At 40.8% G+C, this 288358-nt stretch overlaps 3 protein-coding genes, 3 non-coding genes and 1 pseudogene across 8 annotated transcripts; 2 read left to right on the top strand and 5 right to left on the bottom strand.

Moving 5' to 3' along the window:
- Positions 1-73350: 73350 nt before the first annotated feature.
- Positions 73351-122059, bottom strand: SNX5 (sorting nexin 5). The gene is made up of 13 exons (XM_043983244.1): positions 121507-122059; positions 93405-93509; positions 93063-93173; positions 91591-91712; positions 89186-89309; positions 88024-88119; positions 85906-86011; positions 85719-85794; positions 82865-82904; positions 82693-82779; positions 75554-75713; positions 74442-74527; positions 73351-73557 (listed from the first exon to the last, which is right to left on the bottom strand). Exons 1-13 carry the CDS (start codon positions 121552-121554, stop codon positions 73507-73509), a joined length of 1212 nt encoding a protein of 403 aa, XP_043839179.1. The 5' UTR covers positions 121555-122059; the 3' UTR covers positions 73351-73506.
- On the top strand, positions 105798-105907 carry LOC122744832. The gene has a single exon (XR_006355174.1). It is a non-coding gene; the product is annotated as a U6 spliceosomal RNA (small nuclear RNA).
- LOC122745098 lies at positions 111424-111668 on the bottom strand. Its single transcript, XR_006355387.1, has one exon. It is a non-coding gene; the product is annotated as a small nucleolar RNA SNORD17 (small nucleolar RNA).
- Positions 122060-122290: 231 nt separating the features above from the next.
- On the top strand, positions 122291-144368 carry MGME1 (mitochondrial genome maintenance exonuclease 1). Its single transcript, XM_043983245.1, is given in 9 exon segments — positions 122291-122698; positions 124538-124730; positions 124732-125141; positions 131067-131286; positions 143328-143352; positions 143354-143432; positions 143435-143460; positions 144075-144140; positions 144142-144368. Coding segments are annotated over 8 exon segments (1026 nt in total). The 5' UTR covers positions 122291-122698; positions 124538-124626; the 3' UTR covers positions 144238-144368.
- A 23761-nt stretch (positions 144369-168129) lies between these two features.
- Positions 168130-230932, bottom strand: OVOL2 (ovo like zinc finger 2). Of its 3 annotated transcripts, XM_043986040.1 has the most exons (6): positions 230888-230932; positions 230571-230647; positions 230010-230099; positions 228831-229105; positions 209238-209427; positions 168130-169579 (listed from the first exon to the last, which is right to left on the bottom strand). In XM_043986040.1, the coding sequence occupies exons 4-6, from the start codon at positions 229089-229091 to the stop codon at positions 169269-169271; spliced, it is 762 nt and encodes a 253-aa protein (XP_043841975.1). In that variant the 5' UTR covers positions 229092-229105; positions 230010-230099; positions 230571-230647; positions 230888-230932; the 3' UTR covers positions 168130-169268. The 3 variants fall into 3 exon arrangements, with proteins under 3 accessions (XP_043841975.1, XP_043841974.1, XP_043841972.1); XM_043986039.1 differs by lacking the exon at positions 230888-230932 and having other exon boundaries at positions 230571-230825; XM_043986037.1 differs by lacking the exons at positions 230571-230647; positions 230888-230932 and having other exon boundaries at positions 230010-230324.
- Positions 226469-226576, bottom strand: LOC122744881. Its single transcript, XR_006355218.1, has one exon. It is a non-coding gene; the product is annotated as a U6 spliceosomal RNA (small nuclear RNA).
- A 20060-nt stretch (positions 230933-250992) lies between the features above and the next one.
- On the bottom strand, positions 250993-251818 carry LOC122744313 (annotated as a pseudogene).
- Positions 251819-288358: the final 36540 nt, after the last annotated feature.

Below are 288358 nucleotides of genomic sequence, written 5' to 3'. Positions count from 1 at the left end.
GGGCTCTGGGAATTTTTCCAGAGTCCAACCAAGGCCATGAAAAGCAGACTCCTATCTCTATGAGAACAGGCCCAAAGTTGACTATGAGAATGAGTCAGACTCTCTTCTGAATTCCTTTTCTCCCTACTTCACATTGTCAATCAATAACAATATTAAAAGATCCCTAAATGCAGATGTGGTACTGGTGGTAACAGATAACACCTTGCTTCCCCATTGTCACTGCCATAGAGCCCCTGGGAAGAGAGGAAAACTGATGAAATAACATTAACACATATGCCAGGTGAGATCTTTCTTTTCTTTTCTTTCTTCTTTTTCTTTTTTGCTTCAGAAAGGAAGGCTTAGACTATGTCCTTTTTTTGGAGGTTTTTAATAATATTTTATTTTACCCCAATTACATGTAAAAACATTTTTAACCTTTGTTGTTATTGTTTTTAAATTTTGAATTCCAAATTCTATTTAGCCCTCCTTTTCTTCTCCCCTCCCTGAGAAGGTAAGCAATCTGATATAGGTTGAACATATGTAATCATGTAAAACATTTCCATATCTGTCATTTTGTGCAGGAAGACAAAAGGAAGGGGGCACCTAGGTGGCACAGTGGATAAAGCACTGGCCCTGGATTCAGGAGGACCTCAGTTCAAATCCGGCTTCAGACACTTGACACTTACTAGCTGTGTGACCCTGTGTAACCCCAATTGCCTCACACACACACACACACACACACACACACAAAAGGTTTTGTGTGACCAAGAGGAAATGGATGTTACCAATGTCACCCATCAGAATCATCCAGGGATTATTTTTCCCCTCATTCTATTATCCACAGTTTCACAATGGCCAACTTGACCGGGCCCCAACCCACACTGTGCTTCTCTTTGCTCCTTGCCCTTTTCCAGGATGGAATGAAGCAGCCTTCCTCCAGGCCAAGAAGATGTGGCCCCACCCTCAGGGCTCTCAGATCACGTGTGGAAACCTCATGAACTATTCTCTCACAGCACCTGGGGCCCTAAAACATTCTAGTTCCCTTCTATCCAACATCAACCAGAAACCCAGAAAGTCACCAGGAAAGTAAATCTTGGTTATAGATGATGCCCAAAGAGCAATACCCTGTTAGAAGATGATAGGGAAACAGGAAGGCAGGGAAGAGCAAACCAACATCATAATAAAAATAAAAACTAACACTTATATAGCACTTACTATGTGCCAAAGCTTACAGCCCATTGTTAATTATTGATAGATGGCATTAAAACAGAGGCATTACCGGAAAAAAAAAAAAGAGGCATTACGGTCTGCTTTGCCACTGTACCGTAAGGACCATGGGGTCTTTCCATCCGGTTTGCAGCTGAAATCTTCCAGGCATCGTTTTCTCCCTCATCAGAGTGGGTGTGCCTGGAGAGCAGACTGTCTGAGTTTTCTGTAGGTATCTATAGCGCTTAGCACTGTGCTTTGCACATAGTAGGCATTTAATAAGTGTTTTATTCTTCATTCATTAGCAAAGGCCAGAACCATGGGAATCCAAGCTGATCCACATGCTTAGACCAGCAGCTAAATTCACGTGCAGGAGGGCCTGCGTTGTGAAGTGGTTAGAGCATGGGACACTGAGTCAGGAAGATCCGAGTTTAAATCTTGCCTCAGACACACTTACCAGATATGGGATCCTAGGTGAGTTGCTTAACTTCTCAGCCTCAGTTTCTTTATCTGTAAAATGGGGATAGTAACTACATCCACCTTCCAAGGTTGTTGTGAGTATCAAATGCAAAGTGCTTTGCAAACTTTGAAGTGTTATATAAATTATTATTATTATTATTATTATTATCATCATCATCAATGCAGAGATGGGTATATGGGGCTGTAAATCTGAGATCCAGGCATGAGCAAGAGGAAGAAGAAGTTAGGGTGTGAGTAAAAATAAACCAAAGTCAACACAACTGAGTCTTCAATCCTCGGCTCCCCCTGCATGCCTGGGCTGCTCTCCCTCCTCATCTCCGACTCCCAGTTTTCCTGGCTTCTTTCAAGTGCTAGCTAAAATCCTACCTTTCCTGTTCCCCCTTAATCCTAGTGCCTTCTCCTCTGTTGATTATTTCCAATTTATCCTGTTGACAGTTTATTTGTATCATCTTCCATATTAGATGTGAATTCTATGAGAAAGTCTTTTGCCTTTCTTTGTATCTCCAAAACTTTAGAACAGTGCCCGGCACATAGCAGGGGCTTAATAAATGTTTATTGATTAAAAACAAACAAAAAAATGTTTATTGACTGAGTGACTGACACTGTGTCCTTGTCTTCCTAATACTCCCAGCCTTTGATTTTCTCCTATCCAAGCCAGTCAAAGCTTTCAAAGCCATTTGTAGATTCCACATCCTACAAGTCTCTATCCAGGAAGAAAGTCCCTTCATGTTTTAGTTACCCCATTCAAAAATGGAATTGTTGAACCTCTCGAGCCAATCAGAAGCCAACTGTCCCTGCTGAAAGAGCCTATGGGCAGCAAAGATAATCCCAAACTGTGGATAATTGAAAAGTAATTTTAATTTTGGTTTAGAATGTGGTTTTGCACTTTTTTTTTAAAGTGGAGTTTTATTGGATATTCTTAGAATTTGTAACAATCTCAAATCACCCTGAATATCTGAATATTCTGAAGGAGTTAGAAAATTATCCGTTTTACCCATGCTACCATCTTATTTAAATAACTACCCTGTCTATAGGGCAAATAAGTAGCACAGTAGATAGAGCACCTAACCTGAAGTCAGAAGGACTTGAGCTCAAATCTGGCCTCAGACACTTCCTAGCTGTGTGACCCTGGGCAAGTCACTTAACCCTGTTTGCCTCAGTTCCTCATCTGTAAAATAAGCTAAAAAAGGGAAGGAAATGGCAAACTACTCCAGTATCTTTGCCACAAAAACCCCAAACGAAATCAACAAGAGACAGGACTAAAAATGACTGAACAACAACAACCCCATCCATGCTAGAGATAAACATGCAACATCTCTGAAAGGAAGGTTAAAGCATCTGAGTTGTCTCTTTCTCTCTGAACCACTCCTCCCCCTCCAAGTTACTATATCTCTGGATCATATTTTTCCTGGTAAATGTGAAAGTAATTAAATAATATCATTTTAAAAGCTTCCTCCTGAGCCAGAAAAGAGAATAAGGGATAAAAGAAAAATAATGACTAGGGTCTTAACTCTATCTACTCTACTTTATGATCATCTCTGTTTACTTACATCAATAAGAACTTAAAAGTGAGATGCGTTCTGCTCAAAGTGGAGCAGGGACACAGCTTTGGGACCAGCTTATCCCACTAGTAGGTGATTCGTTTAATGGCAGCTCTAAGTTCCATCACAGAACAAAGAAGACAACTCCAGGGGAGAACATCTGGTCCAGCCTTGACTGTTTGCTGACTCCCTTCTCCATATACCCCTTTGCGCTCTCAAAATCCAGGGCTCAGTTTCCCCAAAGGACCTGCATGGGTAGGGGCCTGCTGTGAGCAGCCCCTTATCTCAGAAGACTAAAGTAAACATTCAGTGACATCCATCCACAGAACGGGAACATAATTAAATGATCCCATCAGCAAGGTGGAAATGCAACTTTTTTCACTTTTATTGTTGCTTTTTTTGTTGTTGTTGTTTATTCTTTCTTGCACTTTTTCCCCTTTTGTTCTGATTCTTCTCTTACAATGTGACTAATGTGGAAATGTGTTTAGCATGATTGTAATGTATAACCTATATCAGATTGCTTGCTGGCTTTGGGAGGGGGTAGGGAATGGGGGGGGGGGATTTGGAACCAAAAAAAATCTTTACATGTAATTGGGGGAAAAATTTTTTTAAATCAAATCAAATTAAATTTTTTTAAAAAGTGGAAATGTAGTCCCACCTCACCACACATCCTCCCCAGACTCCACAAGGAGATGGCAGTAAATTCAGTGTCCTGCAGCACCCAGAAACCACCTAAGAAAAGTCAAGGAGTCTTCCCTTCAGCCTCCCAATCCCAGACTGACTTCCCCCAAAACCCCAGAGATTTTTCACTAAAAAAAAAAATGTATTGTTTAGTTAAGGAACCTATTTTTAGGGTTAAGCATTCGTGTGAATCTTTTGAACAAGGATGGGAAGGACAGCTTCTGGGGTGGGGGAGAGTCTCTTCCATACAGTCCTTTGCTGAGCAGCTCTGATGCCTCAAGCTCTGTCTAGCTCTGGGATTCTTTGCTTTTCATCTAAAAGCAGAGCACGTCAGTGGGTGCTTGGAGTCTGGCCTAGCTCTGCCTCCCCAACCCCTGTACTTCCCTTCTGAGCTGTTCCAGCCATCAGTTCAGTAGCTCTGTGTGGCTTTCAGACTTTCTTCCCGGATTCACAAGTACCCTTTGTCTTTAATGCCCCTGTTCCTGTTTCCTCTTCCTGGCATTCTTCTCCCTTAACCTCTTTTTTGGAGTGCTGGACTTCAGTGAGGAGTCCTAGATTCAAATACCAACTCCCATCCTTTTATGTGAAATTGGGGCAGCTAGATGGCCCAGTGAATAGCGTTCTGGGCCTAGAGTCTGGAAACCCTAAGTTCAAAGCCAGCCTCAGACTCTAAGGATCCCTGGCACCCTTAGGCCTTGACATAGGCTCTGTAGCCAATCTCCTTTACATGTCTTCTCTCTCAGTTAGACAGTGACCTCTCAGAGAGCAGAGACAGTCTCACATTTTCAATTTGTATCTCCAGCACTTAGCACACAGTGCTTGGCACACAAGCCCTTCATAAATTCTTTGTCATTCATTCATACTATCAGGTCAAGCCACAGACTACCTGGGGGACCTTTACAGAGAATGAGTAGTCCCCAAGCAGTATTTTAAGAACCATAGCTCAAACTGTCCTGGCCTAAAGGTCTTCTGAAATTTCCAGTGGAGACACCTCCATAAATATTCATTCCTCATGGGGCCCGGCAGCATCTCTCATCTCAGGTCAACTGTCCTTCTACAAAGTACTTGGAAACCTAAGAAATTCAATCACAGAAGGATAGCATAATTCCTGCCCTGCCGAGAACATGAAAGCAAGGTTTTATAACTTATCCTTAGTAACAGCTCTCATTCATTCTCCCCACATTAAGAATGCTCATCTCTTCAAATAACCTCTGGGTCTTCCCAAGCTACCAAGACAATTGCATGTGAATGCTGGGGCACAATGACAACAATAAGGTCAATGAAAACAATGTTGAACGGTGACAACTCAGATTAATTGAAATGAAAAATCTGGGGTCCAAGAGTGAGAGAATGAAACCCATATTCCGCCCCTTGGTAGAGTAGGGGATTATGGATATTGGGCTTTGCCCATACTGGGCTTCTCTCAGATGTCGTTGTTTTATTGGTAAGTTTTGCCATGGATAGAGCACCGGCCCTGGAGTCAGGAGTAGCAGGGTTCAAATCCGACCTCAGACACTTAACACTTACTAGCTGTGTGACCCTGAGCAAGTCACTTAACCCCAATTGCCTCACCAAAAAAATAAATAAATAAAAATTTAAAAAATTTTAAAAGGCATCAGATAAAACAGGAAAAAAGAAGAGAGTAGAAAAAAGCTTTTGTTTACAATATGCCCCCTTTAGATTTCAGCAAATTAAAAGGTTGTAAGGGGCTAAAACTATAACAAGATGTAAAGGTCAGTAAAGTTTTTTCAGGTATAGATTAAATAGGAATAGGTCTGATGCTACCAGTGTGACCCTGAGCCCTTCTCTAGGCTCTCCAGTTCCTCAATGCTAGGTGCTGTGGAGAAAATACCAAAATGCAGAAGATGTGGCCTCTACCCTCCAGGAATTTATCATATGGAAAGGAAAAAACATATTCATATAAAAAAAAATGAGAAGACCAGCTCTCAAACCCAGGGCTTCTAAAGCCAAACTCAATGTACTTTCCATTATAGTCACTCTAGGGGGCAGCTAGGTGGCGCAGTGGGTAAAGCACTGGCCTTGGATTCAGGAGGACCTGAGTTCAAATCCGGCCTCAGACACTTGACACTTACTAGCTGTGTGACCCTGGGCAAGTCACCAAAAAAAAAAAAAAACATTATAGTCACTCTTCTTCTATAAATGGAGAGCCATATTTCACCATCTTGTCTCCCCTGACCTGTAATCACTAATATAGGAAGTAGATAATAGTCATGTCTCTAGCACAGTCTGGGAGGAAATAAATGAAGGGTTACTAGGAAGATATGTTCAGAACCTGAATGAAATATCCCAAGAGGTACACTATTTTCCCAGGTCTCTGCTTCCTTGGTCACCAATCATTAGTTCAGTTCCCTAGACTCCTTGATGCTAGTCAGAGAGTAACCCAGAAAGGTATACCTTTCCAGTAATGAGCATTCAGTACTAGTCCTCCTCATCTTCATCCCCCCCCCACCCTAAGTAATAATCAATACCAACAAATATTTATCAAAATAATAGATTGTTTAATAATAATTAGATTAATTGTTAATAATTAGATAAAAGAGACCTTAGGGAATCATCTAGCCTGGGGGTTCAAGTCTTTTGTGTCATGGACCCTTTTGGATGGTTGGTGAAGCCTATGGCTCCCTTCTCTGAATAGTGTTTTTCTTTTTTTTTTTTTTTTTAGTGAGGCAATTGGGGTTAAGTGACTTGCCCAGGGTCACACAGCTAGTAAGTGTGTGTTGAGTGTCCGAGGCCGGATTTGAACTCAGGTCCTCCTGACTCCAGGGTCGGTGCTCTATCCATTGCGCCACCTAGCTGCCCCTGAATAGTGTTTTTCAATGCATAAAATAAAACTCACAGGATTACAAAGAAAACCAATTCTATTGAAATATAGTTATCAAAATAAAAAACGTTTTTGATATAATATGTCTAGTACGTCTAGAAACTCCAGCAATTTCAAAATAATGATGAGCATAAATGAAATTCTCTGATATCTGCAATAGCTGTAATGTATTATGAAAATATCTGTCATTTGTATTGATGACAGTCACAGATACTGGTAATATTACTGTGGTTTGTGGCCTACATTCATAAGTAAAGGAAATGCTAATGTCCAGGTAGAGCTTATAAAATAAAGATGTGATTTTTTTCCCCATTTCAGTTCACAGACCCCCTAAAATCTATCCACAGACCCCTAGTCAAGAACCCCTGATCTAGTCCAACCAGCTCATTTAACAAATGAGGTGAGGAATTAAGTGCTATTAAATTCCTTCTTTGCACAGAGCACTGTACCAAGGGCTGGGGATACAGACAGGCTTAAGACATGGTCTCTACCCTCAAAGGCCATTGCAGTTATTTGCAATAAATGGATGAAAAAAATATTTACTAAGTAATTAATAAGTATGGGCACTGTGCTAAATGCTGGAGACACAAATGCAAAAAAAAAAAAAAATCAATACCATCCCCACCCTCAGGGAGCTAATAGAAAAAGGGTAGCACATATAGAGGAATAGTAGCCAGGGGAAAATGTTTTGGACAGGGATGCTATTGCAATTATAGGACAATAGCTGGACAAGCCCATACACTGATTTTCTGGCTTGCAAATTAGTCTCTGGGAATTGTCTTTAGGATAAACCAGTTCCCCAAAGCCTGCTCATCCTTGCAGGAAAAGAGAAAATCATTCAGAACCCACAAAGCTGAGAACCAGACCCTGATACAGAGCTGACCACAACCTCTGAGGCACTCCTAAATATCCAGCCCTTCAATATTTCTACCCCCTAGTTTTATCGTCAAAGCAATCTACTTATGGCTACTAATTAAATGAATAAGAGGCACTTTTAAAGGGTTGGTTGTGGGGCATCTAGGTGGCGAAGTGGATAGAGCACCAACCCTAGATTCAGAAGGACCTGAGTTCAAATACAGCTTCAGACCCTTGACACTTACTAGTTGTGTGACCCTGGGCAAGTCACTTAACCCCAATTGCCTCACCAAAAAAAAAAAAAAAAAGGGTTGGTTGAATTGAATTGTGGCCCAGCATTCTATTGGAGGCTATAGAAGGTGAGAAAGGAGGACAAGATGTGACCCCTGCCCTAAAGGGGTTCATTATCTATTAAGAGGGTAAGACTTAAAAACAAAAACAAACCAAAAAAAGGGGGGCAGCTAGGTGGTGCAGTGGATAAAGCACCAACCCTAGAGTCAGGAGGACCTGAGTTCAAATCCGACCTCAGACACTTGACATTTACTAGCTGTGTGACCCTGGGCAAGTCACTTAACCCCCATTGCCCCACAGAAACAAAAAACAAATAAACAAAAACAAGAGGGTAAGACTTCCCATAATTAGAAAACTATACAAGACAAACTATAATCAAGGGCCTCCTTTTCTTCATCTGTAAAACAAGGGGCAGGTGGCTAGTATTTCAATAGTGTTCCAACAGGAGAAAGAGATCCCAGGCTGGCCCCTCTCCCAAGCTCCCAGTTCAGAGAAAGGCATTCCCTGAAGGTGGGCAGATTGCCTATCGGGGTTTCTTCTCCTTAATAATTTTCCATCTAGGCTCAGCCAAATCTCTAGAGCAAGGAATTCTCCAGTCCTAAACTCTAGCAAGTGGAATGCTGATAATGAAGTGCTTTCACTAAGTGATAGTCCAACAGGCAGGAGTTACACATGTATGTATGTATGTATGTATGTATGTATGTATGTATGTATGTATGTATGTATGTATGTATGTGTAGCTCACAGAGCTTTTCATTTAGGGCTGGGATTTGCCCTAATGGGCTAATATTTAGAGAGTACTTACCCACTTGAAATCTGTTAGCATTGTTCAAACAGCTGAGCTTTGCACCTAGTTAGTAAGACTAATTAGTTAAGATAGGAAGCTATGAGTTGATATATGCCCTTCTACCCCCAAGAAGGCGGCATCCCAGATAGGTTCATCCCTGCCTAGCTTAGATCTTGGGCAGCCAGCCTCTCCAGAAGCTGCCTCTCTGAGTCTCCACTCTTTCCTCATTGTTTGAGGAAGTGTTTTGTGCCATTTATTCAGGGGTAAAAATTGGTCTTTACAGGTCAGGTAGCATAAGAAACCAGTATGAGTGGCCCCAGTCTCAACCAAAACCGACCCTGGAACTCTGACCATTCAAGACTAAAGAGATGTGGGCATCAACAATTCAATCAGGTATTTTTTGCAGAGATTTTAAAAAAGAAAATATTTGCTCTTTATTGCAGAAACTTCCTTTTATCCAAGGGAGGTAAAATTACTCTGCAAGATAGCATAATGAGCAGTTCTCTTATTCTGCAAATAAATTTTTATGTTGAGATTTTAATAGAAATCATCCTGAGGAACAACTCCTGTGGAGAAGGAAACAGCCACCCCAGCTACTCCCCACTAAATGCCACCGACAGGGCAGGAAGCTGGCCTTGCTGAAGCTGTGCAATGAGGAAGAGACAGAAGATGACATGTCCCTGGCAAGTCAAAGGACCACCATCAATTCAACCACCATATCCCCTTAGACCCTGCTGGAGACAGCCCGAGATCCTGAGCCTAAGAATTCTGGGAATAACAAGGCTCTGTCCTGTCCCACCCACCCACCCACCCCAGACCACCAGACCTGCTTAGCCTGTCCCCCCACATCCATCCTCCGAAGAATCAACACTTGGAGAGATACAACCTGGCAACTACTTCAAAAGGTACTGCAGTCCCCACCTCCTCAGCAGCCACAGTTACTGAAGACCATGAAAAGAAAATACTCCACATCAAAGTCCTTGGCACTGTCAAGTGCTTGAACATCAGGATGGATATGGTTTTGTCAGTGGAAATAATAGTAAGGATGTTACATCACTAGCACTTGCCACAGCCTTCTAAGGACCACTGGGTCTATCCATCTTATAGCTTGTGGTTACTTCCAGCTTACTTGGAACCCATATGTATCATCTCCCCCTATTAGAACGTGAGCTCCTTGAGAGCAGGAACTGTCTTGCTTCTTTCTTTCTTTCTTTCTTTCTTTCTTTCTTTCTTTCTTTCTTTCTTTCTTTCTTTCTTTCTTTCTTTCTTTCTTTCAGGCAATGAGGATTAAGTGACTTGCCCAGGGTCCCACAGCTAAGTAAGTGTCAAGTGCCTGAGGTTGTATTTGAACTCAGGTCCTCCTGAATCCAGGGCCAGTGCTTTATCCACTGTGCCATGTAGCTGCCCCTCTGTCTTGCTTTTCTGTTTGTATTGCCAGCCTCCACCCAGTGCTCTACACATGAGAAAGCATATGCTTTCTCATTCATTCATTCATTGTTTATGATAACGATTATATATGTGTGTGCAGATATATATTTATTTAACAATGGACTGGTACTAGTGTCTCCATTTTATGAGAGGGAGCTGAGGCTAAATAACTAGTCCAAGATGCCTCATCTGATTAGTGGTAAAGAAGGAAGGACAAAAATTCAGGAATTTGGGGCTTAATCAAGAAAATTATAATCTTCCCTCTGGTTCTCTGAAGTTTCACCAAAACTGGGCACCTCCCAAACCATGTTTTTGCTTCTTCAAAAGAAAGACACAAATGTGTTTCTAGTCAGGACTACTGCGAACACTTTAACAAGAGGTGTGGAAGGGGGCAGCTAGGTGGCCCAGTGGATAAAGCACTGGCCCTGGATTCAGGAAGACCTGAGTTCAAATTAGGCCTCAGACACTTGACACTTACTAGCTGTGTGACCCTGGGCAAGTCACTTAACCCTCATTGCCCCACAAAAAAGGGGGGTGTGGGAGGTCCCAGGTGTGTGGTCCTCATTGGAATTCCTGTCTAAAATATTAGTACTAAATAGCATCTCTATCTGTTATGGATCTCCTCATCTCTGGCATTGTCCCCTTCTCTCCATTCACACACTTAGCACCTGACTTCTTTGCCATGCCTTCCTCTCTCTCCTGGAGCACTCACTGCTTCCATTCTCTCCTCTCTCCACTACTACCAAAATAATCTTCCTAAAGTATAATTTGTGTGACTGCGGGCAAATCACTTAGCTCCGTTTGCCTCAGTTCCTCATCTGTAAAATGAACTAGAGGAGGAAATGTCAAACCACTCTGGTATCTTTGCTAAGAAAATCCCAGATGGGGTCATGGAGAGTTGGATATAACTAAAAAATGGCTTAAAAGTATCATTCAAGGGGGCGGCTAGGTGGCTCAGTGGATAAAGCACCAGCCCTGGATTCAGGAGTTCCTGAGTTCAAATCCGGCCTCAGACACTTGACACTTACTGGCTGTGTGACCCTGGGCAAGTCACTTAACCCCAATTGCCTCAATAAAAAACAAACAAAACAAAACCAAAAAAAAGTATCATTCGACTACATCATTCCCTTGTTGAAGAAACATCAATGGTTCCCTATTTTATTGTCTCTAGAATAAAATAAAAACTCCTCACTTAGGCACTCAAAGTCTTTCGCATTCTAGGGCCAGTATGCTTTGGAAGACATTTCACATTACTCCCCTTCCCAAATTCTACCTTCCAGATAAACTGACTTGTTTGCTGTTCTGTGGACTCAGCATTTCATTTCCCTTCAATTCAATTCAATACCCAGGAGGCAGTTGGGTGACACAGTAGATAGAGCTCTGAACCTAGAGTCAGGAAACCTGAATACAAATCCAGCCTTAGATACTTACTAGCCATGTGACCCTGGGAAAGTCATTTAACCAGTCTGCCTTGGTTTCCTCAAGTAAAATGGGAATACTACTACTACTACTACTACAAATAATAATAATAATAACAACAACAACAAAAACAAGCTCTACCTCACAGGGTGTTTGTGAGCATTAAATGAGATAAAATTTACAAAAGTGCTTAGCCCAGTGCCTGGCACATAGTAGGTGCTATATAAATGCTTATTCCCATCCATTTCCCTCCTGTATTCCAGTTATTGTGTCAGGCAGGTCCTAGAGACACAAATACAAAATCAAAGAGTTCCTGACCTATTGGAGGCATACAAGGTATACACAGATTGGTAAATACAGAATATATATATATAAAGTATCATGGAGAGGGCATGAATGATTTGGAAGGAAAGGCTGCCATGTAGAAAGTGACAACTGGGCTTAACCTTGAAGGGAGCCAGGGATTCCAAGAGGTAGGGGTGAGGAAAGAAAATATTCCAGGCATGGGGCACTGTCTACACAAAGGTAGAAAGGCAGCATGTGGAATGTTTTCTGTCAATAGGTCAGTTAGTCTTAAAGGAAGGGGAGGAAAGAGGAGAGAAGCCCAGTATCTTTAGGGTACATCCCCCCATAAAAGGAGAGTAAAATGGATGACGATCCTGTGGAGGAGACTGGGAGGAAGAGTCAAACAGGAAGGAGGAGGAGGAGGAGAGGGAGGAGGAGGAGAAGAGGGAGGAGGAGAAGGAGAGGGAGGAGGAGAAGGAGAGGGAGGAGGAGGAGGAAGAGGAGGAAAGAGCTGTATCATGAATGGCCAAGGAAGAGAGAATGATTAACATTGTAAATGTCCAAAAGTCAAAAAGGACAATGACCTAAGGGGGAAAAAAAACCACCATTGGATTTTTTTTTTTTTTAGTGAGGCAATTAGGGTTAAGTGACTTGCCCAGGGTCACAAAGATAGTAAGTGTTAAGTGTCTGAGGCCGGATTTGAACTCAGGTACTCCTGACTCCAGGGCCGGTGCTCTATCCACTGCGCCACCTAGCTGCCCCACCATTGGATTTTAACAGTTAAGAGCTCATTGATCACCTTGTGGAGAAAGAAGTTGCAATCCAGTTCTGAAGGTAGAATTTAGACCACAAGGAAATTGAGAAGTAGATAGAACAAAAGGAAGTGAAGAGTTGACAGCTTTCTACAGGAGTCTGAACATGAAAGGGAGGAAAGGTATCCAGCAAGAGTTTAAGGGGGTGGAAGGGTCAAGTGAGGGTTTTTTGAAGATGGTGAGAATTGGACATGGTTATAGGTATCAGAGAAGGAGGCAGTGGCTAAGAAAGGGATTGAAGATTTGAAAATCAGAAGGGAGGATTGAAGGGGCAAGCCGTCAACGGAGGATCAGTATCGGTAAGCAAACAGGGTAATATAACACTACTCTGCTACCGAAAAAGCTCCAGTACTCCACTTGCAACTGCAGAAACTACTACATTAAACAATCACAAAACAACATACAATTAAAGGCATTTCGCTGGTGGCATTCAGTAATAAATGCAAAAGTAATGAATGCCCTACATTGCACCACAGCGCCCCCTGGCGCCGGCTTGGCTGAGAATGGGGAGAGGAGGGTTTGGGGCAGGCTGAATTCTGTTTGTAATTTGCTTTTTTCTCCTCGTCAGGAATTCCCAGGCCAGTTTATGGCACAGCTGGCAGAGGCCCGAGGCAAAGGATCTCAGCCATGAAATGATGCTCCAAGTTGAGCAGCTGCCTTGCAGCCCTATCCCCTCCTCTGGAAACCTCTCCAAGCCTGATGGGCCAGGTCCTGTGTCTCTGTGGCACTCACTGGTCCATAAAGGGAGATGTGCTCCATGTTGAAAAAAAATCCTAAACAAAAGCTGCCCAGGGAAATGGTGGGCTGCCCCACGCTCACCATCCCCCACTCCCCCCTCCAGGGACTGCTGGGAGTTTTCTGAGTGGGGTCCTCACCTCTTCTCTCCCAGACCCAGGAATTTTATATATTGAAAGAGTGGGAGTGAGTTGGGGGCTGGGGGGGAAGGAGGTGAAGAATAAAATCAGTTCTTTTTAATGGAACTGTAAAAGGGACCCCCTGGAGTTTCAAGCAGAGCAGGTTCTGAAATTGGTCCCAGCACAGACTTCACACTTTATAGCTGCATTTGCTATCAGCAGGAGTCAGCAATCAGAGGCCTCAGGCCTGGCCAGGTTTATTGGAGGTAGGTGGCTGGCCCTCTGCAGGTTCCCTACTTGGCTGCTGGGAGGTGATCCCCTCCCCAACCCCATAATTCTCCCCGTCCTCCTCCCTACCCTCTGCAATAGGTTTTCTGCCTCTGTCCTCAGTTGCCTGGGGAAGAACATCAGTGGGTCTTCAAAGCAGACACTTTACCAGCTCGCCTCCTCCTCAGGCCCCACCCACCCCTATTCCCGAATACCTGCTGCTCTGAGAGTGCTCCGGGAGTAGGAACAGCTGGCTCATCTCTGCATTCTGATTACTAGGGAAGGTCCCTGAGGACTTAACTGGGACTCACTCCCTTAAGACCCTTTGAATTTCCCAATGAATACTCTCCTCACACATTGCAAATACCACTGAGCTCCTGGTGTTTTACAGGACACCTGGGGGAGCAGCTGGTGGGGGTGGGGGGGACAACAAGCCCCACTGGAAAAAAACCTACTATGCAAAATTCCACCCCCTCCATCTCACTACCCTTGATCCTCCCCCTCGAGGCTACCCTTGACGTTCACTGTAAGCTTTCACCCTTATAAAAATATTTATCTTAATCTTCTGTGTGGTTTGGGGTGGGGGGAGGAGGGGGGGAGAGGGGAAGAAGGGAAGAGGATAGGGATGAAGGGATATAACCATGATTTGCTCCAGATCTCATACACCCCCTGCAAGCCATTTGGGCCTAAGAGGGTAAATTAGAGAGTGTGCCTACAGAAACCATATTATTTGATAGTCTCTCTTTCCCACACCCACCCCCCAGGTGATGAAGGTTAAGTGACTTGCTCAAGATCACACAGCTAGTAAGTGTCAAGTGTCTGAGGGTGGATTAGAACTCAGGTCCTCCTGAATCCAGGGCCAGTGCTTTATCCGCTGTGCCAACCTAGCTGCCCCAGAAACCATATTCTTTGAAACACAAATTGGGATTGACAAAGGGTCTTCCTTTTGCAAAGGATTCACTTAAAGTGCTCTTCTCCTGAGAGGCAGAATGGTGTGGTGGATTGAAAACTAGCCTTGGAGGGGCAGCTAGGTGGCACAGTGGATAGAGCACTGACCCTGGAGTCAGGAGTACCTGAGTTCAAATCCGACCTCAGACACTTAACACTTACTAGCTGTGTGACCTTGGGCAAGTCACTTAACCCCAATTGCCTCACTTAAAAAAAAAAGAAAGAAAGAAAACTAGCCTTGGAGTCAAGAAGATCTGGAAGAAGTCCTGCCTCTGACATATTGGCCAAATGACCCTGGCTGAGTCAATTCTCAATGCCTCTGGCAATTATCAAAGATTATAAGTGACAAAGTAAGTGCCCAACTGCACTGATAGAGAGACTTTCCTCAGCCAGGAGCACTCTATTGATGAAATCACTGTTATAGTTCAAGGGGGGAAAAAGTGTACTTTCTTTTCTGGAAACTGGAAAAAAAGCAAGCATTTATTAAGTGCCAAATATATGCCAGGTATTTAATTCTTTTCTTTTATCCAAACAACAACCCTGAAAGACAAATTCTATTATCACCATGTTACAGTTGAGGAAACTGAGGGTGACAGGTCAAGTGACTTTCCATGGGTTACATAGTATCTAAGGCCAAATTGAATTCAAATCTTCTTGGCTCTAGGTCCATTACTCCATCCACCCAGCTGAGCAGGGACTGGTCTAAACAGTCTACAATGTTCAGTCACCCTAGGTATTCTCTCTCTCTCTTTTTTTTTTTTTGCGGGGCAATGGGGGTTAAGTGACTTGCCCAGGGTCACACAGCTAGTGTCAAGTGTCCGAAGCCAGATTTGAACTCCTGAATCCAGGGCTGGTGCTTTATCCACTGTGCTATCTAGCTGCCCCCCACCCTAGGTATTCTCAATAAGGTCTTCTGTCAACCAGAGCAGGTCCAGGAATTTGGGGTATTATGGGTTATAATAATATGTTACATTCATATTATATTTTCACATACATTAATCTTGTTTTATTCTCACAAATGTAACATGAACTGGAAAAAGCAAAAATACTTAGCCCCATTTGACAGATGATGAACCTAAGGCTTGGAGAGGTTAAGCAACTTGCATAGAGTAACACAGTTAGTATCAGAGACAAGATTAGAACACAGGCCTCCTAATGCTCCTTACTCTATCACCAATCCACATGAGAACGTTGGCTCATAGAACAATACATAGGGGTCACCTGGTCTTAAATACTCTTTAGCAGGTGAAGAAACTGAGGCTCCAAGGGAATTAAGTGTTTTCTCCTTACGAACTGTTCCTGCCACTAAATCAAATTGCCTTTGTTTTCATAGACACTTTTGTTCTCTGACATTTGGTACATTCCTTTCCCTGCCTATCCTGTGTCACTACCCTGGGCTGCCGGACCAAGAGAAGAGGGCAGGGGAAAGATGGAGTAGGCATCTGAGAGAGTGGGGATTGAAATTTTGAGCCCAAATGATGGGCAGTGGAACAACTCTCTTTCCCAGGCAGGGCGGCAAGAGCTGCTTGGCCTAGAGACATTCTCTGCTCCCTTTGTCCCCCATATCCTATTCCTTGTCACTGGGAAAAGGGAGCAGGTGACTGTCTTACACACAGTTTGCTTATCCCATTGTGCGGGCAAAGGAAGCATCCTGCTTGAATAACATTATCAGAGAAACTCAGAAATGCTTGGACGGCTAGATAAATAGATTGTCGGCCTGTCAGACAGGCTAATTAAAGAAGCAGCCAGAAGTTATTTCCTTAGACCTTCCTAAATCTTTGTACTCTACACGTGAGGGGAACAAATGTCATCTGAGACTCTTGGAACAATGCTGGGGTAGTATCCAGCCCAGGTCAAACACTGAATTTGAAACCACAGAGACATTATGCCAAACCACCCTCCATTTCACTAGTTACATTCAAGTGCAAATTTTGCCAGACCCAAGACACCCTTTCCAGGAATGGAATGTGTGGATGATGGTAAGGACTGACAGGCATGAGCTGCCATGAAACTAGAAATGGGCTGATAGGGAGAGCAAGCAAAAATAACAAGAGAAGCAGGAAACAGGGGCAGAAAAAACAATCCTAGAAATTGGGAGACAACCTGGATCTTAGTGACCATCTAATTCAATCCTTTCCTTTTAGAGATGAGTACCTTGAGGCACAGAGTTGAAGTGACTTATCCAGAGTCATACAAGCTAGCTAACTGGGACTAAACACATAATTCTCTTAATTTGCCAATCAATGTAGCACCCTTCCTGCTAGTATGCCAGCATACTAGATCCTATTAAAAGAAAATGAGGGGGCAGCTAGGTGGTGCAGTGGATAGAGCACCAGCCCTGGAGTCAGGAGTACCTGAGTTCAAATCCGGCCTCAAACACTTAACACTTACTAGCTATGTGACCCTGGACAAGTCACTTAACCCCAATTGCCTCACTTAAAAAAAAAAAGAAAGAAAATGAGAGGGGCAGCTAAGTGGCACAGTGGATAAAGCACTGGCCCTGGATTCGGGAAGACCTGAGTTCAAATCTGGCCTCAGACACTTGACACTAGCTGTGTAACCCTGAACAAGTCACTTAACCCCCTGTTGTCCCACCAAAAAATAAATAAAGAAAAAAGAAAAAAAGAAAATGAGAGAAAGTGCTTACTAAAGAAGGGGTTATAATAAACAACCAATCAATTCATGAGCATATCTAATATTGAATATATGTAGTATTTGAGTGAGGGTATTGTGATTTTCTCAGTGTGAGGAAATTTCCCCCAGTGCAGAAGACCACATCATTTAGTAACTAAATCCTGTGAACTGGTTCCCTGGGGTGTGGAGAGTTAAAGTAGTTTGCCCAGGATTCCATAACTAATAAGTGTCTAAGACCAGACTGGAGGCCAGGTCTGCCTGATCACAAGTACAGTATTCTATCCTCTATGCTAGCCTATCTCTCATGTGTGTGTCTGTATATATGCATGAATCTATGAATTCCGATAATAATAACTAGCCTAGGAAGTGGGTGCCATTTATCCTTACAACAATCCTGAAAGACAAATGCTGTTATTATCCCCATTTTACAGATGAGGAAACTGAGACAAACAAGGTTAGGTGACTTGCCCAGGGTCACACAGCTAGCAAGTGTCTGAAGCTATATTAAGACTCAGGTCTGCCTGACTCCAAGTCTCATGCTCCATCCACTGTACCACCTAGCTGACTAGAAGACGTAGAGTGGTTTGCCATTTCATTCTCCAGCTCATTTTACAGATGAGGAAACTGAGGCAAATAGGGTTAAGAGACTTGTCCAGGTTCATATAGGTGGTAAGTGTCTAAGGCTGGATTTAATTCAGATTTTCCTGACCCCAGGATCAGCACTCTTTTCACTTTGCTACCTAGCATAGTATATGTATGTGTGTATATATGGTAGATGATATATACACATATGTATAATGACAACTCATATTTATCTAGAACGTTAAGATTACAAAGCATTTCCCTCATAATGACCCTGTGAGGTTGTATTTCAAGTATTAAAATCATCACTGTTTGGGGCAGCTAGGTGGTGGATTAGATAGAACACCGGCCCTGGAGTCAGGAGGACCTGAGTTCAAATCCGGCCTCAGACACTTAACGCTTACTAGCTGTGTGACCCTGGGCAAGTCACTTAACCCCAATTGCCTCACTAAACAAACAAACAAACAAACAAACAAACAAAATCATCACTGTTTGACAGAAACTGAGCAAAGTAAAGTCAATCACCCCAAGTCACACAGGTGCCTCCAAGAAGTAGGCCTAGCATGGAAAGCCAGATCTCCTGACTTGGAGTCTACTGTTTCCCTTGTGTTATTCCCATTCCCACAATGGTTCCCAACCCAGGAGCTTAGGACCCTGGGGCTGTGGCCGAGTTATTTTGAGGAGTACATTCCATTAAATGACTCAGTTTAACCGAGAAGCAAGCTGAATAAGGCCTCACGCATCTATGTGATTTACTATTATTATTATTATTATTATTATTATTATTATTATTTTGTGGGGCAATGAGGGTTAAGTGACTTGCCTGGGGTCACGCAGCTAGTTAAGTGTCAAGTGTCTGAGGCTGGATTTGAACTCAGGTCCTCCTGAATCTAGAGCTGGTGCTTTATCCACTGCTCCACCTAGCTGCCCTATGTGATATTATTTTTCAAATATATGTAGATGCTGCTCTAATGAATGAAAGACCAATTTATTTAAAAGCATTGATTAATTCATAGTCGCTTTTCTGTCATGCATCTTCTCAGTTAATAATAACCTATGGAGGGGCAGCTACATGGTGCAGTGGAAAAAGCACCAGCCCTGGATTCAGGAGTACCTGAGTTCAAATCTGGTCTCAGACACTTGACACTTACTAGCTGTGTGACCCTGAGCAAGTCACTTAACCCCCATTGCTCCGCAAAAAAATAATAATACTAACCTATGGAGCTCAATCCATCAATCAACAAGCATCATATATTAAGTGCTTATCATGTGCCAGATATTGCTCTAATGATTCATAGAATGGCAAAAAACCCCAACAATTCCTACCCTCAAGGAGCTTATATTCTAAGGTGGGAGACAGCATATAAACAATTAGGAACATAACAGATCCATACAGAGTAGGGGGAAAGTAACCTTAGAACGAAAGACTATCATCTGGAGGAACTCCTAATACAAGTACTATTACCCCATTTTACAGCTATGGAAACTGAGGCTTTTGAAGTTTAAGTGATTTCTTCACAATCACATAGCTAGTAGTAAGGTCCCCTGGTTACAAGTCCAGAATACTATGCATATAGCTTTTTTTGGGGGGGGGCAAGGCAATGAGAGTTAAGTAACTTGCCTAGGGTCACACAACTAGTAAGTGTCAAGTGTCTGAGGCCAAATTTGAACTCAGGTCCTCCTGAATCCAGGGCTGGTGCTTTATCCACTGTGCCACCTAGCTGCCCCACGCACATAGCTTTTTAACAGAAAAACAAATAATAACAATAAACTCTAAATATGGGATGAGGGCAAGATCATTAACATTTTTAATGTAAGAAAAGGGTGATAGGATCACAGATCTAGAGTTGAGAGGGTCATAAGAGATCATCTAGTCCAACCCCCTCATTTTACAAATGAGGAAACTGAGGTCAAGAGAAGTTAAGTGACTTGCCTAAGGTCCTATAAAGTGCCAAAACTGAGATTCAAATCTAGTTCTTCTGACTTTAAACCCAGCAGTTTTTCCATTACACCATCCAGGTTAAGAACCCATGTACTGCCTCAGGACACTAAGGAAGAATCAAAGAGAGTCCCATCCTCTAGAAGTTTACAACTGGGTAATAATAATAATAATAACTCACAATTATATAGTGTGTTTTAAGTTTGGCAACATAAATTCTTCAAAACAACCCACTGAGGTAAATACTACACGTCTAATGACATACCCCTTTTATAGATGAGGTAACTGAGGCACAAAAAAGATTTGCCTGGTATTCCACAGTTAGCAGAGTTAAAGGAAGGTTTTAGCCTGTGTCTTTGCTATCTGCAGCACTTTTTCAACCATAACAATACAATACATGAAACCAATAACATCCTGGGCAAACAGCATGACAGAAACTTACTTGGAAACATATGGGGTTATTTCAGCAACAAAAACATTAATAGCTCGTATTTGTATAGAGATTTAAGGTTTACAAAGCACATATACATATGTGTGTATATGTGTATACACACACACATATAAATATCATTTGATCCTCACAAAAACCCTGTGAAGGAGGCACTATTATTTTTGTTGGGGTTTGGGTTTTTTTTGGGGGGGTGAGGCAATTGGGGTTAAGTGACTTGCCCAGGGTTACACAGCTAGCAAGTGTCAAGTGTCTGAGGCAAGATTCAAACTCAGGTCCTCCTGAATCCAGGGCCGGTGCTCTATCCACTGTGCCACCTAACTGCCCGGGAGGCACTATTATTAATTTCCTCATTTTATAGTTGAGGAAACAGCTAGTAAAGCACTGAGAAAATATTTGGTTTTTTGGTTTTGGTTTTGATTTTGTTTTGGTTTGTTTTCTTGGCAGGGCATTGAGGGTTAAGTGACTTGCCCAGGGTCACACAGCTACTAAGTATCAAGTGTCTGAGGCTGGATTCAAACTCAGGTCCTCCTGAATCCAGGGCTGGTGCTTTATCCCTGAGGAAAGATTTGAACTCAAGTCTCTCTTTCCCCATCAGACTGTGAGCTCCTTGAGGGCAGGAACTGTCTTTTGCCTTTCATAAAATCTCCAATGTTTAGTGCAGCACCTGGCATATAGTAGGAACTTAATCGACGCTTGTTGACTGACTGACTCCAGGTCATTCACTCCATCCACTATGCTGCCTAATTGTCTTCTGTGCTGGGTCCTTTGGGTGATACCAATCAGGCAGTCAACAAGCATCGATTAAGCCCCTATGATTTGCCAGACATAGGGCCAAAGTGTTGGGGAAACAAAGAAAGGCAAAAGCCAGTCCCTCCTCTCCAGGAGCTCACAGTCTAACGGGGATGACAACATGCAAACACTTATGTGTAAAACAAGCTATATACAGGATAACTAAGAGTAAAGACACCAGAACTGCAGGGGATTGGGAAAGGTTTCTGGTACAAAATGGGATTTTATCAGGAACTTGGAGGAAGCAGGGAAGCAATGAGGAGGAGATGAGAAAAAGGAGAACACTCCAGGTATGGGGCCCAGCCGGTGAAAATGTCTGGAGTCAGGAGATAGTGTCTTGTTCCAGGAACAGCGAGGAGGCCAGTATCACTGGATTATAGGGTATGTGGGCATAAATCAGGTGTAAGGAGATTAGAAAAGTGGGGGGGGGGGCAGCTAGGTGGTATAATGGATAGAGCACTGGCCCTGGAGTCAGGAGTACCTGAATTCAAATCCGGCCTCAGACACTTAACACTTACTAGCTGTGTGACCCTGGGCAAGTCACTTAACCCCAATTGCCTCACTTAAAAAAAAAAAAGTAGGGGGAGGCTAGGTCCTGAAGACCTCCAAATGGCAGAAGATTTTATATTTGATCCTGGAGGATGAGGAGCCCCTGGAGGTGCCTGAATGGGGAGAAAAGGAAGCTAGACCTGCACCAAAGGAAGCTAAACTATTTGAGAGCAGAACCGAGGATGGACAAGAGTGGGGAGAGACCCTGAGCAGGCAGATGAGCCAGCAGGCCATTGCAATAGTCTGAACTGATGAGGGTCTGCACCAGGATGCAAGTAAGCGTCAGAGAGATGTTTGGAAGAGAAAAGAGACAGCCCTTAAGCAGTTAAATGCATTCATTTTATATTATAGAAGGCAGGTTCCCTGAGGATTGACTTTGTACTTTCCATGCCATATGAGTAATAGACTCTTAATAAATGCTTGTTGAATTGATTGACCACTTAGAAATCAATCACGTTGTGCTCACATCTTACTGTAATTAACACCACATACATAGAAAATTCTTTTTTATTAGCTTTTTTCCAATTCTTGCATAGCCCTGGCTCATTTTCTTTCCTGCTACTGCCATGAAAATGGCATTAGAACCAAAAATAACAACCCTGTCTGAATATTTCCATTTTGTAGAACCAAGCAGGGAGGTTCTAAAATCCTATAAACAACATTCAAATCCATCTATTCACATTCATTCCCCGCCCCCCCTGCCCAAAACCACAAAGCTAGCATCTGAACTTCTAGATCTGGAATCTAAAAAGATGGTCTTGGAAAAAACCAACCTCCCTCTTTAGCAAGCAATAGTGAACTTTTTAAAATGTCTTTTCAGCTCAGCAAATAAATTGCTTTTAAATTCTACAGTCAGGACTTATGTGGCTGAAGGTAAACCTAGCCTGCTGGGATCATCTGAAAGGTGATTATTATTTACATGTTAAATCTTCCTTCTATAAAAAGGAGTTTATAAAAGGCAGCTGAACTCAGAAAAAAGAAATGCAATGATTAATCTTGGTTCCAGAGAACAGATAATGAAACATACCTCCTGCCTCTGAGTTGGGGAATAAAACTACAGAGACTGGTGTTATGTAACATTAATGATGACAGATAGAGATACTGTTTTGATTTTGCTTGGTTTTAGTGTGGTGGTCTTTTTTGTTATTGTTGTTGTTCTTGTTCTTGTTGTTGTTGTTGTTGTTGCAAGGTATTTTGAGAGTGGGGTAATAAACAAAAGGAATTTATAAAACTTCTCTGGGGTCATCTGGGACTGGGACTGGGACTCCATTAATGAAAGGAATTGCCAGTAAGGGATTCACTGGAAACTACAAAGGGTCTACAACTCACAGTCATAAAGAGTCATTTGAGGCTCTGCCAACCTGTGACTTACCCAGTCATACAATCATCAATGTATGAAAGGCAGAATTTGAACCTATGTCTTTCTGACTCTGAATCTGCCTCTTTATTCACTTTACCATGCTACTTTTCATATGTGTGTATCTATGTATATAGATACATATATATGTCTTTAAAATAAATACATAATTGGAGCATCTAGGTGATGCAGTGGATAAAGCATTGGCCCTGGTGTTAGGAGAACTTGAGTTCAAATCTAGCCTCAGGCACTTACTATGTGACCCTAGACAAGTGGCTTAACCCTGATTGCCTCCCCCAAAAAATAAATAAATAAATACATGTGTGTTAGAATGGCATACTGGATAGGGAATCAGAGTGGGAGTCAGGAAGAGCTGGGTACAAATCATGCCTCAGATGTATGACTGTGGGCAAGTCACTTAATCCCTCTGTCCCTCAGTCTCGATGAGGGGACTGCACTTTGATGGTTCTTTCTACTCTAAAACTATGATGCTATGAAATAAACAGGAGTTTAATGAAGAATAAGTCCCAGGGGGCAGCTAGGTGGCACAGTGGATAAAGTGCTGCCTCTGAATTTAGGAGGACCTGAGTTCAAATCCAGCCTCAGACACTTAACGCTTACTAGCTGTGTGACCCTGGGCAAGTCAGAAGAAGAAGAAGAACTAGAAGGAGAAGGAGAAGGAGAAGGAGAAGGAGAAGGAGAAGGAGAAGGAGAAGGAGAAGGAGAAGGAGAAGGAGAAGGAGAAGGAGAAGGAGAAGGAGAAGGAGAAGGAGAAGGAGAAGGAGAAGGAGAAGGAGAAGGAGAAGGAGAAGGAGAAGGAGAAGGAGGAGGAGGAGAAGGAGGAGGAGGAGGAGGAGGAGGAGGAGGAGGAGGAGGAGGAGGAGGAGGAGAAAGAAGGAGAAGGAGAATGAGAAGGAGAAGAAGAAGATCCCTTCACCTTACCAATGCTTCAGAATTATCCACTGCATTTACAAAACTTTCCATTTCCCCCTTGCTCCCTGGGCCTACATCAGTTAGTAGATCTCCCTCTGCAACTTAAGAATCAATTCCTACTGCATATAATGAGCCAAAATACAGAGGTGAAAAGGGGAACTTGCAATCGAGTTTGCTAAAGTAAGAAACTATCCCTCCTGCCCCACCAGTTACGTGTACAATGAGAGAAGAGGCTTCTGCTAACGGGTGCTAAACTCAGTTTCTATAGCAGAAGGAGGTAAAGTGCTGTCAACGCTCCCTAAAGTTCTGTACCTTGGGGCAAAGCTCTAGTCATTCCATTCTAGTTATGGCTTTGGGTCAGAGGGCCCCATTTACCATGTTTGCTAGAGTATAAGGGGAAACAGAATCACAGAGCAATGCTTGGCAATGTGTTGAATGTCACAAATCCAGATCACAGGATATAGGAATGAGAGAACGTCTCCTTGCTCCTTTTTGGCACACTGGTCTAATTAACCTTCCAGTTGATAACTCCAGAGCCCCTACCAGAAGGTCCTGGTGGACTCCACCCTAGTTAGCAAACCAAACCAACCCAGAAATGCCAAGAAGCTAATATTGGTAGCAGAGTAGGAATAGGTAGCAAGGGAAAAAAGGCCCCTTCCCCATCTGTCCCTACCCTTTGAGCAAATACCATGCTGTAGATATATGAGGAGTGGAAAAACAAATATTGACAGAGAAGGTAAGGAATAAAAATAGGACCAGGCTAGCTGCTCCTCTAAGGAAATCCTGTTCCTAGTAAGGAATTGGTAAAACCACCCAAGGCTTCCATGTCCAGAGCTATCTGTCCATGGAGATTTAGAAATAGCAGAGGTCATAACCAATAATCAATCAATCAATCAACCAGTCAACATTTATTAAACACCTATTATGGGGCAGCTAGGTGGCACAGTGGATAGAGCACTGGCCCTGGATTCAGGAGGACCTGAGTTCAGATCTGGCCTCAGACCCTTGACACTTACTAGCTGTGTGACCCTGGGCAAGTCATTTAACCCCAATTGCCTCACTTAAAAAAAAAAACACCTATTATGTGTTGAGCACTGTACTAAGTGCTAGGAATACAAACAGGCAAAAGACAGCTCCTGACCTCAAGGAGTTTACACTCTAATGGGGAAATTTATAATCTAATGGTTACTATCAAAACCATCATCATTAGCAGCAGTAGAAGTGATAAATGCTTGTTAAATCTGGTTTATTCACAACTCTTAATTTGCCTCTTTGGAGTGAATGCCCATGTCAGGAATTCCCATGTTGATGAAACTTACATTGATACAGTGGTTAGTTACATAATACCTAGTAGGGGGCAGCTAGGTGGGGCAGTGGATAAAGCACCGACCCTGGATTCAGGAGGACCTGAGTTCAAATCTGGCCTCAGACACTTGACACTTACTAGCTGTGTGACCCTGGGCAAGTCACTTAACCCTCATTGCCCTACAAAAAAAAAAAAAAACAACAAACATAATACCTAGTAAAAGGTAGTGATCAATCAGGCAATAAACATTTATTAAGCATTTATAACTATTTTACAAGTGAGAAAACTGAGGCCCACGGAGATTAGATTAGGAGAGGCAGGAAGTCACATTTGTAGATTGACAACTACAGTCCTGATTGAGGAAGCAGCTGGGGAAGATTGACTCAGGAGGACCATCCTCCTCACACACTGGCAGCCTTGATTGTAGAAAGTGCAGGGCTACCCTCCTAAGTAAGAGAAGTGATTATTAATGGCCAATGTTTTGGGGGAGATTCAGATTCCCCTCCTTTTTCTTATATTCTCATTTCAAGACCTCAGTCTCTAAAGGTCAAGTTAACCTTCTCCTCTATCCAGACTACACCCAGATGTGGAAGCCATTATGTTCTGCTCAGGTTTGCGTGGGGATTAATTCTTTTAATATATTTCCCAAGTTTGGGGGGTAAGGGGGTTTGGGTAACTTAAGAAGTAAATGACATAATCAAAATTCAGATCCGGCCCCTCATTATAATACTCATTCTCTCATTAACTGTTAATCAATCACAGTTCATCACCACCCTTGGTTATACCCCTCTTCCAAATGGGCATATAAGCATGAGCCCACCACCATGATTATCTTCTAAGAAAGAGATGGCCAAATGACCTTCTTTTTATTAAAATGCTGGCATTATTAATTACATGATTAAATTACCTAGAAATTATGTCTCTTGAACCTATTTAAACCCCACATAGGGAAGAAGGGCTTCTTGGAAGATTACCTGAATTCTAAATTTACTGAGAAAAGGCAGAAACTCCTTCTACTGCCCTCTTGTTGTTGTATTGGCAGCACTTGTGTATATGTACTTTATATACAGTGAGTGTTTAATAAATGTCCAATTGAATTCAAAACATAGGAAAACCTTTGCTCACCCTCCCACCCCACTCAAGATAACATTCTATTTCTCTCCTCCAAATCACAGAATCTCAGTGTTCAAAGGGACTGCAAAACCATCTAACTCCTACCTAAACAAGAACATACCAGACTGGGGCGGCTAGGTGGCGCAGTGAATAAAGTACCGGCCCTGGATTCAGGAGGACCTGAGTTCAAATCCAGCCTCAGACACTTGATACTTACTAGCTATGTGACCCTGGGCAACTTAACCCTCATTGTCATGCCAAAAAAGAAAAAAAATACCAGATGAGTTTTTTCATTCGTTATATGAAAACCTCCAGTCAGTAAGAGTAAGTCAATACCTCCTGAGGCTCCCCATTCCACTCTGGGAAAACTCTGTTAGGAATTTGATCCAATGAGATAACATATGTAAAGTCCTTTGGAAAGCCCAAGAATGTGTTGATATGAATGTCAGCTATTGTATTCATTTTGCTTTCGCCTTTTTTGATGGATTTCAGATAGAAACCATCTTGGGACAAGTCACTATCCTGATATTATTTCTGTATATTCAGTGTTTTTTGATCGATTGGTCAACAAATATTTATTAAGCACTTATTGTGTTCCAGAAACTGTGCTCGGTGTTGGGTATATAAGAAAGGTAAAAACAGTCCCTGCCCCTGAGGCATTCATGGTCTAATGGAGAGACAATGTGCAAACAGCCGTGTACATACAAGATATATACAGAGTCAATCAGAGATGATCTCAGAGGACAGGAACTGGCAATAAGAGGGACAGGAACTTTACACTTTAAATATATGGATAAAATAACTATTTTTGTATGAATATAATGGAATATTATTGCACTGTAAGAAGTGAGAAAAGAGATTATATCAAAGCATCCTTGTGTGGTAGGAACTGATACAAATGGGAGTGAGCAGAACCATAAGAATAATTCATACAATCGCTCCAAAAAAACATCCAAATAAGGTCATAGGAAAATGCCCGGAGCAGCAAAACTCACGGAAGAATGTGCTGAAATCATCTTCTAACCAAGAACAGCTTGGAAGGTAAGAAGGAGGGAACTGCTGTGCTGATACAGGAGTGGAGCCCAACCCCACAGTCACCCTGACACAGATCCAGTCCCAGGAAGTCCTCACCAGAGAAGGAGACCCCCAGAGCCTCTGAATCAGCTGAAGCGCCAATGTCATCTGGAACTAAGCTCACAGTCTAGTGAGTGGGATGAGCCCTGGGCAGGGGGGAGACTACAGGGGTCTATGCTGGTGCTGAGGCAGAACTTGGATTTTACACCCCTGCTGAGAACCAGGAGGTAGGCTTGAGTAGCAGTGGCCCAGGTGGGGGAGGGGCACAGGCTGTTGGAGCTCACAACCACAACACACAAAGCTGGTTGATTAGCAAGTTGGACTGGGGTCATCTACGGACCAGGGAATAAGCCAGGCAAGTGAAGAACCTGATTCTCCTTAAATCATACCACCTGGGACCTCTTAAGCTTGAGATACTGCAGCCTGGAAATAGTGCCCCACTTCAAGGAGCTAAAAGGCTAGTAAAAGAAAGGCAAGATGAACAGACAGAGAAAGATGAGGACCATAGAAAGTTTCTTCAGTAACAAGGAAGACCGAGGGGCACCCTCAGAGGAAGATGTCAACATTGGAGCCCCTATATCTAAAGCTTCCAAGAAAAATATGAATTGGTCCCAGGCCATAGAAGTGCTCAAAAAGGACTTTGAAGATAAAGTTAGAGAGGTAGAGGAAAAATTGGAAAGAGAAATGAGGGTGATGCAGGAAAGACATGAGAAAAAAGTCAACAGCTAGAAAAGTCAAATTGGCCAAATGGAAAAGGAGGTACAAAAGCTCTCTGATGAAAATAATTGCCTAATAATGAGGATTGAACAAATGGAAGCCAGTGACTTTATGAGAAACCAAGACACAATAAAGCAGAGGATAATTCAATAATCAGACTTCTTAAAACCATGACTAAACAAAAAACTTGGATGCCACATTTAAAGAAATCATAGATAAAAATGCCCAAATCTATTTATAACCAAGGGGCAAAGTGAAAATAAAAAGAATTTACCACTCCTTTCCTGAAACACCAAAATGAAAAGTCCCAGGATTATCCAGAATGATCCAAAGCTTCCAGAACAACAAAACCATACTGTAAGCAGGGGTGTGCTGGTCAGTGTTTAACAACTAGCTCTCTAGGGATGGCTAGGTGATTCAGTGGATAAAGCACTGGCCCTGGAGCCAGGAGGATCTGAGTTCAAATTTGGCTTAAAACACTTGACACTTACTAGTTGTAAGTCACTTAACCCTCATTGCCCTGCAAAAAAAAAACCCAACTAGCTCTCTGAAAATGAATACACTTTTACATTTAACCTGCATTATTAAATTTTTCTCCCTTACTTTCTTAAGTCTAGATAATCAACAAAACAATAAAGCAAACCCTGATACGGAGCATTTGCACATATTGTAAATTTAACAATTTGTTCTTAAGAGCCAATATAAGCTAGCCCCAGAACTTCCCTGGTTCTGATGCAAAATGAAGTAAGCAGGACCAGGATAACAATTTATACACAGTAACATTCATAAGAATAAATTCCACAGTATGGCAGAAACTAGGTATAGACCAACATCTCACACCATATACCAAAATAAAGTCAAAATGGGTATGGGATTTACACATAGCATGGGATGGTTTATCTGTCAGATTTATGGACAGGGAAAGAATTTAGGACTAAAGAAGATAAGGAGAGCATGAAAAAATGTAAAATAGATAATTTTGATTACATAAAATTTTAAAGCTTTTGCACAAACAAAACCAATGCAACCAAAATTATAATGAAAGCAGAAAACAGAGAACGAGTATCTCTGATAAAAGTCTCATTTTTCAAATATACAGAGAACCGAGTCAAATTTATAAGAATACAAGTCATTCCCCAATTGATAAATGGTCAAAGGATATAAACATGCAGTTTTCAGACAAAGAAATCAAACCTATCTATAGTCGTATGAAAAAATGCTCTAAATCACTATTGATTAGAGTAATGCAAATTAAAGCAATTCTGAGGTACCACCACTTATCAAAGTGGCTAATATAACAAAACAAAACAAAAAAAGGAAAATATTGGATATTGGAGAGAATGTGGGAAAATTGGGACACTAATCCACTGTTGGTACAGGTGTGAACTGATCCAGCCATTCTGGAGGGCAACTTGTAACTATGCCCAAAGGGCTATAAAACCATGCATACCCTTTGATCCAGCAATACAACTGCTAGGTATATATCCAAAGACATCCCAAAAAAGAGAAAAGGGCCTATTTGTACAAAAATATTTATGGCAGCAATTTTTGTGGTGGTTAAGGATTGGAAATCAAAGTGACACCCATCAATTGGGGAATGGCTAAACAACCTGTGATATATGATTGTAATGGAATATTATTGTGCTATAAGAAATGACAAGCAGGATGATTTCAGAAAAACCTGAAAAGACTTACATGAACTGATGTACAGTGAAGTGAACAGAACCAGGACAACATTGTACAAGTAACAGCAATATTATTTGAAGAAGAACTGTGAATGACTTAGCTATTCTCAGCAATACAATGATCAAAAACAATCCCAAAAGACTAGTAATGAATCATACTATCCAGCTTCAAAGAAAGAAGATTGAATACAGACTGAAGCATGCTATTTTTCACTTTCTTTCACTTTTTGTCTTTTATTCTAATCTTCTTATACCAAATGTTTTACAAAATTGCACATAGTATAACCTATATCTGATTATTTACTGCTTCAGGGAGTGGGGAGGGGAGGGAAGGAAGGAGGGAAGGCTATAATTTGGATCTCAAAATTTTAAATAAAAATGTTTATAAAATTCTAAAAAACAAACTCCAAAATCTGAAATAGTTTTAGAAATAAATTTTTTAAGTCATTTGGTAAAGGAGAACAAGCTAGAATGGGAGTGTGGTTCCTTCTCCTCCAAACTCTGGAAGGTTTACATCATACAGGATTTAGACAAGGGTACACTTGAAAGCAATGTAGATTGAAATGGATATTAGTAAATATAAACATTCAATAAACTTTGGTCAAAACCAAAACACAAAACGCCAAAGCACAATTTGGGGTGGACCTAAAACAAGACCTGGATGAGAGGACCCACACTGGGTGGATCCAGGACCTAGGGGCACGTAAAATTCTTTGTATCTATCTCCAGAATTCCAGGAGAGTTACTGAGGTCAGAGCAACATTCTGGGTTCAAAGATCTTTAATCACGTAAAGTTAGATTTAAACAGTATAAGTTTTCCAAACAATATAATAAAGTGTTTTTCACAAAGGTCAAGAATGCTGTAATGAAACGCAACTTAGATAGACTTTAATCAATGTAATGGCCAATCCTGTCTCCAGAGGATCTATAATAAAACATGATACCCACCTCCTGACAGAGAGGAATACCTAGGGACCCCATGACACCAGCATCCATATGTTGTAGCCAATCCTAATGGAACTAACTAATGTTTACTTGTATATGGCAGATAACCCAAAAGTCTCCTACTTTGTGTTCTTTTCCTAACTGCAGATGTGTTAGTGATCCTATGATGGCGCAGGGATCAACTTTATGAGTCTGAGATGTCAGGAGCTCCTGGGTCCCTCAATGACTGATGACTAAAAGCTGGAAAAATTTCCTTCTTTAGAAAGAATGAAGCAATGTTCATTGGAACATTGGAACAGGAAGAGGAATACAAATACTGGTCTCTTTGGCCAGAATTCCTTTGAGTGAGTGGCCTGAGCCATCCTGAACAGACTTAACCTGACCTCATCATCATGGTGAACCCTCCAGGAGCAGTGATGCCCCTGGCCTGTGGCATGCAGCACGGTTGGGAGAAACAGAGCAGAGAAGAGAGAGAGGAACCAGTCCCTAGAATACAGGGGCAACATGTGGCAGTTAAGCTAAAACCATAATGCTTACAGAACCACTCCTGCCTCAGCACAGGGGAACAATGGCAGGGCAGAAACACTGAAACCCTAGGCTTTTAGGCTCTGGAATAGGGGGGCACTGCTCAAGCTTCATCGTGGAGGAGGACACAATTCAGTTCGAATAAAAGTCTTTTATTTAGGTGCTTAGAGAAAGTGACCAAGAAAAAAGTCAAAGACTTCCCTCAAGCAGAGAAAATTACTTAGAGATAACATGATTTTCTGACGCATATTTTGACAGGGAGGTAGGCCAAAGCCTTTATAGAGGATGGATGGTGTGGGGATGGATGGGGTGACCCCCTGACTATGGAAAGTTCCCTTTGGGGGTGGGGAAAGATTGAATGGGGTGGTAGTCCTCTCTTCTGGAGTTTTCTCTGTCCCTTCCAGGCAGCAGCCATGTCTAATGGGCCTATCACCCTTCTTAGGTGTGTCAGTCCTTTAACTAGTAGGCCAGTTTAAACTTTATTAGCCCCAACCCCCATGTCACTAGGCTCCACAGAGGTCTCTCATTGGAATTTGTAGAGGAGAGGTAGAGAAACAGAGACAGAGAGACAAGATACAGAGTCAGAGAGACAGAGAAAGTCATATTTCATAGATTAAAGAAAGAACAGATATTGTCCCTTTTTAAACTTTAAAAACAGATACATATCCTCCTTGCCATGGGATGCCTTTGCCCACTGTTTCAATTCTGGGAAAGTTTCAGGGGGCCTGGGTAAGATCAAATACATGTCTTTCTCAATGCCAACCAAGTCCTCAGGGCAAAGATCCCAAAGGCTATTTGAAAAGTCTCAGAAGTTTCTACTAAAACCAAACCTTCTTTCTTTTCTCATTCGTACACAAATTTCACTGTAAGGTCCAATAGACAAAAGCCATTTCTTTGCAACCACCAAGACACAAAGGTTTTGAATTTACATTAACAGAAAGCCCTGGGCTTTCTTACTCAGTAGACTTCCTCAAGGTAATTAGGGGATGACCATTAGTAATACAAATCCATCTGGTCCCAGCAGGAACCAGAACCTCTTTTTCTTATAAGGAAAAAACTTTCCATCTTAAAATTTCAATACCTCCCTGTGGTTTCAAAGATCAAGTGAGTTCTGAGGAAATCCCTTAACCAAGGTTCTTAATTGGAGTCTGTATGAATCTGTTTTTTAAAAATATTTTGATGATATAATTGGCTTCCTTTATAATCCTATGCATTTTATTTTATGTTTAAAAACATTATTCAGAAAAAGTATTCATAAGCTTTACCAGACTTTACCAGGGTCCTGGACAGAAACAAAGATTAGAAAGAACTTAGAAGGGCAGCTAGATGGCTCAGTGGATAAAGCACCAGCCCTGGACTCAGGAGGACCTGAGTTCAAATTTTACCTCAGATACGACACTTAACAGCTATGTGACCCTAGGCAAGTCACTTAACTTCAATTGCCTCAAAAAAGAAAAAAAAAAGAATTTAGGGCTTAAATGACCAATTTGGAAGGTCCAGAACTAAGACAATTGGTTGGACTTGGCCAGAAATTCATTATCACTCCCAAAAACTGTTTTGTTTTTTGGTTGTTTCAGTCCTGTCCAACTCTTCCTGACTCCCATTTGGGCTTTTCTTGGCAAACATACAGGCATGGTTTGCCATTTCCTTCTCCAGTTCATTTTATAGATGTGGAAATTGAGGCAAACAGGATTAAATAGCTTGCCCAGGCTAGTGTCTGGAGTCAGATTTGAACTTAAGAAGATGAGTCTTGCTGACTCCAGGCCTAGCAACTCTATCCACTGCACCACCTAACTGCCCCTACAAAAATTATATAAATCTAACAAATCCCAGTTTACTGCAGTTATCTTCAAGATACAATTCTTTTTTTGTTTTGTTTTGTTTTTCTTGTTGTTGTTTTTTTCAGGGCAATGAGGGTTAAGCAACTTGCCCAGGGTCACACAGCTAGTCAGTGTTAAGTATCTGAGGTCAAATTTTAACTCAGGTCCTCCTGAGTCCAAGGCCACTGCTCTATCCACTGCACCACCTAGCTGCCCCAAGATACAATTCTTAAAGACACAGAACTCAGATAAGTCCCATTGGTCTCTAGTTACTGAATGGTCACAATTTACTAAGCCCCCAGAGCTGGTAGAGGAAGCTTCCCAGTATGCAGCTACCATTTCCGGAAAAAATACCAGAGAACATGGAATTCCAGAGGCAGGGAAGCTATCCTGGTCTCCCCTTCTTCTGCATGGGCCATCCCTGACTTCAAGGAGATCATTCCACTCCAAAATTGACAGTTGTAGCCAAATGTCACAGGTTAGGGCTGACCAGGCCAACCGGATACCTCAGATTCAATACTGGAATGAAATGAAACAATTATAAAAGATCTGACATTTGGGGCAGCTAGGTGGTTCAGTGGATAAAGCACCAGCCCTAGAGTCAGGAGGACCTGAGTTCAAATCCAGCCTCAGACACTTGACACTTAACAGCTATGACCCTGGTCAAGTCACTTAACCCTCATTGCCCCCCCCCCAAATCTGACATTTATAGCGGAGTTACTTAGCCATAGCAGGGGAAGGATATTCAAAAGGCTTTTCATAATAATAGCTAGCATTTATATGGTGCTTTAAAGTTGGCAAAAAAATTTTAATTCTCTAATTTGATCTTCACAAAAACCATATCCTCCTTTTACAGATAAGGACACTTGGGTGTCAGAGGCTAACAGCTTACCCATGGTCAGGATGCTAGTGTGTATCTGGGGCAGGATTTTAACCCAGGTGTTCCCAACTCCAGATCCAACCATCTATCCCCTGTTCCACCCAGCTGCTCTCTTCATAAAGAACACTGTGTTGACTAAGTTTAGATCTGTGTCTAAGGTCACTTGGTGATACGGGTCAAGCATGAAGGAGCTGCTGGAATCTCTTGTGACTTTTTGTCCTGAAGTAACCGGGAAGCCACATCAACAGCCTTAGTCCCCAGAGCAAATTAAATCTCAGAGACAGATTTCAGTACCTTTTAAGGAAACACTTGCCTAACCTACATGAGCCAGGGCCTTAAAATATTGCTCCCATTACTAGAGTTTAAAGAAAGCTTGGTGAGAGATACAAGTAAGAGAAATTATCCAGAGGGCATTAAGGATGAAACTGGAGCGGGGACAACAAATAATCAAAATATATAAACAATCTGCTTTAAGGAATACTGTAACCTCCACAATCTGCTAAATGAAGAAGCATTGAGAACACTCAAAAAAACTCTGAGTCACCACCCTTCCAGAGTAAGACCAATTCTCCCAGCATTCCTCTGCGATGCTATCTATCCCCGCAACCAACATGAGTCAGCACCAATCCCAAACCTACTCCTACACCCCAGCTCTAAAGCTCCTTGCTCCCGGTTCCCAGTGCCTGCTTCTATTTGACCCAGATTAGAACCCTATAAAACTCTACCCACGTTGGGTGCCTAACTCCATTGAAGCCCCCAGTGGAACAGAGGTGTGTTCCTCTTCCCTGACTGCCTCTACTTTCTTTTGTATATACTTGTGTGTGTGTGTGATAGTAGCTCTTTTTTGTTTGTTTTGGGGGTTGGTTTTTTTTTGTTTTTTTGCAGAGAAATGAGGGTTAAATGACTTACCCAGTGTCGCACAGCTAGTAATTGTCAAGTATCTGAGTCTGGATCGAACTCAGGTCCTCTTGAATCCAGGGCCAGTGCTTTATCCACTGTGCCACCTAGCTGCCCCCTGCCTCTTCTTTCAGTGAGTATCTTTTCTCAAAAAAAGCTTTGGGCGGGGGGAGGGGGGGGAGCTTTGATTGCTTCACTTTCTATGCACTCCCATCTTGTGTTGTATTTTGTTTGGCCATGATCTGCCCCCCCCCCTCCCCAGCCACACATGGTTCATGTACCAGCAGAACACCAACAGAGTATGTGAAAAGATAAATTTTTTTAAAAAGACACAAATTCCCCACATTACTTTTTTTTTTTGGAATTTGAATAGAATTTTATTTTCCAAAATATATGTAAAAACAAAATTTTGACATCAATTTTTTAAAAACTTTGTGTTCCAACTTCTCTTCCCCCATCCATTCTCACCCCCCACCCACAAGAACTCAAGTAATTCAAAATAAGTTATACATGAGTAGTCATGGAAAAATTTCCATATTAACTAGTTGTGAGAGAAAACAGTCAAAAAACCCAAAACTTCAGATTAAGGAATTGTCAAAGAGGAGAAGAAAAAAAAATTTTTTTAATGTGTTTCCACCTGTTTTCAGATACTATCAGTTCTTTCTCTGCAGATGGGCTTCAATCTTCATAAATCCTTCAGGGTTATATTGGATCATTGCCTTGCTGAAAATAACCACATGCTTCCCAGCAGATCATCCCCCACTATTGCTGTTATTTTGTATACAGTATATTTCACTCTGCTTCAGTTCATGTAGGTCTTTCCAGGTTTTTCTGATAGTATCCTGTTCATCATAACCTGTATATAGTACCTTAAGCTTGACAGAGAATTTTCTTCATAAAAGCCCAGCAAAGTAGGTACCATACGTTTTGCCATTATAATCAATCATCATAACTATTTCCCTCCATTCCACTCCCTTCCCACAACATTTACTCTATCTTCTTTTTACCTATTCCTCCTCAAAAGTATTTTACTTCTGACTATCCTCTCCCTCACTCTGCACTCCCTTTTTTCACCCTGCCTTCCTTATCCTCTTCCCCTCCTACTTTCCTGCAGGGTTAAATAGGTTACTCCTCCCAATTGGGTATGAAAGCTTTTCCCTCCATGAGCCCACTCCAATGAGATCAGGGTCCCTGAGCTAATTCTGTGTTCTAAATTTTTCTTCCTCCCTCCCTCCTCAACCCTCCCTATGTGATCAAGCAATTCAATATGTCATACTTGTGCAGTAATGCAGAACATCTTCATCTTCCTTGAAAGTGTTTTGCTTTTTACTGCTCTCTCCCCCAATCTGCCCTTTCCACCTTCCCTTCTTCCCCCCTCCCCTTTTCTCCCTCCTCCCCCCTCAGGGCAAAAAGATATTACTATACCTACTTGAGTATGTATGTTAGTCCTTCTTTGAGCCAATTCTGATGATATTAAGGTTCACTCACTCCCTAACTCCTTCCCCCTCTTGTACTCTCCTCCTTAAGCTTTTTCCTTGTTTCCTTCATGTGAACTACCTCTCCCCAGACCATCTCTCCCCTTCTCCCTCCCCCAGTTTATTCCTCCTACATGTCAACCCTATTTTAATGATGTCATCATGGATTAGTTAGGTGGCACAGTGGACAAAGCAACAGCCCTGGACCCAGGAGGTCCCAAGCCCAAATCCAGCCCCAGACATAAGATACCACACCCTGTCTGCCCCACAAAGAACAAAACATAAATGTTGTATAGATATCATCCACCCACATTACTTTTATTTGTTTTGTTTTGTTTTTAGTGAGGCAATTGAGGTTAAGTGACTTGCCCAGGGTCACACAGCTAGTAAGTGTTAAGTGTCTGAGGCCAGATTTGAACTCAGGTACTCCTGATGCCAGGGCCGGTGCTCTATCCACTGCGCCACCTAGCCGCCCCCCCCCACATTACTTTTAAAGCAGTCTGACTTTTCTGTGCTTCCTTCTGAAAATCCTTTGTTCTCTTCTGCACCATTTAAAAAATGTATCAAATGGATGATCTCTTTTGGGGGACATCAATACTGCTGATCTCTCCTTTCTAAAGATCTCAGGAACCACATCTATCTTCCAAGTCTTGACTTAAGGAACATAGAATACAAGGCCTGGCTGAGGAACTGTGTGGTCCAACAGAATAACTCCTTTCCCCTTATTTTTCTTGGTATTAGAGCTGTGGCTAACGGTCCTGCCCTGAACCATGTATCCCCTCAGGCTTTTCTCCTAACAACATAAGTGGCAGAGAAGGGAGATTCTACCTTTCCCTCTACTGGACCTCGTATCCCAGACCTTCCTAAATCTACATTAAGATAGCAGCAAAGATTTTTTTTTTTAAACAACCAATTTGTTCACCATCAAGGAAAGTAGAACCACCAACTAGGATTCAAACATTACAGTGCTAGATGTAACTTGTTGAGAAAGTTGAAATTGCATGTAAGAGAAGAAAAATGGTAAAAGAAAAAAAATCTGAACCAGACCAAATGTATATATAGAGAAGGCCCACAATGCTGGAAGTGGTACAATTTGGAAGGAAATGAAAGATTCATTCTTAAGGTAGCTGAAGGAGGCAAAGATAGGAAAAACATGGAAAAAATTCTTGGACTTTATTACTATCCAAAAGGCAACTCCAAAAACATCAACAACCATTGTACTTCATAACTACTTTCTCATCTAGGTAAATTTTTATGACATTCTACACATGCATTGAAGTCATCAAGGATACAGATTTTCAAAACCAGACAGGTTTTGGCAAGCAATATTTTGCAGGAGACCACATCTTCAGCAACACAAAATTGCTGGGGTTTGTATTACAAAAAACCCAAAGGTATTTGATTCAGTAGAGGGAGACCATGTCTTAAGGCCCTCCTATTCCAAGGACCTGAGGTCCATGGACCCCTAATAGTTCCATGGAAAAGTTTCAAGGGATCTGTGAACTTTGATGGGGAAAAAAAAACTATACTTTTATTTCCACTAACCTCTAACTGAAATTTACCATTCCCTTCCATTATGAATTTTTTTTTTTAAACCCTCTTTTTGGGGCAGCTAGGTGGCGCAGTGGATTAAGCACTGGTCCTGGATTCAGGAGGACCTGAGTTCAAATCTGACCTCAGACACTTGACACTAGCTGTGTGACCCTGGGCAAGTCACTTAACCCTCAGTGCCCCACCAAAAAAAAAATGCTACAAAAACCCTCTTTTTTCTACTAGATTGCCAATGGGGTCCGTGTTACCAGAAAAGGTTAAGAACTCCTGTTCTACACATGTATCAGAATTATGCAAGATTCTTTGAAAGATATAACAAAGATAACCTTCTTTGATGGCCCTTTCATGATAAATACAAAGTGCTCTATAAAACAGAGCAATATGCTTGCTCAAGGGGGAGAATCAATGCAGAGTCCAAGTTGAAAGGAATTTTCTCATAGATGGTGAAATCTACATTGCAAGGTCTCCTAAGCCAGACCCCAATCAACAAAAATAGCTTATTTTAACTATTCACACAGAACACAATCCACAGAAAAAAGTAAAGGATAAAAAATGCCTTGTGCCCAAATTATACATACATACACACATGAATGCATGCGTGCATGTGTGTCTATGTATATTTATGTACACATGTACCATGTGCACGTGTGTACATACATGCACATGTGTTTATGCGTACATGTGTGTGCATATGTGTGGTTCTTTGTGTGCATACACGTGTTTTGGACAGACATTAACAATGGACAATAAGATAGGCCTAAAATTGAACAGGAAGAAGAGAAAGAGCTAGATTTGAGAATTTACCTTTTAAAATTCTTTTCACATTCCCAAGTTTCTTCCTGAAACAAACATCCATCTTTATGCCAATGTTTCTTCCAGTGGTGTTGCCTAAATGTGAGTCATGAAATGGGAAAGTCTCTGAAGAATTGAAACTAAGGGTCATCCAAAGAGCAAAGGAGAGGCTAAGTGATGGGTATGAACAGACTATATAACAAATTCCAAACAAGAGATTACAAAGGAGACTTGGGAGAAAGGATATCATCAAAGATGCATTTTTTTTTTTAATGATGGGCCTGGGGGCAGCTAGATGGTGCAGTGGATAAAGCACCAGCCCTGGAGTCTGGAGGACCTGAGTTCAAATGTGGCCTCAGACACTTGATACCTACTAGCTGTGTGACCCTGGGCAAGTCACTTAACCCTCATTGCCCCACAAAAAAAAAAAAAAAGAAGCACATAATCAAGTTTTGAAAACAAGATATACAAACAAAATTAGTTCATAAAACCATAGGTTTACAGCTAAAAGTGATATTAGAGACTATCTAGTCCAGCCCCTTCATTTTAGGCATCAGAAAGTTGTAACTTTCCTATACCTAGTATCAGGGGCAGGATTTGAACCCGGGTCTTTTCACTTGATTTAAAGTCAAGAATATAATCACTATCACCATAAATCTACATATAAAGCTCTTTTCTTCCTATTCCTTCATTATCTTTTCCTGTTCCTTTATTTTCTCTTCTTCCTTTCTCCTTTCTCTTACAATATAACCTTTGCCCTACAGGATTAAAGATGCTGAACCTCCTTCCTACACACACACACACACACACACACACACACACACACACACACACACACCTTCCTTCCAACTGCCAGAAATATTTGTAATGGAAACCCATTAAATATAATACAGTGAGGGGCAGCTAGGTGACTCAGTAACTAGAGTGCCAGCCCTGGAGTCAGGAGGACTTAAGTTCCTCCTGACCTTAAAACTTACTGGCTGTATGACCCTGGGAAAGTCACTTAACCTTGATTATCATGCCCCAAAGTGAAGTGCTCTGGGACTCCAGGTGTATAAGGGACTTGGGGCCTTCTCTTACTCAGAGCCATAATGAAGCTCATGTTCCCCTAGGCAAGCCTGGGTCTGAAGTGGGGCCACTCCCTATTTGATACTGGGTCCAGTAAAATTTCAAAAGGTTGAAGGAACAGAGATCCAAAGATCTCTTGTCAGTAGACAAGCTTGGGAAGAAGAGTCCTGCATGGACCCAGCCTAGCAGCTGGTCAGTGATGGCCAACACTCCATGCCCTACAACAAGGGCATAGTTCATCCATCAGCTACGATACAATCAGAAATGAACTTAGGATAAATGTTGTTTTTTTCTTGTTTTTTTTTTGCGGGGCAATGGGGGTTAAGTGATTTGCCCAAGGTCACACAGCTATCACACAGTATCAAGTGTCTGAGGCCAGATTTGAACTCAGGTACTCCTGAATCCAGGGCCGGTGCTTTATACACTGTGCCACCTAGCTGCCCCAGGATAAATGTTTTGCAACAATTTGATTTAAGGTTGAGCCCATTCTCCCCAGGAACCAAGATGGTATAGGGAAGAACCTACTCCTATAATGCCAGTTCAGAGGATAATCTATATATTTTCATTTCTTTCTTATCTTTTCATTAAATATCTCTGTAAAAGTTCATTGACATTAATTAGTTATATGATACTAGGACACTAATCACTGATCTCTCCTACTAATATTGGGGAGAATACATCAAAATGAAGTCTCTAGCCCATAATAGGGGTGCCACCTAGAAGCCTGAGGGGAAGGTGCAACTTAGCCAGCCCCCTTGGGACCTGAATCATCTGGGCAAGTGTGTGTTGGGATAAGAACCCCCAGAGCTTGTATTGCTACATAATAATTCCCATTTACAAAACCCTGCCAATTCCTTTTGTCACAGTATCTCTGCATAGTTAGTGGTACAAATATTATCATTTAAATTTTATGGATGACAAAATGTATTTTATAAATGCTTATTAATCAATTGGTTGATTGCTTAGGATCACACGACTAAGTGTTTGAGGGAAAATTCAAAGCAGTCTTTTTAAACTCAGACTCCATCTGCTTCACACATCTATTCCCAAACTCTGTAGGACTCTGGAACTTAGCCTTTTCTCATTCATATCTAATCTCTTCTCTAGGCAGTGGAGAATGAAGAGGGGGTAGGTTGGCGGCAGCCTGACTAGTACTTTAAGTGGTAGGTAGGTAGTAGACTGATAGAATCATGCCCCTCCCGTGAAATTATACCAGGGAATGGTTTGGTGGGACACAAATTATAGAAAGGCAATAGCAAGCCCCAGGAACTTTTCATCAGGAAAGCAGAGACACTAGGCCATGGGACATGTCTTTGTGTGGTAGAGAAGGTCTAGGGGCATGGCCTAAGCAGGACGGGCTTGGAATAAGCCTTCCAAGTAGGCCAAAGTTTCCCCTCCAACCTTACCTGCTCTGTTAGCCTCCCAGTTCTACCCCATTGGGTAGATCATTGGATCACCTTCCCTGCCCTATACTACACAGTGTCCATTGTATCAACCTTTCTACATCCACCAAAACAGGCTCCAAGAGTATTCATTCAAAAGAAGGTATAAATGACTGAAAGTTGTGAGAAATTACTATGTTTTCTATGAGTTACCTTACCAGGAAGGTTCACTGGACACAGAGTAAGCCTGTTTGCTGAAAGGAGCCTTCGGTGAGTCAAAGTCTTGCTCACTCCCAGATGCCTTTGCTGGTGTTCAGTGGCTGACCTTGTTGAGCTGTGCCCCTGCCCCCAAACTGGCCTAAACCAGCCCTGTGGTCAACTATTTCTGCAGAACATCCTGCTTCTGTGACTCACCTGTTCCTGGGAAAGACCGTTCATTCTCTACCCTTGTAAGGATTGGAATGATGCCAACTACTGGAGACTTGCTGTGGGAAAGCTCCACCATGAGGAAAATGCCTCAGAGGCATTGTGGCTTTTCCTTGGCGTCAGGAAATGACGTTTGCTCATGGGTGCTGTCTAAAAAGGCTACCAGCCAATCAACTTGAGGAGCCTCCTATGGTCTGGGAGGAGACAGGAAGGAGGAAAGAGAGCCTGCGCGGAGAGCTCTGAGCTTTTTGGGTTCCTGACTGGATGGTGGTGGTGGCAGAGGACTTCACAGGAAATTTGAGGAAAGATAGGAATACCAGGCTGTTGGAATTCTGTTCTCAATCTTTTTCTTTCTATTTTCCAATAAACCCTTAAAAACCTAAACTTGTTTTATCAGTGATTTTAGTCAGTTTCCCCCAAAACTGAGGGAACAGATTAGAATACACATTTAGAATCTTACATTACACAGTTTGGCTGACCATGAAGAGGAAAACCGAACGTTCATCTTCTGATCTTCTGATTGGGTAAGATTTCCCTTCCCTGTCCCTTTAAATTGGAAAGTACTATCAAGTATAGGCTGTTTTAAATTTCAAATGGATCTTTTAAACATCCTAAGTACCCCTTTTCTAGCTTTACCTTCACTAATCAGAGATGTTGGCCAGTTTGAATTTGAATATATTTTTATTACTCTTTTTGGTTTTGTGGGGCTTTGTGGTGTGATATGGAGAATTTGGCATGCCCTAGATAATATTAGAATAAAGATGATTCCCCGGGATTCCCCAGTAGGAAAGCTACTTATGGATTGGAATGAGGGAAAACTTAGACTAAATAGAACCATGACCAGAGGAGAGCTTATTAGACTGTGTTTTATGTGGCATGAGGAATTACAGGAAGAATGGCCCAAATATGGGTCATTTGATCCCCAAACATTGAGGCATTTGCAAAGAACCCTAAGTAGATGTCCACCTGAACATTTACGTTATTAGAAAATCTGGGCCAGAGCAAGCGAAAATTATCATACTAAAAATATAAGACGAAGAAAATCCAGGCCCCACTTTACATCTGAGTCTGCCTCCCAAACTGAAACAATAAACTGGCAGAAAGACATGGCCTCCCAAACTGAAACGCCCAATAATACAACTCAATCCAAGGCCGTTCGGACTGAAATTCCAAATGACCCAACTCTTATTCCCTCACCCTCTACTTCCTCCATGCCAAACAAACAAATAAAGAAAGAAAGAAATTATTCCCCTGTAGAGGAGACAGAGAAAGTAAAAATTTTTCCCCTTCAAGAGATCCTCGCCCATGGTCAAAAAGGTACTATATGTAAGCTCAGACAATACACACCTTTTACACCCAAGGATTTGGCTTTATGGGGACAAAGCACTCCTAAATTTGATGAAGATCCCACAGCAGTTATCAGGCAGTTTAGAGAAATTTTTAGAGCATATCAGCCCACTTGGAATGATGTTACTGACCTTATGGAAATAATATTGTCCCCAGGAGAAAGAGCAAATATAATAGCTGCAGCAAACAGCCTGGAAGCCACGGGAAAGGTTGATATTGGGTGGCCTATTCAAGACCCTGACTGGGACCCCATCTTACATTACACACCCTAAACCTCCCCTTTGTGGTTTTCGAGCATAAATTGCCCCTGCCTCTCCTAGACTTGTGCTTTGTACTGGGGTACCTCAGTACCAGTGTCTGATTTTCCTTCACCCCGTTGACATAGCTTAAATTGTTACAAAGAGGCAGTGTGGAGGACTAGACCCAGAGTCAGAAAGATCTGAGTTTAAATGTGACCTCAGACACTAGCTGTGTGGCCCAGAGCAAGTCACTTAACCTTTATTGGTATGTAAAATAGGAATATATAATAGCACCTATATCTCCCAGGGTGGTCGTGAGGATCAAATGAGATATTTATAAAATAACTAGCAGAGGATGGGACACATAGTAGGCTTTATATAAATGTTTGCTTTTATTATTATTACTGTGTGACTGTGGACAAGTCGTTTGCTTCATCTGTAAAATAGGATAAGAATAGGGGCAGCTAGGTGGCACAGTGGATAGACTACTGGCTCTAGAGTCAGGAGGACCTGAGTTCAAATCCGACCTCAGACACTTGACACTAACTAGCTGTGTGACCCTGGGCAAGTCACTTAACCCCAATTGCCTCAACAACAAAAAATAAAAAATAAAATAGGATAAGAATTCCAGTAGTGCCTACCTTAAAATGTGAACTATGAGGATACCAAGGCCCTTGTCCTCTTACATATTCAATTTACATGGACATTTACATGGTCATGTACACATGAATATAATGCAAATAAAACACACAGATGCAGAGAAATTATCTGAATTGGGTGGTGTTAAGTCAAGGAACATTTCTTAGAGAGCTTAAAACATTCTCAGTGGGGTCTAGGTTTCTATATTATTGGAGGAATTAAATTTGCATTTAGCCGTGGTTGTGGTGGGGAGATAATTTAGAAGGCCGATGAATGTTGACCATGCCATACCTGAAGTGAAGAATTGTTGTTCAAGCTATTTTTCAGTTGTGTCCAACTCTTCCTGACATGACTGAAACAACTAAACAACAACCACCAACTCTTTGTGACCCCATTTGGGGTTTTCTTGGCAGAGATACTTGAGGGGTTGGCCATTTCCTTCTCCAGCTCATTTAACAGAAGAGAAAACTGAGGCAGGCAGGGTCAAGTGACTTGCCCAGGGTCACACAGTGTAACGATTGGAATGACGCCACCTGCTGGAGACTTACTGTAGGAAAGCTCCACCATGAGGAGAAGGCACCTGAGGGCAAGACATGCGGCTTTTATTTGGCATCAGGAAGTGACATTTGCAGGAGGAAGAGGGGGCAAGGCTGGCACTCTTGGTCTCTTTTGCCAGGACTCTCATGGAGAGCGGAGCAGAACTGTAGCTCCCTGAGAGAGATAGCTGAATCTAGGCCTCTTTCTCTTCCTCTTCACCAAATTCTTATTCTCCTTAATAAATGCTTAAAAGTCTAACTCTTGGGCAGCTAGGTGGCGCAGTGGATAGAGTACTGGCCCTGGATTCAGGAGGACCTGAGTTCAAATCCAACCTCAGACACTTGATACTGTTAAGGGCTAAAATTCTAGCTAGTTTGTCTAAAATATCTAATGAGTGGTCGCCAATAAATTATAAGCTTTAGCAAGAGTTAGGCTTTTAAGTATTTATTAAGGAAAACAAGAATTTGGTAAAGAGAGAGAGAAAGGCCTAGATTCCTATCTATTAAAGGGAGAGCACATTTCAAGCTCCGCTCTCCACCAGAGTCCAAAGGAAAGAGCGCGAGACTGAGCGCCAGTCTCTTCCTTCCTCCTCCCACTAGCCCGCGTCACTTCCTGACGCCAAAGAAAAGACTCCTGGTCTTGCCCTCAAAGACTTTCGCTTCATGGGCAGAACTCTTCTACAGTAAGTCTCCAGCAGGTGGCGTCATTCCAATCGTTACAACACTTACTAGCTGTGTGACCCTGGGCAAGTCACTTAACCCCAATTGCCTCACCAAAAAAAAAAAGTCTAACTCTTGCTAAAGCTTATAATTTATTGGTGACCACTCATTAGAGATTTTAGATAGTATAGCTAGAATTTTAGCCCCTTACAACAGCTAGTAAATGTCTGAGGCCAGATTTGGACCCTGGAAAAGGAGTCTTCCTGACTCCAGGACTAGCACTCTACTCACTTCACCACCTAAATCTCTAGTGTCATTAGAATATCCTGGTGAGGAAATACCCAATACCAATATAGATGGATGCCTTCTCTTCTCAATTCACGGTCTAAAAGAGTTGCCTAGAGAATGGAGAGGCTGCTGGTGTGGAGGTGAAAACAACAACAATGAACTAGAGTAGATGACCACAGAAGATTCCTCCAACCTTGAGATTTGTAACTCTTTAGGAAATGACATAAGTGCTTTGAAAATCAATATTTGCTATTATTATCCCAATGAGATTTGCATTTTAACTGGGAATTGAGTCTTAAGATACAAGGGATTTTAGTCTTGCACCAAAAGGCCTTTGGGGGGTAAATTAAAAGTCACTGCTTTATTGATTCATTCCTTCAAATATTTATTGAGACCTACTGTGTGCATAGGCTTGTGCTTCAAAGTTGGACCAAATCCCACAGGGAGCTTCCTACTTTACACACTGGGAAGTTCAGCAGTGAGCCTAAGCACCTAGGAGAGTCTGCTCCCACTATTGATTGCATGGTATAATAAAAAGAGCACACCTTGGCTCAGTATCAACCCTACTAATACTAAATTGTCAGCAAACTGCTCTGGCCCTCAGTTTCTTCTTTTATACAATAAGAAAGCAGAAATAAGGTATTTTCCAGTTGTGGTTCCTACACCCCTATGTGTTGATAGGGAGCATAGTATAATGGAAAGAATACTACATCCGGAGTTAGAACATTAACTTTACCTAGTGACTTTGGGCAAGTCAACTTCCTCACCTGTATTTAACCACTAGGGCATACTGCTGGCCAAATGTTTAACCTTCAGTGATAAGGACCAAAAGCTGTTAGTCACATATTTAAATGGTATCGCAAATCTATCACTATCTAAGGAGTGAGAGGACTCCAATCCTCAGATTTCTCACCCCAAGAGGAAATACCTCCAGGGCTATAATATAAGATAGGGCTTCTTAAACTTTTTCCACTCACGACCTCTTTTTGCCTGAGAAATTTTTACATGACCCCCACTATAAAGGTATATAGAATAGGTATATATAACCTTTTACTGCTGCCAAATTATTCACAATCCCCACATTCAGTTACACAGCCCCATATGGGGTCTCTACCCACAGTTTAAGAAGCTTTGATACAGGGGCAGCTAGGTGGCGCAGTGGATAAAGCACTGGCCCTGGAGTCAGGAGTACCTGAGTTCAAAATCGGCCTCAGACACTTAACACTTACTAGCTGTGTGACCCTGGGCAAATCACTTAACCCCAATTGCCTCACTAAAAATAAAAAAATTAAAAAAAAAAAAAGAAGCTTTGATATAAGGCACTTATTTGCAAGTCCCCATTTTGACTCCCCCCCCCTTCTCCTTCCCTCAATCCTCTGTCCTCAGACCACCCCCTCCCCCATCTGCCCCAAACTTGTATTTCCTCTGCCTGGCATGAAGCAAGTGCATTAACCTCAGACTGGGCAGGGAGGCAACTATGTTGCCGACAAAACCAGACTTTAGAAAAAACACTGTGTGCAAACAGCCCCTTCTCAAGACAAAGATTGTTGTGATTTACAGTCGGAGAGTTTCCAGTGTTTTCTGAGCTGGGGCCGACTCAGGATTTCCTGTCCTCCATGGCAACAGCCGTACATTCCCAGGAAGGGAGACTAGGCCAGTAATTGCTACAGAGTCAGGGACTGATTTTTCATTGTCGACCTATTTTGCAGAGTTAATTAGACCTTTCTTTTTTTCTTTCCTCCCTTCAATATTTTAGATGTTTTTGGTTACACACACATATAGATACACATAAAGACACACACACGTGTGCGTACACAATCTGTGTTCAGACTGAGCAGTGTTTTGGCATCATGATGAAAATAGAAGAATTTCAGTCTAGACAGTATTTCAACTAAGAGAAAGATTTTACATCTATAGGTGAGGAATCCTGGAAGCTGATTTATTGCAGCTGGAACCCATTGCTCTAAAGAAGAGCCCTTGGGGCAGCTAGGTGGCACAGTGGATAAGGTACCGGCCCTGGATTCAGGAAGACCTGAGTTCAAATCTGGCCTCAGACCCTTGACACTTACTAGCTGTGTGACCCTGGGCAAGTCACTTAACCCCAATTGCCTCACCAAAAAAAAAAAGAAGAGCCCTCACCTAAAGGCAATCAACAGCTTGTCAATCAACATTTATTAAGCACCTACTGTGTGCCAAGCAACTAGTTAAGTGAAAAGAAAGGCAAGACAGTCCCTGTCCTCAAGGAGCTCACCATCTAGAGGAAACCCCTGCTTTTCTAACATGGGGAAAGTCCATCAGAATATTTCTGTAATTGAGAATTAGCAGATCATTAGCATCAAAGATTTAAAATTGGAAGGGGCATTAGAGGCCACTTAGTCCAACTTCTTCATTTTTTAGATGAGGAAACTGAGGCCCAGAGATTAAGTGACTTGCCTAAGGTCTCACATGTAAGTAAAAGAGCTGAAATTTAAATTGAGGTCCTCTGATTGCAAATCCAGTGTTGATCAGTCATATGTATGTATGCATGTATATATTGTTTGAGAATTTGTATACACATCAATGATTTATATATGCATATGTAACAAATAGAATAGATGTATTCATATGTAAATATAAGTAATATAATACATGCATTCATATATGTACATTAAGGAAGATAATATAGGTGTTTGTATGTACACATAAGAAGTATAATACTTATGGGTAACAATCAGTGAGGGCGATGGTTAATAAAAGACTGAGAGAACTACACAGGCCAAGAAGCAAGAGAATGATGCTAAAGGATTCAAGTTTCAGTTACCAGAAGACATCTAATTGATAAGACAATGGAGCACAATGCCAGACTGACAGATCCCACACAGGGAGCCAGGAGGCAGTTGGTGTTGCCCAGAGCATGCTTTGTGGCCATGAAAGCTCTACATAATGGCTCTGGACATGTGTCAAGAGAAGACCACGGAGCTAGTAAGAAACAGATTTTACTGGCCCCAGATCAGTGGATATTAATAAGAAGTGTTTAGGGGCAGCTAGGTGGCGCAGTGCATAAAGCACCAGCCCTGGATTCAGGAGGACCTGAGTTCAAATTGAGCCTCAGACATTTGACACTTACAAGCTGTGTGACCCTAGGCAAGTCACTTAACCCTCATTGCCCCGCAAAATAAATAAATAAATAAAATAAAACAAAAACCAGAAAAACAAAAAAGAAGTTTGTAAATTGTGTCCGATGGATTATTTATAAAGTGCTTAGCCCAGTGCCTGGCATATAGTAGGTGTTATGTAAATGCTTACTCCTTTCCCCTTGCACATGGTGTACAAAGAAAAGCACTGCCAACTTGCGCTGCATATGTGTAGAACATAAGTACCGGCAAACCTGACTGCATTATTTCTGGAAAGAGATAGTAAAAATGCCATATGTTGGTAGTAACTGATCATTTTATCAGATATGTGCAAACATACCCATCCAGGAAGCAGAAAGCATCTGTGGTTGCTAAGGGCTTTAGGAAAAGTTGGGGTTTTTAAAAAGACTTTTCAGCGTACTAACTCTGCTAATGTCCATTCTTACCAAGGCAGAGGCTTTGAGAGCAACCTGCTCAAGGAAATGTTTGACAGGTATCAAAAAATCTAGGACTATATCTTGTCACCTACAAGGAGACCCATTATCCCACAGTACCACCATACCATGTTTCAACCATATGCTGTTGAACATACTGAGGACTCCAAGACCACAAGAATCTCATTGAAAGTCAATGCGTGGGGGCGGCTGGGTGGTGCAGTGGATAGAGCATCGGCCCTGGATTCAGGAGGACCTGAGTTCAAATCCGGCCTCAGACACTTAACACTTACTAGCTGTGTGACCCTGGGCAAGTCACTTAACCCCAATTGCCTCACCAAACAAACAAACAAAAAAGAATAGTAATAATAATAAAAAAAGTCAATGCATGGTATTTCTAGTAGGTGCATACAATTCCACCAGGGATGATGTCATAGGTTTTATACCATATCTTCTTATGTTTCACTGAGAGCCACTTCTACCTATTACCTTCTGTTTTGGAGTTTCAGACAAAGGAAATTAAATGAATATTCACAATGTCTCCCAGCTGGAAGAGCTGCTGAAAGAAGTCTAACAATTAGCCATGATTTCTGCTCAGAAGAGATGCAAGAGAAATAAATGACAACATAATGCCCAGGTGTATTGTCAAGACCTTCAACAAGGAGACAAAGTTTTGTCGAGAAACTTCGGTACTTCACAGGGGCAGCTAGGTGGCGCAGTGGATACTAGGTGCTTAATAAATGTCTGCATCATTCCTTCCTATCAAGACAACCCCTTATTTTTTTTGTGAGGCAATTGGGGTTAAGTGACTTGCCCAAAGTCACACAGAAGACAACCCCTTATTATCCATAAGAGAGTACATTAGACTTTCTTATGAGGTGGAAAGGAGTGGTAGAAACTTACCTTGGTAGAGTCTGGGCAAAAGAGAACACCTAAGAGTTATATAAAGACTCTTAGGAGCAGATACGAGCTTTCAAGGTGATGTTTCCAATGAAGGATAAACTGGGTATTATTTCCTAACAACCTTGCCTCCAATAAAATAGACACTTGGTTTTGACAAGGTGAGAGGAGTAAACTCAGGGGCAAGTCCTTTCTTACCTAAAGCTTCAGGTATAAAACCTCAGGTATGAAAATCATAGTGTTAGTGTCGTTGTTCAGTCCTGTCCTACTCTTTGTGACCCTATTTGGGGTTTTCTTGGCAGAGATACTGACTGCAATGGTTTGCCATTTCCTTCTCCAGCTCATTTCACAGATGAGAAAACTGAGATAAACAAGGTTGTGACTTGCCCAGGGTCACACAGCTAATAACTGTCTGAGGCTGGATTTCAACTCATAAAGATGATTCAGGGCAGCTGGTGGCACAGTGGATAAAGCACTGGCCCTGGATTCAGGAGGACCTGAGTTCAAATCCGGCCTCAGACACTTGACACTTACTAGCTGTATGACCCTGGGCAAGTCACTTAACCCTCGTTGCCCCGCCCCCCCCCAAAAAAAGATGAGTCTTTCTGACTCCAGGACCAACATTCTATCCACTTCATCACCTAGCTGTCCTCCTAGGGTGTGGACACAACCAACAAAGCAAGATAATACTGATAGCTAGCCTGGTGTTTCAACAACCCTAACCTTCAAAAAGTACATACTTGGAGAAGCAAGCCTACGTCTATAATGATGAAGATGATTATAACCCATTCCATTTAACAGCTCAAGTTTAGGAGCAGAAAAATCACCAAGTTACAGAAAAGTTCGACCCATTTAATCAGTCTCTAGACCAAAGGTTCTTAATCCGTTTTGTGACCCCTTGGACAGCCTGGTGAACACTATGGACCCCTTCTCCAAACAATGCTTTTCGAATGCATAAGAGGTTACAAAGGAAAATGATTGCAAAATGCTAAAAAAAAAATAAAAAACAATTTTACCCCAGATTATGAATCCCTGATGTTATGACTGAACCAGAAGTAGTTCCATATATTTTCATATGACAATACTAGACTGCCCATCTAAAGTGTGCCTGGCATGTAATTGTACGTGTTTATTGATCCATAACTTAATTACTGCTCATTTTAGTATTTTACTATTATATTTATTTGCTTATTTACTTGTGTTATGTTTTAACATCTGCTTGTTAACGGTTTCACTTATCATTTATTTGCATATACGCTAATGATTAGACAAAATTTGCTCCTGATAGGTCTGTTGATATTATTATAGCTAGCCGGTTTTACTTTGGTTAGTTTGCTGTAAATTATTATTTGCTTGTGTACAAGGGGGTGTGCTTGTATCATGTCCTGCATATAATTCGGACATTTAGTCACCAAAGCATATTGCCAAGGGATGCTTTATATAGTGCTATGCCTATGTATGCCTTGCTGATGTATATTTGCTTTCAATAATGTAGGATGACTACCTAGGATGCCAAGAAATTAATCCTTATTATTTTTAAATTGTGATGTTTTTACTTATGCTGTCTAATTAAAAATTCCAAGTATAGTCCACCTGATTTTTGCAAGGGACTGCAAAATTTCTGGCCCCAGGGAGAACTATAACCCATGTTGCCATGGAGATACAAACCCAGAATCCATCAGCTGGTGATGTTTTGGACCTGGAATTTCTGCAAAAGGTTTTGTGAAGGTACCTGGGGAAAAGATGCTGGAAGGAGTTGAGCTGAGTCAGAATAAGGGTTCAGAGTTCATTCTCCATTGCAGGACCTTATGGATGTTACAGAGTAGAACACTGAGCAGTATCTGTGGGCTTGTACCGCTGTTATTTCCTACAAAAACCTCTGAAAGATGGCTCTTGCTGTTGCTTGTGTGTGTGTGTGTGTGTGTGTGTGAGATTACCAATGACCTTCTGAGAGACATGAAAATTATTAATGATCATTACTTATTCCCTTGCTTCCCAGCCACTGTGATAGGGACATCAAAACTTCCCTTAACTGTCCCCTAACACCAATGGAGCTTTTGCCTTAACTATTTCCCCTGAGAGAGAAGGAGCCTTAAGCAGGAAAAGTCAATGCTGGCTGTGTATGCCTGTTAACTTTCTATCTTCCTTTGTGTTCTTGTTCCTTCATATGCTTTTATTTATCCCCTTCTATATGAATACAAAAGGTTACTTATCCTTGTTTCATGGTTAATATTAGCAGCTCAGATTGATGTTTGGGGAAGGGGGTGGGCCAGTTCAAATTGATATATAGGTGCATTTTTTTTTTTAGTGAGGCAATTGGGGTTAAGTGACTTGCCCAGGGTCACACAGCTTGTAAGTGTTAAGTGTCTGAGGCCGGATTTGAACTCAGGTCCTCCTGACTCCAGGGCCGGTGCTCTATCCACTGCGCCACCTAGCTGCCCCGGTGCATTTTTAAGGAGAGGAATTAATAACCTAAGTGAATAACCCTAAGAATAGTAGAATACATTTGTGAGCTACCAAGGATCTGGGAAGGGAGGGGTGAGGGTAGGTATTCATTGACATGTCTTCATAGGTGTTTACATAAGAATATCCCACTTTCTAATATACCACCCCACTATAAGGGTTTTCTACCCCATCATCATTTTTATATAATATTTTATTTTTCCCCAATTACATATGAAAGCAATGTTTTCCTCTTTGAGACAATTCTCATGAAAGCAAGTTTTAAGCTTTGCATGCCAGCCCCTCCATTATATCTCTTTCATACCTCTTTTATGTGAGATAATTTACTCCAATCTATCTCCCCCCTGCATCTTCCGTGCAATCTTCTTTCTTAACCCTTTATTTTGTTTTTTTTAGGTATCATCCCATCAAACCCTGGAGTCTAGTAAATAAGGGTACTACCACCATTCCACACACCCCAGCACACATGTGGGTGACACACCACAGGGCACTCCACATGACTTATCTTGACCTGTGATAACCTTTAGTCAGTTAACTGGAATTTATCAAGGGCTTACTATGTTCCAAGCACTGTGGATACAAAGAAAGGCAAAAGTCTATCACTGTTCTCTAGGAGCACAGTGTAAAGACCCCTTTGGGTGTGTCCTCAGCTTTCAACTCTCTCAACCTTGTCAGGAGTGGGGATGTCCACCACCTCATCCTCTCTCTCTCTCTCTCCATTCACTGAAACACTTTATCTCCCTCTCACCACTATATAGATTTCTATTTTAATAAGTCGTTCCAAGCTTCCAGGGCAGAGCCAAGATGGCGGAAGAAAGGCAGTGAGCTCCCAAACTCATGACACAATCGCTCCAAAAAACATCCAAATAAGGTCATAGGAAAATGCCCGGAGCAGCAAAACTCACAGAAGAATGTGCTGAAATCATCTTCTAACCAAGAACAGCTTGGAAGGTCAGAAGAAAGGAGCTGCTGTGCTGATACAGGAGTCAGGCCCAACCTCACAGTCACCCTGACACAGATCCAGTCCCAGGAAGGCCTCACCAGAGAAGGAGACCCCCAGAGCCTCTGAATCAGCTGAAGCGCCAGTGTCGTCTGGAACTAAGCTCACAGTCTGGTGAGTGGGCTGAGCCCTGGGCAGGGGAGAGACTACAGGGGTCTAAGCTGGTGCTAAGGCAGAACTTGGATTTTACACCCCTACTGAGAACCAGGAGGTAGGCTCGAGTAGAAGTGGCCCAGGTGGGGGAGGGGCACAGGCTTATCGGAGCTAACAACCACAACACACAAAGCTGGTTGATTGGCAAGTTGGTCTGGGGTCATCTAGGACCAGGAAACAGGCTGGGTGAGGGAAGAACCTGATTTTCCTTAAATCATACCACCTGGAACTTCTTAAGCTTGGGATACTGCAGCCTGGAAACAGTGCCCCACTTTAAGGAGCTAAAAGGCTAGTAAAAGAAAGGCAAGATGAGACGACAGAGAAAGGTGAAGACCATAGAAAGTTTCTTCAGTAACAAGGAAGACCAAGGGGCACCCTCAGAGGAAGATGTCAACACCAGGGCCCCTATATCTAAAGCTTCCAAGAAAAATACAAATTGGTCTCAGGCCACAGAGGTGCTCAAAAAGGACTTTGAAGATAAAATTAGAGAGGTAGAGGGAAAAAATGGAAAGAGAAATGAGGGTGATGCAGGAAAGACATGAGAAAAAAGTCAACAGCTTGAAAAGTCAAATGGAAAAGGAGGTACAAAAGCTCTCTGATGAAAATAATTGCCTAAGAATTAGGAGTGAACAAATGGAAGCCAGTGACTTTATGAGAAACCAAGACACAAAAAAGCAAATCCAAATGAATAAAAAAATAGAGGGCAATGTGAAATATCTTCTGGGAAAAACTGCCAACCTGGAAAATAGGTCCAGGAGAGATAATTTGAAAATTATTGGTCTACCTGAAAACCATGATCAAGCAAAGAGCTTAGACACCATCTTCCAAGATATTCTCAGGGAAAATTGCCCTGAAATTCTAGAAGAAGCAGCTAAAATAGAAATTGAAAGAATCCACCGATCACCTCCAGAAAGAGATCCCAAAAAGAAAACTCCTAGGAATATGATAGCCAAATTCCAGAGCTCTGAGGTCAAGGAGAAAATATTGCAAGCTGCCAAAAAGAAAGAATTCAAGTACTGTGGAGCCTCAGTCAGGATAGCACAAGATCTAGCACCTTCTACATTAAAGGACTGGAGGGCATAGAATATGATATTCCAAAGGGCAAAGGAAATGGGATTACAACCAAGAATCACCTACCCAGCAAAACTCAACATTATCTTTTATCGGAAAAAATGGGACTTTAATGAAAAAGAAGACTTTCAGATATTTGTGATGAAAAGACCTGAAGTGAATGGCAAATTTGACTTTCAAATACAAGACCCTAGAGAACCATAAAAAAAAAAAAAATTGGAGCTGGGGGACATACCTGGGGCCGTACAGTGGGCGACTGTCTTGTGTCTGAGGCCAGGTTTTGGCTGGGATCCCCCTGGGTCAAGGAGTGATGATTTGTCCACTGTGTCACTTAGCTAGATGATAACATCCTTAGAGCTAAATTGAGGGGTGAAGGGAATTCATTGGGGGAGGGAGAAGGGCAGAAGTGAAATCCTACATGAAAGTAACAGGAAAAGGCTTATGGAGTGGGGGAAGAGATGGGAGAGGAACAGGGCAGTAAATGAATTTTACACTCATCAGAAAAGGCTCAAAGATCTTAAACTCATCAGAGCTGCCTCAAGGAGGGACTAATAGACATACCCAACTGGATGGAGTAATCTATTTAATCTGGGCAGTAGATGAGCCTAACACTCATCAGAATTGGCTCAAAGACCTCAATCTCATTAGAATTGGCTCAAGGAGGGAATAATGTACACACTCAATTGGGTAGAGTAATCCCTATAACCCTGCAGGAAAATAGGAGGGGAAGGGGATAAAGAGAGAGGGGCAAAAGAAGGAAGGGCAGAGTGGGGGAAGAGACAGACAGAAGCAAATCCCTTTTGAAGAGTGATAGGATGAAAGAAGATGGATAATAGAATAAATATCATGGGGAAGGGAATAGGATGGAAGGGAAACAGTTAACAATAGTAATCATGAAAAAGAGAAAAGGGGGAAAATTGTACAAAAAATATTTATAGCAACTCTTGGTGGAGGCTAAGAACTGAGAATCAAGGTAATGTCCATCAATTGAGGAATGATGGAAAAAGCTGTGTTATATGATTGTAGTGGAATGGACTTGTGCTACAGGAAATGACAAACAGGATGATCCCTGAAAAATCTTGAAAGACTAATGAACATCGATGTATAGTGAAGTGAGCAGAGCTGGGAGGACATTGTGCATAGTGACAGCAGTATTGTTCAATGAGGAATTGTGAATGACTTAGCTACTCTCAGCAGTACAATGATCCAGGGCAATCCCAAGGAACTAATGAGGAAGCATACTATGCACTGCTATAGAAAAGAACTGATAAAAACAACACATGTGGATTATACATATAAAACCTGATTGCGATCTTGTGGAGGGGGAGGAGAGGGAGGGAGAAAAATTTGAAACTCTAAATCTTATGAAAATGAATGTTGAAAACTACCCTTACAAGTAAATGGAAAATAAAATAAATGTTTGTTGAGAAAAAATAAGTCGTTCCATGTAACACTGGAGAAAAAAATAGCTACTCTCTCATTTTGATCTTGTAATACCTCATCCTTGTTCCAGAGCAGTTATCCAGTCCCTCTCCACCAAAAATCCATTCTCTATCCTTAGCCTGAAATTGTACTGCTTTATTCCTTAATAACTTAAAATCTTGATCTTCTTTAACATGTAGATTTCAGCTAACATTTTAAGCTGGTAGAAGATGTTTATACCTGCGGGCAAATGAGTTTCAGAGCTTTCAAATACCAGCTAGCATTTATATGGTTTTGCAAAGCACAAATATTATTTCATTTAATCCTTGACTATGATGCTGGAAGGTCCCCATTTTACCAGTGAGGAAACTGAAGCAGACAGAGATTAAGAGACTTGCTTTTATTTTATTTTTTTTTTTTAAGCGAGGCAATTGGGGTTAAGTGACTTGCCCAGGGTCACACAGCTAGTAAATGTTAAGTGTCTGAAGCTGGATTTGAACTCAGGTACACCTGACTCCAGGGCCAGTGCTCTATCCACTGCACCACCTAGCTGCCCCCAAGACTTGCTTTTAAAGAGAGAGAAGGTAAAGAAGAACCAAAATGGAGAATGTGGGATTCGAGACAGATTCCACATACTTTACCATTAGTTTTGTCCTGAACTGTTCTCCCTTAGAAATGCAGAAGGGGGAGGGGCAGCTAGGTGGCACAGTGGATAGAGCACTGGCCCTGGAGTCAGGAGTACCTGAGTTCAAATTCGACCTCAGACACTTACTTAACACTTACTAGCTGTGTGACCCTGGGCAATTTTAATGACTCCAATTGCCTCACTAAAAAAGAAAAAAAAAAGAAGTTCTAGGATCTTTTCCTGTCACTGTAAAATCGTGGGCTTTTGTTTTCTCATGTGTAAAATAAAGAGGTTGGGGTAATCGCTCTTTAAAGTCTCTCTCAGATCTAACATTCTACAATTCTATAAGGTGTCAACCTGAAAATTAACAAAACAATCAATGTAATAAAATTAAGGTCTTTAATCAGGGCAGAGGAGTTATAACTCAGAGTAGTGCATAGCAGATGCTATAAGAAAACCCAAAGAGTGGAATTGAGAACAGAGTTTTTATAGGGTACAAAGACAAAAGTGAATTGGTTACCTCATAGGTTTCACCAGTTAAATTCTTTTACCTAAGAAGCCGAGGAGGGGATGAGATTATCTTTGGGGAGAGTTAAGTATGGAACAGTTTCATAAGGTTAGGTTGTTTTAAATAACAAGCAAATGTACATAAAGAAAGATTAAGATTCCTTGGAAAGTAGAGTTTTGAGAGATGTATAAAATAATCAGAAGCCAGAATTGACAAAGTCTGGTCAGCCCCTAGCAATTCATTGGCTTGGGAACCAAACTAGATGAAGTCAGTCAGTTCTCAATAATTGTGTTTATCAAAGGTATGTAGCTGGGGGCTTTTGACTTTCAGTCTGTGTAAATTATCGCACAGAAATATAATGTTCTTATTATTATGGGAATTCAATAATTTAATTCAACATGCAGATATTAACTGTCTATTATGTACAAGGTACCATATTGGGTTGGGTATTTCTTTTTGTCCAGACTTGTGATTTCATTGGTTTAGAACGTCAATTAGCAAAATGATATTTGGTGACCCAAGGGGGTCCTCAAGATCCATTCGAGGGGTCTTCTGGATCCATACTTTTCATAATAATACTAATAATACTAATGTGCTAACTACTTATAAATATAACCCACATTAACTCAAGCTCTTTGGAGGGAGTAGTCTTTAAACATTTTTAAGAGTGTGAAGGAGTCCTGAGACCAAAATATTTGAGGACTACTAGTGTAGGAAAATCTGGGTATAGAAAATCCCTCCACTGATACTGTTCAGCAAATTATCTGCAATTCATGTCCTTAGTTTAGCTATGGGACTCGATGGATACAGTAATGAACCTGGAATTAGGACCCTCAGTAAATGATATAACATCTACTGCCTCATTTTCCTCAATTTGTTGTAAGGATCAAATAAGATATTTATAAAGTCTTTAGCACAGCGCCTGCCACATAACAGATGCTTAATGTTCCCTTCCCCTTCCTCCTGGTTGGGGTACTGAGAGGTTAAGTGTTTTGTCCAGTGAAGCTAAAGCGTGTCAGGCTGGAGGTACAAAGACAAAAAACGAACAAACAACCCCTTCCCTTGAGGGGGTTATGGGGATACAACAAGGAGATAAATAAATACAAGATAATTTGAGGAGGGAGAGAGTACAAAGAACTCACTAAAGAAATCAGGAAAGACTTCTTCCCAGAAGGTCACTTCCCCTCAGACTGAAATCACAGAGGTTATTTTAGTGTTTTCTCCCAGGGACAGGCAGGAGCAACAGTCCTCAGTCCCCTGGGCTTTGGTAACCATATCTGTCTGAAGGACACACCACCTAGCAAGCGGCTGAGAAGATACCTTCCCTGAGACCTCATCCTAACTTTTATTTTTCCAGGTTGACTGACTCAAGGTTGACCCCACAGGCCTGCTCTGAAATAGCATCTCTCCTCAACCATCAGACACGCTAAACCCCCAAAGTACATTTCCATAAGAAAATAAGCAACTTTAAAAGTATGAAGTCACTCAGGGTCACTGTATTTTAAAAGTTCAAAGAATTCTGTGTGAGATTCCCTGTTTTATGAAGATGCCATCTGGAATCACTTGAAATCTCGGTATGAAATTTCTTTCCCTGCTACCATAGTCACATAAAGGTTTTGGCTCCAAGCAAATTACTTGAGCAGTCAAATCGTGCAGGAATGTCCAGGTATACATTTCATTAATCCTGGAGAGCCCATGAGCCTTGGCAAATGCCTGAACTAAGTTGCCTTGGTCTGCCACCTACAGACCAAAAGTTGACGGTGCAACCTCTTTTATTTTAAATAGACTTCTTTGTAACAAGTCTCTAGTTTAGTTCCCTACTATATATATTATTGAATGAACAGATCTAGAATCTAATCAATGCCAGTATTCTCTTATCCTCTTATCTTATCTTGTCTTTTGTCTTTGTACCCTATAAAAACTCTGTTCTCAACTCCACTCTTTGGGTTTTCTTAGCATCTGCTATGCACTACTCTGAGATATAACTCCTCTACTCCGATTAAAGACCTTAATTTTATTACATTGATTGTTTCGTTAATTTTCAGGTTGACACCTTATAGAATTATAGAATATTAGATCTGAAGGAGACTTTAAAGAGTGATTACGGGGGCAGCTAGGTGGTGCAGTGGATAAAGCACCAGCCCTGGATTCAGGAGTACCTGAGTTCAAATCCGGCCTCAGACACTTGATACTTACTAGCTGTGTGACCCTGGGCAAGTCACTTAACCCCAACTGCCTCACCAAAAAAAAAAAAAAAAAGAGTGATTACGCCAACATCTTACTTATCTTATCACTTATGCTCTTCATGCTAAGCCATTCTTGTCCCTGTTCTTCCACGTATCATCCACAAAGTATAAACTAGTCTTGGGTGTATTTTTTTACATATCATGGATACTAACATACACCCCAACCATCCATCTATCATCTCTTCCTCCACAGCTACTGAAGGGCATTAATACCTTGGGTGTGACTACGAAATAAAGAGGTGGTATTTTGAGTGTCTCATTATGCTCACACAAATACAGTAAAGAGAGTTCAGAAAATGAAGAATATGAACTAAATGGTCAGATAAAGAAAAAAAGGTGGAAGAAAGCAAGCATTTATTAGGTATCTACTATGTACTAACCACTGTGCTGAGCACTTAATGAATATCATTTCATTTGATCTTCACAACAATCTGGGGAGGTAGGTTTTATAGATAAGGTATTCCTTCCAATACCCTAACTCCTCCACCCTAACCCCAACCCTGGAACACTTCCGTCACCTACCTCCTTTACCCCTAATCTCAGAACAGAATTGAAGACCCCAAACTACAAATGCCGACTCTACTCCCTGATTTTCTCTATAGTACCACAGACACATCTTCATCCTAGAAGTTCACTCCCTCCCTGGACACTTCACACATTGGAAGTACCCTCTGCCCCTTCGGCCCCTGTCTTTGATTGGCTGGTTCCTCTCAGAAACTATTTTGAGGAAGAGGCCCAGACTACTCCCATCTTCCTTCCACTCCAGGCTGCACTCCTGAATCTTCTCCAGCACTTTCTCTACACTGTAGGTACACGAATCCCTCCCCTGTGCCTTGAGTTTCTTTCTCTGTATTGTCTTTACCACTAGAACCTAAGCTCCTTTTGCTTTTATTTGTATTCCTTATACTTAGTATAGTGCTTGGCAAATTTGTTGTTGTTCAGTCATGTCTGACTCTTTGTGGTCCCACTGTCTTGGCAAAGAGACTGAACTGGTTTGCCATTTCCTTTTCCAGTGGATTAAGGCAAACTGAGGCTAAGTGACTTGCTCCAAGTCACACAGCTAATTAAGTATCTGAAGCTAGATTTGAACTCAGGTCTTCCTGATTGCAGGCTCAGCATTCTATCTACCGAGATACCTAGCTACCTCCAAGTTGGCAAATAATAAGTGTTATATAAATGTTAGCTATCATCCTCAACATTATTATTCTCCATACTTAGCCCAGTGCCTGTCACATAGTAAGCACTTAATAAATGCTTGTTAATTGACTTGACTCTGATCTCAAATGAGCCCTCACTGCAGCAAGGCCTTCTACTCCTCCCTAATTAATTTTCTATCCCATTTAAGACAGCAGCTATTTCAAATCTTCTCTCCTCACTCCTCTCAGGGGACCCCTTTACCCTCTCAATTCAAGACATTTTACCTCACAATTTGCCACCAGAGCCTTCTTTTTTCCCTTCTCATCTGATATCATCCCCCACTATCTCCCCCTTTATGCCAACTTCTGGGAGAGTACTGAGGGGTAAAGGGGCTGGAGATCATGGTGAGAACAAAGAATAAGGTTAGGTAAGGTGTGGGGAGAGTGAGAATGATAAAGGGTCATGTGTCTGTGAGGTGTATAAGGTAGAAAAGATCCTGGGCTGAAGTAGGAGATGAAAGATTGGATTCTTACTCATCTCCCTCTGCCCCCTCCCCCTTTGGAAATCCAGTCTTTCTTCCTCCCTCTAGGCTTGGCTTACTCCCTAAAGACCTACCCAGACTCTACTCCTGGGAACAGCTGTTCTTGTTAACCAGAACAATGGGGAGTCTCCTGACCCAAAGTAGCGACTTGCCCACCCTCCCACCAGCCAGAAATTCCTTCTCAGTACCCCTTTTACCTGGCAGGGCATGGAGTCACATTATTACCTCACTTTAGAAATCTATGAAATATAGATCAATGATCATCTTTCATTTTGTTCAAGAAACCCAAGTAGAAAAAATTTCAACAATTTCTGACCATCTATTTTCTCTATTTCATTCTCTCTGTGGAATGGCTGGCCAACTGGGCCCTCTCTCTGCTATATTCTCAATAATGAAACAAATCAGAAATGGCTATGTTCTAAAACACTTTTATCTTATTCTAGCTTTCAATACTAATTGAGCAAAACTGTAAATACACTTTTAAAAATAGATAAGCAGGGGCAGCTAGGTGGCTCAGTGGATAGAGCACCAGCCCTGGAGTCAGGAGGACCTAAGTTCAAATCCAACCTCAGACACTTAACACTTACTAGTTGTGTGACCCTGGACAAGTCACTTAACCCCAACTGCCTCACTAAAAAAAAAAAAAAGATAAGCATTGGATAGAACATAAGTGCTCTTGGATAAAAAGAGGGGAGAAGAATAGTCAAAAATTCACTGACAGGTATCATTTCCCTAGAAGGTAAAGTTCAGTATCAACAGGATCAACCAGTCACCTAAGATATGCCTTGTTAATATGAATATATGGATCACGTGGATTTGATGGAGGTACCTTATTATCCAAAAGGAGTTTTATGAAACCCTGGATTAATAGGAGCAAAATGTCCTTCAGATGAACTTCAAACCTGAACCCAGATAGCTAGCAGATAAAAGACCCTACCTAGTGACTTCTTTTCACTCAGGATAATAAGTCCCTATCTTATGGTAACATCTGGGCATCCTCATCCTTGCCAAACCCTTTTTTGGAATCCTGTAGTCTTATCATGATGCTTCCGTATTTCTTCTATACTTGTTATAACTGAAATTGTTAAACTGCTTTTTGCTTCTGGGTTGATTTCTAGATCATACTATTGAAAATGACAATGGGCGACGCTAGGTGGCGCAGTGGATAAAGCACCGGCCCTGGATTCAGAAGTACCTAAGTCCAAATCTGGCCTCAGACACTTGACACTTACTAGCTGTGTGACCCTGGGCAAGTCACTTAACCCCCATTGCCCCGCAAAAATACATAAATAAATGAATAAATAAATAATTGAATGAATGAATGAATAAATAAATAAATAGAAACTGACAATGCACTGTAATCAGTGGATTAAAACCATATATACCCTCAGAAATGGGGAGTCCCCCGAGCTTCTCTCTTAGGAGAGGAGTCTCCACATGATCATGTGTTTTCTTATCTTTCTTCTTGGGATAAAATATTAAATTGGTATTATGTTTTTTTCTGTCTCTGATCTGTTTCATAGGAGGACGGGTATGGATACCATGTTCTCTGATCTAGTTAGTGGGAAATATTATAAGATATTATAATTTCTGATCTGTTTTATTAATTTTGTAGGAGATATTAAACATTATTTCTCTGCTCTGTTTGTAGGAGACAGGCAGATACAAAAACTATATTTTAATATTCAATAGCCTCTTTCTATTTTTTTTTTTGGTCTTTTTTTTTTTGGCAGGGCAATGAGGGTTAAGTGACTTGCCCAGGGTCACACAGCTAGTGTCAAGTGTCTGAGGCTGGATTTGAACTCAGGTCCTCCTGAATCCAAGGCCAGTGCTTTATCCACTGTGCCACCTAGCTGCACCCCCAACAGCCTCTTTCAGGGAAAAGGCTCCTCTTCTGGCCATGGTGGAGGCAGTGACAGCAGCTGCCAAGTTATAGAGAGTGTGGCTGGTCTTGAGATGGCAACAGCACACCTCAGTCCCAGTAACCAGAAAATCATGGGCAAAATGGCTCAATTAATTCCTGCCTCCTATATCCCTCCCCTCTCTGGAGACTTCTCCCTCAGGGAAAGGGGAAGTTGCCGAAGGGATTTTCCTAAAGTCTGGGTCTGAGCACATCATTCCTCTATTCAATAAACACTATTTGCTTCTTATTAATTCCAGAATCAAATATAAAAGTCTTCTACCCAACTTGACCCTTTCCTATCTTTCCATCTAACACACTCTGTCTTCTTTATAAGCCAGATGTCCTGGCTTCCCTGCTGTTCCTCACACATGATGACCCATTCCAGTCTCTGGGCCAATGTCCTGACTGTCCAGTAGACCAGGAATATTCTCACCTCTCAACATCTAACTCTTAGAATCCCTGGATTCCTTCAAGACTCAGCTCAAAAGCCACGTTCTTAGAGGTACCGGCCCTGGAGTCAGGAGGACGTGAGTTCATATTTGGGCTAAGACACTGAGAGAATATTATTACCAGGAAACACCCCCACCCCCACCCCAGAAAGCATGGGTTGACCTTTCTAAGGTCAATCCAGCATCGAGAAGTTACCTCACAAAACCTTGTTCCCACCAGAGGATCTGAACTCCGATTCATGGACTACCTTCAAGTCACATCAATCAATGAACTTGAATGCTACCAGCCAATTAGCTTGGAGTTGTATGTAGGTACCACCTCTTCTTCTTGACCCTCAGGGAACTTCCACTTGCAGAGACACAGGAACTTCCTCTTGGTAGCCCGGGTCGGCTAGGTAGAGGCAGCTTTTTCTTCTCTCACTCCCGTAGATCTTAGCCAGGCTTTCCTATTCTTTCAGAGACACGTGTTCTCTCTTTGCTAACCTCTAATATACTTTAATAAATGCTCAATGCCTAAACTGTTGCTGAAGCTTCTAATTTATAAGTAAATCCTACCTAGCTTTCCCCACACTAGGGACAGGACTGGGGACAGGAATAAGGTGACCACACATTTAGTTTTACCCATCACAACACTTACTAGCTGTGTGACCCTGGGCAAGTCACTTAACCCTGATTGCCTCAACAAACAAAAAATAAGCCACTTTCTTTAAGAAGCCTTTCCCAGGGGCAGCTAGGTGGCACAGTGGATAAAGCACTGGCCCTGGATTCAGGAGAACCTAAGTTCAAATCCGGCCTCAGACACTTGACACTTACTAGCTGTGTGACCCTGGGCAAGTCACTTAACCCCAAATGCCTCACCAAAAAAAAAAAAGGGAAAAAAAAGAAAGAAGCCTTTCCCAGTGCCTTCAGCTATTAGTGGCCTACCTTCTAAGGTTACTATATAGCATGTCTACACTTATTTATGTTCTCCTCATTAGAATGTAAGATTCTTGAAGAAAGGAGCAGGGTTTGTTTGGGGTTTTTTGTATGTTTGTTTTAGAGTTGGTTGTTTTGGGATTTTTTGTATCCCTAGCACTTAGCACAGTAACTGGGTCATAATAAACATTTAGTAAATCAGTTTCTGTGTGTGTGTATTGTGAGTCTCTTTGGCAATCTGGTGAAGTCTATGGACTCCTCAGAATCATGTTTTTTAATAAATAAAATAAAATGAATTGGATTACTGGGGGAAATTATTATTTCTTTCATATATTAATAACCAATTACTGATTTAGGACTAAATAGTTTTCCATTCTTCATTCAGAAATTAACCATTGTGGGAAATCTTGGGCAAGACTCACTCAGCCTGGAAAGCTAAGATCTAATGAAAGAGAATAAAGAAATTCTAAGTTTACTTGAATTGGTGGATTCCTGTTCACTGTGTTTACTCAGACAAGTCTGAGAAAATGTGGATTCTCCCTTTTGTCAGAAGGGTAAGATGGAAATTGATAAATCTCTTTGACCAAGTGCTCAGTGTCACCTACCCAAAGACCCTCATTGTAATAAGCCCACCTCTCATTATAATATTTAACCTCTCATTATTTCTTAACCAATCAAAGTTGATTTCTACCTTTGGGTATACCCCTTTTTCAAAAGATTTTATAAATATAGAAGGTTTGACAGGCTTGGCCTCTTTGTTCACCAAGGGAAACAATAAGCCTATTTTGTTGACTGTTTTCTAGACCTAGTTAATAAAATTGATCATAATTTATCCAGAAACTGTCTCCCAGAAACTTTCAATTGTCACATTACAAAGGAAACAGGTTCTATTGAAATGCAGTTATCAAAATATTTGTAAGATCCTTCTACTCTCCCACTAAAAGAGTCAGTGGATAGATTTGGGTCAGGGAGGTCTGTTAACTTGAATAAGAAGAAAAGTACATTTTTACATTCACTAATCTTAGCATTTCCGTTAATAATTTACAAACAAGGGGGCAGCTAGGTGGCGCAGTGGATAAAGCACTGGCTTTGGATTCAGGAGGACCTGAGTTCAAATCCAGCCTCAGACACTTGACACTTAACTAGCTGTGTGACCCTGGGCAAGTCACTTAACCCTCCGTGCCCTGCCAAAAGAAAAAAAATTAATAATTTACAAACAATATTCTGAAAAAGAGTCCATAGGCTTCACCAGACTGCCAAAAAGATCCATGAAACAAGGAAAAATTAAGAATACTGGCTGAAGGGGCAGCTAGGTAGCGCAGAGGATAGAGCACCGGCCCTGGATTCAGGAGGACCTGAGTTCAAATCTGGCCTCAGACACTTAACACTTACTAGCTGTCTGACCCTGGGCAAGTCACTTAATCCTAATTGCCTCACTTTAAAAAAAAAAAAAAGAATACTGGCTGAGATGGAAATCCCTTTCTCCTACTAGGTCTCCCTACATTCTCATCTCTATTTACATCAGTTCCACCTCTTGTCAGATTCTCTATGTAGAACTCTTATCACTCTGGCCTTATTCTTTTGTTAAATTCCTCTTTTTCCTCAATCTCTTCTTCCATCTTTCACTATTTGAAATCTGGCTTTCTCTGATATACATTCCTCCCCTACCACCCTCTGCAATGATTGTGGCTCTTTTCATGTCCCATGACTCACTGGTCCAGGAAAACAAAATGTGCTCCACACTCCCCACTGCCATTGCTGCTTCCAGACCCTTGTTTGTCACCATCACTCAATAACCTGTTCTCTTGAATAGCAAGCCATCCAATCATACCACCTTGTCCTGAGTCCAATCACTGAACCTCCAAGATACTATTCTGCCCTCCTTGGTCTTTAGCACTTAGCTTAGACTTCCTCTCATTTCCAACTTCTACAATCATTCTTATGATGAGTAACTTCAATATTCACTTTGATGACCCAACAGCATGGTCTTTCAATTCTTGATTCCAATGACCTCCACTTCCATTCTACCTTAATCTTCACCATCATTTGATTTTTTTGTTTTTTGGGGGGTTTTTTGGTGAGGCAATTGGGGTTAAGTGACTTGCCCAAGGTCACACAGTAGTAAGTGTCAAGGGTCTGAGGCTGGATTTGAACTCAGGTTCTCCTGATCCAGAGCTGGTGCTCTATCCACTGCACCACCTAGCTGCCCCTTCACCATCATTTGAAACTGATCCATCTCCAAGATCCTAACCCTAAATGTTTCCCTCTTATTGCAATGTGCAGTCTGTTGTTTGTCCTTTGTTCTTAAAGAGGACAAACAACATCATGAGGGTGATATCTTGACTTGCAAGTGTATTAGAGTGGAGTGAGGCAGCATTGCACAAAGTCATCAAGCTCACTCTCTCCTCCAGGGTCATCAGTCCAGTGGCAAGACAAAAGTCAAGACGACTGGAGATGGAGCAGCTCCTATCCTTCTATCTCTCTCACTGACTCATTCCTTCTTGCCCTCGTTGTGACCTTCAAGCCCCTCGATTCCTCCCCATTAAAATTATGCAGTATATTTTTATTACCATAAGTTTATCATTCTCATGTTATGAAAATAGTAAATAAGGATATATTAAGAGAAGATTAAATTAATATGCTCTCGTGAGTAGGGATTATTTCATTTACTGTATTTATTGCTCTAGTGCCTATCCTATTGCTTGGCACTTAGTCGGCATAATAAACCTACAAACATTGTTGCTTGATTGTTCTCCAAGTCTATAATCCCAGTCTTTACTTTTCACAATTCAGAACCTATATTCCACAACTTAATTAAACAACAATCCTATACCCTTGATTCTCGCCTCCTTTTTATCCTTACTATTCCTATTGTACCAATCTCCGACTTTGGGTAACCCTTGTCTTCACCCTACACTCACACTATTTTCTTCTTCCCTACCCCAGAGTTGCTGAATAAAACGACATCCTCCTCCTTGGGCAACAACAACCTAATTTGGACTTGGCTCTCACTGCCCCCCAGTGAGAGTTTCCTCCTCTAACTTTTTTATTCCTTACAACAGTTATCCCAAATCAGCTCTTTCTTCAAGGCTCCACCACCACCCCTGCTGACCAGGAGACAGACCTTTCTTTAACTGAGCAAGATTGAGGCCATCTGACATACAGGCTCTCATTTCCCTCCTGCTTGGGCTCAGTGGTTGATGAGGCTATCCCTCCTTATCAAAGTTAATTCCCTTCCCCTGTGCCCATGATTCTTCCCCTTCCTCACCCTCCCATCCCCATCTCCACTTACTACCCCCCAGCTCAAAAATCCTATACAATCTGGCTTCTATCCCTGCGCCTCTCCTGAAACACTTTCAAGAGTCACCAGTGACATTTTAATGCAGATCACATGGCCTTTTTTCAGTTCGTATATTCTTTGATCTTTTTCCAGATTTTGACACTCTTGACTAGGGTGGGAGCTAAAATGAAGCCACTTTAGTCCTCTTTAAGAAAAACTTCCTCAGGGGGCAGCTAGGTGGCACAGTGGTTAAAGCACTGGCCCTGGATTCAGGAAGACCTCAGACAATCTGGGCTCAGACACTTGACACTTACTAGCTGTGTGACCCTGGGCAAGTCACTTAACCCTCATTGCCCCGCGTGCCCCCCCCCAATAAAAGAAAAAAATAAAGAAAAACTTCCTCACTGTCCAAAAGTGTAATTGACTCCTTCAAGAAGTAGTGGGTTCTGGAGGCAGCTAGGTAGCTCAGTGGATAAAGCACTGGCCCTGGATTCAGGAGGACCTGAGTTTAAATGTGACCTCCAGACACTTGACACTTTCTAGCTGTGTGACCCTGGGCAAGTCACTTAACCCCCACTGCCCCACCAAAAAAAAAGAAAGAAAAAAGAAGCGGTGGGTTCTCTCTTGTTGGAGGCCTTCAAGTGGAGTATGGAGAATCACTTGCCAGGTGTGTCACAGAGAAGTTTGCTTTTGTACATGAGTTAGGCTCTGAGGTTCCTTCCATTTCTCAAATATCATTTTTCTAACTACTCTCAGATCCCTTGTCCTATTGCCATTCATCTCTTGCCAAACTCCTAGTCTTTATTAACTCCATGATACAGTAAAAATCCTGTGTGACCTTGGCCAAGTTACAACCTTCATGAGTTTGCTTCCCTATCTGGAAAATGGGGGTAGGGGAGAGTAAACTATATAGGTCTGAGGGTCCCTTCCAATTCGTATGATCTTATGATCATACTGTTTTTAGGACAGTCATTTAACTTCCTTGGGCCCAACCCACCCCTTCATGGAGGGCAAGGCCCACAGGTACACATACATTGCATGTTTTTAGACTTCTTCTATGAATTGATTAGTTGTGCTGATTCCCCCCCCCTTTTTCTTTTTGTCTTTAAAAAGTACTTTTGGGGGGGGGGGCGTTGCAGGGCAATGAAGGTTAAGTGACTTTCCCAGGGTCACACAACTAGTGTCAAGTGTCTGAGGCCAGATTTGAACTCAGGTCCTCCTGAATCCAGGGCCAGTGCTTTATCCACTGTGCTACCTAGCTGCCCCCAAAACTATTTCTTATATTGGATAGCTCTCTAGGAGGTAAAGGGATTCTGGGGAGAACTATGAAAATGGAAAAAAACAAGTCATCCATAAAAATGTTTAAAAACCCAAAACTTTCTTGGGCCTTGGTTTCTTTAATTATTAAAAAAAAAAAAGATTGAACTAGATGGTCCCTGAGGTCCCTTCTAGCTCTAAGTTTATCATCTGTGATCCTCTATGAATCATGCCGATTGGATCCAGTACAAATCTGTGTTATCTAATCACAAATGGGCCCATATTGTAGCAAAATAATCCTGTCTTCCCTAATTAACTATCATATCCCCTACATAAACCTCTTCTTTCCTCAAACCTCTCACTCCCCTTTCCTCTCTTTCAGCAGAAAAGAGAAACTCCCCATATACTTTATTGAGAAAATAGAGGTACTAGCTATCAGAACCCATTTCTCTATATCTCAAAGGCCCTTGACATTTCCACCTCCACCCCCACCCCCTACTTCTGTTTCACACTATGATAAAGAGGTGCTCCTTCTCATTGGCAAGGTCAGTGTACCCTTAATCCCATTGCCTTCCATTCCTTTCAGCAGATTGCCTTCAAAATCATGCCCTGGGGGGCAGCTAGGTGGTGCAGTGAATAAAGCACCAGCCCTGGATTCAGGAGGACCTGAATTCAAATGTGGCCTTAGACACTTGACACTTACTAGCTGTGTGACACTGGGCAAGTCACTTAACCCTCATTGCCCTGCAAAAAAAAAAAAAGAAAAAAGGAAAAAGAATATGTTGCATGTGTTTGTGCTTGGAAGAAACAAACTGGAGGTGCTGGCAAGGTGGATAGAGCATTATACAAGGCTCCTATCACCTCCAGGATCAGATAGGAACAATTCTCTGATAACCTGCCCCATGTGGATAAAGGACTGGCCCCGGATTCAGGAGGACCTGAATTCAAATCCAACTTCAGACACTTAACAGTTACTAGCTGTGTGACCCTGAACAAGTCACTTAACCCTCATTGCCCTGAAAAAAATAAAATTAAAATAACCGGCTCCACGGCCCCTACCTTTCCAGTCTTCTTATACCTTACTTCCTAATACTGTCTTCTATCCAGTGACATTGGCCTCCCAAATAAAATCTCATTTCTATAAGGAAGTCTTTCCTAATCCCTCTAAATTCCACCATCTTCTCTCATTTTCTTTTTACTGTGTCTAGGTTGTTTGTATGTTTGCATATTGTCTCTCCCATTAGATTGCAGGCAGGAGTCTTGCTTCTTGTATTCCCATTGATTACCACTGTGCCTGGCACATAGTAGGTGTTTAATGGTTATTGACTGACTAAAATGAGAGGGTTGGTTGGACTGACTAGAGGAACTCTTGAGTTTCTTTCTAGCTCCAAATCTAGAACTCCACCTTCCCTCTGGAACTCCTCCCTTCATTAAAAGCTCATGTCAGGGGGGCAGCTAGGTGGTGAAGTGGATAAAGCACCGGCCCTGGATTCAGGAGTACCTGAGTTCAAATCCGGCCTCAGACACTTACTAGCTGTGTGACCCTGGGCAAGTCACTTAACCCCCATTGCCTCACTAAAATTAAAAAAACAAGAAAAAAAACTCATGTCAAGTGCCATGTGGTACACACAAAGGTTTTCTGGATACCACCAGTCATTGTCTTGACCCGTGTTCCCAAATAACCTATTTTCCACTTTGTATATATGTTACATTTATTTATCTCTGTACTCATGACAGAATGTAAGCCACTTGAAAGCAGAGATGGCTTTATTAATTTTTTCTATTCCCAGCAACTTGAGCTTAACCTTTCAATTACCTACTATCTCCATAGCCTACTGACCCACTCCTAACAGTACTTTTCAGTCTTCTTTACTAGTTAAATCTTTTATAACAGCTCTTTTTTTTTTTTGGTGAGGCAATTGAAGTGACTTGCCCAGGGTCACACAGCTAGTAAGCATCAAGTGTGAGGTCACATTTGAACTCAGGTCCTCCTGACTCCAGGGCTGGTGCTTTATCCACTTCGCCATCTAGCTGCCCCACGAGTTAAATCTTCTCTTTCTACACTTTCTGCTTGATCTCATCTACTCCTATATTTACAATGATCATCTGTGTAAAAATTCTATCTTGTTCTGGTCCCCCTGATCACCATCCTCCCTTCTAGAATGGTAAGTTAGTGTATAAGTAGGCAGTATAAAGGGGCAACAGCAGGAAGACTGCAAAGGGGAACCTAGAAGTCACGTGCAAACTGTCCCAAAGACCAAAGGAGAATAACTTATAAATCACATTTTTACCAAAATTCCAATAGTGGTACTATGTGCTGAATCAGTGGAAGCCAGCTAGACTGTCAGGGCCTCTTGGTCCTCTATGTAAATAACACACAAATCCCAGCCCTCCACAGTAGAGACCAGCAGATCACAAAGTGGTGTAACTGAGATTACATGAACATGTTGACAATTTTGAAATGATTTGGCTATTAATGAACTAATCTGAAGGTGGCACAGATTAATCTCCCCCTCCCAAAAAAATAAACCACATAAAAAGAAGCAAACTCGGGGGCAGCTAGGTGGCGCAGTAGATAGAACACTGGCCCTGGATTCAGGAGGACCAATCTGGGCTCAGGTACTTTACACTTACTGGCTGTGTGACCCTGGGCAAGTCACTTAACCCTCATTGCCCCACAAAAATAAAGAAAATTAAATTTAAATTAAAAAAAAAAAAAACAAGTAGCAAACTCCTTCCCCCAAACCCCAATACTCTCATCTGAGGGTCCATGGGCTTGAACATTCCCAGCACCAAGCAGTGGTCACATGACTCACCCCTACTACCCATCCTCACAGTGCCCACCTTCACCACTCCATGCCCTCTACTTCTATTCTGTCCCTTGTTGGGTTGTCTCCAAATTTTCTGTGCCTAAAGTTGATTGCCACCACTTCCCACTGCCAGTTGTGATGTTCCCCAGCAAATACCTAAAAAACCAGGCTTGCCTGCCCTCATTTTGTAATTTCTTAAATTATCAATTCATCATCTCTATGCAAATGACCCGGGAACTGACATATCTAGCCATCCTATCTCCCATGAGCTCTAGCCCCATCTCTCCAACTGCCTACTTCATAATTTGGCCCCAAACCCACCTCCCTTCCCTTTCTCTCCTAAAATTCAGTCTATCTTACCTAGAGAAGCCTACCCCCTCATTCCCAATTTACCTTTCTGTTGATTTCATCATAGCTTAAAACCTTGGTTCCCAGTGCTTCCTTCTAGCCTACAAGTATGTATGTGATTCTCTGAGTTCCATTCCTTTCCTAGTTTGATTTTTTTTTTAAAGCAATTGGGGTTAAGTGACTTGCCCAGGGTCACACAGCTAGTAAGTGTTAAGTGTCTGAGGCCGGGTTTGAACTCAGGTCCTCCTGAATCCAGGGCCAGTGCTCTATCCACTGCGCCACCTAGCTGCCCCCTCTGGTTTGATTTTAATCTCTTGGATTGTGATCCTGTAACTGATCTTCCTGCCTTTAGCCTTCTCTTCCTCTTTAATCTATCACTTGTATTGCTTCAAGAGCAGCCTTCCCGAAGCATCACTCTATACAAACCTTACTCTTACTCAAAATCCTGTGGAACAAAGCAATACCACCTCATCCCAGAATGCAAGGCCTTCCATTCACAGCTCTCTATCTTCCTTCCCTGACACTATACCACAGCAGAACCAAAGTGAATGGCTACTGCCTCATTCTCATCCTTCCTTCTTCCCTGTCCCCTCCCTACCAGCCCATTAGTCAGTCCCCTTTCACTCTCACCTCCCCCAACCCATCAAAAAGGGCCAAGCCTAAAACTAACCACAATTAAGACACTTTCAAATCATAAAGGAATTCAGAAACTTGGATATACATAAAAATTTAAAAACAGAAAATTCCAGTAAGTATTATCTTTATTATATATTTTACAATAAACCAGTTTGTGTAAAAAAACAAAACAGACAAAAAGGGAAAGAAAAAAAAAGACACACACAAGCCCTCTCTTAAATGGATTTTTATACTCTCCCATACCAGGCAAGAGTAGTTAAAAAAATATCAATATGGCCAATTATGCTATACTAGGCCACTGTACTGTTTCCATACTCTTAAGGTATTTTCCTCTCTCTTAAACTGGTGACACTAAATAGGAGAAAAATTTCTCTTCCCCAAGTGTATTTATAGTCCAACTACAAAACCTGTATTGTACAAGATTACTTACAAAAATAAATCTAATGAAATATCCTTGATCTCCCAATATAATATAAGAACTATGGGAACAATAGGGGGAAAAAAAATCTGATTGAAGAATGGAATGTTTGGACATCTGTCATTCAACTCGAGCTGAAGAATGTTTTGTTGTACATAATTAGCTCCTAATTCCAATTTTTAGTTTTTAACTGGATGGGAGCACAAGAAATAATTGGACACTCTTGTACCAAACTCTCCTTCTAATGTTTTGCTCCATTAGGCACATTTTGGGGTACCTTTCCTTACCATTTAAAAGAATTATTTAGAATCTAGGACTTGTACTCCGTCCATTTTGAGGTATTAAATGTATTTGACAAAAAGGTTAGCTATATCCGAATAACATACATGCAATTTAACTCAAAGAAATTTTCTAAAAAATTAAACATGGTTATGTATTAGTCATTTCTCAGAAGGCAAAATATTTATTCATATAAATTTTTAGACCTAAAGTTTTAGTCAAAAGTAAAAATAAATCTTCCATGGCTAATGAAATTGAGTGCAATTGATGCTGGTTTTCACATTCATCTTCAGTTCATTCAGGTTCATTCAGAGTAAAGGCAACTTAGTTGTTCTTGAAAAGGTCAATGCAGCTTTGCAAGAGGGAGACATTATTCTAGAAGGAAGGGGAGAAACAGCTATGAGGTAATCTAATAAATAACTCAGTCACCTATCTTAAAATGTTCATGTTACAATCCACTTGGATTGACTTTTCCATTAGACAAATTCAGAGCCAGGTATATACACAGCTTGGTGTGAATACCTTAATCTAATGATACGACAAATTTCAGAGATCCAATTCCTTTCTAATTTATGTTGCTTCTCTTCAGATCCTGAAATAGAGCCCTGGCTTTCCTAGTAGTTTATAGAGGGATTCCACTTCCACATTTCTATTGATAGCACTGATCTTAGAAGCTTATTTGTAATGACAATCCCGCCTTATTTCTGGCATGAATTATTAATATCTATATCCAGAGTTGCTCTCTCAAAAGCAACATTGTTTCTTATTTGTTAGAATGTTTTGTTTTTTATAGAGAAAACTAGTCCAAACAAGTGGTCTTTAATGAAGTTTTTGTCCTCTTTAGTTTACATGATAAGTATGAGTATCATGGTATCAGAATACATAAGAATATAAGTTAGTGTCATGTTACTTTATGACTTTTCACAATATTGTTTTCATTCCATCTAACATCAGCAGGTCAAGCCCTTTTGCCCAACACAATCTCCATTTGACAACTGATGAGAATGGGGCAGCGTGGACTCCTGAAGACCCAGTGCTCCCTACCAGGAGACTCCCACCCTGCTTAGCTCCCAGTCATGTGATTTTGCCCAGTGATATATTCTGATGAAGCCAATTAACATTATGTAAGATATAGCTGTAGTTCTGCTGAGACACATGGCACAAAGTTTCATCAGTGATGAAAGAGCAATCTTCTGTTTCCCAACTCATGAAATAATAATTGGCACTATATAGTAATTTAACTTGAAGATAAAACTTACTTTTGCATGCTTTATTTCCAGTTCAGACATTTCAATTAGGTTTTTTCTAAATGCTGCCACTCTTTTCCGTTTAAAACTGATTAGTTCTACAGGAGAGACAAACGTTCAACTTGAAAAACCGAAAATTTTCCATGTTCTCTTTACACTAAAGAAATGCTAAGATTTTAAAGTTATAATCACTCACAAAGCAATCAGAAACTCCAAGGAGAAAATTCAGATGCAAAAAATTAAGTATCTTATTTCCATTCAGAGCTAAGTCAACACCACCCCACAGTTACCTTACTGATGAAGAAAACAGAAAATAAAGACATAGACCTACCTGATTTATAAATCATGAGTTTAAGTGTCTTACATCATCTTTACTATCTAAGTGCTGAGGTAAAGCAAAGTCCATATTTATAGCTAAGATGCTAAGTCTAGAGATAGGAGACAATTCCATTAATTGGAGAGAATAAACCTGAACACCACCATTTGCAGTGTAACTGTATTTAATTCTTTAATCTTTTCTAGTCAAGAGGCAAGAGCAACTCTGATTTCTCATAGTACATAAAGTGGCTTCCTAATCTTTTAGTTAAATCACTGTCCTCCATGCTTTTTTTAAAAAAAAAAATAGTCATTTTGAACTTAGTATGTTCAATCATTCATAGGACTGCTTGGTGATCTGTGTTGTACAAGAACACGGTTTCAATCCATTAAAGAAGATTAAGATTAAATAAAGAAGTTAGTTTCTAACACATTGCTAAACATACAAAGTCTGGTGGTTTCATCTAGCTTTTAACTCATAGACACTTATGTGAGCATCCCCAGCACAGGCTGACTTAGAACTTCTGGTAAAATTCAACTCTAAAGTATGTGGGAAAGAACATTAAGAAAACTTTAGACAAGTATTTACTCTGTAACTCTCCCCACACCCACCACAATACGTCTGTAATCATATTTAGCATTTAGTGTACACTAGTATTTTCCTTGTTTCTTGACAACCCTGGAGGCATTGAAGAGAACCATTCAAGAGAAAACACTAAACCATCTGGGGGCTGTATTACATGCTCTATGAAGAAGATGCCACTCAGTTAAATTATGGAGACCTGTTAATAGATAAAGCATCATTCTACCTTCTTTTGCAGATTCAGAAAGCTGTTCAAATTTTTGACAGCATTCTTGCTGGTGTGCCTCAGCCAGCTTGACATCTTTGCTTTTTAACCGGGCTTTGTCCAGAGCTTTGTTTGAGTTTTCATAGTCAATGAGGGCTTTTGTGCGTCTGTATAAGAGATCCTGGAAAGAAGACATGTTGGACAATTCAACTTTCCTTTTAAAATTCCAAGCATCCATATGGAGAAAGAATAAAAATACAACACTGGTTTAAGTACCTATAACTATTCCAGACTAGCCATACCATCATGATATAAAATTAAAGATGGTGGCATTAATATTTCACAAGTAAAATGGCTTATTTGTAGGTATATTTAGAAAAATATAAAAAATATACTCTGTACCTTTTAGAATTGGTCTCATTCATTCTTTTATTAGTAACGACTGGTATATAAACTCTACATTAGCAAATACTTGCTAGACAACTTCAGCTGAACGACCTATAGCTATCTTAAAATCAACCTGTCCAATACAGAATTCTATTTTCTCCCCCCAAACCCATCCATCTTCCCAACTTCCCTATTTCCCATCGCCTCTGTTTGTGCACACAAACAACTCACACACCCCTTCTCTTAGGTCCATATCATCTCCATCCCGGACTGCCATTGCATCCTAACTTGTTTCCTTGCCTCTCCAATCTATTGTAGGCACCAAAATTGTATTCCTAAAACACCAATCTGACCAAATTTTCCCTCTCATCAAAATATCTCTTGGATAAAATACAAACTCCTCGACCTGGCATTTAAAGTTCTCTTCAATATGGCTTCTACCTACCCTTCCAGGCTTTTCTGCTATCATCCTTCTCTTTACACACTGTCTGTTCTGGTCAAGCTGACTTGCTCACTATTTCTCATGAGATTCTATCTCAGCAGCCTCTCTCATTTGTAGGTCTCCTCTCCCTCCTCACCTCTGCCTTTCAGAATCTTCTTATTCTAAAACACAACTTTATCCCACCTTTTTTTTTTTTTAAATATCCCATCTTACACAAGATTTTCCCTAACTCCAGCCATCCCCCCCCCACCTCCTAAATGTTAGCTCTCTTTTCCTCTCCAATACTTTATGTACACTAGAAGTCTGCTTCTCTGGGTATATGCTGTCTTCCCTCCTACGGAGCAGAAGGCCCCTGTGGACAGGCAGGGGCTAGCTGTTTTGTCTATGCAGTCCTCGAGTCCTGCAGGAATCTTTAGTGCAGACTGGGACTTTCATCAGTGTGGGAAACTCCAAATGTGGAGTAACTTACATTCTGTTACGGAGGGGCCCTTGCCCACTGAACCCAGGTCTTCCTGACTCCAAGGTCAGCTTTCTACGACTGCAAGCTGCCTATCCCTTTTCAAATGTCAGGTGCCTAATGTGTCCATTGAACTGAAGTAAGACTTCAGCCCCTAAAAGAATTCATCCCTTCATGTTTCTGATTTAAAGATTAACCAGAACCATATAATGTTAAAACCAGATGGCACCTGAGGGATCGTCTAGTCCAACCTCCTCGTTTTACAAACGAAGAGACAGAAGCCAGCATCTTGCCAAAGGTCAAAGCTAGGAAACAGCACAGCCACTATGTGACAGAAAACACTTCTAGGGAGGGAAGGTAAGAAGAGAACATGTAGATGGCAATAAACGCTAGTAAGCCTTAGAAGTCACTACCTCCAGAGGTGAGAGGTCTCAAAGTTCATTCTATCAAGAGGAAATCAGAAAGATCTCAGCTGCCACCTGATCCAAGCTACACCCACCAGGAACCCCCAACACCACGAGACCTCCTGCCAAAGTGGTCCCTAAGCCTCTGCCGCAGTGCATCCTACTTGGGATAACTATGCTCCCAACAGCTCCTTGTTCTGCCCCCTGGGGCCAAACTAAGTAAGTCTGGTCCTCTTCCACATGGCAGCTTTCTAAATGTGGTCCCCAAGGCCTCCCTTCTCCAGTCTGAGCAGCCACAGTCCCTTCGGCTAGCCTCCCATGGAATAGACTCTGGGTGCTTCATTATTCTGGCTGCCCTCCCTGCAGACTCTCCAGATTCTCAGTGTCCATCCCAAACTGTGGCACCCAGCACTGAACCCCAAAGTACACATGTGGTCTAAGTCAAAGGAGAGGAAGGAGGAACTTCTTCAAAGCTACCCATCCCTTAGTGCAGCCCAAGATCACACTGCTGGCTCAAAGTCAGCTTGCAGTCCACGAAGATCTCCTACCAGATCTTTTTCAAACAATCACCATGCTGGCCTATCTTGTACTTGAAGTGGATTTTTGAACCTAAGTAGGATTTTATGTTTAGCCCTTATTAAATGATGAGATTTAGCTCCTCCTTTAGCCTGTCCGGATATTTCTGAATCCTGACTAATCTAGCATGCTATCTATCCCTTCCAGCTTTGGCATCTGAAAATCGGATAAGCCCATCACATAAGCTTTTATCCAAATCACTAGCAACTAAGCACAGTGGAGAGAGTACTGGGCCCAGAGTCAGGAAGACCCGAGTTCAAATCCAGCCTCAGACACTAAGTAGCTGTGTGACCTCTGGCAAGTCACTTAACTGCTGCCTGCCTCATTTTCCCAATCCATAAAATGGGGACAATAATAGCACCTATCTCCCACAGTGGTGTCGTAAGGATCAAATGAGGTATCTGTAAAGCACAGAGCATATAAGGAATGCTTGATTTCCTTTCTTTCCCTTACTAATGAGAATATTAAGCAACAACAGGCACAGATCCTTGAGCCATTCCACTAAAAATCTACAAATTGATACCAAACCATTAACAACTCTTGAATCCAGCCATTTAACCCACTCCAAATTCATCAGACTTTTATCATCTAGCCTCTGTTCCTTCTTCTCTTCCTCAAGGACATATTTACTTATTGTGTCCATGTGTATGTGTCCGTGTATATATGTGCACATGCATGTCTGCCACTATGTGTTTTTTTTCTTTTTTTTCTAGGGCAATGGGGGTTAAGTGACTTGCCCAGGGTCACACAGCTAGTAAGTGTCAAGTGTCTGAGGTCAGATTTGAACTCGGGTCCTGCTGAATCCAGGGCCAGTGCTTTATCCACTGCACCACCTAGCTGCTCCCTTGTCATTATATGTTGTTGATTAAGTCCCATGAGCTATTTGTGATCACTACTTCCTTTTCTAAAGATTTGCTATCTTCAAGACCTGGCAAAATATTAGAATACTTTAAGCTGACGGGCCAATAGCATAGAAATGCTATAAAAAGTCTTTTACTGCCCTCTTGTCCTTCCAGAACGAACCCTCCCTTGTGACAAAGGAAAACAGTTAAGCAACAATATTCAGAACACCAGACACTTCTCTTGTGGGGGGAGGTAAGGGGGCTGGCAGTTTCTATTATCTGTACTCCATGACCTTCACGGGTTTTTCCAGTTACTTGTAATTTGACTTGTTTTTACGGAATGGTTTATTCGCATTCTTGTAGTGACTATGTATACTGTTTTTAGTTTTGCACTGGTTCAAATAAACCATCTCTGCATTCCTCATATTTACACAGTAATATTCTGTTATGCATCTACCACTGATTTTCAGCAAACTACCAATCAATGGTCACCCATTTTGTTCCTCCTTTATGGTCACACAAAGAGTACTACTATGAATATTTTGGTATCAATTTGACCTTTGTTTCGGTTTTCTACTTCATTGGGGTTATATATTCAGTCATGAGATTTCTATGGACAGTTTATTCACTTTTCTCTTTCATTTTCCAGAATGTTTGGACCATGTCACAGCAGATTAACTTGCCTGTCTTCTCCAGCCCCTCTGACCTGGGCAAAGATGACAAAATATGAGAACAATTAATTTGCATGGTGAGATGTGAAACTTTAGAGTTGTCTTAATCTGCATTTTTCTAACTATCAGTGATTCAGAGCTCCATGATCTTTCATACATAACCGACAATGGTTCAGTAATTATATCAGTCCCTTCAGAGACAGAAAATGTGGTTCAATCAACTATTAGTACATTTGAATGTAGTTCAACTGAGTGAAGTTACCTCAATTCATCAAGGTCAGCTTGGTGTTTTCCTATTGTCTCCTTATTGCTATGGGGTATCAGCTGTCTACTAGTTATGTTTTTTCCTGTCTTTTCCCATTCAAAGGCTATTTTCTTTGGCAGAGAAGGGGGGAGGGGGGGAGAAGAATCAGAACTGAGCAGGTCCACCTGTTGTCAGCTACCTTTTCACCTTCCCTAACTAGTTCTAACCCTTCTTTGATTCCCCTCCCCCTCAAAAAAGCTAAAACCCATCCCCCTTTTGCTGCCATCAGTTTCTATCATTAGTCTCAGTCCACTGTACTATACTATGCCAAACCTGTTGTATTCATCTTGCTACCTGTCCTTCCATCTTCCTTAAATATCTCTTTAAAAATTTTGACTGACTGCGAGGGGGTGGGGGGGTGGCACAGCTAGGTGGCGCAGTGGATAAAGCACCAGCCTTGGATTCAGGAGGGCCCCAGTTCAAAAACGACCTCAGACACTTGACACTTACTAGCTATGTGACCCTGGGCAAGTCACTTAACCCTCACTGCCCCACAGAAAAAAAAAATCTTGACTGATCTCTCCATGTACCCAGATCATTTAGACAATTCTTACCTTTTCATCAGTGTTGTTTCCCTGTCTTCAGAATTTCATTCTTGAGAGTTGGCTGTATCTTTGGGGATTACTTCCCCTATAGAACTTTAATCCATGTAATCCTATCTTTCCTCTTAACCTTTTAAAATCTGCTTTCCTCAAAACAGGTGCATCTCAAGACCACTCTCGGCTTTTCTGGCCTTTTATACAACCCCACCACCCCCACCACCCCACCAAACCAGCTCACACCCTAAGCAACAAGTTAGTTCTTCCCTGTTAGTAAAAAATCAAGTTCTTTACTGGTTCTTCCAACTTCTGAAGAATGAAATTATCTGTCGTTAAGGCAAGAAGGTATTAATTGCTCTGGCTTTAGCAGAGAGAAAGCTCCAGCAAAAGTCTGGATAATTAAAGTCTCCTATCACTACAACAAAGCTGCTCAATTTCTTCTTATGGCCTAGAAGGTCCAAATATTCACAATATAAAAATCATATCTGTTTCTCTCTCCAATAATCTCTTTTTTTGGGGGGGGGGCCTCGCAGGGCAATGAGGGTTAAGTGACTTGCCCAGGGTCACACAGCTAGTAAGTATCAAGTGTCTGAGGTCATATTTGAACTCAGGTCCTCCTGAATCCAGGGCTGGTGCTTTATCCACTACGCCAGCTAGCTGCCCCCTCTCTCCAATAATCTTCAGCCAAATGGTTTCCACAGGTCTTTTCCCCTTTAGTGTCCTTGATTTCTTTATGACTTTCTTAATGGTCAATGCTACCCATCTTATTCCTTGTGCCCCATTTTACCTCTTTTGAAGACAGGCACATTCCACCAGAGCTGGATGTATTCTGGGCATGGATTTTATCCCTTGAGTCTCAGTGAGACCTATTAGGAAAAATCTGCCTCCTTGCACTGGACCTCTGCTTCAGCTTGGTTGCTGCCTACACTCAAACATAAGGCCACAGGTTTGTCTCTTGTGAATATACGGGAACCTCAACTGTTGTGCTTCTTCTTTCACTCTATTCTATAGTATGGCTAGCGCCTGGTCGACATGCCCAGGGTGTGTTCTCCATGCACAACAGACAGGTGCATTTTCACCAGGCTTTGTTAGGGGCAGTCCGTCCTTCACCAAGATCTCATCTTCCCCATCTTTCAGGGCATAAACTCATGTGAATCACCAGAAGTAAGTGCTAGCCATCCAAGACGCTCAAAGTCCCAGGAAGTTTTCTATTAAGTTTGGATATATGCCCTCGGGAGACAGCTCTAATCAGGACAATAAAAACATTCCCTTGGTAGTCTCAAACAACATGATTATCCTCTGTTCTTCTGAGCTTCCCTGGATCTTTTACTTGACAGTTTCTGTGGCCCTGCTTCAGAGCTCCTTATTACACAGAGCCAACTAATTTGCTAACTAAACCAAACTCATTTTCTCCCCTTACAGTCTAGGCCATCTGGCCTTTTTGCTATTCTTTTTTTTTTGGGGGGGGGGGGGGGAAGGCCCTGATGAAGGTTAAGTGACTTGCCCAGGGTCACATAGCTAGTAAGTGTCAAGTGTCTAAGACTGGATTTGAAATCAGGTCTTCCTGAATCCAGGGCTGGTGCTTTATCCACCACACCACCTAGCTGCTCCCTTGCTATTCTTTTACAAATGATGCACCATTCTATTCTTTCTCTGTGCCTCATATTAGCACCTTCTCTGCTTATGCACTGCCACACACCACCACCATCCCGAACCTGTTACTTCCTTTAAGACTTAGCTTAACAGAGCTGGGAGAACATCCTGCATAGTGATGAGCAATTGTGAATGACTTAACTACTCTCAGCAATGCATTGATCCAAGACAATCTCAAGGAACTAATGAGGAAGCTTACTATGCACCCCTATAGAAAGAACTGATAAAAAGAATACTTGTGGATTGTACATATATAACCTGGTTGCGATCTTGTGGAGGGGGGAGGAAAGGGAGGGAGAGAGGGAAAAATAAAAAAAATTTTAAAAGGGACTTAGTTACAAGTTCACAATACATTGATACCTGAAAACACATTACTGCATTGGCTTAAGCTACTAAGGAATATATTTGAGTACATAAAGAATAATTACATAAGACTTAGCTCAAGCACTTCCATAAGCCTTTCTTTCTCTACCAACTGCTACTGCCCCCACCCCCCACATACCTTGTATCTGTTCTGCATTCACTTAGGTTCATCTCCCGCCAATGAGATATAAACACATTCATGGCAGGGGCTGGTTTGGGGTTTTTTTGGGGGGTGGGGTAGGGGTTTTGGTGTTTGTATCTCCGGGGTCTAGCATATAGTAAATGCTTAATAAATGCTTGCTGACTGACTGACTTGGTCCTTAAAATGCAATATAGATGTGGAGTGAACAAAAATCCACAAATAGTTCGGGTTTTAAGCAAACTACCTTAATTTAGGTTACAGACTGCAGATAAACTTATATCATAGGGATGTCAAGTAGAGATTAAATTTTTAGTGTCATTTAAATGAACCTGAACCAATTTGTTTTAGTTCAGAACTCCTAAAGAGATGCCAGTCCTTACCTTAGCAGCTTCTATGTTGAGCATATAATATCTGAGAAGCTCTGTCAGTTTTAAATCTTCATCTGACGACACTCGACCTTCCACTTTCTATAAAAAGGAGACACTATTTGCCCAATGTGAAATCCAAATTTTTTTTTTTGGGGGGGGGGGGTGTTAACATACAAACACTTACCCTTAGCTTTTCAAATAGCTCAGCAACTTTCAGTAAATATCTGGAGGGAAAAAGACATAAAAGGACAATTACATTGGTTTCTAACAGAATATCTGTTCATTCATGAAGCACGTAGTAAATCTTATCATCTGATAGATGACGACTAACTACACTAAGGGCAAGCACAAAAAGTGTTTTTTAATTTAAATTTGCTCTCCTCTAAATGAGAAATTTCTATCTTGTCTATCTACACAAACTAAATGTCTCCCACATCTTCCAGAAACAAAACCCATGCACAAAATTAAAATAAAGTTTCTAGCGCTTAAAAACTATCACCTTTAGTCCAAACATTCTAGAATGTCCATATCCCTTGACTCTTCCACCAGAAGGCATAAAAGAAAAATCCTATACATACACCAAATTCTTTATGTCAATATTTTTTTGTGGTAGCAAAGAATTGGAAACAAAGTAGATGCCCATTTAGAAGGGAATGGCTAAACAAACTGACACATGAAACAAATGGAATATGAAAAGTCAGAGGAACTTATATGAAACTATACAAATAGACATAAAACCAGAAAAACAATACACGCACTGATTACACAACTTCAATCAAAGAACCACAAAACAATCAAAACTGTCTGCAAAATTATATAATTGCCAAAAACTTAGCCACAAAGAAAAGCTCTGAGACACCTCCCCCCATTTCTTTGTATGAATGGTGGACTGTGGATGTGGAATACTGATGTGGAACACCTGACTTTTCTGATCCACTGGTTAGTTTTACAGAACTTTTTCTTTTCTTTAGTACAAAGGATGGCTCTCTGTAGCGGGATGAGGGAAGGAAATGTAGACAATATAAAAACAAAACACATCAATACAAACGTATTTAAAGAAAAAAATAAACTATTACCACCTCAAATGTGGAGACAACACATTTTTCTGAACTCAAATCCTCATACTCACAAACCAGGGTCAAGCACTCAGTTACAAATGATTTATGTCAGTAACTGGAACAAAATATCTATTGTTTCAGATCAAACATTTTGAAAAGCTCTACTTTGCTTCTTTTTGTTAGACCTATTCAATTTCACACATGAATTCTGACAGAAATAAGTTCACATAGAAAGTGTTATATGGAATCAAATATGAGAGGCAGAGAGATTAGTCTCATTTTAAGAAATCTTTTAACAAAACCAAAATTCTGACACAAAATTACAGGGATGCAAATGAAGATAAAATGTAAAGAAAAAGGGTCCTTAGCTTCTTTCTAAATCCAAACCCCTCATTTTACAGATAAATGAATGGACTCCTTAGGATAAATTTAAAAGTAACACTTTCTCATGGCATCATCTCTATCTCATGACTCTTAATCCAGAAGCCACTAGCACTAGTACTCAATTAATTAAGAGTGTGATTCCTTTTTACCGTAAAAGAACTGATTTTGCATGTCTCTCAATGATCTCCACCTTGAGGCCACTCTCAATCGAGATTTCCTCTAGTCAGACTGCAAAGACTCAGAAGACCCAGGCTCTATTCTGGACTGCCACCAACATGCAGTCAGGGCACTTAACTAGGAGGGTAAGGTACCAATCTGGGCTGAAATGTCAAAATTTCACAAATAAATGTTTGCTGAATTGAAACAGAGATACCACAAGACCTACCTACCTTTGGGGCTGTAAGCCTCAAAACGCCTGGATATCAAAGTGCTTTGATGAGTATAAAATGCTCATAAGAAGCTAGTCTTTAACATTCAGAGGCCAAGAAATACAAGGCTTAGCACAATTCCAAACAGCAAGCATACTTATTCACAAGTATCGTGTAACAGGATTTCCCAGGATTCCCAGTCTATTTCTTTTTTCTTTTTTTAGTGAGGCAAGTGGGGTTAAGTGACTTGCCAAGTGTCACACAGCTAGTAAGTGTTATGTGTCTGAGGCCAAATTTGAACTCAGGTCCTCCTGAATCCAGGGCCGGTGCTCTATCCACTGCGCCACCTAGCTGCTCCTCCCAGTCTATTTCTTTTTTCTTTTTTTTTTTTTGCTGGGCAATGGGGGTTAAGTGACTTGCCCAGGGTCACACAGCTAGTAAGTCAAGTGTCTGAGGCCGGATTTGAACTCAGGTCCTCCTGAATCCAAGGCCCGGTGCTCTATCCACTGCACCACCTAGCTGCTCCTCCCAGTCTATTTCTAATGGTCATAAAAACTGTAATGATTGGAATGACGCCACCTACTGGAGACTTGCTGTGGAGAGCTCCACCATGAGGAAAATGCCTCAGAGGCATTGTGGCTTTTCCTTGGCGTCAGGAAATGACGCTTGCTCATGGGTGCTGTCTATCAAGTCTACCAGCCAATCAACTGGAGGAGCCTCCTATGGTCTGGGAGGAGACAGGAAGGAGGAAAGGGAGCCTGCGCAGAGAGCGTGGGCCCTTTTGGCTTCCGGACTTGATGGTGGTGGTGGCAGAGGACTTCACAGGAGATTTGAGGAAAGATAGGAATGCCAGACTGTTAGAATTCTGTTCTCAATCTTTTTCTTTCTATTTTCCAATAAACCCTTAAAAACCTAAACTCGTTTTATCAGTGATTTTTAGTCAGTTTCCCCCAAACTGGGGGAACACATTAGAATCCACATTTAGAATCTTAAATTACACAAAACCAAAAGAATGCTCTTTAAAGGAAGGAAATATGGATGAGAAGGATGATAATCCTAGCAGTAAACAAAAAGAGGAGAGGTCAATTTAGTGTGCAAAACTACTTCTACAACACAGAAACTGATCAACTAAGTACTTATCCAAATTTATAATTCGATTTTAGCGTCCGCCTGATTCATGCACCCCTTACCACCCTTGCCATCGCCCTCACCCCCCAACTCTGCTTACTTTTTGATGACAGTTGGCTCTTCTAAAGCAAGGCTATTCAAGCAGGCTGAAGTGTGGATATAGTCATCTGCAACATCTGCAGAAACAAGGATAGACCGAACTTTCACTTGTATTGGAACAGAGCTAAAAACATTAGCAATTTTTGTCTTTTTTTTTTTAATTAACACAGCAATTATATAGCATGTACTTTTATGAGATCTGGTCATTCTGTCAGCTTTTGCACATGAATCCTTGATCCTATTGTAATAGTTGATGAGGAAATTCTTCTCTTGATCAAAGAAGTCATCTACCTCCTATAAAGGGGAGAAAAAGGTTGTTTTTTTAAAGTATGAAGTTGACCAAACCAAGAGAGAAAACCTAGACTAGCTGAGATATTTCCAGAGAATGAACATCTTTAAAACCCAAAGTTCACTTTGGCAGTTTCGGACTTCTGACATTCCATTTAGGTATCAGGCTTCTAAAATGGTATTACTTATTATGATGAGATATGTTCAACTGTATTACTAGGAGGAATTTAAATAGAGGAACATAGTAAGACCTGAGCATCAATAAATGAGAAAAAGAGAGAAAAAACAAACAGCTGTGAAAGGCTCAGCTGAACCTAGCAGCCAACTCTCCAGTTTCTTCCCTTGCTCCCAAGGAACATTCATAGTAACAAGTAGCAGCTAAAAACCTATTAAAGGAGGGACTTGAAGGCAAATCTTGGGGTTCAGCACCTTTTTTTTTTTGCATCCCCTGCATCCAGCACAGTGCCTTGCACATAGTAGGAACACAATAAACCAATCTGGTAGTATTCTTTAATTTATAAAAAAAACATTTTAGGGTAATGGTGAGGTGTTTTTTTTTGGGGGGGGGTTTGGGGGTTTTTTTGATGTGGGACAAGATGGTAGGAGGAAGAGAAGAATGTGGAAACATAAGAATTTTGTATTTGAATTGGAAGCAGTTTTTTAAAGGGTAAGATTAGTGGAGAGGAAGGAGCTAAAAATGAGAATACTTGGTGAGGGCAAAAGAGATTTCATTTCCTGTTAAAGTACAAGGCTGATAAAGGAGTTCTTAAGCTACAATGACATCTCTGGAGCCTAGGAAGCTTGTTGCAACACAGGAAAACTGAGTTCAAGATGTTCACGAAAGGAATGCCCGAGTGGGAACATCTCCCTTCCTTTCTCTCTCTGCATTAATATCAGCTGAGGTATAACGGTTTTCGTGACCAAGCAAAAGTGGCTAAATCTGTCCATCACCACTGGAAGGCAACTCTAATCAAAGGGCACGATGTGCAGTCTGGCCAAGAATAATGGATTGCTTGACTGGTAAAGACAGTCCTGTGATACAGGAAACAAGGGATTCATTCTGTTACCTTAAAGGTATGAGAAGAGACTGTTCTGTTTTCTTGATGATGATTATTAGTTTATTTAAACACCATACGTAAAGTAAAGTGAAGTCATAGAATAAGTTTAAAAGACTCAAACATAACAAATGGCCAATATGGAAGGAACCAGGGTTCAACTTTCAATTTCTCTTTAGATTTTTCTAGGCTATAAAAACAATGGAGCATAATACTACGACCATTTCACAAGAGAAAGATGTGATACTGAGACATTCCTTGAGCTCAGTTTTCTGGTAGTGACATCTTTCAAAACCGGTTGGCTATGTTTAGCCTGTTCTTGTTGGTAAGATTAGTATGCCAACTTAAGAGGTGCAAGGCATATGTAAAGCTATCGGTATCCTGAGGAAAAAGGACCCTAGACAGAAATATTCCAACTACAGCAAAGTTAAAATTGACCCTCCGCTGTTGGGCTCTTTTCTATACATACCCCAAACTCTCAAACTCTCTTCTGGCTGCCCCTTTGTTCTCCCCTTCTGGGGTTGTTGCTTTTCTATTGGTGAATCTTTACTGCCTCCCTTTCTGTTACTGTGACCTGCTTCTTCCTTCCTCGGAAGGAAGCCCTATCTACATCTTGAGAGCTCTCCCTCCAGCTTCTACTTGCTGAGAAACCTGTTTTCTTCTCCCAAGATTATTCTTGCTGTAGCTGAAGTAGGTCACTGAAACAAAAGGGATATATTAGAGATCTTTTTTTGATGCTCCTTTCCCTTGGCTAATACAGTTGCTAGTGAGTTCTATACAAAATGCTTATGAAAAACATGGATGTAAAAGAGAAAATCAAACTTTTTAAACAATATTCTTGCTGGGAAACATTTTATCATTGACGTGTTATAGTACAGTATCAGTTTTCTCTTCCCTTAGTAGAAGATACGATTACCAACTAATACCCAGGAAACAGAATCACTTTTCAGGAAATACGTTCACCTTAACTCCAGAAAAAAGGACTTCATCAGCACTTTTCACCACACTTTTAAAGAAGCCTCCAAACATCTCCTTGGTGTTTTTCCTCCTAACGCTTAGCTGGAATTGGGGAGGGGAGGAAGAGGAGGTGAAAAAGGAGTGAAAAAGTTTAGAAAAGGTAGTTCACATGTTATGAACTAAGAAAAATCATGAACATATTCTAAGCCATTCACAATATTTGCCCTTTCACTTTTAGAAGATATCTCCTTTATTTAATGGATGTGTGGAACATCCATTACAACTAAGTTAAGCTGGAAGATAACTATTAAGCCTAAACAAAGGTCTCCCTATTTCTTGAAACCTCAATTCTTAAGATATGGTATAACATTGCCCGATCAGCTACAGCAATTTATTCACGTAATTTCGAAACCTTTGTTTAGGTTGCCTACAGAAACTATATAGGAAAAGTAATATAACTGATTATATTTTAATATGCAACCTTTATTTAGAAAAGAAAAACATTTAATTAGTGAACATATAACTTAAAAAATATAATCCCCTAATTATTATTGGGGGGCGGTCTAATACCCATGCAGTTAGTAAGAGATAAGAAATCCAAATATGAAAAATATCTGGGGAGCAGCTAGATGGTGCAGTGGATAAAGCACTGGCCCTGGATTCAGGAGTACCTGAGTTCAAATCCAGCCTCAGACACTTGAAACTTATTAAGCTGTATGACCCTGGGCAAGTCACTTAACCCCCATAGGCCTGGGGAAAAAAAAAGAAAAGAAAAGAAAAATATCTGCCGCCTCAGTCACAAAAACCTCAAAAAACAGAATGGATGTGGCCAAGGACCTCTATCTGAACCATGAATGAGTATGCATGCCTGATACTCTCTTGACTTTAGGGCTTCTGCCCATGTGATGGGGTGGGGAGGGAGTAGCAAAGGCAGGAGTGAGTGCTTTGGAAGAAAAAAGAAAAATTACCTTTCCTGGTAAGGAAAGACAATGAGTGACTAAGCAAAATGCTTTCTACAATGGCTCCATTTGCAATCTGAAAGTTTTTCTTGCTAACACTGTGTCTCTAGTTTGTACAACTTAGTGATAAGCTTAGAACTTTCTCAATGAGTTTTGGGTGGTGCCGTATTATCTTAACAGACCCTATAAAAGAGATGTAAGTGCCTTACATCCTGATCATATTCCAGGAAAACATGAAAGTTGCGATCTTTGTTCAGGACAGGATGAGAAGAAAGTCGTTGAAGAAAAACTTCATGGGATGATACAGTCTTCTTAAAGACAGCTAGATATTCCCTGAAATAAATGTACAGTATTGAGACCTATGCTCAATTCTTTGATCACTCTAATAATCCCCAATACTAACTACTAGCCTATCAAAATCTGACACTGGAATTAGTTTGACAAATGGCATTTGATTATGTTGCTGCCTTCACCCAGGTATGCAGCAGATCAGTAAAGAACATAATGGCATTAACAGAAACAACCAAAATAAAAAGCCAAATCAATAATAACTATCATCATAGTTATCTCCCATTGTTCAGGTGTGAATAGCAAGAATCACATGAATCTGTTACCATAATATATCAGTCCCAGAGACAAGTCAAATCTCCAATCAAAAGTAGCTATATAGTTTTGAGCAGCTATGCAATTAATACAAAAGCACATGGTCTGAAATAAGCAGGGAACAACATTCAGTGGATTATCCCAAACTACTTGAGTCTATTATTTTTTTTAACTATTCTAAAAATTTTAAGAATATTCTTAGGGTAATAAAAATTTACTGGTGTTTGCGTACCCATTCACATACAAGCAAAATATATACCTACTCTGTATGTGTGTATAGGGAAGATGGGGTTTGGAAGAAATTTAAAATTGTAGCAAATATGGCCCCAAGTTTTAAAAGTTTACAATCTAATTGGATGTTTACTGACAAATGTATTTCTACCATGGCAAAGTAAATCTGAAATAACTAGTCCAGATCTAACATCTTACAAATAAAAATTGTACAACAGAGGGTTGGAGAACTTAAAATAAGACTAGGAATAACTCAATTCATTCTCTCATCTATTGAATGGCTGTAATGTGCAAAGAAGCATTTTGACAGATATTCAAAGACAAATAAGACATGGTACTTGCCTGTGAGGAGATAACCCAGGGAGATAAGACATGTACACAAATATAAGAATATAAAACCTGAATGATCAATGGTACAAAAAAATGTTATGAAGGTTCAAAGAGAGAAGATAACTTCCAACTGGGTAGAAGCCATGAGGGAAAACTTCATGAGTAAACACTTAGTAACTCAATAAGTGAATATTTCAAAGTAGGACATCCCATGTTTAGAGAACATAAGAAAAGGCCCAAAGTCTAAAAAGTATGAGATGACTGTGGAACAATGAATAGTCCAGTTGCTTTGGAACATATGGTCTGTGAATGGGTGTAATGAGAGAAGACTAAGCAGGTAGGCTGAAGCCAGACTGTGGAATAACTCTTTTGTCTGGCAAACAACGGGAAGCCATGATCAGAACGTAGCATTCGGAAAAATGTTCTGGCACTGGTGAGCAAGATAGCCTGGACAAGAGAGTCTAAAAATGGGACTCTGCTTATACTGCCGCAGTAGTCCAGGAGTACAGTCAGGAGGGGTAACAACAGGGAGGCACAGATTTAAGAGATGCCAAAGTGGTAAAGAAGACTTAGCAACAATGGGGAGATGAAGGAAGAAACATGGGATGACACCAAGGTTTTACATGATACAGACAATGCATGAAGCACTGACAGAAATGGACAAATCACGAGGAATAAACACAGCAATCAGTGTTGGCGTGCTGAATGAGTAGCTAGAAAGAAGACATGCGTTACTAAAAACGCAGGTCAGTCCTGGGCACAGAAATGAAGACTGAGGCAATAATGCCTTTATTTAGGATAAGGGGAGAAGGAGGAGCCAGAGAAAAGTCAAATACAGGAAGAGAACCGCGAAAGCAGAAGAGTATAAATAAAGCCAAAGAAAGAATTCGGAAAGGAGAGTAAATTTCTAAATGCAGAGGAGGAAAGGCAAAGAGGAAGTGTTTCCTCAAGTTCTGTCCTTGGCTCTCTGCCCCTCCCATGTCCCATTTGACTTAGGACTTTAAGTGGGTGTTATAAGGCACAGTGAAAAGGAATAGTTGTAGGATAATATAATGATGAGGCAAAAGCTCTTCTTCTATGCAACCAACTAACAATTAACAAGGACAGAACAAAGGAAGCACTTCTTTAGGTTCTGAGATGGAAAGGTGGTCTACTGCTAAGGCTGGGCTTATATCCCAGCCATGCTCCTGGGTAACGTTAGATAGCTCACACTCCCTTCTCTGAGCCTGTTTCCTCCTCTATGAAGTGAAAGCATTAGATGAGAAGGTCTATGAAATCTTCTCCACCAGTAACTTTTCTACCAATGCTATCAGTGAGTAGATAATAGCATACATTCACATAAAGCCAGCAGGCACTGAATACATTATCTACATCTATTCCCCAGCCTCTTTCTGTCACCTGTGAAGGGAGACAATAAACCAGAAGTCACCTTCCAAAATACTACACTTACGCTTCTAGTTCTTGCTTCATTTTTGCAAATTCTTCTTTTGTCATAGAGCCTTCCCCTTCGCCCAATTTCTGCATCTTTTCTCTGGGGCCATCAAAGTCAGGCTTTGTAGGAGCCGGTGGTATCTGCATTCAACACAATATTAATCATATTGACTATGACATTAAAAAAGATTTTTAAGAAATGCTATTTTGGGTCATATTTAAAGATTCCATTTTCCCTTCTGTATTCTATTACCCCATCCCAAGGTCAGTCAGCTCTAGAAGAAGAATGGGCAATATTTAGAAGCACAACAAAAAAACAGCTGCAGTATCTCCTCAGAGGATAACAGCAGACCAAGTAGCCAGGGCAAATCTCACTCCACCTCATCCCCTATTAGTAACTCAGACAAAAATCTGTGGGATCTCCCCATTACATAAGAGCCTTCTGTTTCTTTAGTACCAACAATATTTATATGTAACACTTTGGGTGGGGGGAGAACGCCTGTCCTAGGCAAGCATTTCAGTTTACTTACTCTAGTCCTTCAAACAAATTAAAAAGGAAATATGTCTGTTCTTTAATTTACTCATTTGAATATTAGAGCCAGCTGGTACATTGTCACTGACTAAAAGAGAAAATGGGATCCCAGGGTACAACAGTTTTTATCCTGCTTAAACAAGCATTTACATTCCCAGTGTTCAATATTTTCAAAAGTGCAGCCATCACTGAGTCATCATTAAAACTAGAAATGATTTCTAGTTTTCAAACAAAGGGACTTCACAGGAATGTTTTGGCTTGTTTTGAAAAGTGCTTTAAGTTTTGGCCAAGTGGACACCCCTATTCACAGGTTCAACTGCCAACTAGGATTAAATTGTCAGCTAGGATTCACCATTTAGGCTGAGAAACCATTTACTTTTATCGACTTCTGGGCAGGTCAAATTGCACTCAGTAGTCCTTTAACCATCAAACCACAAGTCGTGGGTACAAAAAACGAAGAACTACAGGAAAAATAGAACAGAGACCATGAACAGAGTACCACAATAAATATTAAGAAGCACATGTCCTGTCCTATTATAATAGTAAGGACAAACATTTGTGGTTGGGTTGTTCTGCACAAGTCCTTATTCTACTGAGCTCATGCTAAAGAAAGGCCAGGGGATAAAAATGAAACAAATTTTAGAAAAACTTTATTAGTGAACTGCTTGCAGCCAATTCTACTATAAGCAGAGTCTAAGACCAAAGGGGAAAATAATGCTCATTTTATAACTCTGATGGCATTTTGCAAAATCACAACCACTTGACAGGTTGGTCAGGATTATCTCATATCATTTAAATGGACAAATGACAATTTTATTATGAAAAAACTGAAAAATACTACAACAAATTTTAGTTGTATTAAAGAAGAGAAAAGGTTATTTCAAAGAAAGCATGCAATAACAGAAAAAGGAAGCATCGTAGCAGAAAACAATTTGCCTCTTTAAAGCCTAAGCTCTTACAATGAGTCCTGCATATTCTTCGGTTTCAATAAGGGTGTCATGCAGCCACACAAAGTCTTCATGCTGTCTTGTAACAGAAAATTCTGGACTCTGAAAAACGGACAGGGTGGTCTATAAAGGAAGAAAAAAGGTTGAGAGACAACCATCAATTTCAAGTAAATACAGACCATTACCAACAGATTGAGAATAACATGCTATCTTTCCCTTACCCACAATCCAAAAAAATTCATGGATCTTTTTATATCTATCAAAAGGGTACCCCAAAAAAGGGTACAAAATAAACATAACCTAGCTTTATAGCCTTTCTTACCACCTCCCCCTTCACTCAATAAATAAAATTACCTTTGTATGCACTGTAAACTTGACCTTATCTCTTTCACTGAGGGCATCAGGGATATCAATCTGGAGTGAAGGATCAACATTCAGGTCCACAGACACAGATCTCATCTAGAAAACAAAGAGGTAATCTTCAATTTGTCATCTTTGACAACTTATACAGTATGAGGAAAAATATTTTCCCCGTTCATTCAAGACATATTTATTAAATATCTACTATGTGCCAAGCATTATGTTAAGTAACTGAGGTACAAAGAAAGGCAAAAGACAATCTCTAACTTTGAGGGGCTCATAATCTAATAGGGGGAAACAACACATAAAAAGGGAGGAGAAAACCAGGTGTGGAGGAACGTTACGAAGACCCATAGCAGGGTAGGTAGTGATAAGATGGCTGCCCTGGGACCCCCTTTTTTAAATGGAGGATTGTGGTAAGGGCTTTCTGATATCCATCTACCACCCTCTCCAACTGAAGGATACATTGGTATTTTACTTTTATGTTGTTAGATTTCCCACTGTATTCCTTTCCTTCCCTGTCCCTGAGCCATCCTTTATAACAACAAATTTTAAAAGATTCAGAAGAACCATTTTTAAAAATCTGACATTTTATAGTGTTCCACATCTGTCAATCTTGATCTCTGCAAAGTGGAGGGAAGGGGAGGCTTCTTATAAGTCTTCTCTGGGGCCAAGTTAATTCTTTCTAATTTTACATTTGGTTTCAGGCATTTTGTGGTTGTCTTTCCATTTACTTGTGTTAAGAACTAAAATTCTAGCTAAACTGTCTAAAATATCTAATGAGAGGTCGCCAATAAATTATAAGCTTTAGCAAGAGTTAGACTTTTAAACATTTATTAAGGAGAATAAGAATTTGGTAAAGAGAGAGAAAAAGGCCTAGATTCCTATCAAAGGGAGAGCACATTTCTAGCTCCGCTCTCCACTAGAGTCCAAAGGAAAGATCCTGAGACTGAGCGCCAGTCTCTTCCTTCCTCCTCCCACTAGCCTGCGTCATTTCCTGATGCCAAAGAAAAGACTCCTGGTCTTGCCCTCAAAGACCTTTGCTTCATGGGCGGAACTCTTCTACAGTAAGTCTCCAGCAGGTGGCGTTATTCCAATCGTTACACTTGCTATAGTCATTGTGCATGTTTTCCTGCATCTGCTTACTCCATTTCCCACCATTTCTTATGACACAGCTGCATTCCATTACACTCATTGGACCACAATTTGATCAGCCATTTCCCAATTGATGGGCATCTATTTGGCTTCTAATCCTTCACAAAAATATTGCTACTGATATATTGGTGCACGAGGAGCTGTCTTTTGTTAGTGCCTCCTTTAGAGTATATTCGTAGCAGTATAATCTACGCATAATTCCAAATTACTTTCCATAATGATTACACTAATTTGTTGTCACTACAATGCCTGTCCCTTCAAAAATACTCCATCCAATTGCCTTCTTTTGTCTTCTTTGCCAATTTACAGGATATGAAGTAGGACATCAGTTATTTTGACTTTCAGTTCTCTTATTAGTGATTTGGGGGATTCTTCCACATAGTTGTTAATTGTTTTTAGTTCTTTTGAGAACTGTTCCTATCCTGTAACCACTTCTCTACTGGGGGATGGCAAAACCACAGTTGTTTTAATTTGCTTTTCTATTATCATCCTCAATTTGAACCATGTTTTAAAAAACACACCATGTTTCAGAAACTGTGGGAAAACAAGCAAACATATACTGCTAGTAAAACTGTGAAATGAGAGTAGTCATTATACTGTTTGTTTCGTTGACCACTACTGGGCATAGACTCCCATTAAGGTTAAAACCAACAACAAAAAGGAGAAGTCCACCGACTAGAAAATGGCTGAACATTTTAAATTGTGATATATGAAATTACTGACATTTTTTTTAAAGATTTTTTTCCCCTTACAATTTAGTCACTAAAACCAACTAATCCCTAAAACGCTCTTTATTAAATAGGCAGGTTAGGACCTTAGAAGCAAAGTGAAGACAGAAGTCCATGGCAAACCAATGGCAAACCAATAATTCACCTGTAACTCAAATTTGATTAAATGGGTTAAAAAAGTAAGTTTGAGTTTCAGGGTTCCCCCAAGATGTTCAGAATAAGAGGTGTGATTATGTGGTAAAGTGGAGAATATACTCTTAATGGAATCCAGGAACCTGAGATCTAAACTAGATTTGGCTACTTACCCCTTCCTTTAAACCTGATTATTACTTCACTATTCTGGACTTCACTCTCCTCATCTATAATTGTTAGGTAGGGGTCAAACTAAATGACTTTAAAGACACCCAGTCTCCTTTCATTTCATAAGGCAAAAATCAATTAACTTAGAAAAGCATTTGAGTAAAATGTCAAACAAAGCTTATATTAGGAAGAATACAGATTCAAAATGTTTACACACACATGCTTCCAGCGGCAGCTAGGTGGCACAGTGAATAAAGCACCGGCCCTGGATCCAGGAGTACCTGAGTTCAAATCCGGCCTCAGACACTTAACACTTACTAGCTGTGTGACCCTGGGCAAGTCACTTAACCATCATTGCTCCACCAAAACAAAACAAAACAAAAACACATACATGCTTCCTTCCTACTTCTGGCTCCCTAAGACTAGAGTCAATTAGCATTTATTACTATGTGTCAGGCCCTGTGCTAAACTCTGGGGATACAAAGAAAAGCAAAAAGTACAGTCCCTGCTCTCAATGATCTCAGTCTTTGGGGGAGACTAGTACAAACAGCTCTATGCAGGACCAATTGAGAGGAGTCTCAGAGGGAAGGCTTAAGATTAAGAAAGAATGTGAAAGGTTTCTTACTAAAGGTGGAACTTTAGCTGAGGAAGGAAAAGCAAGAGAAACAGTGAGGCCAAGATGTGTAGAGAGCATGCCAGGTATGGGAGAACAGCCAGTGAAAATGCTTGGAGTCTGGAGATGGAACATCACATGCAAAGAACAGCAAGGAGGTCAGGGTCACTACACCACACACTTCCTGGAAGGGAGTCAAGTGTCAGAAGACTGTAAGTGTTCAGGGGTGGGGGTATGTTATGAAAAGCTATGGAAACCAAGAGGATTTTATATTTGATCCTGGAGGCACAAGGGAGCCACTGGAATTTACTGAATAGGAGGGAGTAGTAAGTAGCGGTAAGGTGGTGAGACCTGCACTTTAGGAAGATCAATTTGACAGCTGAATGGAAGATGGGCTGGAGTGGGGAGAGACTTGAGGCAGAGAGACCAACCTGCAGATTATTGCAATGGAACATGTAAGTGAATATGGAAGGTGCTAACGGCCTGCATCAGCATAGTGGAGTCAGAGGAGAAAAGGGAGAAACATGAGACGCTATGAAGGGGTAATAGAGAAGTTGTGACATAGTCTTTATAAGACTAAGGATATAGGTTATTTCCTGACTTAGAGTTTGTTTTTCTTATGTGAAATGAAGTACAACAGACAAACCACATGGAAAAAATACAGTAGCAAGTCATATCACACCTGATTCTACATTACACTGAGTTTACAGGTGCCAGTTTTTCCCCTGTGGTGCAGTATAAAGTAAGTCTCTCTGAACAACCCAGAGGAAGAATGGGAAGCCATCTTGTGACATGAAAGGCTGTATAAATTATTTTTTAAACTGAAACCTCAGAGGCTTACTACTTTAAATGCTTTGTGATACTAGTCTTTTCTGCTAAGTCAATTTAGCCTTGTTAAAGTAGTAGAAACCATATGATATGCAAAATAAGAGATAAGTATAGGTTAGGAATGCAAACCACTGAGTTAAGTATACACTTAGAAAAGGAATCTGTCTGTCTTCTGAAAAAGAGAAAGGATAGGGCTAAGTCAACTTTGGGGGAATTCTAGAGAATTCTAGGTATGGGGAGCAAGTACTCCAGTTGGCATTCTGATTAGGACAATCAGAAACAGTTGATGAGAAAACCAGTATTCTTTGAAGGGGACTAGGAAGGTAGTAGCAAGTTTGGAAGTAAAGTTCTCAGGGATTTCTTGATTAAGAGATCAACAAGGACCCACAGAAGGCTTGAGAAGACAGATCTAAGAATCACAGAATGTGATACCACCAAAAAATAAAAAATTAAAATAAAGGGAGGGAGGAAAAAGGGTGGGTTTCAAGGCTGAAATAAACTAGAAATTGTTTTTTGTCCTTCATTCTCCAAGTGGACCATGACCTCAGGAGTTAATGTCATGACTTAGCAGTGAATTAAATTTAAGTGAGGGAGGGCTATGTGCAAGGTCACCAACCTCACTCTCCTCCAGTCCAGTGGCAAGATACATTTCAGGACAACTGGAGATGGCCCCAGATGTTTAAGGCAATTGGAGCTAAGTGACTTGCCCAGGGTCACATAGCTAGTGAGTGTCTGAGGTGAGACTCAGGTCCTTCCAACTTCAGGGCCCATGCTCTATCCACTGTGCCACCCAGCTGCCCCAACTAGAGACTAAACATGGGGTCTTTTACAGAAAACCTCCTATGTTCGTCCAACACCTCAAAAATGTGCTGCTATGAGGTCAGAAAGGAAAAGGATGGAATCAAGCAATGTCTGGAAAGCACAAACCAGTTCTGGTAACTAAATTATAAGGCAGATAAAGACATGGGTGCAGTAAATTCTAAGAAACAGTCTTAGAAGAGAAGTAGTTTTTTGTTTGGGTTTTTTTTTTTTTTTTGCTGGGCAATGAGGGTTAAGTGACTTGCCCAGGGTCACACAGCTAGTAAGTGTCAAGTGTCTGAGGCTGAAATTTGAACTCAGTTCCTCCTGAATCCAGGACCAGTGTGCCACCTAGCTGCCCCTCCACAAAGTATTTTACATCTCACCCCCACCCCATATCTATCTATCATTCTCTCCTTTATTCCAGTCTCTGGAGGAGGAAGAAAAGAAATAGCTTTTCTCACAAAGGTGAGCCCTCTCTAACTTGTGCCCTTGATCCTATCTATTCCTATCTTTTCCAGGAGTAATCCTCTCTGATCTTCAACTTCTCCCTTATCTAATGAATTTTTCTCTTCATTATCCATAAGCATCCCCACAAGCTATAGTCCTATTATCTATCCTCCCCTTCCTAGAAAAACTTGTAGAAAAAGTGGTTTATACTCTTTACCTTCACTCTCTCACCTCAAATTCATTTTTGGCCTCTAACTTCCTCAAAAGAAGTTGCATGGATGCACTAATGATGCACTAATTACCTAATGTCTTTCCTCAGTCACTATTCCTGTCCTACTGTGCTCTCTGCTCCCAGTGTTTTCCTTATGCTGCTCTCTCACCTGTCTAGTTTCTCCTCAATCATCCTCATCTTTGTATCCCAGAGCTCTGTCCCTCCAGTTCTTCTTTCTCTGCACTCTCAATTAATGAGTTCAGCTATCACCTCTTTGCAGATGACTCCAAGATCTATATATGGACACACACACACACACACACACACACACACACACACACACACACACACACACAAACACCCTTCCCTCAAGCTCCAGAGCAAGATCACCAACTGATTACTGAATGAATACCTTCAAAATGGATATCTCACAGACATTCTGAGCTCCATATTTCCACCCCCCCCAAAAAATCACCTCTCCCTTCCTAAATTCCCTATGTGTCAAAGGTACCATCATTGTTCTAGTTACCCAGTTTCCCCGAATCTCCCTTGCCTCCTCACCTCCCCTATCCCTGTATACAAACAGATGCTAAGTCTAGTTACTTCTCCCTCCACATCTCAGACCCATGTACTCCTCCACTTACACAGCTCTCCCACCCTTGAAATGACTTTCTCTTTGCTCTCTCTCCCTCTTCAGGCCATCCTTCAGATATTTTATAATTAATATTCCTAAAAGCAGAGATCCACCCAAGTTACTCACCAACTCAAAAAGTTCCCACCCCAGTGGCTCCCTATTGCCTACACAATAAAATAGAAACCCCTTTGTATGGTTTTTAAAGTCTTTTCCAATCGGGCTCCAGCCTGCCTTTCTGGGCTTACTGCACATTACATTTTCTTTCTTTTTTTGGGGGGTAAGCTTCTTTTTCTGTTCTTTTCTCTCTCTTTTTTTTGTGGGGCAATAAGGGTTAAGTGACTTGCCCAGGGTCAGACAACTAGTAAGTGTTAAGTGTCTGAGGCTGGATTTGAACTCAGGTGCTCCTGAATCCAGGGCTGGTGCTTTATCCACTACACCACCTAGCTGCCCCTGCACGTTACTCTTTTTTTTTTTTGCCTTTTTTTTAAGGCAATTGGGGTTAAGTGACTTGCCCAAGGTCACACAGCTAGTAAGTGTTAAGTGTCTGAGGCCGGATTTGAACTCAGGTACTCCTGATTCCAGGGCCAGTGCTCTATCCACTGCGCCACCTAGCTGCCCCTCCCTGCACATTACTCTCACACACTCTACAATCCATCCCAACTGGCCAACCTGCTGTTCTTTGTACGTGACATGCCACTGTCCAGGCTACAAAGTGCTTGGTCCCTCAAACATACTTCCTCCCTCACCTCTACCTGGGGAATGCCTCAAATACCAACTCAAACATCATCTTTAGGAAGTCTCTTCTGACCCACTAGTTCCTAGTGCCACCCCCTGGAAATTACCTCATCTATATTTTGAATTTGGGTTTCTGTGCACGTTTCACTTCCCCTAACCCCACAGGGGCTAAATTATCTCAGGGCACGAAAGCAGGCACCATTTCATTTTTGTCTTTTTTTTTTTTTCCAGCACCTAACAGTACCTGGAACACAGCAGACCCTTTATAGCAACTTGTTGAGAAGCTTCATGAAAGCACCTTTACTCTGTTGTATTTAAAGACATGAAAAGTACTATCTAGCCATTTATTAATTCCTAAAGCAAAGCTAGTTGGCAAAGTGGATAGAGTGCCTGGGCCTGAAGTCAAGAAGACTCATCTTTCTGGGTTCAAATCTGGCCTTACTAGCTGTGTGAACTTGGGCAAATCACTTAATCCTGTTTGCCTCAGTTTCTTCATCTGTCAAATGAACTGGACGAGGAAAATAGCAGAGCACTTCAATATCTTTGCCAAGAAAACTCCAAATGGGATCAAAAAGAGCTGGACATGACTGAACAACAAAAGCAAAGTTGCTCTCTCTGGCCATTAAGCATGTTATACAAATGGGCATTAAGAAACTAATTTAGCAGCACTTCAATATAACACATTCCTTGTCTAAATGCCAGAAATTTCATATAACTGTGTATATGCACATGTACACAAACTGAGATAAATAACAAAGGAGGAAAACACAGTAAGCAGATTTCCACTATTTCAAAATCCTTCATCTTAAAAGTTGAGAGAATTTAGGAAATTGGAGTTTAAAATCCTCAATTACTCATTTTTTATTTTGATTCTTAAAATAGATGTGAATAAATGTGCAGTTACTGAAAGACTCTAATAATGCAGAAGACTTCAATCAACTCTCTTCTGCCAATCATATTTTAATATATTTTTAATAATTTTTAAATACCATTTTATGTTTTTTCCAATTACATGTAGTTTTCAACATTCATTTTTGTGAGATTTTGAGTTCCTCCCTCCCTCTTTTCCCTCCCCCCTCCCAAAGCCAGCAAGCAGCCTGATATAGGTAATACATTACAATCATATTAAATATATTTCCACATTAGTCATGTTGTGAAAGAATCAGAACAAAAGGGAAAAACCACAAGGAAGAAACAACAAAAAAAAGTGAAAATAGTATGCTTTTATCTGTATTCAGACAACATAGTTCTTTTTCTGGATGTGGAGAGCAGATTTCAAAAAAACCTGGAAAGACTTACATGAACTGATGCTGAGTGAAGTGAGCAGAAGCAGGAGAACATTGTACATTATAACAGCAACACCGTGTGATGATCAACTGTGATAGACTTAGCTCCTCTCAGCAATACAATGATCCAAGACAATTCCAAAAGATGCATTATGGAAAATGCTCAGTACAGTAGTATTCCATTACATTCATGTACTACAACTTGTTCAGCCATTCCCCAACGGATGTTTGCCAACTACATTTAACTGCTTAAAGCTACATCTAGAATACCACGTTCAGCTCTGGGTGTCATGACATCAAAAAGGTCACTGAATAGAAGGGATAAGTAGGATAGTGAAGCCTAGAAATTGAACAACTAGTGGTTAAAGAAACAGGGGAAGCCTAGCTTAGCGTAAATCCTATGGGCATGGGGGGGGGGGGGGTTGGAGAAGGCTCCTATTAGCCCAAGTATTTGAAAGGCTATCCTGCAGAAGAGGGATCATGCCAGTTCCATCCAGCCCCAGAGGGCAGAACGAGGAACAATAGGTGGAAATTGCAGAGGCATCAAAAGAAGGGAAAACTTCCTAACAATCACAGCTGTCCAAAAGTGGAATGGGCTGCCTCAACAAAAAGGGAGCACCTCATCCCTGGAGGTCATCCAGCTGGAGAGGGAGTGGCATGGGCTGAATTCTAAGCTCTGCAGTCCCTTCCAATTCAGGTCTTATATTCTATTACTCTCCCCTCTCTCCTTTAGCAGTCTACTTTCCAATTCTGTTGTTTAGTGAGACAGAAATATATTAAGATAGGAAGACAAACTCAGTGAGATATATTTATTAAGTGGTTCTTTGAGAAGACCTAGAGGGGCAGCTAGGTGGCACAGTGGATAGAGCACCAGCCCTAGATTCAGGAGGACCTGAGTTCAAATCCGGCCTCAGACACTTGACACTTACTAGCTGTGTGACCCTGGGCAAGTCACTTAACCCCCATTGCCTCACCAAAAAAAAAAAAAAAAGAGAGAGAGAGAGAAGACCTAGAAACCACAGAACAAATCCTGATGCATCTAACAAGTTTTCCTGGCAAGGAACTTCAAATTTTCCTCAAGCTTATCTGGTTACCACTCACAAAAGGTATCTTGTTCAAACACAGCCAAATTTCCTTAATATTTGCTTCAGGACACTAATTTTTAACAAAAGCTTCAACAATCAACTTCAATATTAGAATAATAGACCTGGATGTGTCTCTTTTGGATTCCTTTATTTCAAGTTGGATTCTGGTTTCCTCCTAGCTGTTTCCAAGTTTTGGCACGGATTTACTACTGCCATATGACTGTTAGTCACATGGTCACCTGATTTCAGATTTGATAGTAACTTCCTGCAAAATGAAAATTAGGCTAAAGAGGTCAGAGACCTTCTTGCTTGTCACAGCTGGCTCTAGCATAGGCATACTTCTAATAAAACACTTCCTTCCTCTTTAAGAGGGATGACCATTCGTGGAATAAATGCATTAATCAAAAAGATCCAAGTCAGCACAAATATACAGGGAATGGTCAAGTTTAAGAAAAATGACTGCAGGGGCAGCTAGGTAGTGCAGTGGATAGAGCACCAGCCCTGGATTCAGGAGGACCTGAGTTGGAATCCAGCCTCAGACACTTAACACTTACTAGCTGTGTGACCCTGGGCAAGTCACTTAACCCCAATTGCCTCACCAAAAAAAAAAAGCTTTAAGGAAGAAAAATGACTGCTACACAAAACTTCTTACTTTGCTACAAAATTAATGACTAAGGTTAGCCCCAAAGAAAAGCTATGAGAAGACACTACCCCACATTTCCTCTTTGCAGAGGCTAGGAATCATGGGTGTGGAACATTGATTATTACATCATACTTTTCTGATGTGTTGCTTAGTTTTGCAATTTTTTTTCCTTTCTCATTCTTAAAAAAAAAATCTTTAAAAAAAAAAAGAAAGTTCTCTGGGAGGGGGTGACAGGAAGCATACAGTGAGAATTGCAGATGATGTAAAAACAGAACATATCAACAAAAATTTATCTTAAAATATAAATAGGGGCTGCTAGGTGGTGCAGTGGATAGAGCACAGGCCCTGGAGTCAGGAGGACCTGAGTTCAAATCCAGCCTCAGACACTTGACACTTACTAGCTGTGTGAACTTGGGCAAATCACTTAACCCCAATTGCCTCAACCCAAAAAAAAAAAAAATATATATATATATATAAAAGATGCTTTTGAATTGAATTATTCATGATTTCAAACCTTCTACATTATACCTGGCAGGAGTATGGTACACAAGAATAGTGAGGTTAGGCTCTTGACCTATTAATAAGTATGTGCTTAATTAGGTTTCTAAAACTATTCCAATAAAAGGGAACTCACAAGACAGCAAGGCAAGCCAGCTCTATTGAGGGGCAGTCCTGCTGGGTCAGGAAGTTCAGCCCCCTCTCGACAGGCCTCATCTCCCTACACCAGTAAAGTCTAGTCTATCTGTATAGTGTTTTACCTGGTCAGAGCTAAGCATTGGAAGAAAGGGAAAATGAGCCTGGATCTGGGGGCTAGTGCTGATTCTAGCTAGTGGAGGGAAGGCCCCTAGGGAATTGTAGGCTAGGGCCCAAAACTGTAGGTCTCAAGACTAGATCAGGTGACTAAAGGTTTATAGTTTGAACAAGGTTTAGAGCTTCCCATAGAATTCTCCCTTTATCTCAGTATATCGTGATCATTATAGCCTCATTTGCACAATATCACCAATGCTTGAAAGGCCAAAAGCAGCAGGTCTTTCCATATAACACACCTCAAAATCTAATCCTTTCACAGGGTCTCAGAAGCTCTACACCTCTACCCCACCAAGTTCCATTCTCAAAGGCTCAAAGGTTGGCAATGAGGATTCACTGACATTTGAACAAAGGGTTGTGACAGTGAAAAAGAGTCAGAGGTAAAGTTCAAGAAGTTCCTAGGGCAGTGAGGTGGGACAGTGGATAGAGCACCCAGCCTGGAGTCAGGAAAACCTCAGTTCAAGTATGAGCTCAGACACTTACTAGATAGGTAATACTGGGCAAATCACTTAATCCCATTTGCCTTAGTTTCCTCATCTGTAAAATGAGCTGGAGGAGATGACAAAGCACTCTAGTATCTTTGCCAAGAAAACCCCAAATGGGGTCAGGAAGAGTGGACAGAATCAAAATGACAGAACCAAGTTCAAATCCAGATCCTGCTTACTACCTGTGCTGTTACTTAGATCATTTAAGCACTCTGATCTCAATTTCTTCATCTGTAAATTAAGGCAGTTTGTCAAGATGAGCTCAAGGTCCCTTCCAATTCTAAATCTTTTTATAATCCCCAATTTAGGCTTAATTCCTTTTAAAGTTATACCTTTAACCAGGGTTAAGATTATTTTGTTTTAAAATACAAAGTAAGGGTTGAACAATTTTGCTCTTCAGTAGTCTCTTAAACCATCTACATCAAGCAATAAGACATTAACGACTTCAGATTTATGTAATTTTTTTTTGTTTATTAAGTGACTTTCTCCAGTCAACAACCATGCAAGAAAATAACATTATGACCTAATCCCATTTTACAGGTGAGGAAACTGAGGCTCAGAGCCATTTGAGTGGTTTATCTATAGTGATATACTAAACTTAATAAGCAGGAAATCTCAGGTCCCCGTCCAGGTTTTCTGCCTTAGAATCAAAAAGGAAGAAGTTCTCCATTAGAAGGGATGTCTGAGGCCAACTACACACCCTCCACACAAGCATTTCTCAAAGGAAGTTTCTCTTTAGGTGGAACTGAAATCTGCCTCGATGCAAGTCCTAGCCCTTATTCCTAGCTCAGCCTTCTGAAGCCAAGAACAAGTGTAATAGTTCTTCCACATAACAGCTCTATAACTACTTGAAGACAACTGGCCTGTCACCAAATCTTCTCTTTTTCAAGCTAAATATCTCTAGCTACTTCAACCAATCTTCATGTTACAAACCTAAAGCCCTTCTTGACCCATTCTGATTCTCCCTTTCCTTGACATGCTCTGCAAATAATGGCAGGTCTTCCTAAAATGTGGCCTCCAGAACTGAACATGCACAATCTTCCAAATGGGCATAGACTCTAGCCAGGAAAATGGAACCAATCACTTCTTCACTCCAGAAAGTGCTCTATTTTACTCTAGGTCTTCTTGCAAGAGCAAGAAGCACAAAACCATGATGACAAAGACTTTTTCACTGGACGCAGCGCTGATTCTGGATAGTTGTGTCATGCTTTTCATATCTCTTTTTTTAATGATATTTCCTGATTTCATCGGGGGAGGGGAGATCTAAACACCTGATTTCTGATCACAAGTCATGCACAAGAGCATGACTAGCAGTAATGGGCTACCTCAATTAACCAGATAACTGATGGAACTTTACCAAAAGCAGAATGGCTAATAATTTAATTACCTTAATGATCATTTCATCCTTCAAAAGGTAAAAAAAAAAAAACTAAAAAGAGAAAAGCCTAAACGATGAGGAGCTGGATGCTTTTTTTGTTATTGGGGGGTGGAAGGGAGAAGTGAACATGGAATCCTACAATCTTTAAGGAAAATTAGACACGAATCCTAAATGACCTAAAATTCTAAAGGGAAGGACCAGGGAAAATGGAGACATTAAATCAAATTCTTAACACATTAAAAGACAATTAGGTGCTCGCTTCAGCAGCACATATACTAAAATTGGAACGATACAGAGAAGATTAGCAGCATGGCCCCTGCACAAGGATGACACGCAAATTCATGAAGCGTTCCATATTAAAAAAAAAAAGACAATTAGGATGAGGAAAAAGGAAAATTGGCCAAGAGACCAATGTGGATGCACAGAGAAATTGACTTTTAAATTTTAAAAAGAGTTGACAAAAATGGCAAGAAAACCTAGTACAAAAAAGGAGGTTTTTTGGGGGAAAAACCTAAATTAGGCAAAAGGAGAATCACATAGAAGCTGGGATGATAAAGAGCTAGAGAAAAAGGAGATGTTCAACTTATCTTGCTTCCATATTTTTTAATCTATCAAGGAAAGTGACCTTTAAGTTAGAAAAGACAGAATTAAAATTGCTTTTAAAAATGATACCAGGCAGCTAGGTGGCATAGTAGATAAAGCACCAGCCCTGGATTCAGGAGGACCTGAGTTCAAATCTGACCTTAGACACTTGACACTTACTAGTTGTGTGACCCTGGGGAAGTCACTTACCCTTCACTGCACCACAAAAAAAAGGTACCCAAGATAAGTAGGGAGATGGTAAGGGAATGCCTATGTACCCCTAACCATCATGAGATTAGGTTATTTTCTCTGAGCAGAAATAACCAGAGTAATAAAAGAACTAGACAACATGACTACCAAGACACTCTTAGTAATCTTCGAAAATATCATGGAGAACAGAAGTGGTCAAAAGACTGGGGAAAAAAGTAAAAATAAAATTGACTAATTTCTTAAATTTTATTTCATTTTATTTATTTTTTTAAAGAGAAGAGCAGAATTGGCTATGACTCCCCACCAGTTGCCTCACTCAAGAAAGAAGTTCCTTGACTGGATCAGCCATTTCATCAGCTTTCTGGCCTCCACAATCCAATGAAATCAATTTTTACACTAAACACTCCAATTCCCAACTCCAGTTATTTTCACTGTGTATACCCCATGCTTGGAATCTCTCCCTATTTTTTACTCCATTTCCTGGCTTCCCTCAAGTCACAACTTAAATCACACCTTCTTTAAGAAACCTTTCTTGGGGGGCAGCTAGATGGCACAGTGGATAGAGCACCGGCCCTGGAGTCAGGAGTACCTGAGTTCAAATCCGGCCTCAGACACTTAATACTTACTAGCTGTGTGACCCTAGGCAAGTCACTTAACCCCAATTGCCTCACTAAAAACAAACAAACAAACAAACAAACAAAAGAAACCTTTCTTGGTCCTTTCTAATTTATCATATATATATATATATATATATATTGTTTGTACATACTTGTTTGCATGTTGTCTTACTCATTAAACTCCTAGAGAGCAAGAACTGTTTATTTTTTGCCTTTCTTTGTATCCCCAGAATTTAGCACAGGAAATTAGCAAAGTAGATAATTATTTAACAAATGCTTGTTAACCTGATTCTACAGATTGTGGGTTAGCGAACTTGGCTTTCATTCCTGGTATCATTCTATGATAGTTTATTCAGTGCTCTTTTTAGTTTTGGAAACTGCTGAAATAGTTCAGCAGATTCACAGCTGGGGAATCTTCAACTCTAGTTTTAGGGATATACTTTACAATGTTTAAAAAAAAAAAGCTGACATTTCATCTGTGTACATGATGGCCCTGAATCATAGAAGACTGACTCATACTGGTGGCATAAATGCATATACCAACATCCTACTAGTCAGAAAAAATTCCAGTGGTTCTCTTAAAGCAATTCCAATCATAAAATTTTGTGATTCTGTAAAAGCATGCTCTGCAAGATTTCCCTAGTAAGAGAAGATAAAGGGGGGAAAAAAACTGAAAGTCAGACTTGGTATTTCTCTTTAAAATATGATATAACCAAAAAAAGAAAGGTATGACATAGTAGAAAGGTAGAAGGAATAGCAATAACAGCTCTCAAACTATATTACAAAGCTGTAATAATAATTAAAACTATTTTAGTACTGATGAAAAAATAGAAAAGTTAAACAGTGGAACTGATTAGGTGTATGGTCTACAGATGCATAGAATTCAATAAACCTAAAGACCCCAACTATTGGGGTAAAAACTCACAATTCAACCAAAACCTCTGGCATAACTATCAAAGAAAATAGCCAGGCAGAAATTAGGTACAGACCAACATCTCACACTATATACTAAAATAAGCTCCCAATGGGTATTCTATAAACAAGGTCACATCACAAAGTAGAGAAGCAAGGAAAATATCTTTTGCAACTATGAATAGAGCTCATGCCACAATAAAGGATAAAGAGGATCAGAAGAAAAAAACGGGGCAGCTCGGTGGTGCAGTGCATAGAGCACCAAACCTGGAGTCAGGAGGACCTGAGTTCAAATCCGGCCTCAGACACTTAACACTTACTAGCTGTATGACCCTGGGCAAGTCACTTAACCCCAATTGCCTCACTAAAAAAAATAATAAATTTTTTAAAATAAATTAAAAAAGAAAAAAACAATTTTGTTTACATAAAATTTAACAGGAAAAATGCTGTCAAAATTAGAAGAGAAACAGTTAATTTGGTAAAACATCTTTGCAATAACTTTTTTACATAAGGCTCTCATATCCAGGATATAACAGGATATTGGCTCAAATTTATAAGCACAGAAGCTATTGCCTAATAGATAAATGTTCAAAAGGATAGGAAGAAACAACCATAATGCTACAAATCGCTAACAGAAAAGCAAATCAAAGTAATTCTGAAGTTACACCTCACACCCATCAATATGGCAAAGATAATTTTTTTAAAAAGGAGTAATAATCATTTTGGGAGGTGGGGGGAGAAGAGTCACAATGATGCTCTATTTATGTAGCTATAATTGGTACAGAAATTATGCAAAGCAATTTGGAACTATGCTCCAAAAGTCACTTAATTATGCACTCCCTCAACTCAGTGATACATACTACTTAGGCCTGTCCCTCAAAGAAAGAGGAAAAGAATCCACAGGCACAAAAATATTTATAGCATCTGCATCTCTTTTTACTTTAACAAAGAACTAAAACAACTAGGAAATGGCTGAAGAAATTATAGTATGTGAATGGAATGGTGTAATCCTACTGGACTGTCTAAACAATGAAAGGGATGATTTCAGACAAACCTGGAAAGACTTGCCTTAAATAATAAAGAACTTCCAAGTCACTCCTCTAATGCCTATGTGTATCAAATAGCACAGTACGGGAATTAGAGGAATGGCCTGGGAATCCTTTGGAGAGCCTTCAGGACAAGTCCTACTGCTGATACATGCTAGTTGTGTCACCACCAAGCTTTTAATGAAGTGCTGATTATGTGCCAGGCATTGTGCTAAGCACTAGGGAGGAGCTCTCATTTTAATGGGTGAGATAACATACAAAAAATTGTAACAAACAAGATATACAGAGTGTAAACAAAAAGTAATTTCAGTGGGAAGGTGCCAACACTAAGCAAGTGTACCCTGACCATTTCCTGATCTAAGACATCCTACACCAATATAATCACAAGTCTGGATATTGTCCCCCAACAGCTTCACTCTCCCAACACACATTTTTTTAAAAAATCTATCTATTTAGTTATATGGCTCAAATTTCTAATACAGTATCACATTTTTTATGTGCTTAATATACACTTTTTAGTATATTGAGGTACTAAGAATACATGTACAGGACCCATTTTATATATAGGTCTTGATGTAGAATTTTAAAACTCAAAACAATTATGGAACTTTGTCATGGTTGTTTCTTTGTTTTTATGCCATATTATTGGCCACACACACGCACACACACACACACACACACACACACACACACACACACACACACACACACACACATATGATTCATTAACGTTGAGACCTTGATGAGAAAATCAACTAGTCCATTCCTATGGGAAAATAAACTTTGTTTTACAATGATTTGGTTCTGTGAAAAGAAGGCTAGGCTTGTTCAGAAAAAACGTGGGTTTGATGAATCTCTACTCTGCCTTACTAACAAGGGAGCCTCTCTGGGCTTTGGTTTCCCTTTTCCACTAAGTAGGTATAATACTTGCACTACCTAGCTCATAGGGTCGTGAGAATTTTCATAAGCCTTAAAGTATTTAACAAATGAGTTATAGTTAATAATGAAATATTATCTGTTTCAGAAAAAGCAGCCAGCCTTGAATTGAAAGTGACCTGAGTTCCTGGCCTCCCTCTGATATTTAATACCTACATAATTAATAAGTCACAATCTCAAGGCCTTAGGCAAATTTCTAAGATTTTATATAATGATGATAGCCTCTGGGGCAGCTAGGTGGGGCAGTGGATATAGCACCGACCCTGGATTCAGGAGGACCTGAGTTCAAATACAGCCTCAGACAATTGACACTTACTAGCTGTGTGACCCTGGGCAAGTCACTTTAACCCTCATTGCCCTGCAAAAAGACAAAGAAAAAAATAAGAACAACAAAATAATAATGATAATAATGATAATTAACCTTTTTATAGCGAAATGTGCCAGGCAGTATACTAAGCATTTTACAATTATATCATCTGGTCCCCACAATAACTCTGAGGTAGGTGCTCTTATGACCATTTTAATGATGGGGAAACAGAGGCAAACCTAAGTTAAGTGACTTGCCCAAGGTCACACAGCTAGAAGTGTCTGAAGCTGGATTTCAACTGGGAGTTTCTACACTGGCACCCAAATTAGATTTCTCAATATCATAGTGAAAAAAAGGTTATGTGTTTATATATCAATATTGTTTGTTTTTCACTATCAAAACAGATGTGTATTAAATGATTTCTAAATATAAAAAGTTAAATGAAGTATTTACCCATTAATATTGCTTCTTTTTTCATTATGAAAACAAAAAAGTGTATTAAATGATTCCTAAATACAACTATGTACCTGAACTCTCAGAATACAAGACAAATTAGATAATACACAATATGCATTTCACAGTGTTACTATTAACTTTAATTTTAGTTTTAAAAAAAGATATACCCAAATCGAACAGTTGTTCCAAGATCCCCTAGAAACTAACAAAAACAGTGACTGCCCCTTCTACAACAACTAATAGGTTAAAAGTCAACCACATTTACAACAGTTGTGCAATTTTATTGTAATGATAGCAAGCAACCTATGGTAACACTGCCGTGAACCACTTTTAGTCAGCCTACTAATACATGTTTATTTAATCTTCTGGTTCCTTTATTTTCCTCTCAATTACTGGCTCAAAAGCTAAAAGGGCCTTAGTGACCTTCTCCAATCTCTTCATTCTACAAATGAACAATTCCTTTACAAGTGAAATCTTGCCTAAGATAGGTAGAGGAGATGGCAATAGAATTCAGGCTGGCCCAACTACTCTCTACTAATTCATCCAATCCTCTAATCATTTTCCTCCATCAATTAGCAAAAATCCCTTAAGAGTCTACTCTGTCTAAGCATCATAGATACAAACATTTTTTAAAAGTCCTTTCCCTCATTCCAACTGCATCTTAGTGGGTCAGTGGCATCTAAAGGTGTAACAAAGGCCTGCTGTGGGCATTGGGGATCCAAGATTTATGACCTAACGCTGACCCAGTGTCCATAATTCATGGCTCAGTTGGTGAGCCAATATCAAAGAAACAGCTTAAAGGCTGCAGCATGTGATCAGACACCAGTCATTCTTCTTGGCAAGATGGGACCCTAAAGGGATAGGGTTCCACCCCTGCTGACATCATTCCTTCCTACTAGTAAGACCACCACACACACCTGCCACCTACAGTAAAACACTGCAAGCCTGGAGGGCATCTGGAGGTCTCATAACTCAGGTCCTAGAACAGGAACTGAGAACTGCAGGAAGGGCAGAGCAGCACACTCAGAGAATGGATAAACTTCATCATCATTTCACATATGCCGCAAGCCAAGGACAGATTCGGACATGGAACCAAAAAGAATAGACATATGCTCCGATTTCCCTTAAGGCAGATTAATCTGACATCTAAGGTATCCTGGTTTAAACTCTTTCCTAGCATGGGAGCGGCTAGATGGCGAAGTGAATAAGCACCCGCCCTGGATTCGTTCAAATTCGGCCTCAGACACTTGACAATTACTTAGCTGTGTGACCCTGGGCAAGTCACTTAACCCCCATTGCCCCACCAAAAAAAAGCTTGTTTACTCATTTATTGGGGGCAGCTAGGTGGCGCAGTGGATAAAGCACCTGCCTTGGATTCAGGAGTACCTGAGTTCAAATCTGGCCTCAGACGCTTGACACTTACTAGCTGTGTGACCCTGGGCTAGTCACTTAACCCCCATTGCCCTGCAAAAAAAAAAAAAAAAAAAAAACCTCTTTCCTAGCATGGTAGATGGTCATAGATGTAGACCTGGAAGGAGGCCCGAGTCTCCTAGTCCAATAGCAGAATTTTACATACAAGGAAGCAAATGCCCCGGAGAGTTTCTCCAAGCCACAAAAATAATAAATAGCATAGATGCGATTTAAACTCATGTCTTCCAATTCCCAATACAGCACTCTTCCCTATTCTATGTAAAAGACACAATACTGGCCCCCGATCCAGGAAGACCTCAAGTCAAATCCAGCCTCCAACACCTACTAGGCTAAAGGACCATGGTCAAGTCACTTAACTGAATCTGTTTCCTCATCTATAGAGGAGATCTAACAATGACAGTAAGTACCTAACTCACAGAATTATTTACATGGCTAAAATGGAATGTTTGTTAAGTACTACTGCAGACCTTAAAGCATTATTCCACTTATTTCCTCCCTATGTCCCAATCAAAAATATTTTCAATATTACTTTCAAAACTGGTTACAGGGGGCAACTGGGTGGCGCAGTGGATAAAGCACTGGCCCTGGATTCAGGAGGATCTGAGTTCAAATCCTGCCTCAGACACTTAACCCCCATTCCCCTGCAAAAAGAAAAAAAGAAAGAGCAAGCACTTATAGAAACAAGGCTTTTCTTGCTTGTGAATCTGATTTTTAATGGCATATTGTGAAACCTCAAATAATTATAAAGTTAGTACATCTAACAATAGTCAAGTAGCCCTCCTATATCAAAAAGGATTCAACTGGTCTTAAACCTAAGATTTGTTGAGCTGTTTTTCTTCTTCTTGAATACAATAGGTTTGTTTTGGGTTAATATCCAACTAAGCAAAGTATTCTTGTATTTTACCATGAAACCAACAGGGAGAAGGGTCTTGAAGTATTTTAGATCTAAGTGTTCTTCCTTTTATTTTCATTCTTAACCTCCAATTTAATTTCATGTAGCTCATCTGACTGCATCAACAAACCACCTTAATATGGAAAAATATTAAAATTATTTTTTTGTTACATAGAAAAGCAATACTTTCCTTGATCAAATTCTAGACTAGCCTAGGAAAACCAAAATTTTTTTAAAAAGAAAACCAACAATACTTCATCATCACAAAGCTAATGATACTTTGTGCTCATCCCTCTTATTTCAAACTTCTACCCCACAGGATTACATTATATTTAACTTCCTAGCATATCATTCAAAGAAAAAGCCCCACAAAGATGAGGGACTGCAACATTCTCTTAACTTTTGAGAAATTTGCTGGGTAAGAAACTACTACTGCTAGTCCAGGGGCCTGACTTTATTTGTTGGAACTGGCTCTCCTTTGGCAGCGTGGTCAAGTCTACAGACTCCTCACAGCCGTGTTTTAAAAGGCATAAAATAAAATAGATTCCAAAGGTAACCAATTACATTGGAATACAATTAATAAAAATCTGTTAAAAGTCAGAGCCTAAGTTAAAATCTCCTGTGCTAGTCTGACTTTTATAAAGAGCTTTATACTGGAAATTCTGGAAGCCTAGGCAAAAAAAAACATATCTTTTTTGACATACCTTTGCCTATAGTTCCATAGATAAACTGAACTTTTAAACTGTATATTTGACAAATCATTTAATGTGTTATTTCTACATATGTGATCTTGTAGGACAAATTTATAAACTCTTTTTTAAAATTTTTAAAGGTAATACAGAAAGTCAAGAAATAAAACCAAATATATACAAAGCGTGATGATGCAGGATGCAACATGGTAGTTTAAAAATTTGATCTGAAGTCACAGGGCTTGGGTTTTAACCCCGGCTTTGCTATTACCTGAAAGTGATCTTAAGCAATTCATGTAACATTTTTGTGCCTCAGTTTCCTCATCTGTAAAACGAAGAGATTCAATACAATTTATTTTGATAAATATTTTTATTTAAAGTTTAGTTCCAAATTTTATCCTTCATCCCTCCCCAAAGGGGTAAGCAAGCAGATATAGGTTATACATGTGCAACTATATAAAACGTAACTATATTATTCATTTTGTATAAGACAAAGAAAGTGACAAATAGCATGTTTCAGTCTGTGTTCAATCAATATCAGTTCTTTCTTTGGGGGTGGACAGGATGCTTCATCATTAATGCTTTGAGATTGTCTTGGATCATTGTATTGCAGAGAATAGTTAAATCATTCACAATTCTTCACTGAACAATGTTGCAACATTCTCCTGGTTCTGCTCACATCACTGTACATTGGTTCATATAAGTCTTTCCAGGCCTTTCTGAAATCATCCTGCTTGTCATTTCTTGTAGCACAATAATATTCCATTATAATCATACACCACAGCTTGTTTAGCCATTTCCCAATTGATGGGCATCCCTTTGATGTCCAATTCTTAGCTACCACCAAACACACACACACACACACACCCCCACCAAAAAAACCTGCTATAAATATTTTTGTACAAATAGGTCTTTTTCTCGGTTTTGGTTCAATACAATTCAACATGCATCTACTTTGTATGGACAGTGCCAAGCCCACAGTAGGTGCTGAAATTCTTAATTGATGACAGCACTGAGCATATAAAGAAAAATCAAAAACCACCCCTCATACTCAAGGAATTTATTTCTTTACTGGGGAGCTAAAAACATGTACACAGATCCAATTAAGTTTGGTAAGAAACTAGAGATTTCTGGAGGCAGACATAAAGAAAGAGAACATTCCAGGAAGGGAGGCTATGGGAGATAGAACATCAAATCTAGAGAACAGAAAATAGGCTAGTTTGACTGGAACATATAACACGCAAAGGGTTATCATGTGAAACAATCCTGGAAAAAGTAGGCTACAGCCAGACTGCAAAAGGCTTCAAATACCAAGGTGGGGAATTTTCATTTTATTCCAGAGGCAACAGGGAATTGCTGAAGGTTCTAGGGCAGGAGAGTGATATAATCAGATCTATCTTTGCTTTAGGAAAATTATTTTGGCAGTTGTGTGAATAATAGATTAGAAAGGGAAAGGTGGAATCAGGGACACTGACAGTGAGTCAAGTGAGAGGTTGCATTAGATCTATGGTGTCACTCAAATAGAAATGCAGTCCACTGGTGCCTTAGAACACCCCAAATTTATATCATCAGTCATACTGTATTTTGACTTTATTTCGTTAAATGTTTTCTAATTACATTTTAAGCAGGTTCTGCCAAACTCCTGAGCTTTGCAGGTAGCCACTGCTTGACCCCTCTGCACTAGGGCATTTCACTCTAAACAGTAATTTAGGGACCACAGGCTTTGAGAGAAAACACTCCAGTGATCCACTACAAAAACACCAGGCTTGGAAAGGGGCTCTCTTTTAACTCACATGGTCATTCTTAATAACATCAAATCAGCCCTCTACTTCTTTATATAGAATTTACCAAACCAATTTGGTCATGAAGGTAGGATTTAAAATATATTCTACAACATATAAATGCTGGTCTGGGGAAGGGGAAACTAAAGATATGGAACACAGGATACTGGATACAATGTAAAGAAAGTTGCCCCCAAAAAAAGTTGAAAAAATTCTCTGGTTATTATTTTTTTAATTTTTTTCCCGTTACATGTAAAGATAGTTCTCAACTTTTGTTTATACAGGCTTTCCAATTTCAGATTTTTCTCCCTCCCCCCTTCCCTAGACAGCAGGTAATCTGATATAGGTTTTATATGTGTGTGTGTGTGTGTGTGTGTGTGTATATGTATGTATGTATGTATATGTATATTTATATATATATAATAACATTAAACATTTCTGCATTAGTCATATTATAAGAGAAAAATCAGAGCAACGAGGAAAAACCTCAAAATAGAAAAACAACAGCACCAAAAACAAAAGAAATAGTATGGTTCATTCAGCATCTATACTCCACAGTTTTGTGGTTTTTTTCCTGGATTTGGAGATCCTCCTTCATCATGAGTTCCCTGGAACTCTTCTGTATCACTGCATTGGTGAGAAGAATATAGTCCATCACAGTAGGTCAACACACAATGTTGATGATACTGTGTACAATGTTCTTCTGGTTCTGCTCATCTCACTCATCATCAGTCCATGCAAGACCTTCCAGGTTTCTCTGAACTCCTCCTGTTCATCGTTTCTTACAGCACAATAGTATTCCATTACATTCATATACTACAACTTGTCCAGCCATTCCCCAATTGATGGGCATCCCCTCAACTTCCAATTCCTTGCCACAACATAAAGAGCAGCTATAAATATCTTTGTACGTGTGGGTCCTTCTCCCCTTTCCATGATCTCTTTGGGAAAAAGACCCAAAAGTGGTATTGCTGGGTCAAAGGGTATGCACAGCTTCACAGTCCTTTGGGCTCTATGTTTAATATTTTAGCAAGGAGAAAATTGCGTATCAAAATTCTCACAGAACCCTTTGTTCAAACAGACAAAATGCAATTTAGGAAAGGTGATATGAAGGAACTTTTATGACATCTAGAGTTCATATAATCATGAAGCTGATGAATCTTTAAGGGAAATCAGGGAAGAACCTATTCAACAAAATATCCAAGATTTTATCTTATTGCCATATCTGACATTTGGTAGAAAAATGTGAAAACAGAGGTACAAGTTTAAGTATTCAACAGGCTGAGTTAAGATATTGATTGGGGGGCAGCTAGATGGCACAGTGGATAGAGCACTGGCCTTGGAGTCAGGAGTACCTGAGTTCAAATCCGGCCTCAGACACTTAACACTTGCTAGCTGTGTGACGCTGGGCAAGTCACTTAACCCCAATTGCCTCACTAAAAAAAACAAAAAAAAAGATATTGATTGGGCAGTAAAGGTCCCAGTTCTTCTCAGAAGCAGGAAATATCAGTAAGTCAATCAAGCATAAGAATCTGAGGGACGCCACTCACGGCCTGCTCAGACTTCACTGGGGAAAGGATTAGGATTAATTTGCTGTGGAGTGATGGAGAAAAAGGGATGTGTTGAAACTATACCGTGGCTTGGCTATATCTCATTCTGTTCTGACCCTTTCCCTCCTTACTCCCAAACACCTATACATACAAGTAGCAGTTTTCCCACTAGTTCTAAGAACTACCCTTTAAATATATTCTGGAATCCATAAATAACTAGTCTAGGAGGACCTGAAGGAATAAAATGCCATGAGTATAAAGAAAAAATAAAAGAAATTTGAAAACAAAATAAAATTGAAAAAATGCTGCATATATTTTTAGAAAGAAAAAAATTGTTCTCACCTCTTCTGCATCATTTGTATTCTTCCCTCTACAATCCTATCTGTTCAGAAAAAGTTAACATCTGGGAAAGCTAGGTGGCACAGTTGATAAAGCGCTGGCCCTGGATTCAGGAGGACCTGAGTTCAAATGTGACCTCAGACACTTGACACTAGTTATGTGACCCTGGGCAAGTCACTTAACCCTCACTGTCCCACCTGCCCCCAAAATATTTTTTAAAAAAAGAAAGAAAGAAAGAAAAAGAAAGTTATCATCTGTCCCAGAGTCCTCCCAAGAAATCTTTCACACTGGGAGGAAAATTATTGTCTTTTATGAGGTTCGACTTTGAATGTGGTTGCAATGTGGCCCTGAAGACTCTTTTTTTCTTCCTACTCTTTCCCTTTCATAGTTGGGGGGAGGGGGGAAGGGAGAGGTGGAAAGAAAAGGGGAAAAATACCAGGACAAGAAGATCAAAGCATATATGAACATTTGCAATTACTTTAAGGACAGATTGTACAACAACAAAGGAGATCCCAAAGATGATCCTAATAGCCTGAGGAATACCTCAAGATAGCATCATGAAAAGGCAGCCCCACAACATAGAAGAACCTGCTCCCAACTACTTCAAATCCCATGTTCCTGGAAAAACAGACATGTAGATGGCTAACAAGCAAAAACCAAGAGAACTCTGGAGCAAGGCAGGAAAACCAAATAAGCCTATCAAACAAATTTATGATTCCAGCAGGTTAAGTAATGCTGTCTATAAGGCATCTTTGTAGGACTACCATGATCATTTTATTTTAAATGTTAGCAAAGATTTGGCACAAAATATATGCAATTTAATATTTTTTCCTATTATAGTTATGACTGAGTATGAGGAGCATAGATTTTAGTTTTAAACAAGCAGTCTTACAGGAACATGACTCCTTTTAATATATATTTAAATTGTTAATAGCTGATATTTAAATTAGTAAAGTTTCCAAAACACTATACATAATCTCATTTCACCTTCATAACAACCCTATGAGTAAATACACTCAATATGAGTGAATATGGGTCTTATCCCATATTTTAGAAATAAGGAAACCGAGGATAAGGTTAAGTAACTTGCTCTTATAACACAACTAGTAAGTGTCAAAAGCAAGTTTCTCCAGATAAGTGCAGCACTCAACTTTTGTTCACACCGAGTAGAAAGTTAAAAGATAGCAATTAATCCTGGGACTGTTATCTGGCATGGGAGGTTCACTTTTTAAAAAAGAAATAAATCGGGGCAGCTAGGTGGTGCAGTGGATTAAACACCGGCCCTGGATTCAGGAGGACCTGAGTTCAAATCCAACCTCAGACACTTGACACTTACTAGCTGTGTGACCTTGGGCAAGTCACTTAACCCCAATTGCCTCACCAAAAAAAAAAAAGATTCAAATAGAAAGCCCAATGGAAGTTCCTGAAGCAATCCAGTTATCCAGTTGGTAACAATTTTATAGTAAATACAAATAGCAACAGAAATTGCTAGTGTTACCTTACCTTTTCATCCCTACCCTAGGACCATTTGCAAGGCAAAAACATGGTTTCACTCCCTAACTCTTTGAAGACTTCTAATTGCAAAGGGGGAAATAGGGCAAACAGGAAATAGAAAACCAGGAATGTTGCAATGTCAGCTGAACCCTCCCTTCCCACTCCTTTGCAAAACACAAGACAAAGAAATATCTACTCTCAAATACATGTGGCTAGTTTTCATGCAGTATCAAGAATCATGAAGGAGTACTTTATTAACTTCATCTGTCTCTCACACAAAATACTAGTTTATTACACCTACTCCCCCACACAAAAAATGTACATCAAACCAAGATCCCTGCCATACAAAGTAGCATTTCAATAACTCATACAGGAAACAATGACCCTCTTGTTGAAATAATCAGGCTCTGTTTTATTTGAGCCAAAAAGTCATGTTAAAAATGCAGGAACCTGACCAATGAGATAAAATTTGCTCAATAAGCCATAGAATAAAATCTTACTATTAATGGAAAAGATGGTCATTACTTTTTCAAAGAAAATCTCCACCCAATGGAACTTATTACCTTCAAATACTTGCCTATCTAGTAAACAATTTTAACATAAAGAGCTTAAGTGAAATTACAACCAAATATTTATTTTTAAATTTTTACTAGGAATCAAAAATGCCACTAATTCAAAGAGTAATGAATGGAAAAGATGCAGACTTCAGTAAACATTAGTAACATAAAAAAGTAATCATCAAGGACACATGACTAGAAGAGTAGGTGAACTGGTCATTAAGCAAGAATGAGAGGGGAGAGACTTTGTACCCAAGTTCCACATTATTTGGGGTATAGCCTCCAGGGCATGGGATTGATACTTCATGTAAATTTAAGGGAAGAAGGGGGGGAGCTTTAATCATATGCTAGTGGACTTCATATATATGAGTATTTTTGTCTTCTCAATGAGTGGGAGAGGTGAAGGGAGAAAATTTGGAACTGAAAACAAAAATTAAAATAAAACTTTAAAAATTGCTGACTAAAAAAAGTGTGCTAGTGGAATGATTACACATGTTGGCTAAAAAAAAAAATCTGATCCAAAATATCAAAGATGTTACATATTGCACTCACATACAACTGTCATACTTTTGTCTGGTGTAGGAGTAAAAGGGGTTGAAAGGAAGAGGGTATAGTTCACATTTCAAAAGTCTTTCAATAAACTTAAAAATTGGCTAGTATTATCCAGATTAAGTTCTTTCATAATTTTCAACATTTGTACAGAAAAAGGGAGTTAGTTTACATAATCCTTGACAATGGAAGATGTGAGCCCCATGCTCAACTAAAATGAACACTTGCAATGTTCAGGAGCGATGTACTAAAGTGTATGTAGTATGTAATTTTTCTTACATTTATTCGATTTCCCAACATGAGGGCCAAAGAAAGTTCTTCCCAGGAGAAATAAACTCGAGGACAAAACAATGTGAAGAACACAAGATCAAAGATCAATTCTTGTTTTTAACAAAATTGACAAATTCTCCACATTCATTCCATAGGGGAAAAAAAAACCCACCCCTGCTAGTTTTCTCATTAGCACAAAAACGCCACAAGGCAAAATTTCAAAAGACAATATTTAACCTATTTCATAGTCCCTTTATCGTATTCTCAATAAAATAGTCATAATCGCTCGTCTTTTCCATACAATCCGGGACTCAACTAGAGCTTGGAGGGAACCATCAAAGGAACAGTTCTAACAAGTAAGTACACACATCACAGTACTTATGCAGGGGAAAGCCAGGTTCAGAATACAATCAACCACACGATTTAATAAGCACCTACTCAGTGTAAGGAACTTTGATATAAAAGTGTCTGCTCTAACGCAGTTTGCAGTCTACTGGAAAGATGCAACAGCATTGCACAGTGCATCCAGGGCTAGATCCCCGTTCAAATCCTACCTAAAAACACAATACCAGCACGATGCCTACAAAGTCATTTAGTTTCTCTGGGCCTATTCTTTCACCTGTAAAATGAAAATATCCTATTTCACAGGATTTACTGAAAATATCAAATAAGTTGACCTAAGCAAACCTTTAATAAGCCCTAAATTGTTCTTTATCATTTCACTGAAAACGCACACAACCTTAAAGTACTAAAAAAAATATCATCATTCCACCGAGAACACACACATAACCTTAAAGTGCTTTAAAAAAATGTATTATTGTCATTCCACTGAGAAAACACAAACACATGCTCCACCGACAGGCTGTGGGGGGAGGTGGTATGATTTCCACTCACCCCTACAAAAAATTCATAGAGCAGCTCTGAAAAACAGCTTTCAAGAGTCAAGGGGAGTACGTAGGGAGTGTTGGGAGAAGGTATGCGGTGTGTTCATTTCAATCGGTTCGGCGGCGTGTCAATTATAAGGTGTCTGTAAGAGGGGGAGGTGTGTGTAAAGGAAGCGTGTCCATTTCAACGTACAGGCAAACGAGAGAAGAGGTGAGTGAAAGGGAAAGTAAAAGATGAGAAAGCCTGGAGCAACGAAGTGAGGGCGCGGGGACGGGTGACAGGTCAGAAAGGATGGGGAAATCGAAGCTAGAAGAAACGTGGCGGCAGAGAGCAAGAGACAAAGGATTAAAGGGACTTCTGGAGGGCTGCTCGCCCGAGACCGAGAGAAATAGGGCGGGTGAAGAGAGCAGGCAGTCAATCTATGTGGAACGGGCGGCTCCGCTCCACCTGTGCTCACCTTGCTCCGGTCATCCTCCTGCTTCAGCAGCTCAGGAACGGAGGCCATCGCGAAGAAGATAGCGAGTGGAAAAGAGAAGCTGCGACTGCGGCTCCTCTAGCCCCCGCCCCCGCTAAAGTACCTACACTCCGTCGGCCCGTGGCTCCGCCCCTGCCTCTCCAAGCCGCTGGACTCCTCCACCATCCCAGCAACGCCCTAGCGAACCGCACGTGGCAGCTTACAAGGCCAGGCCCGACTTCTGGCCCGCCGCCCGCCCACCATTTTGGAGCCGGGCAAAGGAACTCTAAATTTTGATCCCCTTTCTGCGCACCCTGCCCTAGGAGCTGGTCTCGTTTGAGGAGGAAGGGAGTGAAGAGAGGATGCTATCCGCCCTATCACTAGAAGTCTGGTCTTCCTGCAAGATGAGCCGCTGCGCAGGATTCACCGTCCACGCCAGAACCCTAACTCAAGATGGCGACTTGGAGGCTACGCTTGAAAGGAAAAGAAATCGAGAGCAGAGGCTGGCCACGTGACCACCCTTCCCGCGCCTCGCTCCGAGTCTCACAGTTTTAAGGGGGCCACTGCCCAAAGCGACGAGAGTGTGAGGGGGGCGGAGCGAGGGAAATGGAAGCCGCAGTGCATGACGGATACCGCCGCTCCGTCCCGCCAACCTTCGGCAAGGTCTGGTATGTGGGACGCGGTAAAACTACGAGTCGCGAGAAGCCTCGCGGGAGCTGCCGCCGGCCACATCGTGGCGCTGCAAGGACCTATCAATAGACTGCAGCCCGCGAAAGGTAAACAGCCTCCTGCCTCCCGTCCAACCCTCCCGTCAGCCTCCAGCGGCTGCGAGGACTTTAAACTGACTGCAATGTTGAAGCGCACGGCGTGACCCACTTCTTCCCAGTCTCCTTTTCCGCCCGCCGCCTGTCCCTGCCTCACACTTCTACGACGTCACGCGCATGCGCGCGGGTACGCGCACGTTCTCCCGCGGGGAGGCGGGGCCGCGGGCTCATTCTTTAAGCGCCAAATTCTTTCTTCCCGTTACCTCCTAGTCCATGGTTCTATAAATGCTCCCTGTTATTATTTTTTATAGTCATTAACACTGCCCTAGGGAGGTCGCCCGGGTACCGTCAGCGACTTGTCCTCAACCAGGATTGGGACCCATATCGGTAGCCGCCGCCGTAGCGGCGAGGGACGATGAGCCCCTTCGCAGGTGTGTTTAATAACAACAACGGCGTTCCGCCTCCCGCCTCCTTGTCTTTGTGTCTTTGTCCAGCGGTGTCCCGGGGTCTAGAATGTCCTTCCATCCCACCTTTCGGACTCTTGCGCCCTACAGGTGTCTTGTAAGCAAGAGACTTTTCTGACTCTTTTCCCTCTCCTCCCCCCACTCCATGCTCTCCCTCTTGGAATTACTCGGTAGAAATTTTGTATTGACTTAATTGTGTGCATGCATTCTCTGCGTAGAACGTAAAACCCTTTTGTCCACAAAGACTCCTTTTTGTCTGTTCTCAGGGCTTTGCACAGTTCCTCGTCTATGAATAATCGCTTTTTCTGATGATATCTTTTATATGACACTTTAAGGTCTGCAAAACGTGTTATAAATAATTGAATTTATCCTCACCACAGCCCTGGGAAGTAGGTGCTATTATCATCCCAAAGCGGAGGCTGAGAGATTTTAAGTGACTTGCCTAGGGTAAAATAGCTAGTAGGTGTCTGAGGCTGGATTTTAATTCATTTTGAACTGAGGTGTTTCTGATTCCCACGTCCGGATGGCTGATCCCCCTTCCTGCCTCCTAACTTATGTAACTAACATTAGAGCTTTAACATTTCCAAAATGCTTTATGTACTAGATGACGTGATTTGAGTCTCTGCAACAATCCTATGAGTTAGCTGCTATAGGCACTGTAATCCATGTTATAAATAAACTGAGGCTCAGGGAAATGGTCAGTACTGATGTGAAGTAGAATTTAAAACCATCTCTTCCCGATTCCAAGACCAGTGTGCCTTGCACATGGTAAGCACTATATAATTTTTAACTCGTTAGCTTTATCATTACTATTCCAAACTGGCTTTCTGGTATTGATATCTTCTTGCTGGTTAACTCTTTCACAGCTTACTGCCTTTCAGTTCAACAAAACATCAAGTACTTGCTTCGTACAAACTGAGTTTCTTTCTGTTCCTCATAAACTACACATCATTTCCTTTCTCCGTGCACGGTTTAGACTGCATTCCCTCCTCACCCATGCCCCTTCTTTTCACCAAATACTGCTCAAGTCACCACCTTATACTTGAATTATTTCCTTATTTCCCCAGCTCCTCTTGCCCTCTCTCCACCCCAAAAAATAATTATCTTCTATCTATTTTGTATATATATTTTAAATACTTTGTGTTGTCTCTCCCATTAAATGTAAGTTCCTTAAAAGGCCTGGAAGGGGAGTGTGTTTGTTTGAGGAGTAAGGGAAGAATGGTCTTTGTAGCCTCAGGTAAGTACAGTGCCTCAATAGAGTGGGCATTTAATAAATGGTTGTGGACTAATTGATAGATATTGTGCTAGGGCACTTGATAAAAGGATTAGCTAGCATTGCAGTTTAGAGCTCATTTAAACCAACTTCCCATCTTATAGTTACTACCGCTTAGTCTCTATTCAGATGTTATTTGTTTGCTTATACATAAAATGAAGAAAATAGATCACATAATCTATGATCCAACTTTGAAATTTTATGATTCTGTGAGTATCGGGAATGTCATGTCATACCCAAAGACTCAAGCAACAGCTGTTTACTAATTCTGAAACTTGCCCAGTGGTCAAAGAGTACACTCCAGGCAGGTATCTTGTCTTTTTGTATGATTTGCAGAGAGGCAAGATCAACTGGATAATCAACATAAATGGTTCAGTGCCCTGAAAAGCCAAGTACATGTTCTGCTAGATAAGAGTGTATCGTGGAAAATTGCTGGGGAGATGTTAAACTGCTTTGTTGAATCTTACTTTCTTTGACTTCTATTTCTAATTCTCAAAATATTGATCACTAAAACTGCCTTTTCTCTTTCATAGGATACCCCCCAAAAACCCATTGACGTTTGAAGTAAAAGAGGAAGAACTTTAGACCAAATTATAGTACTTGTAAATTTAGAGCCCAAAAAATGCATTCACTATCAAACATATGCAAGAAGCTTGGAAGATCAAGTAGGTTCTTCATAGAACTAGCTCCTTCTATAGGTTTCTCTACTTCATATTGCTTTTATAGTCAGAAGAAGAAAAAAAAGCCCTTATCAAGAAGTCGACCAAGACAAATACTCGAATTTAATTCATTCTATTGTGTCCACCAGAATTAGTTCTCAGACACCAGAATCATTGTTTCAAGAAGATGATTTATTATATGGACCTGTGAGTAAATACAAGGCCCAAGAGCAAGAATCAGGACCAAAAGTTACACAAAATACAAGCCTTCTCCTCAATCCAGAAAAAAGAAATGGATCAGACTCTCTAACTGACTCCTCAATTCCTTTGAAAATACCTTTGCAAAAGAATAAAATGCCTAGTGTAACTCGAATCCTTCAGCAGACCATGACAGCAAAACAACTCTTAAACCTAGAGAGGTGGAAACAGCGAATGATTCTGGAGCTGGGAGAGGATGGCTTTGCAGAATATACTTCAGGTAATTCTACTCTACTTCTGTACTAGATATATTCTCTAGAACATATAGGGCTATTACATAGTGAATATAAGAATTTTTTATTGTGATAGTGAGAAAGGAACCATTTTTTAAACGTTGCTCAAAATCCTATGCACCAAAAATTCTATCCACTGCAAATGTCCATATTAGAATTACTTGTAGGAACTGGACATGTGACTTCATTTTTACATGAAACTACGAAATAAAGAAACTGCTAATAATGCAATTTGGCTCTTCTTTTGCATATGTCATCTTAGAGCAAAGGTATCAAACACCCAGTCCCCAACACTCCCAAGTACTGCCCAAACCAGGTTAAAATGTAGTTCCTATCTGATTTTAATGTGCTGATGTAGTAATAAAAAAGAAATATATGAGCATATGTGGTTTTCTAGGTCAATATGCAGCCCACAGGTTCCTTATGTGGCCCTATTTCTATTTGAGTCTGACACCACTGTCTTAGAGAATTGTTTCTAGCACTCAGAAGTTAATTGACATCCTCAAGATCTGCCACTGTCAGAGGCAGAACCCTGTGCTTTCTATCCACTGTGCCATGGTGCCTTCCTATGATTAAAAGAGAAATTTTTCTCAATTATTCACAAAGCATGCTATTCAAGGTAATAAGAAATAAACCCTTTTTAATTCTAATTCAGTTGACTATAATAACATTGAAAACACTGTCAACAAACCATAACACATGATCTGAATTCAAGTCTTGGTAAACCGTGCAAACCTGTCAAATTAAATTTTGTTGAAAATTGAAAGTAGGGAGGCAGCTAGGTGGCGCAGTGGATAGAGCACAGGCCCTGGATTCAGGAGGACCTGAGTTCAAATCCAGCCTTAGACCCTTGACACTTACTAGCTGTGTGGCCCTGGGCAAGTCACTTAACCCCAGTTGCCTCACCAAAAAAAAGAAAGAAAAAATTGAAAGTAGGTAAACTAACTTAGAAGATGACTGTCTCAGTTCTTGGGGCATACTTTGAATGCTAAGTATCAAACTTAGCAGGATTTCGAAGGCAAAAGTATCTCTCAGTATCAGAAATTCTATTTGCATAAATGGATACCCCAGCAAATAATAACAGTGGAGGCAGAGAGAAAAAAACCACCAGGGATGCAGCTGTAAAATGAATTAAGAATCATTGAAATCGTCCAGATTTAGATCTCTAAGGTTTTAATGTGACTCTTAGAGTCACAAATCCAACCTTCTCCTTTAACAATTGAGGAAATGAAGCTGAGAACTTATGTATCTTGCATGAAGTCACATGAGTATTTCATAGTAGAGGCAGGATTTGCACACAAGTCCTCTGACTCTAAATCCAATGTTCTTTACACTTCACCATGCTAGCTTCCTACCTGAGCAGGAATGACCTCTTAAGTGGTCTTCATCCTTCTCTGGGTGGCACTGGTGAATCATCTATCTCCTTGGGACTTTCTCCACATGCCGATGCAACTCCTTCACCCTGAAAACTCACACCACCCTTGAACTAATTCTCACACTGGAAGTACTCTTCCCCTAAGACCTCACCTTCTGATTGGCTGGTTCCTTCCAGACCCTCTGATTTAAGGAGGAGGCCCAAGCTTCCTTAAAATGAACCCTTATCAAGAAGTCATCCAAGACAAATACTCTAACATTCTGTTGTGTCCATCAGAATTTGTTCGCAGACACCAGAATCATTGTTGTAAGATGATTTATTTTATGGACCTGTGAGCAAATGTATGGTCCAAGAGCAAGAATCAGGACCAAAAGTTGCACAAAATACAGTTCTAGGCTTCAATCCAGAAAAAAAGGAAATGAATCAAACTCTGACTCCTCAATTCTTTTGAAAATACCTTTGCAAAAGAGTAAAATGCCTAGTGTCGGGCAGCTAGGTGGCGCAGTGGATAAAGCACCGGCACTGGATTCAGGAGGACCTGAGTTCAAATCCGGCCTCAGACACTTAACACTTGCTAGCTGTGTGACCCTGGGCAAGTCGCTTAACCCCAATTGCCCCGCAAAAAAAAAAAAAAATGCCTAGTGTCACTCGAATCCTTCAGCAGACTATGACAGCAAAACAATGTCTTCATCCTTCTCTAGGCTGCCCTGCATAGTGCCTGGAACATAATAAGTGCTCAGTAAATGACTGTGACTGTCATCTTCTGCCTGGAGACCTCCAGTTTCTTCCTGAGGCATCCTGTTCCACTTTTGGTGCAGTTGTAACTGTTAAGGATTACAACTAGTAGAAATCTCTGTGCCTCTATAACTTTAACCTAGCCTTTCTGGGAATAACCAGAGTACATCCAGCCCCTCTTGCTTCTTTCTCTCTCTCTCTCTCTCTCTCTCTCTCTCTCTCTCTCTCTCTCTCTCTCTCTCTCTCTCTCGGAGGGGGGGGGGGGCTGGGCAATGAGGCTTCAGTGACTTGCCCAGGGTCACACAACTAGTAAGTGTCAAGTGTCTGAGGCAGATTTGAACTCAGGTCCTCCTAAATCCAGGGCCAGTGCTTTATCCACTGTGCCACCTAACTGTCCCCCATTATTTTCTAAATAGAAGAAAACTATGGTACTCCCTACCCCAAGTTCAGGTTAGTGTTGCAGACATTTACTAAGCAGCTCTATTTTATGCTAAGCACTGGAGCTACAAAGACAAAAATGTACCTGCTCACAATAAGTGGAGATTCTTTGGGGGGAAATACTATACGAACACAAACAGGTAAATGAAAGCTATTTTGAACATGAGTCTAATACCAGAAAATGTGGGGATTAGCAAAGACTTCCAGGAAGCCACATCTAAGATCAGCCTTGAAAAAGATGTTTAGGTAGTAAAGAGTATTAAGTATCCACTCTGTGCCTGGCACTGCTAAGCTCTGGGGATACAAAGAAAGGCAAAGGACCATGCCTGCCCTTCAAGAAGCTCACAATCTAATGGATTGAGAAAGGGGAAGTGAATTCCTCTACCTCATCCCCCAACCCCGCTCTGTAGAACCATAGGGACAGCCTGAGTTGGGAGATAAAATGTTCTATTCAGGGAAGAACTAACAGTCCAACTTAACTGAATATAGGATCACAGATTGAGAGTCATCTAGTACAATCCCCTCAAACAGATGGAAAAACTAGTACAAAAGGACTAGGGGCCCAGGGTCATAAAGCTTGCACGAGCCATAGGTGGTATTTGAGCAGAGGTTATCCAACTCCAAATTCTAGGCTCCTCCTGGGCAATAACAAGAAATTAAACTCTGTCCTGGGACTTTCTCTGTCCACACTCACTCTCGATCACATCTGCTCTCATGATTTCAATTATCTCTATGCATTTTGACTCTTAAATCTGTATATTCGGTCCTGTTCTCTCATAAACTCCAGGCATGCATAACTAAGTACATGCTGGACATTCCACATGTAAATTCCAAAGACATTTCAAACACATGGCCATAGTGGAGTGGAACTGATTTCCTAAAATATTCTTTTCCCAAACTTCTCTGTTTTGTCATGCAGGGTCGCAACCTCAAAGTTACCCTTCAACTGTCTCTTCAGACAAATGCTCATTCTTCAGCCCTGGCCAACTGTTTCCATGAGCTGTTAGCATGTGAAATTACAAAGACTGGCTCCCTCATGTGAAATAAATGATTGAAACATATTGGTGGATATAGTTAAGGAATAGGGTCTGGACTTGTTAATTCATTTGAACAGGGAATTCCTTTGGGGAGAAAACTCTCTTAACCAATGCAGGTCGATACTTTCTTTGCTACTTCCCTAGAGCACTGGTTAAATTAAATGACTTGCTTAGGGTAACACTACCAGTATGTGTCAAAGGTGGGACTAGAACCCATGTCTTCTTGATTAAAGTTGTCTTTATCCACTATGCATCTTTCATATCTCACTTTAAAGAAGGGATAATATGAAAATCTAAATGTAGTAAAAATATTTGCAAAAAGATTCATAATAGGGGGCAGCTAGGTGGCACAGTGGATAAAGCACTGGCCTTGGATTCAGGAGTACCTGAGTTCAAATCCAGCCTCAGACACTTGACAGTTACTAGCTGTGTGACCCTGGGCAAGTCACTTAACCCTCATTGCCTCTCCAAAAAAACAAACAACAAAAGAAGATTCATAATAGAATTCTTTGAAATGAGCATTTGTCTGAAGAGCAAAAGCAAAAAATTAACCACATTTACATAGATCATTGTTGAAACAAAAGTGCAAGATGCCTTTAACTATATTTATAGGTTCAGTATAGGTAAATATTCTGTGATGATTATGATATTCCTTGGAAATAATTTTTTTTATGTTTTTCCATATCCATCTCTGTATAAGTGTTTGGGTATTTCTGTCTCTCTTGGTTCCATCTTAGTGTATATAACTTTGGACCTCTCTGAGTCTTCTTCATCTGTGGTCATCTCTCTTTTTTCCTTTTGAAGTTTCCCTTTTTCTTCTTTTTCTCTTCTTATTCCCTTCTTAACCAAAATATTTTTAATTTGTTGTCTTTATTCATATCTTTATGTTCCCTGTTTTTTAACTTTTAAAAGTAGATGAGTGAGATGCTTTATATTCTCTCCAAAAATCCCTAAATTGTTACTTTTAATTTCTGTGGCTTTTGATTTCCAACTTTCCCCTCCTTTCCCCATGGATGATATTGTTAGAAAAAAGACTTCCGGGGCGGCTAGGTGGTGCAGTGGATAGAGCACTGGTCCTGGAGTCAGGAGTACCTGAGTTCAAATCAGGCCTCAGACACTTAACACTTACTAGCTGTGTGACCCTGGGCAAGTCACTTAACCCCCAATTGCCTCACTAAAAAGAAAAAAAAAAGGAAAAAAGGCTTCCCACTCCCTTATTAAACTTGCACAAACATTTATGCTTTAATAGAACTGCAAGGGGCAGCTAGGTGTCAAAGTGGATAGAGCACCAGCCCTGGAATTCAGGAGGACCTGAGTTCAAATCTGGCCTCCAACCCTTGACACTTACTAGCTGTGTGACCCTGGGCAAGTCACTTAACCCCAATTGCCTCACACACCCCCCAAAATAGAACTGCAAACAGAGGCATAATTCATTATTTTTTCTTCCTGTTTTAGCAGCCTGTATTTTAATTTTCCTTTGTATATGTAAATTCACATTATTACAAACTATAGGGATGATTCTGTAGTTTCATCTCTCTCTCTTTTTTTTTTTGAAAGGGCAGTGAGTGTTAAGTGACTTGCCCAGGGTCACACAGCTAGTAAATGTCAAGGGTCTGAGGTCAAATTTGAACTCAGGTCCTCCTGAATCCAGGGCTGGTGCTTTATCCACTGTACCACCTAGCTGCTCTGTTTCATCTCTTTCAAAAGATGTTTGCCACTAGCAGAGGCCTAGTTAGTTCTCGTGGGGGTTATTTAAATTCTTTTCATTATCTTAAAACAAATCAGAATGATTACAATTTTGAAAACATTCTTAATCCTTAATTTTCAGAAACTATTTTTTTTTTAAAAAGATTCACTGTGGGGGCAGCTAGATGGCGCAGTGGTTAAAGCACCGGCCCTGGATTCAGGAGTCCCTGAGTTCGAATCCGGCCTCAGACACTTGACACTTACTAGCTGTGTGACCCTGGGCAAGTCACTTAACCCCCATTGCCTGCAAAAAAAAAAAAAAAGATTCACTGTGATTCTCTTATTTTTTTTGTTTTGTTTGTTTTGTGGGGCAATGAGGGTTAAGTGACTTGCCCAGGGTCACACAGCTAGTAAGTGTCAAGTGTGTGAGGCCGGATTTGAACCCAGGTCCTCCTGAATCCAAGGCCGGTGCTTTATCCACTGTGCCACGTAGCTGCTCCCCAGAAACTATTTTGAAGAAAGTATTTCTGTAACAATTGTGGTTTTTAAATTGTTTTAATAAGGTACACTTATTAATTAGGGATTTTTCTTAATGCCAGTTTTGAAGTTTTATTTTTTCCTGTGTTTTTTTTTTCTCTTAGACATCTTTTTGCAAGGAAAACACTTCCATGAAGCATTAGAAGCCATGCTTTCATCCCAAGAGCAATTAAAGGAATTAGATGAAAAAACTATTAGCTCCGGCTATGTAGCAAGTGTCCAGCATGTCCTGAAAGACATAAGTGGAGTAAGAGCTCTAGAAAGTGCAGTTCATCATGAGACCCTTAAGTATCTGGGCCTAATGGACTGTGTAGCTGAATATAGGTAAGTGCTACATATATATATTCATAGCAGCTGGAGAAAAATTAAGCAATATGGATAGCATCATCTCTGCCAAATATTACCTTTTGTTTTGTTCATTGCTCCAAGGCCCAACTCCTCTTCTCCAGGCTTGTCTCTACCATGCCTGAAAGCACTGCTTATTTAAGGTAGAAATGAGAATGATCCATAACAGAATGTTAGTTTGTGTTGACCTCTCCTTTGTTCAATGCCAAATTTTTTTTTAATCAAGGTGATACCTCAGTAGCCCTGGGAGTAATCCAATCCCTAGCCCTTTCCTCCTGTCTGCCAAGCAGAATACCATATCTGAGGTAGTCTACTATTCCCAATAGAGCCCTGAACTTAGAACTAATTTTCTAGTAAGTGTTAAGTGTCTGAGGTCACATTTGAACTCAGGTCCTCCTGACCTCCAGGGCCGGTGCTCTATCCACTGCGCCACCTAGCTGCCTGTAGAGATAGTTTTCAACAATTGTTTATATAAGATTTCCAATTTCAAATTTTTCTCCCTCCCCCCTCCCCTAGACAGCAGGTAATCTGATATAGGTTATGTATATATATGTATATATAAAATAACATTAAACTTTCTGCATTAGTCATGTTATAAGAGAAGAATCAGAGCAAAAAAGGAAAACCTCAAAAAAAGAAAAACAACAGCACCAAAAACAAAAGTATGGTTCAATGGGCATCCATACTCCACAACTCTTTATTTTTTCCCCTGGATTTGGAGAACCTTTTCCATCATGAGTCCTTTGGAAGTATCTTGTAACGTTGTATTGCTGAGAAGAATCCAGTCTATCACAGTGGATCACACATAATGTTGATGATACTGCACAGTGTTCTCCTGGTTCTGCTCGTCTCACTCAGCACCAGTTCGTGCAAGTCCTTCCAGGTTTTAGAACTACTTTTGACTCCCCTCAGACATCTGTGTGATTGAGAAAATCATGTAATCTTTCTAAACCTCAGTTTCTTCATCTGCAAAATAGGTGTAACAGCACCTAATCCAGGGTTCTCGTCAGGATCAAATGCAGGTACGGGGCTGCACAGACTTTTTTTTTTTTAAGTGAGGCAATTGGGGTTAAGTGACTTGCCCAGGGTCACACAGCTAGTGAGTGTTAAGTGTCTGAGGCCAGATTTGAACCCAGTACTCCTGACTCCAGGGCCGGTGCTCTATCTGCTGCGCCACCTAGCCGCCCCTGCACAGACTTTAAAGTGCTTGTATTCATGTCAGTTATTACTCTTGTTATCATCATCGACTATTAAAGCTTGTTAGGAGACTTCAAGTACAAATGGTTGGTTTTGCCCGGTGCTAAGAGTGCAAATATTTGGTTTTCAATGAAGGAACAGACAGCAAAACCTATTTTCTCATGTCTCTCCTGTTTTCCTAAGGATAACACTATGATGTGTGACTAAAAATCGTCTGTTCTGGCTCTTCCCTCATTTGTGACATAGGCAAAAACCCTGAGCACTGTAAAGATTTCCTCTGCCGAATTTTTCACCATCTCCAGATTCCAGAGATAACCATCAAAGATCCCTTCTACGACCTGACAAAACTGCAATCACTCTTCTTTCAGTAAAAGGTATTTAGAGCAGGGGAGAGGAGGCAAAGTAGCACATACTAGGGTATAACCTTATGATAACAAATCTCAAAGTATGGTTTAGTGCCTGTTATAAAAGATTTGAGACGGTATGGTGAGTTGGGTTATTCAGCAGCTTAAAGAGAAACACTAGCTCCTACTCCCTTAGATTGGCTAGTTTCACCCACTTAACAGGTTTGCTTCAGTTGATTCATCTGTAAAAATAACCATTGTTGTTCATTCATTTTCAGTCATGTTTGACTCTTCATGACCCATTTGAAGTTTTCTTGGGCAAAGATACTGGAATGATTTGCCATTTCCTTCTCCAGCTCATTTTACAGGTGAGGAACTGAGGCAAACAGGGTTAAGTGATTTGCCCAGGGTCACACAGCTAGTAGGTTATCTGAGACCAGATTTGAACTCAGGAAGATGAGTCTTCCGGACTCCAGATGCTTTACTCTACCACCTAGCTGCCCATATCTTTTTTTTTTTTTTTTGGTAAGGCAATTGGGGTTAAGTGACTTGCCCAGGGTCAACACAGGCTAGTAAGTGTCAAGGGTCTGAGGACAGATTTGAACTCAGGTACTCCTGAATCCAGGGTCAGTGCTTTATAGTGCTTTAATCCACTGTGCCACCTAGCTGCCCTGCCCATACATTCTTTTTTTTTTCTTTTTCTTTTTTTGACAGTCTGTCAAATTTTATTGTATGAGCCAAATAAAAGGGTACTGTATACAGAGGAGATAGGAGAGAATCATTTCTTGGTCTCCTCCTCCTCCTTAGGACAAAATCTTGATGATCTCCTCCTTCTTAGCCTGTAGACGCTCTTTTCCCAACGCTTTTGTGCTTCCTTAGTCTTGGACTGGCGAGCTTCAAGCCTGGTCAGCCAGGAGCTTCTTCCTGGCCTTGTCTGCCTTCAGTTATGAATGTGCTCCATGAGGATCCACTTATTCTTGAACATATTACCCTTCACCTTCAAGTACAGGCTGTGGTACATATGGCGGTCAATCTTTTTGGATTCACGGTATCTTCAGAGTAGCCACCATAGAATCCTCATTTGCCTCATCCAGGTCACCTTCTCAGGCATACAAGTATTGGCAGTACCCTTTCTCTTACCAATGCCCTGTGCCCGCCCTTCCGTCAAGCCAGAGTATTTTTCCAGCATCTGGCACGGGAGTGCACAGTAACAGGCTTCCGGATGATCAGCCCATCTTTAATCAGCTTCCGTATCTGCTGACAGGAATTGGCATTGGCAATTTCACTGGTCTCATTGGGGTCAAGCCATACCTTCTTTTTTCCACATCAAAGGACACTAGAGGCAAGCCTCTTCTGAAGCATGAACATACTCATGGCTGCAGCCGCAGTGCGGAAAAGGAAGGGAGACTGCCCATACGTTCTTTTTTTTTTTCCCTTTTCTTTTTTGAATAGAATTTTATTTTCCAAAATATATATAAAAACAAATTTTAACATCAGTTTTTTAAAAAAATTGTTCCAACTTCTCTTCCTCCTCCATTCCCACCCCCCACCCACTAGAACTCAAGCATTTCAAAATAAATTATACATGAGTAGTCATGGAAAACATTCCCACATTAGCTAGGTTGTGAGAGAAAACAGTCAAAAAACTCCCAAAACTTCAGACTGAGGAATTGTCAAAGAGAAAAAAAAATTTTTTTAAAAATGTGTTTCCAGGGGCAGCTAGGTGGCACAGTGGACAGAGCACCGGCCTGGAACCAGGAGTACCAGAGCCCAAATCCGGCCCCAGACACCCAACACCCACCAGCCGTGTGACCCCGGGCAAGCCACCCAACCCCAATTGCCTCACCAAAAAAGAAAAAAAAAAAGAAAAGAAAAAAAAATGTGTTTCCATCTATTTTCAGATACTATCACTTCTTTTCTCTGTAGATGGGTTGCCATTTTCATAAGTCCTTCAGGGTTATATTGGACCATGGCCTTGCTGAAAATAACCACATGCTTCCCAGCAGATCATCTTACACTATTGCTGTTATTTTGTATACAGTACATTTCACTCTGCTTCAGTTCATGTAGGTTCTTTTCAGGTTTTTCTGATAGTATCCTGTTCATCATAACCTAAATAAGTACCTTAAACTTGACAGAGAATTTTCTTCATATTAGCCCAGCAAAGTCATCATAACTATTTCCCTCCATCCTATTCCCTTCCCATGCTATTTTTTTTTTTTTTTTTTTTTTGTTTTTTCTGCAGGGCAATGAGGATTAAGTGACTTGCCCAGGGTCACACAGCTAGTTAAGTGTCAAGTGTCTGAGGCCAGATTTGAACTCAGGTACTCCTGAATCCAGGGCCGGTGCTTTACCACTGCGCCATCTAGCTGCCCCCTTCCCATGCTATTTACTCTATTTTCCATCTTCTTTTAAACTATTCCTCCTCCAAAGTGTTTTACTTCTGACTGTCCCCTCCCTACTCTGCACTCCCTTTTTTTTTTCACCCTTCCTTCCTTATCCTCTTCCCCTCATACTTTCCTTTAGGGTTAAATAGATTACTCCTCCCAACTGTGTGTGAATGTTATTCCCTCCATGAGCCAACTCTGATGAGTTTAAGGTCTTGAGCTAATTCTGTGTTCCAAATTTCTTCCTCCCTCTCTCCTCAACCCTCCCTATGAAATCAAGCAATTCAATATTTCATACTTGTGCCGTTATGCAGAACATCTTCACCTCCTTGAAAGTATTTTGCTTTTTACTACTCTCTCCCAGAATCTGCCTTTCCCTCCCCTCCCTCCCCCCCCTTATCTCCCTCCCCTCCCTCAGGGCAAAATATATTACTATACCCACTTGAGTATGTATGTTAGTCCTTCTTTGAGTCAATTCTGATGATATTAAGGTTCACTCACTCCCCAATTCCTTCCCCCTCTTCCCTCCCTCCATAAGCTTTTTCTTGTTTCCTTTATGTGAACAACCTCTCCCCAGACTATCTCTCCCCTTCCCCCTCCCCCAGTCTATTTCTCCTACACCTCAACCCTATTTTAAGGATGTCATTATGGGTTAGTTAGGTGGCACAGTGGACAATGCACCAGCCATGGACCCAGAAGGCCCCAAGCCCAAATCCGGCCCCAGACGTAAGACACCCCACACAGAACAAAACATAACATCCCTTCGTATTCAGTTCAGACCTGTGTCCTCTATTAAATCCTTACTGATATAGTTCTTATGAGTTTGAAGTATTATCTTCCCATGTAGGAATATAAATAGTTTGATCTTTTAATATCCCTCATGAAGTCTTTTTCCTGTTTATCTTTTTATGCTTCTCCAGGGTCTTGTATTTGAAAGTCAAATTTTCTATTCAGTTCAGGTCTTTTCATAACAAATGCCTGAAAGTCTTCTTTCTCCTTGAAGTTCCATGTTTGCCTCTGAAAGATGATGCTTAGTTTTGCTGGTACGTGATTTTTGGCTGTAGTCCCAGTTCCTTTGCCCTCTGGAATATCATATTCCATGCCTCCTGTCCTTTAATGTAGAAGCTGCTAGATCTTGCTTTATCCTTATTGGAGCTCCACAGTATTTAAATTCCTTTTTTCTAGCTGCTTGCAATATTTCTCCTTGACACTGGGAGTTCTGGAATTTGGCTATAATATTCCTGGAGGTTTTCCTTTTGGGATCTCTTTCAGGAAGTGATCGGTGGATTCTTTCAACTTCTATTTTAGCTTCTGCTTCTAGAATATCCGGGCAATTTTCCCTCACAATCTCTTGGAGGATGGTGTCTAAGCTCTTGTTTTGGTCATGGTTTTCAGGTAGTCCAGTGATTTCAAATTATCTCTCCTGGATTTATTTTCTAGGTCAGCTGGTTTTTCCAAGGAGATATTTCACATTGCCCTCTATTTTTTCATTCAATTGGATTTGCTTTCCTGTGTCTTGGTTTCTCAAAAGGTCACTAGCTTCCATTTGTTCAATCCTAATTCTTAGGCAATTATTTTCAGCAGAGACAGTTTTTTAATCTCCTTTTCCATTTGGCTTTTCAAACTGTTGACTTTTTCTCATGACTCTCCTGCATCGCTCTCATTTCTCTTTCCATTCCTTCCTCTCTTTCTCTACATCTTCGTTCTATCTCTCCTACTTTCTCTTCAAAGTCCCTTTTGAGAGCTTCCATGGCCTGAGACCAGTTCATATTTTTCTTGGAAGCTTTGGATGTTGGAGCTTTGACCCTATTAATTATCTCTTCTTCTGAGGATGTATTGTGGTCTACCTTTCCCCCAAAGAAGTTTTCGATGGTCTTCTGCTTCTCTGCCTGACTCATCCTGGCTTACTATTTCTTGGCTTTTTACTCCTTCTTAAAGTGTAGCGCTGCTTCCAGGACACACTGTTGGTGCTACATCTTGGCCCAGGGGGTGATTGGGCTTCTTCTCAGCCTGCCTGGCTTGTGAGTAATCACAGCCGCTTTCTCTTTGACCAGGAAACAGAGGTCTGATTGAACTCTGATTCTCTATGGTCAGAAGCTTGGCGTGCTTTTACCCCTCCCCCACTGGGCCACCACCACTCAATTCAGCCCACTGGTCAGACCCAGGGCGCTTTGCCCCAACTCCAGTAGATACTGCTTCCACTTCACCCTGGCCTACCACTGAACCCCCTCACCAGTCCGTGGTCGGAGCCTCAGAAACTGCTGGTGCTGAAGAACTCTGACATGCGCTGGAAGCAGTGGTCCGTGGCTGGGTCCGGACCGCACGCTGAGCTGTTCAGCCTGATCAGTAGGTGATCAGAATTGCCCTCTTTTGCGGAGAAACAGTCTCACTCTGTTCTTATGTGCATTAGGCTGTTCTGGGTTTTGATTTTTACCACATTATTTGGGCGTGAATGGACGAGTTTATCTGGAGCTTGTGGGAGTCACAGCCTCTCCTCTGCCATCTTGGCTCCGCCCCTCGCCCATACATTCTTAATTGTTTCAGTGGGATATTAAGAGAATTAAATAATAAAACTTGGCAAAAAAAAAAAAAAACCTATGCAACTTATCACAAACCCAAGGCCAAAATCTTATAAAGTTTTAATATGTTCACATACTATATGTGTATTTTAATTTTTTTTACTCTATCATCATTGTGAATTGTGAAATAGAGCAATTTTTATTTGGTAAGGCAGTATATTTCTTTTTTTTTCTTTTTTCTTTTTTTAATTTTATTTTTTTAAGTGAGGCAATTGGGGTTAAGTGACTTGCCCAGGGTCACACAGCTAGTAAGTGTTAAGTGTCTGAGGCCAGATTTGAACTCAGGTCCTCCTGAATCCAGGGCCGGTGCTCTAATCCACTGCGCCACCTAGCTGCCCAGGCAGTATATTTCAATGTCATGGCAGTGTTATTTCTGAAAAGTGGCTTTATAAAGCTCTACAGTCCAAATATTATTCATCAAACTACAGTACTGACAAAAAAATACCCTTATTATAGCAGCCAACAACCTTTTAAAGGTGGACATGTTCAATTTTTATCCATTCCCCCCCCTCTCCATCTTGAGAAACAATTGCAGTATGATGTAGGAACTTTGAGGAACCCCCCCCCCCCAAGAGAAAGCTCCTCTAACTTCACGATTACATGATTGGGAAAAGAAGAGTGTAGTAAGATGCCTCAATCCAAAAACAGTTTCTTATTTCAGTACCCTTTAAGTTTACAAAGAGCTTTCTTCAAAAAACTATGAGGTGGGGGGGGGGCGAGCTAGGTGGCGCAGTGGATAGAGCACTGGCCCTGGAGTTCAGGAGGACCTGAGTTCAAATTTGGCCTCAAACACTTGACACTTACTAGCTGTGTGATCCTGGGCAAGTCACTTAACCCCTATTGCCCTGCAAAAACAAACAAACCAAAAAAAACCTATGTAGGTAAGTAGTACATGTATTATACCCAATCTATAGACTATGAAACTGAGGCTCAGAAAAGTTGAATGATTTACTCAAGATCGCAGTTCATGAGTGGCAGAGCTGCTGTTTCAGCTAGCCCTCTGATTCCAAAATCTAATGTTCTTTCCTGATAGCATGCTGCCTCGATGCATATACCTATATTTTACTCTAAAATTCTGGTCACTATGCCTAGGACCACCCTTAGGGAAGGAAGCAAAGTGCCCCAAAATAAATCCTATCATGTTCCCATTAAAATGTCATTTTTCTGTATTTTAAAAGCTTTTCTGTCTCCAAGCAATCCCTTTAAAAATACAAACATCCTTAGGAATAGATAGCTTTTAAAACCTTGGTTAGAAGTCAGGAATGGAAGAAGATGGAGAAAACTAGACATTTTCTCTGATTCTCATGACTTCTACTTAAGTGTAAGGGGCAAATAATATCAGCTATCTCCATGGTCCAGGATACCAAGGACCTTAACAAGGTAAAAACCTGATGAACTAACAGCAGAGAAGGCTGATGCATTCATTCACTCAGCAACCTCTTCCCCCACTGCCCACCTCTTTGAGGCAGCACTATACAACCTCATAGGCTTTCAAGAGCACACAGTTCTACCCTCCTCTCAGTGCTGTGGAAAACCAAAAAGCAAAAGCTTCCTCTAGCTGGGACAACAGCTTGGCAGCTCAAGCAGAAAATTAAGATCAAGATATTGGATACATGTGTGGCATTTCACTAAGTAAGCCAGCTGGGGCTAATTCTTTCTCCCCAGAAAGTACTTAGGACAGAAACTGAGGCAGTGAAATGCCCAATATGGTAGGAGACTGAGATGGCTTTTGAGATCCGCCCATAGGAAAACCACCATCAAAGGGGAAAGAGTCAAAAAGTGGACAAGAGGAGAAAAAACAACACTGAAATTGCCAAAGATCTCAGGAGGAAGAAAACTCAGTTAAACATTTTGAGCATAATTAGATAAATCAACAGGGAGGATATTAGTAACAGAAAGTCAAATGACCTCCAGATCAGGGAAAGAGTACAGGCATTTGTGAATAAATATTTCAAGGCAAAGAAAAAATAAATCAGTACCTGAAGAAGTAAAGGAACCTCCAAATCAACAAGCAGAATGTTCTTGGATGACTTAAAAGAGAAACAAGAATCATGAAAGCACAATTTAGGGCCTGTACATAGCAGAAATATTTAGCAGAACAAAACACTTTAATGCATGATGGTGAGTCTCACTAAAGAAAACAGAACTGAATGCACAAAAGCACAGTCCAGAAGAAGAGAAGCAAAAAAGTTTAAATTTAAAGGAAAACATGATCTCTATACAAACAAAATATATTGATCTGTAAGATAAATAGAGACAATTTGGAGATGATGGGCAGCTAGGTGGCACAGTGGATAGAGCACTGGCCTTGGAGTCAGGAGTACCTGAGTTCAAATCCAGCCTCAGGCACTTAACACTTACTAGCTGTGTGACCCTGGGCAAGTCATTTAACCCCAATTGCCTCACTTAAAAAAAAAAAAGAGAGAGAGATGATGGGTCTCCCAGAAGATCGCAAGTCAAAAAACATAAACGCTATAATGCAAGAAATAATACAGGGGGGGGGCGGCTAGGTGGCGCAGTGGGTGAAGCACCAGCCCTGAATTCAGGAGTACCTGAGTCCGGGTCCGGCCTCAGACACTTGACACTTACTGTGTGACTCTGAGCAAGTCACTTAACCCCCATTGCCCTGCAAAAAAAAAAAAAAAAAAGAAAGAAAGAATACAAGAAGGCCGTCCAGAACTTATGAACACAGAAAACAAAGTGCCAATTGAAAGAATCCACAGATTGCCTCCACAAAAAAAACCTGTGCAGCAAGTTCTAACTCACATAGTTAAACTTAATTCCAATGAGAAGCAAAAATTCTTCAAGCAACCCGAGAAAGGCCTTCAAATATTGAAAGAAAGGAAAGAGGGGCAGCCAGATGGCGCAGTGGTTAAAGCACCGGCCCTGGATTCAGGAGTACCTGAGTTTAAATCCAGCCTTAGACACTTGACAGTTACTAGCTGTGTGACCCTGGGGCAAGTCACTTAACCCCTACTGCCTGCAAAAAAAAAAAAAAAAAGAAAGAAAGGAAACTGGAATAACATAAGACTATTCCTCACCCACCAGAAGCCATAGGAGAAAATGGAGTAACAGAGTTTTTAAGAACTTTAGTAGGGGCAGCTAGGTGGCACAGTGGACAGAGCACTGGCCCTGGATTCAGGAGGACCTGAGTTCAAATCTGACCTCAGACACTTGCACTTACCAGCTATGTGATCCTGGGCAAGTCATTTAACCCTCATTGCCCTGCAAAAAAAAAAAAAAAAGTTGAGTGCATAAGAACTGAAAACAAAGGAGATACCCATTCATTAGGGAATGGCTAACAAATTGTGATGCACAAATGTAATGAAGTATTACTGCCCCATAAGAAACAGTGATGAGGAATCTAGAGACACATGGTAAAACTTACTTGAATTAATGAAGAACGAAGGAAGCAGAACCAGGAAAACAATATACCCACATCCTACAACAATGTAAATGGAAAGAACAGAACTAAATGCTAAGTGATCTAAATTTAATGATCAAGTTTGACCTAGAAAGGGGAGAGGAGAAAATGCACTGCCTTTTCTTTGCAGAGTTTGGGGATTTGGGGAATGGGACAATACATGTGTTGTCAAACTCACTTGACATCTTAGTTTGGATGTACTGCTTTTTCCCTCTTTATTCTTCAATTCTGTTGCAAGGACTGGCTCTCCATGTAAAGGAGTAGGGGAGGAATATGTTTGGAAATGAAGGTGATGTAAAGAGAAAAGATGGCAATAAAAAATTTTAGTGCACTATAAGTGTGTAGGGTATTTTGAATTTTTTTTCTATTTATTTTTTATTTTGAACTTCACAAATACCAAATAAAATAGGCATTTCCATATCTGTAATCGAATAGACAGAGAACTATACTAGAAACTACAATCTCAATTATTATGTACAGCTTGCTTTTCTTTTTAAATATATAATAAATTCATCATGTAACTTCCAAGCTGTCTTGCTTGTCATTGATTTTATCTGACCTTCCTTCTATTCTTTCCTGCGCATTTTTTCAAATGCTTCTATTTTCTTTCTATTCTTGTTGTTGTTATTTGTTTACAATGGCTCCAGCAACATAAATAAAAAGAAAAAAAAGTCAAAATTAAATACTGTGTAATTAAAATGACAAAGCTTTACCCAGAAGAAAAGAATTGAGAATGTACTTCCCTTCCATCTTTTTGCAGAGGTGGAGGGGTATATACTGTCAGATATAGTCAAAGTATTTACTTTTGCAGAAATTGTCTTTTTTCCCTTTTTCATTTCTATTCTTTTGAGTTTGAAAAATATATTTAAAACATTTGTTCTCTCTCCCTTTACTTCCCCCCATTTCAAAAAATAATAATAAAATAAACATGACAACCATCATAACAAATATGCATTGTCCAGCAAGACAAATTTCCCATTGGTAATGTTTTTCACATCAGGGAATTCACTTTGCACATAGTGCTCAGAAAGTTTGCAAAGTGCTTTACAAAAATCTCATTTTATCCTCAAAACAACCCTGGGAATTAGTTACTATTGTTATTCTCATTTTACAGATGAGGAAACTGAGGTATGTAGAGGTCGAGTGACCTGCCCAGGGTCACACAGTTAGGAAGTGTCAGAGGAAGGATTTGCAAAGATGTCTTCTTGACTCCAGACCCAGCACTCCACTGCATCCCCAGCTGTGTCTGTAATGTGGATAATGATGGACTTTTTCTCTAGTTTCAAACAAGTACTTGTTGGTCATCATTTTTAGTATGTAATAATAGAAGTGGTGGTTTTTAATTATTCCTTCTAATAGACACCTGAAGTAAAATATAATAACTGGGCTAGAGTTGGTACTTTACTGTTTATCAAGTCCTTTACATACCTTATCTCACTTGATCTTAAAGACAACCCTGTGAGGCAGATATCATCCCCATTTTACAGATGAGAAAACTGAAGGCCAGGATACAACATACCCATCAGTCACACAGTTATTAAATACACAGGGAACAAGTCAAGCTTGTATGTATGCTGTCCTTTTCCACTCACCCTTTTGGGTGAAAATGAGGTCACAGAAAAAGAAAAAGTGTGAAGGAAAGAGTACAGAAGCCAGAATTAAGAGAATGAGGACTTAAGTGAGCAGATGCTGTTACTGTAGCTAGTACTCACATAGGCCCCCCTGCCTGAGGTATTCACCATTGCACCACAGGAAGCAAATTACATTGTATGCCCTGAAAGGCAGCAGCTAATAATTACTTTGAGTTAGCATGTCAAAGGAAAGGTTAAAGAGCTGCTCACTGGGAAAAAGGAGCTAACAAAGTTATTATTAGGCAGTGGTTGTCTTTCTTCTAAAAGGATTAAAAACCAAGGGGGGAGAGAGTCTTTTAAAATGGAATGCACCTTACTGTGAAAGAATGGAGATAGACTGCTAGAATGTCGTGAGTAATATATAGCAAAGGGTGTGTGGTAAGGGCCTTCACTCCAGTATTGTTCAAAGTTAGCAGCCTAACCTGAAAGTCAGGCTTTTGTCATTGTTTTCATTGTAGGGGTAAGCTGTGTGTGATTGATTGGAAAGACATCAGAGAAACCAAAACCATTCATCCGGAACACATTTGACAACCCTTTACAAGTGGTAGCATATGTTGGAGCCATTACCACGATGCCAACTATAACTTTGAGGTCAGTCTTTTGCCATGAATTGTAAACTTTGCTTGGTGTTTGTTTAAGGACCTTGCTCATTTGGGCTTTATTTCTTGCATCTTTGTGGTCCCTTATGCTAATCTCTTTCTTGCCCCATAGTCAATCAGAAAAGGATTTTCTTTCATTTCCTTTTCTTCTCTGGACTTCTCAACTTATTATCTTCCATTCTAGTCCATCAAGCATTTACTTACTGCTTTCTAACCCATGATATTCCAAAGGCGTACCATTGTCCTTTAATAATAGATGTGTAGCTTGGGCCAGGCTCGTGCCAAATACACCTTGGTGAACACGAAAACAACTTGTAGATTGTTTTATTCTGAGCTTAGGGGGGTTGTTGGGTTTTTTTTTTGTTTTTGTTTTTTTTTTGCGGGGCAGTCAGGGTTAAGTGACTTGCCCAGGGTCACACAAATAGTGTCAAGTGTCTGAGGCCGGATTCAAACTCGGGTCCTCCTGAATCCAGGGCCTGTCCTTTATCCACTGTGCCACCTAGCTGCCCCAGGGTTGTTGTTTTTTAACCTGGAAGATGAAGAAAATGTACCAGAACTCTAGGCCTATTTTAGAACTTACTGAAAATATTATGTGTTTTTTCTCAGGTTCAATGTGGTTTAATTGTGGTGGCCTACAAAGATGGATCCCCTGCTCACACACATTTCATGGACTTCGGATCTCTGTTCCCAATACTGTCTAAGTGGGCTGCTTCGACTAGAAAAATATACAGAAAAAGAAAAGAAACCAAACTACTCAAATCCAGACTAGGATGGAGGATACTGTTCAAGGCCATTTTACCCTTTCTCATGGTTTGGGAAAAGGATGCTTCAGTATTTAGTGAATCCGTGGTATCACCGATCAGGGTACTCCCTCAACTTATTCACCCCTTTGTGATCTAATGAAATCTAAAAGTGGTAATGTTAAATGTTGGATTTTCAAAATGTTGGTAGTGACTACCATATTATCACCAGCAAAGGTATTGTTGTGAAAACATGACACTCCAGTCTGAAATGAATGAAAATCTAGATGACTTTTCAGTTCAAAAGCTATCAATACAAGTAAAACCAGCTATATCACTTTGTCTTATGTTTATGGTGGCGATCATTATTTCTCTGAAAGGAGAGAAATATATTGAGCAAAGACTCTAGTTAATCTTGGATATGTGTTGTAAAACTTTTTGTGTCGTTTCATCCTGAGCATTAAAGGACTACATTCTAATGTGCCCAAAATGTAAGAGGTGAAGAAGTCTTTGTTGATGGACTTTAGTGAACAGAGCCTGTGCCCAGGTAACATTTGTATTTTTCCCAACTACAAATGACCATAATAAAACTAGTAATTGTGGCCAATGTGTGTGTGAATGTGTATGTGTAAATGTGTATATATACTATATATGTGTATAATGTATATACATTTGTGTTTATATAAAGGTAACATATACTTCATCGTATTTACTAATAAATCACTGGAGCAGAGCACAACCCATACATACCTATGTAACTCTTGTCTACCAATCAATCAGTCAATAAACATTTATCAAGTACTAACCATATACCATATGCCAAGCACTGTGCTAAGTCCCAGCCCTCAAGGAGCTTATAATCAAATGAGGAAGAAAACATGCAAACAAATACAAAGCAAGCTATGTATAGGATAAACAGGAAATAATTAACAGGGAGACACCAGGTCAAGAAGGGTTGGGAAAGGCTTCCTGTAAAAGATGGGATTTAATGTTGGGACTTAAGGAAAGTCAGTAGGGGGGAGTTGAGGAGAGCATTCCAGACATGGGGGAAAGCCAGAGAAAATACCTGGATCCAAAAGATGGAGTGTCTTGTTCATAGAACAACCAGGAGGCCCATGTCATTGCTTCACTGATGATTCCTCCATAGAATTTAAAGAATATCCACCCAGTGCACTAGAGGCCTTTCTCTAGATTTTTAAAAAACTTTCTGTAAGACAATACATCCTGGAAAAATTATCTAAAAGGCTACTGGTTCAAGTACATATTTAACAAAGCAGTATGTATTCACTTTAAAAAATTTTGTGTGTGTCAAAACAATACCAAGAAGTAGATGGAGTTGCTATTAACTGTATTATCTATCCCACTAGTATATGTATCTTATACACATTCTGAAACCTTTCTTTTGGCAATAGGCAAGGACCTGTTCTAAGAAATGCTGCTGGTGCTTAGAGGAACAAAATCACTGTAGTTACGGCTGGAAAGCTTGAGAAACTTCGACCTTCAACCCTTAATATTACAAAACCAAAAGAAAAAAGTCTAGTGCTTTGTTTTGTGTTCAGTTTACATACAGAAAAGTTTGGGTCTGCATTTTTGAAGATGGTTTTGTTTGGAACAGTATCTGCAATTTGACTTTACGGTGATAGAAGTTTAAAAATCTCAGTTTATGATACTTGTAAATACATCTTTTTTGACATACAATTCCAAAGTAAGAGCTTCATAATAAAACTTTGGCAATTAAAAAAAAAAAGGTTACAAAAAAAAACAAAAAATTAAAAACAAAAAAAAGGGGGCAGCTAGGTGGCACAGTGGATAAAGCACTGGCCTTGGGATTTAGGAGGACCTGAGTTCAAATTCTGCCTCAGACATTGACACTTAACTAGCTGTGTGACCCTGAGCAAGTCACTTAACCCATATTGCCCTGCAAAAATTTTTTTTTAAAAGGTTACTAGTCTCAAAGTAATCTAGATAGCAACAATGGCCCTAGGAGCTCATCCTTTTGGGGCAAATCGATCGTTTTTGTTTATGTCATTTTTGCAAACATTTTAATAGGTGTACAATCAGAAAGCATATAAACATTCACCTACCTGAATGACTTCAATGACCGAAATTGATTTGCCAATTAAAGGGAGATTACCAAAGAAATATGAGCAGACTGTTCTACGATCCAATGAAAACCTTGCTTCTTAGAGTTCTCAAACTACACCCAGAAGGAAATAAATTGTTCTGTGGGTTTCATCATAAACTCACCCTTAGACGCCAGCATTTAATGCCAGGATATAGTCCTGTAAACTATTAACCTGACAATTCTCTGAAGCTTAATGGTGACAAACTGAGTTTTTTGAAATATGAGAACTTCATAGAATAATAACCTCCTGGCCAAAAAAGTCCTAGGGAGAAGATAAATGTCTATTTCTAAAGCTGTTGGGAAACCCTTCCCAATAGAAATTCTATCTACGATTATTTATATAAATGGAATCTCTATATAGATAAATTCACAGCTTTTTTTGGATTTGGCATACTTGTGTCCCTTGCTTCGGAATGTGGCCATCTCTATTAGCATAGAATGTGAATTTTACAAAAGCTCATGAATTGATCATTTGTGGCAATAGGACATCTATTTCCTTTTTTTTTTTTTTTTAGGCGGGGCAATGGGGGTTAAGTGACTTGCCAGGTCACACAGCTAGTAAGTGTCAAAGTGTCTGAGGCCGGATTTGAACTCAGGTACTCCTAATCCAGGGCCGGTGCTTTATCCACTGGGCCACCTAGCTACCCCTATTTTCCATTTTTAAAACAGACTTTCCCATGTTATTTTGCATGGCTTTATTTAACTCATGCTTCACATCCCATCCAGTCACCTATCCTGTCGGTAGCCTGCTTCTCCCCACTTTAGAATAGCACATTGACACTAAACATCCCTGAGGGAGTTACCCATTCCTCTTTGAGCCTCATACCAAGTTGTCTTGTTTTATGACTAGCCTACTTTTATCTAGCCATTCCAGATCAGACTGCCTGCATATTCATCAATCAATGCCGGCCATCTTGCCATCCACCCTATCATCTCCTCCTCCCCTCTTTTTCTGGCCTTAGTCATCAAATTAATTCTACTTTGTTATCATTGTTCTTCATATGATTTTACTGTGGATCAACTCACAGTTGGTGTACCTCCCAGTCAATTCTCTGCCTGCCCCAACATTCCCCAAGATAGAATAGAGGATCCTTGAGGGCAGAAATTGTCTCCTTCTTCTTCTCCTTCTCCTTCCAGCAATTAGGGTAAAGTGATTTGCCCAAGGTCACACAGCTAGTAAATGCCAAGGGTCTGAGGCCAGATTTGAACTCAGGTCCTCCTGAATCCAGAGCCAATGCTTTATCCACTGTGCCACCCAACTGTCCCCCAATTAGGTCTTATTTCCTTAGAGTTTTTTTTTTTGGGGGGGGCAGGACAATGAGGGTTAAGTGACTTACCCAGGGTCACACAGCTAGTAAGTTGTCAAGTGTCTGAGGCCAAATTTGAATTCAGGTCTTCCTAAATCCAGGACCAGTGCTTTATCCACTGCACCACCTAGCTACCCCAAAATTGTTTCACTCTTACATTAGTATCCCTAGTGCTTGGCATATAGTAAGGACTTAATCGATAATTCCATTCATTTATTAGGACCTGAAGGATGCTTCTATAAGCATATTATTATGCAGAAAAAATTATGCTATTTATGTGTTCCCAGGTAACTAATTTGCCTGTCAGATTCACAAGTGTCAGAGATTCATAAATTCCTGCATTATTTTGTAGCAGAGTAGCTGCAGTTTATGGGACAGGTCAGTGTCACAGTAGGGGGCAGCTAGGTATCGAAGTGGATAGAGCGCCATCCCTGGATTCAGGAGGACCTGAGTTAAAATCTGATTTCAGATACTTGACACTTAATAGCTGTGTGACCTTTGGCAAGTCACTTAACCCTCATTGCCCCTGAAAAAAAGGAAACAAACAAAAAAAAACAGTGTCACAGTGGATGGAGTGCCTGAAGTCAAGAAGACTCATCTTCTTGTGTGACCCTGGGCAAGTCACTTAACACTGTTTGCCTCGATTTCCTCATCTGTAAAATGAGCTGGAAAAAGAAGTGGCAAACCACTTCACTATCTGCCAAGAAAACCCAAATAAGGTCACAAAAAGTCAGACACAACAAAACAAGATGAACAAAGCTGCAGTTTGCCAAGGCATGCCCTTGGCAGTCCAGGTCTCCTATCTTCAGTCCCTCTTCATTAGGCAGGAGCCCCACGAGGCTGAGGGGAAGTCAGGGGAATAACCATGTTCTACAATTGCTTCAAGATGGGATTCTGAGAAGATAAAAGTGAAAACTACAACTGCCTTATGCAAATGAGATGGCAACAGCAGGGGTTTTAAGAGAAAAGACCAATTAGCTAAATGAAATTTAAAATCTAATTCTTACTATACTTCTTTAGGCCTAAACCATGAAGCTCAGAGGGCAAAGAAGTTGGGCAAGGAGAGGTACAATCAAAAAGCTCACCTGCAGAAGCCAATCATCATACATAAATGATGGCATGTCAGAGAATGTATTTTTGGTACCCAATATCAGAGGGCACAAAAGAGCTCAGAAGGCTAGTTTAAATCCTACCCCAACTTATTACTAGAAAAAGTAGGTCCCAGCTTTCCTCTTGGGGTGGGGATGGGGGGAGAGTATTAGATCAGCTACCATCTTAGTCTCTAAAGCTATGCTTTGCAGGCAGTTCTCACACCAAGTATCCAAGGTCTCACACAAGTAGACAGTGACAAAAAAAAAAAGACATTGTCTTATTCTACTTTTTGGCTGTTTTTTTTTTCCTTTTTGAGGTTTTTCCCTTGTGTTCTGATTCTTCTTTCACGATATGAATAATGCAGAAATATGTTTAATATGATTGTACTACGATTGTATATAACCTATATCAGATTGATTTCTGTCTTGGAGAGGGGGGAGGGAAAGAAGGGATGGAGAAAAATTTGGAACTATAAATCTTATGAAAACAAATGTTGAGGGTCAGCTATGTGGCACAGTGGATAAAGCACCGGCCTTGGATTCAGGAAGACCTGAGTTCAAATCTGATCTCAGACACTTGACACTTACTAGCTGTGTGACCTTGGGCAAGTCACTTAACCCTCATTGCCCCACACAAAAAAAAGAAAAGAAAAACAAATGTTGAAAACTATCTTTACATGTAACAGGAAAACAATAAAATAGTTTTATGATAATAAAAAAACAAAAACAACAAGTAGGCAGTGGCAGAGGGAGGACATTTGAATTTGGGTCTTCTGAATCCACGTCCCTTGCTTTTTTTTACTGACTTCTCAGAGTGGGCATTCAAACAGTTTGTCAAAATAAAGATATTTGTCTGAGCATACAATCATCCAAAATGTGTTTAAGTCAGTCAATTAACATTACAACCCTACTAGGATGGGGCAGCTAGGTGGTACAGTGGATAAAGCACTGGCCCTGGATTCAGGAGGACCTGAGTTCAAAGCCAGCCTCAGACACTTGACATTTACTAGCTGTGTGACCCTGGGCAAGTCACTTAACCCCCATTGCCCCGGCAAAAAAAAAAAAAAAAAAAAGACCCTACCAGGTGCCAGACACCCTGATAAGCACTAGGGATACAAAAAAAGATAAAAGACAGTGTCTGCCTTGAGGAGCTGACAGTCTATTGGGGGAAACAACATACAAGAATGATATACAATCTATGTGCAAGATCAATAGGGAACAACAGGGAAGGCACTACAATTAAGAGGGATTGGGAAAGACTTCCTGTAGAAGATGGGATTTGAGTTGGGACTTAAAGGAGGCCAGGAAAGCCAGAAGGCACGTATGAGAAGGGGGAGAATTCCAGAATTGGGGGCGGGGGGGGGGGGGGGGGGGGGGGGGGCGGCGAGCAGCGAGAGAAAATGCCCAGATACAAGAGACAGAATGCCTTGTTTGAGGAACAGCAAAGAAGCCAGTATCACTGAATTGAAGAGTGCCTGATTTGAGTCGATTGCTTTAGCAAAAATGATAAACTTCTTAAATTCTCTATAAATACCCACTTTCTAAAACGAATAATCCTTTATAAAAACTTCAAAGACTCGTGTGTGCCATCTAGTGGCAAAAGAAGCACATTGTAGATTGAAGGATGGTTACTCCAAATAACAATCAGTACCTTGTAGGTCATTCAAACATTTAAATTGCAGTAGTCATTTTTCTTAAGGTACGGATTTATGAACTAGGCTGATTAGTTGTAAGACTTATATTATCTATTTCCCATCTTCAATAAGCAGTTTCTAGGTTTGTTCCATCCTGATATGGTAATATACCTGGCTAATTTATCAAAGAAAAAGATCATCGTTAAAACTATAAGAAACCTTCAAAGTCATTTAGTACACATACCTTTTTTTAAAAAAATTAATAGGGACAGGGAAGCTAGGTGGCACAGTGGATAGAGCACCGGCCCTGGAGTCAGGAGTACCTGAGTTCAAATCTGGCCTCAGACACTTAACACTTACTAGTTGTGTGACCCTGGGAAAGTCACTTAACCCCAATTGCCTCACCAAAAAAAAATTAATAGGGACAGCTAGGTGGCACAGTGAATAGAGCACCAGCCCTGGATTGAGGGGGACCTGAGTTCAAACCTGGCCTCAGACACTTAACACTTACTAGTTGTGTGACCCTGGGCAAGTCACTTAACCCCAATTGCCTCACCAAAAAAAAAAAAAAAATTAATAAGGAAATCAAAGTACAGAAAATGAAAGGTATAGTGGAAAGAGCACTGGATTTGGAATTAAAGGATGTGGCTCTATCATTTATTATCTGAGTGACCTTGGACAGATCACTTAATCTCTCTGGGCCTAAATTTCTTCATCTGTAAAACAGAAGAGGTATAGGAGGAAGTGAATGAACTCCAAGGTCCTTTTAGCACGAAATCTATAATCCAATGAACTAACTAGTAAGTGACTGCTAGGACTAGAACCTAGCTCTTTCTTAAAAACTGTTTTTACTATCATGAACTTAATAAATATCAACCAACATGGACATATCTCTCTCTGAAAGAAGAACAGAAAAAGAAGACTGAACATGAAGCTGTGAATCTATACTACATACATCTCTCATGTTTGGCTTTTTTGGATATATTTCCAATTTGACCAGCCTCTTGACTCAGTTGGGAAATTTTCCTTCACACCAGAGGTATCAAACACCCTGCCTGCATACAAGCCCTAGCTTTGAGTTACAGCCCAAGCCAGACTAAAATTTAATTAGGAAATATTTAACAAAATTTAAAAATACAATAAAACAAAGAACATGTTAATTTGTGACTTTCTAAGTCAATATTTAGCATCCTTATGTACAATTTAGTGACCTTTATTTCTATCTGAGTGTGACACCACTGCTCTACAGTAATGCTACATTGCCTCTTCTGAAAGGAAAGTCTCCTGCAAGGAAAACTTAGCCCTTAGAATCCCAATCATTGCAAGTTGTACAGTTTCATGTATAATCATCTTTTTTATTGTACTACATTATGGAAATGCTTGTTTCATTCCATACATTTAAAAAATATTTTTAAATGATAGGGAAGAGAAAGTAGGGGTTAAAACCAATCTAGACCAACAAATACTTATTAAGCATCTACTGGGTATTAGGCACAGGATACCCAAAGAAAGTGAAAACCTGGCCTCAATGGGCTTACATTCTACTGCAGGGATGACTGGGACCAGATGGGAGGAAACTCTCCCAATGCACTCTCTTTCAGAGTTGTCTGTAGTGATAAGCAGGGTCACATAGCCAAGATTGGTCAATCCCCCTTCCTAACTCCAACTCTGGCTCTCTATGCTGTCTTCACTGAGCCTGGACTCCCTCCCTGTAAATAAGAAATTATGTACATGATAATTTGAGGAAGATTGAGAACACTAACCATTAAGGACATTAAGAAGATCTTCCCGGGGCAGCTAGATGGCAAAGTGGATAGAGCACCAGCACTGGAGTCAGGAGTACCTGAGTTCAAATCCAGCCTCAGACACTTAACACTTACTAGCTGTGTGACTCTGGGCAAGTCACTTAACCCCAATCGCCTCACTTTAAAAAAAAAAAAAAAAACATCTTCCCACCAGAGATGACTGTTGAGCTTAACCTTGAAGGAGATAAGAAATTCTAGGAGGTAGAAGTGAAAAGGGAGTGCATTCCAGGTATGGAGGACATTTTCTACACCTAGTTTCTGCCATACTATCTTCCAGTTTTCCCAGCAGTTTTGTCAAATAGTGCGTTCTTATCCCAGAAGCTGGGGTCTTTGGGTTTATCAAACAGTAGATTACTATAGTCATATATTACTACTGTGTCTCCTGTACCTAACCTATTCCACTGATCTACCACTCTATTTCTTAGCAAGTACCAAATAGTTTTGATGACCACTGCTTTATAGTATAGCTTCAGATTTGGTACGGCTAGCCCACCTTCCTGTGCATTTTTGTTCATTAATTACTTTGATATTCTTGACTTTTTGTTCTTCCAGATGAATATTGTTATTATTTTTTCTAGCTCTATAAAATAATTTTAGGTAGTTTGATTGTTATGGCATTGAATAAGTAAATTAATTTAGGTAGAATTGTCATTTTTATTTTATTAGCTTGGCTTATCCATGAGCAATTTATATTTTTCCAATTATTTAGATCTGATTTTATTTGTGTGAAAAGTGTTTTGTAATTGTGTTCATATAGTTCCTGGATTTGTCTTAGCAGGTAAACTGCCAAATATTTTTATACTGTTTACAGTTGTTTTATTTTATTTTTTGTTTACAGTTATTTTAAATGGAATTTCTCTATCTCTTGCTGCTGGGCTTTGTTGGTCATATATAGAAATGCTGATGATTTATGGGGATTTATTTTTTATCCTGCAAGTTTGCTAAAGTTGTTAATTGTTTCAAGTAGTTTTTTAGTTGATTCCATGAAGGACATTTTCAAAGACACCAAGGTGAAATATGGAATGTTGAGTATTGACAACAGCAGATAAGACAGTTTGGGCAGATTACAGGTTGTATGAAGGGAGATAATGTGCAATAATCCTAAAGCAGGCTGGAGCCAAGTTGTAAAAAGACTTTAAACAGGGGCAGCCAGATGGTGCAATGGTTAAAGCGCTGGCCCTGGATTCAGGAGTACCTGAGTTCAAATCCAGCCTCAGACACTTAACACTTACTAGCTGTGTGACCCTGGGCAAGTCACTTAACCCCCATTGCCCCACAAAAAAAAAAAAAAGACTTTAAACATCAAGCTTTGTTTTTCATCCTAGATGTAACAGGCAGCAACTAGTAGCTAACAAACATTACTAAGCACTTAGTGAGTACTAGGTACCCTGCTAGGCCTGGAGATACAAAGGCAAACACAAGGTCACTGCCCTCAAGGAGTCCGAAAAAAAACCTACCTTCTTCCCTACCTTTCTTGCCTAAAATGTGCCTGGCACTGTGATAAGTGCCATAAAGAAAGGCAAAAATAGTACTTCTCGAAGAACTCCTAATGAGAGAGGTGATATACATATAAATGACATACTTATATGCAAATACAAGATATATACAGAGTAAATATGAGGTGGTTGTTGCTGTTTTAGTTTGGCCTTCCTTGAGGAGGAGAAGCACCACATCAGGAAGGCGATGTCATAACTTGCATTTGAACTGGACTTAAGTGAGGCAGGTCCCTGCAAAGTCACCAGCCCCACTCTCTCTTGCAGAGCCATCTGGGTCCAGTGGCAAGATATAGATCAGCATATCAGCATGACTGAAGATGATCCCCATGAAGTGTGAGACCTTGGCCTTTTTATGCTAAAGTCTTTCCCAGGACTCAGTTTGTCTGAGGCAACACCCATTCATTTATTAGAGCTAGGTAAAAATGAGGCAAAGAATGGCCTCTTTTACCTAGTCGAAAAAAAAAAAAATCAATCCGGGAGGGGCAGCTAGATGGCACAGTGGATAGAGCACTGGCCCTGGATTCAGGAGTACCTGAGTTCAAATTCGGCCTCAGACACTTAACACTTACTAGCTGTGTGACCATGGGCAAGTCATTTAACCCCCATTGCCATACAAAAAAAAAGAAGAAGAAGAAAAGAAAAATCAATCCAGGAGGGTAAAACTCTCAGGGTTTCTGTCCAAAACAGAAACAATTGGTATTTACACTCACTCTGAGCTGTCACAACCTGGTTGGCCTGGGACCTATTGTTGGCCAATCAATGAAAGCCAGAGTGATTTGGTTTTAAGACATATTCCTTAAAAAAGGAAGCTGGGGGGCAGCTAGGTGGTGCAGTGAATTAAAGCACTGGTCCTGCATTCAGGAAGACCTGAATTCAAATCTGCCCTCAGACACTTGACACTTACTAGCTGTGTGACCCTGGGCAAGTCACTTAACCCTCATTGCCCTGTAAAAGCAAAACCAAACAAACAAAAAGGAATCTAGCCTGAAAACCCCCAAGATATCTTTTGTGTGTGTGTGTGTGTGTGTGTGCGTGGTTTTTTTTGGGGGGGATGAGGCAATTGGGGTTCAGAAGGCATGTTTCAAAAGACCAAGCAATCAGGAACAGGGCCAGAAGGAAAGTAAAGAGAGGAAGAGTAGGGAAGACCTGGTCAGATTTGTGTTTTAGGGAGATCAGTTGAATGGAAGATGGACTACAGGAGGGAGAGACAAGGTAGGGAGACCAAACAGAAGGTTACTGTAAAATGTCCAGGTGTCAGGTGATGAGGGCTTGCACCAGGGTGGTCCCAGTGTGAATGGAGAGAAGGGGATGTATACAAGAGATATAGAAATGGCAGGACTTGGCAAGGGGCTGAATGTCAGGGGTGAGAGTAAGTGAGAAGTCAAGGATGACACCTACGATGTGATCCTGGGTCATTGGGAGGATGATGGTGCTTTGGACAATAATAGGGAAATTCAGAAAAGCAGAGAGTTTGGAGGGAAAGATAATGAGTTTTAAACATGTTGAGTTTAAGATGTTTACAGAATATCCCATTCAAAATGTCTAATAGGCAGCTGGTGATGCAAAACTGGAGGCCTGAGAAAGCTTAAGCCTGGACAAATAGATCTGAGAATCACCTACATAGATATGACAATTGAATTCATGGGTGCTAATGAGATGGCCAAAAGAAATAAGGTAAAGCTGGATTCAGGAGGACCTGAGTTTAAATCCGGCCTCAAACACTTGACATACTAGCTGTGACCCTGGGCAAGTTACTTAACCCTCATTGCCCGCAAAAAGAAAGAAAGAAAGAAAGAAAGAAAGAAAGAAAGAAAGAAAGAAAGAAAGAAAGAAAGAAAGAAAGAAAGAAAGAAAGAAAGAAAGAAAGAAGGAAGGAAGGAAGGAAGGAAGGAAGGAAGGAAGGAAGGAAGGAAGGAAGGAAGGAAGGAAGGAAGGAAGGAAGGAAGGAAGGAAAGAAAAGAAAAGAAAAGAAAAGAAAGAAGAGGGAGAAAGAAAAGTGACAAAGATGGACACAAAGTGGTGATAACCTGGAACAAGATCCAGTGAAGGAAACTGAGAAAGAGTAGTCAGAGAGATAGGAGGAAAACCAGGAGAGCTCAGAGTTACACAAAAAGAGAGGAGGGAGTATCCAAAAGAGGTGATTGATAGGCAAAGGTTACTGAGAGATCAATAAGGATGAGGACTGGGAAAGGCCATTAGATGAGGCATTGAAGACAGCATGGTTAACTTTAAAAAGAACAATTTCAGTTGAATAATTTGGTTTGAAGCCAGATTACAGGGAGCTTAGAAGAGGTTGAGTAGGAGAGAAAGTGGAGGCAGCAAATCTAGATGATTTCTTATGGAGTTTATCCACGAAAAGGAGAAATATAGAATGATAGCTACCAGGGAAAGATCAAATGAGGATTTTTGAGGGTGGGAGAGATACAAGCATGTCTGCAGGCAGCAAGAAACCAGCCAGTAGACCAATTGAAGATTAATGAGAAAGTGGTAATGACAGAGGGGGCAATCTTGTGGAGAAGATGAGATGTAATGGAATCAAGAAGTCATGTAGAGAAGGCAGCTAGGTGTCACAGTGGATAAAGCACCAGCCCTGGATTCAGGAGGACCTGAGTTCAAATCCAGTCTCAGATACTTGACACTTACTAGCTGTGTGACACTGGGCAAGTCACTTAATCCTCATTGCCCCACAAACAACAACAACAACAAAAGAGTTCATGTAGAAAAAAATAAATGAATGAATGAAAATAAAATAAAAATAAAAAAGAGTTCATGTAGAGGGGTTTGCCTTGGCAAGGAGAAAGGATACCTTTTTATGTGAGATGAGGGTGAAGGAGGAGATAAAGGGTGGGGGGGGGGTATCTGAGTGACATAAGATGAGGAAAAAACAGGGAGCTTGTGGCCTCAATTATTTCTGTGAAGTATGGGGCAAAGTTTTCAGCTGAGACAATAGATCAAATATAAGATCTTCTAAAGGCTTTCATAACCTGGTCTCTTCCCATGTTTTTAGTCTTCTGGCACACAATGCTCCCTCTCCTGACTCTAAAGTGTTTTTACTGGACATCCCTCATGTCTAGAACACTCCCTCTCCTTCAACCTCCTGGCTTCTGTGGTAAAAAGTGAAAGCTTTTAACTAAGATCTAATAGTTGGTTAGCGATAACTGAAGGACGCCAGTTTTGGAAGGACTGCCCTTTCAGGGAGGAGACCATGAGAAACAGCCATGTGCCTGCTGATACCGAGCACTCCACTTCCGGGGTACGAGCTTAAAGGCAAGGAGAGAACGGAAGTGGTGCCTTTTTTCTCTCGCTCACTCACTCGCTCTCTTGCCTTTCGACGGTGTGGTCCTTGGTGATTGGCCTGGTCCTCTGTAATAGCACGTGCTTGATGCGGTTCTCAGCCTCAGAGGTGGCTTTGGGATTTGGTGAGTTCTATACGGAATATAGATTAAGCTTAGATCTAAGACTATTTATTTGTATTTCTACTTTCCTATTTCTCTAATCAGCATCACCTTGTTTGTTGGCTAATTAATTCCCAAACAATAAACGCTAAGTAATCCATTTCTAACCAAAGCTCAGAGGTTTCTTTCTCTTACTGGTCTGGGAGATATATAAGGGAAAGGTTAAAAGGGAGTTTAATGCTCTTATATCCAATTTTAAATCTCACACTATTCTCAATATTGTGTGAAGGTTTCCTTCAATTCTCCACTAAAATCCTCCCTCAGATACTCGGTAGCTGTGTGACCCTGGCCAAGTCACTTAACCCCCATTGCCTTAAAAACATCTGGGGCGGGGCAGCTAGGTGGCGCAGTGGATAGAGCACCGGCCCTGGACTCAGGAGTACCTGAGTTCAAATCCAGCCTCAGACACTGGACACTTGACACTAGCTGTGTGACCCTGGGCAAGTCACTTAACCCTCATTGCCCTGCAAAACAAACAAACAAACTATAAAACTTTAAAAAGAAAAAAGTAAACTGCAAAGGGGCAGCTAGGTGGTGCAGTGGATACTTAACCCTCATTGCCCCACCAAAAAAGACAAAAAAAAAGAAGAAAGAAAAGTAAATTGCCATGCCTATTATATTTTCAAAAAATAATCTGCCTGAGTGAGATGAGCAGAACCAGAAGAACATTGTACACAGTATCATCAACATTGTGTGTAGATCTACTGTGATGGACTATATTCTTCTCACCAATGCAATGGTACAGAAGAATTCCAGGGGACTCATGATGGAAGAGGATCTCCAAATCCAAGGGAAAAAAAAAAAAGAACCGTGGAGTATAAATGCTGAATGAACCATACTATTTCTTTTGTTTTTGGTGCTGTTGTTTTTCTATTTTGAGGTTTCTCATCATTGCTCTGATTTTTCTCTTATAACATGACTAATGCAGAGATATGTTTAATGTTATTATATATATATATATATATAAAACCTATATCAGATTACCTGCTGTCTAGGGGAGGGGGGAGGGAGGAAGAAAAATCTGAAATTGGAAAGCTTGTATAAACAAAAGTTGAGAACTATCTTTTCATGTAACTGGAAAAAAATAAAATACTTTATTAAAAAAAATAATAATCTGCCTACTTAGGATTGCTATGCCAGTGGTCCTGATTTAAGTCCTGTTACTAGAACTAATTAATGCCCTGTAGTCAGAGGACTTGGGTTCAAATTCTGACTGGGACTTCCTACTTGACTGACCTTGGGTAGATGGCCCAGTCATCCATCCATCCATCCATCCATTCATCTATCAATGGTCTTTGATCAGCTCTAGATCTCTGACCCTACAGCTGAACAGCTGTGATTAAAGCCCTCACTCTTCAGATAAGCTTGGCACCTCACTGTCCAAAAAACCAGATTCATTGGGTTGTTTTTTTCCAGGGCAATGAGAGTTAAGTGACTTGCCCAGGGTCGCACAGCTAGTAAGTGTCATGTGTCTGAGATCAAATTTAAATTCAGGTCCTCCTGAATCCAGGGGTGGTGCTTTATCCACTGCACCACCTAGCTGCCCCCAGATTCATTGAGTCCAAAGCTCTGCTTATACTCTCCCTTCTTCCTTCTTATCATTTCAACCTACCCATTGTTTTGTTTTGTTTTGTTTTTTGCGAGGCAATGGGGGTTAAGTGACTTGCCCATGATCACACAGCTAGTAAGTGTCAAGTGTCTGAGGCTGGATTTGAACTCAGGACCTCCTGAATCCAGTGCTGGTGCTTTATCCACTGCGCCACCTAGCTGTCCTCTCAACCTACCCATTCTTAAAGACTCAGCCCAAGCCCAGTCCAGATCTTCTTCATCTCTGGACACTTTTGTCCATTCCAGGGCTTCTTGAACTTTTTCCACCCACAACCCCTTTTCGCCCAAGAAATTTTTATGTGACCCCCAGGTATATAGGTATATAAAACAGGTATATATAACCTTTCACTGTTGCCAAAATTTTCACAATCTCCACACTTAGTTACACAATCCCACAGTTTAAGAAGTTTTGGTCTACACCATTCATTTTGGCAGTTGATCATATTTCATAGGCTCAAATATATAGAACTAGAAGGCACTTTAATGTCCATCCAGTCTGATCCTCATTTTACAGAGGAAGAAACTGAAGCCCAGAGAACTTAAAGAGCTGCCTGAAGTAACTGGAAGAGCCAAGGTTCAAACAAAAGTTCTTGGACACCATGATTATTTTCTACTGGACCACACTTCCATTACTTATATTTCATAGGTGGATATGATAACTCTCCAAATGAATTAAAAATACTGGAAAAATGTCTTAGTTCTGTGTATCCCTCCAACTCTTCTAGAATAGTACTGTATACAAAGGATCACTCAGTAAACATGACAGTTATTGATTGAATTATCAAAGATTTTCATAATTAATTTCCCTAAACCCCAATACCATTGATAATCAAGACCTGCTAGATTTTTATTCATGACCTTGATAGTAATAACAAGGCACACTTATCAAGTTTATCAAAAAATGCTTTAGCATCATTATAGTTTAGAGTTTAATCCAAATGCCCTCATTTTACAAATGAGAAAACTTAGGTCTAGAGAAAGTAGACTTAAAACTAGTTCTTAAATGATTTACTCAAGGTCACCCAGATAGTAAGTGAAAGAACTGGAATTTGAACCCAAGTACTCTGGCCTCAGTTTTAGTGCTTTCTCCTGTATCCTGCCGCCTATTTGGATTAGAATCCAAAGGCTATGAAAAGTGGAAAAAAATCACATAAAAAGAATGAGGTTTCAGATGGGTTAAAGTATAGTAATACAACAAAATGGGAAGGGAAAGGGTGTGGTTCTTGATCAGAATGTCCTGGGAATCATGTACTGGGCTGTCACTGGGTAGGACCTTTAATTTCCCTGGCATAAATGAGGAAAAACAGGAGAGCTGTGTGAGATTGTATAATGAACATAGAATCTAGTCCTCTTAATTCACTGTGTGATCAGAGTTCCCAATCTTCAAAGCGATGAGACTGGATTTGTTATATTTCAAGTCATTTCCATCTCCGGCATGCTGTGACTAACACCCAGCTAGGCACATTCTCCTAATTTCACAGAACTCGCCTGAAACTGCGGTTAGAACACGTGGACGTATGGCCACCACATAAGTCTCCCCATGGTACAGGAAAAAGCAGTTCTCAGCTCTAACCACCATCCTGCTATTTGTCATCCCATCCATCTGCTGCCCCCATGAAATGCTCACCCACGTCAACTAAAATGGTAAGTAAGCAGTACCGGGAATCTGCCTGGTAAATGTCAGGCCAGCCAACTAACAAGATGTGTACAATGAAGAAAACCAAAATAGCAACTGGCCAGAAGTATGGGTCTACAGATCTGTCCGTTCATGGGAAAGCCAGAGAGCCTCTGTTTATTGAATCATTCATTATCAGGCCAAGTCCTTATTATTAGGAGTTTAGTCAGGGAATCCCACATGTTGATTTCCATTTCCTCTCTGTAGCTGAGTCCTCTTGGTTTATGATGCCCATTTGCTTCTCCTACCTCTAATTGACTTTAAATCAAGCTATAGTTAACAACTCTGGCCTACAGGGTACAAGGATGTAAGCAGTGTTTTTCTTTTGTTTTTTAGTGAGGCAATTGGGGTTAAGTGACTTGCCCAGGGTCACACAGCTAGTAAGTGTTAAGTGTCTGAGGCCAGATTTGAACTCAGGTACTCCTGACTCCAGGGCCGGTGCTCTATCCACTGTGCCACCTAGCAGCTCCTAAGCAGTGTTTTTCTAAGAAGATTTGGACCCCCTGGCTTCCCAACAATATTTTACACATGGTAGAAAGGCAACTTGATAGAGGTTTTCAGTACTTCATGCTGGACCTGGAGTCAAATTTAAATCTTACCCTAATTGTGAAACCTTAGTTAAAGTCACTTAATCTCTAAATCTCACTTTCCCCAGCTGAAATATGGATATCCTTTAAAAGGTGGTTGTGACAATCAAGGGTATTTGCAAACCAAATATTCAAAAGGCCTAAGTCTGACCATGTCACTCCTCTATTCAGAACGCTAACCTGAAGATACACAATATGGCTCTAACCTGTCTTTCCAGACAGATTTCACCCACTCTTTCTAGCCAAATTTGCAGTTAATTGTCCGTGGCATTACATTCTCTGCCTCTACCTTTGCTCAGCACTATAACGGGTTCTCTCCTCACCTTTACCTCTTCTTACCCCAAACTCCCTTCAAGACTCAGCTCAAGTCTGGACTCCTACAAGAGGCCATTGCTCATGCCCACCACCTTACCCCATATTACTTTGCAAACATTTCATATTTAGTAAGACAGCATGGGGGCAGCTAGGTGGTGCAGTGGATAATGCACCAGCCCTGGATTCAGGAGGACTTGAGTTCAAATCCAGTCTCAGACACTTAACACTTACTAGATGTGTGACCCTGGGCAAGTCACTTAATCCTCATTGCCCCACAAAACAAACAAAAAACCAACAACAAAGACAGCATGGTTGAGTGGTTGAGAGCTAGCTCTAAGTCAGGAAAACCCAGGTTCAAATCTTGTCTCTAAGTACACTGGATATGTGACCAGAGGTAAGTTATTTGACTCCTCAGTGCCCCAAGCAACTCTCCAAGACCATACATTGAAAATACTTGGTGACCTACTAGGTCTGTATCCCAAAGAGATCATAAAAAAAGGGGAAAAGGACCCACATGTACAAAAACATTTCTAGCAGCTCTCTTTGTGGTAGCAAAGAATTAGACATTGAGGGGATGACCACCAATTGGGAAATGGCTGAACAAGTTGTGGTATATGAATGTAATGGAATACTATTATGCTGTAAGAAATGATGAGCAGGCAGATTTCAGAAAAACCTGGAAAGACGTAAGTGGACTGAGGCTGAGTGAAGTGAGCAGAACCAAGAGAACATTGTACACAGTAACAGCAATATTGTGTGATGATCAACTGTGATAGACTGGGCTCTTCTCAGCAATACAATGATCCAAGACAATTCCAAAGGACTCATGATGGAAAATGTTCTCACATCCAGAAAAAGAACTGTGGAATCTGAATGCACATTGAACCATACTATTTTTACAGGTTTTTTTTTTTTTTCCTTCTTGAGGTTTTTCCCTTTTGTTCTGATTCTTCTTTCACAACATGAGTAATGTGGAAATATGTTTAATGTGATTGTACATATATAACCTATATCATATTGCTTGCTTGGGGAGGGGAGACAGGAGGGGGGGAGAAATATTTGGAACTCAAAATCTTATGAAGATGAATGTTGAAAACTATTTTTATATGTAACTGGAAAAAAATGAAATACTATTAAGATTGGAAAAAATGAGAAAAGAATTGGTGATCTGCATTGGTAGAGAATTTTCTCCCTGGGAACTTCCTATACCAGTGGTAAGGGATTGACAATGATGGGCCAAGGGATTAGCCCTAAATATTCCTTAATGGTGATTAAAGGAAAAAATAATTAGATTATTATGAGTAGTATATGAAATTACAGGGGCAGGCCCCCCTCCTTTCCCCTCCAGTCACAACATGTTTTTGTTATAGTTGTTGTAAAGGGTTCAAGAAACAAAAAATATTGAGAACCAATGTAAGTTACAGCAAGGAAATCATTGGTCTGAAACAACATTTTCAGATAACTCCAGGTGAAGTATCTCATCCACCTTCTGAAAAATGATGGACTCAGGAAGCAGATTGAGGCATATATTTTTTGGACTTGACTGACACAGAAATTGGTTTTACTTAATATGAATATTACAAGAGTTTCATTTTTCTTTTTTTTAATGGGGCGGGAAGGTAGACAGAGAAAATAAATTTCTGTTCATTGACAACAAATGAAAGTTTGAAAAAAGAAATCACAAGTCTGAAAAAATATATTTTTTTGGTATTGAATTTACCTACCTACATGTAGTTTCCACTCAGTTGAGCTTAACATCCTTTAAGGCAGAGGCTGTTTAACCTGTCTTTGTATGCCCAGCACTGAGCATTGAAGACACTTATTTCAATTGTCAGCTATTGTTTTAAGTGCTTCATGAATATTTTTGTTGTTTTTTGTTTTTTTGTCTTTATTTTGGCGGGGCAATGGGGGTTAAGTGACTTGCCCAGGGTCACACAGCTAGTAAGTGTCAAGTGTCTGAGGCCGGATTTGAACTCAGGTACTCCTGAATCCAGGGCCGGTGCTTTAACCACTGCGCCGTCTAGCTGCCCCCCATGAATATTTTTAATTTGACTTCCTGCGAGTATCTTCAGGATGAATTTTTTAGTAGACAAGGACCCAGAAGGTCTTCCTCTTATAAATTTTGAAGCAGATACTCTTTCTACTGATGCAGTTTACAAAGCTGTAACCAGGGATTTAAAAGCTATTATGGCAGGGGCAGCTAGGTGGCAGTAGATAAAGCTTGGGCCCTGGATTCAGGAGGACCTGAGTTCAAATCCAGCCTCAGACACTTGACACTTACTAGCTGTGTGACCCTGGGCAAGTCACTTAACTCTCACTGCCCTGCAAAAAATAAAATAAAAGTTTTTATGGCTCAAAAACTTTATTTCCCTGAAGCTAACCTAATACTGAGCTCCTGAATTTAGCCCATCATCTCCATTTCATGTTCTGAGTCTTAAGTCCTTCTGGCTCAGTCTAGGATGTCTGCTCCAAAGCTTATGCTCTGGGAGGCCAGGTTCCCCTCCACACCATGATGAGGCTTCAGAGTGATGGCTTCAGTAAAATGAAGATAAGACAATGTTGCTCCTTGGCAGGTGTTCAAGATGGTTTGGGTATGGAAAGTCATTTAAAAACCATGAGTTACTCCTTCATTTTCCCAAGGTCACAAATTTAGAACTTGGAAGGGGCCTCAGAGAACCCCTGGTCCAACCTCCCCTTTTTTCAGATGAGGGAATTGGTCACTGATTACTCAATTATTGAGTCCCAGGGAGATTGATGGAGTGATTTGTCCAATGTCACAGTGTTTAAATCCAGGTCCTCTGAGCCTCACAATTCCTCCTTTCCATGACTATTCCACTTTTTAAGGGGTCTTGGCTCCATAGGACCAAGTCCCATCAGTGGGCATGGTGATTCCCAACAGTGTGTCTTTTGTATATCTTTCTTCTCACTTTACCCTGTGATAAATCTAAGGTGACCCTTCTCTCCCAAGTGCTACAATTACCATCGAACCTTTTGCCTCTGTGTTTTACTAAGTGCTCTCTTTACTTCTCAAATGTGTCACTGGGGCTGAGGCAACCCCCAATGTTACCAATCCCCCACGGCCAGGGGGTCCCAAACAGGAGAGGGTGGCTTGGGCTGAATGAAACCTAAGTAACTGGCTAAAGGTTCCACAAGCCAAAAGGACAACCCTCTCACCCCCAAACCAACTATAGTGATTGTCTCAGTCCTATTCAGCTCAGTCTGATGCCTTTCTAAGAAAGAATGAAGGGAAATAAGCGTGTATTAAGTGCCTACTATATACTAGGCACTATGCTACACACTCTACAAATATTATCTCCTTTAATCCTCACAGGTAGGTGCAGTTGTTATCCACATTTTACAATTGAGGAAACTGAGACAAACAACAGTCAGGTGACTTGCCCAGGTTTACACAGCTAGTGTGTCTGGGGCTGGATTTGAACTCAGGTCTTACTGATCCCAGGTTCAGTAATTGATGTGCCTGTCACCTAGCTGCCTCTGTAGCTCCTCAGGAATTTTTGTTTTGTTTTAGCAGGGAGGTAGGGGGGGGAAAAAGAACAGGGAGTAGAAAGACTTTATCTAGCTAAGATTCCTGGAATAAGGCCAGGATAGAAGAAAATGCACATTAAAACCAAAGGAAGAGGAGGGGGCGGCTAGGTGGTGCAGTGGATAAAGCACTGGCCCTGGATTCAGGAGGACCTGAGTTCAAATCCGGATCAGACACTTGACACTTACTAGCTGTGTGACCCTGGGCAAGTCACTTAACCCCCATTGTCCCGTGCAAAAAAAAAAAAAACAAAAAAAAAAACCAAAGGAAGAGAGGCAGCTAGGTGGCACAGTGGATAAAGCACCAGCCCTGGATTCAAGAGGATCTGAGTTCAAATCTGGCCTCAGATACTTGACATTAGCTCTGTGACCCTGGGCAAATCACTTAACCCTCATTGTCCTGCAGAAACAAAACAAAACAAAAAAACCAGAAGACCTCAAGAAGCAGAAAAAAAATCTGGGGATATTTTGTAGAGGCAAGCTACAGGGCACAATAATCAGAGGACATTCCTCCTGGCTTTGGAGTCAGGAGCCCGGGGTTCTGCTGTTCCCTTATAGACTGTGACCATGGGTAAGTCACTTAACCTCTTTTTGCCTGTTTCCACATCTGTGAAAACGGGATCACTATGGCACTTACCTAACAAGGTACCTGTGAAAATCAAATGAAATTTAATTATGTGAAGTATGTAAAGTGCTTTGCAAGTCTGCTATCTTTATGCAAAATCCTGGTATTCATAATTGAGGCCCTAAGCCATAAGGAGGTAGGGTTTGGACTCAGGCTTTGAGTCCAGAACCAGCAGTCATCATCTTAGCTCACATTTCTTATAGTGCTTTAAGGTTTACAAAGGCCATAAAGAGGTTAAATTATAACTGAATTGTTTGGAGTATAACTTCATTTTTGTTGATGGTTGTTAACAATTATTTTATTTAAAAGAAAAGGTCAGATTCTGTTCAGTACACTGTGTCAGAAGGGAAGGGAGGGACTAACACAGTTTAGAATGATTTCCATTTTCTGGAGAAGCAGGGTGTGGTAGATTGAGCTGGCCCTGGAGCCATTTTGAGGAAGGGCCCAGACCAGCCATGCTCACTCTCTGGACTTTGACATGTGTTCCTGCTGCCTTCTCCCTCCTCTGCCACCCTCCTTGTCATCCCATTTTGAGGAAGGGCCCAGATTAGCCATCCTTTGTTCTCTGGACTTTGCCACTAGGCTCCAGAAAGCTTCTCCTTCCCTGCCCCACCCTCAAAACTCCCTTGTATTTGGATGTCCCTTCAAATGTAAGGCCTTTGAGGATAAGGGTTGTCTTTCTTTTTGCTTAGCACAGTGCCTGGTACATAATAAGTGCTTAATAAATGCTTAACTTGATTTGGAGCCAGGAAAACCTGGATGCATCTGGGCCATACCCAATCACAACCTTTCAGTGTCCTAAACCAGTGCAGTCAAACTCAAGTAGAAACCCAAGGTCATCGATCTGTACAGGATTCCTCTGGGGCACATATTAATTTTAGTTTTAAAATATAATATTAGCTATATTTTATTGAATTTTCATGTATTTTATAAAATATTTCCTAATGAGATTTTAATGACTCCCAGGGTTGGCAGCCTCATCTCTGATACTAAAGTTGCCTCTAGGCAGCTCTTTGAGATTATCCTTTGGAAAGGTGTTATGGGTTCCTCAGGAGAAATCACTTCACGGGTCCAGTCTCTCTCCTTCCATCCAAAAAGGTGTGTTCTTTTGAAAGCTGCTGAGACTGCTAGTGTCAAGTGTCTGAGGTTGGATTTGAACTCAGGTCCTCCTGAATCCAGGGCTGGTACTTTATCTACTGCGCCACCTAGCTGACAAGTCACTTAACCCTCATTGGCCTGCCCCCCCCCCCAAAAAAAAAAGCTAATCCTTGAAAGTAACTCTAGGGACCTCAGAAGCTTCCAATGTGAGGTAAGATGAATACACCAAAAGACAATGAATGACATTGAGACAAAATTAAGATGCCTCCAGAGAAATCTCCCTAAGGCTAAAGGGAAAAAAAAATGGTGTTATTGACACTAAAATTCAATAGCAGCTTCTGATCAACAATGATCAACAAAGCAGCAAGAGCGAGTAGAAAGAGAAATGGTTTTAGAGTCAATCTCTAGTCTAGAACCACTTGGTGGTACAATGGAGACAGTGCTAGGTCTGGAGTTCTGGAGTCAGGAAGATCCAAGTTTAAATCCAGCCTCAGATACTTACCAGCTGTCAGTCAGTAAACCACTGAAGGGGTCAGACTCTACATCTGATGTTTCTCTTCTGGTTGTCTGTCCCCCTCCCTCCCCAAAGACAGTGAATTCCAGAGATTCCCAAATATTTGTATCCTGGTTCACTGCCCTGGTCCAACAAGTATTGATGGAGCTTGAGACCACACAGCCTGAGGCCATTAGCACCTCTCATTTTGTCTTGGTTAAGAAATGCTTATTTTGGGCAGCTAGGTGGCACAGTGGATAGAGCGCCGCCGGCCCTGGACTCAGGAGGACCTGAGTTCAAATCCAACCTCAGACATGTAACACTTACTAGCTGGGTGACCCTGGGCAAGTCACTTAACACCAATTGCCTCACCAAAAAAAAAAAATGCTTATTTTGCTTTTCCTCTCTAAGTAGGTTGGCCTCATTTCAGGTACAGAAAAAGATGTAGACAAAGGTGAATTAACACCAGCACTCCAGGTAAGATTCTTAACCTGTGGATTTCTCCCCCTCATTTGTTTAGTCCTAGAAAATAGGCTTTAAAATAGAATTTCATGAGAACACTGGCTTTTGAGCTGAAGGGAACCTCAAGAGATCATAAAGTCCACAGGGATCCCAGAGGGCCCAGCCCCAGCCCTCTCCCCCAACCCTCCTGCCAATACTCTCTGTCCCTCCCTCAGGGGAAGGGAACCCAAAGACTCCTTTCCCTCTGAAGTTCAGGGGCACTCCTTTCCTCCCAGGAGCGGTGAGCTGGGCCCCTCCAAGTCCCCCCTACCTGCTGGCCAGGGAAAGCCTCTCATATCTGTCTTATCAACAAGAAGTTCCTATCTACCATCCCTCAGGATCTAACCATCTGCCCAGACCTCCAGAGCCTGTCTCCACCAATAAAAATATTAATTCCAGAGGGACAGTCCCAATTTTTTTTTGTATCCCTGGAACTTCGCATGTATTAAGCACTTAAACATTCGTGCCTTTCCAGACGAAGAAACCAAGGCTTCGGGAGAATAAAAGTCAGTTATCCAAGTCACATAGGGAGTAAATAGACTTTAATCATTAGGGATCAGGACTTAGGGAGCTTGAGTAATACAGTGTAATGGAAAGAGCTCTGGATTTTAGATTATAATTCTGGCTCTGCTGGGCATCCTGAGTTCTTGGGTATTTGCCTCTAGGAGCCTCAGTTTCTTCATCTGTAAAGTGAGAGTTGGACTACATGGTGCCTAAGGTCCATTCCAACTCTGGATCAAGGAACTCTGAGACATCCTGGTCTCCGTAATAATTAGGACCCATCCTGTGTACCTGTGGGATTGTGTTGGTAGTACAACTGTTCAGTCTTAACATCGTCTTATGCACTTTGTGGAGCTGCCTCCTTGGTAATAAAGCAAAATGAAGGGTTTGTGAATTTGCCTTCCTTTATTTTATTTTTGATTTTTACAGTTGCAACAGCAACAGCACCCAACCAGTGTGCCAACAAGGTGCCAACACAACTGCCAAGGGAAGGTGGGGGATCTTGAAGATCTGAATTTTGGACGCTGCTCGGCTTTCGCTCTGATTTTTTTCACCCCAGCTCTCGACTTCCTCCATTTTTTAAAAAAAAAGTACCTTCCCAACCAATCATAAAAACAATCAAAAACACACAGTCTAAAGTCAAAGTTCACACCATAAAGCCTGACATGAAAATATAGTTGGTCTCTTCTTAGAAAAAAAGGTTCATAGGGCCATTTCATTTATTAAAATAATTTCTGTAAACTTGGTTAGAAAGGAAATAATCCCATTCTCATTTTAACAACATTTGAGTGAGGCTACTTTCCTTAAAGGCACCAGCAACCCAGGATCTCGTAGAATAAAAAACAGTACCATCTTCAAGAAGACCTTTACCCCTTTTAACAGAGTCCTAACAATGATTTGTACAAAACACAACAGTGGCCCCCGTTTAAAAAAAAACACAAAACAACCTTTTTGCAAGTCTTGCTTCAATTTCTCTCAGTTTCCAGACTAGACACCAACATTACAAGTGGTGGCGTCAGAACAGATCAAAGGTGAATGAGGCCACTGTCTTGAGGAAACCAGAAGGGATAGAGAAGATCTCTGAACTTTTCTTAATTTAAAAAAAAAAAATCTAAAGAGAGAAGGGGACAAAACCAGCACATGAACTTATCAAAACATGTAAACTTCATAACATCGGCCCCTCTCTTTTTCTCCTTTCCCATCATTTGTCCTCCTCGTTCAGTTTAGCATTCCTCTGGAGAACAGAAGTCAGCTTCGGTCTGTAAAATGGCAGCCAGTTTTTCGATGTCTTTTTGAGGAAAGCACATTCCTGGTGGGCATTGTTTACATGCAGGTACAAGTCCTCTTGTGTAGGGCCTGTGTAGCCGCAGTCCTCACAGACGTACAGCTTGTCCCGACGTTGCTTGTAGGCATACTGCTGCTGCACCCCATGGATCTTCTTCAGGTGAGACTCCAAAGAGCAGCGCTGGGTGAAGGCCTTGTTGCAGATCTCACATTTGTAGGGGCGGATACCTGGAAGAGAGAAACCAGAAAGAGATGAAACCCATTAGCCATTGATCAGGAAGCAGCCAACTGCTCAGCTGATTGGTCATCTTTAAGGAAACCAAGCCTGGCTGAATAGCTGAGTACCTGCATACACACATTTTAAAAAATCACTTTTTTCATCTATTATTTATTTCATTAAATATTTCCCAATCAAAATTTTTTTTTTTTGCGGGGCAATGGGGGTTAAGTGACTTGCCCAGGGTCACACAGCTAGTAAGGTCAAGTGTCTGAGGGTCGGGATTTGAACTCAGGTACTCCTGAATCCAGGGCCGGTGCTTTATCCACCTTCGCCACCTAGCCGCCCCCCCAATCAAAATTTAAAAGAACAGGGGGCAGCTAGGTGGTGCACGTGGATAAAGGCACTGGCCCTGGATTCAGGAGGACCTGAGTTCAAATCTAGCCTCAGACACTTGACCCTTACTAGCTGTGTGACCCTGGACAAGTCACTTAACCCTGTTTGCCTCAATTTCCTCATCTGTACAATGGGCTGGAGAAGGAATGACAAACCACTCCAGAACCTTTGCCAAGAAAACCCAGATGGGGTCACAGAGAGTTGGACACAATTGAAACAACTTAAGAACAACAATATCCTTAACAATAATCAGAAAGTTGGAAGAGGAAAAGGTTTGCAGGAAATTAGAGAAAGGGAGAAGATAATGAGAGTTTTATCCTAAGGTACCTATGATGCCTCTGAGACTCCCAGTTCAAGATGAAAAAGGGCATTTGCAAATATGGGACTAAAACTCAGGAGAGATTAGGACTGAATGTATAGATTTGGGTATCATTAGCATAGAAATGATAGCTGAACTCATCAAAACTGATGAAATCACCAAGTGATAGAATATATAAGGAAAAGACGAGAGGCCCAGTACAGAACCTTGGGGGGACATGCATTAGAGGAATATTCAACCACAAAGAGGATAGAGAAGGAACAGAGAGAAAGGTAGGAGGTAGGAGGACACAAAAACACAGAGAGGAGAGGGTGATGGGTGGTGTCAAAGTGTTTCAGAAAGGGTCAAGAAGGATGAAGACTTAGAAAAGGCCAATGGGGACACTAATTGCATTGTTGGTGGAGTTGTGAACCATCCAGCCTTTCTGGAGAGCAATTTAGGATCTATGCCCATAGAGGTTAATGGGGGCTGTGCATATCCTTTGACTAGCAGTACCACTACTAGTCTGTATCCCAGAGAGATCATAAAAAAGGGGGAAAGACCCACATGTACAAAACTACTTATAGCAGCTCTCTGTGGTGGCAAAGAATTGGAAATCAAGGGGGATGCCCATCAATTGGGGAATGGCTGAACAATTTGTGGTATATGAATACATGGAATACTATTGTGATATAAGAAATGATGAGCAGGAAGATTTCAGACAAACCTAAAAAGACTTAGAGTGGACTGATGCTGAGTGAAGTGAGCAGAACCAGGAGAACACTGTACACAGTAACATCAACATTATGTGATGATCAATTGTGATAGACTTAGCTCTTCTCAGCAAGACAGTTTCCAAAGGACTCATGATGGAAAGATGCTCTCCAGAAAAAAGAACTGTGCAATCTGAATACAGATTGAACCATACTGTTTCTACTTTTTGGTTTTTGTTTTCCTCTTTTTTAAGTTTTTTCCCTTGTGTTCTGATTCTTCTTTCACAAAATGACTAATGCAGAAATAGGTTTAATGTGGATGTGTACTTATATAGAACCTATATCAGATTGCCTTTCTGTCTTGGGAGTGGAGAGGGAAGGGGAAGGAGAGACAAAAACTTGGAACACACACAATCCCTATGAAAACATGCTAAAACTATATTTACATGAGGGGGTGGCTAGGTGGCGCAGTGGATAAAGCACGGGCCTTGGATTCAGGAGGACCGAGTTCAGATCTGGCTTTGAACACTTGACACTTAGTAGCACCGGCCCTGGATTCAGGAATACCTGAGTTCAAATCCAGCCTCAGACACTTGACACTTACTAGCTGTGTGACCCTGGGCAAGTCACTTAACCCTCACTGCCCCGAAAAAACAAACAAAAACAAAACAAAACCTATATTTACATGTAACTGAAAAATAAAATACTTTCATGATTTTTTTAAAAAGGCGATTTGGATCAGGTAATTAAAAGATCATTGGTAACTCTGAAGAGAGCTTTCTCAGTTCAATGATGAGGATGGAAACCAGACTGCTTAAGGTTTAGAAGAGTAAGAGAAGAGGAAGTATAGGCACTGATTACAGATAACTATAGATTATAGATAACCTTCCTAATGAGTTTACTAGAGAAGGGAAGGAGAGCTATACCAATGACAACCTGTGGACGTGACAGAATCAAGAGAGGGATTTTTAAGGATAGGGGAGACACAGGAATGTTTGTAGGAAGCAAAGAAGGAACCAAAAGATAGGAGACTGAAGATTAGAGACAGAGTAAAGATGATGGTGAGGGTAATCTGTCAGAGAAGATGGAAGGTAGGGATCACTAGTACCTGTAGAGGGGAGTAGAGGAGAGTTCGCTCTGGAAAAGAAAAGACTCATGTCGGGTCCTTGTCCCCACTGAGGTTTCTTCTTCTAAACATACCCAATTCCTTCAACCAATCATCAGCATGATTTTGAGGCCTTTGACCCCTCATCATCCTCCTTTATATGCTCCCCAATTTATTCAATATTTTTCCTAATATGTAGCACTGAGAACTGAATATGGTACTGCAAATGTGGTCTGACTAAGAATGAGGCGAGAATGAGAGAGGACACAGTACAGTAGAAAGAGAATTTAATCTGGAGTCAGGGGAACTCTTCTTAGCCCATCTCTTCCACTAACGATCTGTACAATCTTAGGAAAGATCTTAGGTCCGCCCCAAGGCCCTTCTGTTTCCTCATCTTTCCAGCCCTCAGACTTTCTGATGCTATGAATTATCACCTGCTTATTCCTAAGAGCTATGTCTCTCTTAGTTTTTGTGGCTTCCAGATTATATTGGTGATTTGAAGTGAGCCTGCAGTGCACTCATTCCCTCTGCATCTTTTTCAGCTGAAGGGTCATTTGACCACATCTCCCCAACCCTGTATGTGTGAAGTTGTTTCTTTTTTTTTTTAACCCAACTGTAAGACTTTACACCTACTTATATTATTAAATTGTCTTAGTAGATTCAACCCCAAGAACACCAGTCAACCAAACCAGCTCAGAGTTCTTGGGCTGCAGGGAAGGGTCCAAAGGACTAAAGAGAAAATGATCATTAGAAATGGTGTCTCCCTGTTCCCTGTTTCTGCAGCCACCCTAGCTCAGTGGCTGGTCAGATTCTAGATATGAAATAGGGGGGGTGGAGTTGCAAAGGAGAGAAAAGGAGCCAACTCAGTGGAAAATAACTTGAACTCAGGTAAGTCAATAGCCTGGAAAACATGGGCTTTGCATAGAGCAGACAATACTAACAGGACAAAACCTGAAAAATAACTTCAAGGATCAAGCAGATTTTTGCATCATTAGTCCTTCCACTGGCCCACTGACTTCCCCTGACCTCTTCCGGCCAACACCCCATTTCTTTACTTGATCCCAGGGCTTATCTTCTATTCCCAGCTGCCTCGGAGGAACAAACGCACAGAGGGAGGAAGCAACCTTGTCCCTTCCTCCACACTGGAACCTGGGACAAAGCCACAGCAACTTCATCTCCACTGAAGTGACCCAGTGGGCCTCATCTCACTTCCTCAATGCATTTTTTTTTGGTTATTTGTTTTTGGGGGGGAAGGCAATTGGGGTTAAGGGACTTGCCCAAGGTCACACAGCTAGTACATGTCAAGTATCTGAGGCCGGATTTGAACTCAGGTCTTCCTGACTCCAGGGTCAGTGCTCTATCCACTGTACCACCTAGCTGCCCCTCAATGCATTTTTAAGATGGGGGGGAGGGGGGCAGAGACTCTTATCTTTATCTTCTTATCTTCTAACTGCTTAGCATAATCCTGGGCACAGTTATATAACAGACCCTACATACTGAATTAGACTGAAGGGAATTTGTGTTTCTGCCCAAAAGCCAGAATCCTAGCAGACTTCACTGAAGTAGGAGTCCTTCATTCCAGACACAAATCCTTTCAGATCACTGGCCAACCGTCTGAAAGGTGGGAACCACTGAGCCAAACCCCCAGCTGGTGGCTACAGCTTCCCAACACTAGTCTGTGTGAAGTACGTGGCTTCCTCAGTTGCTTCAGGTAATTCATGAAACTTTCTGCCGCCTTCTAGTCTATGAAAGGAACTAGAGGAGGTTAGAAAGGAGGTCACAATATCCCCTTTCACTAAATATGAAATATAAAATGGAAACGCGTGGGAAAATTAGGCAACAAAGGGGCAGCTAGGTGGCACAGTGGATAAAGCACTGGCCCTGGATTCAGGAGTTCCTGAGTTCAAATCTGGCCTCAGACACTTGACACTTACTAGCTGTGTGATCCTGGGCAAGTAAATTAACCCCCATTGCCACGCAAAATAAATAAATAAATAGATAGATAGATAGAGCACTGGCCCTGAATTCAGGAGGACATGAGTTCAAATCTGGCCTCAGACCCTTGACATTAGCTGTGTGACCCTGGGCAAGTCACTTAACCCCAATTGCCTCACACGGAGGAGAAAAAAAAAAAAAGAACAACAACAAAAAAAAGAAAATTAGGCAACCAAGGGTCAAATGCTTGGCATACTCTGACAGAAAAGGTACAATTTTGGCTGTAGTTTCCTGCTCATCTACTGAGGGACTATTACATAAGCTAGTTTATCACAGTTAAGGAACCTGAGACCACAACCCAGATCTCCAGACAGCTTAAACTGTTAGAAAGGTCTACTATATAATGAGGAGCCAAAATTTGCAACAGCCTTCATCCAAGCTCTCTGGACTCAGAGGCAAGGCAAACTCACACTCTAATTGGAGAGACAACATACGAGCAACTCTCTTTTCATTCATGCACATGTGTGTGCACACACACACAAAGACATATAGATTGATTCTCTCTCTCTCATAAATTAGAGATAATTACAAAGAGAAGTCCCTAGCATTAACCAGGATTGGTAAAAACTTCTTTTCCTCCAGTTTCAGGATCATATGAATCATAACCAAATTACCTCTTCCACTGTTCCTTTATGTTATTGTTGTTCAGTTGTTTCAGTTGTGTCCAACTCTTTGTGATCTCATATGGGGTTTTCTTAGCAAAGATATTGAAGCGGTTTGCCATTTCCTTCTCTATCACATTTCACAGATAAGGGAATTGAGGCAAACACCATTAAGTGACTTGTCCAGGGTCACCCAGCTAGTGTCTAAAAGCACAGAACTCAGAAGATGTGTCTTCCTGACTCCAAGCCCAGTGCCCTACCCACTGCAACAGCTAGCTTTTCCGAGATAGGACAAATTAATCTACTACACTAGGTCCCCCCACTCACCACTCCTCCTCCAGCTCTGTGGGTCTGTCCCTTTAGAATCTAAACTCCTCAGGGGCAAGGGCAGTCTTTGTTTTTGTATTTGTGTCCCTAGAGCTTCTAAGTAGGAATTGATTAACATTTATATATACTTTTTCATTCATTTTTACAAATTCATTATTACAAAAACATGTCAGATTCCCCCACTGAATAATTCAATCTTCTTCATGTTTCTACTCCTCCTTTTGTTTTTTCCACCCATAGCTAATATTTCCTATTGATGTAATAAAGAATGAAACTATTATGACATGTTAAAAATCCAACAGTTAAGAAATGGGAACTGGGACAGAGATCTGAGAAGGCATCACAATCCTAATTAGCTGATTTAAGATGCTACTGTAAAACCTAGATTTGATAACCTTACAAAACTCGCTTTTTTGGGGGGGAGAGGGGTAATGGGGGTGAAGCGACTTGCCCAGGGTCACACAGCTACTAAGTGTCAAGTGTCCGAAGCCAGATCTGAACTCAGGTCCACCTGAATCCAAGGCCAGTGCTTTATCCACTGTGCCACCTAGCTGCCCCACAAAACTAGCTTTTTAAGGCCTTTTGGAGGTGTTATCTAGTCCCCATTGAGATGCTAGTACTATTCCCTCTAAGGTTACTTTCTATTTTGTATTTAATTTATATATTCTGATACGTTATATACATTCTCATAGTTTTCTCAAATTAGATTGTAAGATCTTTGAGGTTAAGGTGTATTTTTGTCTTTTTCTTTGTATCCTCAGCATTTATCATAGTACCAGTCACACAGGAAATGCTTAAGAAATGCTTGCTGGGGCATCTGGGTGGCACAGTGGATAAAGTAGCAGCCCTGGATTCAGGAAGACCTGAGTTCAAATCTGACCTCAGACCCTTAACACTTACAAGCTGTATGACCCTGAGCATGTCACTTAACCCTCATTGCCCTGGGGAAAAAGGGGGTGGGGGTGGGAGAGAAGTGCTTGCTGGTTAACTGGGGCTGATGGTGTGAATTGAGCACTGGGCCTGGAGTCAATAAGACCTGAGTTCAAATCTGGATGCAGATATTTACTAGCTATGTGACCCTGAACAAGACATTTAACCTGCTTGCTTCAGTCTCCTCAACTGTAAAAAGGATATAATAACAGCAACAAAATTTGTAAAAAAGCACTTATCATAGTGCCTGGCACACAGTAGGGGGCTATATAAATGCTTCATTCCATTACCCTTCTCTCTCTCAGACACTTAACACTTACTAGCTGTGTGACCCTGGGCAAGTCACCTAATCCCAATTGCCTCACTTAAAAAAAACAATTGAGGGGATGCCCAACTTGGGGATTGGCTGAACAAGTTGTGGCATATGATCATGATGGAGTACTATCTACTGTGCTGTGGGAAACAGTGAGGGGGATGTTTCAGAAAAACATAGCAAGACCTAGAGACCTATGTGAACTGATGCAAATTGAAGTAAGAAGAACCAGGAGATTATTGTGCACAGTAACAACAATGTTGTAATGATGATCTTACTGTGAAGCTGCTCTGATCAAGACAATGATCCAAGACAATTCCAAAGGACTCATTAAAAAAAATGCTATTTACCTCCAGAGAGAAGTGATAAACTGAAGTATAATTTTCTCACTTTATTTTTTGTGGCTAATGTAGAATATGTTTTGTATGATTTCACATATAGAATTTATATATCACTTGCCTTCTCAGTGGGTGAGGAAGGGATAGGAAAGGGAACTCAAAATTTAAAAATAAAAGAATGCTAAAAACAATAAGATGTTTTGTTTTGTTTTGTTTTGAGGAAGGCCTATTGGATTATAAAATGGAAAATTTACACCTTATTTCCACCAGATTTTGTTTATGCTATCAATAGTTTAAAACCCTCTTTTTAAAAAAAGGCTAACATTTAAACACGCAACACTTTAAAGTTTGCAAACTGCTTTATATATATTATCTTATTAGAGTCTCACAATAACATATTCATTCTCTCATATATATAATTCCTATTTGAATTTGAGGCTCAGAGAGGTTGACTAGCATTTTTAGTCAATCAGCATTTAAAGAGCACCTACTGCTTGCCTGACAATCTAAGCACTGGAGATACAAAGATAGGAGCTAACAGTCTAAATAAAGGATGGGACAACATGCTATTGATGTAGGAGGCAAAAAGGGGTTAACAGAAAAACCTAAGACCCAAGCTTTAATTCAGATATTAGCTCCAAAAGGGAGTTAGACCCCAGTTAATGGAAAACTTACAAGTCAGGATGCTAGGTTCTCTTACCCACAGAAATCAGTGCCCATAACAGAACAGAGGGAAAGAAGCCATGAAGACCTGAAACTATAACAATTAAGGAAATGACAGGCTAAAGAAACTTAGACTAGAAATAAATGGAAAATGAAGATGCTTTGAAATTAGCCATGGGAACCAGAAAGAGACATGCACAGAAAAGGCCAAATTTGTCCCCAGATTCACCTTATGACATGTAAACCCCCAAAATACACCTCCACTGAAAAAGGTACCTGCCTCGGGGGTTGGCTTAGGACCCCAGGAACTCCAAATTAGGATAAGCCCTCCCCTGTACCTCCCCAAGGTGGAGATTATTATAAAGAGACTGATAATCAATTTATCCATACTATAAATATAACTGTCTTTCCTTATTCGAGAGATACTTTTCCACTTTTCTGGTTCTCTCCCTGTAGCCACTCACAGTATTGCAATAAAACTTGAGAAACTGAGTCACTGAGTCTTGTAATTCTTTTGGGAGGACTCCCGATCAATTTGACCCTAATTCAGGGCAGCTAGGTGGCGCAGTGGATAGAGCACTGGCTCTGGATTCGGGAGGACCTGAGTTCAAATCAGGCCTCAGACACTTAACACTTACTAGCTGTGTGACCCTGGGCAAGTCACTTAACCCCAATTGCCTCACCAAAAAAATTAAAAAATAAAAATAAATAAATAAATTTGACCCTAATTCCATCCCGCATCACTATGTATAAATGAGATATGTAGGAGTAGTTGCAGGTAGTCTCAGAGGGAAGACATTAAGATTAAGTAGGACTGAGAAGGGTTCTTGTTTTACATGGGACTTGAAAGAAGCTGGGAGAGCTGGACTTCCCACACTGGCCTCTCTTGCCTTTCCTCTTACCTCAAAACATTACTAAGAAAACAAGAGACCCTTCCCTGTGGAGTTTGCTCCTGCTCCCTTCACTTCATCTTAACATCATCATCCTTCCAATAGGTCTATCAATGAACATTTATTGAGCGCTATGTGGCCAAATAAGAGATAAATTGATTAATTCCTTCCACCTTTCACAAGGGGGCAGCTGGATGGCTCAGTGGATAGAGTGCTGGGCCTGAAGGAAGGAAGACTCTACCTTCCTGAATTCAAATCTGACCTCAGATGCATACTAGTTGTGTGGCCCTGGCCTAGTCACTTAACCCTGTTTGCCTCAATATTTGGGGCAAGAAAACAACTCAAAAACTACTAAATACCCTTCACGCACAAAACTTCACTTACTCCTCCCAAAACTCATTTGGAACTACCAGGGAACTCAGGTCATCTAATCATTCTCCTCTCATTTTGTAAAGGAGACTTTCCTCAATACTCTCAATTATATATTTTTCACAATACCCCAAAATATACTTAAATAGACTTACTCTGACCTTTACAGGAAATAAAAGTTTTATCTGGTTTCAACCAACTATTTTATTTTATTTCCAGAAGGTCTTTGAAGGTTTATAGGGTGTGTCTTAAGATTCATTTAGAAAGCAGAGACTGGGTAGAAGATTTAAGACAATTATGCATTTGGTAATCACTTTTTTATGAGCCTCATGAAGATAGACTTAGAGGGCAGAAGACACCCTCGGAGGTGATCTAGTGACCAGAGGCACAATCTACCTTTATTTAACAGATAAGGAATCAGATAATAAGGCCAGAGAAGTTAAGTTATTTGCCTAAAAGGTCATAAAAGTATTCAGTAATAGAGATAGGATTTGAGGCAGCTAGGTGGTGCAATGCATAGAACATAGAGTACCGGCCCTGGAGTCAGGAGGACCTGAGTTCAAATCAGACACTTAACACTTACTAGCTGTATGACCCTAGGCAAGTCACTTAACTCCAATTGCCTCAAGGAAAAAAAAAAACCAAAACCCTAATAATAATAATAATAGAGACAGGATTTGAACTAAGGTCCTTAGATTCCAACTCTTTCTACAGGGGGGGTTTAAAAAAAGTTATCGATGTCTTGATTTTTTACATCACCTCTCCTTTCCCAGACTGCCATTTAATGGAGTCAGGAAGATCTGAGTTCAAATTCCCTCAGACAATTTAGCCAGTTACATGACCTTGGACAAGTCACTTATTGTTTATCTGCCTCAGTTTCTTCATATGTAAAATGAAGATAACAACAGTACTTAAGTTTTAAGATAAAATGGGATATTTATAAAGAGGTTTGCAAACCTTAAAACACTGTATAAATGCTAGCTAGTATTATTATATAACAAATAGTATTTTGGAAAAGAAAAAGAGGAAAAACATCAATTGATCATTACATTTTAAAAGTCTGAAAACGCATGCAATATGTAACACTCATGGCCTCTCCATCTCAGCAAAGGGGTGGGGTGGAAGTGTCTTCTTCCTCACCATGTTTGTTCTTTTAAAATTTCACAACACTCAAAAAAACAAATGAATGGGGGCAGCTAGGTGGCGCAGTGGATAGAGCACCGGCCCTGGAGTCAGGAGGACCTGAGTTCAAATCTGACCTAAGACACTTAACACTTACTAGCTGTGTGACCCTGGGCAAGTCACTTAACCCCAATTGCCTCACTAAAAAAAAATATATATATATATATATAAAAACAAATGAATGAATGAATGAACAGATGATTGGACAAATAAATTTTAAAGTTTTCACTTTTGATTTTTTTGGTGGTGGCTCTTTTTTTTGGACTGTTGTACTTGCTGTATATAGTTTTCTTGGTTCTTCTCCACCTTTCATCAGTTCACACAGATGTGGGGAGTGCTTCCCTATGTTCATCACATTTCTCATTTCTTATAGCACAATAATATTCCAATATATTCATTTACCAAAATTTGTTTAGCCATTCCCCAACTGATGGGCATCTACTTTGTTTCCAAATCTTTGCTTATAAAAAAAGTGTTGCTATGAATATATTTTGGTGTATATGGGGGCTTTCCTCTTTTTTTTTTTTTTTGAGGGGCAATGAGGATTAAGTGACTTGCCCAGGGTCACACAGCTAGTATTTCCTCTTTTTTTGTTGTTGTTTTTTTTTTTTTAAGTGAGGCAATTGGGGCTAAGTGACTTGCCCAGGGTCACACAGCTGGTAAGTGTTAAGTGTCTGATGCTGGATTTGAACTCAGGTCCTCCTGACTCCAGGGCTGGTGCTCTATCCACTAAGCCACCTAGCTGCCCCTTAGTGTTTCCTCTTAACAATGGCTTCTTTAGGGTATGTCCAGTATTACAATAGGGGTCAATGCATTTTACATTTTAATCACTTTAGTACATAACTGCAAAGTGCTGTCCAAAATGATTCAACTAATTTATAGCTCCACCAACAATGCAATAGTATGACTATCTTCACATAACCCCTCCTGCACTGACTACGACTCATCTTTTGTCAATCTTGCTTCTTGTCCTCCCCTTTTCTGTCGGGCCTCACTCTTAAGAATAAAAATTCCTGCAGGAGATAGGAAAGATATTTTCCTATGTCCCTGATCGTGCAGTTCATTATTAACCTTTGCCATCCCCATGGTCATTTTTATGCCATTTACCATGAAATAGCTTCTCTAAGTTTGTGCCCTCCGACCTTTCTGGCTGTCTGTTGGCTCCAAGAAGGCTTGGCCTGCTCTTCTGAGACAAGCCAAGTGTTCTCTCTAGGCACCAAATCCCCGAAGATCACACCCATTGTAAGGTCCACATCTCCCTTTATAGAATACCTATCCATTCTCCCTATAGGCTCTCTTCTTCTTGAGAAACTACTGGAATTATTTTTCCTTCATCGTTAATCTTTGACTTGATAAAGGTATATTATGTATTCCCACCTCTCTTCTTCTCCTCTCTCCTTTTATGCTCCTTACCATTCTACAATTCTTTCCTACAAAAATAATGCTTCACCTATAGGGGAGGTATTGTAAGGGTTAGTCCATGACATCATGTTTTGGGCTTGTTTCTCCACCATCATTTCTATTTGCCATTTGCTTTTATCCTTGTCTCCTTGTGTACTCTCCCCACTCCCACCCCAGGGCAATGAGGGTTAAATGACTTGTCCAGGATCACACAGCTAGTAAGTGTGTGAGGCCAAATTTGAACTCAGGGCTTCCTAAATCCAGGACTGGTGCTTTATCCACTCTGCCACGTAGCTGCCCCTCCTTGTGTATTTTTGAAAAGAAATTTCTTAGTTTGTTTGTTTGTTTTTTAGTGAGGCAATTGGGGTTAAGTGACTTGCCCAGGGTCACACAGCTAGTAAGTGTTAAGTGTCTGAGGCCACATTTGAACTCGGGTACTCCTGACTCCAGGGCCTGTGCTCTATCCACTGCGCCACCTAGCTGCCCCTGAAAAGAAATTTCTTAATGGTCTCCCTGTCATTATTTTGTTATTGTCTTTGGATGCTATATTTGTTTACCTTTCTTGCCTTTCTGTTTTCTTTCTGGGGCATCTGCAAAGAAATTTGTTTAGATCTCATTTTGTTTCTAAAGATGCTTCAACGGACTCTTTTTTATTGAACACTTCACTTTTTCCATTAAAGGTTAGGTTCAGGTCCGCAGGGTAGATCATTCTGCGTGGCATTCTTTGCTCTTTGAAACACAGTATTTCATCCTCTCTGGAATGGGTACAGAATAGTTTTGTTATTCAAATTCACTTTCTAGGGGCAGCTAGGTGGCGCAATGGATAGAGCACCAGCCCTGGAGTCAGGAGTACCTGAGTTCAAATCAGGCCTCAGACACTTAACACTTACTGGCTGTGTGACCCTGGGCAAGTCACTTAACCCCAATTGCCTCACTACTAAAAAACAAACAAACAAACAACAAATTCACTTTCTATTATATTCTCCAGATAGCTGGCAGAATTTGTTATTAGGCATTAGCATTGTTAAATTTAACCACAGTGGGTCTTGGAGTTTGTAGCACAAGGTTTTTTCCTGGAGGTGATCTGTGGATTCCAATGGAATTTTGCTTTCTGTGTTCATAAGGCCTGAGCAGTTTTCTTGTATGATTCATGTTTATTTAATGCATACAGTAATATGCTTTCTTTCTCATGAAATTTAGGTTTTCTTTTAACATTATTGCTTTTTGTTTCTTTTCCCCCAGACTGTCCTTCACTTCTGTGTATTTGCATTCTTAATCCATTATTCTCTCTTTGAGACTTGCGACCATGGATTCAAATTTTTCTAATCTGTCAACTATTTTAGTTGTGTAATGCATAACTTCTGTCTTCACAATTCTTATTTCTCTTTTAAACCAGACTTCTAAGGGTGGAGCCAAGACGGCAGAGTAGAGGAAGCACTCAGCTGAACTCTCCTACCATTCCCCTCCAAACAACTTTAAAGAGACAGTAAGAGGACCTAGCAACTTGTCAGAAAGAGATCCCCTTCTCCCCCCCCCCCCATACCAGCACTGGATGCATGACTAGAATCTGTCCATCAGTTCCACTGCCTGTTCTCACTTGTGGGTCACAATTCAAAGGCAGAGAGGAGCACTTTTGGTCAAGAGGGAACTGGGGCCCCAAAAAGCAGTAGCATCTGAAATCCCAAGAGATCAGGGACCTTTCCTGAATAAGGATCAGAGCACAGAGCAGAATAGCAGTGACCATACCTCTCCCTAGATCACACTACCTTGGAAGCACTGAAAACTTTCAAACCCCCAGAACTAGCTCTGAAAACAGCAAGACAAAAACAAACAAACAAACAACAACAACAACAAAACGGAGAAACTTAGGATAGTGCCCCTTCTGCCTCTCATGCCAGAAACAAGGCCCAACATTAACATTAATTCAAAGTCAGGAAATAGACAACAACTAAAAAGAACATAGCCATAAAAAGCTACTATGGGGGGCAGCTAGGTGGCGCAATGGATAAGGCACTAGCCTTGGATTCAGGAGGACCTGAGTTCAAACCCAGCCTCAGACACTTACTAGCTGTGTGACCCTGGGTAAGTCACTTAAACCCCATTGCCCTGCAAAAAACAAACAAACAAACAAACAAAAAAAGCTACTATGGCAAAACAAAAGATCAAGACACAAACTCAAAAGAAGAAAATGAAGTAAAAACAGCTACAAGCAAAGCCTCAAAGAAAAAATATATAAACTAGACACAAGCCCAACAAGATTTCTTGCAAGAGCAAAAAAAAAAAAATTGGTTTTCAAAATCAAATAAGATAGAGGAAAAATGCAGTAAAGAAATGAGAATGAGGGAAGAAAATTATGAAAAGACAATTAAAAGTTTAATTAAGGGGCAGCTAGGTGGCAGAGTGGATAGAGCCCCGGCCCTGGATTCAGGAGGACCTGAGATCAAATCCAGCCTCAGACACTTGACACTTACTAGCTGTGTGGCTCTGGGCAAGTCACTTAACCATCACTGCCCCACCAAAACAAAACAAAAAACCTGGCAGAGATACTGGAATGATCTGCTGTTTCCTTCTCCGGCTCATTTCACAGATGAAAAAACTGAGATAAATAGGGTTAAGTGGCTTGCCTAGTCACATAGTTAGTAAGTGTGAGGCCAGATTTGAAATCAGATCTTCCCAACTCTAAGTCTGGCATTCTATTCACTGTGCCACCTGGCTGCCAGTCCTTAAAAACAGAACTGGCCAAATCAAAAGAGGTACAAAACTTTACGATGAAAATAACTCCTTAAAAAATAGAATTAGCCAAATGGAAAAAGAGGTACAAAAGCTTACTATAGAAAATAATTCCTTAAAAATCAGAATTGGGGGCAGCTAGATGGTGCAGTGGATTGAGCACTGGCCCTGGATTCAGGAGTACCTGAGTTCAAATCTGGCCTCAGACACTTAACACTTACTAGCTGTGTGACCCTGGGCAAGTTACTTAACCCCAACTGCCTCACAAAAAATAAAAATAAAAATAAAAATATCAGAATTGGGCAGCTAGAAGCTGCTAATGATGCCAATGAGATATCAAGAAACAATAAAACAAAATCAAAAGAATGAGGGAAAAAGGAAGAAAATGTGAAATATCTCATTGGAAAAACAACTCACCTGGAAAATAGATAAAGGAAAGATAACTTAAGAAAATTGGACTAGGGCAGGTAGGTGGCACAGTGGATAAAGCACTGGCCCTGGATTCAGGAGGACCTGAGTTCAAATCAAGCCTCAGACACTTGACACTAGCTGTGTGACCCTGGGCGAGTCATTTACCCTCATTGCCCCCCCCCACACACAAAAAAAACCCACCAAAAAAACCAAAACCAAAACAAAAGAATAATTGGACTGAAGGTCATGATCAAAGAAAGAGCCTAGACATTGCATTTCAAGAAATTATAGAGGAAAACTACCCCAAAAACTTAGATCCTAGAGAGTAGAATGGAAACTGAAAAAATCTACCCATCACCACCTGAAAGAGATTCCAAAATGAAAACTCCCAAGAATATTATAACCAGATTCCAGAGCTCCCAGGTCAAGAAAATATTATAAGCAGACACAAAGAAACCATTCAAATATTGTTAAAAGCTACAGTCAAAATCACACAAGATTTAGCAGTTTCCATGTTAAAGAAGCAAAAATATGGAATATGATATCCTAGAAGACAAAAGAGATAAGATTAGAACCAAGAATAAACTACCCAGCAAGAATTTGAATATATAGGGGCAGCTAGGTGGCGCAGTGGATAGAGCACCGGCCTTGAATTCAGGAGGACCTGAGTTCAAATCCAGCCTCAGACACTTGACATTTAACTAGCTGTGTGACCCTGGGCAAGTCACTTAACCCTCATTGCCCTGCACAAAAAAAAAAAAAAAATTTGAATATAATCCTTCAAGGGAAGAAATAGATATTTAATGAAATACAGAACTTGCAAGCATTTCTGATGAAAAGACCAGAGCAGAATAGAAAATTTTATTTTCAAATAAAAAAACTTAAGAGAAGTATAAAAAAGTATATATTAGGGGGCAGCTAGGTGGTGCAGTGGATAGAGCACTGGCCCTGGATTCAGGAGGACCTGAGTTCAAATCTGGCCTCAGACCCTTGATACTTACTAGCTGTGTAACCCTGGGCAAGTCACTGAACCCCAATTGCCTCAAAAAAAAAGTATATATTAAAGAAAAATCTTAAGGATCTCAATAAGGTTCAATTGTTCACATCTCTTTTAAACCATTCAGGAAAATCCTGCTGTGATTTTATGCTTTCTTGGGAATCATACAGAGTACTCTGATTCATCAGGTGTTTTTTTCCTTTGTCCTGCAACATTTGATTCCTGAATAAATCTTTTTTCCTGACCTGGAGGTTTTTTTCCCTTTTGCTATTAATATACTCCCTATTATTACTTATGCTCATACTTTCTGAGTTTTCTTCCTCCTGACATCTTTTCAGATTTTTTCCCCATATATATATTCCCTATTGCTCACTTTCTGACTCTTTCTCCTTTTATGGTGGTTTCCCTTGGGGCTGGACCTCAAAGTCATCTTGGCCTCCTCCTATGCTGAGCAATTCACATTTTACCAGCCTGCCTCAGTCCTCAAGTGACTTCTGAGGGCACAGAACTGTCCCCAGCTGGATTCTGGGATTTTCCCTCATACTTAGTGGAATGCCACACGTGTGGACTGACAGTTCCCTTTGTCAATTCTCTGCTCCTGTGGCAGCCAGGATAAGTACCTGCCTTTTGGATTTCTATAGCACTGGTAAGGTGGTTAAGGGGGGGAAGGAAGGGATTGGGGGGAGGCAGAGAAGAGATAGTTGAATTCTGTTTGAAGCTGAGGGTTGGTTTGTGCAACCTTACTGGAGAGGGTGCTGAGTAATAATTAATTATGTTAGGGATTAGCTTTCTCTTATGTTGGTACAGTAGACTGTTACTTCATTATAGTTCTTGGTGACCCAGACCAGAGATTGTAAACTTGTGGCCTACAAAACTCCCCAGTGCAGCCCAAATGAGATCAAAATGTAATTGAGAAATGTTTAACAAAATTAATAAAGATAATGCGAATTTTTTTTTCTTTTCTTTTCTTTTTTTTAATGAGGCAATTGGGGTTAAGTGACTTGCCCAGGGTCACACAGCTAGTAAGTGTTAAGTGTCTGAGGCCAGATTTGAACTCAGGTACTCCTGACTCCAGGGCCAGTGCTCTCTCCACTGTGCCACCTAGCTGCCCCTAATTTTTTGTCTTCTAAGGGATCAGTATCTATTTGAGTTTGACATCACAGAGTTCTGGACCACTGAGAACACTAATATTGCCTTTTCTCTCTTCTTTTCATTTATTTTATTCAATATTTACCCATTACATTTTTTTTAAGTGAGGCAATTGGGGTTAAGTGACTTGCCCAGGGCCACACAGTTAGTAAGTGTTAAGTGTCTGAGGCCGCATTTGAACTCAGGTCCTCCTGATTCCAGGGCCAGTGCTCTATCCACTGCACCACCTCGCTGCCCCGCCTTTTCTCTCTTAAACATAATTGTTATTTTGGAGAAGTATATGAGAGATCATGACAATCTGAGAAAATGGCAAATCCTTCATCTTGCTGACATGGGAGATAGAGTACCAGGCGTAGAGTCAGTACGTAGGGAAGCCAAGGAAATCCTGGAAATGAAAATTTGAAGTGAGACCAGTCAAAAACAGTTAGAATTTGTGACTATCAGCTCCTAGTCTCCTTTGTTTATGCAATTCTCACCCTTCTCTCTGTAGTCCACGAATGAGAAACACAGGTCTTTCCAGAAAGATGAACAAGTTATAATTGTGCCTCCCTTTCTTTCTTTTTCTTAGGGAAGCTAAAAGATGTGCCTTCTTCCTCATTTCTAGGGTTTCCTTAACTTCCCTACTTCCTCCCCTTCCTCAGCACTGTAAACAAGTTATTGATCACCTTCCCCTTTCTGTTCTGATCCTTTGAGGAGAAATTTGGTCTCTCAGGATAAAAAGATATTACCAAGATTCTATGCTTTGGTGGGGTGCACTAAAGATGGGGAGTGGCAGTGCTTCAGGGAAGAATCAATCACAAGGAAAAAGACTGAAGATAAGACAAATTTTGCAAATCTTCTGTTGTTGTTCGGTCTTATTCAACTCTTTGTGACCTCGTTTGGGGTTTTCTTGGCAGAAATACTGGAGTGTTTTGCCATTTCTTCCTCCAGCTCATTTTTCAGATGAGGGAACAGAGACAAACAGGATTAAGTGACTTGCCCAGGGTCACGCAGTTAGTAAGTAACTGTCTGAGGCCATATTTGAATTAAGGTCTTCCTGACTCTAGGCCCAACACTCTATCCACTGCACTAACTAGCTACCCAGAGAATCCTAGGCATAAGCCAATTACAGTTGTCACTCTCCCTCCCTCAGTATTACTAAATAAACATCACTTGAGGCTAGGCATTGAAAGGAAAATGGAACTGAAAATGCGTCAGCTAAATTAGTTAAGCTACTGAGCAAGTTGTTGGGAGGAAAGATTATGGAGTACTCTAATAGGGTGAGTTATTATGATTATAAAAACAAAGGCAGTATAGGGGTATTATAACAGTGAACTGGGAAGCAGTGGCATTCATCCACTTTACCTCTCCTACTCAGGTCTTTGACTCATCTGCAAAATGGAGATTAAAAACTAGCCTCACCTAGCTCAAGGTTAGTGTGAGGGTTAAATGAAATATTTGATGACTTTTAAAAAAATGAATAACATATAGAAAAAAGCACTCAAAAGCCTTAAATTCTATTACATGTGAGTGTGAAACATATCAGTGATATGAACTATAGCCCAGTTTAAGAGCTAGAAGGAATCTCAATAGTTGACTAATCCAATCCTCTCATTTTGCAAATGAGCAAAAGAGAGGTTAAGTGATTAGCCCAAGGTCAAGAAGTAGTCAAGTAACAGATGCTTTAATTCCAAAACCTGCATTCTTTTGACTATATCACAGCACACTTCCCCCAACCTAAAGTGGAGTTCTTAAAGCTATTTTAGAAATGGGGTACAGAAGGAAAGTCTTTCTTAATTACTTTTGTTCCAGCTGTTACCAAATCTAGATGTTCTCTGAGTTACACATCACCTACCCAAAAAGAGGGGAGGGGGAAAAATCTGTGGTTTAATAAACTTTCTGCTCGATCTTTTTCCCCCTCCTTTTTTACAGGTAAGAAAATTAGAGGAATCAAGTAATTTGCCAAAATTTCACTGGTAATAAGTAAGTGTGCAGATAGGAGGTACAGTGGATAGAGTGGGTCAGGTTGACATAGGAGGTGAAAAAAGGGTTAATAGAAAAACCTAAGACCCAAGCTCTAATTCAGGTATGAGCTCTAAGAGGGATTCATATCCCAGTTAATGGATAACTTACAAGTCAGGATGCTAGGTTATCATACCCACAAAAATCAGTACCCATAACGGGACCATAAAGGGTCAGGTCATATAACAATAAGACACAAGACAGGGTATAGAAATTCTAACAAAAAATGAAGATGTTTTGAAACTATGCATGGGAATCAGAAAGAGACAAGCACAGAAAAGGCCAAATTTGTCCCCAGATTCACCTTATAACATATAAACCTCCAAAACACACCTCCACAGAAAAAGGTACCCGCCTCAGGAGTTGTCTTAGGACCCCACAAACTCCAAATTAGGATGGGCCCTCCCCTGTACCTCCCCAAGGTGGAGATTATTATAATGAGACTGATAATCAATTTATCCATACTATAAATATAACTGTCTTTTCTTTCCCTATTCGAGAGATACCTTTCCACTTTTCTGGTTCTCTCCCTGTGGTCACCCACAGTATTGCAATAAAACTTGGGAAACTGAGTCACTGAGTCTTTTGGGATGACTCCCGATCAATCTGACCCTAATTCCATCCCACATCAAGGCCTGGAGTCAGGAAGACCTGAGTTCATATCTGCCTTCACACAATTTACTGGCTGTGTGACTCTGAGCAAGTCAGTTAACCTTATTTGCCTCAGGTTCCTTACATGTCAAATGAGCTAGAGAAGGAAATGGCAAATCACTCCAGTATCTTTGCCAAGAAAATCCCAAATGGGGTTACCCAGAGTGGGAGATGACTGAACAACAGAAAATAACTGGGCAGAGCCAGGCCCTGAACTTAGGTCCAAGTCTCCAAATCTAACATACTAAGTAGCTACCTCTCCTCAGTTTGAATACTTCTTTTTTCCATTTTAAAACTGAGCTTTTGTTACTCCCTTGTTATGGGCCAGGTGGTAAATAAAGGCAGTCATCCTCTCAACTGATGTGTTTTGTTTTTCTCATTTGCTTCCCCCCCTCCCCTTTTAAAAAAAGAATCTATTGGGGAAGCTAGGTGGCACAGTAGATAGAGTACCAGACCTGGATTCAGGAGGACCTGAATTCAAATCCGACCTCAGACACTTGACACTTACTAGCTGTGTGATCCTGGGCAAGTCACTTAACCCCAACTGCCTCACCAAAAAAAAAAATAATAATAATAATCTATTACAAGTCAGGGAAAAGAAAAGGGTATATTCAGAAAGGAAAGTGATTAAAAACAAAAGGCTTCATTAAAATAAGACTTTAATCATCAACATTATGTGTTGATCAACTGTGATAGACTAGATTCTTCTCACCAATACATAGATACAAGAAAGTTCCAAAGGACTCATGATGGAAAAGGCTCTCCAAATCCAGAAAAAAAAAAAAAAAGACTGTGGATGCTGATTGAACCATACTATTTCTTTTGGTTTTGGTGCTGTTGTTTTTCTATTTTGAGGTTTTTCCTTATTGCTCTGATTCTTCTCTTATAACATGACTAATACTTAATGTTATTTTATTTATATATATATATATATATATATATATATATAACCTCTATCAGATTACCTACCTGCTGTCTAAGGGGAGGGAGGGAGAAAATTTTGAAATTGGAAATCTTATATAAACAAATGTTGAAAACTATCTCCACATGTAACTGGAAAATAACAAAATACTTTTATTTAAAAAAAGAAAAAAATAAGACTTTAAAGAATTTTTAGAAGAAATGAAATGAGAATAACTTTTTTTTAATTGTCATTATAAGCTCGTTAAGTGGGGGGAAGAGGACAACCAGGGAAGATTAACATTTTATTTTTCTCCATTGGCAGCATGCGGTTAATTCCATTGCTTTCTCTCACCCCAACCTTTCCTTTTCACAGCTTCTCTACACAGGTTCAGTATCTAGGATCTCATCCCTACCTTTCTAGGGAGGGAGTCTCTGGCAAACACAGTTTACAGCCATCAGTTTTTCAGTGACTATTTACCTTTTAGCAATCCCATTGTTTCTAGACCCCCAAACCCAAACAAGATAAGCTTGGAGCACCACCAGCATCAAAGCAGAAGAGTCCACATTTCTGAATCCACCAACCCCACCTGACTCTTCCCAGAGGGAGCCTCGGCAGCTACATCCTCTGCAGTCTAGGAGAGACTGCCCCATTTCAGAAGCTCTGAAGTGAAGAGGAGAGAGCTGGGTTTATGTTATCTAGGCTAGGGTTTGAAGGTTAGATCCTCCTGGCCTCCAGCTCCTTAATTGTCAGGAGGGATAGTTTGCTTTTAGGCTTGAAAACAGTCCTTATTCTCACAGCTCAACCTCCCACAAATGAATGTCCTGGAGTAAAAACGGAACTGGGTGAACCAAGCAAGCATTTCTATCAAGCTGCAACCCCTCAAAGAACCTACTTTGCTGGGGATGAGGAGAGTTCACCATTAAAATGAGTAAGAATACACATGTTAATGAGAGAAGGAAAAGAACACTGAGGCAGCAGGAAAAGCTGGAGCCTCCAGGGGAGGCAGAAACACACAGGGGAGGGAATCGCTGGGGAAATAAATGACCTTCGATCATCAAGAGTTTTTGCATCTGGTGTAGTCCTAGGCTCCAGCTTTGGATGTGCCCTGCTCTGCCGCTCCCCCCCACCTTCTGTTTATTTTTTAAATCTTTTTAAATAGTACTTATATTTTTTCCAATTACATGTAAAGACAATTTTCAACATTCTTTTTTTGTTGTTGTTTTGTTTTTGTTTTGTTTGCGGGGCAATAGGGGTTAAGTGACTTGCCCAGGGTCACATAGCTAGTAAGTTTCAAGTGTCTGAGGTCGGATTTGAACTCAGGTACTCCTGAATCCAGGGTCAGTGCTTTATCCACTGCACCACCTAGCTGCCCCAACATTCATTTTTTAAGAGATTTGAGCCCATTTTTCTCCCTCTCCCCTCCCCAAGATGGCAAGCAATTTGATATAGGTTGCACATGTGCAACAATGTAAAACATTTCACAATGTATTAGTCACGATGTGAAAGAAGAAACAATAAAAGGAAAAGAAAAACCACAGAAAAAAGTGAAAGTAGTATGCTTCGATCTTCATTTAGTTCTTCCTTTGGAAGTGGAGAGCATTTTCCATCAGGAGTCTTTTAGAATCATCCTAGATCAGGGGGCAGCTAGGTGGTGCAGTAGATAAAGCACCGGCCCTGGATTCAGGAAGACCTGAGTTCAAATCTAGCCTCAGACACTTTGACACTTACTGGCTGTGTGACCCTGGGCAAGTCACTTAACCCTCAGTGCCCCACAAAAAAACCCCAACATTATTCTGAGATAGGGTACATGAGTGTCACCAGACTGTCAAAGGGGTCCATAACACAAAAAAAGCTTGGACTTCTTGCTCTAAGAGCTAGGCCTGGTCTCTTACAATCAACCTTCACTGCTCCCCTGGTTATCACATCTGCCAGTCTGATTCCCACCCCTAACCCCAATCTACATTGTTGAAGACTCCCCAGTTATCTTGACCTTGAAGCAGGATCTTCGGTATCAGTTCTGTTTTTCCTGTGACTCTAACCTGGCCTTATCTCTGGGTCATGCCTACCCAAAAGATGACACCCCCTGTCTCAGGGCCTTTATTCCTCTGCACAGTAGTTAAGGCTCTGGCCTCGCAGAGCTGGAGTTCAGGTTCAGGCTGCCATAGCAATAATCTTTTCTTGGTAAGAACACAATGCTTTAGGGAAGGCTTTCACCCGGAGGAGTGTGGTAACAGATGGTTGATGCCAATTCAACCCTTGTTAGTGTGATGAGTTCCCAGGTTAAGTCCTCCAGCCAATCCAAGCTCCTGGGTCTTTTAACGCAAACAAAATGCCTCATGGACCCATGTGTGCCCATTATGACCTAACCCAAGGAATTCCTTTCCGAGTGGACAAAGGCAGCCAATGTTCCAACATGATCCCCAGGGCAGGTTGCTTGCTCCTTGGCTCATACTGTATCTGAGAACAGTGCCCTTTTGAGCTGTTTTAAGGATTTCATCCAAAAGTTCCAGACTTTTGATGACCTCTTGTAATCAATCAACAGCAATTTATTAAGCACTTACTATGTGCTGGGCACTGTGGTAAACAGTAGGGAGACAAAAAAGCCAGGTGGGGAGGGAGGTCTACCTTGGAGGAGAGCCCCTAAGGAGGGAAGCAACTTAGGTCAATCAGCATATGCAAGATAAACAGAAAATAAGTGCAGATTGCCAAGAGTCTTTGGGACTTTGGGAGTCAGTCACTGACTTCCAAAGCCTGCAGGAGTCAGTTCTGATGGAAAAAAAAAATCCCTGATCTATTAGTTCCTGGAAGATCTAACAGAATTCTCATGGAGATGACTAATAACCCGACTATGATCATCGAAGAGTGCATACTCCAAGAATAACTGAGTTTAAATACAACCTCAGACATTTACTAGTTGGGTGACCCTGGGCAAGTCATTTACCCTTGTTTGTCTCAGTTTCCTCATCTGTAAAATGAACTAGAGAAGGAAATGGCAAGCCACGCCAGTATCTTTGCCAAGAAAACCCCAAATAGGGTCACAGGGAGTCAGACACTACTGAGAAAAAACAAATGAACAACAACAAATCTGAGATACAAGAGAGAGAATGTGTCACAATAAATTGAAAATTGACCTCAATGTCAGGAAGATGTGGGTTCAAGTCTTGTCTCAAAGCAAATTGGGCTCCGCAACCCTGGGCAGATCACTTAATGCTCAGCTCTAAGTTACAGAGAAGGTGCCAGCCTCATTCTCAAGCTCAGTCCTTATCCCTATCCCTATGGATAAGGTGGAGTATTTGGAGCAAGACAACCAAGACAGTGGACACTGAAGGGCTCTGAGTCCACGACATGGAAAGAGAAGTTAAAGGAACTGGACATATTTAGCCTGAAGGAAAGAAGACTGGTGTAAGGACATGATAGTCATCTTCAAATATTTGAACAGTTGTCACATGGACAAGATAGGGCTTTTTTGTTTGTTTGTTTGACCTGAGAACAGGACTAGGAGCTATGGGTATAAGTTGCAAAGGGGAAAATTTAGTCTAGAAAGTCTTCTTAACCAGTAGAGGTATCCAAAAGTAGAAGGTCCAACCTTTGGAGGTCTTTAAGCAAAGGCTGAGGGGCAGATAGGTGGCACAGTGGATAGAGCACCGGCCCTGGATTCAGGAGGACCTGAGTTCAAATCTGGTCTCAGACATGTGACACTTACTAGCTGTGTGACCCCGGGCAAGTCACTTAACCCCAACTCACACACACACACACACACAAAGCAGAGGCTGAATGACCAATTGTCATATGTGATCATGAGGATTCTCTTCATGTAGGTAAAGCTGATTGGTAACAATAAATAAAGCTAATCAATAAATGTTTATTAAGGACCTACTAGGTGCCAGGCCCTGTGCTAAGTACTGGGCATACAAAAAGAGATAAAAGACAGTCCTTGCTTACAATCCAACAGGGGAGACAAAATGCAAACAAATACATACTGAGCAAGCCAGATACAGGATAAATAGGAACTGATTAACAGAAAGCAAGCACTGGAATTAAAAGGGGTTAGGGAAGGCTTCCTATAGATGGTAAGATTTTAATTGGGACCTAAAGGAAACCAGGGAGGTTAGGAGTCAGAGTAGGGGAGGGAGAGCATTCCAGGCATGGGGGACAGCCAGAGAAAAAGACTGGAACTAAGAGATGGAATGTCTTGCTCTCGGATAAATGGGTAGTTTCTCCATTTAGCACATAGCTCCAATAGCAGCAGGAGACCCAGGAGTCCTTGGCAGATGGAGTAGGGAAACCAAGGACACTGTATGTTCCCTCATTCCTGGCTGGGTTCTGGCCCTCCCTAAATGACCTCTGGTTTTATGAATTACCACTTCTTTCACAAATTCTCTCTGTGACAGAGCCCCTCCCCAACCAACTGAAGAACCAAAAGGATTCTTCGTGGGCTAAGGCCAGTTTTTGGAACTTTTATGTAGCTCCTGTCTCCTCCCCCCCCCCACCCCCTCCCCTCACTTACTCACTCTCTTTCTCTCTCTAATTTATGAAAAACTTTTCATGGTACAAAATGGCCCCTTCAAGGTTGTGGTAGGCACTGTCCTTGTGCCAACATGCCCTTGGACCTCTCTGGTCCTGTGTCTATTTTTTTTTTTTAAAGCAGGGCAACGAGGGTTAAGTGACTTGCCCAGGGTCACACAGCTAGTGTCAAGTGTCTGAGGCCAGATTTGAACTCAGGTACTTCTGAAACCATGGCCAGTGCCACCCCCCCCTATGTCTATTTTTCCTGAAAGTTAACCACTAAAAAGAAGTATCATACCTTAAGGGATTGGGCGGGGGGTGGGGGGGGGTGGGGGGGGGGGGAAGGAAGAGAGAATCAGGGAAAGAAGAAAGTACCTCACAGTCAATGCTACATTTTAGAGGTAGAAACAGCATTTCACTGTGTGACCCTGGGCAAGTCACTTAACCCTCATGAATGAAAGAAAGAAGGGCATTTCACATGCCCACACAAACCTTATCATCTTATGGATCTACCACACAAATCTTGAATAGTTCAGACTGCCCACCACCTCAATGAGCAGTAGATCACTGATGGGGCATTATTCTTTAGTTGCTTCCAGTTTTTTCATACAACAAGGAAATCAATCAATGTTTATCAACCACCTGCTATATGCCAGACAGTGCTACAAAATGGGGAGAAATATTAAAACTAAATAAACCAAAACGGCAGCTGCCCTTAAGGATTTTATGTTCTACTGAAGTGAATACATCCTGTACACGATGAGTAAACACAATGTGTATACAAACTAAAGAGGTAAAGAGAGCACTGACCTCTTGAATCAAAAGGATGATGGGGGTGGGGCTAAGGGGGAATCAAAGAAGGTCTCATTTAGGAGGCTCTGTACCTAAGCTAGAGGGATCCTACTGTTGGCTGTGTCTGGTTGTTTCAGTTGTGTCTGACTCTTTGTGACCCCATCTGGGGTTTTCTTGGCAAAGATCCTGGAAAGATTTTCCATTTCCATTCTCCAGCTCATTTGACATATGACAACTGAGGCATCGGGGCGGCTAGGTGGCGCAGTGGATAGAGCACCGGCCTTGGAGTCAGGAGTACCTGAGTTCAAATCCGGAATCAGACACTTAACCACTTACTAGCTGTGTAACCCTGGGCAAGTCACTTAACCCCAATTGCCTCACTTAAAAAAAAAAAGAAGAACTGAGGCATCATAAGAGATGGAAATTAGTTAATATGCATTCTATACTTGAGGAATAGACTGCAAAGCCCCACAGGTGGGAAATGGAATGCTATGGGTGAGAAAACAGCAAATAGGTTCATTTTCTTCCCTCCACTGACACTGGACTGGGAATATGTGAAAGGGAATACTATACTATAAAACTAAAAGATTGTGGCAACCAGCATGTAATTACCTTAGCCTGGAAATTAAAATACAGGTTCTCCATGACAGCAAGGATGGCTGGGCAGTAGACTTAAAGTTCTATCAATTTTATAGCAATTTCTGGGCCTAACTCTCAGTAAATAACATCCTAGGCCTCAAATAGCCATTGTTGCTCAGTTGTGTCTGCACTCTGTGACCTCATGGACTATTACTGTCCATGGAGTTTTCTCTTTCTCTCTTTCTTCATTTTTTTCTTCAGGGCAATGTGCCCAAGTGAGTCACACAACTAGTAAGCGGTTCAAAAGCGTCTCGAGGCTAGGTTTGAACTCAGGTCCTCCTGAATCCAAGGGCCAGTGCTTTATCCACTGTGGCACCCGGCTGCCTCCAACACATGGAGTTTTCTTGGTAGATACTGGAGTGGTATTGTATTTCCTTCTCCAGTGATAATGGGAAACAGAGGTAAGTGACTTGCCCAGGGTCACACACCTAGTACGTCTCAAGTGTCTGAGGCTTAGGTTTGAATTCAGGTCATCCTGACTCAGGCTTGAGCCACCAAATGCCTTCCTAACAAGTTGGTCTACCTAGCTGCCTCACATGGCCATGCTCTGAGCCAATACAACCTTCCCACCAAAAGTGAGGTAGGGTGCTATTTCCAAAGGGTTCTGTACCCTGTTCCCAGTATGTAATAGGAAGGATTCATTGAGAGGTACTCCAGCATTCTAGTCCCAGGCTCCATTAGGCTTTGTAGGTTGTGCCTGAATGTTTCTGGTGGTTATATGTTAAGTATAACATTAGGTACTATGTACACTCAAACCAAGGTGTAGGCTTATTACTAAGGTTAAGTCAGGGAAGAAAGCAGGATTTCATGATTACTACCAACACCCCATCTCCCTGGGCAAGAATGAGCTAGACAATAACCATGAAAATCAAAAGCGAATATTTAAGAAGTACAAAAACACAAGCAAAAGCATACATAAAACTTCCTACCCTCTATGCCCATCCCCATTTCTTGGCAGAGGAATATGGGAGTGGCACATCCATGTAGAACATTGAATATGTTTATAGATTTTCAATACATTGATCAGTTTTGCAGACTGGTTTTTTCTCTTCTTTCTCTTTAAAAATATCATATGTTGGAGCAGCTAGATGGCACAGTGGATAGAGCACCAGCCCTGGATTCAGGAGTACCTGAGTTCAAATCTGGCCTCAGACACTTGACACTAGCTATGTGACCCTGGGTAAGTCACTTAACCCCCATTGCCCCCCCCAAATTATTATTATATTATTATAATTATAATAAGTATTATTATATATAATATTATATGTTATAAAGGACAGCTTTCTGGGAAGAGAGGGAAATAAAGGCACAATGTAAAAACAAAAAGTCAATAAAATTTTATTTTTAAAAAACAATCAATCACTTATTAAGTGACTACTGTGTACGAGGAAGTATGCAAGGCTCTAGAGATACAAAGGCAAAACCAGAAAACAATATGAACATACAGAGGCATATACAAATAAGATAATTTGGGGGGAAAGGCCACTGGGTAGAGGAAAGAAAACGCCCTTCATGTAGAAGGTAATGCTTTGAAATTGGTCCTGAAGTATATCTGAGATTCTTTATATATTCTCATTTTGATCATAAAGTGTGAGAACTAATTCATTTGGACCCCTCAGTATTCCAATTAGTATTAATCCAATTTGATATGATTCCTTAGGGGTAGTAATTTATAAGTTCTCTATATAAATGCCCCAGAGCTGTGAGCTGGCAGACTGTAAGTTCACTGGCTTAATCATAGGACGACAACTAGAGGCCCTCCACCCCTTGGTTTTTTTTGTTTGTTTTGTTTTTGTTTTGTATTGTGGGGCGGCAATGGGGGTTAAGTGACTTTGCCCAGGGTCACACGCTAGTAAGTGTCAAGTGTCTAAGGCAGGATTTGAACATCAGGTCCTCCTGAATCCTAGGGCTGGTGCTTTATCTACTGCACCACCTAGCCCCCCCCCCCCCGCCCCCCCCATTGTTTTCCTTGTCATGGTGATCAAGCCCTCTGTGGCAAAGGTGACTCAATTACAGGAAAAGTCCTCCCGGTTAACATTTTGAAAGTAGAAATGAACAAGATCTGGCAACTGACTGGATACATGGAATCAGGGAGAATGGCTTTAAGGTTGCAACCCTGACTGATCAGGAGGATGGTGACATGAACAGAACTGCAGTGGTTCAGAGAGAGGCTGAGAAACTACAATGTTAACTGCCTAATTGTGATTACGTGATGCCTCTGGATGTTGCTGCTGTGTGGACCGACCCTAGCTGTGACACATGCTCCATCTCCAGCTATATCCCCACATGGGGTAAGCAGGACACTCGGGCATTTGAAGGAAACAGGATATATTTTGAGGAGCTGCTAATGTTAAAGAATAGACAGAAATTGTGCATTTGTACTGAACCGTGAGGTGAATTCCAAGCGGGGGGGGGGGGGGGGGGGGGATGGAAGTGCAATGTGGGGGACAGTGAGAACAGCCATGCCAAAGGACAAGGAAAGAAAGAGAGGGGTGGGTTGAATATGAAAGCAAAGTCTACCAAAAAGAGCCTAGTTCTACAGAAAATAATTAAGTCAAGAATGTCTGCTCTTGACACGGCAGTGCAGCTTTCCCTCCAAAAGACAAAACTTAATTGAGGGAATGTCCACCAACTGGGGAATGGCTGAACAAGTTGTGGTATATGAATGTAATTGAATACTTATTGTGCTATAAGAAATTATGGTGGGGCAGTAGGTGGCACAGTGGATAGAGCACCGGCCTGGATTCAGGAGGACCTGAGTTCAAATCTGCGCCTCAGACACTTAACACGTACTAGCTGTGTGACCCTGGGCAAGTCACTTAACCCCAATTGCCCCATAAAAAAAAAAAAAAAACCAAAAAAGAAATTATGGGCAAAAAAGAAAAAAAAAAGAAATTATGGGCAGGCATATTTCAGAAAAACCTGGAAAGACTTACATGAACTGATGCTAAGTGAAGTAAGCAGAACCAAGAGAGCATTGTACACAATAACAACAACACTGTGCAATGATCAACTATGATAGACTTTGCTCTTCTCAGCAATGCAATGATCTAAGACAATTCCAAATGACTCATGATGGAAAATGTTCTCCATGTCCAGAAAAAGAACTATGGAGTCAATACAGATCAAAGCATTCTATTTTCATTTTTTGTTGTTTTTGTTTTTTCTTTCTTGTGGTCTTTCCCTTTTGTTCTGATACTTCTCTCACAACATAACTAAAGTGGAAATTTGTTTAACATGATTGTACATATATAACTATATCAGATTGCTTCCTGTATTGGGGAGGGGAGGAAAATCTGAAATACTTACAAAAATGTTGAAAATTATTTACATATAATTGGGAAAAATACTATTAAAATAAAAAAAGACAAAACTTTCTTTTGAAAAGGTTGAATAGGATAATTCTAAAACAAAAAACCTCAACTAGCTAATAACAATAGTTTAAATTTCTAGAGCTCCTCAAGGTTTACAAAACACTTTCCTCACAACAATATGATGGGATAGGTAGGGCAAATATTATTATCCCTATTTAAGACAAGGAAACTGAACAGCTCAGAGAGGTGCAGCCCAGGAACACACAACTAATATTAGAAACAACATAAAAGCTCAAGTCTTTCTAACTCCCAAGTTGTGCTCTGACTGATGCTTTTTTATTTTCTTCCAAAATAAGTGTTTATACCTTTGTTCCTGATATTGATTAATAATGCACACAATAAATACCCAACCATTCATCCTCTAGCAGTTTATATCACAACCTAGCAATGACACAGACATGTTGTCTAAGCCGTAGTTGTCTGTGTCATTTCACAATTATACACATAGATGGTTGTGCATGTCATTTTACAATTCACCTTAAAGGCTCTACCCTGCAGAGTGGGGGTTGCCCTCTACTCTGGGTCTTTTAACATCCTGTAAATATTTAAGTTGCTACGCTCCTGTTGGCCATCTGTTACCTTTGCTATACCTCTAACTAAGAGGCAGCTAAAAGATGTCGTAGATAGACACTGGGCTTGCAATCAGAAAGACCCAAGTTCAAGTTCTACCTCAGGCACTGACTAGCTGTCTAGTCTAACAGTGACTGGTCAAATCAATTAAACTCGATCTGCTTTAGCTTCCTCGCCTATAAAATGAGGTGGTTCAACTCAGTGTATTCTAAGATAAGCAGTTGATCGTTTTGGATTTGACAAGGTAGGGCTACCAACTCTGTTCTATAATTATGAGACAAGGCTGGAACCCCTTGAAGCTTGGGACAGTGCGTCCTGGAAGCAGTGCCTTTAAGAAGGAGTTATAATAAAAAAATAAAAAAAATTAAAATTAAAAAAAAATTTAAAAAAAGGAGTTATAATTATGGGACAAATGGATCTGATTAAAGGTGGAAGATGAGAATTTGGTTACTAATCATAAGCTAAGGCAGGGTTGTTCATGTTCTGACCCAACAAGATAAGATGAGAGAGAAAGATGAAAGCAGAGTTTTTAGAACTCCCTTGGCTGAATTTGAAAGTAATGGATACTACAGCTGCAGTGTAGGAATTAAGTTCAGCTGAGCAGAAAAATAGTTTGAAAGCAGAGAATAAGAGAATTCACTGGGTAGATGAACTAGTTTGGCTGAAGTCTAGAAAGATGTTAACAAAGTACAGCATGGACCAACTCAGCCTAGCAGAAGTACTGGTTCAACATAAACGCTATGTTCATTAAGAAATTTTTTAGACCATTTCTGAGACAGGAAAAAGGGTACTGATTGAAGTTTTCAATTCCAGAGTTGTAGAATAACTCAAGTATGTAAATTTTTCTCATTCCTGTGATTCCTTGGCATTTGGCTGTATGTGCCCAGTCTCTTCAACACCTATTGGCTGCACTGATAGAGTGCAACCCAGAATTATTCCTGCATTTGCTTTAATGTGAGTACCTGAGGTGGTTTTTTTTTCTTTTTTGTTAAGTAAATTACTAGGTTTCAGATCTAAAAGTGTCATGATTATGAACGTCTGCTTTTGTGTAAGTGGAAACACGCTGACAGGGGCTCAAATGGTGAGCAGAGCAATTATAATCTCCCAAAACCAACTATTCTCTACTACTCTGAGAGAATGTGTGACTGTATCGGGGTAAGACTTCTCTGTGAACCTGAAACAGCCAGCATGAGAGGACTAACCAAGCTAACCTAGAACTATATCCACATGAGAGGTAGGTGTAAGACACTTCAGGACACTGCATTCACCCATTACACTGGCAAAATATTTTTGGCGATCATAAGTTTCCCTATTTTATACCTCAGCTGACATCGACAACCAATGCTTTAATGAAGTTATCTGTTTTTCTCATCTATGAAAGGAAAACAGATCTTGTTGAAAGATTTTAAGCCTTGATTTGCTTTACCAAGTCAATTTGGTTTGTTAATCAACATAGTGCAATTACAATGGGAAGGTGGCAAATCATGAAATGAAGAAAATATTTAATAATAAAAAACAAATAAACTGCTGTCTCATCTGACCACAGTATTAGTTTTCCAGCAATTCTGATACAGTGTTTTTGGGCTGGTGGTATGGCTTGGAGAATCCTTGATACTGATTTTGAAGGAACCTTTTGAAAGCTTCTAGACCAGCCCTTTAATTTCATAGATGAAGAAACTGAAGAGTCATTTGCCCAAGGCCACGTAGGTGGCTCTGTAGCAGAGTTAGGAACCCAGGTGCTCTGATAAGAGACCAAGTGTTCTCACCACCACAACATGCTGCCTTTCTGGTTGACCCATAAGGGGGTCTTTTGTGCTAGTCAAGCTGTGCGTTGACCAGAAAATATGCAGAACCTCAAATTTCTGTCCTCAAGCTACTGGTACTATTTTATACAAGAGCCAAAGAGAATGGGTTCCTTAGAGAAGGATAAGGCAGCTAGATGGCACAGTGGAGAAAGTACCAGGCCTGGAGTTGGGAAGACCTGAGTTCAAATTCTGCCTCAGAAACTCACTAGCCATATGACCCTGGGCAAGTCACTTAACCCTGTTTGCCTCAGTTTCCTCCTCTGTAAAATGAGCTGAGCAAGGAAATGGCAAACCACTCCAGTACTTTGCCAAGAAAACCCCAAATGGGGTCGCAAAGTGTCAGATACAACTGAAATGACTTACCAACAACAACAGAGGAAGAGATAAGTAGTGGAGAGAACAAAAAGAGTCTCCTGCTGCTAGTGAGGAACCTCAAGTGAATCTCTACAATTGGAGCACAGTTTTCAGTTGTTCCTGGGCAGAACCAGGCCGACCATGAAACATACTAAGCTCCTGCAGCATGCCAGGCAAGGCGCTAGGGATACAAAGGAGGATAAAAAGCAATCCCTGCTCTCAAGGAGCTTACAGTCTAGGTGGGGAGACAACATGAGAACAACTGTGTTCAAACAAGCTATCAGACAGGATAAATTGGAAGTAATTAACAGAGGGAAGTCAGTGGAATTAAGAAGGACTGGGAAAGGAGGTAAGATTTTAGCTGGGAATGAAGGAAGCAAGAGAATCTATGAGGTTTTGATGAGAGGGGAGACCATTCCAGGCATGAGGATTGGCTAGAAAAAAATGCCAGGAGCCAAGAGATAGCGTATCTTATTCAAGGAGCAACAAGGAGGCCAGTGTTCTTGGATAGAAGTTCATGGATCACTTGGGCCCTCTAGTCTTTTTTAAAAAAATTCTATCATTTCAATACCTACTAGCACCTCCACCAAAAAAAATGATTCGGGGCAGGGAGAAGAGGGGAAATGCATTTAAGTCAATCTGCCTACTTATTTTTTTTTTTTTAATGTGTGAGGTATTTTATTTTTTCCGTTACATGTAAAGATAGTTCTCAACTTTTGTTTATACATGCTTTCCAATTTCAGATTTTTCTCCCTCCCTCCCCTCCCTCCCCCCTCCCCTAGACAGCAGGTAATCTGATATAGGTTATATCTATATATCTCTATACATATACATATAGATAAATCTGCCTACTTATTACAACCTCTGTTAAAATTACAAATAATTAATAGTGAAATGCCTTAAGATATAGCACTGATTTGAGTTCTATCATCCATGTTTTGTCAGTTTTCTAGCCTAGTAATGTCAAAGAAAAAATGTAGAAACCAGCTGCTAAAACTTACATAAGGGTCCTTGCAGGCCACACATTGCCTTAGAAAACCACAAGTTAATATTATCTACGTTGTATTTTTATTTATTTTGTGAAATATTTCTATCTGGTTGCCGCTGGAGTTAAGAGTTGAGCATTGCAGGGCAGGTAGGTGGCACCAGTGGATAGAGCACCGGCCCTGGATTCAGGAGGACCTGAGTTCAAATCTAACCTCAGACACTTGACACTTACTCGCTCTGTGACCCTGGGCAAGTCACTTAACCCCAATTGCCTCACCAAAAACAAAAAACAAAACAAAAAAAAGCACCAAGAGTTGAATAGTGCTCCTCTAGACGACTATAAACTAAGTGGGAATTATATTCTCTTTTCAAACAAGATCGTGCATATAAAAACTTTTTGGAAAAAAAGGTAAGAAAGGTAGTGTATTACTATTATTTTATTTCATACTACACATGTTAATGTATCCTCTTTAAAAGAGCCATTAGCATTGTCCACAAGTGAAACACACAGAAGCAAAATCTGGTCGTGCCAAGATCTGCATGATTCATCTGTATCTTTTAGCTCCAAGTGGGACTCAGACGACCAGGCTGTCACTGTGTATTCAGACCACACCCTTCTCTCTGCCAGCCCTCCATGGACAAAGAGTAAGAATGGGCGATAAGTGGTACTGCTCCACCACACTGAGTGTCAGGGTCAGTCCAAAAGGTGTTAATTTGGGCTTTTTTTTTTAAAACTACCCTCAAACCTTAAACTGAAACCATAGAAGTAAAGCAGGGGGAATGGAGCTCAAGCCCTGCACTCACTAGCAAAGATAGTCAGAGCCCAGCCACATCATAGAAGTGCCAGATCCAATGGACTGAGCTTCCAGGGCTAGAAATCCTAGTTTTGGGTGTCTATCTCCAAGGATTGACTTTTTTTTTCAGGCAAAAAAACAATTTCTACTTGCTAATCATCTTTCTCGAGAGGTCAATTTATTTCTTGATTCCACCCTTGACTTTCACATACACTTACTTTGTACCTCTTGTATATTTATTTCTTTCATGCTTTGTATCTGTAACTTGCTTTTCCAAGCCTAGTGCATTGCCTAGCATATTTCAGGCACTTAATATCTGTTGATCAGTTATTAGTTACTTGTTAACCTACAGGTTTTTCTCCCTCACTAGACTGTAAGCCCCATGAGAGCAAGGACCTGATCCAGTGTGTATCTCTGTTCCTCTCCAATTCAACCACATCCTTCTGCCTTAAGACCTATTCACATTTAAGCACCTTCACAAAGACCTCCTTAATACCAGCTGGTTCACTCCATTGAACCCCAATTCCTATGATAATAGATTTGGAACTGGAAGAAACCTTAGGTAATCTAGTCCAAACCTCTCCTCCCATTTTACAAGGCCCAAACATTGTCCAAAATCACACTGATAATAAACAGCAAAGCCAAGATGCAAACCACTGTGATCAAAAATCCGGACCTCCTCATTGACTCCCCCATGCACATATTTTCTATGCACCTGAATTAAGTTTACATTTCAATTTAGCAAATTAATATGTGAAAATCACAGAATTAACCTGGGACTACAGAGACAAAAAAAGAACCAGGCCTTGCCCTCAAGGGCTCACCGGCTACAGAGGATATGGCATAATGGCATATACAAAGAAGAGTAACCATTTAATTATTATCTTCTTTTTCCCTTGTTACACTATAGACTCCAGATCAGGCACTCAACTCATTTTTTTTTTTTTATAGTGAGGCAATTGGGGTTAAGTGACTTGCCCAGGGTCACACAGCTAGTAAGTGTTAAGTGTCTAAGGCCGGATTTGAACTCAGGTACTCCTGACTCCAAGGCCAGTGCTCTATCCACTGCGCCATCTAGCTGCCCCTTTGTTTTTTGGTTTTTTTTTAGTGTCAACTCATTTTTTAAAAATTTATTTTATTCATTCATTTATCTATTTTTTTTGTGTGGCAATGAGGGTTAAGTGACTTGCCCAGGGTCACACAGCTAGTTAATGTCAAGTGTCTGAGGCTGGATTTGAACTCAGGTCCTCCTGAATCCAAGGCCAGTGCTTTTTCCACTGTACCACCTAGCTGCCCTGTCAACTCATTTTTTAATCCAAAGAACTTTACATACACAATGAATACCCAATAAATGCTGTCAATTCACCACAGCTGAGGGGCTAGCTAAATTCTGGCTGCCTCACATTCTGCTGAAGGAGGGGTACAGATGGACAGATGTGGATGGATTATCCACACACACACTTCATTATATACCATTAATGGATCTCTACAACTGGGGAAAAAGAGAAAAACTTTTCAACAAGGACCCTCTACCTCCATATGCCCTGAGAGTTCAGCTCAGGCACTACAGATTTTAACCTATTACGGTTGAGGCAACATGGAGTCTTTATTGATCAAAGGGTGACTCAATCAACAGCTACTTCTGAGGCTGCTTCTCTTTGCTCAGAGACAGTAGCTATAATTACAGTCAAATGTAATTAACTGTATAATTAATGTCATATAAGAGGCAGCTTGGTATCCTAGCTAGCAGTGTAGGAGAGAGTACAGGCCCAATACATACTGGCTCTGGGCCCCTCATTAGTCATACAACCTCCATCGCACTGTACCCCAGCCAATTCTCTAAGACAATACATAAGAGTTGCTGACTTGCATCAGTAGGTGTTTCCTCACTGGAAAAGCCCCGTGCCAATGAAATCATAGGTCCCACCTTTCAAAAATAATAACGTCAGGGCAGCTAGGTGGCACAGTGGATAGAGCACCGGCCCTGGATTCAGGAGGACCTGAGTTCAAATCCAGCCTCAGACACTTTACACACTCACTAGCTGTGTGACCCTGGGCAAGTCACTTAACCCTAATTGCCTCACCAAAAAAAAAAAAGTCACATATCCTTAAGATACACACAGATTTTTCTTCATTATCACCATCATGATCACTGGTGACATTTCTGCCAAGTGCTTTACATGATATCCACCATGATCTTCACAACAACCCTTTGTACAAAGTAAACATATTACAGATATTTTTAACACTCCCATTTTACAGATGAGGAAAATAAGGTCATTGTAACGATTGGAATAACGCCACCTGCTGGATACTTACTGTAGAAGAGTTCTGCCCATGAAAGGAAGGTCTTTGAGGGCAAGACCAGGAGTCAGGAAGTGACGCGGGCTAGTGGGAGGAGGAAGGAAGAGACTGGCGCTCAGTCTCGGGCTCTTTCCTGAGGACGCTGGTGGAGAGCGGAGCTAAAAATGTGCTCTCCCTTTAATAGATAGAAATCTAGGCCTTTCTCTCTCTCTTTACCAAATTCTTATTCTCCTTACTAAATGCTTAAAAGTCTAACTCTTGCTAAAGCTTATAATTTATTGGCGACCACTCATTAGATATTTTAGACAGTTTAGCTAGAATTTTAGCCGTTAACATCATGATCAGTAAAGTGACTTGCCTTGCAAATCACTGGATGGCTAGTATTTGAGGCAGGATTTCAAGTTTCCTTTATCCACTCTGATACTGTTGGGGCAGCTATTACTTTTTTTTTGGGGGGGTGAGGCAATTGGGGTTAAGTGACTTGCCCAGGGTCATACAGCTAGTAAGTGTCAAATGTCTGAGGCTGGATTTGAACTCAGGTACTCCTGACTCCAGGGCTGGTGCTCTGGGGCAACTATTAAAAAAGCTCGGGACACTTGTATCACCCCCATTGAATGACAAGAGAATTATCACAGAAGCCCACCAGATGGAAAAAAAAGCAAAGGTTTGGGGCCTTCAGATGATATCTGTACTGAGCAGAACGCTCACGCTATTGCCTGGATTCTAGCCATTTTAACTGATTTTTTCCCCCTGAATCCGTTGTCTGTGCAGTCCCAATACACTGACTACTTGCTGGTCCTCAGTTTCCTTTTATGTTGTACAGACCCATCTAGATTAGACACAACCCTTCCCATCACTTCTAGGCTCAAATCATTTCCCTAGCATCGGTGTCAAATATGGCCAAGTGAAGCCAGAACCAGATAAAAATGTAATTGGGAAATATATAACAAAATCAATAAAAAATACAATGAAACAGAGATAATGTTATATTTTCAAACCAGGTCAGGATGTGGCACTCAGGGATCCTCACGTAAAGAGAATATTTGAGTTTGACACCATTGGATTAAGGTATGTAATTGGTACAGTGGATAGAGTACTAGGCATGGAATTAGGAGGACCTGAGTTCAAATCTGCTACACACACTAGCTGTGTTCCCCTGGGCAAGTCACTTCACCCTGTTTGCCTCCATTTCCTCATCTATAAAATGAGCTGGAGAAATGGCAAAACCACTGCAGTATCTCTGCCAAGAAGACCCCAAATGGGGTCACGAAGAGTCGGACACGACTAATCAACAAAACACTGGGTTAGAAGACAAGGAAAAACTTATGCTTTTTCTAAATGGGGACGCCAAGGGACAAGGAGCTAAAGTAGTGTATGCCAGGTCAGAGTGGGAGGCTGGGGCAGAATCTCAAACAGAACGAAGATCTCCCTTCTTCTGTTTTTGTCCTTTCAACGGGAACAGAGTGCCATTTAAAACTAGGCTCATTTCCCAGGAAAGTTGTATAAAATATCAGCGGGAACCATGCCACTGAAAACCACATCTTAGCAGTCAAAGAAGATAGAGGAAGAACATGGAATAATTAACGGTAACTAGGATCTGTCCGGCTCATCACACTTTTCCAAATGATTTCCCCCGCACCATCCCAGTTGTTCCTCACAATAGTTGTGTGGAAGAGGGAAGGGGTCTTAATATACCCATTTTATAGATGAGGTAACCAAGGCTCAGATCACAAGACTTGCCCTAAACCAGGAAGCTGCTGAGCTGCACAGCTTGCAATAAAAACCCAAACCTCCTCATTTCAAGTGTAGTATTCTTTCTGCCACACTGAGATGAAAGAGAAGAACCATTTATTAAGTACCAGCTACGTGCCAAGCACTAGGTTAAGCCCTTTATAAACTTCTCATTTGCTCTTCCTAATAACTCTGAGCTAGGTCCTATTATCCCTCCATTTTACAGTGGAGGAAACAGAGACAGAGATGAAATAACTTGCCCACAGTCACACAGCTTAGTAAGTATCTGAGGCTGGATTTGAACTTAAATCTTTCTGACTCCAAGCCTGGCACTCTCTACCCACTGTGCAGTTTTCCCAAAAATGGTCCCTCCAATAGACTCTGAGAGCTAGAAAAGGAGGTTGTAAGAAATGATGACTGAGAAGTTTAAAGAATGGGAAGACTGGGGCAGCTAGGTGGCGCAGTGGATAGAGTACCGGCCCTAGAGTCAGGAGTACCTGAGTTCAAATCCGGCCTCAGACACTTAACACTTACTAGCTGTGTGACCCTGGGCAAGTCACTTAACCCCAATTGCCACACACACACACACACACAAAAAGAATGGGAAGACCTGTATGAAATACTACAACATGAGGGGTGGGAGGGAAGCATCATGTGAACAATATATATATAAAGCCTAAAAATAACACCAACAATGCATCAGTGAAACAGGTACCCTTTTTCTTGCCTTCTCAGTGGGTGGTGGAGAAAGTAGACAGGGATGGGGAGAGAAACTGGACTTTAGAAAAAAAAGAAAACAAGAATGAAAGGCAGCCTAAATTCAGGCGGCAATCTTGGATGAAACCCAATTCATGTCTCTTAGTCAACAGGTAAGGGACTAGGAGAACACCCTGTGTTAACTGGTTTTGTTTAACTGTTGGGCATTTTTTTCCTTAGAGTTAGACAGGTTCAATGGGCTAGAAAGAAGCATATCAGAAAAGGACAGCAGCATAAAACAAGGGCATTAATAAAACTTTCAAAGAAAAGGAACCTGTCCCTTCCGTAAAAGACCATTGAACCACCTGTACCTTTTTTTTCTTCAATGGTCTAATGCTTTTTCATTGGAGTGGGCATTTCCTCCACCAAAACAGACCACCACACTTCAGGACCTTAGTAGAAAGAAGTTTCTGCAGAGCCACTATGGCCAAAACACGAACCATCTGGGGATGAGTGTCTACAGTTAGCCAGACTGGTCCTCTGAGGACAGACTCATGTTAAGTCCACCGCCAGGCCCAGAACAAGGCCCTTCTCACCTGGTAGAACCAGTAAGGCTTCTGTGACCCTAGCATAGCCCTGAGACTCCAGAATCAATTCTATACCAGAAAGGGACATGACATGACTTGAGTGGAAGATGCAACTTGAAAAAACACCACCACTAACTACCATGACCACCAAAAGCTCTTCCTTACCTGTGTGAGTCCGGACGTGCCTTTTCAGGTCAAAAGTATCATTGAAGCCTTTGCCACAGAAGGTGCACAGGTGTCTTTTCACCTGGTTGTGGCACTTGAGGTGCCTGTTGAGCATCCGCTGGAGACAAAAGCCTTTGCCACATAGCTCGCAACTATACACCATAGCTTCATTACAGGTCCCTGTTGTGAACTGGGAAGCAGAAAAAGAAGCCAGGTTAGCAGATAAGGAGAAATGAATTAGAAAAGAGAGGATGAGGGGGCAGCTAGGTGGCACAGTGGATAAAGCACCAGCCCTGGATTCAGGAGGACCTGAGTTCAAATTCGGCCTCAGACACTTGACACTTACAGCTGTGTGACCTGAGCAATTCACTTAACCCTCACTGCCCCACAAAAAAAGAAAAGAATAGAGAGGACAGGGAATGGATGGAAGGGATATCTGGGTTCTAATTCAACAAGCATCCAATAAGCTCCTACTATATGCACTGTGCTAAGAGCTGCTGATTTAAATACAAAGAAAGGAAAAGTCCATGCCCTCACAGAGCTTATATTCTATTGGCTTCTAAAGGTCCCCCAAAAGGCCTGATAAAAAAGGTCGACAATCAAATGGAGGAAGTGTAGGCAGGGGCTTACTTTGAAGTATGTTCTGCCTAAAATAAGCCTCTAGCTTTGGCTGCATGTGGTTTCCACTATCTAAAAATACCAGGCAAATGCTTCATGTTGCATCAGAATCCAAATGGGAATGAGGAAGGCGTAAATTATTTGTATTCTGTTTTTCCTCATCTTAAAAGTGAGTCTGAAAACCAGCACAGGGCAGAGACAAATCATGGGATTCTAGATTTTGCACTGGAAGGGTCCTTTGAGGTGAAGTACAGATGAGGAAACTAAGGGCTGGAGGTCAAGTGACTTGACCAAGGTCAACAATAAGAAAGCATCATATTCCTGACCTTCTTGAAGAGCCACAGGAGTTAAAATTGAGGCTACATGATATGATTTAAAACAAAACACTAGGGATCCAAAAAGCAACCTATTTAGTGATAACCACTGTTTTCTGTGGTTTCCTACTTAATGAGCGAGATTGAACCAATCGTGTTCATGTTTGTGAAAGAGAAGTTGACATGGATAGGAAAAGTATAAATAGAGTTTGGACACATCTTGTACAGGGTCAAAGGTAGAGAGACCTTTTAGAAGTGACTTGACAGCTATTCATCTGCCCAATCAATCAAAAAACCAGCATGTATTAAATGCTCATGATGTGCCAAGTATTTCACTAAGAACACATTTATTAAATACCATACTAGGGCAGCTAAGTGGCGCAGTGGATAGAGCACCAGCCCTGGATTCAGGGCATGTTTGAACCAATCCTTTATCTAAGGAATCAGACTTTGTGATCATTGATGGCCTGAACTGGAAGAAATCTTAATGAACCAGATGAAGAAAATGGCCCAAAAGAAATATAATAACTCGCTCAAGCTAGCAAGAGGCAGAGCCCAGACAGACTACAGATAAATTGTTCTTCCACTATGCCACAAAAGATGACTGCCAGAAAAATCATCCTCCTATGAATAATTGTGAGTGTCTCAGCAACAGGATGACTGTGTCTTAGGCTGGTATTACCGTGCCCCCAGCCTGAAATGCCTCCTCTCCTTTACACAAACTGTGCCCATGCTTCAAGATGCATCCCAAACTCTTTCCCCTCCCCATCCACAAAGTGTTCCCTGATAACCTGCCCCACACTAAATCAAAGAATTTCAGACTTGGATGGAATTTCAATGGAGTTCAATCCATACTGGAAAAAGAAATCTCACAACAAAACTTCTTGAAGATTTCCAAAGAGAAGGAACCTACTATCTCCTGAGGCATCCCATTCCACTTTTGGATAGGTCTAAGGGCAGCTAGGTGGTGGAGTGGGTAAGACTGCCTGGGTCTGGAGTCAGGAAGACTCATCTTCCTGAGTTCAAATCCAGCCTCAGACACTTACTACCTGGGTAAGTCACTTGACTCTGTTTGCCTCAGTTTCCTCATCTGTCAAATGAGCCAGAGAAGGAAATGGCAAACCACTGCAGTATCTCTGTCAAGAAAAACCCAACTGATTGGAACACTAATGCATTGTTGGTGGAGCTGTGAACTGATCCAACCATTCTGGAGAGTGATTTGGAACTATGTCCAAAGGACTATATAGCTGTGCTTTGACCCAGTAATACCACTTTAGGTCTTTTTCCCAAAGAGATCATAAAAAAGGGAAAAGGACCCACATGTACAAAAATATTTATAACGCTCTTTTTGTGGTGGCAAGGAATTGGAAATTGAGGGGATGCCCATCAACTGGGGAATGGCTGAACAAGTTGTGGTATATGAATGTAATGGAATACTATTGTGCTGTAAGAAACAATGAGTAGGTAGATTTCAGAGAAAGCTGGAAGGACTTACATGAACATCAGTCAGGAGGACATTGTACACAGTATCAACAACATTGTGTGTTGATCCACTGTGATAGACTTGACTCTTCTCAGCAATACAATGGTCCATGATAGTTCCAAGGGACTCATGATGGAAAATGCTCTCCAAATCCAGAAAAAAAGAACTATGAAATCTAGATGCAGATTGAACCATACTATTTCTATTTTTTTGTTATTCTTTTATGAGCTTTTTCCTTTTTGCTCTGATTCTTCTTTCACAGCATGACTAATACATAAATATATTTAATGTGATTGTACATATATAACCTATATCAGATTGCTTGCTGTCTTGGGGAAGGGGAAGGGAGAGGAGGGAGGGAGAAAATTTTTAAACTAGAAATCTTATAAAAACAAATGTTGAAAACTGTTTCTACATGTAACTGGAAAATAGCAAAATACTTTTATGAAAAAAAAAAAAGAAAAAAAGAAAACCCCCATTGAGGTCACAAAGAGTGAGACACAAATGAAAAAAGACTCAACAACTTCCACCAACTGTTGCTGGTCCTGCCTTCCAGGGCCAAGCAGACCAAGTCTCTTCCAAGGGACAACTTTTCAAAACAGGCCTAGGCCTCCTCTTAGCTAAAAACACTCCCAATCTGTGCCACATAAATTAGCACTTAATTACCTGGTGTGTTACACTGCAATCTAAGGGTTTCACAACTGTCTAGTTTCTGAAACTAGATTATAAACTAATAAAAACCTTGAAGATAGAACCTCATCTTCTATTTCTCTATATCCACAATGGTCCTTAATCTAGTCCTGGCATAGAGTAGATTTTTGGTATGTAAGGGGTTAAAATTCTAGCTATACTGTTTAAAATATCTAAGGAGTGGTCACCAATAAATTATAAGCGTTAGCAAGAATTTAGACTTTTAAGCATTTATTAAGGAGAATAAGAATTTGGTGAAGAGAGAGAGGAGACCTAGATTCAGCTATCTCAGGAAGCCAGCATTTCTGCTCCACTCTCCATGAGAGTCCTGATGAAAGAGAGAGAGCAAGAGCCTTGCCCCTCCTGTGAAACCAGGAACATCACACACACACACACACACACACACACACACCCCTCCAAGCTAATTGGCTGGTAACTTTGATAGACAGTACCCACAAGTAAACGTCACTTCCTGATGCCAAGGAAGTGACCACATGGCTTGCCCTCAGACTCCTTCTCCTCATGACAGAGCTTTCCTACAGTAACTCTCCAGCAGGTGGCATCACTCCAATCGTTACAGGTAAATACCTGTTCTCTAATCAGCACCGTAAATTCAAACTCTTTCCTCCAAAAAACTTCATTCCTAAAAGTGAAACCTAGGCATCATCTCTGACTCTTCCCTTACCTGCATCTCATTTACTGGTCTTCAAGTATTATCCATCTTAACTCCACAACATGCCTACCCTTTCTCCCTCTTGCTCCCTCCCTAATTCAGAGTTCTCTTGATGTTCTAGAACAGGTATGTCTCTAATCTATCCTATACATGACTACCGATTTAATCCTCATAAAAATGCCTCCTTCCAAACACCTTACATCAAAAACCCAGCAACAAGTGTCTAGTTTTTTCTTTCCTAGTTTTAGTATTTTTTTTGGGGGGGGGTGAGGCAATTGGGGTTAAGTGACTTGCCCAGGGTCACACAGCTAGTATCAAGGGTGTGAGGCTGGATTTGCACTCAGGTCCTCCTGAATCCAGGGCCAGTGCTCTATCCACTGCGCCACTTAGCTGCCCTAGTATGGTATTTAATAAATGTGTTCTTAGTGAAATACTTGGCACATCATGAGCATTTAATACATGCTGGTTTTCTGATTGATTGGGCAGATGAATAGCTATCAAGTCACTTCTAAAAGGTCTCTCTCTACCTTTGACCCTGTACAAGATGTGTCCAAACTCTATTTATACTTTTCCTATCCATGTCAACTTCTCTTTCACAAAGAAATTAAAGCATTAATTCCCACTCAATTGCTCAGAAAGGTTAAAATACTTGTATATGGCCATATAGTGTCAGAGGCAAGATCTGAACCCAGCTCTTGCTAATTTCAAGTCCAGCACCCTACCTATTTTGCCACAAAGGCAAAGGATCAATGTTTGAAGGAAACCGCACAACCAACCACTTTTGGCTTCTTCACCTTCCCTGTAACTTAGATCAAAGCACAGTTGTCTGGGTACCACAGTCTTGTTTGTATTATCTCCCCTTATTAGAATATAAGCTTCTTGAGGGAAGAGTGTGTGTTTTTTTTAAATACTTTGGCATTTGTAACCCTGGAGCTCAGAACAAAAGTACATAACAAACCTCAATAAATTCTTTTTCATTCATTCATTTATTCATTCATTCTTTAGTCTATGGATAGTCTACAGAGCTTAAAGGGAAGCAGAGTTGACAAGTAATCTAATAAAACTGAGCTGCATTGAGTAAAGAAAGCAGAGGAAATTCGCACAGCATGTAACAGTAATGCAAATGAAAACACTAGGAGGCAACAGAATTCAGGTCAAACACAATGGACACTATTTGCTCTGAGTTACTGAAATTCAAACATGTATCCTTCCTATCTTACAGTTAACAAATGGCAAAATACACGACTGTCAGTCACAGTTGTACTGAGAAGTTTAAAAGTTTTGCTTAGTAGTTTCAGAAACTATTTCATTTGTCATTGTATCTTTAGCACTGGCCGCAGCACCAGGCACATAGTCAGACCTTTATCTGGCCGGTTGATTAATGTGTTGAAATAAATTATTAATTGATAAAATATGAGATACCAATTCATCTAAGATCCGAAGGAATCTACAAAAAAAAAAAAAAAAAGACAACCCACTTAGGATTCTAAGCTTAAAAAATTAAAGTTGTACGTAGTAGTCAGAGCAAGGCATAACAGACAACCTGAGTGCTGCACGAGAATTTTAAAAAACAGCAACAATAAAATTGGAGAGAGATCTCCACTAAGTTGAGTTCTCTATGGAACTTTTTAAGAAGATACAAGGCAGGAGGAGACCTGCAATCTCATTAGGAGAACAACAAGAACAACAGTGCAACAAGAGCTGCTACAAAAAGCCAACTGGATTTATAAACTGCATTAAGAGAGGCATAGTGACCAGAGCAAGGAGGGTGAGCGTTCTTCTATACTCTGCTCTGCTCAGAGTCTGGAAGGTGGTGTTCAGTTCTGACCTGAATTTTGGATAGGACGCTTGATAACCTGGAGAATGCCAAAGCACGACCTTACTAGAAGTCTTCAAGAGAAGGCTGGATAGACTTTGTCAGGTATTTTGCAGGGGAGATTCTTGTGTGGGTCCAAGAACAGGATGAGTTGTAGACCTCTGAGATCCCTTATAACCCTTAGATTTTGTGATTTATGGAAAGACTTAGATAAAAAGTGTGTGGGGTGAAGAGTTGACCAGTTATGATATGAAATGGAAGAAGTCTCAACACCAGAACCATCCCAGTACCCATCCAGATAATTCAGTTAAAAAAGTGGTTCATTGAAAAATCAGGGTAGATACTACAGCAAACCCATGAGGTCTCTTTCTACACTGTGAAAGACCTAAGAGCCCAACTCCTCAATTTTCTCCATTCAAAGTCTGCAGTAGCTTACTAGGAAAAACCAAGAATTTAGGTATAGAACCACCCATGTTCCTCACTTTTGTAAACCCCCATTTTAAATGACACAACTCAAGTCATGTAGTTTCTTTCTCTTTACAATCTCATTCCTTCAGACCAAAAGAGCCAAAAGAAATCACATTCCTGGGTAGGAAAGTGTAAAAGCTGGAGAGAAATCACAGCCAAGAGAGCAAAGGCCCTTTAGAATGCCACAATATAATCAGCATCAGGAAAAGATAACAGCCTCCAACAGCGGAGAAACAATGACTATGAATTCCCATTCACAAACTGTGACCTTTCCTCTCCTTTCTAGGATCAAGACTGCACTTCTGCAATCCCTCAGCAAAGACCAATTTTCTCAGGTCGCTAAAAATGGGCAAAGAGAATTATGCCCATTTCAGGAGGAAAAATAAAGGCAAATCACTAAGCTATATATAGCTTTGTATTAACTTTGCAATCGTTCTGTGGGTAGTTTTTAGAAGTCTACTAGGTAGTCACTATCTACCTACCCCAAAGTTTTATTTTTCCTACTTTATCCACCCCACCCCCATCCCTTATCTCTATATTCAGATTAGCTGGCCTGAATCCCACCATCAAATTTATCTATTTATCATAACTATCATATTTCTTATAATCTATTAATCTTCATTTTTATCTTTGTGTCTCTAGTGTCTAGCACAGCTCCTGGCACATAGTAACTCTCTAATAAATGGTTATTGAATACAATGAAAAAAACTATTAATCTATCTATTATAATTATCTATTTATTATAATTATTTATTTACTATAACTGCTTTTTTTTAAAGCCCAGTAATATTAACAAAGTATGCTGGAAACAATTTCACCAACTCCCGAGACCAATTTCTTGGGGGGGGGGGGGGCAATAAAAGTTAAGTGACTTGGCCAGGGTCACACAGCTAGTAAGTGTCAAGTGTCTGAGGCTGGATTTGAACTCAGGTCCTTCTGAATCCAGGGCCAGTGCTTTATACACTGTACCACCTAGCTGCCCCCAATTTCATTATTTCTTTTTTAATTCCAAAGGTAATTAACTCTAGGTTGCTCTTGAAATTCTTTCCACTCTCAATTTACTTAAAATACTGGTTGTCATTTTGTCTTTCTACCCCCTATTTCTACGATAGTAACTGGCTTGCTTAATGAATGCTGTTTAAATTGAATTGTATGTGGGGTTTTTTCCCCCAAGATAGGTAGAGAAGAGACAGTCAGTTCCTTGTTTCCCAGTGTCTACCTCACTTCCTTTAGCACGGGATCCCACATTTTTTCCTGTTTAGTTTTATACACACTTTTCTTCCCAAAAGTTCAACATGGACCATCCAAGCCATCAGGTTTCTGTGAATTGTAGACTGTTTCCCAACAAGCACATCTTAGGAAATCTTGGCCCCAGGACCAGAGAATACACTCCCAGTTACTTAAGATATACCCCTTATAAACGTTTATCATAGAGCAAAGGTGTCAATAAAAGGCCTCTAGTCCTACCTCCCTATTATAACAGAGAAGGAAAATGAGGCTCCCAGAGTTTTTCAGCTATCTCAAAGGCAGCTACAGTAGTAAAGTTTGGGTGGGGCCAAAAAGCCTGGGTTTCGGTATACTTTTTAGCCCTTTGAGATCCTGGACAAGTTTCCTCATCTGTAAAATTGGGATAATAACAATTTCACTGGGCCCAAGAAGGGATACTGTGAGAGATGGTCCTCCTGAAAGCCTTAGGAAACGGTAAGTTGCTATTACCATTCTGGGCCAAGGTCATCAGAGTGAGAAAGAAGTAAGGCCAGGTTTCAAACCCAAAGCCTCCTGATCCCAACTATAGTGCTGTTTGAAAGACTGAGCAAAAAGGACACTCTGTCCTGAAGGTAAAAAACAAATAGAGGCAGTCCAAGGGGACTGTGTTTCTCTTTAGATATAGGAGAGAAAGCATAAAAGCGGACGAGCAGTTAGTTGCAAAAAGCCCCAGGAGCTTAAAAGTTTTCTTGCAGACTGTCCAGTTTGCTATAGAATCTCAGCTTTCATTTTAAAAACATGCTAAGTTTCTTGCTTGTTCTTCTCACAAACAGATTCTCTGTGGCATAAACAAACGTACTATTGTCTTACCTGGTCTACAGTAACAATAGCAGCCAGAAAGCAATGGGAACACACCAACTGGCATTTTACTTCAAAGCTTTCCTAAGAATTGACCGACAGACAAACAAAAAAGTCCCCACCACCTTAAAAAAAAAAAAAAAAGATCCTTCCACCAGATAAGTTAATTAAATTAACGGGCCTATTTCCAGAGGGTGTCCATTTTATATCTCTTTCAGATTGCCTCAGGGACCCGGGATGTGCAGTACTGGGCCTTCCTTTCACTTAAGGCTGCCTATTCAAATCAAGCCAAGGTATTTTTCCTTAGGTGCATACTCCCTTTTCCCCTCAGCATTACAGAGCTAGGTCTCTGTAACATTTTAAGATTCTTTACCTAACCCAGGATGAAACATCCAGCCACAAGAAACTAACACTTAAAAAGACCTACAAGGATTAGTGAGGGCAGCTAGGTGGCCCAGTGGATAGAGTGCTGGGTCTGTAGTCAGAAAGATTCAGCGTTGTGCATATACCTTTGGAGGGGGGGGGCGGGGAGAGGGGGGAGAGGAAGAACAGGGGGTATCCTGGTAGTTTTCAAGCTAGGAACCACAGACCTAAAGCAGGGGTTCTCAACCTGGGCTCAGTGAACTTGTTGCTTTTTTTATTTTTTGGTAACTGTATTTCAACATCATTTCCTTTGAAATCTTATATATTTATGAAATGTAAAAAATACTTTTTCTTTTTTCCTGAGATCAGGTCTATATAGACTTCCCCAGAATGCTAAATTAAGTCTCACAGTCCCCAGAAATCCTTCCTTTTCAACACTGGTTCTTTTTCTCCCGCTATACCACTTAAGGGATGTCGTGGAACTTACGCTTTAAAGTATATTATCTTCCATAACCCAGAGCCCCACATCAGGCATTCACTTGTTAATACCTGGGGATTGATTTCATTTCATCAGAGGGATTTTATCTTCACTTTTGAAGGATCTGGCAAAGCCTTTTAACACTTAATTGCCCTCTCTCCACCTACCTAGTTAATAAGAAACTTAAGGGTTTGGCAAAGTGCTCTTGTAGCTATTCCCAAATGCTTTACTTAGATTTGGGGGGGACCCCCCCAATTTCATCAGTGTGGGGTAACTGGGAGGGTGGCGCATGAGAGTTGCCTGGGACACTGAGAGATCCCATAGCCATTATGGGTCACACAGCCAATAAGTATTAAAACCAGAATTTGAACTCAGGGCCTCTAGCCTCTAGGCCTGATCTTCAATCCACTATACCATAACTTGCATCTTTTTACCATAGAAAATTGCTACAGAATAATACTTGGATTCTGTATCCCTCTCCCAAGGCAGTACACTATCATAACCACTAGGGAAAGGGAGGAGCAGACATTATAATTGTTGTTTTAATGGGGTACTATGGTGAAAGGATTCATCAAGATCTGGGTTTCCCCCCTAGAATGGATTTTTAATATGGGCTCCAAAAACCCCAACAGAGTTTGTTAACAGATTTCTGGGGGTTCATGAATTTGAATGAAGGGGAAAAAAATTAAACCTTTATTTTCACTAACCTCTTAAATTAATCATTTCCTCCAATTATGAATGTGAGCAACAAACCACAGTATCAGCAGTAACTGAGATTCTCACCAACAGAAATCATGTATTTTCATATCATGTTACAGTTTTTCTCTAAAAATATCTTTTAGCTCATTGTTCTATCTTTTTGTTATATATTATTTTATCTCGAAATACCTTTTATACTCATTACTCCTTCAGTTATTTAACCTGCCACTGTAATGCACGTGATTTCAGTCTTCAGTCTTCAATAGGATTAATTTCTTTTGTAACTCAATATGTTTTATTTTATGCATTTTAAAGGGTTTTTTTGGTTTTGGTTTTGTTTTGGGGGTTTTTTTGCAGGGCAATGAGGGTTAAGTGACTTGCCCAGGGTCACACAGCTAATTAAGTGTCAAGTGTCTAAGGCTGTATTTGAACTCAGGTCCTCCTGAATCCAGGGCCAGTGCTTTATCCACTGTGCCACCTAGCTGCCCTATTTTATGCATTTTTAAAAAAACATTCTGAGAAGGGATCTGTGACCCAGGAAAGGGTAAGAACTTCTGCTCTAAGATTACAGAATTTTTGAGTTCTTATAGAGGTGATCAGTGTCTCTCCTATTTTTGGCCTGCTTCTCATACTTAGCTATGGTCATCAGAAAGCAGATCATTTCCTTCCAGCACAGCAGAACCTGCCAGGGTACTGTAGATATAGATAAAGAGTTCTTCAACTGGAGTGAGTGAAATCATTTAAAAAATATTTTGGTAACTCATATTTCAATATAATTCATTTCCATTGTGATCCTATGTATTCAATGCATTTAAAACATTCTGAGGGGCGGCTAGGTGGCGCAGTGGATAAAGCACCAGCCCTGGATTCAGGAGTACCTGAGTTCAAATCTGGTCTCAGACACTTGACACTTACTAGGTGTGTGACCCTGGGCAAGTCACTTAACCCTCATTGCTCAAGAAAGAAAGGAAAGAAAGAACTTGCCATCCCTGCCTCTACCTTTCATGTCATTGGCATTTTGGAGAAATGTATAGACCGGCACCTTCTCAGAATGTTGTTTTGTTTTTTTTTAAAGTGAGGCAATTGGGGGTAAGTGACTTGCCCAGGGTCACACAGCTAGTAAGTGTTAAGTGTCTGAGGCCGGATTTGAACTCAGGGCTGGTGCTTTATCCACTGCACCACCTAGCTGCCCCAGCAAGTTGTAAGGGGAAAAGCATAAGAACAGTAGCAAGAAGGCCTGGTTTCACTTCTTTCTGCTCACTATCAAGAAAGGCCATGGGCTCCCAGCTTAGGTGCTGGGAATTAAAATTAAAAAATAAAATAAAAAGATAAAAGCAAAATATTTCCTACCCTGAAGGAGCTTACAGTACAAAAGAGTAGAGCAATAAATATTTATATCACTGTATACCAAACCACTGAGCAGCAAGCTAGTACAGTGGATAAAGCACCAGAAGGCTGAAGACTCATCTTCCTGAGTTCAAATGTGACCTCAGACAACTATCTGTGTGACCCGGGGCAAGTGACTTAACCCTATTGCCTCAGTTCCCCATCTGTAAATGAGTTAGGCAAGGAAATAGCTAACCACTCCAGTTTCTTTGCCAAGAAAACCCCAAGTGGGGTTATGAAGAGTTAGACATGACTGAAAAATGACTAAACAAAATACACATGAAGCAGGATGACCTTGGAGGAGAAAGCACTGGTAATTGGGCAGTTCAGGAAAGGCCTCAAGTTGAAGATCCTGCTTAAGCTGAGTTTTGAAGGATAAAAGGGACTCCAAGAGGTAAAAGTGAATAAGATCAGAAGAGGTAGAATGTACAGACAGAAGGACAGACAGAATCAGAGATGCAGACAGATATAAAGATAGATGGGCAATAGACAGCATTTATTAACACTATGCGTGAGGTGGACTAAAGCCTAGCTTCTTAAACTATGATTACAATCCTAGATGGGGTCACTTAACTAAAGGTGGGGGTCTCGAAAAATTTGGCAACAGTAAAAGGTTATGTATACCTATTTTATATACCAATATACCCAGGGTCAAGTAAAAATTTCTCGGGCTAAAAGGGGTCATGAGTGGAAAAAGTTTAAGAATCCCTGGGCTAAATAATACTAAACCACAGGAATACAAATATGAGTAATCAAATATAGTTCAACCTCTTTCATTCAGCTTACATTGTAATGGGGGGAGACAATAAAGGGGTACTTTGGAAAGCAGTGGGGAGGGAAGCTCACAGCATGGTGTACACAGAAGTGACACAGGGGGTTGACTGACCTATCAGAACCCAGATAAAAGCAGAGTCCAATGAGTCCAAGGAGGAGAGAAATAAAGTTGGAAAGGTAGATTGAGGCCAAGAAATTTAAATGCCCCCAAATAGCTTATATTTGATTCCAGAGTTAAAAGAAAATCAGTGGAGTTTACTGAAGGTGGGGTTAGGGGGATGGAGGGAGAAAAGACTGACATGGTCCTATCTCCATTTTTAAGAAAATCATTTGGGTAGCTATGTGGAGAATGGATTGAATGTGAGAAGCCTTCTTTCACACTTCCCCTCTTCGGACCGTGATCCTGTGATCACACCAGCTTCCTTGCTATTCCAAAACTGGTTTCTCCCATGTCCAAGCATTTTACTGGCTTTCTCCAATGCTTAGAATTTTCTCCCTCTTCACCTCTGACTCCCCACTTTCTTTCTCTTCAAACCCCACCCTTTGACTCTTCTCCTCCAAGACTGTCTCTAACTTCTCCTGTCAAAATCTTGTTTGTAGGGCAGCTAGATGCCGCAGTGGGTAGAGCACCAGCCCTGGAGTCAGGAGTACCTGAGTTCAAATCCGGCCTCAGACATTTGACACTTATTAGCTGGGCATTAGTGACCCTGGTGGAGTCACTTAACCCCAATTACCTTGCCCCCCCCCAAAAAAATCTTGTTTGCATTAGACTGTGAGCTTCTTAAGGAAAGGGATTGTTTTATGTCTTCTCTTTGCATTCTGACACTTAGCACAGTGCCTGGCATACAGTAAGCATTTAATAAATGCCTGTGCACTTGGGTTGAAGTTCAGAATTAAATGAATTGAAAAAAATATGAGAATGGATTAGAGTAGGAAAAGGTAGAAAGATCAATTAGAGATTATTTGCAGCACTACAGGCTGGAGGTGAGGAGGGCCTACGCTAGCTTGGTGGCCCTAAGTAAGTAGAGAAGAGGACAGATAAGAGATGTGAGGATACAAATAAGAAGAAGCAAAGAATTGGCTATGTAGGGTGAGGAAGAGGGAGATGATTCAAGAATGACACCTGCTTTGGAAGGATAGTGGTGCTCTAGAGAGCTAATAGTCAAGTTAAGAAGGGAGGGTTTTTATCTACAGCCATATGAAAAAATGTTCTCAATCACTACTGATTAGAGAAATGCAAATTAAAACTACTCTGAGGTACCACCTCATACCTATCCAATTGGTTAATATGACAAAAAAAGGAAAATGATAAATGTTGGAGAAGATGTGGGAAAATTGGAACACTAATGCACTATTGGTGGAGCTGTGAACTGATTCAACCATTCCGGAAAGCAATTTGGAACCATGACCAAAAGACTTTAAAACTATGCATACCCTATGACCCAGCAATACCACTACTAGGTGTATATTCCAAAGAGAGCATAAAAAAGGGAAAAGGACCCACAGGTACAAAAATATTCATAGCTGCTCTTTTTGTGGTAGCAAAGAATTGGAAATTGAGGGGATGCCTATCAATTGGGGAATGGCTAAACAAGTTGTAGCATATGAATGTAATGGAATACTATTGTGCTGTAAGAAATGATAAGCAGATGGATTTCAGAAAAACCTGGAAAGACTTCAGTGGACTGATGCTGAGTGAAGTGAGCAGAACCAGGAGAACATTGTACACAATAACAGCAATATTCTGCGATGATCAACTATGATAGACTTGGCTCTTCTTAGCAATACAATGATCCAAAACAATGCCAAAAGACTTATGGTGGAAAATGTTCTTCACATTCAGAAAAATAACCATGGAGTCTGAACGCAAACCGAAGCATACTAGTTTCACTTTTGTTGCTGCTTTTTTGTTACTGTCCTTGTTTATTCTTTCTTTTTTTTCCCCTTTTGTTCTGATTAAGGTGGAAATATACTTAACATGATAGTAATGTATAACCTATATCAAACTGATTGCTGGCCTTGAGAGTGGGGAGGGAAGGGAGGGTGGAAGAAAAATTTGGAACTTGAAACATATCTTTACATGTAATTAAGAAAAAATGTTAAATTAAAAAAAAAAAGCAAGGTTTTTTGGGGGGAAAGTTAACAAGTTCTGTTTTGACATGCCTTACAGGACATACTGCTTAAAGTGTTCAAGGGGCATTTAGTAATACAAAGGAAGGACCAGTACTCAGGAGCAATACTAGGGAAGGATCTATAGATCAGAGAGTTATCTACACAGAGATGATGGTTGAACAAAGGGAACTGATGAAATCACCAAGGGACAGTGTAAGGAGAAAAGATGGTGCCCTAGTGTACATCCACAGTTAGAAGGGGTGGCATAAATCGATGAAGCAACAATGAAGACTTAGAACAAATATAGCAGAAGATAAAGTGTCACAAAAACCCAAAGGAGGAGGAGAATATTCAGAGGAAGAGGACAGCCGGTAATTTCCTATGCTGAAGAGAGATCAAGAAGGATGAGGACTGAAAAAGCTCATTGGATCTAGCAATTAAGACAACTCTGGTAACTATGAGAGTGACTTCAGTTGAGTGATAAGACCAGAAGTTACATTACAGAGGAGTGAGGAGTGACAAGAGAATGAGTAAAAACTGTTTCAAGAAGTCTGAATGGGAGAGGCAGCTAGGTGGTGCAGTGAATAGAGCACCAGCCCTGGATTCAGGAGGTCCTGAGTTCAAATCCAGCCTCAGACACTTGACACTTACTAGCTGTGTGACCCTAGGCAAGTCACTTAATCCCAATTGCCTCACCAAAAAAAAAAAAAAGAAAGAAAGAAAAGAAGAAGTCTGAATGGGAAAGGGACATCTAGCAAGGATTGTAGGGCTGCCCCAGTGAAGTTTTTTGTTTTAAGGATGGAATCTGTGCCCATATAAATTATAAGCTCTTATGGGAGACTCCACTCCCTGAGCCTAGAAAGGAAAAACACAAAGACCCAGATCCATTTCTCAGAACCATATAAAAAAATAATAATAATTATAAGCTCTTAGAGAGCAAGAACTGTTTCTATTGTTCTAGTGCTGGCCACACAGAATTGAATGAACTTGGTAAGATTCCATCTAGCTTAAAAATCACCATAATTTTTTAAAATAATAAACATTTTTTTTATAGTTTTGGGCTCCAATCTTTCTCTCTCCTTCCCTCCCTCCCCTCCCTGAGGCAGTAAACAATCAGATATGGGCCACACATGCATGATTACCCAAAACACCACCACATTTGTCATTCCATACAAGAAAACTTGATCAAAAGGAAAAATAGCATGCTTCAGTTTGTTCCATCAATATAAGTTCTTTCTTTGGAGGTGGATAGTATGTTTCATCAATATCCCTTGGGGGGGCAGCTAGTTGGCACAGTGGATTCAGGAGGAACTGAGTTCAAATCCAGCCTCGGACACTTGACACTTACTAGCTGTGTGACCCTGGGCAAGTCACTTAAACCTCATTGACCCATGCACACACACAAAAGAAAAAAACAGTAGTCCTTTGGGATTGTCTTAAAAACCACCCTAATTCTAAACCAAATCTGACTTGGGAAATGAAGGAAGTTGTTGCTAGGGAGTCAGTGAACCTACCCATATTCAGATCAACAGTCTTCTAGATTTTCTTTTGGTCTGGATGCAAATTAGCAATACCTCAATAATTTAGAGACTCAGAAGGGCCTCAGGCACTAAAAGGTTGTTACTTGCCTAAGATTCTAAAATCAGTCTAAGGTTGGAAGTCCACTAGAACCCAGGTCTTCCAGACAGAGAAGCCAGATCCCTCTATCTGTTCTATCAAACTGTAACAAACAAAATATGCAATTGACTCAGTGTAATAAATAAGCAAACATACCTCCAGCAGAGTAAATAAATAATGCCTCCCACATATACTAATTTCAAATGTGTATAAATATTGTGACTAATAAAATGCAAATTCATTTAAAATTTTCTGGGATGCATGGTAGCTTTTTGGTATCATGTATTTTTCTCAATCAAAAAAATACTAAAAAAGCATCATTCATGCAGGAGTCTGCATTTTCTGCCACAGAAAAAGAATCCTTCATACCTGAAAAGGTATCACACTCACAGACCCAGGCCATCCATTAATCAAAGAAATGAGCTCCCCTTCTCCTATCAATACAATGCCCACTTCCACCATAAATTAGCTCTCCCAGTCAGTCCAAACACCAGAAAAGGAATTTTTTAAATACTTGGCTAAACAGGTTTCTGCTCTTTTTCTCTTAAGTTACTTAAGGAAAAGCAGAGCAAGGAAACTACCAAAAAAAATTCTCCCTATGAAGAATTCTGTATAAAGTCCATGGTTTACCTTGAACCTAGAGGGTGAATTGTCCTCATTAACAACACAAAGACTGAGATGATTTTGATAACCCAGTGCATATGCTTGGAAAGTCAGGGCCAATCAGATGGCTTCAGTAGCCAGGGCTTTTTCCAGAAAACAAAACAAAGCCAAAAAAAAAAAAAAAGCCTCTCTGCTTGTGGGCCACAACTTTGCTGAAAAAAAAGTTAAAAGGCCTGACACTTTTTTTCTTTTCTTTTCTTTTTTTTTGGTGAGGCAATTGGGGTTAAGTGACTTGCCCAGGGTCACACAGCTAGCACTTGTTAAGTGTCTGAAGCCGAATTTGAACTCAGGTCCTCCTGAATCCAGGGCCAGTGCTTTATCCACTGTACCACCTAGCTGCCCCTACATATATTTTTAATATATATTAAATAAACATTATGTAAATATATTTTTGTTTGTTTTTAGTGAGGCAATTGGGGTTAAGTGACTTGCCCAGGGTCACACAGCTAGTAAGTGTTAAGTGTCTGAGGCCGGATTTGAACTCAGGTACTCCTGAATCCAGGGCCAGTGCTCTATCCACTGCACCACCTAGCTGCCCCTTGTAAATATATTTTTAATAAACGCTACTTCTTTTCTGGAGCCTGAAGCCAGATGACTTCAAAATCTTAAATCTCCAGCCCTGATCATTCTCCAGCTCCCTTGGGAAGACCTCTACTTAGATGTCCCTGGATGTCCTACTGTTGGCAACTCAATCCTAAACCAACTCAAATCAAGTTTATCTTTCCCTAAATAAGTAGCTCCTCCTTCTGACCTCATTAATTTCTGCCAATGGTACCATCATAATCAGTCATCCATATTGAAACCTGGGTGTTAATTCTCTCTCTCTCTCTCTCTCTCTGTTTCTCCCTATCCAATTAGTTACCAAATGCTTTGTGATCTTTCTCAAATTCGTCTCACCTCTTTTCCCTTTGCCACTACCCCAGTAGAGGCATACTCTTTACCATCTGCTTGTACCAGAATAGCTTCCAAACAAATAATCCCACCTTTCTTCCCCTTCAACTATCCTTCCCATCTCTGGTTTATCTTTCTTCACAAATTTGCATGTCATCCTTGCGCAGGGGCCATGCTAATCTTCTCTGTATCGTTTCCAATTTTAGTATATGTGCTGCTGAAGTGAGCACCTGGTTTATCTTTCTTATAACCTGGTCATTATATTTCTGTGGCTCTATGACCTACCAATAAAGTTCCAACAACCTTCCCTGCGTTCAAGGCCCTCCTCAACCTGGTACCTCCCTACTTTTCTGACACTGGAACATGCTGCTCCCCTCCACAACCAAAGTGAACTACCTGCTATTCCCTATACACACCCTCCACCCTCCAAACCTTTGCTCATGCTCTTCACTATGCCTGGAAATCTCTTCCACCTGTTGAAATCCCATATGCTTCCCTTCACTGAATGAACAAATTTAAATTTCTATCTTCCCTCAGAAAACTGCACAGTGTTGGTCTGCACACTGTTAGCAGTTAATAAAATGATGGGTGAAAATTGCTTCTACTTTCCTAAGTCCTTTTTATTATAATAGCTGGTTGCCCAAGCAGAATATTCAAACAAGACACATAATTCTTCCAGTTAAGACAGTATTCCTTCTTAAAACTTCAAGTGATTGCTTTGTGTTTAGAGATTATGTAGCTGATAATCTGCACTGAAAGGAAACCCAAGTCTTTGGAAATTCACCCACAGTCACATGGGTTAATGTTAATGTTAATCCTACATATACCATCATCCCACAGGCCATCCTTCTGGGATATTCCTCAGACTCTGAACTACCTAGTACTGTGGCTGCACAACAGAAAAGCAAGAAAGTTTTCTTTTGCTAGTGGGGGCTTGGAATTCAGAGAAGAAAAGACACAATTGCATGAAAACTTAGAAAGGCAAAGAGGGAGTGAGAGAGAATTCCTGTTCTGGTCATTATGGATTTAAGGGAAATTGAAATTATTCTGTAAGAGCACCAAAACTAAATTTTGCACTAGGGCCAAATCAAGAAGAATGCTTTAATCCTCAGCCTTATTCCTCAGCAATTTATTCTCCCTTTAGCACAAAGCAGTGGGGAGGAGGGTGAACAGGATGGTTAATTGCCCCAATTAGAAAAAGATCTACTAATTCTGGCAAGTTTATGGATAAAGCGATTGGGATACTCTGGTCTTCCCACACCTCCCTCGATGCCTTTCACTTTCATCCAGTGGGAATAGTGTGGAGGGAAATTGGGAGTATGGGGAATAAATTCCCTCCTCTCTTCCCGCCCAGGAAAGAATTTTAAAATCACTGAAGAAAACCAAATGAATGTAATCAAAGATTGAGAGATAGTAATTCAAGACAAGCCACCTCCAGCTAACGAGACTACTTCAACCAGAAACATCACCTATTGACTCCAATCAATGATTGGTGCTACTTGACCCCCTCCATCCCACAAATTCCTAACAATGATTAAAACCTCAATCTTTAGTACTTTACAAACTGCCCTCCCAACAGAATGCACACAGAATTTAAAACAAAAAACAAAAAAAAACTAGTCGATTTCCTCGACAATAAATTCTCCCGTACAGAAAATAGCTTGATCCCACCCATTCACATGGAACCACATAAAGTGGGAAACTTAATCAAGGCTGGAGTACGGAGCACTGAAAAAGTTCGGTAGGAAAAGCTATCATCCCATTTTCCAATTAACTGATTTCCTCGACCTTTGGTAGGCCCCTTTGTCCTTCCATTCCCTTTAAAGGAGAATGTCAGAGTTTGCCCTCAGCGGAAGGGTGGGAATTCCCTCCACCTCCTACTCGACTAAACACCCCGAAACAACAGAGATCAATGGAAATGCAAACTACTTCGGATTACAAAGCAAACCCTCGGGAACCCAACCCCTTCCGAGGTCCGTACAAAACCCAAACGTTTTCAATATGGATTCCCCGGCAACTTTAGATGTGCAGACTGTGTGGGGTCTACCTCCGCTACAAACGACAGTTACTGAACTGCAACAAAAATTGCACCCGACGCCTTCAGCAAATGACGCGCGAGGGCCATTTTGTAACAAGCTACAAAGGGTGCAATAAAAACACCTACTACTCGAGTGTACGAGGCCACGCTCCCCTTTGTGCACACATCCATTTGTGATGAGAAAGCAATCCATCAGGGATCGTGACGGTGCCCAAGCCCTGGAGGCAGCTGCTGTGGCTGCCGCCCTGCAGAAAAGCGCAGCTGGCCGGGGCCCAGAGTCAGGTGCACCGAGCCGGCGACGGTTGCGTGCACAGGTTCCCGGGCGAGGCGCAGAGCGGGCTTGGGGGCGGGGAGGGGCGAGGAGCGGGAGAGGGGTAGACGCCAGGGCGTGGTGGTGGCGGCGCGGCGGGGGCGGGGGTGGGGTGGGGGCACAGTCTATCTAGTACCTTGATTTTAGACCTGGCGGTCGGGCGCTTTCCTGCCAGGTGCAGCACTGGCTCCTCGTTGGTCCTGGGCTCCGGAGCTCCCGACTGGGGAGCGAGATGGTCCCTGGGCTCCGGCTCCTGCACGGAGCCGCCACTGCCGCTCTCCAGGCAGCAGAGGTCGGCGCCCCCGGGGTCCCCGTGGCTGCCGCCGCCGCCGCTGCTCTCGCTGCTGCTACTGCTGCTGCTCTCGCTGCGGTAGTCCTCGGTGCTGTAGTGGAGCATGCAATCCAGGCTCACTAAGGGGGGGGGGAGGGGAAAACACAACACCGAACAGGGGCCAGTCAGTCCCCGCGGGGGTCCGTCCTGGGAGCCCTGGGAGGGGGTGGAGGGGGAGTATGTGTTAGGAGGGAGACTAAGCAAGCTGTTCGACCTCCGGGCGGTGCCTTAGCAGCCACCGCCACAGCCTCGGCCCCCGCCTGGGACCTGGGAACAGAGCCAAGTGTTCCCAAGTGGGAAAGACCTTTGGGTGGGGAGGCTAGGAGCCCCGTGGAGACGAGAAAGTGGATCCTCTTGCTTTGTCAACAGGAGATGAGACTAGGGTTGCGGGGGGGGGGGCAGGAACACGGCCCTCCGCCTCCCAGTTTTATCCCAAAGCAGCTCCAGTGGGCGGCTCTGAGGGTCGCCACTTTAGTTTGGTAGGGTGGCGTTGCGTAGGCACACGGGTGGGCACTGTGCGCCAAGGTCTGGGAGAAAGCTTTCCCAGAGAGGCAGCGGGCGGGCTGTAAGGGTCTGATCAATCAGCGGAATTGCATCTCCCGCTTCTAGCAGAGATGAGTTTGGGGGAAGGTCCTTGGGTAGGAGTGCTCGAAAGGTGGAAATAAAATCAGGGTAATAGGTATCCCCCGCTGACCCCCCCACTTCATTCCGTTTTGGCTCTCTTCCCCCCACACACACACACCCCAATCTACAGCCAGGGGTCCCGTAGTGCCCGGGTAATAGCGCCCACTGGGGGCACTTCGTCCAATGTCCCCGCCTCCCCCTCCTCTATCCCTCCTTAGTCTTTCCAGTCCCCCCCCCCCAACTCCCTCAGCGGGGATGGGAAGCCATAACCTGGCCCATCAGCGCCCCCGCTTCCTTCCCATTTGGGGAGAGGGGGCCCACGCGGTGAGGTCCCATCCCCGTTCCGCTTTCCCCGCTCACCTGGGATGTAGGTGTCGGCTCTTTCTTCGTCTGGGAGCTCATCCCAACTGCGGATCGCAGCCACTGGGTTCCTTCTCTTCACCAGGAAGACTTTGGGCATGGTGGGATTTGGAAGAATAGGAGAGAGCGGTTCGAGTAACCTTTACCTTTACCTGGTTCTAGCTTCCCCCTCTCAGACTGGCGAGCTCGCGCCCCTGAACTTTTCGGAGAGGGTAGGAGCCCCTTCTCCCCTCTTCTCTTCCTCTCTCTCAGAACTCCGCAAGAGGCGGCTGTTTCTCCAGCCCCGGGATTCCAGGGTTCCCCACCCCACCTTCCCGCCTCGCCTCGCCTTGCCTCGCCTTTCCCCTGCACTCCCCCCACGGCCCCGAGCCCTCTGGTATCCTAGCTGGGCCCCCACCCTGGCCTCGATCTCTCCGCCTGCTCCTCGCTTATTTCTTAAATCGTGGGTGAGACCACACGGAGAAAAAAAAAAGTTTCATAAGGTGGAATAGAAAATGCACCAGGAAACTTGGGAGTGAGCATGCGCCCTGCAAACATAACGGTGTCAACAAGCCTCCTTACCTGTCTGACCGGTTCAGGCGGCTCAGGTTTGTTCCAACCCTTCCTTAGGCATGAATGTTTGCAAAAGAATTTAACGTCTGAAAAAAAAATTTTTTTAAAAGGGAAGAACATTTTTTCATGATCCCCCCGCCTCAAAACACACACAGACACACACACATACATGCTCTTTCCCCCATTACATGCATAGTCAGTGCAAATCCCAGAGGGAAATCACAACTAAGATTATTTTTTTTCAACCGTGCATCGTGCTCTGTTCTCTACCCACCCACCCCTTTTGCGAAATGGCCGGGGAGATGAGTGGGTTTGTCCCAGATCACCTTGCAATCGAATGGTTCCGTTCTTCTGGGCTTGCTTAAATCTTGGCGGGAGGGGGGAGAAGGGAGGCAGAATTTCAGGGGGTTGCAGATACAGTAGCCTTTTGGGGGAGGGGGGGACCTGGAAAGATGAAGCTGAGAAATTCCCTCCCCCGGAACTTAGGGACGGCGATGTATACTTCTCTCCCTTTCCCTGCTCACCACCAGTCATGATGGTAGGGTCCTGCCTCCTTCCTTGCGCTGTTGGTAGAGCACAGGTAATGGGGGTGGGGATGGAGAGTAGGGAAATAATCCTGAAGAGTTATTTTCATGTTTAGTAAAACATTATTCGAAAGAAACTGACTCATGTTTGGGATCACAGGTCTACCCCTTGGAAGAGGGGATGGGAGAAATTGAGAGAGCTCTGCACCTTGAGTACACCTCGAGGGTCGGGAGGAGGGAGGAAGTGGAGAAATGGCCAGCCTTTTGAACCCATCTGCACACACACACATGTGAGATCAGTGCTGGCTTTGTGGGAACATACAGTACATTCCAAACTCATACAGTAGCAGCGTGGCTGGGGTTGGAACCCGACCTCTGCCGCTCCAGGCACTTTGCCGTCTGCTTTGCATGGAGCGATCTTCAGATGTCTGTCTCCTCCAGAGCTGCGTGGCTGGAGGTGCCGACCCTGCGCCGGAAAGGAAGGCTAGATCCTCTAGCTCCCAGATCTAAAAATCTCACCTGTCTGTGTTTTCCGTAACCCGAGAGGCTTCGGGCCCTTGCAAACACAACAGGGAAATAAACACAACGGTTTTTCCCCCCTCTCCCTTCTTCCGCCTTGAAGTGGACCTTTAGAAACTGCAAACCCGTTAACGGATTTCTTTGCTTTGTCCTACCTAGGCTGAGCCCTTCCTTGTGTGCTCAGGCTTTCCCTATGTACTTTGAGCCTTTAATATACAGGTCACTGTGTATTAGAACAGAGCATATTTGGTCCCTTGCCCTCAAGGAGTTTACGTGTCAAAAGGATTCCTGGCCTAAGAAGGTGAAGAAAACAAGGTCTCACCCTGCTCGTTTAATGTCCTTTTTTTTTTCACCTGTGGCTCAGCTATGAAAACTGAGGTATTGTTTGGATCCCTGATGTGACCTGAGAAATTCTGCTGAGAAACAAAAGGACTTTGATCTCCAACTAACCACCCAAAAGATGTATAATATGTAAGGTGACTGTGAAACATTGCTTTCTTTCTCAACAGGACATATTTATATACAACTTTGAGATTTGCAGAGCAACAATCTAAGGACAGAACTGGATCCTTCACATTGTAAGCAGAGTTGTCACCAGAATGCAGGCCTACCTACTGATAGGAGAGTGGGCATTCTTTCTACTATCCCACAATGCCTCTATTATAGCTGATCTTTCTTTCTTTTATTTTTTCCCCTTTTTTTTTTTTAGTGAGCCAATTGGGGTTAAGTGACTTGCCCAAGGTCACATAGCTAGTAAGTGGTAAGTGTCTGAGGCTGGATTTGAACCCAGGTCCTCCTGACTCCAGGGCCTGCACCCCCTAGCTTCCCACAGCTAATCTTTCAAAGGCATTCCCTTCCTCCCCTCCCCCACTTCCAATGAATAGGCAATAGTCCCCAAACTATCAGCTTGCCTGAATGGAATGGCATAAAAATAGCATCAGAATTATCAGATCAGTTAATATGAGAGAAAGTTGAATGTGGACTCTGAGAACATGTAGTCCAACATCGTCGTTTTACAGTGGAGCAAATCAGTTAAGCCAAAAGCATGAAGTGTTTACTGTATGCCAAGTCCTCATATTCTTTAACATAATATTTATGGCTTATTGCACCTAATAATTGATAACAATGATGTGCTGACAAATGTCCTCAACCTGTCCTCAAAAAAAAAAAAGCCTACACACTTTCACACTTTTAAGTTTAATCTGCATTATTATTATTAACACTCTCTCCAACCTGTTTTTCCTTCTTTCTTTCTTTTTTTTGCAGGGCAATGAGGGCTAAGTGACTTGCCCAGGGTCACACAGCTAGTAAGTGTCAAGTGTCTGAGGCCAGATTTGAACTCAGGTCCTCCTGAATCCAGGGCCAGTGCTTTATCCACTGAGCCACCTAGCTGCCCCACCCCCCCATGAGTTCTTAAACTACACAGTCAACAAAACAATAAATCAAGCCTGGTGTTTGATAATTTCTGGAGTGTAAATACACTGATTTTTTTGGGGGGGGGGGCATTGAGGGTTAAGTGACTTGCCTGAGGTCATACAGCTAGTGTCAAGTGTTTGAGACCAGATTTGAACTCAGGTTCTCCTGAATCCAGGGCTGGTGCTTTATCCACTGTGCCACCTAGCTGCCCCCAATACACTGAAAATTTATCAAACAGCAAACAGTGAGGTCAGAACTAGAACCATGAGCCCTTTATGGGAGGTTTTGTTTTCTTTTTTTTTTGGGCCAGATGGTTAGCAGTTACCGCTTCAGTCAATGAACCCAGAGGCATCAAGATATCTTTCTCATAAAACACGGAGAAGAGCTATGAGAAATCTGTGAATGTGCCATCAGAATTAATGGAGTATATTCCCAGAAAATTCATAGACAAAAACAAACTTTTTGAATTGTGCACTCCTATAAATAGAACTTTTTTGAGCAAACATCCTAATACCGTATAGTGTCTCAAGAGTCTAATGAAGTTTTGAAGCTATCATCATTTATAGATCACATATATATACAACTGTATTGTCAATTAAGTATATATCATAAAACACATAATAATAAAAAGATGAGAAAAAGTTACAGTTCCATTTGGTCCCAGAATTAGTAGGGAGCCACTGGAGTTATTGAGCAGAGGAGAGATGTGTTCAGATTTAGACTGGAGGATGTTGGATTGGAGTGGGGAAGAGGCCCTAATTAAGAAGCCTTTATAGTGGTCCATTGGAGAAGTGACTGGGGCATAACTGTGTGAGTACAGAGCAATTGGATTTGAAAGATGTGGAAGGATAATTTATATAAAATTTGGTAGCTTACTCAATAGGTAGGATGAGGGAAGGGGCAGAATCAAGGATGATAGCAACATTGTAAAAACCTGGGTTCCTTAGACAGTGATTAGGAAGATGGTGGGGTGGGGAAAGATAATGAGATATCTATGATATAGGTCATAGTTCAACCCTACCTACTGATCCCATGTGACTGAATCTATCCCACCTAAAACTAAAAAGGGGAAGGCAGGTTTTTTACTCCCTGGTCACTGCCCCCTGGGTGTAGAGCCCATGGTAGGGTTGAAATTTCCCTAATGGCATTTCCATAGCTGCTGGGGATAGAGGTTAGTTTAGGCTCAGTAGTGGGGGTGGGATAGTGGGTTGGGGGCTTGCTGAGAACTGGGAGGGAACTGAAAGGGTGGTAGAGATAAAGGTAGATATGATTGTGTTGGAGACAAGGCCCCCAGATTAGCTATTGATTTGTTACTCAGCAAGGGTGAGATGAGAATGCCTTATGATTGTCTGATAACTCTAAGGTCTGGATGTAACTCCTTCCCCCCAACTCTCCAGTAGACCCTGGCCCTCACTTTGACAACCATTAGACTACTACAGAGCTCCTTACATTTTTTCCACTTGTGACCCCTTTTTACCAGAGAAATTTTTGCCTGACTCTGGGTATATAGATATATAAAATAGTTATACATAACCTTTGAGTGTTGACAAATTTTTCATGACCCCCCACATTCAGTTACTCAACCCACAGTTTAAGAAGCTAGGGAGTAGAGGGGCAGCTAGGTGGCTCAGTGGATAAACCACCAGCCCTGGATTCAGGAGGATCTGAGTTCAAATCCAGCCTCAGACACTTGACACTTACTAGCCATGTGACCCTGGGCAAGTCACTTAACCCCAACTGCCTCACAAAAAGAAGAAGAAGCTAGGGACTAGAAAATAATCATGGGTTGGTAGCTGAACTTTTTCTTTATGTATTCTGGAACTTTTACACTAAGGTCTTTTATCATAAGCTTGAGGTCCTTTATCTCCCTCTTATTGATTTGTCTTTAAGTTTGGGAGCTGGGTAGCATGAAGAGCTTGATAAAATGATAATTGCATGAAAAGTTCTACAATACCTTTTTTTCCCCTGAACATGGTGTAAATACAGAAGTCTTTTTAAAAGATAAATTTTATTACCTTTTGTTTTTTCACTTCCAGATAAGCTGACCATATAACAAAAAAGTTCAATAAAACCAACCAACACAGTGACCACATCTCATAGTGTATGCAGCATTCCAGACCTATACTCCCCCACCTCAATCAAAAGGAGGAAGGTGTATTTCATTGTTTTCTTGAACCAATATGGGTCATTATAAAATATGCCTTAAATACTGATCCAAGGGTATTGAATTTATGATTGATGATATATGTTATGACTATTCTGAGTATCTAATATCCATCAAGCTTCTACTATCCATTATGTGATGGTACTATCTGTTTCATTAAACATAATAACACCTCATTTATAAAACATCTATTTCTGAGGAGCTCAAAGCATGATATAGATTTTTTTTAAAAAGGTAATTCATCCTCATCATATCTCTGTGAAGCAGGCAGAGAAGAAGGTAATACTATTCACTCTTTACAAATGAGAAAAGCCTAGGCTCAGAGAGATTAGGGCACTCACTTAACCAAATATTTCAAAGCCAAAAATACAACTTCTATGGCTAAATTAGAATGTCTAGAACAACATTCATTCATGTATGTAACAAATATTTATTAAATTTGACCAAGAAATGTTTAAGTTCCTACTGTGTGCAAGGTACTGCACATCTCAAGTTTTTTTACGCCAGTAATTCCTTTGTCAACCAACAATATTCCAGGGATATCAGTGTGTTTTTCATAAGTTGGTTTTGCTTCCAGTTATCTCCATTGCCAAGATGTGGGAACCTTTCTGATAACTAAATACTGTAGCCAGTCAAGTTGTGCCTACTAAAGAATGTGGAATTACCAGCAAAGCTTCTCCAACCTGGATGTAACACCATCTCATGATTAGTATATCCAAAAGTGAACTCCTCATCTTCCCCTCAAAACCTTCCTCTTTCCCTAAATTCCCTTTTTCTTTTGATGACAGCCTCTGAATCTCATTACCCTGAATTCCAACCTCAAAATCAGTTTTGTCTTTTCTCTCTCCATTTACCTTAGACATCCAAACAAAACAAATCCTATTGGCCCTACTTCCATATCTCTCAAATATATAAGCTCTCCGTTTCTACTCCCACTATAACCACCCTAGTTGAAGCCCTTATCACTTCTTACCTAAATTATTGCAATAGCTTCTGAACTGGTCTATCTGCCTCTAGTGTTTCCCTTTCTACAGTTTCATGCACTTTCCTGAGAAATTGTCCTAATACAAAGCTAACCATGCCATTTCCCAATTCAGAAATCAATTGTTCCCCATAGCTATCTGAGGGTTGTTTGGGGTTTTTTTTTACCACATTATTTGGGCATGAGTGGACGGGTTTCTCTGGAGCTTGTGGGAGTCACAGCCTCTCCTCCGCCATCTTGCTCCCCACAGCTATCAAAGAAAGTATAAAGTCCTTACCCTGGCATTCAAAGCCTCCATAATCTACTTCCAACCAGATGTTACATCAACAAAATTCTTAGCTTTATTTGAGGCTACTTTTCATGACGTACTTTATGTCCCTGGTGAAACTGACTACTCTCCTATTCTTTTCCATCTCTATGTATTTGCTCATGCTGGTCCTCAAGGCTGGCATCGACAACCCTCATACAGAGCTACTTAAGTACCCCCTTTCCTTCAAGGGACATCCCTGGTCCCACCATCCCCATGAAGTCATCCCTAACATCTTCCTCCCCTTAGCATCCCCTTCGTATGAACTCAACTAAAAATGAGTTTTCTCCTTCTTTGTCTTGTACTTCTTCGTACTTATCTCCCTCTTCCATATATCATAGTTGTCTGTGTTTATTTCCATCAACCCCTCCCTACTTGGATTATAAACTCCTTGAGAACATGTTCCCTGAATTGGTTCTTATCTTTTTATCCTCAGTACCCAGCCAAATGTTGATTTGGATGTGACTTGGTGAATTTGGTCAGCTCTTGATTATTTGGTTTTCCAGTTTTATGCTTCAAACCTTTGGGATATTTTGTTGTTTATTTAAGTCACCAAGAGAGAATTGGACAAGCTGAGGACAGGGGGGAAACAAGCACGGTTTGCTACCTGACTGACCTAAATGTGCTATATTTTGGTTTTGTTAACCTCATGATTTCTAAATCTGCTTATCACTTTCTTCTCTCTAAACAAGCCACAGATTAGGAAAGAGCATCTGTCAGCAAGGCTTCAACTGACAAAGACAGATTAATTTTATACTTAAAACCAGTGAATAATAGTGTTGCCAAGTAGTCAAAAGTACATGAGCTATTGACTAAAAAAAAAAATCAATTTGCATATTTCTTTGCATATGATTTGCGGGTGATTCATTTAATTTTTAGAGATTTTTATTGATATCTTTTGTCTTTACTTTCCCTAGATTTTTCCCTGTATCCCTTCCTCTCCCTTCCCACCTACCCATTATAAAAAAGAATTTATATAAAAAGAGAAAGACTAGAAAAAATTAGTGAAACCTAGCAACACAAGGGAAAAATATCAGACTTTACATGTATTGTGGACCCCAACCTTTGCAAAGGAAAAAGGGGAGGGGAAGTATCTTCGAGCATATCTTTCCTTTGAAGGTAAGCTTTCTTTTGCAACATTCAGTTTCAATTGTTTTTGGATTCATTAATTTTAACTTTAAAAATGAACAGAGATGATCCCAGAAAAACCTGGAAAGACTCATAAGAACTGATGTATAGTGAAGTGAGCAGAACTGGGAGGACGTTGTGCATAGTGACAGCAGTATTGTTCTATGAGCAATTGTGAATGACTTAACTACTCAGCAATACAATGATCCAAGACAATCCCTAGGGACTAATGATGGAGCATACTATTCATTCCCATAGAAAGACCTGATAAAAAGAGCACTTGTTAAGAAAAAAAAAAAGAGCACTTGTGGATTGCACATATATAACCTATATCAGATTGGTTGCTGTCTTGTGGAGGGGGTAGGAAAGGGAGGGAAGGAGAAAAATTTGGAACTCTAAATTTTATAAAAATGAATGTTGAAAACTACCCTTACATGTAACTGGAAAAAAGAAAATAAGTGTTTGTTGCATTGAAAAGAAAAAAAAATTGAACAGAGCTTATTGACCTTTATCTCCAACTTTTTTTTTTTTTTTGCAGGGCAATGGGGGTTAAGTGACTTGCCCAGGGCCACACAGCTAGTGAGTGTCAAGTGTCTGAGGCCAGATTTGAACTCAGGTCCTCCTGAATCCAGGGCCAGTGCTTTATCCACTGCACCACCTAGCTGCCCCTATCTCCAACTTTTAAAAAAATAACATTTTAGTTTTTCCCCCAATTACATGAAAAAAAAAAACTTGTTAACATTTAGGTTTTTGGGGGCAGCTAGGTGGCACAGTGGATAAAGCACCAGCCCTGGATTCAGGAGGTCCTGAGTTCAAATCTGACCTCAGACACTTGAAACCTACTAGCTGTGTAACCCTGGGCAAGTCACTTAACCCCCAGTGCCTCACAAAAAAAAACCCAAAAAAACATTTAGGTTTTTTAAAGTTTTGAGTTCCAAATTCTATCGTTCCTGCCCTCTCCTTATCTTCAACCCTTAAGTCTTTCCTCCTAGTAACCCACAAATCTTATTTCTGAGACGACTTACACACCTACATAGTAGTGAGTGGCATTCTCAGTATCAGCCAGAGTCAAAGAAATGTTTTTGCCTAAGAGTATTTTGAGGGTGAAGAGGAAAATTAGAAATTAATATTTGAACTTTCCTTGCTAATTAGATGCTAAACTCCATTATTTTCATATGCCCCTGAAGGACTTCAAGTATTGTCAGTGCTCCCTAAATTTAGGTGCCCAGGCTAGGAACAAAGTCTTGGTCACTGTGCTCTGTTTATGGGTCTCTAGAAGCAGCAAAACCCAGAATACTAGAACTAGGGGAATGACAGCATTTTAAGAATAATGCGTGGCAGCTAGGTGGCGCAGTGGATAGAGCACTGGCCCTGGAGTCAGGAGTACCCGAGTTCAAATCCGGCCTCAGACACTTGACACTAGCTGGGTGACCTGGGCAACTCACTTAACCCCAATCGCCTCACTAAAAAAAAAAAAAAAAAAAAAAAAAAGAATAATGCAAAGGGGTAACTAGTTGGTACAGTGGATAGAACACTGGCCCTGGAGTCAGGAGGACCTGAGTTTAGATCCAGCCTCAGACACTTATTAGCTGTGTGACCCTGGGCAAGTTACTTAACCCCAGTTGCCCTGCCCCCCCCCATAAAAAAAAAAAAAAGAATAATGCAAGGATAGGCTACCTTACTCTCAGTAAGTAGTAAATTTATTAATGAAGCATTACAGACTTAAACAACAAATCATTACTGAGCATTTACTGTGTGTCCTTCCCACGAGGAATTTACAGTCTAAATGAGTTTATTTGAGGTACTAGGTATCTTTTAGTTTCTAGCAGGATACACAGGAGACTTTTTAATGAACTTCTGCAGAGTGAAATAAGTACAACCAGATAAATGAAAATATCCCTAAAAGGAAGATGAACTGGATGGAAAAAACATTAATGGCCCTTAACAATAGGTCAAAGTTCCGTAGAATTTGAGCAGGAAAGGATTTTTAAAAACCTAACCTGCCTTCCCCCATTTTGCAGATTGAAAAATCTGATGTCCAAAGGGGTTAAGCAAATTGGTATGTGTGTGTGTGTGTGTGTGTGTGTGTGTGTGTGTATCTACACACAGAATAGAAATACTTTCTGTTGAATTCATAGATGATCAATCAATATAAGATTAATAAGGAAAGCTAAGGAACTCAATTTCGAGGTTGACATCATAGAGGACAATTATGTCTTCCAACCAGGAATCATTCAGGAATCCCACAGGGACAGAACATTAAAATAATCTATGGATCTTCTCTCTGTGCATCAGTCCCTACATTTCTTATATCCCTTGATCATCAACAAACCAATTAGTATTTATTAATCACCTACTATGTGCCAGGCACTGTGCTAATTGCTGGTGATACAAAATCAAAAAGGAAACAGGCCCTGCCATCAAAGAATTTACAATCTATCAGGGGAAATAATATGTACATATATAAATATATCAAATAATTTGTCATTTGGAAGGGGAGGAACTAAAAAAAAGAAAGAAAATAAACCAATTAATACCCCCTAAAAAATTCTCAGAAAGAAATACTGCAAATCAAAGGAGATATTAACAAGATTGAAACTTTTAAAATCCCAATGAATTAATAAGTAAAAATAGGAGCTGATTTTTAAGGGTGAGAAAACCATAAGCCATTAGCTATTTTAATTTAAGAAAATCAGGAAAACTAATATCAAAAATGAAAAAGGAGAGCCAACAGGGAGGTGATAGAATGTAAGTAGTAGAATGACAGGGTCATATCTGTGCTTTAGGAATATCAATTTAGCAGTCATGTGGAGATGGATGGAACACAATAGATTTGGAGTTGGGAGACCAATTAATAGGCTATTGCATTAGGCCAGGTGAGAGATGATTAGAGCTTGAACAGGGGTGGTTTTGTATGACTGGAGAGAAGGGGACAGACACAACAGATGTTATAGAATCAACAAGCTGGCAAATAATTGGATATGTTGAGTGACAAAGACTAAGGGGTAGTCTCTAGTTTCCTAACCTCAATAAATAGGATTAGTGTTGCCCTCAGCAGAAACTGGTTTTGGCGAAAAGAGAGTTAAGTCTGTTTTGGACATACTGAGTTGAGGTTCCTATAGTACATTCAGTTAAAAATGTTCAATAGGAGGGGCAGCTAGGTGGCGCAGTGGATAGAGCACCAGCCCTGGAGTCAGGAGGACCTGAGTTCAAATCTGGCCTCAGACACTTGACACTTACTAGCTGTGTGACCCTGGGCAAGTCACTTAACCACAATTGCCTCACTAAAAAAAAAAAAAAGAAAAGAAAAGAAAAGAAAATGTTCAATAGGAGAAATAACAATGCAGGATATCTCTGGGAGTCATCTGACTGGAAATGATAATTAAACTATGGGAACTGATGAGGTCAGCAAAGAAGTAGCAGCTAGGTGGTACAGTGGGTGGAGTACAGGACCAGGAGTTAAGAAGACCTGGGTTCAAATTCAGTCCCTGACACTTATTAGCTGTATGAACGTGGGCAAGTCATTTAATATCTCTCAGCTTTACTTTCCTTATGTGTAAAAAGCACCTACTTCCCAAGATTCTTGTAAAGATCAAAGGAGATAATATTTACAAAGAATATAGCAGAATGCCTGACACATAGTAAGTGTTGTATAAGTGGTAGCTATTATTAGAGCACAGAGTGAAGGTTCTTAATATTTTTTCTGTCATAGACACCTTTGATTTTTCTATCATATACACATCTGATGAAACCTATGCATCTCTTATAGAATGATCTTTTTTTGGTTGTTTTTTGGCTTTTTTTGGTGACTAGTCCAGGGTCACACAGCTAGTAACTGTTAAGTGTCTGAGGCCAGATTTGAACTCAGGTCCTCCTGAATCCAGGGCTGGTGCTTTATCCACTGCGCCACCTAGCTGCCCCTAGAATGATCTTTTAAATATATGAAATAAAATACATTAAGATTATAAGGGAAATCAAGTATTATTGGAATGCAATTATAATTTTTTTTAATTTCATTGAGTCAGATTAAGGACACCTTCTATAGAGAAAGAAGAGAGCCCAGGAGAGGTCATTAGGTTTTTTGGAATTTAGGGGATGGCAAATCATTGCAGATCTAGCAAAAATCCTAAGAAGGAATGGCCAAACAGGTAGGAAGAGAACCCAGAGTACTGTCATAAAAACTCCCTAGTCCTGAAGAGTATCCAGGAAGAGAGAGTAGTCAACAGTGTGGAATGATGCAGAGAGGTGAAGAATGATGAGGTCAAAGAAGAGGCTGTCTGATTTGGCAGTTTCAGTTTAAGGATGAAGTTTAAAGCCAGATTGCAAAGTGTTAAGAGATGAATGAGAGGAAAGGGAATGAGAATAATTCTTTTTTTTTTTTCAAGGAGTTTGGCTGTGAAAGGGAGAACAGATATAATATGGTAGTTTAAGGAGATGGTAGTCAAGGATGGGGGAGACCAGGGTATATTTTTAGGCAGCAAAGGAATCTGTGGAAAGGGAGAGATGAAAGATTAGAAAAATAAAGAGGATGATGAGAGGGGGTGGGGTCTGCTGGGGGCCAAAAGAAGGGATAGGATCAAGAGTTTGTATAAAGGGATTGTCTTTATAAAAAGAAGGACCACTTCAGGGGATCCATGGTAAAGGGTTGTTAGGTGTAGAGAAGGGGAAAAGTGGTAGCTCACAGTGAATGATCTCGATTTTTTTCAGTAGAGCAATAGTTGAAGCCCCCTGCTGAGACAGTAAGTGGAGAGAAAAGAGTTTTGCACTATTGTGAGAAATTCTGTAGGGAATTAATTAGGGAATAGATAAAGGATTGCCTTGCTGTAGTGAGAGCCCCATTGAGATTAGATAACAAATTTTTATAGTATTTTGACTTTTTTAATTCTTTGTTATAAGAGATGGCTTTCTGGGTGGGGAAAAGTGGAAGAACATATTTGAAAATAACTATTGGAAGAACAAAAGATGGCAATAAAATATTTTTAATTGTTATAGTAAGATAATTATCAGAGGAAAATAATCATACTAATTTCATCACCATCCAACATTTATTGAATATGTATAACAATTAAGAGACTGTATAAATTCAGATTAAAAAACCATGATTTCTGCTTAGAGTGATTTTACAATTTACTAATATGAAACATGTCAGTGGAAAGAACTCAGGGGTTTTGAGTCAGAGGACCTGGATTCAAATCCAAGGTCTCAGAGCTTCCTGTGTGACCTTGAAAAAGGAACTTAATCTCTCTAGGTCTCTTTTTCCCTATCGGAGGGTTGGTTTAGCTGATCTCTAAAGTCCCTGCAGGTTCTTAATCCTATGCTTATTAAACTGGATGATCCGAGATAAACCCAGACCAAGGGGCAAGATGACTGGACTTGGAGGCCAAAAGACTTGAGTTCAAATTCTGCCCCAGACACTTATAGCCATGTAACCCTTGGCCAGTCACTTAAACTCTCTCAATCTCAGTTTTTTAATCTGTAAAATGGGATTTATAGCACTGATTTAGCAGGATTTTGTGAGCATCTAACAAAATCATATGTGCACAGCATTTTGCAAAGCTTCAATTACTCTACAAACGTTAGCCATTATTATTTTTATTTTTATTATAGTGAATACATGCTTAGCCTTGGAGGGAAAAAGACCTGAGTTTCAATATTTTTCTCTGGCACATTATCTGTGGAAACTTGGCCAAGTCACTTAACATCTCAGTGCCTCCAGACAATAAACTCTCTAAGACTATAATTTACAAATGCTTTGTTGATTGATCTGCATTGGTGGAGTCTTTATACCTGGAGTTCCTCACACAAACAAACACAACTAGACTCCCTCCCCCTCCAGCAGAGAAAACCCTAAAAAGCCATAATAAGACAAAAAAAGATCATCTTATACTTTTAGACTCTGAGGTCCTCCCCATGCTTCTATTGCTTATGACATTGTTACTGATTTTATCAGGCTTCAGAATATTGCAGAGCCTCCTAAATGAGATCCAGAATCACACAAAAGAGATTTCCCTGACACCCAAAAAAACCAAGGAGATGAAAAGTACCTATTGTCCATGCTGCCATATTCGGTTGGATGGACAATCTATCCAGCATTTCTGCCTTTCCATCTATCTTGAAACTTTCTCTGCAATCTATAATCTTAGAGAACTACCTGGAGCACTCACGGGCAAAGTGACTTGTCCAGGGTCCCTCAGCAGAAGTGGGACTCGAACCCAGGCTTTCTTTGCTCAGATGTCAGCTCTGTCCACCATGCCATGTTGCCTATTGTGTGTGTCATTTTGTAATACACACACACAGACACACACAAATCTTGGTCAGATACTGAAAATGGGTAATGAGCTGGGATCAAAATTGAAAAGGAGGAGAGCAAATTTAATTGCTTTTAGAAAACGGGGAAAAGAATTTGAGGTTTGTTTTGGACATACTAAATTTGAGATTCCTGTACTACATTCAATACAAAATGTTCAGAGATCCATCTTTTGAACACCTGTATTCTTCTTCCAATCTTATAAAGCTGCTAATCATAGAATAAAATCACAAAATTTCCAGGCTGAGGGGGCCTTAAGAGGGCTAGGTAGCCCAACTCATTCTAGAAAAAGAATTCCTACCTTAACCTTAATCTCCTCTAAGTGATCAGGAAGTTTAGCATTTATGCAGAGTGGGAGTGCACCCTTAGGGTAGTCCCAAGGGAATTCATGCCCCCTTTTGTTTGTTTTTTCATTTAACTATTCTCAATTTAAGGAACAACAAAAAAAAAGAGGGTTTTTAAAAAAAAATACAAAGTAAAACACAAAAGATGATTATACACAAAACTGTGAATATCCACAGCACATGCTTTAAATATACACATATATAAACAGTTACTTTTCTTTTTAAAATTTTTTAATAAGTATTTTTATTTAAAGTTTTGAGTTCCAAATTCTATCCTTCCTTTTCTCCCTCCCCACCCTCTTCCCTGAGAAGGTAAGCAATCAGATATGGGTTATACATGTACAATTATGTAAAACTTTACCATATTAGTCATCTTTTAAAACAAAACTCAAACAAAAGAAAAAGAAAGAAAGTAAAAAATAGCATGCTTCAGTCTGTGTTCATTCTTTTCTTTTCTTTTTTTGTGAGGCAGTTGGTGTTAAGTGACTTGCCCAGGGTCACACAGCTAGTAAGTGTCAAGTGTCTGAGGCCGGATTTGAACTCAGGTCCTCCTGACTCCAGGGCTGGTGCTCTATCCACTGCACCACCTAGCTGCCCCTGTCTGTGTTCAATCAATACCAGTTCTTTCTTTGGAAGTGGATAGTATGCTTCATCATTAGTCCTTTGGGATTCTCTTGTATCATTGTATTGCTGAGAATAGTTTAGTCATTCACAGTTCTGCATCAAATATATTGTCACTGTGCACATTTTTCTGGTTCTGCTCACTTCACTATACATCACTTCATGTAAATCCAGGTTTTTCTGAAATCATCCTGCTTGTCATTTTTTATAGTACAATATTATTCCATTACAATAATATGCCACAGCTTGTTTAGCCATTCCTCAATTAATGGGCATCTCTTAGTTTTCTAATTCCTAGCCACCATAAAAAGAGCTGCTATATGGGCAGCTAGGTGGTACAGTGGATAAAGCACCAGCCCTGGATTCAGGAGAACTGGAGTTCAAATCTGGCTTCAAACACTTGAGACTAGCTGTGTGACCTTGGGCAAGTCACTTAACCCTCATTGCCCTACAAAAACAACAACAAAAGACCTTCTTGTTTGAGGTTTTTCCTTTGTGCTCTGATTCTTTCACTAATTTTAACTAATGTAGAAATATGTTTGATGTGATTGTACATATACAACCTATATCAGACTGCTTTCTATCTTGGCGAGGAGGGAGGAGAGGGAGGAGGGGAGAAAAGAAAAATTTGCAACTAAAAATCCAGTGAAAACAAATGTTGAAAACTATTCTTATATGTAATATGTAACTGGAAAATAATAAAATTAAATTAAAAACAACAACAACAAAAGAGCTGCTATAAATATTTTTTGTACAAATAGGTATTTTTCTTTTGGGGGGGGTGTCTTTGGGATATAAACCTAGCAGTAGTATTGCTGGATTAAAGGGTATGCACAGTTTTATAGCCCTTTGGACTATAAAATTCCAAATTGTTTTTCAGAATGGTTGGATCAGTTCACAACTCTACCAACAGTGGATTAGTATCCCAGTTTTTCCACATTCCCTCCAAAATCCAGCATTTTCCTTTTTTGTCATATTTGCCACTCTGATAGGTATTAGGTAGTACCTCAAAGTTTAAAGTTACTTTTTTTTTTTAAGTGAGACAATTGGGGTTAAGTGACTTGCCCAGGGTCACACAGCTTGTAAGTGTTAAGTGTCTGAGGCTGGATTTGAACTCAGGTCCTCCTGACTCCAGGGCCGGTGCTCTATATACTGCACCATCTAGCTGCCCCTAAAGTTACTTTTTAAATTGTCCTGCTAGTCTTTGCTTTCTTCTGAACTTCTTTTTGTTCTCCTTGTACACGTTTTTCTTCTAGTTTTTTAATATTACTGTCATTGTTTCCCTTTCCATACTTCCCCAAATAAAAACAGAAGAAAAAAGCCCTCATAACTGTCATGGGGGAAACTCATGCTGGTGTGGGGGTCCTTAGGTCTTCCTCTTTAAATAATTACACCCTCTTTCACACAAATCCAATTAGAATAAAATAAACTTTTATTTAGGTGCTAGAGAAAGGGGATCAAGAGAGAGAGAGATTCTCAAGGGGAGAAAATGGTTTACAGACATGATTCTCTGAAACGCATTTCTCCTTGAACAGAAGAAAGGCCAAAACTTTTATAGATGGTAGATGGGGTGAACACCTGACAATGGAAAGTTCCCTTTGAGGGTGAGGGAAGGCTTGAATGAGAGTTAGTGGTCAGGACTTCTGGAGTTATCTCTGTCCCCTGGTACAGCAGCCACACCTAATAGGCTTATTTCCCTTACTTCTCAAGGTGTTTCTCTCCTTTTGTTTAGCTGGCCAGTTTAAACTTTAATAGTCCCAGATTCCTTGATATGTGCCATCCCCATAACATAACAAATAAACATCATCAATTAAAAAATTTAAGGGCAGCTAGGTGGTTCAGTGGATAAAGCACCAGCCCTGGATTCAAGAAGACCTGAATTCAAATCTGACCTCAGACACTTGACACTTACTAGCTGTGTGACCCTGGGCAAGTCACTTCACCCTCATTGCCCTGCAAAATCCCCCAAAAAACAACAACAACAAAAATCTAAACCATATCCATGTCCAAAAATGTATGTCTCTCTCCATGTCTTGGATCCATCAGCTCTTTGGTGTTATCTTCCCTCTTTACTGACACCCTTCACACACACACACACACACACACACACACACACACATCCCTCTTCCTGTTTCCCTGTTGAGGAAGAGGTGAGAAAAAGAAAAGATTGAAAGATGACTCCAAGATCAATTTGGGGGGCAGCTAGGTGGCGCAGTGGATAGAGCATCAGCCCTGGAATCAGGAGGACCTGAGTTCAAATCCAGCCTCAGACACTTGACACCAGCTGTGTGACCCTGGGCAAGTCACTTAACCCCAAATGCCTCACCAAAAAAACAAAAAACAAAAACAAGATCAATTTGGAACTATGCCCAAAAGGCAACCAAGCTGCATACTCTGACCCAGCAATACCACTGCTAGGTCTGTATCCCAAAGAGATCATAAAAAAGGGAAAAAGACTCACATGTACAAAAATATTTTTAGCAGCTCTCTTTGCATTGGCAAAGAATTGGAAATTGAGGGGATGCTCAACTATTGGGGAATGGCTAAACAAGTTGTAGTATATGAATGTAATGGAATACTACTGTGCTGTAAGAAATGATGGGCAGGGGGCAGCTAGGTGGCACAGTGGATAGAGCACCAGCCCTGGATTCAGGAGAACCTGAGTTCAAATCTAGTCTCAGACACTTTATAATCACTAGCTGTGTGACCCTAGGCAAGTCACTTAACCCCAATTGCCTCACCAAAAAAACAAAACAAACAAACAAACAAACAAACAAAAAGAAATGATGGGCAGGCAGATTTCAGAAAAACCTTGAAAGACTCAAGTGGACTGATGCTGAGTGAAGTGAGCAGAACCAGGAGAACATTGTACACAGTGATAGCAGCATTGTATAATGATCAGCTGTGATAGATTTAGCTCTTCTTGGCAATACAATGATCCAAGACAATCCCAAAGGACTCATGATGGAAAATGCTCTCCACATCCAGAAAAAGAACTGTGGATTCTGAATGCAGATTTAATTATACTATTTTTTCTTTTTTGAGGTTTTTTCTTTTTGTTCTTATTCTTTTTTCACAACATGGCTAATGTGAAAATATGTTTAATGTGATTGTACATGTACAATCTATATCAGATTGCTTGTCATCTTGGAGAGGAGGAAGGGAAGGAGAAAAATTTGAAACTCAAAATCTTATAAAAACGAATGTTGAAAACTATCTCTACATGTAACTAGAAAAAAATTTAATGCTATTAAGATTTTTTTAAAAATGACCTCAAGAGGGGGCAGCTAGGTGGTGCAGTGGATAGAGCACCGGCTCTGGAGTCAGGAGGACATGAGTTCAAATCCGGCCTCAGACACTTAACACTTACTAGCTGTGTGACCCTGGGCAAGTCACTTAACCCCAATTGCCTCACAAAAAAAAGACCCCAAGATACTGATACTCTGATTGGGAGAGTGATGATTCCATCAACATAAATTATCCATTAAGGAAATAGGCAAAATTAAGTTTTCAGGGTAGGGTTGGGAAGTGTAAGGGCCAAATTTAATATGAGAAGAGCTAATTGGGCAGCTCACCTTAATATTGGGGTAAGGAAAGAAACAGCCTTTTTTTTTTTTTGGTGGGGTAATGGGGGTTAAGTGACTTGCCCAGTGTCAAGTATCTGAGGTTGGATTTGAACTCAGGTCCTCCTGAATTCAGGGCTGGTGCTTTATCCACTGTGCCACCTAGCTGCCCCCAACAGCCTCTTTCAAAAAACACAGAACAGGTTTATTAATGGGAACAAGTTTAAAACACTGTCTGAATCACACAAATTAGATTAATAGAACTAGAAACAATGTATAAACGATGTATAAATCTCTGGGGTAAAAAGGCCCCAGGCACCCGAACCTGCCTCCAGCCCAGCTAGCTCCAAAGAGATCACTTTGCCTAAAAAACCCCACAAACTCACCACACCTAAAATCTGCAGCTTTAAGGAGAATCAGCTGTGCAGTCTCTTCTGTTTCTGTCCGAAGGTCAAACACAAGCAGCTCCTCTAAATGTCTGCCTTCTTTCCCCGTTTCCCTCAGAACCCTCTCTATCTTTTTTTTTAAAGTGAAGCAATTGGGGTTAAGTGACTTGCCCAAAGTCACACAGCTTGTAAGTGTTAAGTGTTTGAGGCCTGATTTGAACTCAGGTACTCCTGACTCCAGGGCTGGTACTCTATCCACTGCGCCACCTAGCTGCCCCTCTAACTAACTTTTTAACTTCTTTTCCCTCACCCTAACTCTCTCTAACTGAAACTCAACTGTATCTCCAACTGACTTTTTCACTGTAAGGGCAGGGGCAGTTCTTAGCCATGCTGAGTCTCTGATTGGCTCAGCATACCCACATGGGCTGTCCCCATTATAATCTGGCCAGACCAGTTACTTAGTTTCAATAAATGTTCCCTGTGGTCAGAGTTCTTCTTGTTTGTTCAATTATCTCCCAAAGTACACACCCATCTTCTCTTAGGCTTTTAAGCTTACATTTTTTTCAGTCTGACCATAATAAAGCAAAGATAGGGTTATAAAAACCCCAAATCACAATTAATTCCTTAACAGAAGGAAAGGATGAATTATGTGGTATCAGTGGGATATCCAGATAGGGATGTTGGAAATTTTAAAATGGAATTCCTAGGAGAGTTTAGAGATATAAATAGGCTGTAAATTCCATGTAACTGGGGACTTTTCATCTTCCCTAGCACCAACCATAGAACTGTTAGCACTGTAGGTGCTTAATAAATATTTATTGAATTAATGCATAAATTAATATACTGAGAGTCAGTGTTCTGTGGCAGAAACTAAATCTGGAGTCAGAAGAAACAAAAATTCAGTCTCTGAGACTTACTTGTTGTATAATTATGGATGAGTCAAGGTCTCTCAACTTCATTTTCCTTATCTGTAAAATGGGGATAATAATAGTTCAAAGGGTTATTATAAGAAAAAAATGAAAAAATATATAGAGAGAGCTTTGCAAACATAAATGTTAATTATTGTAACTATTACATAGTTTGGGGAATCATCTGCACAGAAATTATCTCTGAAGCTACCAGAGAGGATGAGATTACCAAAGGGGAGAATATAAAGGGAGAAAAGAAGGGGACCTAGAATAGAGTCTTAGCATATGCCCATATAAGAGTAAGAGGAAGGAAAAGCAATGAAGGTAAACTGAGGAGGAATAGTTAGAGAAATTAAAGGAAAGCCATAAAAAATCAGTCATATATGTCCCTCCCATGCAATAGATAAAAAAGCACAAAAATAATTTAATATGGAGGGACTTGGCATAAGGCAAACACACTAATTTATTGTTTATGGCATGCTGAATTGGTCCAATTATTCTGGAAAACAATCTGTAATTATTTAAGAAAATTCACTATTCATGCCCTTTGACCCAGAATCCCAATATTAGGCATATTAGCTAAGGGACAGGGAAAAAAAAATCCTAAATATACAAAAATATTGATACTAACACATTTTCCAGCCCCAAACTGGAGACAAATTAATTATCTATTAACTGGGAAATGTCTAACTAAATTGTAGCATATGAATGTAATGAAATATTATGGCTTCATGGGAAATGAAAAATGAATTTAAAAAAACACAGGAAGACTCCATGTATGACTAAAGTAAACAGGACTAGAATAGTATATCAAGCAGTCAGATAAGGGAAGAATTTATGAACAAACAAGAAATAGGACTGTAGGAAGTAAAATTAATCATTTTGAGTTCATGAAATTAAAAAGCTTTTGCACAAACAAAATTAATGCAGCCAAAATTAGAAAACCAAGTGAAAATTTTTATAGGAAGTTTCTCTGATAAAGGCCTCATTTCTCAATTTTTTTTTTAATCTTTTCTAATTTTTTTCATTAACAACCAGAATTTTAAAAACAAAGCAGAACAAAACAACAACAGAAAAAAAACAACAACACCTTGAAGTTGTAATGGGAAAAAGCTAAAACTGCTGCTGAGGGCTTGTGTATGTATCTGGGATACATGTCCCCTCATGAGGGGACAAGGCCCAGGAAGGTGCCTGTAAATGTAAATGACCAAGAAGAATCAGAGATGGGAATCATCAACAGCAGAAAGCAGCAAAACTTCTCATCAGGCAATACCAAATCGCTCTGTTCTTTTCCTCTTCTTTGCCTCTATGTCCTCTGTGGTTCCAGTCCCAGTTGAACTGGTGACAATCCCAAATTGCTCCTTCCTCTTTTTCAGCTTCTCATCATCCTCGCTCTTCTTAGAGACAGAGGAGACATTCAAACCAAATCTTTGAGCCCTTTCCTTTAATTGATCCATGTTTACCATAGGTTTGGTGTCTGATGATAACCTTTTGCTGAAACTGAAGAAATGCCAAATCAAGCTGCACGGGCAGCTTTCTTGCTCTCCAAGCTCACAGGTACATTGAATCACTCAGCTCATTTCTGCATCCTCTCAGTCTGTGGTATTTCAGATGTGATTTTTCACTACCTTCTTCTCTGCTGCCTCATCAGCAGTTTTCTCTGGAGGTTCTTCCTCTTTGACAGGTATTTCTACTGGCTTTAGTTCTTCTTCCTCTGTTTCATTTCCCAGCACATCCTCTTCATTGGCATGCTCTTCAAGATAAGCCCAGAGTGGGGCAGCTAGGTGGCACAGTGGATAGAGCACCAGCCCTGGATTCAGGAGTACCCAAGTTCAAATCTGTCCTCAGACACTTGACACTTACTAGCTGTGTGACCCTGGGCAAGTCACTTAACCCCAATTGCCTAAAAAAAAAATAAATAAAAAATAAAGAACAACTGAATAAATAAGTAATTTAAAAAAAAAGATAAGCCCGGAGTCTATTGATGAGATCTTGTTTTATTCCTTTTGTTTCCAGGCCCCGTGCAAGACATTCCTGTTTCATCTCAGCAAGCTTCAGCTTGTGAAGTTCTACCGTCTCTGCTGCCATCTTGTCACCCCCTCCCCATTTCTCAAATATTTAAGAAACTGTGCCAAACTTTTATAAAATTAAGAGACATTCCCCAGTTGGTAAAAGATCAAAAGAATAGGAATAGTTTATTAAAAAAAAAAAGAAGCTATCAATAGTCAAATGAAAAAATGCTCTAAATCACTACTGATTAGAGAAATGCAAATTAAAACAACTCTGAGGCACCACCTCATACCTATCAGATTGGCTTATATGACAAAAAAGGAAAATAATACATGTTGGAGGGAATGTGGGAAAATTGGGATACTAATGCACTGCTGGTGGAGTTGTGAACTGATGCAACCATTCTGGAGAACAATTTGAAACTATACCCAAAGGGCTGTAAAATTGTGTTTACCCTTTGACTCAACAATAGCACTACTAGTTCTATATCCCAAAGAAATCAAAGAAAATGGAAAAGGACAAAAATATTTATATAATCTCTTTTTGTGGTGGCAAAGAATTGGAAATTAAGGGGATGTCCATCAATTGGGGAATGGTTAAATAAATTGTGGTATATGTGATGGCATACTGTTGTGCTATAAGAAATGATGAGCAGGATGGTTTCAGAAAAACCTCAGAAGACTTACACGAACTAATGCAAAATGAAGTGAGAAGAACCAGGAGAACATTCTACCCAGTAATAGCAATGTTGTAAGGATCATCAACTATGAAAGACTTAAGTACTCTGATCAAGACAGTGGTCCAAGACAAGATGCTATCCATCTCCAAAGAGACAACTGATAAACTCTGAATGTAGAGTGAAACATACTTTTTCACTTTATTTTATTGTTTTATTTTGTTTGCATTTTCTTTTGCAACATGGCTAATAAGGAAGTATGTTTTGCATGACTTAACATGTCATTAATATAAAATTGTTTGCCTTAAAGAGAGGTGAAGGGTAGGAAGGAGGGAAAGAATTTGAAACTCAAAACTTTTTTTAATGAGTGTTAAATTTTGTTTACATGTAATTGGGAAATAGATAACAAAATAAAATTTAAAAAAAATTTAAAGGGGGAAAAAAGAATTATTCCAAGGTTCCAGAAAAACTGAGAATGAAGACCATGAAAGATACAAATGGACAACTGTAGAAATATTGAGAAGCTAAAAGAAATATTGGGTTGTGTTCAAAGAGAGACCTTAAAGTACAGAGGAGGGGGCAGCTAAGTGGTGCAGTGGATAAAGCACTGGCCCTGGATTCGGGAGGACTTGAGTTCAAATTCAGCCTCAGACATTTGACACTGGCTGTGTAACCCTAGGCAAGTCACTTAACCCTCATTGCCCCACCAAAAATTTAAATTTAATTAAAAAAAAATAAAGTACAGGGGGCAGCTAGGTGGCTCAGTGGATAAAGCACCAGCCCTGGATTCAGGAGGACCTGAGTTCAAATCTAGCCTCAGACACTTGACACTTACTAGCTGTGTGACCCTGGGCAAGTCACTTAACCCCCATGGCCCTGCCAAAAAAAAATTAAGTACAGAGGAGACTTATAATAGGGGGCCTTACCATTCTGCATAAAGTTGGAAGCAAAGTCATAGGCTGAGAAAGATGAAGTGGGGATGGAGTTGTAAACTTCAGATAGGAGAAGGTAAAAATAGCCTTCTCTATGAGGCATATGAGAGGGAGCCGAAAAAAGCTAATAAAGAAAACATTAGACCATGAGGAACTCAGTTGAAATTAGATTGCATAGACTTGTAGGAGGTCCACTCAATGGAGCTTTGAAACTTCCTCAATTTCAGGGCAGCTAAGTGGTGAAGTGGATAAAGCACCAGGCCTGGATTCAGGAGGACTTGAGTTCAAATCTGACCTTAGACACTTGACACTAGCTGTGTGACCCCGGGCAAGTCATTTAACCCTCATTTCCCTGCCCCCCCCAAAAAAGAAACTTCCTCAATTTCTGAGTATTTAAGTAGTTTTCTATCTTTCCTTGTTTTATATATAGTACAGCTACAAACGTCTCTGTATAAAATAGTTGGCTTTTGTTTCTTTTTTATCATTTCTTTGAGAAATATTCACCATGGTGGGATTATCCAGTAAAAGGTATAACCTGACTGCACTTATATTGAAATGACTGATTTCCTAAGGAAGGTTGAGGAGAAAGGGAAGAAGAAAATTTAGAACACAAAGTTTTAAAAAATCAATGTGGAAAAATTTGGGGTTTTTTACATGTAACTTGGGGAAAATTTTAAATTAAAAAAAAAGGTATAAGCAGTTTTAAAGGGAAAGAAATAAGCATTCATATTGTACCTTCTATGTGCCAGGCACTGTGCTAAGTGCTTTTTTATAAATATTATCTCATTTGATATTCATAACAACTCTGGGAGGTAGATGATATTATCAATTCCAATTTACAGTTGAGGAAATTGAGGCAGGCAGAGGTTAAGTGACTTGCCCAGGATCTGAAGGTAGATTTGAACACAGCTCTTCCTGACTTCTAGGCCCAGCATTCTATCCACCAACACAGTTGCCTCTGATTGCTGTAGCTGCTTGTTGTCAAGGAAAATGCTAGAGTGTGTGATTGTGTAATTGTAGAAGTACCAGCTTCCTGGGAAATACTGGATTCCTTAATAATTTTCACAATAAAAAAATAACAAAAAATAATAATTTTTACTTACTTTTCAAGCAACTAAAAAGTTTTAAATAGTCCCCATTGAGATGGGCAACACATGGAGCCTCTTTCCTGTGGTCTACATTAGTTATCTGTTCAGTTTCCTGTAAGACAAGTAGCTGAGAGCTAAGCAAATAAAGAAAATATCCCTGGGAGGCTAGTTTTGATAGAAGGGAGGAAGAAAAGGTCTGGAGTTGTGTCAACCTTAGTGGGATGCCATACTTGAGGTCATGGGAAGCCAACAGATAACATCAGAACATTAGGTTTATTGGGGATGTTGGAAAGAGTTGCTACTAGGTGAGAAGGAGCTCCAACAAGGTAGATGGGAAAGTTTTGGAGGCAAATTTCATCTTCATTTGACAAATGACTACTACAGTATATGAAGAGTATTGTAGAGTTACTTGTTACTTTGTAATTTTTTTGCATGAGGCAATGAGCATTAAGTGACTTGCCCAAGGTCATACAGCTAGTAAATGTCAAGTGTCTGAGGCCAGATTTGAACTCAGGTCCTCCTGAATCCAGGGTCGGTGCCACTTACCACCTAGCTGCTCCCATACTTGTTACTTTGATTAAAAGGTGAGACTAGCCAATGACAGAATTAGGTTTCTGAAGGGGATATTGAGGATACCAGAGTTAGCAGAGAACTGGGGGTGGGGGGCAAGTGATGAAATAATCATTAAACTGTGCCAGCTACCCTGTTGCTACGCTCTTTGGACCAGCTGACTTTGCCATAAGTGTCCATCACACAATTAGAATGTCTTTCCCAGTTAGAATGTAAGCTACTTGAAGTCCTGTTTTGTATTTGTGTCTCCAGTGTTTGGCACATTGTATGTACTCTCTCAGTCAGTCACTCATTGTCTTCACTCATAAAATCTTTTCATTTAAATCTGACACTTAAAAGCCTTCCCAATTTGGCTCCAACCAATCTTTGGGTTTTTTTGTTTGTTTTTGTTTGTGTTTTTTTTTTGAAAGGGCAATGGGGGTTAAGTGACTTGCCCAGGGTCACACAGCTAGTAAGTGTAAAGTATCTGAGGCTAGATTTGAACTCAGGTCCTCCTGAATCCAGGGCCAGTGCTTTATCCACTGCACCACCTAGCTGCCCCCCTCCAACCAATCTTCAAATTTATTTCATATTACTACCCTCCCCCCAACCCCACCATGCTCTAGTCTAACTGCCCTTAGTTAACTGTTCCCACCTCTACCTCCATACACAACATTCTCTCTCCCTCCTCTCTGTTCCTTTCTTTGCACAAGCTCTCTGCCATGTTATTTTCTTTTTTTCTTTTTAATTTTTAGAGGCAATTAGGGTTAAGTTACTTGCCCAGAGTCACACAGGTAGTAACTGAGGCCAAATTTGAACTCAGGGTCTCCTGACTCCAGGGAAGATGCTACCTCTTGGAGTCCCTTGCTGCATTGGATGCTTATACAAGTGACACACCTCCTCCTGAGGTTTCTTCCTGATTCATCTAGGTATTAGCACTTCAGCATCCCAAATGACCATGTATATAAGAGCTGGGTTGAGTCATTTGGTGGAGGGGAGGAACCTGGGCCATGGGTTATAGATATTGAAGCATCTCTTCCAACTGCATTAAAACAGTTAGAATATTCTCCTTATTTCTATACATGCTGTTCCCCCCTCCCCACCATAATACATAAGCTTCTTGATGGCAGGCACTGTTTTCATTTCTCTCTCTAAGGCAACACTCTTGAGTTTCTTTTCTCTCCTGCCATCCTTGCCTCTAATAAATGTTCACTCTCCTTTCCCTCTCGCCCTTCTCCACCAATTTTTTTTTTTTTTTGCACGGCCATGGGGGTTAAGTGGACTTGCCCAGGGTCACACACCTAGTAAGTGTCAAGTGTCTGAGGCTGGATTTGAACTCAGGTACTCCTGAATCTAGGACCAGTGTTTTATCCACTGCACCACCTAGCTGCCCCCTTTTCCACCAATTTTTTACATTCATTTCCCACTGTAGTCCCAAACCAGAACCCTGACTTGGCTCCAGCCATTCCACCATCCTCTTGAATTAGTTTCATCATTTAGATGTTTGCACTTTAGAAGGTAGACAGCTGCAGGGGAGGGTAGACTGGACCAGAAACTTCCAAACATGCTCCTTAAGGTACTACAAAATAGGGATAATAGGGGCAGCTAGGTGGCGCAGTGGGTAGAGCACCTGCCCTGGATTCAGGAGGACCTGAGTTCAAATCCGACCTCAGACACTTAACACTTACTAGCTGTGTGACCCTGGGCAAGTTACTTAAACCCAATTGCCTCACTAAAAAAAAAAAAAAGGTATAATACTAGTGTCTATCCTGAAAGAGTGTTATGTAGACCACATAAGCACTTAGCACGGTGTTTGGCACATAGTAGGTGCTTAATAAATGCTTGTTCCCTTCCCCCCTCCTCACTTGATGGAAGAATCTTGGAATCCTTCAAATAGTTTCTCTGAGCATCAGAGGCTCGCTCCTACAACACAAGGGGAATAGTGTCAGTGGCCATAATGTTTAGTAGCAAGCCAAGATCCTTGAATAAATGTGCTAAAAAAAAACCCAAACAAACAAACCAAACCCACACAGCAAGTCTGTTTGATCTCTAATGATAACCTCTACTTTATATTGTATCCATTACTTTCATCCATGTGATCTAGAAAAAAAAATGGTTTTGTCTAGAATAAGATCCTACAGAGAAGTAGTGTGGAGTTGGAGTCAGGATTCTGCCTCTTTTGCTGACTAGCCAGCCGTGTGCCCTCAAGCAAGGAAGTGACTAGCAACTCCTTAGCTGTTTCCATGAAGTTCTAACCAGGTCTGAAGGAGTTCTCAAATCACAGGTGTTTGATTTCAGAACACTGTGAGAAATACCAAGTTGGCCTGCTCTCTGCTTTCTCAACAGGAAGTACCCCTGAGCCTTCCCTCACACAATTTCCTGGTTGGAATACTTCCTCCTCTATACATCCAATCTCACCCATCTTTCAAAGCCTAGTTTAAATCCATTAAACATCTCTCCACCCCAAGATGATCTCTCCCTCCCTTGCCTTTATAGCCTCATCCTCAGGACCACCCATTTGGCAGTAAGTCAGGGGCTGTCTTCTACAATGTAGGGTACCACTTTAATTGTTCATTCATTTGTGCCTTCCACCCCTAGCTAGATTATTAACTGGATGAGGAGTACCCAGAAGACAGCAGGCACTCAACAAATATTTGTGTACAGAGAAATTGACTGACAAAACCTCTTACTCTTCCATAGATTGGGTTATATTATGGATCAAAGAATTCACCACATTTATAATAGGAATGAGTGGGGAGTGGGATGCGGGTGGGGAACCACAGATGACTCACCCCCTTCCCAAATTGAGTGGGTCTAGTATGTATCTCTTTTGATGTAGGCCGAAGTCATCTTTTTAAATAAGTAAAATGTAAATGGGGCTGCTTGTAAATGCTAATTTCTGTTAGGGTAGAGATCGGCTTGACAGGAAACAGAACAATAGGTGACTGACAGCTTTGGATTTCAGTATTTTAGGGGTATGGGAAACACAAGAGGAAAAAAGCTGGGATGAGTCAGAGAAGAAAAAAAGGACGGAGCTGGAGAGTAGCAGTAGGGAAGTTAAGATATGCTAGAAGCCTAAGAAGGTAAGCTTCTCAGAATTTCAAGAGTTGGGAAGGACTTCAGAGATTGTCATGTAAGGAAACTGAGGCTCACTGAAGCTAAGTGACTCGTCATAGTGGTAATAGCTGGTATTTATCTAGCGTTTCAGAGTTTGTGAAAGCCCACAACCACCCTGTGAGGAAGGGGAAACAAATATATTATGCTTATTTTGCATACAAGGAAGCTGAAATTGAGGGAGGTCCAATGTTTTGTCTATGGATAGCTGGCATAATCTGGATTTAAACTTGTATCTCTTGATTCCAGGTCCGGTATTTTCCAAGGCACCCATACTAATCTGATTAGTAATTCAAGAACAAATGAGTGTGGGGTTGAGGGGGGAAAGAGCAACCAGTTCCAAATGACAAAGGGCTGCCTGGAGTTGAAGTTAAACTTGGACCCAGTAGTTGTGTTCTGAAAACCAGCCAACAAAGGGTCTTGTTTCCTGAAGGACCAATGTAGCTGAGGGGAATCATTCAACTAAATTTAGAACTAAAATTCAAAACCTGATTCCTAGGGATTCAGGCTAGAGGAGAGCCCAGCTGACAAGGGGTTGGATCTTCAAGGACACTAGATTTTTGCCTCCCCATAGATAGTTTTTACCTAGAGGTTCCGGGGTAATGTAGCTTGTTAAACGATAAACAGTTGGCTGTGTGATCCTGTGGATGATTGACTAAGGACAAGGAGAGGGAGAGGTAAAAAGAATAATGGGGCAGGGGTTGTATTCACTGGGCCTTTAGTCTAAAGAGGATCGGGCTCTTTGAGTCTTTGGGTGGATGATCACATTAGGTAGGCCAAATAGCGATAAAAATTTAAAAAGAGGCAAGGAGACTCCAGTTCACTGTGACTTTGACTTTGATGTTTCAGCACAATGCCTTACAACAGGAAAAGTCCATGATGAAAGTGTTATCCTTATCTCCTAACATCAGCATTACAAGGAGGTTCCTCTAAGTTGACTTTTATTTAGAGGATCTGTCTAAATGGGAAGAGGAGTGCTAAATTCTGGAATCATTAATAGAAGAATGACAGAAATATTCTCACTCTTAATATCAAACCTACCAACAGGTTTGTTTTGTTTTGTTTTTGTGAGGCAATTGGAGTTAAGTGACTTGCCCAGGGTCACACAGCTAGTAAGTATTAAGTGTCTGAGGCCAAATTTGAACTCAGGTCCTCCTGAATCCAGGGCCTGTGCTCTATCCACTGTGCCATCTAGCTGCCCCTACCAACAGGTTCTTAAAGGGACCCTGAAAAGAATAAATAGTGAAGAGCAAAGAATAGATCCCAATTCCATTTCCCAGTGAGATGGAAGGCTTATGTAGTGCTTTCAAAATCTGGTCTGTAAAGAAGAGAAGAAATTGGAATTTTCCCTAGAAGTATGAAAAAAATGTAAAAATCTAGTGCCCAAATGTTTTAGGGAAACTATTCCCTGTTTTGCAAATTGCTACCTGGAATGCTTCTATAACTATAAAGGTGTGCAAATTGAGCTATACAGTGGTTTTGTTTGTTTGTTTTTTGCAGGGCAAGGAGGGTTAAGTGATTTGCACAGGCTCACACATCTAGTAAATGTCAAGTGTCTGAGGGAGGATTTGAACTCAGGTCCTCCTGAATCCAGGGCCAGTACTTTATCCACTGCACCACCTAGCTGCCCTGAGTTATACGATTTTAATATTTTTTTATTTTCATGTTTATAAGCTCATAAAAAAAAGAGCAAATGAAAACAAAATAGTGGGAACTATTATATCAAAACTCTTAATTCTTTCTCTGTATGGCTCAGAGTCCCAGTTGTGCTTTAACACAGATTGAGTTTGATTTGTGGGGGTGACAGTTCTTACAAATCCCATCTTTGAATTCTGTCTCTCAGTAAAACATCATGGGGTACCAGCATCATAGGAATATACACTTGGAGCTGAAAGAGAACTTAATGGTTATTTAGTCTAACCCCTTCATTTTACAAGTGCAGAGCTAAAGCACATCTCTGTGCTACTGATTCCCCGATCTATTTGTCCAGTGCAAATCTCCCTCCTTACCTCTGGGTCTTGCATCACTAATTACTGGTTGACTATCTCAAACTGGCTGTCTCATAGACATCTCAAACTTAATATGTCCAAACAACTCATTACCTTCCCCCACCTACCATCACCAAATCCTCCCCTCTTCTCAACTTCCCTGTTACTCTCAAGACATCTGAGCTAGGGGTCATCTGTTCCTCACTAGTCATATCCAGTCTGTTGTCAAGTCTTGTAGCATCTGTGACATCTCTTTGGATATGTTCCCTTTGATCCACTAACCCAGCTGACACCCTGGTGCAGGCCAGGCCAGGCCCACATCATCCCATGCTCGGACTATTCAAATAGTTTGCTGGTAGTTCTCTTTGCTTTAAGACTCTTCCCAGCTCAGTCTAACCCCTTGGCTGTCAAATTGATCAAATATGACCACGTCATACTCCATTCAAATTCACTGGCTCCTTCTCACCTTTGGGATCAAATATAAAAAGTTTTCTGTTTGGGGCAGCTAGGTGGCACAGTGAATAGAACACCGACCCTGGAGTCAGGAGTACCTGGGTTCAAATCTGGCCTCAGACACTTAACACTCACTAGCTGTGTGACCCTGGGCAAGTCACTTAACCCCAATTTCCTCATTTTAAAAAAAATTTTTAATTAAAAAAAAAAAGTTTTCTGTTTGACTTTTGGAGGCAATCAAGGTTGCCCAGGGTCACACAGCTAGTAAGTGACTGAGGCCAAATTTGAACTCGGCTCCTCCCGACTCTAGGGCCTATGCCCTATCTACTGTGTCACCTAGGTATACCTGCTTGACTGTTCCTTCCTCTTTCTTTCTGTGGGGCAATGAGGGTTAAGTGACTTGCCCAGGGTCACACAGCTAGTAAGTGTCAAGTATCTGAGCTGGATTTGAACTCAGGTCCTCCCGAATCCAGGGCCAGTGCTTTATCCACTGTGCCACCTAGCTGCCCCTACCCCCTTGACTTTTAAAGCCTTTCCTATCTTTCTAGTCTTTTTCCACTTTACTCCTCTCCATTTATTCTTCAATCCAGTCACCCTGGTTTTCTTGCTGTTCTCACACATGACTCTCCCACCTCCCCACTCTCTACCTTTTCACCAACTGACTCCCAGGCCTGGAATGCTCTCTCTCCTCACTTCTACCTCCTCTCCTTCAAGACTCAGATCAAGTCCCCACTTCTGCAAGATGCTTTTCCTGGTTTCCCCTCCTGACACACTGCCTCTTGCTGCTGATACCCTCCCTTGGAGATTATCTTATACTGACACTGCAATTATCTCGTATGTAGTTGTTTCCACATTTTTCTCCCCTATTAAAATGTGAACTCCTTGAGGGTAGAGACTTTTTGCTTTGATTGAAATCTCCAACGCTTAGCACAGTGTCTGGCACATAGTAGGTATTTAATAAATGTTTGTTTAAAAAAAATGCTTGTTGACTGACTTATGGTATCATGATGCTGCCTGTCTTCAGAATATGGCTCATTGTGTCTAGATCTTGATTATTTCTTGGAGGGGGTTCATTCGTTTCAGTTGTGTTCGACTCCCTATGATCCCATTTGATGTTTTCTTAGCAAAGATAGTGGAATGGTTTGACATTTCCTGAGGAAACTGAGGCAAACAGGATTAAGTGACTTGACCAAGCTCATACAGTCAGTAAGTACCTGAGGCAGAATTTGAAATCAGGAAGAGGAGTCTTCCTGACTTCAGGCCTGGCATTCTATACACTGTACCACCTAAGGGCTCATTTTTAAGATCAACCAGAATTACTAACATTTTCCCAATACTTTCTTTTTTTTTTTTTTGTGGGGCAATGAGGGTTAAGTGACTTGCCCAGGGTCACACAGCTAGTGTCAAGTGTCTGAGGCTGGATTTGAACTCAGGGCCTCCTGAATCCAAGGCCAGTGCTTTATCCACTGCGCCACCTAGCTGCCCCCAATACTTTCTTAAGTCTAGACAATCAACAAAACAACAAATCAAGCTCCAATTTGTAGTATTTGCCAATTTCAGAGGTGAAAATGGTCACACTGAAAATCGAACATTCTTTCTCAAGCTGGTTTGAGCTGCCTCCAGCTGGGATCACAGGACCTTTCCATCTCACTCGAAGCTGAACCTTCACATGTTGTCTCCTTCCTTAGAATTCTAGCTCTTTGGGGGCGGCTAGGTGGCGCAGTGGATAGAGCATTGCCTCTGGATTCAGGAGTACCTGAGTTCAAATTCGGCCTCAGACACTTGACACTTACTAGCTGTGTGACCCTGGGCAAGTCATTTAACCCCCATTGCCCCAGAAAAAAAAAAGAAAAGAAAAAAAAAAAGAATTCTAGCTCTTTAAGAGTAGGGACTGTTTCCACATAATCAGCATTAATAAATGCTTTTTCATTCATTTATTCAGAATTTTAAGCTCCTTTTCTATGCCAATGATATAGTTCAGATCTAGGAAGGCAAGTAGGATAGCTGAAGCAGCAAAGTGTCCTGATGGGGAGAGTGGAAGTCAGCACCTGCCAAGCAGGACAAACTACCAGGACCACCATCTCCCCTCAGAGTCTGATGGACACAGCCCAGGACTCTGAACCCAGGAGCCTTCAGAACAGCACAGTGTCATGTAGTTCAACATCAGAAGCAGATATGATTTTATCAGTAAAAATGATATCAAAAAAAGAAGCATCACCTTCTGCTTTGATGCTACACCCTAAGGCTGATGCATCTGACTTGTGACTGAAATCTCCCATCTATCTCATCTCCCCCCATTAGAGTGTGAGCATCTTGAGATCAGGGGCTGTGTTGCTTTTCTTTCTTTCTTTCTTTCTTTCTTTCTTTCTTTCTTTCTTTCTTTCTTTCTTTCTTTCTTTCTTTCTTTCTTTCTTTCTTTCTTTCTTTCTTTCTTTCTTTCTTTCTTTCTTTCTTTCTTCTTTTTCTTTTTTTTGTGGGACAGTGAGGGTTAAGTGACTTGCCCAGGGTCTCACAGATAGTAAGTGTCAAGTTTCTGAGGTCAAATTTGAACTCAGGTCCTCCTGAATCCAGAGCTGGTGCTTTATCCACTGCAATACCTACCTGCCCTATGTGTTGCTTTTCTATTTGTATTTACAGACTTAATACAGTGCTTTGCACATTGTTGTTGTTCAGTTGTTCAGACATGTCTGAATCTATGTGACCCCATGGACTTTGTGGGGTTTTCTTGGCAAACATACTGGAGTGGTTTGCCATTTCCTTCTCCAAATTGTCCCCATTTTATAGATGAGTAACTGAAATATCTAGGGGTTAAGTGACTTGCCCCAATCATACAGCTAGTAAGTGCCTGAGACTGAATTTGAACTCAGATCTTCCAAACTTGATTGTTCTATCCACTGTGTCCACTGTACCACCAAGCAGTTCCCTTCTTTATACATAGTGCTTAATAAATGTTTTATTCAAATAAATGTTTTATTTATTCATTCACCTATAATAGACTTGACCTAATCAATCCCAAATGCCATGACCCAATTATTCATTCTCACTGGGTCAGCAAGTATCCAGGCCAAGGGAGAGCAAACAGAGACCATATACTGGGAGCCAAAGAGAATTAAGATTGACCACAAGGAGGGCAGCTAGGTGGCGCGGTGGATAGAGCACCGGCCCTGGAATCAGGAGGACCTGAGTTCAAATCCGGCCTCAGACACTTAACACTTACTAGCTGTGTGACCTTGGGCAAGTCACTTAACCCCAATTGCCTCACTAAAAAAAAAAAAAAAAGATTGACCACAAGGGGCAGCTAGGTGGAGTAGTGGATAAAGCACCGGCCCTGGATTCAGGAGTACCTGAGTTCAAATCCGGCCTCAGACAGTTGACACTTAACTAGCTGTGTGACCCTGGGCAAGTCACTTAACCCTCATTGCCCTGCAAAAAACAAAACACAAATTAAAAAAAAAAAGATTGACCACAATGACAACAGGGAACCATTAATTTGGGATTGGGGGAAGGCTTACTGATATTTTACACAACTGCGATGCAAATGCTTTCCAAATGGGTGCCTCTTGTGGCAAGTTGGTGTAATGAAAAGCACTCCACATGTGCAACTTATACACCTGATAATAAATGTATTTGGATGAAATTTTGAGACACAGCCAGCTCATCCTTGGTTTCAGATGGGAAGGAAAATGGCTGCTGAGCAGTGGGCCCCTAAGCACTTCTAGTTGGAACTAGTTCCTCCAGGCTAATGGGGAATCTCTGATTTCTGGCCAGCAGCTAATCCCTGATAGTAAAAGCACTAACTTCTGGGAGGACGTCCTCAAAGGCTGCCTGAAGGGAGAGTTTGGGCCTTTCCTTATAAACTGCAAATAGTCTCACTTTCTCACTTGGGCTATGAGGTCCCTATCAGTTTCCCCTACTTCATTGGGGTCGGAGGCCAAATTACAATCTTTTGACCTGAATCTCTAAAAGCACACTCCTATTTGCAAAGGTTCAGAAAGGGAGAGAGGACTTTTTAAATAGGTCTCTCTAGGGCCTCATAGCTCTTTGTCAAACAATGGTGGGTGGGCAAAGATTGAATCACTTTCCAGAATTCAAGGTCAATGATTACTGAGGAGCAGCAGAAGCATTTTACCAACCACAACAAAAACAGAATACAGTATAAAGAAATATGTACACATATATATTATGTGTGTATTTATACCATCCATATATATCCATATATAATGTGTATATAGATCACATATCTTCCTATGCTACTGCAGGGCTCTTCTGACTACAATAATACAAATAAAATAGAGTATGTATATATACAAAAGGAGTGTACAGGAACTACTTCATTACAGTATAATGCTTAGCCAGGAATCTTATCTGCTTTTAATAACTGCTAGTTAAACAGGTCTCTAAGCAAGAGGAATCATAAGTTTGCTTTCCTAATGCTCTGGGTTTAGACTAATTTAGGAGAAAGCAAAGCCATCTCACTAAGATAGTCCAGGTAAGTACTAGGGTTTTAAAGTTTTTCTTGCTGTCAGGCAGGGGGAGGAAGGGGATATAGCTTACTTGGCATTGCTCCAAAAAACAAAAAGGCATCCTGACTAAATTTTAAAATATATGTATGTGTGTGTATATGTATGTATATCTGTATGTATGTATATCTACCTATATACATATAGGTGGCTATGTGGTATGTGTGTGTGCGTGTGTGTGGTTGTTGTTGTTGTTGGTGGTGTTCGATCATGTCCAACTCTTTTTTTTTTATTTTAATTTTAAATTTTTTTTGGGGGGGGGATGAGGCAATTGGGGTTAAGTGACTTGCCCAGGGTCACACAGCTAGTAAGTGTCAAGCCTCTGAGGCCGAATTTGAACTCAGGTACTCCTGATTCCAGGGCTGGCGCTCTATCCACTGCGCCACCTAGATGCCCCCCCCCAACTCTTTTTAACCCCATGGACCATAGCACTCCAAGCCCTTCTATCTTTCACTGTCTCTCAAAGTCTGTCCAAGTTCATGTTCATTGTTTCCATAATACTATCCATTCATCTGTTAAGGCTAAAATTCTAGCTAAACTGTCTAAAATATCTAATGAGTGGTCGCCAATAAATTATAAGCTTTAGCAAGAGTTAGACTTTTAAGCATTTATTAAGGAGAATAAGAATTTGGTAAAGAGAGAGAAAAAGGCCTAGATTTCTATCTATTAAAGGGAGAGCACATTTCTAGCTCCCTTCTCCGCCAGAGTCCAGAGGAAAGAGAGTGAGACCGAGCACCAGTCTCTTCCTTCCTCCTCCCACTAGTCCGCGTCACTTCCTGAAGCCTGGTCTTGCCCTCAAAGACCTTTGCTTCATGGGCAGAACTCTTCTACAGTAAGTATCCAGCAGGTGGCGTCATTCCAATCGTTACACATCCCAACTTCTGCTGTTCTCTTTTCCTTTTGCTTCAATTTTCCCCAACATCAGGGTCTTTTCCAATGAGCCCCATCTTCTCAACATGTGGTCAAAGTATTTAAGCTTTGTATAAACAAAAGTTGAGAACTATCTTTACATGTAACAGGAAAAAAATACTTTATTACAAATAAAAAATATATATATATATATAATTGGGAGGGGCAGCTAGGTGGAACAGTGGATAAAGCACTGGCCCTGGATTCAGGAGGACCTGAGTTCAGATCCAGCTTCGGACAGTTGACACTTACTAGCTGTGTGACCCTGGGCAAGTCACTTAACCCTCATTGCCCTGCCCCCCAAAAAATGTAATTGGGAAATATTTAATTAAATAAATGAAAATGTAACAACAAAAAAAGTACTTAAGCTTTAGCTTCAGTATTTGATCTGACAGTGAATAATATGAAATAATTTCTTTAAGTATTGACTGATTTGACCTCCTTCCTGTCCAAGGGACTCTCAAAAGTCTTCACCACCACCATTTGAAAGTTTCCATTCTGCAGCACTCAGCTTTCCTTGTACTACAAGTCTCACAGTTATACATTGCTACAGGAAAAACCATATGTGTGTGTGTGTGTGTGTGTGTGTGTGTGTGTATATATATATATATATATATATATATATATACACATACATAGAGTGTAAATATTCATTTTGTCTGAATTTCCAGTACCTTATACTGATGATTGTTTGTTTTGGGTTTTGTTTTTTTTTTTTTAGTGAGGCAATTGGGGTTAAGTGACTTGCTCAGGATCACACAGCTAGTAAGTGTTAAGTGTCTGAGGCCAGATTTGAACTCAGGTACTCCTGACTCCAGGGCTGGTGCTCTATCCACTGTGCCACCTAGCTGCCCTTTTTTGTTTGTTTGTTTTGGGTTTTTTTTTTTTATACTGATGATTAATAAAAGCTTACTGAATTGGGTAGGATGAGTGCTGTACAAGGCACTGAGCTACAAAGACAAAATAAAAAGTTCTCTACCCTTAGGGCACTAACTTCTTTTTATATAATAAACATTTTTATTTAAAGTTTTGAGTTCTAAATTCTATCCCTCCTTACCTCCCTCCCCACCCTCCTCCCTGAGAAGGTAAGCAATCAGATAAAGGTTATACCTGTGCAATTATGTAAAACATTACCATATTAGTCCTTTTGTATAAGAAAACTTGAATAAAAGAAAAAGAAAGAAAGTGAAAAATAAAATGTTTCAGTCTGCATTGAATCAATATCAGTTCTTTCTTTGGAGGTGGATAGTATGCTTCATCATTAGTCCTTTGGGATTGTCTTGGATCACTGTATTGCTGAGAATAAGTCATTCACAGATCCTCATCAAACGATATTGCTGCCTCTGCACAATGTTCTCTTGGTTCTGCTCACTTCACTATACATCAGTTCATACAAGTCTTTCCAGGCCTTTCTGAAATCATCCTGTTTGTCATTTCTTATAGCACATAATATTCCATCACAATCATATACCACAGCTTTTTTAGTCATTCCCCAAATGATGGGCATTCCTTTGATTTCCAATTCTTAGCCACCACGAAAAGAGCCACCATAAATTTTGTTGTACAAATAGGTCTTTTTCTCTTTTGGGGGATGTCTGGTTTATAAACCTGGCAGTGGTATTACTGGATCAAAGAGTATGCAAAGTTTTATAGCCTTTTGGGCATACTTCTATATTGTTCTCCAGAATGGCTGGATTAGTTCACAACTCCACCAATATTTTCCTTATGTTCACTTAATAAATATTCATCTAATTAAATTTGTTTCGCTGGATACCACAAATTGCACATTTTCCCTTCCTCTCCAAGAGCTTGTAGTCTAGTTGTTGTTTAGTCATTTCAGTTATTTCTGATTCTTCATGACCCCATTTGGGGTTTTCTTGGCAGAGATACACTGTAGTGGTTTGCCATTTTCTTCTCTAGCTCATTTTGCAGATGAGGAACTGACTTGCCCAGGGTTCCACTGCTAGTAAGTACTTGAGACCAGATTTGAACTCGTGAAGATGAGTCTTTCAGACTTTAGATCTGGTGCTCTATCCACTGAGCCATCTAGCTGCCCATTGCTAGCTGTAATCTCGTAAGAAAAAAAAATTGTAATTCTTCTTTAGAAATTTCTAGGGGCAGCTAGGTGGTACAGTTGATAGAGCACTGGCCCTGAAGTTGGAAGGACCTGAGTTCAAATCTCACCTCAGACACTTACTAGCTGTATGACCCTGGCCAAGTCATTTAACCCCAATTGCCTTAAAACATCCAGAGCCATCTCTAGTTATCCTGATATATATCTTGGGGCAGCTGGGTGGTGCAGTGGATAGAGCACCAGCCCTGGATTCAGGAGGACCTGAGTTCAAATCTGACCTCAGACACTTAACACTTACTAGCTGACCCTGGGCAAGTCACTTAACCCCAATTACCTCACCAAAAAAAAAAAAAGAAAGAAATTTCTAAAGATGTAAAATATTTGAACCCAAATCTATTCAAGGTAGCAGGGTTTTTTGGTTTTGTTTTTTTTCTGTTTTATAAATTGCAATTTCATGTCACAGGAAAAAAATATTATGGATGTTATGGATTAGAAATCAGGAGACTTTGAGTCCAAGCTTTGCCATTCACCAACTGCAACTATTCACCTCTCTGATCCTCAGTTTCCTCATCCTCAAAATGAGAATAATATACTTGTACTACTATGTACATGTTAGTGTAACTTTCTATATAAATATGAGCTGTTGTTATGAAAGTCAGTAGCTAGGTATTTTTCTTTCTTTTCTTCTTTTCTTTTTTTGGTGAGGCAATTGGGGTTAAATGACTTGCCCAGGGTTACACAGCCAGTAAGTGTCAAATGTCTGAGGCTGGATTTGAACTCAGGTCCTCCTGAATCCAGAGCCAGTGCTCTATCCACTGTACCACCCAGCTGTCCCGGCTAGGTATTTTTTTAAAACTTCAAAGAATAATTCTGTATTAAAAGTTAAGAGTTATGTCTTAGGTGAATATGTTCCTCAAGAGCTTGAACAGCTGGGTAATATGAATGGAAGCCCCAAAACTCAGCACTTTAGCAAACTATCTGCAGATGTTCTTGCAAATGGGATTGTGATGGAGTTTAGACAGGAGCCAGAGTGGGTAGCCATTTTTTATGACAGAGAATGTTATAATAAAAGGTTGAGTTGCTTTCATAGCCCCCAAATTTATTCCACAATGCCTTGCCTATCAGGAGAGCCACATACATTTATGTTCCTTGATGCCATGTGGCTCAAATTAAGAGGAATCACTAGGCTAAAGGTAATGTTTTATTGTTAAATGTGGCAAGGCAGAGGGGGATTACAAACTTCTCAACCTAACTGTGGTAGCCTGTGAATGACTATTTTCAAGGCAAATAAACATCTGTATGAGTTCATTTGCCCTAGTATAATGGTCAGATTCTTGGGGGTCTCATTGGCAACCTCTGAGAATCCAGATGAAACTCCTACACTATGATTTTAAATCAAAGGGAGTCAGCATGAAGGGACTATAAGTGTCTGATATGTGGATAGGGGATCCATTATCCCTCAGTTGGGAATATATAACATAGTAGGGATTACATCCTTTCTTCTTTAAATTTGATCCAACAAACACTTGTGAGAAGATAACTATTCTATGAATGGGGTAAAATGCACATTTTAGATTATGCCTTGTCTCTTCCCCATTGGGGATTACAGTCTAATAATGGGATAGGACCCAATACGAATAGTTAAAATGGAAAATAATATTAATAAATGGTGATATTCTCTGGGTGATGCGGTACAGATGTATAACATGATTTACAAAGAATGCAAGAAACCACAGATGATCAGAAAAAGGAGAAATACATGGAGGTTGTAAGTAGGCTTGTGTGCTTGTAGCTAGACTATCCATTTCCAGCTGTAACCACCAGGAGGTATTGTTAGCCACCCTCAAGATCCTGTTCAACAGGAAGGTTCCAAAGATGAATGTTCCCACATTCAATCTCATGGTTAATTGCATCCACTGTACTTACTGAAAATGGTCAGGAGTTCCCAAACTCAGTCTTAGAGAGTGAGCTATCTTAGTTTGCCTAGCTCTACCTCTTTCTGTGGGACAGCACAAGTGATTATCTAGGATTTGGTATGGATCATTGTGAATTAGCCTAAACAGAAATCAGCTTCCAAGCCCCTACCCCTGGCAAACCTCAGTTCTTCCCTAAACTTGCTCCCATTCTTTTTTTTTTCTTTTTTGAGGCAATTGGGGTTAAGTGACTTGCCCAGGGTCATACAGCTAGTACATGTCAAGCGTCTGAGGCTGGATTTGATCTCAGGTCCTCCTGACTCCAGGGCTGGTAATCTATCCACTGAGCCACCTAGCTGCCCCTCCTAAACTTGCTATAGAGTCAGCTAGCCAGCACAATGGATAGAGTACTGATCTAGAAGTCAGGAAGATCTGAGTTCAAATGTGACCTCAGGTACTAGCTATATAACTCTAAGCAAGTCACTTGACCCCTGTGTGCTTCAGTTTCCTCAACTTTAGAATGGGGATGCTAATAGGACCTAAATTACAGGGTTGTTGTGAGGATCAAATGAGATATTTGTAAAATGCTTATCTGAGTGCCTGTCACATAATAAAACACTGTCTAAATGCTTATTCCATTCTTTTCTCCCCCTTTTTTTTTTAGTGAGGCAATTGGGGTTAAGTGACTTACCTAGGGTCACACAGCTAGTAAGTGTTAAGTGTCTGAAGCCGGATTTGAACTCAGGTACTCCTGACTCCAGGGCCGGTGCTCTATCCACTGCGCCATCTAGCTGCCCCCTCCCCTTTCTTTTTAACTCAATCCTAGTCAGGTGACTGGCAGAATGGAACATTCCACAGAAGCAGACCTCTGCTTAATTGTGCACAGTGTTAAAAAACAAAACAAAACAAAAAAAACCTCTTGGCATACAATCAATAAGCAAATAAATTGTACTTAATAACAATAAAACAATACACAATAAAACATCTACCAAGTGACTGTGCACCTGCTGGTCTAGACTCTGGCTGTCCAGGACAGCACAAAATTTGCTTTGAATCTTGGCATTACAAGGGAAGCATAATTTGGATTTATTGAGTTCCCCACAACTATCCTCCTGTGAGTGGATGAGGGAGCTGTAAACGATACAGCACAGCTCCCATTCAGGGTTCTTCAAGTCATGCTTCCAGAAGGGCCAGTCTTTTGATGAAGATAAAGAACCTCTGGACCCTGGACTCTCACAACACAGGGCAGGGAACTTGGTATCCAACGTAGGCTGGAAAAATAGAAGTTGCCTCAGCTGATGCTTTTCTCAGTCTGTCATTGAAAAGAGCTACTAAATACTTCTTGCCAAGACTAGTTAGTTCATCATGGAGTATAGTGAACAGAACCAAAGACTGGCTTTAGCTAGGACGCCTGCTGTTACCACACTACCCTGGTATCTTTTTCTGACTCTGACTTTGCAATCCCTTCACTGAGGCTCCAGTGAGCCACTTCCTGTGCCAAATTTCCTCTCTTGCTCCCTTACTTCTCCTACTTCCTACAGCCAAAACGTTACTATTCCTCAAAGCCGGGTAGAGAGGGGGTAGGTAGATAGTGTAAGAGAGGCATCTAGGCGGTGTGCGGTAGATAGAAAGATAACAAAGAATGAAAAAATGTAGATGACTTGAAAGGCAAAGAAAAACACATGAAAAGGAAAAAGCAGGGGCCAAGAGTCAGAAAGTACTGAATTTAAATCTGATCTCAGGTACTTACTTGCAAATGACATTGGGCAAATTACTTCACCTCTATTTGCTTCAATTTCCTCAACTGTAAAATGAGGGTAATAATAGCACCTCCCTCCTATTGTAATGATTGGAATGATGCCACCTACTGGAGACTTGCTGTGGGAAAGCTCCGCGATGAGGAAAATGCCTCAGAGGGCAAGGCCATGTGGCTTTTCCTTGGCGTCAGGAAGTGACGTTTGCTCATGGATGCTGTCTATCAAGGCTACCAGCCAATCGACTTGAGGAGCCTCCTATTTTCTCGGAGGAGACAGGAAGGAGGAAGGAGGGCCTGCGCGGAGAGCTCTCGCTCTTTTGGGTTCCTGACTTGGTGGTGGTGGCGGCAGAGGACTTCACAGGAAATTTGAGGAAAGATAGGAATGCCAGGCTGTTGGAATTCTGTTCTCAATCTTTTTCTTTCTATTTTTCAATAAACCCTTAAAAACCTAAACTCGTTTTATCAGTGATTTGGGTCAGTTTCCCCCAAAACTGGGGGAACAGATTAGAATCCACATTTAGAATCTTAAATTACACACTATGATTGTGAGGAACAAATGAGACAATATATTTTTTTGGGGGGTGGGGTAATGGGGCTTAAGTGACTTGCCCAGGGTCACACAGCTAGTAAGTATCAAGCGTCTGAGGTCAGATTTGAACTCAGGTTCTCCTGACTCCAGGGCCAGTGGCCAGGGCCACTGTGCCACCTAGTTGCCCCCCAAATGAGACAATATTTGTAGTATTTTGCATGCCACTTGGCCCATGGTAGGTGCTTAATAAATGCTTGTTTCCTTCCTTCCTATTATATAGTATAATATTTGGGACTAAGAGGGCCTACCTTAGTGGAAGAAAGTTTTTGGACTACATATCCCGGATGGTTATATATGAATCCACAATGTGGTAAAGTCACTCACTCACAACTCTGAGCATGGGCTCTCAGCACTATGGGTGGTTTAAAAAGCACCAGGGGTAGGGGTAGCTAGGTGGCACAGTGGATAAAGCACCAGCTCTAGATTCAGGAGGACCTGAGTTCAAATCCAGTCTCAGACACTTGACACTAGCTGTGTGACCCTGGGCAAGTCACTTAATCCTCATTGCCCCACAAAACAAAAACAAAACACAACACAGCAAAACAAATAAGCACCAGGGGAGGTTGTCTTGGTAGATAAGAAGCACACTGGGGTAACAGGTGGTAGATGCAGGCAGCAATGGACATCAGAAAAGGGGGGGACTAACAGCAGTGGGAGCTACAGCTCAGAGTTTTAGTATGCATCTGGTTCAAGAAAGCTGAAGAATGCCAAGATGGTAGAAGTCAAAAACTGTGCCTTAGGCTGAGAGTGAAAGGGACTTGATTAATGAGAGTAGCTCCAGACTTTGCTCTTCAGCCTGATGCCAGGAGTGATCTGAGTGTGACCGTCTCCACTGGATGGGTTAAACAGAAATTATTTGGGGAGTTGACTAGGTCCACCCTGGAGGCTTGGGAAGTAGAAGACATTTTATGTGGGCACAGAGAACACTTATTGTTGGATTTAATTCCTTATAATTGGCCTTGCTAGTCATTTTCACTGAATGCCTTTTGTTCTGAATTCATGTATCTTTTGGCATGGGGTGTACAAAGGTATTGGACATTGCTTGGACCTGTGGAATAGATGATGAAGAAAACCAGTGCCGAGGACCTAGGTGGAGCCAAAAGGGTGCAATAGGCATTCAGGTATGACTTTCACACAAGAAAGGACACAAAAGACATGTAGGACAGATAGGTGGGATTGCCACGTTTCCAGAACAAGGTATAAAACAATAGCCGCGGTGTTGCTTTATTATCTTTGTAATTTTTTTTCCGGGGCAACAAGGGTTAAGTGATTTGCCCAGGGTCACATAGCTAGCAAGTGTCAAGTGTCTGAAGCTAGATTTGAACTCAGGTCCTCCTGAATCCAGGGCTGGTGCTTTATCCACTGCACCACCTAGCTGCTCCAGGGTGTTACTTTATTATCAGCAGTTTTTAGCAAATATTTTTTAAATGTTTTGTAAAAAAATTTTTTTTTATAAACCAAAGGAGGTAGATCCTTTGTGGAGGAGATATTGAAAAACATAAACAAGAATGGCATTGAATGAGATGCGATGGCAAAAAACTGGCTGACCTAGCAGTTACTCATAGAGTTTTGCTAGAACTACCAAAAAGAAGACAGAAGCTGCATAGGACTGACCTTGGAGTCAGGAACACCTGAGTTCAAATCCTGCCTCAGAGACTAGCTGTGTGACGCCAGCAAATGGTTTAACCTCTCTGTACCTCAGTTTCCACTTTTTAAAAAGTAGGTGATTGGAGGGGCAGCTAGGTGGTGCAGTGGATTAAGCACCAGCTCTGGATTCAGGAGGACCTGAGTTCAAATCCGGCCTCAGACACTTGACACTTACTAGCTGTGTGACCCTGGGCAAGTCACTTAACCCCACAAAATAAATAGATGAATGAATGAATAAATAAAATTTTTTGTTGTGTTTGTTTTGTGTTTTTTTTTGGTGGGGCAATGAGGGTTAACTGACTTGCCCAGGGTCACACAGCTAGTGTCAAGTATCTGAGGATGGATTTGAGCTAAGGTCCTCCTGAATCCAGGACCAGTGCTTTATCCACTGTGCCACCTAGCTGCTCCCATATTTTTTTTTTAAAGGATTTGTTTAAAAAGTAGGTGGTTAGATTGGATGGCTTTCAGAATCTCTTCTAGGTCTAAATCTAAGGTCGTAGGAGCTAATGATCACAAATGTCACTTGCCAGCATAGAGGGAAAAGAGACATTTGTGGTGACTTGCAGAGACCAATTTGTATTAAGTTGCTGCCTCTGCCAAGTAATAAAACCATTGTTTGCAGAAAGTACAAGTTGGTCTTGATTCTAAAGGAGAAAGTAAAAGGACTGGTGGAATTCCTCTTTACCCTCCAAGTTATCAAGGAGAATAACCTGTTCCTTGAATTAGCTGACATTTCTAGAATATCAAGGTAAATAATGAAAAGAAGAAGGTATGAAGAGCGTGTAAAGTTACCAGAACTCAAACTATGTTATAGAGCTGCAATAATTAAGACTTTTGTCCTAGTGACCAAATTTTAAAAATAGATCAGTCCAGATAAGCTAGACCCACAAGCAGTTGAATTTAGTGACTAGCCCGGTGTTTAATTGTAGTGGGCTTTGATCAGACCCTCCTACAATCCCAGCTAAGTCCCTATTGTATACAAAGAATTTAGATAAGCAGCAGCTCAGTGGAAAATTAACTGTGTGAGAAACTAGATTCTAAAAATAGGGAAGGAAAAATCTAGAGATTCAAGCTCCAGGCTCTGCAGCCAACTGCATCTTGACCCCCAATCTGATGTGACACCTAGCATTCTGAGAGGATAAAAAGAGACAGGAAAGAAATCCTTGCTCCTTTAACCTGGCTGATCTGCTGAAACCTCACTTTGGCTAGGCCATTGCTAACACCTAGATTGAGGGCATGCCTCTGTGAAGAACTAGGGAGGCTGGGAGGCCCCATCCAATTGTCATCCCATCTAACTGTTCTTTCTATCCTTAATCACTAATGCTCCTTATCTTTTGATAACCTTAGTAAAGGTCTATTTAGTATTATTTTAGTTTGAGTATTCTTTAGAGCCAAATTATAAACCGGAGGCTGAGCAGGTCAATTTCATTTGGTGCTATTGGCAAGATGTAATCCAAATGACCTCTTGGTTTAGAAAGCAAGGAAGGGGGGGCGGCTAGGTGGCGCAGTGGATAGAGCACCGGCCCTGGAGTCAGGAGTACCTGAGTTCAAATCCGGCCTCAGACACTTAACACTTACTAGCTGTGTGACCCTGGGCAAGTCACTTAACCCCAATTGCCTCACTAAAAAAAAAAAAAAAAAAAAAAAAAAAAGAAAGCAAGGAAGGGAACAAAGGTGACCAGACTGCACTGCTTGTTTCCCATACTTGTGGGTGGTACCCTGTGGAATGTTGTGAGCCGTTCTTCGAGATGCCCCAGCAGTGGGACAGAACTGGATGTCCAGGCCAGGAAACCTGGAGGGAATCAGAAAAGCAAGAAAGGAGGCAGTCCTGGATTGGGGCAGCTCTGCAGCCACCTCTCTCAGCTCGGCCTTGAGGTGTTCTGAGTTGAGAGCTGAGTATGCCTGCAGTCAGCTCAGACAGTTCAGGTTCAATGAATGTATCTCATTAATACTTATTTGAAAGCAGTACCAGGGCTGTTGGTGGCTTCTTAGGCTTCAGAGGAAAGATTCAGGCCATCTGCCAGCCCCAATCTGCTCTGCCCAGTATGACTAGAGATTTGAGTAAGCTGCCACCTTAGAAGACATTAAAGCTTCAGTGCAAGGAGTTTTACCTATAAGCCTTAGTGATCCCCTCCCCCCCCAAAGACTGTGATGGTAATGTCCAAGTGTTGTGGTTTGCCTATCCTTGATTGGAATATGGGAAGACTTATATGAGGTAGGTAAGCGAAATGAGCAGAACCAAGAGGATAGTATGAAGTTCTAAAACATTTTTGTGTCATGGTGCCCTTTGGCAGCCTGGCAAAACCTATAGAAACCTCAGAATCATGTTTTTAAATGCATAAAATCAAATACAGAGGATTACAAGGAAAATAAATTATATTGGGGCAGTCAGATGGTGCAGTGGATAGAGCACCAGCCCTGGAGTTAGGAGGACCTGAGTTCAAATCCAGCCTCAGACATTTGACACAAGCTGTGTGACCCTGGGCAAATCACTTAACCCCAATTGCCTCACAAAAAACAAAACAAAAAAACCAATGAATTAATGAATAAATAATATTAAAATATAGTTATCCGATTTTGCTGTTAAGTGACTAGCCCAGGGTCACAGAGTTAAGTAACCAAGTAAGGCCAGATGACTATGCTAATGGACAACTAGATACAGATGAATTGCAATGATCATATCCCCCAGGGAGTAAATAATGAGACATATCTTGGTAAAAAGATGAGGAAAGATAGATACAGACTACTGCATCCACTGCTGCATGCCGCTGTTACCATTTCAGCAGTGCCCTGTCATTCAACAAATGATGGTGTTGTAAAAAGAGAAATCAAAAAACAACAAAAAAAAGGAACACCTCATATTTATGTGGTAGTTAATGTTTTTTTGTTTTTTGTTGTTTTTTTTTTTTTAGTGAGGCAATTGGGGTTAAGTGACTTGCCCAGGGTCACACAGCTAGTAAGTGTTAAGTGTCTGAGGTCAGATTTGAACGCAGGTACTCCTGACTCCAGGACCAGTGCTCTATCCACTACGCCACCTAGCTGCCCCTCTAGTTTAATGTTTTTAATGTTTGATTTTAAATGTTGTTAATGATTTTAATGTTCACCCAGTACTTTACATTTATTATCTCATTTGAATCTCACAACAACCCTATGAAGTAGGTCATATATGTATTAGTACCTGGGTTTTACAGATGAGGAAAATAGTTGAGAGAAGCTAAGTGATTTGCTCAACATCATGTATGTTACACTTGTCAGAGATAGGATTTGGACCAAATCTCTCCTCACACTAAGTTCAGGGCTCTTTCCAGTGTACCATACTTTATTTATTTACTCATTTATTTATCTAATCATTCATTCATTCATTCATTCACTTAACTATTTGTTTGTTAGAACTAGGTCTTCCGTTCTGCTTAGGCTGAGAGCTCCCAGGCCCATTCTCACTACTGATCTGCATGGGAGCTTTCACCTCCATTTTCAATTTCAGCCATTTTGCTCCTTCTTAGGTAACCTGGTATCTCCTTCATTCTGGGGGCTCACCATATGAATACCAAATTTTGTAGGGTCACCCTATCAGCCTAGCCCATTCAAACTGGAAATTCCTCATCTCAGGAGATTTGCCAGCCTTAGCCGCTCCCATAAAAGGGATTACAGTTGTGTATCACTATGCCCGGCTGGACCATGTTATTTTGAAAGACTAGAAGAAGGGCTTCAAGGAGGAAAACAAAAAAGAAAAAAAGATATGAAGAAACAGAGGTCAATCCTCTTATTGTTGTTGGTGTCATTGTTCAATAGTGTCCTATTCTTTGTAACCCCATTTTGGACTTTTTTATTTTGAGCAAAGATACTAGAGTGGTTTGCCATTTTCTTCTCCAGCTCATTTATTTTACAGATGAGGAAACTGAGGTAAACAAGGTGAAGTGACTTGCCCAAGGTCACACAGATAAGAAGTGTCTGAGGCCAAATTTGAATTCAGAAAGATGAGTCTTCTTGACTCCAGGCCTGGTACTCTATCCACAGCACCACCTAGCTGTCCCAAGAAGTGGGCTCATCCAGGATAATCCTAACCTGTGTCAAAAAGTTTGGTGGTGATAGAAAAGCAAACAAAGAAGGGGAAAAACTATAAGGCATTTGGGGGTAAGTAAAAGGTCTAAAGTTCTTCCTATAGCTGGTAGGATTGGACAGTCACAGATGGAAACTGATTCATGTGCTTCAAGGAATGATGATGAAGCATGGATCTACAAGTGTTGTTCAGTCAATAATCATTTATTCAGAACCTGCTATGTTCCAGGCTTTGTACAAAGGACTGGGGATACAAAGAAAGACAAAAACAACAATAACAAATAATCTCTTCCCTTGAGGCATTCATAGTCTAATGGGGAAAACAACATACAAACAACTATGTACAAACAAGATATATACAAGATATATAGGAGACTGTCTAAGAAGGAAGGAACTAGCATTAAGGTAAGAATTCATCCAGGAACAGTCAGAAGAAAGAGACTAGTGGTGGTTGGTGGCTCCCTGTTGAAGCTATCAATACAACTCCTTAAAGACCTGATATAAACAACAGAAGTCAATTTTATTCAACTGGGACATGTATACAGAATTTGTTGGAGAACTTCCTGAGACAAAAATACAGTCAAACAACTCCCTGCTTTTGGTAGTTCATGCAGGGATAAATGATACTACCAGAAAGGACTGGAAAAAGTACTCCTAAGGATTGCGATCCTTTGTACTTTGTAAATAAATGATAAATAATGAAAAAAAATACTTTAGGGGTACCAGTGGTACACAGCTGTCATTTAAAGTAGATTTATGAGAAAAAGGTAGTTTGGGGAAGTGAATACATGGCTAAGAATATCATGCCTGAGAATGGGATTTGGATTTCTGCATCATAGTTTGAAATATGGGAATGAAAGTCTCATCACTCGGGATGGAGTGCACCTTAGGAGGGCTAGGGAAAAATAGCTTTGTCTGGTGTGTTGCAGATATGATCAAAAGGTCTGTAAACTGAAAAGAGAAAGGGAGAGAAAAAACTAACCACAGAAGTCCAATAACTCTAATGTCATAAAGAAGAGAGGCCGTTTGGGGTAGCTAGGTGGCACAGTGGATAGAGCACCAGCCCTGGAGTCAGGAGTACCTGAGTTCAAATCTGGCCTCAGACACTTAACACTTACTAGCTGTGTGACCCTGGGCAAGTCACTTAACCCCAATTGCCTCACTAAAAAAAAAAAAAGAATAGAAGCTGTATAGCTTAGGAAGAATAATATCAGAAGAATATCAGAAGAAAGGACCAACAATTCAGGTGATACAATATTCAAAATGAGAGACTGCAATTAAAATCCTGGCTTCAAATGTATATAGATAAACCTACAAAATATTGGTCTTAAGCTGATCTAAATGCAAGGAGACACATTTGACTTCAAAGGTATAACTGAAAGTAGGTATGATGGGACTCTGCTTCTTGGTATAAAAGCATGATAATAAAGTGCGGCACATCAACTATCCATATATCCACTGGCATTCTGTCTCTGCCAATGGCAGAAGAGCTAATAAAATTTTGACTTGTCTAAATGATAACTTTATTTTTCAAACAGTGGAAGAAGTGACAAGGATAACTGATATTCTGGACTTTTCTCTAAATCTTCTCAGGTCTTCTTGGAGCCATGAAGACCTGAGTTCCAATTCTGTCTCAGGCACAAACTTTGTGGCCCTGGGCAAGGTACTTAATCTCTCAGTCTATTTCCCCTTCTATAAAATGAGGATAATAATTGCACCTACTTTACAAACTTGTCGCGAGGGTTAAATAAGATAATATTTATATGGTCAAAGGATATGAACAGGCATCCATAACCATATGAAAAAATGCTCTAAATCACTATTGATTAGAGAAATGCAAATTAAAACAACTCTTAGGTACCACCTTACACCTATCAGATTGGCTAAGATGACATAAAAAGGAAAATTATAAATTTTGAAGATGGGGAAAAATTGGAACACTAATGCATTGTTGGGGAGTTGTCAACTGATTCACCTATTCTGGAGAGCAATTTGGAACTATACCAAAGGGCATACTCTACTAGCTGTGTGACCCTGGGCAAGTCACTTAACCCTGATTGCCTCACCAAAAAAAACAAACAAAAAATCCAACCTGTACATACTCTAGCCCAGCAATACCACTATTAGGTCTGTATCCCAAAGAGCTCTAAAAAAAGGGAAAAGTATTCACATGTATAAAAATATTTATAGTAGCTCTTTGTGGTGGCAAAGAATTGGAAGTTGAGGGGATGACCAACAATTGGGGAATAGCTGAACAAGTTGTGGTATATGAATGTAATGGAATATTATTGTGCTATAAGAAATGATGAGCAGGGGCAGCTAGATGGCATAGTGGATAGAGCACCGGCCCTGAAGTCAGGAGTACCTGAGTTCAAATCCGGCCTCAGACACTTAACATTTACTAGCTGTGTGACCCTGGGCAAGTCACTTAACCCCAATTGCCTCACTAAAAAAAAAAAAAATAAAAAAATAAATTAGAAATGATGAGCAGGGAAAAAAAAGAAAGAAAGAAATGATGAGCAGGCAGATTTCAGAAAAACCTGGAAAGATTTAAGTGACTGATGCTGAGTGAAGTGAGCAGAACCAGCAGAACATTGTACACAGTAACAGCAACATTGTATGAAGATCAGCTGTGATAGACTTAACTCTTCTCAGCAATACAATGATCCAAGACAATTCCAAAGGACTGGATGGAAAATGCTCTCCATATCCAGAAAAAAGAACTGTGGGATCTGAATGCAGATTGAACCATACCATTTTCACTTTTTTTTTTTCTTGAGGTTTTCCCCTTTTGTTCTGATTCTTCTTTCACAATATGACTAGTGTAGAAATATGTTTAACATGATTGTACATATATAACCTATATCATATTGCTTTCTGTCTTGGGGAGCAGGGAGGGAAGGAAAGGAGGGAGAAAAATCTTATAAAAACAAATGCTGAGGGGGCAGCTAGGTGGCGCAGTGGATAAAGCACCAGCCCTGAATTCAGGAGGACCTGAGTTCAAATCTGGCCTTAGACAAGACACTTACTAGCTGTGTGACCCTGGGCAAGTCACTTAACCCTCATTGCCCCCCCCCCAAAGAATAAATTATACAGATACAAGCAGAAATTATTCTGATAGAAAGGAAAAAGAGGAACTGCTTGAAGAGACTGATGTGGATGCCCTGGAAATATATCAAGTAACTTAGGTTTTTAAGACATACTTACTTAAGGAATTGATCAGGGAAGTTCTCTGATCAAAGGGAATGACTTACAGGATGATGAACCTTTGTTCTGTACTTTTGAAAACACTTCCCTATAGAAAGTATGAAAATACCCATTGGCACCTTATGGAAAGGAATAAAGACATTTGATTAAATTTCAGTGACTGGCAACCACCCCCGTTCCCCAAGAGAAATTGGATGCTTTGGGGCCACCCCTTGATGTCCGGGGCTTTCTTCTCCCTCTTTCAGTTTGTGATCTCATCAGCTCTAGTGGATTCAATTATCATCTCTATGCTAAAGATTCTCAAATCTATTTATCCAATCCTAACCTTTCAGCTGACCTCCAGTTTCACATCTTCAGCTGTCCTGTAAACACCTTAAATTCAAAATGTCCAAGACTGAATTTATTATTTTTCCTCCCACTTTCTCCCCTCTTCCTAACTTCCCTATTGCTCTTCCCTATTAAATCTTCCCAACGACCCAGGCTTGCAAAATTGGTATGATCTCTGATTTCTCCTTTCTCCCATCCTCCATATCTAATCTAATGCCAAGGCCTACCCCTGTCATAATATCCCTTCTATATGTCCTCTTCTCTCTTCTGACTTGGCCTCCACCCTGGTACAGGCCTTTTTGCTGTGGACTGCTGGTTGATTTCCCTGCCACAAGTCTCTCCCCACTCTAGTTTATTCAGCTGTCAAAACTTTCCTAAAGCTCAAATCTGACCATCATTTACCTACTCAAACTCCAGTGATTCCTTATCATCAGTAAGATCAAATATTATTGGCTTTCTTCAAGTCCCAGATAAAAATCCCACCTTCTACAGGAAGCGTATCCCTATTTCCCTTAATACTTTCCTTCTGTTGATTATCTCCAATTCAACCTGTATTTATCTTGTTTGTTCATCATTATGCATATTGTCTACCCTATTTGACTGTGAGCTCCTCTTTTGCCTTTGTCTTCCCAGTATGTCACACAGTTCCTGGAACATGCTTAATGTTTATTGACTGACTCTCCCCAGCCTATCCTCATCCCAGCTGAAGTCACTTATGGCTCCCTTGCAGTGACTCAGATGTACTCATCTGTATAGATCAAAAGGGCATTCCGGGGGCTCATTTTCTGAGCCTTTGCTTCCCAGTAGAGGGATTTCCTGGGTAGCTCTAGCCTGAGAGGTTACCCAACAGGTGTCAAAGAAAAATATCAATACTAAGATATTAATTTAGGACCAAGCCTTCCAGAAACAATATTTCATTTAATATTAATCCATATCCAAGTCATTTCTAACTTGGAGAGAGAGATGGCCAACCTGGCATATTCCTACCCATCCATCCCTCCATGCCCTCCTGCATAACTCCCTGCCCTAAGAAGATTTCAGGTAGAAATTCTGAACAAGGAAAAGACATCTTAATATACATTCAGTTGGGGGCGGCTAGGTAGCACAGTGGATAAAACACTGGCCCTGGATTCAGGAGAACCTGAGTTCAAATCTGGCCTCAGACACTTGACACTTACTAGCTGTGTGACCCTGGGCAAGTCACTTAACCCCCATTGCCCTGCAAAAAAAAAATACATTCAGTTAACATTTCAGAATTGAGCAACCAAGTCACTAAGTGACTATTCCCATTCCTATTGGAACACACCCTCATTCTTTTTTTGTTTGTTTGTTTGTTTTGTTTTTCGTGAGGCAATTGGGGTTAAGTGACTTTGCCCAGGGTCACACAGCTAGTAAGTGTTAAGTGTCTGAGGCCAGATTTGAACTCGGCTACTCCTGACTCCAGGGCCCGTGCTCTATCCATTGAGGCACCTAGCTGCCCCACACACCCTCATTCTTAAACAAAGTGACCTCTTCCCTTCCTTGGATAGCTTAATCCTTTCTCAATGGAGAAGGGTGGGTGCTAGTCCACCAATCACTTCAACTATACAAGTGAAGAGAGCACAGTTCAGAGTTGAGTTAATAACCAGCAATGATGTAAACAAGACCAAGATATTCTTTGTTAAAAGATTTGGTACTACCCTTAATCCACTTTAAGAAAAGCTCCCTTCCACCCAAAGGATTTTGGAAAGAACTTTAGAGGAAATATTAATCATATTTAGAGGAAAATATTATTATAATATTTTCGGTTTTACTAAAAAGGAGGTATGTAATATGTTTCCATACAAGTAAATCTAAATTTGAGAGTTTGGAGATTTATCTGTAAGTCAAGATAGTCCTTACCCTCAATAAGTTCACAATCTAATGGAGAAGACAACAGGCAAATACATAGAAAGCAAGCTATATGTAGGATAAATAGGAAATAATTAACAGAGTGAAAGGCAGTAGAATTAAGAGGGATTGAGAAAGGCTTCCTGGACAATGTGGAATTTTAGTTGGGTGTTTAAGGAAGCCCAGGGAAGCCACGAGGCAGAGATGGGAAGGGAGAGCCTTACAGGCATGGAGGACAGCCATTGAAAATGCCTAGAGCAATACATGATTTAGACATAAGAGGTGATACCATAGGTAAATTAGGAGAGAAAGGAATAGTGTACCTATCAGATCTTTGGAAAGGAGAACAGTTTTTGACCAAACATGAGATAGAGTATATTATAAAATGCAAAGTGGATGATTTTGATTATATTAAATTAAAAAATTTTTGTACAAACAGAATCAATGCATCCAAAATTGGAAGGGAGACAGAAAGCTGGGAAACAATTTTTGAGGCCAGTGCTTCTGATAAAGGCCTCATCTCTAAAATATATAGGGAATTAAATCAAATTTATAAGAATCCAAGTCATTCCCCAATTGAGAAATGGTCAAAGGATATGAACAGGCAGTTTTCTGATGAAGAAACCAAAGCTATCTATTCCCATATGAAAAAATGCTCTAAATCTCTAATGATTAGAGAGATGCAAATTAAAACAACTCTGAGGTACCACCTGACACCTATCAGATTGGCTAAAATGACAAAAAAGGAAGATAATAAATGTTGGAGAGGCTGTGGGAAAATTGGAACACTAATGCATTGTTGGTGGAGCTGTGAGCTGATCCAACCATTCTGGAGAGCAATTTGGAATTATGCCCAAAGGGCGATAAAGCTGTGCATACCCTTTGACCCAGCAATCCCACTTTTAGGTCTTTTGCCCAAAGAAATCATGGAAGGGGGAAAGGGACCCACATGTACAAAAATATTTATAGCTGCTCTTTACGTGGTAGCAAGGAATTGGAAGTTGAGGGGATGCCCATCAATTGGGGAATGGCTGGACAAGTTGTGGTATATGAATACAATGGAATACTATTGTGCTGTAAGAAATGATGAGCAGGAAGAGTTCAGAGAAACCTGGAGGGTCTTACGTGAGCTGATGATGAGTGAGATGAGCAGAACCAGGAGAACATTGTACACAGTATCATCAACATTGAGTGTTGACCTACTGTGATGGACTATATTCTTCTCACCAATGCAATGGTACAGAAGAGTTCCAGGGAACTCATGATAGAAGAGGATCTCCAAATCCAAGAAAAAAAAAAAGAAAGAAAGAACTGTGGAGTATAGATGCTGATTGAACCATATTATTTCTTTTGTTTTGGGTGCTGTTGTTTTTTTTTTTCTATTTTGAGGTTTTGCATCACTGCTCTGATTCTATCTCTTGTAACAGGATTAATGCAGAAATAGGATTAATGTTATTATGTGTATATATATGTGTGTGTATATATATGTATATGTATATGTATAGAGATATATAGATATAACCTATATCAGATTACCTGCTGTCTAGGGGAGGGGGAGGGAGGGGAGGGAGGGAGAAAAATCTGAAATTGTAAAGCATGTATAAACAAAAGTTGAGAACTATCTTTACATGTAACGGAAAAAATAAAATATCTCATAAAAAAAAAAAAAAAAAGAAAATGCCTAGAGCAGGGGGTGGCTAGGTGGCGCAGTGGATAGAGCACTGGCCCTGCATTCAGGAGGACCTGAGTTCAAATCCAGCCTCAGACACTTGACACTTACTAGCTGTGTGACCCTGGGCAAGTCACTTAACCCTCATTGCCCCACAAAAACAAAAAAAAACAAAACAAAAAAGTTAAAGAAAATGCCTAGAGCAGTGAGATGGAAGGTCTTGTTCAGGGAACAGACAAGAGGCCAGTGTTACTGGATGGAAGAGCGGGAGTGGGGAAGAGGATCAAGTATGGGGCAGCTAGGTGGCACAGTGGATAGAGCACTGGCCCTAGAGTCAGGAGTACCTGAGTTCAAATCCGGCCTCAGACACTTAACACTAGCTGTGTGACCCTGGGCAAGTCACTTAACCCCAATTGTCTCGCTAAAAAAAAAAATAGTGAAAGAAGAGTATCAAGTATGTGGCCCTAGTGAAAAAAATGGAAAAAAAAATGTTAAGTGTTTACTATGTGTCTTGACTGAAGCTAGGAGAAGCATCAGTAATGGACGAAAGCCAAGACATAACAGAGCAAGATTTGTGCACTATGCACTCAATTATTACAGTGAGTGATTTGGCCTAAGTGTATCTTATTGGAGGGGGAGGAAGGGCTACCTCTCCAGGAGCCCTAAATGGATTTTCCTTCCAGGGAAGTCCTAGAAAGATTTCTGTGGGGTGGATTCAAGCCAGTTTCCTTTCTCAAAAAACTCTGGACAACAGAGTAGCCAACAAGGGGGAATGGGGGTAAAGTGGGTGAGGGAGGGAAATCCATGTAGGACCCTGTGGGAAATCTAGGTCCCAGAATGACGGGAAGCTGCCCCATTAGCAACCTCCTTTCCAAGAGGAGTCTAAATCTTGGGATGGTGAAGATTCTCAAAGATTTTAGGACACTGTGGAAAAGTGAGATCTGAATTGTTAGAAGCACTGTGGGAGTACAGGCCATTATTTCAACATTGCTGGAGCTGTGTTCAACCATTCTGCAAAAATTGTTCGGAACACTAAACTGTACATACTCTTTGACCCAGCAATACCACTATTAGGCATTTACTCCAAAGAGATCAAAGACAGAGAGAAGAGACCATGTATATATCTAAAAATATTTAAATCAGCCTTTTTTGTTTGTTTGCTTGTTATAACAAAGACCTAAAAACTAAGGGGGTGCCCATTAATTGGAGAAAGAACAAAAAATTGTAGTAGATGGAATCTAATGGAATATTATTGCACTGTAAAAATGATATATGAAGAATTTGGAGACTCTTGATAAGACTTTCATCAACTGATACAGTTGACTCAGAATGAAGTTAGTGAAAAGAGCAAGTTGCATGACCACAATAATGTAAATAAAGGAAGAAAACTGGTTAATACAGTGACCAGTCATGACTGTAATAGACTGATCAAGTAAGCATGGACTCATTTCACACTTACTGTGTACCAGTAGGTGCTGTGCTCAGCACAGAGATACAAGGACAAAAGAGATGATGCAGCATGGCCTCTGCTTCTTGGCAGAGAGGTGATGGACTAAAGGCACATTCTAAAGCTTATGTTTTCAGACAGGGCCAATGTATTGATTTGTCTTGCTTGGCTAGCTGCCTATTAAAGAGGCAGGGGTAGGGATGGAGTGAGTTAGTGGATAGTGACAGAAATAGAAAAAAAAAGACAAGAGCATCAGTAAGACTTTTTAGAAGTACACAGAAGAAGGAACAGAAAGATACAGTTTCTTTTTTGAGGGGTAGGGAGAAGGGACAAAAAGGGCCATTTTGTTACAACTTTTTTGTTTTGTTTTGTTTTTTGCAGGGCAATGAGGGTTAAGTGACTTGCCCAGGGTCACACAGCTAGTAAGTGTCAAGTGTCTGAGGCTGGATTTGAACTCAGGTCCTCCTGAATCCAGAGCCAGTGCTTTATCCACTGTGCCACCTAGCTGCCCCCTTGTTACTACTTTGTTAAATTAAATATACTCTTTTTTTGTTTGTTTGTTTTTGCAGGGGAATGGGGGTTAAGTGACTTGCCCAGGGTCACACAGCTAGTAAGTGTCAAGTGTCTAAGGCCGGATTTGAACTCAGGTCCTCCTGAATCCAGGGCCAGTGCTTTATTATCCACTGCACCACCTAGCTGCCCCTAAATACACTCTTAAAAAAACAAAAATGTATGGAACAAGTATATGGATCAATAACCTACTTTTTTTTGTTCTTCATATTTTGGAATACTTATTGTTGATGACTGTTAATTTCACAATAAAAAAGGAACATTGGAAAAAAATAAAAGAAATGCAGAACTCCCAGGAGGAAGAGAATTGCATTGATTTTTTTATGGGTTGTTGTGAATTCTTTTTTTTTTTTCTTAATTTGTTTATGGGCTCCCAAGAGCTCCTTGCATTAACTGCATTTTCTGTGGGTGAAATAAACACTCTCCTTTACCCAGCATTTTCTTGGTTTTGTTTTGTTTTTGGTGTTCCTTTGATTTCTTGGACAGGATCTGTGGGATTCTTTTACCTGTGTCTATATATATAGACAAGAGATATATTCAGACTATATATCCCAGAATAAAATCTGAGTGAGGGTGATATGAGCCAACAATCTCCTTTAACTTCTGGGGCAAGAGGAGAATTAAAGAAAGGCGAGGAATGCTGCTTGGGTGGTTAGCATAATGACAAGCATTGATGGAGAGAAGACTGAATTACTGAAATTTTTATTTTGTGTCTGTTTTCCCTGCCAAGAAGAACAAGCTTTGGGCTGGAAAGAACAGAACAACAGTTAGCTGCGGTGGGAAACCCAAGATGACTGAGATGGTAAGACAATCTACCAGCCCTCCATGCGTCCAAGTTACCAAGCCCAGAAAACTACATGCTAAGGTACTACATAGGATTGTTGAGACAGAATTACAAATCTCCGAGTTCGAAAGGAGCGATCTCAGGGAACCATACCTGAACAAGAATCTCCACTATAACAACCCCAATTAGACTCCCTTGACTGTCAATTCTACTTTAGGATTGTTCTTAATTCTTGGGAAGTTTTGGCCAATGTTAAATCTCAATTTTCTCTTTGCATCTAGCACAGGTTATTACCAATTCTGCCCTTTGTACTTTAGCGGAGCAAGACTAATCCCCTCTTCCATATGAAGGGAAGGGAATAAGCATTTAAATAGCCCCCTACTAAGTGCCAGACTGTAGCTAAGCACTTTTACTGATATAATCTCACTTGATCCCCTCAACTACTCTCCCAGATATAGGATGTTATTCCCATTTTTCA

This window comes from Dromiciops gliroides, chromosome 2 (genome assembly GCF_019393635.1).
Source record: "Dromiciops gliroides isolate mDroGli1 chromosome 2, mDroGli1.pri, whole genome shotgun sequence".
Lineage (NCBI taxonomy): Eukaryota > Metazoa > Chordata > Mammalia > Microbiotheria > Microbiotheriidae > Dromiciops > Dromiciops gliroides.
The sequence above is the reverse complement of the archived record's forward strand: the minus strand, read 5'-3'. Positions and strand labels throughout refer to the sequence as shown.

What these genes read in the sequence shown, in the direction of transcription:
- SNX5 (XM_043983244.1), bottom strand. Translation starts at nt 121,554, where the DNA reads ATGGCCTCCGTTCCTGAGCTGCTGAAGCAGGAGGATGACCGGAGCAAG. An exon ending in AGGAGGATGACCGGAGCAAG is followed by an intron (nt 93,510 to 121,506) that starts GTGAGCACAGGT and finishes TTTGTTTTCTAG; the next exon opens with ATGAGATCTGTGTCTGTGGA. An exon ending in TCAACATAGAAGCTGCTAAG is followed by an intron (nt 75,714 to 82,692) that starts GTAAGGACTGGC and finishes TCTTCTTTCCAG; the next exon opens with GATCTCTTATACAGACGCAC.
- OVOL2 (XM_043986037.1), bottom strand. Translation starts at nt 230,109, where the DNA reads ATGCCCAAAGTCTTCCTGGTGAAGAGAAGGAACCCAGTGGCTGCGATC. An exon ending in AGCCGACACCTACATCCCAG is followed by an intron (nt 229,106 to 230,009) that starts GTGAGCGGGGAA and finishes CCCCCCCCTTAG; the next exon opens with TGAGCCTGGATTGCATGCTC. An exon ending in CCGCCAGGTCTAAAATCAAG is followed by an intron (nt 209,428 to 228,830) that starts GTACTAGATAGA and finishes TCTGCTTCCCAG; the next exon opens with TTCACAACAGGGACCTGTAA.